The sequence below is a fragment of the Lepidochelys olivacea genome (genome assembly GCF_965140295.1).
Source record: "Lepidochelys olivacea isolate rLepOli2 genome assembly, chromosome: 1".
Classification (NCBI taxonomy): Eukaryota; Metazoa; Chordata; order Testudines; family Cheloniidae; genus Lepidochelys; species Lepidochelys olivacea.
In genome coordinates this window covers 269,077,953-269,338,296 of record NC_140411.1, presented here as the reverse complement: position 1 = coordinate 269,338,296, position 260,344 = coordinate 269,077,953, and the positions used below count along the sequence as shown (strand labels likewise).

General features: G+C 42.4%; 1 long non-coding RNA gene across 2 annotated transcripts; it reads left to right on the top strand.

The window, feature by feature from the left end:
- The first annotated feature begins 16,946 nt into the window (after positions 1-16,946).
- LOC311526865 lies at positions 16,947-246,762 on the top strand. Of its 2 annotated transcripts, XR_014713179.1 has the most exons (5): positions 16,947-17,067; positions 95,742-95,805; positions 178,230-178,329; positions 230,294-230,369; positions 244,660-246,762. It is a non-coding gene; the product is annotated as an uncharacterized lncRNA (long non-coding RNA). The 2 variants fall into 2 exon arrangements; XR_014713180.1 differs by lacking the exons at positions 178,230-178,329; positions 230,294-230,369; positions 244,660-246,762 and adding exons at positions 141,575-141,749; positions 142,372-142,549.
- Positions 246,763-260,344: the final 13,582 nt, after the last annotated feature.

Here is a 260,344-nt window from a genome sequence, read left to right as displayed (position 1 = left end):
ATGTTCTCTGAGATGTATTCTATATATAATGTCAAATATAATAATCTCTCAGTAAAGGTGATATGCCCCTTGTGCTGTGGGTAATCTCAAATGTAGGAAGTTATTTCAACAGTAGGGTAAAAATACACATTCAGCCTTATGAACCCACAATGGTAGTGGTGGATTTATGTAAAAATGCATGTTTCTTTTACTTATAAAAGTAGAATCACCATGATTTGGTGACCATCACAGCCACTAATGATGAAATAGATAATGGTTCCAAGACTTGGAATTAAGCTATTTGAGAAGGCAGGTTAGAAAACAAGAGAACAGTTTTACAGTATTTGACTGCATTTGGTCCCAGGTATTAACTATATGAAAGAGGACTACTCTGACCAGAACATAGAGCCACAAATTCTCTCTTACTAGAAAAAATACACATTGGATCAGTAGGACTAGCAAGCTGTACAGTTGCAGAGAAGATACCTTTAGCACAATGCAAGACTGCCCCTCTAATGACTGGACCATTCAAATGACACCTGTTTTTATAGCTAAAAAAAAGTTACACTGCTAGTAAGCCAAACATTGCGAACAGTCTGAAATCTAAGTTGAAATAATCACTGTTGCACTAGAGTTTAAAAAAAGAGTTGGGTCCTCAAACTGACCAGTTCTAGCTGCATTGACATCAATGGAGTAAGTGAAATCAGAACTGGGCCCTAGGACAGATGATTGGGATCTCAATAAGGATTATTAATCTAGGTCCCCAAATATGATTTATGTTCAGTGTGTTAAAACAGCAGTTCTCAAACTGTGGGTTGGGACCCCAAAGTGGGTTGCAGCTCTATTTTAAGGGGGTTGCCAGGGCCAGCGTTGGACTCCATGGGACCTGGGGCTGAAGCTGAATCCTGAGGCAGCAGGGCTCATGTTCCAGCCAGCTATCCGCTATTGCCACAGTACACTACCTAAACAAATAAGGGGGCAGGAGATCCCCAGCGTTGTGTATGGAGGCAGTTTGCCTCTGTGAATGATGCATCGCACATCATATCCTTTTCTCAGCAACCTATCTGCCTGGCACAGAATGTGATCATAGCTTCTCTGAGCAGGAACTTTGCAATTGATCACAAATGGGAGTTGCACAACATGATAATCACTGACATCTTGGGGACACCAATCAGATACCTCTTTGCATCACACACCAATGCTGAGTGCATCCAATATTCTCCAGGGGTGCCTTGGTGCCCACTCACAGGGCAATGCTTTGGTCATCAATTGGTCAGACTGGATGAACTATCCCTTCCCCCTCTCCCCCACACTCCTACCTTTCATCCTCCACAAACTCCAGCAGGAGAGAGTTATGGCTATTCTGATCACTCCACACTGGCCTCGCCGATTCTGCTTCCCTCTTCTCCACATATCAAAACCGCCTCCACTCCTGCTCCAGACATTTCTGGAACTGCTGACACAACACAATGGCATCCAGATCCATGGACAGCATGGTCTTCGGATAGACACCTCCATTAGCATGAGAATGCTCATTAGCAGGTCCTCTCCAGTAGCTGAAAGGACTCCATGAGGCGATTCTATTAGGCCAAATGGCAAGGTCTTGCCCCCCAAATTGTGGTAATCTCCATGCTCTTAGACAACTTCCTCCACCTGAAAGCCTCAGGACTCACTCTCAGCTCAGAGTGCATGCAGCCACCATTAGTACTTTCCATCCTCCAGTGGAAGGGCATTTGATTTTCATCCAACCTTTGCCCAATTCTGCAAGAGCCTTTTACATAAATATCCACCCATTCAGCGTATTGCTCCCCAGTGGAACCTCCACCTAGTCCTTAACTCTTTAATGAACTCTCCCTTTGAACTGCTTGCCTCCTACCCCCTCTCTCTCTTCTCCATGAAGGTCACTTGTTGCCATTACCTCAACAAGGAGGGTTGGTGAGCTGGGAGATATGGCAACCCCCCCCCCTTTCACCACATTCCATAAGGACAAAGTGTCATTGCAACTGCATCCCAAGTTTCTGCCAAAGGTGATTTATCAATCACCATTTCCACCTCAACCAACCCACATATCTGCCTACCTTCTTTGCAAAACTACACACCTCAAACGAGGAATGGTGGTTTCATTCCCTCAATGTGCATAGAGCCCTGGCATTTCACCTATAAAAACGACAACCCATTGCAGAAGTCTTCCAGGCTCTTTGTTGCCATAGCGCAGAGAATTAAAGGCCAGGCCATTTCCACCCAGAGAATCTTTAAGTGGGTCTCAGGGTACTTTACACATTGCTATCACTTACCAGGCTGCTCCCCACCAGATGGGATACAAGCCCATTCCACAAGAGTGCAAGCATCAGCCATAGTTGCTCTCTATAATATGCTCCTTGCAGACATATGTAAGGCAGCTAGGTAGAGTTTGGTACACACCTTTTCCTCTCACTATGCTCTGGTACATGATTCTGCAACTAATATCTCATTGGTGCAACAGTTCTCTGTTCTACAGTTCTGCCATCTTCCTTGCACCCTTCTCCTATCTAGGTAGGTACTGCCTGTCAATCACCTTCAGTAGAATACAATAGAGACCATCACTCGAAAAAGAAGAGAAGGTTACTTACCTGTAACTGGAGGTCCTTCAAGATATGTGGTCCCTATCTGTATTCCATTTCCCCCCCTCCTTCCCCTTTAGTGTGGCTCTGTAGGTCTGCAGTGGAGAAGGACCTGGCAACATAGTTGGTCCGTCTCACTCTTTACTGCCTTGTGGTTTCACCAGAAGCAATACAAGGGCACATGCACAGACTGATAAGCAATACTACTTTGAAAAGTTCCCATTCCAGACACATGGTGCATGTGCATAACCCTCAATGGCATACAGATAAGGACGACACATCTCAAAGAACCTCCAGTTACAGGTAAGTAACTTTCTCTTGTGAGTTATACAGGTGTACAAATTCACGGACAACATACAAATCAGTTCCCTGTCCACAGACCCATTCTTAATTGGCCAGCTTCTGGAAAAGATTTATACCCACCAGTTTTTCAAAATCAAGAACTTTTGAACCTAATGCATATAATTGCTTATCCAGACTCAAAATGGACAAGGTTCTGCCAGAATTTTACCACCATGGTACAGACTTGCAAAAATCCAAAACTTCACTGCATCAATCATTTCCCAGCAGTGGCCATGCATAGCCTCATCTCCAGGAGCTTGGATTACTGGTGCATTGGGTCAGCCCCAGAATGCAGTTGTGTTGCTTCACATTCATGCGTTCTTTATTAATTCATCACACAAATAGGGGGATAACTGCCAAGGTGGCCTGGGAGGGGTGGTTGAGGAGAGAAGGACAAGGCCACACAGCACTTTAAAAGTTTAAAACTTATTGAATGCCAGCCTTCTGTTGCTTGGGCAATCCTCTGGGGTGGAGTGGCTGGGTGGCCGGAAGCCCCCGCACCGTGTTCTTGGGCATCTGGGTGAAGAGGCTGTGGAATTTGGGGAGGAGGGCGGTTGGTTACACAGAGGCTGTAGCGGCGGTCTGTGCTCCTGCTGCCTTTCCTGCAGTTCAACCATACGCTGGAGCATATTAGTTTGATCCTCCAGCAGCCTCAGCATTGAATCCTGCCTCCTCTCATCACGTTGCCACCACCTTTCAGCTTCAGCCCTCTCTTCAGCCTGCCACTTACTCTCCTCAGCCCTCCACCTGAGTCTGGGTTGACTAAGTCCACCAGCACGGACCCCAGCTGCAGCAAGATGGCCTTCGCTACGACTTTGTAGTCTGTGCTGAGGAGTGAGACAGGACGCCAATTCCATAAGTCGCAGATGTCCCCCTTCTTCGGCAATAAGGTGAGCACAGCTCGCCTGCATGAGAGAGAGAGGACCCCACTCTCCAAAGACTCAGCCCAGATGGTGACTAGGTCCGGGCTGAGGACATCCCAGAACATGCGGTAGAACTCCATGGTCAGCCAGTCCATGCCCAGAGATTTATTGGTGGGCATGCGGCGGAGGGCTTCTGAAAACTCGGCCAGAGCAAGAGGCAGCTCTAGCCGGTCTCAGTCGCCTGCGCTGACCATTGGGAGTCCATCCCAGAGCACTCTGCAAGCATTAAGATCAGTCGGATCTGGGGAGAAAAGGCCTGCATAGAAGGTCCTGGCTCTCCCACACATCTCCACCAGATCCGTGAGGGGGGTGCTGTCCTCTTCCAGAAGGCAGGTGATTGGCCCCCCTCCTTTTCTCCAGGGCATAGAAGAAGCGGGAACCGCAATACATCTCCCGAAGGAGGCGGATGCGGGATCGAACAAAGGCACCCTGGGTCCGATGGTCTTTGAGGGACCAAGAGCTCCTCCCATGTCTCCCAGCCATGCTCTGCAGAGGGATGGATCCTCGGGGCTGGCGGCCAGACCCCTCTCCAGCTCTAAGACCTCCCATTCCAACTGCTCTATCGCTACATCCCTCCGTCAGCTGGGGCCTCGGGTGTAGTCATGGCAGAAGAGCCGGGTGTGCACCTTCCCCATGTCCCACCACCGCCACGCTGAGGGAAAGGCACCCCTCTGCCCTTGCCAGGACAGCCAGAACTCCCAGAGGGATGCCACGAAGCCCACATCCTCCAACAAGCTGTTGTTAAAATGCCAATAGGCCAGCCCCGGCCTCTCCGCACAGAGACTGGGAAAATGGGGTCAGACGGATGCTGAAGGAGTGGGCCCGTGAAAGGTGGAAGCGTGACAAGTAGATGTGGTCCAACCGGGAGTGATGCAACCGATAGGCCTCCACCCGGACAAAGGTGAACATCAAGACATCGTCTGGGTGGTGGTCGCGCCAGACGTCCACCAGGGAGTGATGGTCGACAATCTCCCAGAAAATGTCCATTGTGGCCGGGCACTGCTCGGTCCCCGAGCTGTCCCACTCCTTGAGGGTGGTGTTAAAATCCCCACCCAGGACCAGGCACTCGCAAGGATCCAAGGAAGGTGGATGCCTGCTGATAGAAGCGCAGCCGCTCCGGGCCCAATGTCGGCGCATAGATGTTGACCACGATCACCTCCCTGCGGACCTGGAGGTTCAGCAGGCGGCCCGGCCCAGCCCCAGCGACCCCCAGCACCTTGTGCCATAGGCTGAGGGAGAACAGGGTAGCCACTCCAGCTGTACAAACTGTGAGATGGCTAAAGTAGACCCTGTCCTCCCATTCCAGCCGCCAGCTATCTTCAGCGGCTGGATCCATATGGGTCTCCTGCAGGAAAACTATAGAGTACCCCCTCTCCTGAAGGAAGGGGAGCACTTGTCACCTGTGGAGACCCATCCTACAGCCCCGGGTGTTCAATGTTGCAAAGATGATTGGTGCCTTGAATAGGGTTGGCGGGGGGGTCCTCACCAGCAGGGATGCTCACAGCCCCCTTTGGGCCGCGCAGCAAACCATGACCTGCCATGTAGGTGAGCAAGGAGTCATGGAAGCTGCGGACTTGCTGGTAGGCTGCAGTGGCCTGCTTCCCGGTCCTTTTACCCTCCCCCATGAGGGTCCTTGCGGCCTGGAGGATTTGACGAAAATCCCCCCCATCACTGGAGAGCAAGCTGCACCTTGTTGCAGGAGCCATGGATGTCTTCTAGAAAGTCCTGCAACTCCTCTCGCAGCGTGTGTGTGTGGGGTGGTGACTGGCCTGGGGCCGTCCTCCGGCAGGGCTCCTGGCACAGCCCCGTGGCCCACCGAGACGGGCAGGCAAGGGGCGGACCGCCGACATGGTGCCCTTTGGACCACATGCCTTGCCTGAGACCCTGGCTTAATGGAGGGAAGATAGCAGCCCCTAGTGGGTCAGGACAGGGAAACACAAAGGCCGCTCCCTGGGGGTCATCCTCTGAGAAAGGGAAGGAGGCAGCTCCAGGGGTGGCAATAGCATTGTGGGAGGTGGAGGGGGTAGGGATAGGGTTGCCATCAGGGGCAGGGCAAGGGTCAGGGATAGGGGCAGGGCAGGCATAGAAACAGGGTTGGGGAGAGGAGCAGGGATGGGATCCTGGGCCCCAGTAGCCGGGCCGCTGGGAGGTAGCCCCTCTCGGTCAGGCTCAGGAGTCTGGGGGTTAGGAAGAGGGCCCACTGCAGGGCTCAGGCTCTTTGGTGAGTGTGACAGCCATGGCATCAGGAGGTGGATGATCTTTGGTGGGGTCCCCTGGGTGGGGCCCAGGAAGGAGGTCGGTTGCCCCGCACCACTGAGGGATGCCCCTGGTGACTTGGGCCCCGGCCGTGAGGCACTGACTGTCGCCTCAGTAGGCTCAGATGCCATCAGCGGGGTGCCACCTGTGGCTGGGCAGATGGAGGAATCCAGGGGACCCTCGCAGGCGGGAGCAGAAGCAGCGGTTTGGGGAGGGAGCATGGGGAATGCAGGGCCAGGGTGAGGTCACACAGATTGAGGCCCGATGGCAGAAGGTTGTCACCCCCCTGGGTGACCGGGGTCAGACCCAGGGCCTTGATCTCCTCTTAGACGGAAGGGAGATAGACTTCCACTACCCCGGCGTTCTCCCCACCAGTGCCCGAAGTGATGCTCGCCTCGGGGCTCCAGATTTTAAGGGGGCAGGAAAGCTCCCTCGGGGGCCTCCGTGGGAAGAGACTCCAGTGGAGGGGGCAGCGCTTCTCTCTGGTGCTGCCACGTTTTCCCCAGCTGGCACCAGTGGATGGAACACACCCATGGGCAAGGCAGAAGGCTTGGCATTGGTGCCCCATTTCCTGGTCTTCTGGGAGGCCTCTGCATCAGATAGAAGGAGCGGAGCCCGAGCCTTCCGCTTGCCCCGCTTCCCCTGTGCTAGGGCCCAGCCCTCTATGGCATCATCCAGGGGCTGGCTAGCAGGGGTCAGGTCAGGGGTGATGACTCGGGTAGGTAGCGGTGGGGCAGCACAAGGGAGGGAAGATTCCCCCTGGGGCGGGCCGTCTCCCATGCCCAGCAGTACCCCCCCTGCACCCCCCTCCACAGGCCCCCCTAGATTGCATGCTGCAGAGGCAGAGCTCTCCTGCTCATCTGGGCGTACTGGGGGAGGTGTCCCTTGGGCCCAAGCGGGAGCAGTGCTGGACTGAGGAGGAGGATGGGTGGCTCCAGGTGCTGGGCAGCGAGGGGTGCCGGCGATGACAGGGCCGGCGCCCTGCCGGGGTTTGTGGGTCCCGGACACTCCTCCGTGCCGGGCCAAGGGACAGTCCCTCTGGAGGTACCCCATCGTCCGGCAGAGGTAGCACCGGGCCTCCCACGTTGAATACTACACCCGGTAGCGGGCCCCCTGGTAGGGGACCATGAAGGACCCCTCATGCACCTCTCCGTCATGCACTGCCACCGGCAGTTGAAGCTGCACCTGCCGGCGGAACGAAAGGACGTGACGGAGAGCAAGGTCTTTGCAGTCCAGTGGGAGAGGGCTAACAACAGAGATTAGTTTCCCCAGGGTGGAGAGGGCAGGTAACAGGGCGGCTTTGGGAAGGAAGGGAGGGAGGGACAGAAGTCAGGACTATTCGGACGCCCACGTCCTCTAGCAGCTCCAGGGAGGAACACCCACCCCCCCACTGCCAGGCCCTTCTCCGCTGCCTCTTGGGCGGCAGCCTCTGATGCTAGGAAGAAGACGACGACCTTTCTGTATATTTTGGAAGCTGCCACGCTGGCCGTGGGCCCCACCACCCTCGCCAATGCCTGCACATAGGTTTCTACGTGGGGTGAGGTGGGCACCAAGAGACAACGGACGCTGTGCTTCCTGGTCAAGGTTGGGAAGGGGCCCCGGCCACTATAGATGGTAGCCGAGGCAGTGGTCGGAGGAGATGACTTAGCGGCAGGCAGGGGGGGTCTGCCGCCACCTGGGCATACACCCTGGGGGCCGGGGGAGGGGCACCCGCAGAGCGGGTGGAGGGGGCAGCGGTGAGGGACGCCGCAGCTGGTGGCAGGGCCGTGGTAGTCGGGGCAGCCCCTGCCGTGGAGGGCCTGGTCTTTTTGGTGGGGCCCTTACCCTTCTTCTTCCCCTGGCCCTTCCTGCCAGCTGGGGGGGGGGGGCTCACCCAGAATCGGAGAGGGCAAGGGATGTGGCAGCAGCGGAGGTCACCCCGTTGCCCGCCGGTGCCCCAGCGGGGACAATAGCAGGTGGTTCGGCAGCGGTGGCTGAGGTAGAGGCTAAGGTGGGTGACGAGGGGGCAGGTGGAGGAGGGGCGGTGGGGGCTGCCTGAGGGGTCCCACCTACCTCATCCCCTGCCATAATAAGAGATGGGAGAACAAACAGCGGGGGGAGGAGGGGGGGGGAAAGGAACAGGTCAACCACTCCTCTCCCTAGGCAGCAGGCAGGGGAGGAGGGCGCTGGAAGGGGAGGGCTGGATTGGGGGGGAAGTGGGGGCTATCAAGGACATTGGGGCGGGGGGGTCTGTCACCAACTCAGGATACGATTCTGGCTCCTTTAACTGCACTGGGGGAGTTACAATAGCATTGGGGGGTGCAGTGACATGAGGGGCACAAGTGCATGGGAGGGGGGGCATGGGCATATAGAGCGAGGGGTTATTCAAAGCAGGGGGACAGCAGGGGGAGGGAACAACCAGGAAGGAGACCCAGGGGCTAGCTTCAGAGGCTGGGGCTGGGCAAACAGAGCAGCAGAGGGAAACGGGTGGGGCAGACAAACAAATTGAAGCTAGTGAGGGGGGGCTGGAGCAAAGGGGAGGGGCAAAAGGCTGCAAGGGGCAAAGCTGTGGTTTGCTGGGGCGGGGGCAGTCCAAGGATTGGGGAACGTGCACTTGCAAAAGTCAGTTTGGGCTAGCTGCTGCTTCAGGCCCAAAAGGTGGTGAAAGGGCGTGGCAAGCCAGGTGAGCAGCTGAGTCTCAGAGGCAGGAGCTTGAGGCAGATGGCAAGTGTTCACTGGGGGTGGTAGAGGGGGCAGAGATAGTGGTGGGGGCAAAGGGGGACACACAGATGGACCAGGAGGCAGGCTCCATGCCACACTCCATGTCCCCACAAACACAGTCAAAATCCCCACCACAAGAGCAAAGGTCAAAAGTTACTCAGTCTTAGAGGCCCCCTCCACAGTGATCTGCAGAGTCTCTGTGCACTCCCCCAATGGCAGATTGTCCTCGTCTTCTCCTCCTCAGGGCTCCAGCAGCTCCTCAGCAGCAACTCCGGCAGCTCTAGGCAGCAGACCCATGGCCAGGCAGGAAGGGCTCCTCACAGGTAGTGGTGGTGGTGATGTCCATAGCAGCAACAGCTGCGGCTGGGGTCCCTCACTCCCCTCCTCTGGGGATCAGGCTAGCAGGCCCCCGCAAGAGGCTGTAGCAGCAGCAACTGAGGGTTGGGGGAGTCTAGCAGCCAGCCAGTAACCAGGTAGTAAAGAAGGAGGGGGTAGTGTCTGGCCCAGCCAAGGCAGCAGCAGCAAGAGCCCAGGGCCTAACAGCCTCTCACCTCCCTCCAGGCCAGAGGGCTATAGGAGAGTAGTCAGAGGTAGAGCTTCTAGCCACTGGAGAAGCAGATTGCTGTTCCTTGAGTGACCAGAGCAGGGACTGCCCTAGAGTAATCAAGAGCCTGCTAGAACCAGATAAGACAGGCAAGCTAATTAAGACACCTGTAGCCAATTAAGAACATACTAGAATCAATTATGGCAGGCTGACTAATCAGGACACCTGGTTTAAAAAGGACCTCCCATCAGTTACTGGGGGTGGCAGCATGCAAGGAGCAAGAGAGAAGGTGTGCTTTTGGGGGAATTGAGGATACAAGCGTGATCAGGCTTCAGGAGAAAGATCCTGTTATGAGGATAAAGAAGGTACAGTGGGGGGAGGCCTTGGGGAAGTAGCCCGGGGAGTTGTAGTTGTTACACAGCTGTAATAGGAGACATTGTAGGTAACTGCAATCCACAGAGCCCTGGGCTGGAACCCAGAGTAGAGGATGGGCCTGGGTTCCCCCAACTCCCTATTTGATTTAAGAGGAGTTGACCTGGACTGTGGGTCCCACCAGAGAGGCAGGTCTCTGGCCTATCCTGCAACCCACTAGGTGGGCCAGCAGAGACTGTGGGGATTGTTCTCCTTCTTTTCCCCATGCTGGCCAATGATGAGGTTAGCTGAGTGAATGGCAGGTTTGAGACACTGGCAAAAGTGGCTAAACTGAGGGCTGCTATGAATCTCTGAGGCAAGTAAATCCGCCAGTAAGCGCAGGATCCACCAAGGCAGAGAAGGAACTCTGTCACAGTAGAAACAGCATGCTAACAGCCAAGCCAGCTTTCACTCCTAAACCCTCACATACTCACTGTGGAAATGAGCATTGCTGGGTTGGGAGCATACCAAAAGCACTGAGTACACATCCTTTTAGATCACTTTGACAACCCTATCAGTAGTGTGTCTGAACAAAAACAAAGACATGGATCACAGATCTGAACCATTGTGGACATCAAATCTAGTATCATATCTATGATAATGGTAAGTACCAGTTATTTCAGAAGAAGGTGCAAGAACCCACCTAGTGGGCAGTTATGGTACTCACAGGGGAGGTCTCCTACTTCCCATTAGAGGTTGGCTTATGATTGAAGGATAAGTGTTTTTCAATATATATATGATTGAGGTATAAGTGTTTTATATACCCTTCCAAAACCAGGGAGTAACCAGAGATCAAAGCTTTTCCAGGGCTACTGAAATAATGTCCAGGGCAGAGAAGAATCTGTTGCTTTTCAGGAAGGTTCACATGAAGCATACAGAAAAGAGGAAAAGGAAGAGTGGAAGTTTTCTGGAAGGCTGGCTGAGGGAGCTATAGGACATTAGACAGAGAAGTGCTAGTAGAGGCTGAGGGGAACATGAAGGAATTCCAGGCTGACTGCTGGGACTCCACCAGGATGAGGCCCTTGAGTAAAGGTGAAGGATGTGCTGGAACTATAGGGAAGTGGCCTAGGGAATTAGAGCAGCAGTGTGCCTTAGATAAAGGGACATGGCATGGCTGCTATCTATAGGGTGCCTGGGCTAGGACCCAGAGTAGAGGGCTGGCTTAGGTCCCACTCACCAGCCATTGGGAAAGCAGCCTGGACTTTGATATATTGCCAGAAGGGGAACTGAATTCTTGTAGTGGCCCAGCTGAAGAGCTGGGGCTAGAAAGGCCCTAAGAGAGCAAAGACACTGTCTCCATCAAAGGAGCCCTGGGGTATTGCTCTATACCAGAGCTGGGACAACTTGAGAGAGACATTACAGAGGGCACTGAGAGAGGCCCATGTTGGACTTGTACCCTGGAAGGAGTTTGCTTTGCTTTTACCTCACAGACCGTGTATGACTAGCCCAGGGGGTTGAGTCAGTGAAGACCCACTACACACACACACACACACGAACTGAGAAAGGGGGTGCTTGTGTCAGGTGAGTGTATCCTATCACAATAGTGCATTTATGAGCTGAGTTTATTAATATCCACACCAATGACCTCCTTTCTCATAGTAACTAACGCAATTCAAAAGGGGAAAAGCAGACTTTTAAAAAAAAAGGCAAAACCTGAACAAAACAAGCTATGTGAACAAGAGGTGGTGCTGTAAATGCCTCAATGAGACACATTTGGGTTGACCACATTATCCGTAAGTGCTAGAATCCCAAGTGAAATGGGGAAATGTTCCAAAACAAGAGACATTATAATCTTTATAGCTGCATCCCATGCTGTCAGTTGTTTTTGCTGCTTACTCTAGTTCATTTTAGGTCCTTGTACTTCTTTTCTGAAGTAAATTTCTTACCATGGAAATAATTGATGTGGCTATCCCTAAACTCTTCCTGTGAGGTTGTTTAATTTCATGGTTGGAAAGCTATACCATGACTGTAGGCAGGGACCAGGGTTCCCTTTAATTTTTTACATCCATGTGCGGAATGAATTTTGTTATGTGCACCAAAGTGGAGGTGATGTGTGACACATCACCTTCATATTGGTTCACATAACAATTCATGTGGTGGGGGCTCTGGCTAGAGGTGAAGGCTCTGGGGTGGGGCGGGGGATGAAGGGTTTGGGGTGCGGCAGGGAGCTCAGGGCTGGGGCAGAGGGTTGGTTGTGGTCTCCCCTTCCCCCTCTCTTGCCATAGCAACTTGGGGCCGGGGAAGAGGTGCTCCAGCGGTCCGTGCTGGGGCCAGCGCAGATGATGGGGCACCTCTACACTTCTCTTTTCCCCCTCCGCCCCACCTCGGGGCTGGCGGTTGGAGGGGTGTTTTTCCCTGCTGCAGCTGTGAGCCTCTGCACTTAGAGGAAACTTATGTGGGGATGCAGGAGTCTGATTTCACAGAACAAATGTATGAATGTTAAAAAGTTGAGCACTGTTCTATCCGTGTCCTACTAGACTCTCTTTCCTACACTATAAAGCTGAGGTGTACATAAGAGTGGAATCAGTTGAAAAGTAATTTCCTTAACGATGGATTATTTGTCAGTGAATTTTTTTTAAAAACAAACAAGCAAACTCACCACTCTTAAAACCCATTTTAATTCTCACTACCTAAAGGCCAGTTCAGCTAAAGCTTGCCATTTGGGAGTTAATGTTGATTCTTACACTTTTAGCTACAAGTAGGCATGTGTTGTGTATATACTTACGGTAGCCTGAAGTATTTCACTTGATTAGGGCTCATGCCACTGTTTTAGAACAGTGTTAACATTGCATTGGCATACTTCAGAGGAAGACTTATCCTATACTGAGTCAGAGCATTGGTCCAAATGGTCAGTACCTTTCCTCCAGCAGTGATCAATATTGGTGCTTATGCTGTGAGGGGGAAAAAATCCCATCATATACATCTAGCCATTTGTGTAATGTTGTACATGACAAGGGAGGCATGTCTAAGGGTCTCTGCGCAAGACTGGGAGTCAAAAATCTCAGTTCTAACCCTAAATCTGCACCAATAAATTTGCCTTATCTATGAATTTCTAATTATTCCATCACTGTAGTCTATAGGCACTAAATATCAGAATTAGATGTGTAACTAATGTGTAACATTAATAGATGTGTAACATGACCTCTGCTTTACCTATTTGCCTATTTTTGCCTTTCTGAAGGGTTATGTTTGGATGTTGATGAGGAAGGTGGTATCAGTTTGTTGAGCAGCTTCCTTTACTGACAGAAGGCTTTTACAAAAAGGAGAGTCTGGTATCATACTCTGACCATGAGAAGACTTGCACTCTGCATGAGCTACAGTGCCAAGAAACTTGTGTGATGGGAGATTAGGGCATAACCATGCATCTAAGGGTGGGCTGTGTCAATCACTGGGTCCCTGTTGATCATAGCATTCTCAGAATGAATCAGGAGAATTTTATAGATAGCTAACTTATTAACATGCTAACCCACATTAAAGATGATGACTTTGAAGCTGGTCTGGAGATGGAGGGAGAGTCTGGAGTACCAATGTAATATGCTCTTGTCAATTTGTTATACTTAAATATTCTGATTATTTTTATAATGCCTATCACAATAATTTCTCCTTTCCTTTTAAGACTGTCTGCTTCATGTTGTTCAGAGCAAAAGTTACTTTGGGCCTTTGCTCCCACTGCTAAGAAGAATGCTTTGTGTTAGCTTTGCCTAGAGGTAACAAAGGCTTGGGTAGATGTGGAATGACACACCGCTAAGAGGAAGGGGCACGGTCTTCAGGCTAGCCAAATGTGAAAGCAGATATTTCTTTCCACTGTTGCTGTGTATGTGTCTGAGGAGAACTCTCTAGTAGGACACAGACTTTGCCCCACTTTGATAACCATAGGGCAAATTCTGTCAATGGAGGGTTCAGGAATAGATTCTTCCAATTCCTCCAAGCGCTTCTTCCAGTAAGCATCCCTTCTTTCCAGGTTTAAGCATATGCTTATTTCATTCAGACATGGGTTTTTTCAGACTATTGCCATTGCCTTTCTCTGCTAAGAAAGAGAAGAGAAGATGGCTGTTAGCTGCATCTTACAATATCCCGTACTGAAATGCTATTAAGGCATGGTTAATACTTTCCCATCCAAACTTTGACAGAAAATTGTGTGTGTGTGTTTCTTGTTAGAGAAAACAAAAGGTTTTGTGGGAAGTGTCCAGACATTTTTGATGAAAACAGTACTTGTTTCACTTTCTTCAGCATTTTCTTTGTGGAATCATTTCCCGACCAGTTCAACCTAACATTTGTGTCAAACAGAGGAGAGAGAAGGGAGGGGTTCTGCAAATGAGAACTCTGGCAAGAGGGGCAACTTCTTATTGCTATTTTTGGGATGTAGTAGACATGTTATGAGCAAAACTATCCTGTGTCTGCATCAAGCTCAACCAGAACTTGTAGGTAGCTTAGCAGCAGTTTATGCTTGACTCTGTTAAAGGCTGCTGCTGGATCTAGAAGTATTAAAAGTGATGTGTTGCTTAATTTTCTCCTTTGGGTGTTGTGCACAGAATTAAACTTTTTTTGGTAGAGAATATTTTAAAATTCTGCACATTTTAATTGTCAAATGTGGAGGCTCCAGCATTGGGGAGCAGAGGCCACTGGCTGCACAAAGCTGGGAGATCACAGAGCATCTCTTCTTCTCCCACCCCCATGACATGGACTCAGCAGTGAGGCTGCACCCAACCCTGACACAGTGCAAGGACCAGGCTTGCCCCAGAAACCCCCAGGGCATTGCCCCTCTGCACCTGGCATGGGAGGCAGGCTCAGCAAGGCAGGATCCAAATGTGGAGGGACTTAGTGTGGGGAAGGTCCAGGTATCGGTTGAGAGGGTTCTGTGTGGGGCAATCTGGGTGTGGGTGGCTCAGTGGGGGATCTGGGTGCAAAGGGGACCTGGGTGCACAGGGACTTGTTGGGGGGTGGGGTTCTGGGTGCAGTGGTAATTGGAATCTGCGGGGTGGTCCAGGTGAAGGTGTTTGGGGCTCAGCAGGGGGTCTGGGTGTGTGGGGGATAGAGCTCAGCGGGGGTCTGGGTGTGGGAGAGCTCAGTGGGGGGTCCAGATGCTGGGAGAGTGGGGCTCAGTGGGGTAGGGATCCAAGTGCAAATGGTTGGGGCTCAGTGGAGTGGGGATCTGGGTGTGGCTGGCTTATTGGGGTGGTTGAGGTGCAGGGGAAGCAGGCTCATTGTGGGGGTTCTGCATGCAGGGGGGTAAGGTTTGGCAGAAGGGTCTGGGCATGGGAGTGGGTCTGGATGCAGGGAGATTGGGCGGATAAGAACAGTCATACTGGGTCAGACCAAAGGTCCATCTAGCCCAGTATCCTGTCCTCTGACAGTGGCCAATGTTAGGTGCCCAAGAGGGAATGAACAGAACAGGTAATCAACAAGTGACCCGTTCATTGTGTGACCGACTTATTTTACCAATCTGCCTGGGGCTTCAGATCATGGTGAGGTTGCAGGATTTTTAGGGGAGGAGATGAAGGAGCACACAAAGTGACTAAGTTTAAAGCTTTATGAACCAAATAACAGCGGTAAGTGCTGGGCGCACCCCATGTCACTCAGAGGGAGGAAGAAAGCGTTAGTGCCTGAGCCCTTTAACCCACTTTCATATTTACACACACACAACCCAAGGCTGGCCAAGCCTGGGTGTAAAATAAGGAGAAGGGGGGGAAGGGTAGAGGAGAGTTCTGCCCTCTGCACAATTCATCTTGGGTCCACTGTAAATCTCCGACTTGCTTCAGCTCTCAGGAGGGTTTTAAGCCCCGGGTTCTTCCGGGGGCATTTTCATCCAGGGACCCTTGTCCCCTGTGCTCTCGGTACCAGTCTGAACCGGCCTTCTATGGCTCCCTTAGTTTCCCCAAAACACATCAGTTTCAGGGTCGCAAGACTGTTTTTTTAACTCACTGTCCTTCACAATTTTACTAGTTTTGCAACCCCTTCAGTTCTGTCTGGCTTAGTTCTCCTTTCTCATGGCTGGCTGGGGTTGAGATACAGGCTTCTGGCTGTTTGGCAGCAGAGAGCTTGTTTGTGTGTGCTAGCCTTGGGCTGCAGTTTTGTTCCTTATTTTTTGGGCCTAGCTGGATCATAGAGTTAACCCGTTCCTTTCTCCCTTCCTCCCCCTTCAGCCTCTTGTAACCTGCAAAGGAATCTTCCACTCCATACTCACACCTTCAACCCTTCCGAAGATATTTTCCAATGCATACAAAGGCGTTAGCAATATACATGCTGGTGCAGACCCAGGGGACCCCGTGGGGGGAGGCACATTTTATTGTGACAGTTGTTGTCCATTCCCAGCTTCTGGCAAACAGAGGCTATGGGCACCATCCTGGCTAACAGTCATTTATCTAGTTCTTTTTTGAACCCTGTTATAGTCTTGGCCTTCACAACATCCTCTGACAAAGAGTTCCCCAGGTTGACTGTGCATTGTGTGAAGAAATACTTGGAAGTAAAGGAAGCACATAATACAAGTAGGAAGGGCTGAGCCAGTACGGCCCTTCTTAGGTCTCCTCTAGGTTTAAATATCTGGAGGCGGGAGCTTCTACCCCTTCCCCTGGAAGATTATTAGGGCCTAATTAGACTCCATTAGCAGCCCTAGTTCCCTGATAACTAGTTTAAATGCGCTGGGCCCCCGTGTATCCCCTTCTTTGCCCTACCTGCCCCTCCTTTCCTACTCCCCGTTGGGCTGGATCGCCCCGGGTCCCTCGCCTCATGGCCCTGACTGGCCCCCAATGAAGAGACACTTCAGGGGTTGGGCGTTACACATTGAACCGTCCTGCCACCTGCGCAGCCCCTGGCCGCCCCCTCCTCTCTCGCGGGGGCGGCTCCGCTCCCCAGGCACAAGCCTGAGGCCAAAGGGGCTGCTGGGCGCCTTTGCTGGGCGGGAGGCGCCTCTGGCCCCCGGCAGAGCGGCGGCGGCGGCAGGCGGCGCGGGACAGGCCCGCCCGGCCCCAGGGTCAGAGCGGGGGCGGCGCAGGGTGAGTGCGGGGGAGACACGCCCCGGGCAGGGCAGGGCAGGGAGCTCCGTGCCCCTTGGCGGGGGGCGGCGGCGGCAGCCCGGGCCCTGGAGCGGGCGGGGCAGAGAGAGGCTCCGCTGGCGGGGATTGCCGTGCGGAAGGGAGGACGGCGGGAGGGCCCGCGGGCAGGTCGCGGGTAGGTGGGGCCGGGCGGGGGGAGCCTGTCTCGCCGTGGCAAGGCGCGTGAAAGCCTGGGATGTTTCCGTGTGGCCCCGCCAGTCATTGTGCAGGCCAGGTCTGTCGTGAATTCTGCTGGAGGAAACTTCGCAAACACTTGACAGGTGCGTGACAGGGGTTGTCGATCTAGGTGGCTGTCGTCAGCTGTTGTTTTCAGTCGCGCTTCCCCCACGGGGGAGCTGGTGTGCCCTCTAGTGCGGGGGTTTTCGAGCTGTGGTCCACGGACCCTTCGGGGTCTGCAGGCTGCCTAAGATTTCCACAGGGGCCTCTGCATCTCAAGTCAGAACTCTGTAGGGGCCCACAAAAGGGGAAAAGGTTGAAAACTGCTCTAGTGCAGTCAGTGGTGCAAGTAGAAATCATTTCTTGCTAGTGTGCTGGTGGGAGGGACACAAAGGGGGAGGGGTATGTGACCTCCCCATGTGACTCCCCCCCCCCCCGTCCTACCCTCAGGCTGGTGTCCCCGTGCTCTCCCCATCCCCTCCCCATGATCCACATCCATCCCATGTTACCAGGCAGGGGGCTCTGTCCTGCTGCGCCGGAGACCTCTGCGGTGCAGACCCGAGGCAGGAGGACTCAGGAGATGCAGCTGAAGGAAGGGCTGGAGGGGCTCTCTGGAACCGCAGCAGCGAAAGGAGAGAACATGGGGCCACCCCAGCCCTGCCCCGGGTCCTTCCACGCAGCTGCGTTTCCTGAGTCCTCCTGCCTGGGGTCTGTACAGCAGCCGCGCCGGAGGACAGGGTTGGAGGGGCAGGGCCGTGGGCAGTACAGCCAAGCCAGAGGTGCTACCAGCGTTCTGCTCCTTTCGCCACTCCATTTCCCGGGAGAGCCCTAAACCACAGGGCTATCCTGGGAATGGCAGTGGTGAAAGGAGCAGAACATGAACCCTCCTCCAGCAGGGCTGCTGTACCACCCCTAGCCCTTCCACGCAGCTGAGTCCTCCTGACTGGGGTCTGTACGGCAGCCCCATGGAGGACAGGGCTGAGGGTGGGTCTGGGGGCGGTATAGTGGTGGTGCCGGAGGAGCTGCCAGTGTGGGGCTGCCCGGCAGCCCCACCTTCTGCTCCTTTCCCTGCTGCAATTCCCGGGAGAGCCCTGCGGTTGAGAAATCGGTATCTAGTGCAGCGGGAGGGCAGAGCCCCCCCAAAGTAATGTGGATGTGGGGGTTGCGGGAGGCAGCGGGGACTAGGGGCAATGGGGGTGGGGGGAGGCAGTGGGGGGCTGGAGCCCGAAGCCCTGTGGCCAGAGACTGCTGCCCCATCACTCCAGGGCTGAAGCCTGAGCCCTACCGCCCCTGGGAAGGTGAGGAACTCACCAGCTGCTTGGTCCTTCAGCATTGTGCCCCAGGTGTCTCCACAGGTCCCTGCTGGCACCCCAGCAATCAACACCAAGGTTGTGCATCCAGGAGCAACAGGAATGGGAAGGGGCAGCTACTTTCTCCTCCCCGCCCCCCCAATAGCAGCCCAGGAGGTTGTGGCCGCAAGAAAAGGCATGTGGCCATGGTGGCCGCATTCGAGAAACACTGCGTCTAGACTTTCATATCAGTCTTAAGGGAGGCTATCTTAGGCCCCCAATCCTGTACTTCCCTCTGTCTTGGTTCAGAGGTCAGTCAAGTGGAGGCAGTTACAGGACTGGGGCCATAAAAGGTATATTTTCCATGCAAGCTCACCTTGAAGGTAGACACTATAAAGTATTTGATTTTTGAACTGCAGTTAACTTAAAAAAATTAATATCCATCAGTTATCCCTACATAGTAGTTACTCAGTAGAAGCTTTTAGTTGCTGCTGCCAAATATTATCAAATATTATGAATGCTTTTGAACATCTGTGCACTGAAACTTTGCATTAGTAATGGTTTAATAGTTTACATAAAGAATATATCATGAAGACTTTTCTAAACCTTTTTGTTTCTAAAGTGTTCGTATAATGCTTCCATAAGTACTGTATCGCTTTTTTATGTAGACGGTTTAATTAATACCTTTATACCCCCTGCAGAGGGCAGAACTATCCTATATCTTTTGTCTTCATTCAACATTGCACTGTACTAGCTTTCAACTAACTGTATACGCGTGGAACTCCTAGAATAACTTTCTTTTTAATAAATATGTTTTTAAAGTTCTTATTTTCTCATACCTTAATGTTGTTAAGCTGGCTGGTTCATAACTCCAAGTCTCTTGCAAGTCATTTTGAGAAAATATTAAAACCAATGTCAAAAGTTTTGACACGAGAACATTGTATTGTAATTGTTTAGACTAGGCAGAGTGAGTTTTGTGTGCACAAACATATATATATATATATATATATATATATAAAACACACAACCCCTCACTTTGCCTAGTCTAAACACCCAAAGATGATATTCTAGTCTGTTTAGTAGCATCTTATTTATATATATAATCTGTAATTTTGAGATGTAAACAAAAAGACTTGACTGTATTTCTGATTGTTTAGACTAGGCAGAGCAACTTTGTGTTTGTGTGTGTGTATTTAAAAAAATTTTTTTTGAGCTGTAACCAAAACAATATCTTTGGTTTTCATAAACAGGTGATTCACAGCTATGGCTTTCTAAAATTTTGTAAGTGGTATTGTACAAAAATGTTTCTCCAGCTTTAGTTTTCAAGTATAGAAAATTGATATTTGTAGAAATTGTTCTAAAAACACTTTCTTATGGACCTCCTTAAACGGGAGATGCCAAACACAGAATTCACACTGGTGTTGCATCATAGCATTATTATGGTGTTGAATACATTTCAGATAGCGTTATTAGTGAGTTTCCTCCTCTATTGGTAGTTGTGGTTGGATTTTTAGTGGGGAGAGTATTTACTGGGGGGAAAAATCATATGATCTTGTTACTTAAGTATTTGTCTCTGTTTTGATTTCCATTAAGAACAAAGGAGCAGGGGGAAATTGGAAGTAGTTTAAGCCACTTTAGCATGTGGGTCTCTTTAAAACTATATTTACTGATAAGTTTACAACTTAATTTTCTCCTAGCTAATATGAAATTATAATAAAATTTGGAATAATTTATTAGCTTACATACAAAAGCCAGTCAAAATGCTAGGAGGATAAATACAAAATATCAATAACACTTAATGGTCACATCAAACTAAATGAACTCAATCCTAAAATGAATTCAGTTAGCCATAAGCATCCTCTTCAGACCAAAGCTCATGGCCTGAATTTTCAGAAATGATAAATATATTTGGATGCTTTGTGTGGGATTTTTGCGGGGTGCCCAACTTGACAAGTCTTTTTAAGGAGCCTTATTTTCAGAAGGCCAATTCGCAAAACATTCTGAAAATCAGGGGCCCTTAAAATGTCTCAGATTGGGCACCGGAAATCACTAATCACTTTTGAAATGGCTCAGCGGGGGAAGTGATTTCCAGAGCTGCAGGCCCTCCACCAAGAACATCCTTCTAGTCACTAAAGTGTAGTCATATTCAAGTGTAAGGACAGTCAGCAATAGTAACCCACCATTCAGATATCTCAGACCTTTTCTAGTCAGGCTCCAGATATATAGGGACAATGCTCCTGATTACTTTGGTAGACAAACTTTTGAGTTCAGGGATTGTAGCTCTATAATACTAACTTTTGATGGTACATATTCCACCGAGATGACTTAATCCTTCCAACATTATTTAAAAAGGTACATTACTATACAGCATTTGTTGATGGGTTTTACTTGTGAAAAATGTGAGATCAGTTGCTATCAGAAAAAAATCTTCAGAATACAGTACCCAAAAATTGCTTTGGATAGTATTAAATCCTTATTATATTATGTTAGAAATTATTGCTATCTGACTAATCATAGTTGGTCATGAGTCATAAAAATCAGTACAGCTACATGCTTCAGAGCTACTTCTAATCACCTGATTGTAACTTCAAAACACTAACAAAATCAATATATCGATCTAACACCAGGAGAAACAAATAGCGGTGGAATGGCTATATTTAGTTTCTTTAGAATCCTTCTAAGATTTTCTATTTATATAGGTTCTTATAGTGCCTGTCAGTTGAATCTGAGCATCTCTCAAGAATTAAAAAGAAATTATCTCTCTCCCTTTCCAGCAGATAGTTCTATCTTGGTTAAGCTTTTTCAGAATTGTGTTTGTGTGTGAGATAATGGACTTATTGCAGGAAAGGTAAGATGGAGATGAGCTTTGCATCTGGTTCTGAATGGGGTGAGTTCTGTGGTTATTCATATTTCTTGCAGACATGAGTTTCTTGGTTTTGATATAGCTCCAGAAAAAGTTGTACCTTATGTTATGCCATTTCCTATTTCCAGTGGAATGTACCTGTCAAGCGAGAACATGGTCATGAAAAGAGGGGTGATCTTTCCAACAGCTAGGGTAAATCACATAAAGGATTTTAAATATCAAGACAGACTTTAACTCCTTACTCAGTCATGATCCAGAGCAGACAACTAGGATGACATATTCCTGGTGACCTGTTCTGCTAAGCAGATGGACTGCTCTCCCATAATAATGCTCTTGGCTCACAGTGAGAGGAAGGACGAGAGCTATGTCAGGATATTTCTGTTCAGGACACTTCTGTTTACAGCATCTTTTGGGTCAGGAGGATATTAGTTGATCAGTGGTATCAAATGCTGTAGAGGGGTCCAGAAGGATGTGCATGGATGTATTTCCTTTGCCTGTGAAAGGAGAATATAATTTATCAGAGAGACAAGCTGTTGCTCTGGACTTTCTGCTGTGACCTGGCTTGGAGCCTGACTGGGAGGGATCTAGGATACTGGAAATTGAGTGGCACTGGAGACTCTTTTTCTCTTCTCCCCTCCCCCGCTTATTGATTAGCTTGCTTAGAAAAAGCAAGAGTGGTAACTTGTTTGATCTTAAGCCTCAATGCTGGTTTCTTTAATACTGGTTAGACTACTTTGTCTTTCAGAGTAGGTCAAAATAAGCAGCTGCAGCCATAAAGGAGAAATATTCCGCTGATTTCAAAGAATAGTTCCTAACTCTGTGTGTGTTTAAAAGCATTTTCTCCCTTTCCCAAACTTTTTCCTCCTCTTGTTAGGCTGGCTTCAGCTTTCAATTGTTTATCAACTTGGCCCTACCACTTCTTAATTTTCACTTCTTATTAAAGTAAGGCAGAAGGTAATGATTCCAGTTGAGTATAGGAAAAGTAGTAGTTTAAAAGCAGCGCACATGCATGTTTTGCGAAGGTAGAAGTTTAATTTAAAACCATTTTTGTTTGTTCATTCTATCTGGTTTTCACTTGAATATGGCTTTCATTTGGTCTTCATCTAGCACAGTGCTGGCTTTTAACTATCACTTCTATTTCTATTAAAAAAAATCTAAGCAGAGTGCTGCTTTGCTATTCTGTTTATTGGAAGAAAAGCAGAATATTTCCATCAAGTAGGTTGAATAAAAGTAAAGTAATAATAACTGACACAAACAGATTCATAGAAGTGAGACTGACAAACTGGGGGAAAGAGTACTTTTTTTTTCTTTTTCCTACTAATAGTTCCAGGAATATTGGATTAGTTGCATGAGATCAGAGCTGTAGTCCATCTAGATCAGTATGCTGTCTCTGACAGTGTCTACAATCGGATGCCTCAGGAAGGTGCAAGGACTTTCAGAGTGTATAACTGTATGATAACCAGCCGAGAAAGTACTTCCTTGGTAACTCCTGTTAGCTGGAGGTTGGCTTATGCTATCAAAAACAAGAGGGTTTATATACCTTTTTATTTTTTAAAAAAGAAAACTTAACTAATGTGAATGTTTTAATTAACCCTATAAATTACTATTTATTTTTTGAATTTTGCTAAGCAGTAAGCCACAACAGAACAATGTCTTGTGACAAGTTAATTATGTAGTATGTAAACAAAAATCTTTTTGGCCTGTTTTTAAATTTACTGCCATTGTATTTTGGCAGAGAAAATAAAAACATCTGATTTACGTTCTCTGTACCATTTATTATTTTTATATCTCTAGCATGTCCCCTCTTACTCATCTCCTTTCACTTTGGTCTTTTTCATTGCCAGATGACTGGGATCAAGGACATAAATGTCCAACTTGATTTTAAAATAGTCTTGGAGAGACTATCTTTTAATCTAAAATTTAATATCTTTGAGATTGTCAGAAGTAACTGGCAGTTGAGACATGCATCATTTTGATGCTCATACTGTTGATCCTTGTAGCATCAATTTGCAGTGTTAGGGAAAACAGACACTGTATATTTGGTGCTATACAGCCCCAAGTTTGGAGAAGCACAAGGGCTGCCATAAGTAGGCAAAACCCAGGAGGAAGTGGCAAGTAAAATATGCTAGTAGGCATGGACAGTAAGAGAATTGAGTAATGTGAGGAGGGAGAGGAAAACGAAGTTATATGCTATAGTGAAGTAGATGTGAATGTTGACAATTATTAGTTTTGAAAGATTACAGACAGACAAATTTATGGGGGCAAAGGACACAAAAGACAAAAGCAACTTAAAAATAGGGCGGAGGCAGGGTCTCAGACCTACAATTTCCTTAAACGTAACTGTTTTAGGTATTGTTATAAGTGATGCCCCGAAACCATATTTAAAAATGAGTTAAAGGATAAAGAGCACCATCCTCCATTAAGGAACACCAGCTTTTAAAAATGAAAATGCTTTTATTCACTGTCTGTGGTGTTAACTGAAGCTGCATTGGATAGAAGAGCGTGGCTGGATGCTAGCTGTCTGAGATCTTCAAGGCTGTGTCATGTGAAGAACAGATTCCTTTGAAACAGGGGAAAAAAATTGATATCTCTCCACAAACTCAAAACTAATGGACTGGATTCTGGTCAGGTAGCATATCTAGGAGTAGAACCCAATGATGCTGATACCCGGTCTTCTGCTCGAACTGCTTGACAACGATTCCTGTTTATATTGTAGACTAGCATGATTTTTAAAACTTGGTAGGTTTATGGTGATCCACATAAAGTTTCACAGAATTATTTCAAAATACCTTTGCATGCATGCATTTCACCAAAATTATTTAGAAACCTTAAACAAATTAAAGGTCATGTTCTTTGCTGGCAGAGCTCCATGGAAGTAAACGGAGTTACAGCAAAAGAGATTTTTGGCCCTAAGATTTCTTTTGTATTCATTAGAAAGATTGGAATACCATTATTTCCATAGTATAATGCATAATTTGATGTTGGAGGATGCATTTTCAAATGATATACCAATTACTACTAAAATACTGCTGTGTATATTGCATCTCTTGTGACATGTTCTTGATCAGATTTATTAAGGGGTTCAGAAATAAAACCTCTGCATATTTGTAGTAATCTTTCTGTATTCGTAGGGTGATTTTTATATATGCATGTTCTGAGTAATTGAGTTCACAAGAAGGCCTTTATACAGCATATAAACTTGCTGGACAACCAGGGCCTACTCTTTGACTGGCTGGTGCAGTAAAGTTTGAGTACTTCTACTCTTCGGCGCCCTTCCATTAGGGTTTGCAGTAAGCTAAGACTGAACTGGTAAGTTATATTGCATTTCATGTATTCTGTTGCAAATTGGACCTAAATTCTGCTGCAAAGCCTTTGGAATCTATGGCATTCTGGTGCAGCAGACTAGAAATTCTTTGGCAGCTTGTTTAAAAATTTAAAAATGAGGTTTATAATCAATTGCATATGAAAATGAATAATATAATCAGTACACTCCCTACTGCCATTTAGTTTATATCAAATTCAGTGTATACTCTTCCCATGTTTTCAGTTTCTCATATGCCACATACTTTTATATTGACAATGCATAACTACATTGTTGACATTTTTGATGGGGGTGTGGGGAGAAGTTGGAGAGCCTCACGGCTGAAAAGAGAACAGTTTGCCTAGGGTTGTGGTGGATTCTCCAACACTAGCAATTTTTAAATCAAGATAGGCTCTGGGCATTATTTTGATGAAGTTCTCTGGCCTGAGTTGTACTGGAAGTCAGATTAGATTATCACAATTATCCCTTTTGGCCTTTGAATCTGTACATCTATGAATTGGCACCTTTTGGCAACTGGGGGTGTTGGAGGCAGTATTGGATTATAGGATAAACATTTTAGCTGGTTATTTTTGTGAAAAATCTGTGACATAATAAACAATGACAATAAGATTGTCATGATTTAGTTTGAGCTAACCTGTTAAAATGAACTGGGCAGTACATACCTTTCCCACTGTCTCCAGAATTGGGAAGAAAATGTGGCATTGCTTTGTACTTGGTTCATGCTTATTATCTTTAAAAGTATGAGGACAAGGAGCATGTATTGATTTTAAATGAAAACTTAGATTCTGGAGCAGTTCAGTAAGGAAGGAGTGAATTCCATGGGCAATTCCACGGCCACCAGATGAACTGTGCCCCAGTATGTGCACTCTAAACTTGCCACAAAACTATTTTACGCTTTCCATCACAGAAGTGTACTAGTGCTTTTCTACAGGACTTTAGCTACACCTTCAAATACTTCCACTTTTGCACTTTAGGCGTTTCTCATGCTAGAATCAATGCATGGACAGCTAATCAAGTAATCTAACTGGATTATACCAGTTGTTATAACTACAAATGATGAACAGGTGTGAGTGAATCATACAGTGTCAGGAGCTTGCAGGACGCCTGTACTTCTCGGACACTTGAATTATTTATAATGGTATGGAGAATGTGGGAGACTTCTGTGTTTATTAATATTATGTGCATCATTTCACTTACTGTTAATTTGCTTGATTGCATGGAGTTAAATCAAAGGAGGCTCGTGGGGTGGGGGGAAACAAACAGGAAATGAAATAATGGCAGAGAGAAGATGCCTTCAGAGAGAATACCAGGGTTCCTTAAGGGAACACTTGGGAGAGCCATTAATTGTGACATGCCCACCCACCTGGTTCCAGCTAGGGTAGCAGGTTTATTTTCCCTAGGCCCAAGATATTGGGATCAAAGGGACACAGAACCATTGAAGACTTAGGCCTGGTCTACACTACGGGGTTAAGTCGAATTTAGCCACTTTAGGTCGATTTTTAAAATGAACGCGTCCACACAACCACCCTGTTCCGTCAACTTAAAGGGCTCTTAAAATTGACTTCTATACTCCTCCCCGGCGAGAGAAGTGCTAAAATCGACCTTGCTGGGTCGAATTTGAGATAGTGCGGATGCAAATCGACAGTATTGGCCTCTGGGAGCTATCCCATAGTGCTCCATTGTGACCGCTCTGGACAGCACTTTGAACTCCGATTCACTAACCAGGCACACAGGAAAAGCCCCAGGAACTTTTGAATTTCATTTCCTGTTTGGACAGCATGGCGCACTTGGCAGCACAGGTGACCATGCAGTCCCCACAGAATCTCAAATGAGCTCCAGCATAGACCGAAAGGGAGACACTGGATCTGATTGCTGTATGGGGAGAAGCATCTGTGCAGGCAGAACTCTGATCAAAAAGAAGAAATGGAAATATATTTGCCAAAATCTCACAGGGCACTTTGGAGAGAGGTTACAATGGGGACACACAGCAGTGCTGCGTGAAAGTTAAGGAGCTGAGGCAAGCCTACCAAAAGACAAAGGAGGCAAAGGGTTGCTCCGGGTCAGAGCCCCATACATGCCACTTCCATGATCAGCTGCATGCCATTCTAGGAGGGGACCCTACCACTACCCCACCATTGTCTGTGGACACCTGCAAGAGGGGAGTCTCACGCAACAGGGAGGAGGATTTTGTGGATGAGGAGGAGGAGAATGCGCAGCAGGCAAGCGGTGAATCCGTTCTCACCGACAGCCAGGACCTTTTCATCATCCGGGAGCCAATACCTTCCAAAGGCGGGATCCCCGACCCTGAAGCTGGAGAAGGCACCTCTGGTGAGTGCACATTTGTAACTACAGTACAGGGTTTAAAAGCAATAGTGTTTAATGTTTGATTTGCCCTGAAGAATTGGGATACATTCACAGCCAGTACAGCTACTGGAAAAGTCTGTTCACATATCTGGGGATGGAGCAGGAATCCTCCAAAGACATCTCCATGAAGCTCTCTTGGAGGTATTCTGAGAGTATTCTGGAATCATTGCAACACAAAGCATGGCAGCGAATGGTCCTGGGTTTTGGTCGCATTCAAGCAACATTTGGTCTATATCTTTGTGTTGTTAGCCTCAGGAGAGTAATATCATTCATGGTCACCTGGTTGAAATAGGGGAATTTTTGTAAGGGAACAGTAAAAGAACCCTGTTCATGCTGGGCTGTTAGTGCTTGGCTAAAAGGGATCATCCCGGAGAATAGACATGTAGGGGGAGGTGTGTGCTGCACATCCACCCGAAAACCACAGCCTCTCCTTCTAAATGTGAAACCCAACCCATTGCTTGCTATGGGAAAGGATGGCGCTGCAGTTTGAAACCATTCCCACATGTTAGGCATAAGAAGCCAACCCCACGTACCCTTTACCTTACCATGGCTGCATGGAAACCGAATTCTGTTGCCCAGCCATGTGTGATGTGTCACCATACCGGCAGGTACTCCATATAAAAGGCAAAATGCAACTTTGTACCTAAAGCACATGTGTTGTCTGCTGTGAATTGTTTGATTCACTGTGAAAGAGTCTCCCTTTTGTTCTCAGAAATGTATCATCTTAAATTTTATTCTCCCTTTTAGTCTCCCCCCAAGTGCAAATGTTTCTAGGCTCTCCCTATCATCTCCATCACTGAGGTTATTGCAGATTAGAAGGTGAAAAAAACACACTCACGATGACATGTTTTCTGAGCTCCTGCAGTCCTCCTGCACTGATAGGGCACAGCTGAATGCATGGAGGCATTCAGTGTTAGAGGCTGGGAAAGCATTAAGTGAGCGCAAAGAGCAGAGGCAGGAGGTGATGCTCAGGCTAATGGGGGAGCAAACGGACATGATGAAGCATTTGGTACAGCTGCAGGAAAGCCAACAAGAGCAGACTGCTGCTGCATCCATTGTACAACTGCCTGACCTCCTCCCCAAGTTCCATATCCTCCTCACCCAGATGCCCAAGAACGCGGGGAGGGAGGCTCTGGGCACCCAGCACTCCACTCCAGAGGATGGCCCAAGCAACAGAAGGCTGTCATTCAAACAGTTTGATTTGTAGCTTGACTACAATAAGTAATGTGGCCTTGTACTTTCCTCCTCCCCCACCCCACCTGGGCTACCTTGTCAGTTATCTCCCCCCCTTTTTTTTAAATAAAGAAAGAATGCATGGTTTCAAAACAATAGTTACTTTATTTCGAAGGGGGGAGGGTGGTTGGCTTACAGAGAATTAAAATCAACAAAGGGGGGTGGGTTTGCATCAAGGAGAAATACACACAACTGTCACACCAAAGCCTGGCCAGTCATGAAACTGGTTTTCAAAGCCTCTCTGATGTGCAGCGTGCCTTGCTGTGCTCTTCTAATCACCGTGGTGTCTGGCTGCTCAAAATCGGACGCCAGGCGATTTGTCTCAAACTCCCACCCTTCCATAAATGTCTCCCCCTTACTCTCACAGATATTATGGAGCACACAGCAAGCAGCAATAACAATGGGAACGTTGGTTGCGCTTGTTAGGATATAGATATTCAGGCCTGTCTGTAAAGGCCTATACTCTAATTTAGGTGTATTCTTATCAATTAGCTAGTTCTAGAGGTATAAAAGAGAGAATCAAAATCACTGTCTGACTGTATAAGGCCTTTGGCTAAGCAGCAGAGGCAGCCATAAGCTGGGAAACGAACGGTCACATCCTCACATTCCAAACTAGTCACATTGAAATAAGGTGCTATTGGGCTGTTAGGCATTATCAGGACAGGATTGTATTCCTATCACCTCCAGAGAAAGGGAAGTGCCTAGAAAATGTAAAAGAAAATTTAGTGTGATAGCATCCTGTCTGGCAAGAACTCACTTACCAATAGCTGGGATGTGAAATCCTCACTTCTGTATTGTTTTGTCATTATAGTTCCCACTTTGCTATTATTTATTTGCATGGTCTCTGTCTGGTTTTGTGATTGTTTCTGTCTGCTGTATAATTAATTTTGCTGGGTGTAAACTAATTAAGGTGGTGGGATATAATTGGTTAAATAATCATGTTACAATATGTTAGGATTGGTTAGTTAAATTTCAGTAAAATGATTGGTTAAGGTATAGCTAAGCAGAACTCAAGTTTTACTGTATAGTCTGCAGTCAATCAGGAAGTGTGTGGGTGTGTGTGGGGGAAATGGGAACAGGGAATGGGAGTGGGGAAACTGGAATCATGTTTTGCTAAGGGGGGGAATGGGAACAGGGACACAGGTAAGGCTTTGTGGTGTCAGAGCTGGGAAGGGGGACGCTAAGGAAGGAAACTGGAATCATTCTTGCTGGAAGTTCACCCCAAAAAACATCGAATTGTTCGCACCTTTGGCCTTTAGGTATTGTTGCTCTCTCTTCATGTGAGAAGGACCAGGGAGGTAAGTGGGTGAAGGAATAAGCCCCTAACAGTGCTGAGGTCTGACCTAGTCAGCAAAGAGCGCCAACGAGCTTTTAAATGTCCCAAGGCACATTCTACCACCATTCTGCACTTGCTCAGCCTATAGTTGAACTGCTCCTTACTACTGTCCAGGCTGCCTGTGTACGGCTTCATGAGCCATGGGAGCAAGGGGTAGGCTGGGTTCCCAAGGATAACTATTGGCATTTCAACATCCCCAACGATAATTTTCTGGTCTGGGAAGTAAGTCCCTTCTTGTAGCTGCTTGAACAGCCCGGAGTTCCTAAACCTTTTAGTGTCATGCACCTTTCCCGGCCATCCCATGCTGATGTTGGTGAAATGTCCCTTGTGATCCACCAGTGCTTGCAGCACTATTGAGAAGTACCCCTTGTGGTTTACGTACTAGTTGACAAGGTGGTCTGGTGCCAAGATAGGGATATGCGTTCCGTCTATCGCCCCACCACAGTTAGGGAAACCCATTGCAGCAAAGCCATCCACTATGACCTGCACATTTCCCAGAGTCACTACCCTTGATAACAGAACGTCAATGATTGCATTGGCTACTTGGATCACAGCAGCCCCCACAGTAGATTTGACCACTCCAAATTGATTCCTGATTGACTGGTAGCAGTCAGGCGTAGCAAGCTTCCACAGGGCTATTGCCACTCGCTTCTCATCTGTCAGGGCAGCTCTCATCTTGGTATTCCTGCACTTCAGGGCAGGGGAAAGCAGCTCACAAAGTTCCAGGAAAGTGGCCTTATGCATGCGAAAGTTTTGCAGCCACTGTGAATCATCCCATACCTGCAATGCTATGCGATCCCACCAGTCTGTGCTTGTTTGCTGGGCCCAGAATCGGCATTCCATTGTACCAGCCAGCCCCACTGCCGTCATGATGTCCCAATTGCCACAGCCCATGCTTTCAGGAACCTCTGTGTCCATGTCCTCATCAAAATTGTCCTCGTGCTGGCATCTTAGTCCGGTTCTGCAGATACTCCAGGATAATGCACAAGGTGTTTACAATGCTCACAACAGCAGCGGTGAGCTGAGCGGGCTCCATGCTTGCCACGCCATGGCGTCTGCAGGAGAGCAGAGTTGTAGTGGAAGCGGTGGATGACGATGGATGCCACGAGAATAGATATTTATACAGAACGACGAGAGGACCTGCGAGGTGGATTTATGGCACCAGGAGAGCAGAGTTGCAGCGGAAGCAGTGGATGACGACAACATGGAGCAATTTGCTATTGAGACTGAGCTCATTTACAAGAGCAGGAGAGTAGAGTTGCAGCGGAAGTGGTGGATGATGATGATTAGCAGTTGTACTGCACCGTCTGCTGACAGCAGCACGCATGGCACAACAGCAGTGGTGACTGTGAGCTGAGCTGAGCGGGCTCCATGCTTGCCGTGGTATGGCGTCTGCACGGAAAAAAGGTGTGAAATGATTGTCTGCCGTTGCTTTCACGGAGGGAGGGGCGACTGACAACATGTACCCCAAACCACCCGCAACAATGTTTTTGCCCCATGAGGCATTGGGAGCTTAACGCAGAATTCCAATGGGCAGCAGAGACTACGGGAACTGTGGGATAGCTACTCACAGTTCACCGCTCCGTAAGCTGATGTTAGCCATGGTAGTGAGGATGCACTTCACTGACTTAATGTGCTTAGTGTGGACATATGCAATCGGTTTCTTAAAATCGATTTCTATAAAATTGTCCTAATTTCATAGTATAGACGTACCCTTAGAGAGGAAGGACGGGGGTGAGCAGGCACTCTGGGCAGCCATGGCTGGAGGTGACTCTCTGGCAGAGGGCAGCACACAGAATGCTGCAAGAGTCTGTCTTTCTCTGTGGCCAGGAGTAAAGGTGTACAGGCTGAGTGGAACTTACCCAAATCTTGCAAGGGGATGGAAAATAAAGTTTAGGTAAGTTTCAGGTGTGTTGGCCTTGTCACTGCAAATATTTTCTGGTTACAAAGTTGCCTGTAGAGAGAACTCCTGCATAGAGCAAAGACGAGGTGGCTCTGCTAGAAGAGTGACTGTGAGAAATGGGTGCTGAAGCCTAGGGAGACCCAGTTAAAGAGTGGTAGAGTCAGGGGACTCCTCCTTGAGTGAATTGGAGGCCCAGAACCTAACACTAGGAAGGTGTGCTTACAAGATGGGGTACAAGGCATGGCACACTCTGTGCTCCATGACAGATGATAGAATCCATCTAATCTAGGATAGTTGTATGCCTGCTACAAGAAATCTGCAGTTCACATGTTTGTGGCAAGTTTAAATAAAGATTAGCGTAATGATAATATGCAGTTGAGAATCATTCACTTGTAGAAATCTTTGAAATAGGTTGGAGGAGATTTTTCTCTAACAGCAATTTTTATGAAGGTCGCCCAGCATAAAGACTGTTTTAATGAAATTTTATTGAACTGGTTTTGTTTAATGATTTTCAGATTATGAAGTTGACTTACAGTGCTTCACCATTATTGATTCCTGTTTCTTGCCTCTTCTGTAGACCAGCATATTTAAAAAAAGATTGGATCACTTAATACACAGGTCTCCATTTAAATAATTACTATCTTCACCAATAACTGAAGTAACTTCTAAGCCTTAGATACCAGAAAATGGTGCAGAGAACAAGTTTTAGAGTACTGTAAACTAAAGCTTGTGACTTTTATGTGTTACAAGTAAGTGGTTTTTTTAAATAACAAAACTTGAATTATTAAACTAGAGCTAGGCTTTTTGATAAACTTCAATGCCAGTCTCATGAACATGCAGAATTATGGTTTTTGCTGTACTTTGTACAGGGCACTTGTTACGGTCCATTGGATTCCTGATGCAAAATATAAAAGGGATTTGCACAACTAGTAAAGTTGGCTAGGTAAAAGGAAAATCCACTTTTGAAAGCCTGCTTAAATTTTATTCAGATGTAGATGTCTGGATTTCATTACAGCATTTGATACCCATCTCATGTAATACTACTTGTGTAAATAATTCACATTGGTTTGAATATGAAGATTGTTACATGGATTGAAAACTATGAAGGAGTATAAACAGTTGGTAATACTGAGATTTTGTTGATGTAATTGCATCCACAGATTGGTTTGAATGTTCAAATTTATAACTATTAAAAATAACTAATTGTAATGTATCCAGGATATTATGTAGGGATGCTGTGTGTTAATGAACATATTTATTGTAATCAGGAAAAAAGGGTAAACAGCCTGTTAAATTTGAAGATGATACTAAATTAGGAGCTGTAGTAAATACTAGATACCAGTAAGAAGAGAAGAACAATACATAGAAACTAGGGTGGTTAGAAATAGGTTATTTCAAGCTCAGGGGATACAGCAAAAACATAAATAGTGCAAATAAAGGTAAAACGTAATACATGTTTTTTTAACACCACCCCCACTTTGGGTAAAATTCCTTCTTATTTTTTTTTTAAAGCCTTCTCTGCTAGCATCAAGCCATTCAGGGATTTTTGATTTGTTTTTATGTGGGGTGTTCGGAATCATTTTTTTTCCCACTACACATCTGAAACTGTCTCCATGTATCCTTGTTGGCTTGCTTCCTCACTGTACCCATTTTCCATCACAGGCTTTTGTTAACCTCAGAGCTGAGTTAAATCCTTTTATCCCCATAGTATCTACTCCCAAAAACGTTATCTTCACCAGCAGTTCACAGGGTGCAAATTTCCAAGGGATGATTGTGTCCGCTCCAGGCGAACAGCTAACTGTCAAAACTGTCAGTAAACAGCCAGAGTGTCCACGTTAGAGTCTGTAGCAGTGGGGTTGTTGGCTTTGCCAGCTCCTTTTCATTTCTGATCAGTATATGTGGGGTGAGGATTTGCCTACCAGTATTTGTGAAGAAGATAGCTATCCCAACCCCCCCCCCCTTTTTTTTTTTAAACTGGAGAGAGGTTTCCATGGCTTATTTGGCAGTACCACAGGCTGTCTTAGAGATTGGGTAGAGAATTGAAAAGTTAAGTGGAGAGTAGGAGCAGAGCTCACTTTGAGTACAGCTCAGTGCTATGTTGGCCTCTTCCAAAAAGGTGCTTTCAATTTAGGGTTGCTGGATCTTTGTCTTCCACTTTTCTTTGTACCAGGATGTCTCTTATGTGGTCACAAGACAAAGGGAAGCTGTCATAAATATAAAGAAAAGGGTAAACCCCTTTAAAATCCCTCCTGGCCAGAGGAAAACTCCTCTCACCTGTAAAGGGTTAAGAAGCTAGGATAACCTCGCTGGCACCTGACCAAAATGACCAATGAAGAGACCAGATACTTTCAAAAGCTGTGGGGAGGGAAAAACAAAAGGTCGGTCTGTGTGATGCTTTTGCCGGGGACAGAAAAGGAATGGAGTCTTAGAATTTAGTAAGTAATCTAGCTAGATATGCATTAGATTATGATTTCTTTAAATGGCTGAGAAATTAAACTGTGCTGAATAGAATGGATATTCCTGTCTGTGTGTCTTTTTGTAAGTTAAGGTTTTGCTTAGAGGGATTCTCTATGTTTTGAGTCTAATTACCCTGTAACGTATTTACTATCCTGATTTTACAGAGGTGATTCTTTTTATTGTTACTTCTTTTTTACTGGTTCTTCTATTAAAATTCTTCTTGTAAGAACTGAATGTTTTTTTCATTGTTCTTAAGATCCAAGGGTTTGGGTCTGTGGTCACCTATGCAAATTGGTGAGGATTTTTACCAAACCTTCCCTAGGAAGTGGGGTGCAAGGGTTGGGAGTATTTTGGGGGGAAAGACATTTCCGAACAACGTTTTCCTAATCAAATAAATCCAGGTAAACGTTTGGTGGTGGCAGTGGAAGTCCAAGGGCAAAGGGTAAAATAGTTTGTACCTTGGGGAAGTTTTAACCTAAGCTGGTAAAAGTAAGCTTAGGAGGTTTTCATGCAGGTCTCCACATCTGTACCCTAGAGTTCAGAGTGGGGAAGGAACCTTGATGGAAGCTCTTCACAGAACTGGACTAAAAAGTGATGGATTAGAGAGAACAGTATATACAAATCTCCTAGGATTTCAGGGAGAATGAGTGAGCCCCTTGGAACCAGGTAATAAGGAAGGTGGATCAAGGGTGAACTAACAGTAGTGCAGTAAACTGTCTACAGTGACAAGCAAAAGGGGGAAAATAAGAGTTGGAGGAAGGAGATGAATTGCCTAACTCTAGCTCTATCATCTGCCTTGGAAAATGAATCTCCTTAGCGGACAGATTAAGCCATCTGTCAATTCACCTGGCATAATGGGGCCCTCTAATCTGAAGCGTTTGGGCTTTTATGGAGAAATGGGATGGCTTGAAATTCCTTACTGATGTGAACAACTTTTGTTGTTCTGCAGTAGATGCTAGGCGAAGATGACTCTACCTGGATGACTTCTATGACTTTCACCCAGTGTTTTTTTTTTCTCATGGGCTTTTAATGTACAAATCTCCTCAGAATTGAAACTGAATAGAATACTGACAGCGTCACGATTATGGGCCTGATAGACCAAGTTTTTGCTGATGTTTGTCTTTTCCTGGTTCTGAATTCTTACAGTCACCAGGCTTCCTTCTCAGGCTAGGTTTTAGGTCTCCAACTTTCAGGTTTTTTGTTATGGGGGAAATCTCTATTAGAGAGTTATCCAGTAGGGTTACAGGAACCCTATTTCATTCCAGAAGGACAGGCCTCTCTGACTAACTTGATAGCATATGGACAAAATGTTTCCACAGTTCTTCATCAATGGTAATAGAGGACCAAATTCAGTCCTCCATGCAACTGCTTCAGTGGAGTTGCACAGATGTTTTAGCCTTGTGTTCGGTAGGACTTTTACACTATTTACTCTTGTGCTGGTCATGCTCTGCCTGTGCTAGCAATGGTAGAAGCACTAGTGTAGACTAGGTGCAGACCCTATCTACCATGGTGTTTTCTAAGCCTGTTCAGAGGCTAAAATTTGTCCATTAAATTGAATCTTAATTTGTAAACTCAAATATAGTCCAGCTCATTCTCCCTAGGCTGTATTGGCTCTGCAGTGCTAACAAGCCTATGGGGGGAAAAATGTGATCTTGTAATTAAAGACTGTATCATAATACAGACAAACAAGGTGGGTGAAATAAGGTTGCACAGGTAACATTAATTCTGGCATTTTCTAATTTTTCAGTGCTTGACTTTGCAACCTGAATAGTGTTCTTTTCACACAGTGCGTGTGTGTAATATATATATGTAAATTGTATGCTCTTTGTGGCAGGTACAGTCTTTTCATTATGGATAAACCGTGCTGAGCTGGATGGACCTTCAAACCTTGGTTATGGGTGCAATCACTGTACAAATAATACTTGGGTCAGCCTGCCACATTTTCCAGGAACAATTGTTTCTACACTTGTGGATGAGCTCTATGGTAACTCAATTGTCTGAATGTGCTGGATGCATCATGTGCTTCCTTGTCATTTCTCTGTGAAGGAATTGCTTTACAGATTCAGTAATGATAGTTGTAAAGTTGAAGAGATCTTGAAATTATTTTTTTTTTTTTTACATTTAAATGTTGTCCCTGCATCTCTCAGCAATTTGAGGGATCACTCATGCTGATTGTCTAATAAAAACGTATTCTCTTTGGATTAATAAAACTTCTATTGGGATAGAAATAACTGCTTTCCTCTTGCTTGTTCATTGGGGAGACTTTAAGGTAAATTTAGTTTGTTTCATAGTTCTAGGGACAAAGTCTTTGTTCCATTTCAAACCTGATTTATTACTTGTGACGAAGTAACTTCATTTGGAGCTAAAGGCTGTAGCAAGGGACATCCTGAGCTCAAGAATACCAGAATTCAGTGGTATTTCTTGGATTTTTCTGCCTGTTAAATCAAAAAGGTTTATGTGGTATCCATCCATTCCAAAAGCAGAACAACATTTACAGATGCAACTCCACTTTATACACTCATTGTGCCTTTTTGACCTTGGAATCTATGAATCTTGCACTGCGGCTGGCTGTTTGTTTGTAACTGAATGATATATGTAATTTTAACACATTTTGGGTATAGTTACACACATTCAGAATCTAAGCTATTTATACGCATGATGTGAGAGCTGGTATCACATTTGCAATTTCAGTTTTATAACATGGAGATGAGTATCTGTGAGGCAAACCCACAGCCAAACCAGAGCTGCTAGCTTAGCTGCCCTTCCAATAGGTGCTCTGCGAGCCAGGGTTGCGCCGTAGGGTTGCCAAATTTCTAATCTCACAAAACTGAACACCCCTGCCCTGCCCCTTCTCCAAGGCCCTGTCCCCCGCTTGCTCCATGTCCCCCATCTGTCGGGGTTGTGGTGTGGGAGGTGGTATGGGCTCTGGGCTGGGGATGCAGGCTCAGGGGTGGGACGGGGATGAGGGTTTTGAGGTGCAGGAGGGAGCTCTGGGCTGGGGCCAAGGGATTTAGAGTGCAGGGGGGTGGGCTCTGGATGTGGGACCAGAGATGAGGGGTTTGGGGTGCAGGAGGGAGCTCCAGGGAGGGGGTTGGGGTGCAGGGTCCTGGCGGCACTTACCCAGCTCCAAGGAATTGCCCAGCAGGTACCTGCAGCCTCTAGGCGCATGGACAGCGAGGCGGCTCTGCGTGGTGCAAGCTGCGTTTGTGCCCGCAGGAACCCCCCCACCCCGCAGCTCCCATTGGTTGTGGTTCCCGGTCATTGGGAGCTGTGGAAACAGCACTTGGGGCAGGGGGAGTACCCAGGGCCTAGGGGCTGCAGGGATCTGGTGGCTGCTTCCAGGAGCCGTGTAGAGCTAGGGCAGGCAGGGAGCCTGCTTTAGCCCCAGGCCCCTGCTGCACTGCTGACTGGACTTTTAACGGTCCGGTCGGTCGTGCTGACCAGAGCAGCCAAGGTCCCCTTTTGACTGGACATTCCAGTCAATAACTGGATACCTGGCAACCCGAGGTTGTGGGTGGTCCTGTCCGTGTATGCTGAGAACATGCTCCCTGTGGTCCAGGACCTGGGCGACCTGCCGGGGGTGGTGGCCTGCCAAGCCATCTACTCTGTGGTCTCCTTTGCCCAGGTCCAACAGGGTCAAGAGCTCTGGCCTGATGGTCGGGGTGGTTGGCAGGCAAGCTCCCTCCCACCTGTGCTCCAGGCCATCCGAGTGTCTACCTTTCCACCTATCCCTCCTTTCCAGAGAATTGGCATGATTTAGAGGACAGGGTGTCTAAGGAGCTGCTGAGGTGGATGGGACTGCCAGAGGGGAGGTCTCTGGTGCTTAACCAGTTGGTCTTGTTCATGGTCTGGCAGTGGCTCAACACCTTGAGCCCACCCCCGGGTACCCGAGTCTGCATCTAGAAGAAAATTCTGGAGTTCTTTTGGTCAGGGCTGTACTGGGTGTTTGTGGGGATCCTGAGTCTCCCCCTGGAATAGGGGGGGACAGGCCTGCTCTGCCTTTGCAATCAGGTTCATGTCTTCCACCTCCAAGCCCTGTAAAGATTCCTTTATGGTGCAGGTAGTCCAGTGTGGCACGCACTGGCACATATCTTCCTCCGAGGGCTCCAATACAACCGGCAGCTCTTTTATCTCCATCCAAGGGGTCTTCTATGAGACCTCTCTGAGCTGCCGGTCTTTTACCAGGACCTCCTAAGAACCTGGAAGCTGATCTCAGTGACCAGGCCCTTGCCGGCTGCCAAGGGGGAGGAACTCCTTAAGGAGCTCCTGCTACACCAATGGCTCTCATCCAAATGTACATGTACCCCTGGGGGTACAGAGAGGTCTTGCAGGGGTACATCAACTCATCTAGATATTTGCCTAGTTTTACAACAGGCTACATAAAAAGCACTAGGAAAGTCAGTACAAACTAATTTCATACAAACAAAATGAAAAAGCAAGCAATTTTTCAGTAATAGCATGCTGTGCCATTTAGGATTTTTATGTCTGATTTTTTTTTTTGTAAGCAAGCAGTTTTTAAGTGAGGTGAAACTAGGTGGTACGCAGGACAAATAAGATTCCTGAAGGGGGTACAGTAGTCTGGAAAGGTTGAGAGCCACTGTACTACACATTCCCTAGCTTGGTGCGCAGGTGGTGGAGTCCCCCTCGGTGTGCCGGAGGTTAGTCCTGGCAGATATCACCAGGATCGGAGACCTCCTGGACTACGACAGGAGGGACTGGGTGGATCCCCTGGCATTCAACCAGCACATGGGACTCTCTGCCCCTTGTTCCTCAGCATATACTCCAGGAGGAGAGGGCATCCTTACCACCTGCCTCTTGGGTCTTCCTTGAGTGGGTCCTGTGGGAGGGTGCTCCTTGCCCACCCCTGGCCCTCCAGACCTCACCATCGGGCCCCTGCCCTGCAAGCCTCCTGGCCGTCCCATCTGCAACACCCTGAGATGGCTGCATGACTTGCAGCCTAGGAAACATATGAGCTTGTGCTCTGTATTCTTTATTTGCTCACCCTTGCATCCCACCCTGATACAAAGTAGAGGGTGAGGAACCCTGGGGGGACCAGTCTATTCCACCCTGGTCCCCCAGTCTGCCAGGGATATTGGTTGGTGGCTCCTTCATGAAGTTGTGAGCATGCGTGTGTACCTGGCATTGTTGACCCCCCCCTTCCCTGACACATGCCCCTTCTGCGATCTGAGGGAGACCCTGGCATACATCTGCCTTGAGTGTGCCAGGTTCTAGCCCCTTTTCTGGCTCCTGCAGAACCCTCTCACATTTTGGCTGCACTTCTCCCCGCACCTCCTGATATTCGCCCACCCCCTCTGGAGTCATGAAACCTCCTTGTTGCCCTCCTCCTGGTGCTGGCCATGGTGGCCATCCACCATACCGGGAGGAGGATATTAGATGGGGAGCTGCTGTGCAACTGTGGGGGCTTATTTACATTCCTCCCTTTGGTCATGTATCCAGGCAGAGTTCCTCTGGGCTGTGTCCACGGCTTCCCTGGACACCTTCAAGGAGCAGTGGACGCTGTCTGGGGTTCTTTGCTTGATGTCCTCCTCTGGCTCCCTGCTTTTGACCCTGTGACCCTCACTCCCACCCTGTTTTTTCTTATTTGTTGTTCCCCAAATTTACTTGAGTTCTGGGTTTGGTAGCTCCTCGCCATAGGCTGGGGGAGGGGCCTTTAGATGTGAGCAGGCTGGCACCTTCCTGCCCCAAGGAACTCAACAGGTGCTCTTCCAACAGTGAGTCATCACTCAAGCATGTGGCAACAACTCAGCTGCACTATCTTACCTTTCCTACAGCAGCCTATCCTTGACAGACCCTAGGTCAGGTATTTCCCAACCCCACCAGAGCTGCAGATCAGTCTGCAACAGCAGTACCTGGCTGGAACCCTCCTGCTGCCTTGCAGTGTATCAGACTGCTCTTGACCTTGTTCCTGTTCCTGCCCCAGCCTTGCCCAAGCTTTGTTCCAGTCATGACCTTGTCCTTGCTCCAGCTCTGTTACTGACCTGCTCCAGTCTTGCCTCCATTTCCCGACTCTCCCTGGACCCTTGGACTCTGATGACCCAGCTTCGACCTCTGGCCTATATGTGGACCCAGGCTATGCTACTGACTGGCTTCTTTCTGGACTCTGACTGCCCTGCTTTGACCCCTGGCTTTCACCTGGACTCCAGCTATGGTACCGATTCTGTCCTGACTACAGATTCTGTTCTTGGTTCTGACCCCAGCCTGTCCTCAGATCTCTATTCCAGAGCCACCCTTGGCCCAGTCCCAACCTGATGTGTGGCGTCAACCTCCACTCCAACCACTAGGCATGATTACCAGGAGGCAGTGCCTGACAGTATCTGAGTTATGATAGAGAGACAGCTTATACGTTTTTTCTTTGGCCCCTAAAGCAGTGTTTCCCAAACTTGTTCCTCCGCTTGTTCAGGGAAAGCCCCTGGCGGGCTGGGCTGCTTTGTTTACCTGCCGCATCCGCGGGTTCGGCTGAGAGTGGCTCCCACGGGCCGTGGTTCGCTGCTCCAGGCCAATGGGGGCTGCGGGAAGCAGCGGCCAGTACATCCCTCGGCCTGCGCCCCTTCCCACAGTCCCCATTGGCCTGCAGCGGCGAACCGCGGCCAGTGGGAGCCGCAATCAGCCGAACCTGCGGACGCGGCAGGTAAATAAACCGGCCTGGTCCGCCGGGGCTTTCCCTGAACAAGCGGCGTCCCAAGTTTGGGAAACACTGCCTTTAAAGTATTGATTTGAATTTTTTTATATCAGACTACAATGTTTATTCTGTAATTTTTAATTAATGTGCAAAATCAACAATATCACTAAAGATACTCCTTAAAATGACTGACTGATTTATAGATCTAGCTTATCCTAATTATGTATAATACTGGCTAAGTCTATATTTACTCAGGCTAATGTAGTTTGTAGCTATTCATGAATTTTTTTTAAAGAGGGCTTAAATACAAAGAAGAAAATCCTACAAAACACTACGTAGTATTTAAATTGTGACAAAAGTTAGCAAAACAAGGACATGAAAATCTAAAAGTAACAGTCTTCTGTAACTCTTTCCTTTTCTGAATTTCTCCAAAAGGTGCTGGATGATATTTAATTGTATAAATTATATGGGCATGGTCTTCTGGGACTCACAGGCTGTGCATTTGTGCGCTAAGCCAACCTACCTAGAAGAAATTCCAGAATGGGTCCCAGTTCACTGAACATGAACAAGAGGTGTTGCCTTTCCTTACAATCTTACAGGTATCGATGCATGGTGGGGGTGGGACACAGTGGGTTTGTGCTTAAATAAAGGAGGGATATTCAGCATCAGCTGCAGGCTGGAAAAGTGCAAGCTCCTCCCACCCAGCTCATCCCCAGCCCATCATTACCAACTCTTGCAATTTCTATCGGTCTCAGGGGATTTGGTGCTTTTCTTAAATCCCCGGCTCCTGGATTCAAGTGATTACATGAGAATCTGTTTCCATTTAAACAAACAACTAAAAGTGAAGGTCTGCTTCTTGCAGTTGCAGAGACCTTCCCCTGATTCCATTAATGGGAGCTGTACAAATGTTGAGTCCACTGCTTTTCCTAGTAGTCTATCATTATTACCATTTTGTCTATTATTATGGAGACTAGAAACCTCAATAAGGATTGGTGTGCACTTTGATCGGACCTGAACATATGCCTAATAAGTGACAATCTAAATTTAGACAAGTCATAACAAATGTCTGAGACAGATAAAAAGGGAGGGAGCATGGACAGGGCAATAAAATAGCATGGTTACATAGGTAACACTTGCACAACTTCAAGGCTGCTAATGGTTGCAAGTGTAAATTTAAAATATGAACAAAAACCAGTTATCCTTGGACTGTCACATAAACTGGGCATCATTGATTAGATTTCTTGTAATCATTGCAGTAAAGGAGGGTTTTGAGGGAGATTAGGAGGAAAGGGTAATGGCCTTATGAATTCATTCATAGAAGGTATTCCATACATAAGGAACAAGGCATGGAGATGATTGTGGGGGGAGTTTTTGAGGGGATTATTTTAAAAATGTTCCTAATCTTGTGAAAAGTGTGTTAGAATATAATGATCGTACATGGTCAGGATCTTAGTTTCACAGCTCATATGAAAGAGACCACTTGCTATAACATCGTGCCCCCAACAAATTTAAGAAAGATTCAGCTTAACTATGATTTTTCTGTTTACTTGTATTTCTGAAGTTTGTGAGGACGGAACCCATCACAGAATCAGACTGATCAGGGTTGCAGCTAGAGCTGGTCAAAAAAACGAAAACAAAATTCGAAGTGTTTTTCCATTTTACAGACTTTGAATGGCCTATGGGTTGTTTTTTTTTTTTTTTTAAAGTCCCTGGTCAGTAATAAGTCCTTGGTTACTGAAAATGTTACATTTGTGAACATATCAGCATTTTTTTTGGTGAAGTTTTTCTTTTTCTTTTTTTCCCAAAACATTCTTTCTTTTCTGTGCATTGAATGAGGGGAGCAGCTTTTCATTTGAAAAATTTCAACTAGCTCTAGTTGCTGCATGCAAGGAACCTGTCTAAAGGATTTGAGTCCTGAATTAATCAAAACTTTATTGGTCCTGCTTTATGAAGTTAATACACGGTACCTTTTTGTTATCTTTGGGATCAAAGTAAAATTATAAAATGTGTCCTATTCATATTTAAGTATCTATCCCTAGCTCTTAGGCACTTTTTTACAAAGTTGAGATACAAAAATAAAACTCACAGCCTATCACATATAGTGGACTGCCCTTAGAGTAACATAACACTTGGCTGCTATAATACAAAGAACCCTAATAGCCCTGTGAGTTGTTGGTGTTAGATCTCCTTATAGTGGTCAACCAAGTCTCTTCCCAAATGTTGGAGAGAAATGATGGGCTTTATGCATTCCTAGAAAGTGAACAGATCAGGGTTCTGTCAGACCAAAATGGGGAGCAAGTTCCAGTCAAACGTGGAAAAAACTCTACCAAAAACCCTGTTTTTTTATTTGAAGCAGGGGAACTTCAGCTACTGTGCTTCATTTGATTGAAACTGCAGTGATATTGTGTCACAGAGTGTGGGGGAGTCAGGGCCCTGCACACCCCCCCCCCCACTTCTTGCTATTCACCGTGACTCTCAGCCAGCCAGTAAAACAGAAGGTTTATTAGACTACAGGAACACAGTCCAAAACAGAGCTTGTAGGTACAGGAAACAGGACTCCTCAGTCAGGTCCATCCTCGGGGGTAGGGAGCCCAGACCCCAGTGCTGGGCCTCCCTCCGTTTCACCAGCCAGCTCCAAACTGAAATCCCCTCCAGCAGTCTCACCCAGCCACACACCCCAGCTCCTCCTCCAGCCTTTGTCCAGTTTCCTGGGGAGAAGGTGTCACCTGGCCCCAACCCCCTCCTGGGCTCAGGTTACATGCTCACGTATCATCCCTCAAGTGAAGTCACACCCTGATATCCCACCACCATCTAGCACCAATGCAGACAGTACCAGTAAAACTCTCGCGCAACATTCCCAGGTCAATACTGCCCACTCCCTACTCCTTCACATCTTGCATGGGGAGAGAAGCTGTTTCTTCAGTAACAATCTAAAACATTCAGGGCTTAATTAAGTTAAAACTAAACTCTATAGAGAAAGTAGTTGGCAGCCAGGAAAATTAATAGCGCATTGGTGTTAATGTGCTCGCAGCACAAAACACTCTTAAGCAGCTTAGCATTCTGTACTAATGTAAGTTTTTAGGTGGTCTCAAGATCTAACCTGATGTAGAGAACCTTGCAGTAGTCCAGTCTTGATGACAATGGAATGTAGCCAATGTGGAGCAGTATGACTGAGGATGACCATATCATTTGATATTACCACTGTTATACAACAGCAACAAATCTTGTACAAAGTGTATTATGTAAAGGTGTAAATGGAAAAGTTGTGGTCTATGTATCAGTACTGTATCTGAAGTTATGAATATTTGCTATGTATTTGTATCTCAGACGTATGTTTTGTTCTTGTTTTGACACCCACAAGATATATTTACATCCAGTCTAGCCAGCCCAGTGTTGATGGACCATTCAGGTGTGGATGGGCCATTAAGAGGAATCAATTCTCCAGGGAGCCTCCTTGAGGATGCCTCAGACAGCGTGGAGCCAATGGCTACCCCATGATTCATCAAAACATGTAAGGACATGTGATGTGGACATGTGACCTAAGACTCTCTCTTTGCAAGTAACTTTCTTCTTTGAGGAGCGTCCCTGTGGGTGCTATACTTTAGATGTCTTGGCACCCTGCACTTCTAGTCGGAGTTTTGTGGTAGCAGTGTCCCAGTTGGCCGTGCACACACGGCAGCCATCTCACGCCACGCCGAGCAGCGACCTCGTCAACCACCACCCAGTTCCTTATCTACCTACAACAGCAGCGCACTTATCTACTCTCATATTCCTTTACTCTCTGCCCTTTTCTCAGTTAATTTTCCTCATTGTTTATCTCTACGTTTATTTTTTTCATTTTCACATTTAAAAAAACAAAAGCAAAGAAAACCTTTTCCCTTTTTCCACTCCCACGTCAGGTGGGCAGTCACTGAAGAGGCATTAGACGGGGACTGTTCCCATTCTTTATTCAGCTAGCCTCTCGGACATAGCTGGCTCTCCAGGTTTCAAGCACTGTCTGATCTGCAGACTCTCAATACCAGTGACAGACAGCCATTTGCAGTGTGTCCATTCTCTGGGGGAGACACACATTGCCCAAAAGTGTCCTCACTGCAAGAAACTCACAGCACAGCCAAGAAAGGCCAGGGACCTCCAGTTAAAACTTTTAATGATGGAGAGATGCCTCCGAACCCAAGTCCAGGACACCACCTTGCCTGTCCTCACCTGCAGAGATGAGGTCCTCTGCAAAAATGGCTGCTAAGGACCCTGGTCCTACCAAAGCCACAAAAAAGTGGTCTCACTCCTCGCCACACCAGGAGTCGCCTCCAAAAAAAGCAATCCCCAACTGCAAAACTGCCCCGGTACTGACAGCACCCAGAGTGCTGGACTGCGAGGCACCAGGACTGCCTGGTACTGAGATGTCCGGAGGTCTGGGCGGTCTTGCTCTCGTAGCAGCAAAACTAAGCCTCATAGCTTGGCACTGAGGGAACAGAAACCTTTGTCACAGAGCGGCGCTATGGCTCCACCTGCTGCACTAATACAATATGACAAGTCTGCGGCACCCACAACGCTCCCTCTGGTTCCCAGCCTGAGCTTACCTGCGCTGCCGGCACCGGGTCTCCCAGTACCGCAACAGTTTGTCAGCCATGCAGACCTCCTCATTGCTTCCACCCTGGTAACTCCGCTCTTTGGCACCGATGGCACCCTGGCCAGGTCAGGGCCAAGCTTTATCACTACACTCGTTGGGTTGGCCCCTCCTCTCTCCAGTGATGAGGAGGAGGAAGTGGAGACAGGAGTGGACACACCTCACCTAAACCTGGACCCTCTCGGCCACAGGGCATGGGTTGGCAACCCCCACAATGGGTGCCCCCTCCCATGGCCTTACCACCATCGTGGGCATACTGGGACCCTTAGGCATTATACAGAATCCCAAACACCCAGCCATCCAATCCACCTAGGTCCAGGACACAGCGATCGCCTCCTCCATCTGCTCCAGCTTCCCCAGAACTGCTGGAGGAGGAAGCTGAAAAATCTGCGGGCAGGCTGGAGGGTGACATCCTCCCACCTTCCCACATCCCGACTTTGTCTCTGGATGAAACAATAATGCCGCCTCCCTCCCATTGGGAGATGACTTCAAATCCTTTCAGGATTTGTTTAAAAGAGTAGCTGATTCATTAGACAACTCACTGGCTGAGTTACCAGAGACTCAACATAAGCTGACAGATATATTGCAAACTTCTCCGTCAGCCAAGATAGCACTACTCATTAATGCTGCCTTCGTGGACCCAGCAAAAATCATATGGCAGACTCCAGCCATGGCCCCACCTTCTTGTAAGTGATCTGACAAGAAGTACTATGTGCCAGCTAAAGGAGCTGAGTTTTTTGTTTACCCACCCTACTCCAAACTCATTGGTGATAGAGGCAGTTAATCAAAGGAGGGAAGCAACATCAAACCAAAACCACCCCCTGTGATAAAGATTGGAAACACCAAGACCCTCTTCGGCAGGAAAGCCTATTCATCGGCAACCCTTCAGTTTCACATAGCAAACTATTCTGCGTTACTGGCCAAGTACACACACACCATTTTTTCCTCAGATGTCCTCTTTTATTGAGTACATCCCAGCTGACAAAAAAAGAACAATATAAAGCTGATATAGTGGAAGGTTTCCTTATTGCCAGAACTGTTCTGCAGGCTTCTCTGGATTCCCCGACATGGCGGGCTGCTCCATCACCATGTCCGTTGTCACGCGCAGGGCTTCATGGCTCCATCTCTCTGGCTTCCCCAGGGAAGTTCAGGTGACAGTACAGGACTTACCTTTTGAGGGGCAACAATTGTTTGCAGAGAGCACGGACGTCTCCTTACCCACCTTGAAGGACTCCCAGGTGACAGTAAAGACACTTGGAATCTATATCCCTGTGAACAAAAAGAAACAGGGCAGATTCTACAACCAATGATTTCGTCCTTCCCCTTACACTCAGCCTCAATGACATTATGATCAACACCTCAAGCAGCGCCAGATGAGACGCCGTCAGACGCAGGAGCAGTAGTCTGTCTCAGCCATCCGCTTCAAAGCAACATTTTGAAGCGTTGGTCGAGGACACGAGAGCCCCACATTCTCCAATTCCAGAGTCACCTCTAATTTCCAGCCCATTTGGGGACGGCCTTACACCCTTTTACCCAGTCTTGAGAACCATCACCACAGACAAGGGGGTTCTGGAAATTATACAGAAGGGCTATTCCATACCCTTTCTTTTCCTTCCACCTACTCACCCCCATTCCCCATCTCTCTTCCAGGACCCATCTTATGAGTACCTGTTACAGCAGGAAATACAATTAGGTGCTGTGGAACCAGTACTAGTTTAGCACAGGGGTTGGGGGTTCTACTTGCATTACTTTCTCACTCCGAAGAAAACAGGTGGATGGAGGCCCATTCTGGACTTATGCAAACTGAACAAGTTCGTGAGAACACAGCGCTTCAAGTAACCATAATTCCTGCATTGGAGAAAGGAGACTGGCTCTCGGCCCTCGACCTACAGGATGCTTACTTTCACATCGCTATCCACTTGGCGCACAGGAGATTCCTACGATTACTCTGGGCAACCTACTCTACCAATACAAGGTACTTCCCTTTGGCCTCTCTGTGGCTCCAAGGGTTTTTTCCAAAGTACTGGCTGTTGCAGCAGCACATCTTCGCAAGCAGAGTGTGACCACATTCCCCTATCTAGACGACTGCCTGCTAAAAGCACCGACATACGTCGAGGCAGTTCATGCCACTCTAACCCTATTTACAAACCTAAGGTTACAAACCAACCTACAGAAATCCACCCGACCCCAACCAAACAACTGGACTTTATATGGGCACACCTCAACTGTGTCACAGCATCAGCACAGCTACCCCAAAAATGGTTTCTTGCCTTTACAAACCTAGTCACAACAGTAAGACACAGCCCACAAACGTCCGCCAGAACATGCCTACAACTTCTAGGGGACATGTCAGCTACCATGTTTGTTGTGAAACATGCCAGGCTGCATATGAGGTGTCTACAAACCTGGCTACGCATTGTATACATTCCTCACAGACACTCGATCAACAGACAGCTTATAATGCCCAGCAGAGTGAAAGACTTGCTCACATGGTGGACAAAACAAACAAATGTCTGCTCAGGCATTCACTTACAAAGAGAAACCCCATCAGTCACTATCACCACAGATGCCTGTCTGGTAGGATGGGGGGCATACTTGGCCCACAACACCATCCAGGGCCGATGGTCCCTAGAGGAGTCAAATCTCCACATAAATTTACTGGAGCTCGGAGCAGTTCAAAACACCTGCCAACACTTTCTCCCCTCAATCCGCAACAAAAAATATCCAGATTCTCATGGACAATTTGGCGACTGTGTTTTATATAAATGGCCAAGGAGAGGCCCGATCTTACCTGCTCTGCACAGGTAAGTGAAGCAGTCCGCCTCTGGCAATGGTGCATCTCCAACCACATACACATCACAGTATCCTACCTACATGGAAACCAGAATGCCACAGAAGACGACCTCAGCAGGAACTTCTCATGGATGCACGAGTGGGATCTAGACCCACAAATTCTGCAAACTATAGACCTTTTTGCCACGATCCACAATACCAAATGCCCACAATACTGCTCCCGAGTGGGACTGGCACACAACTCTCTGATTCCTTCCTCCTCAAATGGGAGGCCCCTCTCCTGTACACCTTCCCCCTGATGTCCCTGTTAAGTAGTGTCCTGCACAAGAGCAGACAGGACAAATTCAGAGTCATCTTGCTTGCACCAACATGGCCCAGACAAACATGGTTCCCATACCTGACCCAAGTGACTGTCAGATCATGAACCCTTCCCCTCCTGCCTCACCGGCTGACACAGGATGCCTCCAACATTCCAACACTTCGTCTCTTGGCATGGCTAATCCAGGGATGACAGAACTTGAAACATGCTGTTCCAAGGAGGTCCAAGACATTCTACTTAACGGCTGACATCTCTCCACATGAAAAACATATGCACGCAAGTGGAAAAGATTCTCCATCTGGTGCCGAGACAAGCAAATCATTCCACAGTCGGCCCCGTTACCCACTATCCTTGATTACATATTGACACTCAAAAAATCAGCCCTCTCGACTAGCTCACTCAGAGTGCACTTATCAGCCATCACCACATTTCACGACAAGGTGGATGGACTCATGGTCTTCACCCTTCTGCTGACTATGTGCTTTTTCAAGGGTATAGAGAACAGTTATCCCACATTAAGGGACCCAACCTCTATGTGAGACCCCAACCTTGTGCCCTCATGGGCAAACCCTGTAAACTGCTAGCGACCTGCTCATTCCTACACTTCTCCATGAAGGTCGCCTTTTTAGTAGCTATCACATCAGCACGAAGGGTGGGAGAGTTGGGTGCCCTAATGGCACAATATATCACATTGCTCAAGAACAAAGTAATCCTATGCCCACACCCTAAATTCATACTCAAGGTTGCCTCCCTCTTCCATTTCAACTAATCCATTTACTTACCTGTATTCTTTCCCAAGCCACACACTAACAACAGGGAGGTGTCCCTTCACACACTGGACATCCACAAAGTGCTGGCATTCTATATAGAGAGAACAAAAACATTCAGAAAATCGTCCAGGCTATTTGTATCCACAACAGAACGATCATGAGGCCAAACCATTTCCAAACAGACTTTCTAAATGGATCTCTAACTATCCAATTATGTTACTAAAAATACAATCTGCATGCTCCTTCTGGACTTCATACACACTCCACTAGAGCTATGTCCACACTGATAGCCTTTCTCAAACATGTATCCATCACGGATATTTGTAAAGCAGCTACCTGGGCGTCGTTTCATACTTTCACCAAACATTATGCCCTGGAACAGCAGTCAGCTGCAGATGCTCACTTCGGTTTATTGGTGTTCTCCACCGTACATACATAAACTCCAAAGCCCCTCCTCTCCACCAAGGGACATTGCTAGTCAGTCACCTACAATGGAGCACCCACAGAGACACTCCTTGAAGAAGAAGAAGAAACTCACCTGGTTCAGTAACTGAGGGTCTTCAAGATGGTTGTCCCTGTGGGTGCTCCACTCCTCCCCTCTGCTGTGGAGTTTCGGCTTGATCCTCTGGGGTAGAGAAGGAACTGGGTGGTGGTTGGCTGCACGCATGGGGTAGCTGCTCGAAGTGGTTTGAGATGGCTGCCGTGCGTGCATGGCCAACTGGGACACTGCTACCACAAGTCTCTAATTAGAAGCACAGGGCACCAAGACACCTAAAGTGGAACACCCTCAGGGACAATCATCTTGAAGAACCTCAGTTACTGCATCAGGTGAATAACCTTCTCTTCCATACTCAAGGGAGAGGGTATAAATTGCAACTGAAACATCTCAATTTTTCCTCATTCCTGCATCACTTCTCTGGACTGTGGATTTAAAACTAAAAGGAGTATTTTGAACAATGGACTGATGACCTTCCAATCTTTTGCAAGTCTCTGGTAACTTCCAAAAGTCTATTTATCACTGCTACAAACCTGATCTAAGGACTTTGCAGTCCTCTCTCTCTGTATAATCTTTTAACCATTTAACTCTCTTCTTTCCTTTTTATTAATAAATCCTTAGTTTACTAAGGATTGGCTGACAGCATGATATTTGGGTGATATCTGAAATATATATATATATAATTACCCCCAAGTCAAGTGTCTCTACCTTGGTGAGGTTCTACCAATCCCAATTGGTATGGTGAATTGGGTTTTCAGTAACTTCTCACTGTAGAAGACCAGTTGTCTGGATGGAAATCAAGGGCTGGAATGCCTAAAAGGGAGAGTCTTTTGGCTTCTTGTTAACTGTGTGGTACTGCAGAAGCTCTTTTTTTGTCACTGGTTTTGTGAATCTAATTGTAGTTTAAACCACTTGTTTTGGGGTGTGCCTGCCCTGTTTCTTGCAGTCTGCCCTGAGCGTGGCATTCTCAGTGTGGTCCATTCTAAGCACCTGGTCACAGCCAGAGTGGCAGCTGAAGGAAATGGTTCCTCTCTTCTTACCATGCTTGGATGAAATAAAATGCCATTAGTCACTGTTGCTACCTGAACATCAAAATGCAACCCCAGGATCAAATGAGTCTTCAGATTGCTAACCTAGGTATAGAATCATAGAATATCAGGGTTGGAAGGGACCTCAGGAGGTCATCTAGTCCAACCCCCTGCTCAAAGCAGGACCAATCCCCAATTAAATCATCCCAGCCAGGGCTTTGTCAAGCCGGGCCTTAAAAACCTCTCAGGAAGGAGATTTCACCACCCTCCTAGTGAAATAGTTTTTCCTAATATCCAACTTAGACCTCCTCCACTGTAACTTGAGACAACTGCTCCTTGTAATGTCATCAACCACCACTGAGAACAACCTAGCTCCATCCTCTTTGGAACCCCCCTTCAGGTAGTTGAAGGCTGCTATCAAATCCCCCTCACCCTTCTCTTCTGTAGGCTAAATAAGCCCAGTTCCCTCAGCCTCTCCTCATAAGTCATGTTCCCCAGCACTCTAATAATTTTGATTGCCCTCTGCTGGACTCGCTCCAATTTGTCCACATCCTTTCTGTAGTGGGAGGCCCAAAACTGGATGCAGTACTCCGGATGTGGTTTCACCAGTGCCGAACAGAGGGGAATAATCACTTCCCTGACACCCCCAGTCATTCACCTGAGGCATCCCCTTCCCCCACGTGAGGGTGTCACCTGTTGCTGGAACCCTGAGGAGGACCCCCTCAGGAGTCTGTCACCTGTTGCTGGAACCTTGCTTCTCTGGCTGCCAGCTCCAGTCCTGCAGCCCCTGGGGCTGAAGCAGAGAATGTCATGGAGGTCTCTGGAAGTCATGGATTCCGTGACCTCCATGACATAAACGTAGCCTTATTCATGAGCAGTTTCCCATAGCTTATACTTGGGCTCTTTCCAGAAGGAAGGCATGGCACCATTCTCCACTTCTGTTGGGACCCCCAGCTGTGTCAATATTTCAAGGTCTGGAGTATCAAAGGCTGCTAATGGATATTAAAATATCAGCATAGTTACCTTATGCTTTTCCATTGCTAAGAGAAGATAACTGATCAATGGCACTATGAAGAAGAGCTCTGTGTAGCTCGAAAGTGTATCTCTCTTTCACCAACAGAATTTCTCCAATAAAAGATATACCTCACGCACCCTGTCTCCAATGCCACCGGCACAGTTTACAGCCATTAAATAGGGCTAAAACATGATTTAACTCTTTGGAATCAAGAATTCTATAGGTATTGTATATAAACAGTTATGAGCTTGCTATTTACAAGGATGAGGGAAGGGTCACCAGCAGTGTTATGGTACTTCTGTATTAAAGAAGAATCAATAGCAAGATATGAAATTTAAAGAGTTATGCAATTTAGGAAGTTAGATTATGCTTACAAGATAGCAGATCAAACTACAATGAGTTGTGATTTGAACAAATCATTAAGATTATACTGCATAATGGTACTATAAACTATTATATTTTCACTGTAAGTATCTGACAATATTGCCTTGTTACAGAAATTACCTGAACGTATAACTTATGAAGAGAAGAGCTGCCAAGATGCATGTACATCAATGTGAATTTTATTTTTTACTTTTTTTTAGTTTTGTTTACTGGCAGCCAGCACAGAAAATACATGCAGTCATATAATATAATATTTGGTCTGTGATAGTTATCAATGTACATTATAAATATATGTTGTGTATCTCTTAATAGTCTACCCTTATTACTAAAAATACAGAGTTAAATTTGAATGTAAATGCATACTTCCACCTTAAATCATATATTATTAGCAGGTTTTTTATGTAGGTGATTAATAATGCCTTGTGATGGTTCTTGAGGTACTCAGGACTGAGGATCACCTTGTTGCCCCCTAGCATGAGGGCATCTTGCTTGTGCTTAACTGGGTGTCAGCTCCCTGACACCACCAATCTGTTAGCCATCCAAACAGTCTCTTCAGGACTATACCACCTTTACTTTGCCTTACAGGTTGACCACAGGTGAACCCGAGTCCCTTTTTGAACAGTTCCTCTGTAGTGTTCAATCCCTTATCCACTGAACACTCACAAAAATACCAGGTCTGCTGTGCCCAAGGGAACAGTGTACATACCAGCTTGTATGATTCACTTCAGGATCAGCACCTTTTTTAATATCACAGCACTGAGATATATTTGTAGAAAAAGACAGTTATAAGTTTGTCAAATATTCAAGTAATAGTGAGTAAGAATGCTGTAAACAAATAGTTACATAAAACCAAAATCATAACATGCTATCTAGAGACTAAACGTAAACAGGTAAACCTCATATGTAAAGTTTATTTCTTGCCCCACAGTCCCCTGCAATGTTTCAATTAAGATTGACTACGATCCTATTTTCATGAACGTAAATGCACTGCCCCTTTACTTCCTAGGTGCGGGATCAGGGGGTGTCTTCTTTGCCTTGAACTCTTACTCCCTGAAGTTCATTGTCTGTACTCAGACAGGAAAACTCTCATGGCTTATTTTTCCTGTTTGCTGCTTCCTTGTTGACTTCATATCTCTTAGATAACTTTGTAATTGGGCATCCATTGGTTTGCTGACAATACTTAATACAACAGAGATAAATAAATATGTCTTGTCTGACATAAAACCTGTTTATTCACCTATCCTGGTGACTTGTAGCTTGATAGAGCATCTAAGAAAATATATTCAGTGTATATATACATAACTCCTTACGCAGTGATATTTCACAATGATATTAATTACCAGTATCTAACCTCTGCTTTCATTTGAGACTTCATTTGGTGAACCAAAATGTTCATATTAGAATCAGGACATTCTTGAAACCCCATTACCAGCTGGCAGTAAGAGGTTTTTGTGTCACACACTTTAAACTATTGAGGCTAAAAATATTAATTTCAATTTAGTATTCATTTTTGTTTGCAACCAGTTTATACTTTAGGTTCTCAGGACTGTAATGTTTGTATTGCAGAAGATTGTAGGGGAATGTCTATTTGAAATACCTCTTTCCATTACAATTTGAAATACTTCTGTGCATATATCTTGTGAAAGCTTGCTTTTACAAACTTCAAATTGTGGCCCCAAATTTAAGTGTTATTTTTAAGTTTATTCTGAGCTCAGTTATGTGTCTGGGATGCAGGAGGAGGTGCACAGTCTGAGTGGTGGTGCCTGAAGGCATTATGCCTTTGTGAGACATGATTCATCGGTGATGAGTGTTAGGAATATGTATGCGCCATCTACCTGAGATGGAGATTTCTACCAAGTAGTGTCTGTTGGTCTGCACCTGCTCAGTTGCTTCTCCTCGTCCTCTGAACTAAGAATATAAGGGGCAGGGAGGACTGACACCTCTTCAGTTCCTCTTCTTACTGCCACAGGGCCTGAGTCAAAATCCTCTGTGTCCACAACTCCCTCAGTCTTTTTCATCCCAAACTGAAAATATTGAATATAGTTCCTAGTGTCTTAGTACTTTTAGTTTTTATGGTTCGTATAGCTTAGTTTTCTCCACCTTGGAGTTTTTTCCTCCCACTGACAAGGACTATAACCAGAGTCCTGGAGATTAAGAAGTGCATATTCTGCCCATCACTCCTTTGCAATAAGTGAATGATCACCAGCACTGCTTTTACTGCCTGGTCATGGCTTGCATCTCCCCCTTTGCTCCTTCCCTCCCTGAGCCTGTGAGGGTCGAGATCTCTGGCTAAAACGTCTTTTGGAGAAGGCCATAAGGCCCAGTCATATCCAGGCTGGGGAGATCCCCCCTGCACACTGGACTCAGTCAACTGTATTGCCCCTCCAAGCATAAGCCTGGAACCTGACTGTGAACTCCTTGGCTACTCTCAGCTTCAGGTTTGCCCCTGCTTTGATATTTGGCCCTGGCTCTCCTTGTAATCCTGACATAGTGGTGGTGGCCTGGATGAGAAAAAATGGCTTCACCTTCTTTCTGTGTCTCAGTGACTGGCTCTTGACTGGCAGATCCAGCAAGGAGTTTTAATCCGCAACCCTATTTCTACTTTGTCTGCTGTCATCCTTGGGAATTTGTGTCAACATAGAAAAGTCCACGATGACTCCCACAAAGACCATAGATTTTACACAAGCGACCCTAGAGTTGGCTACATAGAAACCACATAACTCTTTTGGCAGCTTACCTACCAGCTGTGTAGAACTCTCTGGCAGACATCCTCGTTAGACACTTCTGTACAACAGACCATGAATGGGAGATGTACAGTTCTGTCCTGAACAAGGCCATCTACTGGGAAACACCATCCCGGGACCTATTTGTCTCCCAGACTAACCAGAAATTTCCCTCTACTGCTCCAGACCAGCTCTAGGCTGGGTCTCCAAGGGCGATGCACTTCTGATATCTTGGACAGACCACTTCAGGTATGCATTTCTTTCCATTCCACTGATATCACAAGTTCTACAAAAGATTTACCACAACAGAACTTGAGTCATTCTCATCACCCAACTGGCCCAGGCAATTTTGGTTTTCAGACCTTCTGAGAATATCAACCCATCCTCCCATCACTATCCAACCATTTCTAGACCTACTGACTCAAGAGACATTCAGCCAAGGCCCTCTTCATCTTAAGGCCTTGTATTAGGCTGGGCATTAGACCTAGAGCAATCATGTATGGAGGTGTTTAACCTATTTTCAGTCAAAGCAATTTGATGCTTTGTTCAGGGCACAGGTGCTGGCTTCCTCCTGGCCCCGGGGGTTCTCAATCCCCACTCTGCCCCCAGGCCTCGCACCTACTCCACCCTTTCCTGCAAGTCCCCATGCCCATCGCAGGCCCACCACTTCCCATCCAGTTCCGCCCCCTCCCCTGAGTACACCCCATCCCGAGTCGTCGTCCTCCCTCCCAGCGCCTCCTGCACGCCATGGAACAGCTGATCTGTGGCGGGCAGGAGACATAGGAAGGGAGGAGGAGGAGTTGATCAGTGGGGCCGCAGGTGGGCAGGAGGTGCTGGGCGAGACGGGGAGGAGCTGGAGCACCCAAAGAGTTGTTGCCTCTGTTTCAGGGCACCCAAAACCACAAGCCACTGTGTTACTCCCTCTGCCTCAACAAGGGAGAGCTTTGGTGGGGCTTAAACTGGTGTGTCAGCTCCCAGACATTCCAGTCTGTCTGCCTTGTCAGCAACCCTGAGACTCTGCCAGCCTAAACCTTGCTTTGCAGGTAACAAGCAGTGAACTTGAGTTGCCCAGAGACATCCCTTTGCAGTGTCTAGTCCCTCTCATTGGACACTCAGAGAAATAATAAATCTGCTGCCTCCAGACACCAGCTTGTTAGTTTGAGGACTCACACTATATTTTAGTTTAACAGTACTGGGTTGGTTTATAGTAAAACCAAGAGTAAGTTTATGAATAAAGAACAGAGATTTAAGTGATACTAAGCAAAAGACAAAGAGACAGGTATGATTATAAACAAAACAAAAACATGCTTTCTTGTGACTAAAACTTAGTGTTAGCAAGTTACAATCTTTGCCTAAGCAATTTTCTCACTTACATCAAGTTACCAGGATCTCCAGCCCTTCAGGGGATCCAACTTTCACAGAATCAGAGAATTCTGTCCCCTTTCTTCTCTAAGTGATGGATAGCTACAATTACCTTTTGCTGCCCTTATATTTGCCAAAGTCCATTGTATCTGCCTCAAGAGTCAGGAAGACTTCTTGGGGTGCAGACTGACCTCCAGTGTGCCCACTAAACGGTTTCCTCCATTGCTTGTTAGCTTGTTGGCTTTGTTTACCTTATACATAAATGTACTTTCATTATCCTCTGTCTGCAATCAAGTCAGTCAGACAAGTAAATCTACATTCCTTTCTCGAGGGCAGACTTGATTTAAGCGCTGCCTCTAAAATAAGTTTTAAGAACACGTTTCCAGCATGCATGCACAACTGTTAATACATGAGCCATACATACATCACTTGATGATATTTGCCACCAGCTTGTATCAGTTTAGAGGATACCTTACAAGATACCTTTTGGATACATATTATGACAACAGTGTGTTGAGGGTAGTGAGTGTGAGGCCTGATATGAGTTGCTGTAAAGTGGGCCCTCTGCCAGTGGCATTGAGGGACTCTTAAAATTACACCTTCCCACTGCCAGTGATACAGTAGGGTCAGCCACTGGCTGATCCATAGGCACTGAATCATAACCGTCTTTTCTTTAGTTTCTGGTAGTGTCAAGGGAGAGGGCCTGGACACTGTAGGGAGATGTCTCTTGGGAACTGGGGTTCACAGATTTGTTACCTGAAAGGCAACGTTTAGACTGGCAGAGTCTCCAGGAGTTTGCTGGCAAGGCAGACAGACTGGCACGTCAAGAACCTGAAACATAGTTTAAGCCCCCAAAAAGCTCTCCTTTTTTGAGGCGGGGGGGGGGTAACACAGTGGTTTACAGTTCTGGGTGCCCAGAGCATCCCAGTGGCACAGATGGCAGGGTTTACACACAGCTTGCTGGTTGACTGTGGTTTGTGCTTCAAGCACTGGTGAGCTAGATTTTTTTTAAAAAATAATTCAGACTGAGGCGGCTGGGAACAGTCAGAAAAGATCAAGTTTTTTTTGTTATTTTAAGTTTCCTTTTGGAGAAGGAAACACAACAAAGGAAAGTATATAAAAATGAGTAGGCAAGGCTAGACTACCAAAGGGATTGGAGGGCAAAACACAGCCCACAGAGAGACAGTCATGCAAGTTAAACTGGCTGAGATAAAGTTACAGAAGTTGGAGATAGCAGAGTGGACCAAAAATTTGGAGTTGGCAAAAATGGAAAGAACCAAGAGCACCAAAGGAGTGAGGCTGACCTGAGAGTCAAAGACAGGGAGGTGGAAAAACAGCAGCAGGAGAAGCCCAACAACAAACCGTGGAACTGGAAAGAGAGAAGGAAAGGCAATGTGAGCTGGTGGGAAAAGCATGGTCAGACCCTATAGCTTGCAGGTATGCCACCTCCCCAAAGAATACGCAAATTTATGTCTGACATACAAAAAGATGGATTGTATTGAAGAATACTTCACTACTTTTGAGAGACTGTGTGAATTGCATAAAGCTCTAGACAACCAGAAGATTCCAGTGCTTCTCTCCAAACTCTCAGGTAAAGCATTGCCTGTATTTCATGAAAGGGAAATTGAACAGGCTTTGAAATATACTCAGTTTTAAAAGGTTGTATTGCAAAAGTTTCAAATTACCCCTGAAGTGAACAGGTTAATGTTTAGAGACCTCAAAAATAAGATGAACCACAGAGAACGTGTATATAAAATGTGTGATTTGATGAGAAAATGGGTAAACGAGGAAGGGACTGAGAATTATGACCAGTTATTTGACCTCTTTGCACCAGAACACTTTCTGGGCATATGCTCTGAGGAGATCAGAGAGATGATTTGGGATGTATCCCTGGGGTTTGTACAGGAGGTAGCTGATCTGGTTTATTTTTATGTACAAAACCAGAGTGTTCAGTAAGTGCACGCCACAAAAAGAAGAGCACAAGTCCAGTGTGAAGGGGGACTTCTTTTATGCCTGGGAAAAGGGAGCATGAGTGGCAGCGCAGACACTCATCTTCCCAGAACTGACTCCCTTCTGGTAATCCCAGTTGCAGTCCCTCTTAACCTGCGGGACGATTGCCTTAAACAAAGGGAATCTAAGCCCACACCCCATCCAACCAAGGTTAATGTGGCTGTCCTAAGCACAGGACCCACGTAGGTGCCTGAGGGGCTCCTGATTAATTTTGTAGGGTCTGACAAGAGGTTGCTCTTGAATTTGTTAAAGTTGCCAAAGTTAAATGGAAAAGAATGCTCAGGGTGGTGAGAAACTGGCACCCAGATCTCTTTGGTCAGGGAAACTGACTATTACTTGGTGAAAACTTGGGACTCCTGGCAATAGGAAAACTTAAAACCACTGTGCCTTTGCTAATGTGTACTTGGAGTGAGGAGGTCTAGAAGGCATTTTAAAAGTTGGTATGTTGGATTGCATTCGAGCAGAAGTTCTCAAGGTAATGATGTATTAGCTACGTCTAGGACAAACTGAGTCTAACCCAAAGTAAAGAGGAATATTGCTCTGTAATCCCAGAAGGGGAATTATGAAGACCGAGAAATAGCTAAGGGAGCGGGAGACATTCCCATCCCTAGCATAGAAAGCAGTGTGTGTCCAGGGAGGAGCCACTCCCAGTGGATGAGGCAGCCATCAGAGCTGACAGCAGGCAGAAATTTGCAGCAGAACAGAGCTCAGACCCTAATTTATAAAGCATAGGTTAGGGAGAATGGGGTAAGGTTTCTGGAAGAGGAGGGAAGGATGTATAGAGAAGCTTCTGTGGAGAAAAATAAGTGCTGGAAATCAGACAAGCAACTGGTTACGCCTGTTTAAGCTTCATAGGGAGCTAAAAGGACTTTTCTTTTGCAGGTTACTTGGAGAATCCAAGGACAATATGAAAGGTTAAAAAGGAATTTCTATTGGCTAGATATTCAGAATGAGCTGACAGACTATTGCAGGTCTTGTGACTTATGTCAGAAGTGGAAGAGGCCTATAGGGTCTCATAAATCTCCCCTACAACCTTTACCTGTAAGCAAGAAGGCATTTTTTAGGGTGGCAATGGATATTATAGGCCCTATCACCTGAACAACCCAAAGGGGGAAGAAATACATTTTTTGGTGGTAGTGACTATGCCACTACATGTCCAGAAGCAGCTGCCCTGTTTAGTATAGAAGTTGATACAGTGGCAAAAGCTCTTTTTTTATCTATTTTCAGCTGAGTAGGTTTTTCTAAAGAGCCTTTGTCAGATCTTGCATCAAATTTCATGTCTGAGCTATTGAGTGCATTCTGGAGAATGAGTGGTGTGAAACAGCTGAAGACTGCCCTATATCACCCAGAGACAAATGGTTTTATTGAAAGTTTTCAAGGGGACACTGAAATCTATGCTGGGGATGTATGCTAACAAGAGGACGAGTGATTGGGATGAACTGTTATCCTGGCTTAGTTGCTTACACCGAGGTTCTCCAAGAATCAATGTGGTGCAGGAGTGAGTGTCAGGCCTGATATGAGTTACAGTATGGCCTGAGGGAAATGAGGGGCTCTCAGGATTGTAGTATTTTCTGGGGGAGTTCCTTCTGTCTATCTGACCAAAAGGAGGTATTCCTTCACTTGGACACAACAGAACCAATTGTCCCTAAAGTCTCTGGGAATCCTGTTATTTTAAGACTACCTACTCACTCTTGAGACATGGGGCTTTTCTGTTAGCTCATTACAGGTCCACCTTGCAGCAGTCTGCACCTTCTATTCCCCATTTGATGGCTCTACTGTTTTTTATTCATCCAACAACAAAAACCCAGATTTCTGTAGAGCCTCAAGAGAACTTTCCTGCTAATGGTGAAACGAACACAACAATGGGATCTTAATCATAGAAATGTAGGGCTGGAAGGGACCTTCAGAAATTATCAAGTCCAGCCCCCTGGGCCCTGGCAGGAACAAGTAAACCTAGACCATTCCTAACAGGTGTTTATCTAGCCTGTACTTTAAAAACTTTCAATGATAGGAATTTCACAACCTCCCTTGGAAGCCTATTCAAGAGCTTAACTGTCCTTATAGTTAGAAAGTTTTTCCTAATATCTAACCTAAATCTCCCCTGCTGCATATTAAGCCCATTACTTCTTGTCCCACCTTCAGTGGACATGGAGAACAATTGACCACCATCCTCTTTAAAGTAGCCCTTGACATATTTGAAGACCGTTACTGAGATGATTCATGTGGAACTCAGAAATTTAACCTATTCACTTCTTTCCAAATCCTCATGCTTCTGGTGAGGAGAGAAGACTTCACTCTCTTGACATCCGATGGGCTTTGGCTTTTTGTCTGCAGAGAATTCAGTCAATTAGGAAAATGCCTAGACTATTTGTTGCTTTAATGAAGCAATCTAAGTGACAAGTATTATCTGCTCAGAGATTCTGTAACTGGATCTCCGGTTACATCAGTCTTATCAACTGGCATGTATTTCTCCTCTGGGTGGGTGAAAGTCCAGTCCACTTTGCTAGAGCACAAGCAACTTTCCTGGCTTCTCTTCAGACATACCTGTAGTGGACATCTGTAAGGCAGCTAACTGGAGTTCAAGTAATACTTTTACAAAAAATTATACATTAGTCCAGCTTCTTCTGCAGATGTAGCTGTGGGGACAACACTACTGCACATATCTATACCAACAATATCCTCAAACCCCTTCCTGCTTGACTGTTGCTTACCAATCACCCACGTGTGGAATGCATGTAGGGACGAGCACTTAAAGAAAGCAGAAATGGAGGTTATTTACCTGTAGCTGGAGGTCCTGCAAGATGTGTGGTCACCATCTGTATTCAACTACACACCCTCATCAACCCTTCACCCCCCGCTGCTGTAGATCATGGCTGGATTCATGGTAAGGAAAGGAATTGGAGAGGTTCCTTATTCCTTATGCCCTTGGTTTGGAGCACGAGGTGAACAACTGCACAGGTGCAGCCGACGGACACTACTTGCTAGAAATCTCCAATCTCGGGCACAAGGTATCCACATGTATGGTCCCTATCTGTATTCCACCTCTTGAAGAACCTCCATTTCTCTTTTTCCTTGCTCTTCAACCCAGTCCAACAGGCTGGAATGACCATAATTGGGTCCTATATAATATCATGTCTGTAAAAGCTTTTTAATAATGCTATAAAATAGTTTTTATTTGTGTGCCTTTATGAATATTTTAATATAAATTTCAAATACAGATAGCCAGAAGGGACCTGATAGTTTATTTTCATTGAGATTTCTTCTCACCACCTGTGATGCTATGCTATTTGTGTATTCTGTACCTTACTCATATAAATGAGACATGATGTATCTAGCAATATACAGTTTAAATAGAATTATCTTTAAGTTGTTCCATTTTTAAGACCATTTTTGAAGACCAGGTTCCAAAGATTTGCTGAGCATAGGCAATGCTAATAGTAGAAATAGAAATAATTACACACCCAGAGAAAATACTTGCTAATCAAAGAACTGATTGACAAGTGGAGAATTTGTTTGGCTCCCAGTTCTTACCATCAAAAAAACAATGTTAACATATGTCCTGTGATCATTGGAAAACTATACAGTGACATTCGGAAAACTCATTCATAGCTTGTCAAGTTTACTTTCAGCATAAACAATAAGCAGAGTGTAAATTAGTGGATTTTTGACATGTTTGCGATACGTTTTTATCTTCTGATCCCATGTCACTTTTCTTGTCATCACCTTTTGCATTTTTTTCCAACTTTGCTTACAAAGTCAAATTTTAGTTCCTTTTTTAAAAATATAGACGGAGTGAACTATTCTGTCCTTGCAGCTTTGTCCTTCAGCTCAGTGCTCTCCCTTTCCTGGTAATTTCTTTTATTATGAAAACAAACAAAGTGAACAGAAAATACAAATTTATTAGAAGGTATGTGTGAGAGAACATTTTATTCTGCTAGAGTAAAGGAATTTGAGATACTCTAAGCTAGTGTGGTAGTGAGTGTATATCAGTTGGGGAAGAGGGGGAACAAGGGGAGACGGGCTTTTTTAAGAGGAAGCATAAAGATATGGGTGATTTTGCCCCCAGAGGCAGCAACAGCAAGAGCAGTAGAGGATGTTGTTGGAGGAAGAGTGACAGAACATGAGGATTCAAATCCTGTTCCTTACATGAATAAGGCAAACAGGACTCCGTTCTAGATCTAATTTAAAAAAAAAAGAACAAAAGCAACTTTGTTCCCAAAATTCTTAAATGCTTGATACTATATGGTGGGCAGTATGGAGATGTTCCCCTTTGTATACAGTTATATATGAAGAGACGTGCTACAAAGGAAAAAATTCAATTTTTTAAGCCTCTTATCAAATTATTTCCACACTGCATTGTATAGTGCCAGCATGATTCCATGCAGCAATTTCATTGCTGATTGTCTTTGCAAAAGAAACTAACTACATTTGGGAGTAAGGGGAAGGTTCAATTCATTAACAGTGAAACTGAAACATCCCTATTATGCACACAGACACAAAAGACCAATATAATTATTCCTTAATCAAACATAAGATTCAATAGGTGAGTCAGAAAAGCTCACCACATAAAAGTACAAAAATAGCTAGAAAAGAGAGAGGGATGTATGAATAAAAACTATTAAGAGTTTTATGATAGGGCTGCCAACTTTCTAATAGCACAAACATGAACACCTGTGCCCTGCGTATTCTGAAGCCGCGCTCCCTCACTCCATTCCCACCTCCCTCTGTTGCTCGCTCTCCCACACCCTCACTCACTTTCACTGAGCTGGGATAGGGGGTTGAGGTTTGTGTGTGTGGGGGGGACTATGGGTTCTGGGCTCAGGGTGCAGGCTCAAGATGGAGCTGGGGATGAGGAGCTTGGGGTGTGGGAGGGAGACTCCAGGCTGGGCTTAGTGCGGCTCCCAGGAAGTGGCTGCCAAGTCCTTGCAGTAGTGAGGAGCATAGGCAGCCAGGGAGCCTCTGGGTGCTATCCTCTTGCCTGCAGGTGTTGCCCCCCACAGCTCCCATGGGTCATGGTTCCCAGCCAGTGGGAGCTGTAGAGCCAGCACTCGGGCCAGGGGTAGCGTGTGGAGCCTCTTTTGGGCCGCAAGGGCCTGGCGGCCACTTCCAGGAGCAACACAGAGCTAGGGCAGGCAGGGAGCCTACCTTAAGACCGGGCTCCCCCTGCGCCGCTGACTGGACTTTTAACAGACTGGTTGGCAGTGCCGATTGGAGCCGCCAGGGTTCCTTTTTGACCAGGCGTTCCAGTTGAAAACCGGACAGCTGGCAACCCTAGTTCTGTGATCTTGCCAGCACCACATTCTGTTTCTGCTGCACTGAATTTTGTCCTGCAGTCCCATTGATTTCAGAATTTGACTCTGTATATGTATTTCAGCATTTCTGCAGTAAATGCATGTGAGAAATTGTTTGTTTGTTTTTTCCAGAAACTGCCTGGAAATGATATAACAAGGTCATAAATTTAGGGATTATTCAGTAAAAGCTTATAATAGAAACCATACTTTCTCAGACTTATTGTTGAAGAGGGGAGACATTTAGACAATGAGACTGATTACGTTTTGCACCTCCTGGGTGCCCTCCAAATTCTGGGCTGCTGCAATGGGCTATTATGGCCCTCAGTGTAAATTAGAGCAATACCCCAAGTCTGCGTATGGGAAGTGCTGTGCTCTGCCATGTACTTGGGGTTGCAAGTGTGGGCTGTGTTAGGGTGTTTGTTAGCCCTAAGAAAGTCCTGAGCCAAGGAAATAATCTCGGGCCTTGAGCAACGTAGGGGGATAACAGACATATAGAGGCTGCAGTGGGGACTAGCAATGTCCCCAATATGTTTTGGTAAGAGAAATATAACTGAATAATGTATAACTACTGGTGCTTCTAGTGGAGGAATAAAGATTCTACATTTTAAAATAAGTAATCAAAGCTTCAGGGCAACTCTGACTCTATGCAATTAGTCCTTATATTGTGTGTCAAGGTTCCTTCCCCACTCTGAACTCTAGGGTACAGATGTGGGGACCTGCATGAAAACCTCCTAAGATTACTTTTACCAGCTTAGGTTAAAACTTCCCCATGGTACAAATTAATTTTACCCTTTGCCCTTGGAATTTCCACTGCCACCACCAAACTTTAACTGGGTTTACTGGGAAATGTAGTTTGGACACATCTTTCCCCCCAAAATCCTCCCAACCCTTGCACCCCACTTCCTGGGGAACATTTGGTAAAAATCCTCACCAGTTTGCATAGGTGACCACAGACCCAAACCCTTGGATCTTAGAACAATGAAAAAGCATTCAGTTTTCTTACAAGAAGACTTTTAATAGAAGTAAAGGAATCACCTCTGTAAAATCAGGATGGTAGATACCTTACAGGGTAATTAGATTCAAAACATAGAGAATCCCTCTAAGCAAAAGCTTAAGTTACAAAAAAGACACACAGACAGGAATAGTCATTCTATTCAGCACAGTTCTTTTCTCAGCCATTTAAAGAAATCATAATCTAACACATACCTAGCTAGATTACTTACTAAAAGTTCTAAGACTCCATTCCTGTTCTGTCCCTGGCAAAAACAGCGTACAGACAGACACAGACCCTTTGTTTCTCTCCCTCCGCCCAGCTTTTGAAAGTATCTTGTCTCCTCATTGGTCATTTTGGTCAGGTGCCAGCGAGGTTACCTTTAGCTTCTTAACCCTTTACAGGTGAGAGGATTTTTCCTCTGGCCAGGAGGGATTTTAAAGGGGTTTACCCTTCCCTTTATATTTATGACATTACGTAAAGGCATAAATAGTCGAGCCTTTCAGATATGGTTTGTGGACACTTGGGGCATAATCTTTCTAACAGTTACGTGCATGTAGTTACTTTGTGGAGTTTCATGGACTTCTATGAGCTTCTTATAGGAGTAACTATATATATAGTAAGTAGCTACTTGCATAATTTGGGCTTTGATTTTCAGCTTTAGCTTTAATATAAACCAGGTTGGGATGTTAAGAATGTTTGCAACTTGAAGCAGATGGAGCTTGTTTCTTTGGAGGAAACTGAACAGAGGGAATTGTAATTCAGTCCAATAAAGTGGTTGACAGAGTATCATGTTCGTCTTTTCACAAATGTCTGCAACAGAATTATGACCCTGATCCTACAAATTTGGTCATATAAGTAGTTGCCATTGAAGTCAATGGGACTTATTATGAGCGCAGTGTGGTGTTTAGATGCTGCTTGTAATTATTAGACCTTTGAGCACTGGCTGTTGGGAGTCTGAAAGGAGAGGAAACGGGAAGGAAGAGGGGGGAGTTGAGGCTGAGTGAGAGCTACCGAGGGTGCAGCAGCAGCAGCTTGGTAAAGAGGTTTCCACTTTAAGAATAAAGTCCTGTTGAAGTTTGTTAGTACCTTGCCTGGTTGTTACAACACACAGTTACACATGTTTGCAGGATGTGGGTCTTAAATTTAAGACCTGGAATAGAATTTTCAGAAACACCTTCGTCCCGTTTTCAAAAGTGACTCAGGCACTTAAGACTGTAAATTCCATTGACTTTCAATGAGACTTAAGCTCCTGAGGGCCAGATTTTTCAAAGGTATTTAGGTTCCCAACAGGATTTTCAAAAGCATTGAAACAGGTTCAATTCCCATTGAAGATTAGGCACCTAACTTGCTTATGCACCTACTGGGACTTTCAAAAGCACCTGCCTACATCTTTAGGTACCTAAATACCTTTGAAAATCTGGCTGTAAATCACTTTGAAAATGGGACTTGTGCTTAAATGATTTAGGAACCTTTTTGAAAATGTTATCATAGTCTAATTTTAAAACTGCTCTTTAAGGATTTAGTCTCAAGACTGTAATATCCCTTTACTGTTAAACAGTAGAAGATAGACCCTCCAAGGCAGGAGGCGGTTGTATTAAATGATGGATAGTGGGAAATACATAAGTATAAATGTCTTTGTGCTCACTAGCTTGCATTTAAAAAGCAAAAAAGCAAATTTCCTAAGTCCACGTGCCAGAATTTCTCAATTTTTATTATCCTCTCTTTGGAATTTAGAATATATTGCAATGACTCCTAAAACACAAACCAAAAAAGGCAAAATGTTTGTTTAGGAATTAAATGCTTGGAGGATAAAATACTTGTCTTTTTTTCTCACCACTGTGGGAGTGAGGGACAAAAATTTAACAACCCTTCCTATCAAATATTGAGTATATAACATTGAGTATATTAAGGCTAATAAGAAATGAGTTAAGCTGTTTGAAATTGTATGAATTTGTCAGTGTGTACCCCAGTAGGTCAAAAGGTTCGGAGCAGGCTTCCATTTAGTATATCATAGTACAGAATCCTATGACCATTAAAAAGGTGGTGAATCATGTTTACTTCTCCTCTTAGCTGTCAGGGAATATTCAACTAGCCTGTGTTCAGGCTGCGTAAAAATGCCCAATTAAAGTTAGCACTGAGATACAATTCTAATATACATTAAGCTTTGTGTTATGAACAGCAGCATTTCAAATTGTGACTAAGAACAGAAAACCATTTAATATGCAATCTTTATGTATTTGTGCATATTCTTACTAGCTAGCGTAATTACTTAACATTATTATTCATTTTATATAGCACTTTCACAGGTTTCAAAGTGCTTTCCAGAGCCTAACAAAACAAAGCTACACAAATTACAAAAGGAATTTGAAATCTGGCACTAGAATAAATAAGATAGAATTATCAGTGAGGGTGCATCCCTTCCAAGGAGCTTGTTTCTTGATGATCTGTGGATGATTAGAGTTGATGAAGTTCCCATATTTCTTTAACTATTTTAGTTTTTATAAAATCTGTTCCTTGCCAATTACTTTTTCTAAATGTGACATAGGAAATTGAACAGATGTTAGGATAACTGCTTATCTAACACATGTAACAAATGCACAAAACGGTATTTTTTATTGTTAAAACGATTACTGCATCTATTTGTAGGGTTTGAATTGGGTTCTTAATAGGGGCATGTTCAACAGGAAAAAAAATTAGATGTCCTAAAACAACATGAAGTTAAGATCATGAAAAATGTATCGCTTAGTAATGTTTGCATTATTCACAGTTATACACCTACAAGTGTCTGCCCTAATCCCTTGCCAATATGTTGTCTTGGTAACCAGTTACCTGCACACCTGCTCAGCAGCTATAAGGACAAGAGCATTGGCCACATTTAGTATTGCAATAGCAGATAAAATTCTTACAAAATATTAATATTTAATACAGCCACATATTTTCTAACTTTAGTGTTCTGTTTAGTGTGTAGCAGAATATTTTATATTTTAAAAAGAAGGGTTTGGGACTTTGTAACCCATGTTACTTCTCTCTGTGCAAAGCAAGAAAAGTCAGTTTCATATTCAAGAATCTGTTAACATTATGGGTAAAACATTTCAGTGGGTATTTTAACATTTGGTAGTATGTTGTTTGGATTTCTGCTGAATATTTTTGGAGAAATTAGCTGCTGTTGGGTTCACCACTTCTTTAAAGTGTTCCAATCTTAAAACTCTTCCCATTTGTTATCTCTGTACAGCTTTCTTAGTCAGTTCCACAATGGTTTGAGTTGCATAACGATATGGGCTTCTGAACTTAAATCTGGGGATGAGGAAGGACAAAATGCTGACCGGACTGGAACAAAAAAATCTTGATCTACTTTGATTTAGAAGTTTACTGACAATTCCTTTCTTTAACTTGAAATTACTTCTCTCAGTATGAATAATGGTTTAAACCAAAGCCCTCAAGCCTTAACATCAGCTGTAGGTGAACTGGCACTTTACAAATGAGTGGTCTTCAGCACTCACTGCCAGACAAAAATGATTTTTATTCTTGTATTCCATGGGTAGCCCTAGGAAGAATCTGGAAAAGCAAGAAGTCCAGGAGAATATATAATTCATCAACATGATTGGAGGTTGAGCATACAGTAGCTATTCCACATGGACCACCCATTTGAATTTGACTAGATTACTCATTCAGATTACGCACATAAGCGTGGACAGAGTAGTTTATAAACAGAACATAAGGGTTTTTCACTGCCCTGGCTGGCTTTTCAGCTCCTCTGCCTATTGCAAGGTGACCTTTTATTGTAGGTCCTCTCCCGCCCAGTGATATGCTGTGTGCACATGTGGTAGTGCAGGCTGCCAGGCAGCAATCTTGTAAGTACTGCATGCAGGTTGCCTGGTTGGGAACACTGCCGGTGCAACACCCAGGGCCTGCTCCTCCTGCTGGGGACTGGGAAGCAGGATGGACAGACCTGAGGCTCACCAGCAGGGAGGAGTAAGGAGTGGGGACCACAGTGTGGGAGGCAGGGGCTCCTGGGAGGGGACGGTAGGAGGGCTCCTTCAAGGGTTGAGGCTCCTGGAAAGGAGTAGAATAGGGGCTTACGGGCCAGGTGAGTCAGCCTGGTAACAGTGGTGGGGTGCCTGAGAGAGAAAAGGGAGAGTCAGGTGGGTTGACAGGTGGCACTTGAGAAGGGAAGAGGTGGGTCTGGGTGGGGTGGAGTTGCTTGAGAAGGAAAGAAGAAGGTCAGGCCTGAGGTGGAGGAAGGTCCATAGCTGTTTTTTATGCATCTTGGAAGTGGCAACCCTAATAGAATACTTGATGCCTTTTTTCTTCTTTTCAAAAAACAAGAGGCTGTTTTAAACATTCTCTGATAGAAGTGCTATAAGTAGCTTGTGAATTATAAAGTCGAAAATGAGATGTTGACTCCAGTGGACTAAGGTATCGCATCAGAAATAATCTTAATAGCAGTATAAAAATGTGATAGGCTGCAGCGAGAGACACTGTCACACAAAGGCAGGAATGTATATCTGTTTCCTGTTCTAGATCCAAATATTAGATGCTGGTGCAATGTAAAATGGCACTTACATTGTAGATCTCATTTTAAAAAGACAGACTTCACCTGTCTATGTGGACAGCTGCATATGCAGGTGATAAATATAATGCTCCTATTGAAAATGCGTTTAGCTGTGATAGGCTAATTGGTTTTGTAATGTAAAGTTTTTAAAAATAACCAGTGATACAAAGAGAAGCAGAGCACCTGATCCGTAGATGATGTGAAGAAACAAACTGGAGTTCACTTTTTTAGAAAAAGTAGAAAGTTTATTTAAAAAATTGTGAGTAAGCATATTGCATTCTGGAGCTGGCATTATTATTTATGTATGTTCCAGCAACATGAACAATGTGAGAGATACTGCCCAGGCATAACAAGACAGTCTTGTTGCATTGATTCCATTAATATAAGTAATTTTTGCTTTGTTTCTTGTGCAAGTGATGCATATAATTAGGGGGTCTCTTTTTATAGTTTAAATCATAAGAGACACGGCATGTGCAACCTTTTAATCTCTGTAAGACAACAGAGCAAGTTAAGATGAACTGACTTTTTCCCTAAAGATGAATTGTCAGAAAATTACATGTATACACCTTTAGCCTCCTTACCATCTCACACAGTTACAAATAGGGTGTGTATATGAAGTGAATAGGTGCTGGTGAAAGTTGTTGGCTTGGCACCTCCTGGAGGCAACGGTAGTGCTTCCTTGAATTGGGCCTTTACCTGGTTTTCAGTTATTTTTAATATGTAACTTGTTTGTTTACTGCAAACATATTTGTTAATTACACTATTCTGTGTGCTGATACATTTGGACAGGACATGAGAAGACACGTTGGGGTCTGCTTCTATATAGTTACACTGCAAGCATTTAGACTACCATATTGCTTTCGTAGAATCACAGAATCGCAGGACTGGAAGGGACTTAGAGGCTTTAAATATCTTTCAGATTTACATATAAATACTAAATAAATGCATCTGATGAAGTGAGCTGTAGCTCACGAAAGCTTATGCTCTAATAAATTGGTTAGTCTCTAAGGTGCCACAAGTACTCCTTTTCTTTTTGCGAATACAGACTAACACGGCTGTTACTCTGAAACATATAAATACTATGTGATTAGTTGCTCCTTTATTTTTGACAGTCTCAATTTTGAAAAAAAGTTATAAAATTTAATAGTATGTATAAATTGCAGCTCTCTAATTCAAAATGGATAAATTATTCACTGGAGAAAGTACAGCTTTTTATTTTAAATTTGCTCTGTGGCTGCAACAATATGGGACTATCTTTGGGACAGTTATGAATCTAGCTCATTTTGTATACTTGGGTATATGTCTATTGCAACTGTGTTGTGTACAGACAATATAGTTATCATGGCAAGTACCAAAATATATTAAAATCCATCAATCTTATGAATCCAAGTTTAATTCCTTCTCCTATGACTGCAAAAGGTCAGAATTGCTACCTCTAATATAAAATACATTTTAAAGTAGTTTAAAAATAGTGATTTCTGTTATTTAAAAAGAGATTTGAAAATGACCTAATCACATCAGAAAAGGTACCAATAAAGTTGATATCAATCCTGCATTGGCAGGGTGATGGATTAGGTACCTAACAGTGGTGTCCTACTGCTAATTCTCATGATATAGTATTAGCATTTCTATTTGGGCATTTGTACCCTGAGTCAGCAAAATACAAAAGTGTATACTTAAACTTAAGCATGTACTTGAGTCATTCCCGGTTCTTCAAGCCACAAACTTGAAGCATATAAAGTCAATGGGAATTAAGCACATGCTTAAGATTAAATACTTAGCTGAATGAGGATGCAGAAAAGCAGTTTTTAGTATGTTGGAAGCTACCTATTTGTTTTGGAATTATTACTATGAGATGTAATTTTTAAGAGCCCCAGGAAGCCATGTCTAACTCTTTCTTTTTCAGTATGAACTGGGTGCCTAAATCCATAGGTATCTTTGAAAATTCTTACCACCATCAATAGAAGAGGTTCTAGACTCACCTCAAGAGAGCACTGCAGTTAGTCTTTAGAGCAGTAGTTTCCAACCTTTTTAAGCATAAGATCATTTTTTGAATATAAGTGCAACCTAGAATCTACCCTGCCCCTTCCCTGAGGCTCCACTCTGCTTGCTCAATCCCCCCACTCTCCATCACTCACGCTCCCACCACCCTCACTCACTTTCACCGGGCTGGGGCAGGAGGTTGGGGTGTGGGCTCTGGGTTAGGGCTGCGGGGTTTGAAGTGTGGGAGGGGGCTCCAGGCTGAGCCTGGGGCAGGGGGTTGGGGTGTAGGAGGGGGTGAGGGGTGCAGGAAGGGGTGAGGGAGTTTGGGTGCAGGAGGGGGCTCAGGGATGGGGCAGGGGTTTGGGGTGCAGGAGGGGGTGAGGGGTGCAGGAAGGGGTGAGGGAGTTTGGGTGCAGGAGGGGGCTCAGGGATGGGGCAGGGGTTTGGGGTGCAGGAGGGGGTGAGGGGTGCAGGAAGGGGTGAGGGAGTTTGGGTGCAGGAGGGGGCTCAGGGATGGGGCAGGGGTTTGGGGTGCAGGAGGGGGTGAGGGGTGCAGGAAGGGGTGAGGGAGTTTGGGTGCAGGAGGGGGCTCAGGGATGGGGCAGGGGTTTGGGGTGCAGGAGGTGGTTTGGGGTGCTAACTCTGGGAGGGGGCCCAGGGCTAGGGTAGGGGGTTGGCGTGTAGGAGGGGTGCAGGCTCCTGCTGGGCAGCATTTACCTTGGGGCAGCGGGGCTAAGACAGACGCCCTGCCGGCCCTGGCTCCCGCTGCTCCCAGAAGCTGCCGACACGTCCCTGCGGCCCCTGGAGGGAGGGGCAGGTGGCTCCATGCACTGCCCCTCCCTGCGGGCACTCCCCCGCACTTTCCTTTGGTCGCAGTTCCTTGTTCCCGGCCAATGGGAGCTGTGGGGGCAGTGCCTGCAGACAGGAGCAGCACACGGAAACCATCTGTCCCCTGCTATGCAGGGATGTGCCGACTGCTTCCGGGACCAGCGCAGGGCCAGAGCAGGCAGGGAGCCTGCCTTAGCCTCACTGCACTGCTGGACTTTTAGCGGCTGGAGACCGCAAGCGGCTGGCAGAGGCTCCACGATCAACCAGTCGATGACTACTGGTTTAATGACTATCAGTCCTGAATTCAGTGGACTGCTTTGTAGCTTCAGCTACCGATAGTTGCTGTAGTTACCCAAAGCTTAAATGCATAACATTAACTGAAGCCTAAATGCATCGCAAAACATGCGTCACCACCACAAAATGAGGAAACAAGAATTAGTAGATCATGAAGCCCAAATGGATGTGATTCATTCCTTTAATAATGCTTTTTGCACTGTCAGCTTCCTGTTGTAACCAATTTTCAGTACTTATGGGAACTCCAGTTTGGGACAGCCCAGAGTTAAACTTGCACCGGTAAGGAGGGACAACTGAGAAAAGTATGTTAAGAGCTGTAAGGGCCTGATCCGAAGCTCCTGATTATCAAATCACAAACTCCATTAACTTTAATAGGCTTTGGATCGGGCCCAAAAGAGAGGAGGACAACCATGCAGCAGCATCAAGCTGCATTTCACAGCCACAGATTATTCTTTAGAGCTAGCAATTGCTGAGAACTTTGATTGCCTGTGCTCAGTAAGACTTCAAGGGTGCCGCCATCACCATAGCTGTGGAGATGGTTGCTTCTTTGAACAGGAAGTAGGGAAGGTCTTACGTTGAAGATCAGGACTCCTTGCACCTCCCACTCCAAATATTTTTAGACATAACTTGCATCCATATGTGAAGCCTCCCAAAAGTCTACTAACTCCCTTGTTAAGAACTGCTGATTAAAAGTTGGCCAAAGGGCATATAAAAATACAAAATAATAGATATTGAGAACATAGTTTTTGTTCTTGGTGATCTTTAGGGGTTGTATTTTCAAGAATACCCTCAAATTTACATGGGTGATATTGAATCCACAATCTTTAGCACCTGTGAAAGACAGAATGTGTATGTACAGTGGCATATGAGTGCACCAGTTGGTTTATAAATCCTACTATAAGCCAGTTTTGCACACCCATTCTACCTTTTGTCAGCACAAACGACTGTCTCATTATGTGGTTTTAGCTGTGTTATGCAATATATCATCACTGATAATTCACTAAGGAAAGGAGCAGTTTGCTTGGGTAATATTATTAGAAAATGTGCTGTCAGGTAAGAATAGTTCTGGACTGCATTCTTCATCTATAGTTTTGCTAGTGCTGAAGCATTCCCAAGTTTTTTTTTCTTTTTTCTTTTAGCACTAAAAACTGGTGATGTGAATATCTAAAATGTCACTTTTATATATAGCAAGTGAGAAACTATTAGTGCGGTTTAAATTAATCTTATAACCAAGTTGGATGACAAGAAGTTTATAAATGTTATGTCTCCTGAGGTGTTCAGCTAATAATTTTAAGCAGAATAAGCATTCTAATAATGGTATCCTTAGAAATGCAAATGTAAGTGTAGAGTAAGTGGTTAACCTCTCCAAAATAATAAGTTTGGAGAAGCGAGACTAATTTGTTTTATGCATCTTTTTGTTCTAAAGTTCAGAGCTAGTCCTCTTACCGTTAATTACACTGCACTGTGATTTCAATACAATTTGCAACTGTCTGATATCTAAGCTTGCTGTCTGACAAATGCACTTTGTATTACATGTGGACTTAAAAGTAGACTGTAGTCAGGGCTAGTAAATTAGCATGATAATGAATGGCTGCCACAGGATACCTTCTACTCTTACTTCTAAACTTGTTATATGTCACATAGCAGTTTCATGAAGCTTGATAGGAGCACTGGTAATGGGCAGTAGCTTTCTTATGTGCTGTTCACTGACTGTCTTCCCAGCAAACCACATCTTGGTTTTCTTCTAACATAGGTCCTAACTGAACTAGTGAAATAAGATTAAACTGGTGATTTTTTTACTATGTGTAGCAGTAGTTCTGTAAAGCAACACTTTGCACAGGTTGTTTAGGGTTTATCTATTTATTGTAAATTTTAGCTAGCAGTATGAAAATTGGACTGGGCTTTGTGTGCAGTAGATTGTAATGCATAACTTTTATACAATGTTGCAACATCTTTTTACACTCTTAAGGCCAGACTAAGAAAACTGGTGCAACAGATAGATTCACATAAGGGCAGGTAGTGCTACTTCTATTACCTTCCACGGGAGTTTGTACTATGGGGACGAGGCTGAGTGGCTGCTGATGTATGTGGTTTGTTTTGTTTGTTTGTTTTTTTTTAGGAGCTCAGTAGGACCTGAAGTCAGCAAATAATTTAAGCACATGCTTAAGTTTATCTCTGTTCAGCAAAACGCTTAAGGATGTACATGAAGTCAGTGGGACAAGTATATCTTTAAAGCTAAATATTTGCTTAAGTGGTTTGTGGAATAGCAGTGCATTGCTGCATTGGGGCTTGGGTGCTGAAGTGGCACACTTCTGGCTACCCTAGCCATGCCCCCTTTTAGCCTAGCTTTACCCTCATTTTGGGCCATACGAAAGAAAGCTTATGCATCACAAATTCAACCAACTCCCCAAATAACTGAGATTGAAGCACTTTGTGTGGCTGTAACTTCATATTCCAAAGGTTTATCTGTGAGAATTCATAGAGGACTGGTGAGGTCCTAGAGGTTTGGAGGAGGGCAACTATAATACTCATTTTTTTCAAAAGGGGAACAAGGAGGACTCAGGGAATTAGACCATTCATCTTAACTTAAATACCTAGAAAGATACTGGAACAAAATATTAAATAATCAGTTTGTGAGCACCTAGATGATAATAGGGTGATAAAGAATAGCCAACCTGGATTTATCAAGAACAAATCATGCCAAACTGACCTAACTTCCTTCTGTGAGAGGGTTTGAGTGGATGCAGGGGAAGCAGCAGACATGATATTTCTTGATTTTTAGTAAGGCTTTGATGTAGTTCAATGTGACATTCTCATAAGCATAGGGAAGTGTGATCTAGATGAAATTACTAGAAAGTGAGTGCACAATGGATTGAAAAACCACACTCAAAGAATGGTTAATGGTTCACTGTCCTATCTAGAGCGGTCCCACAGGGAGTCTGTCTTGGGTCCAATACTAATCAATATTTTTAATGACTTGGATTATGGAGTGGAAAGTATGTTTATAAAATTTGCAGATGACAAGCTGTGAGGGGATGAAATCACTTTGAAGGACAGGATTAGTATTCAAAATGGCCTTGACAAATTGGAGAACTGATCTGAAATCAACAAGATGAAATTCAGTAAAGACAAGGGCAAAGTTCTACACTTAAGAAGGAAAAATCAAATGCACTCCTATAAAATGGGGGGAAATGGTTAGGTAGTAGTACTGCTGGAAAGGATATGGGGGCTATAATGTATCATAAATTGAATATGAGCCAACAATGTGACTCAGTTGTGAAAAAGGCCAATATTCTTGGGGGTTTAAACAGGAGTGTCATATGTAAGACACGCGGGTTAATTGTTTCACTCTACTTGACACTGATGCGGCCTCAGCTGGAGTATGGTGTCCAGTTTTGGGCACCACACTTGAAGAAAGATATGGACAAATTGGACATAGTCCAGAGAAGAACAACAAAAATGACAAAAGGTTTAGAAAGCATGACCGTGAGGGAGTTTTGAGGAAAAAAATGAGGAGGAGCTGATAAGTCTTCAAATATGTTAAGGGCTGTTATAAAGAGGACAGTGAACAATTATTTTCCATGTCCACCATCGTAGGACAAGAAGTAATGAGCTCAATCCGCATCAAGGGAGATTTAGGTTAGGTATTAATGTTCTAACTATATGTTAGAAAAATGTTCTTACTATAAGGATGGTTAAATACTGGAGTAATTTACTGGTAGAGGTTGTGGAATCTCATTGTTGCGGGTTCTTAAGAAATGGCTAGACAAACATTTTTCAGGGACATTTTAGATATATTTAATACTTCAGCAGCTTGAGGGGATGGACTAGAGGACTTTTAAAGGTCCCTTCCAGACCTACATTTCTATGATTCTATTATCCACTTACCCATCTGAATACACAGTGGCACTAGAAGGCTTTTTTGTAGTGGGGGTGCTGAAAACCAGCAAAACTATCCCCATACTTTTTACCTCATGGCCCCCACCAGAGCTGAGGCCAGAAGTAGCGCCCCCCCCTCCCGAGCTGATATTATTTATTTTGCTCTGACTACACTGTGAAATATTTTCCTCCTACTGATTATAGTAGTAAGCTTTATTTTTTCCATTTGTTTATTACCATAGTGTTAGGTTGCTTATGAAGAAGAAATTAGCTATGTTCTAAGTGCAGTCTGTTTGTAGCTGCTTTCTTCAGTTTGTTGATAGAATTGTTTGTGGCTATTTCTGATTATAATTTGCAAAATTTGAGAGATGAAGGTGAAATGTTTTCATGAAATTGATTTTTGAAGATCTGTATTTTGATTTTAATAGATTGCCAGGCTTCCATTTTGCTGGTGCATCTTAAGAGCAGACAACCCTGGTAATTATATTCAGCGTCTTGGTTTACTTATTCTGTCTGTTATATTTTTGTCTGCATTCCTCCCCCTTCTAAAGGGGGAGATAAATTAGTGTAAATTTGAAGGGAGTGAAAAAAACAAATTTTCATATAAACTGTCATTGTTCAAATATTATATGCTTACATGTAATGCAGGGGCCACCCACATCTAATATTACAAGGACAGATTGTAGTATAAATCCTAGACAGAAGGAGTTTATGTATGTTTCTCATGTACCATTCAGTCTTTGACTTATTAGAACTTTAAGCATGAGGTAAGAGTGATTGAAACAATTTTGAATTTGAGATGCTGTTCATTGTGTAAATTTTGGAATTTGCAATTTTAAAGCAATTGGTTTGTAAATCAAGAAAACATATAATCCTAAAAAAGCCACCATAGCAATTCCTGACCTTTTAAAATCAGGAGGCATAATCAATCCGCTGGTTCTCTGCTTTAATGCACACTGGCAGCTAAAGTTTAAATGCCTAATAGTGTTTCTTCTCTCACATGTGTGGGTCTGAGGGACATTTATTGTAAAAGTTAAGCAGAGTGACAGCTTGCTTTGGCTGATGTGTAGAGTTCTTGCTGCTTTACTTCCTTCCATAATAAGTAGTTAATAGAAAATTCACTGACCTGAAGTATAGATTTAATTTATCACGTATATCAGGTTGATTTAACAGGAATGGAATGCAATGGAACAATAGGGTTTTTGTTTGGTTGAGGTATTTTTTTTTTGGCCTGTTGGTAATCTTCAGACATTTTGTCAGTGAAGAAAATCATTCAACACTCAGTAAAACCTTTGTGACTTTGAAAAATTGGGCTGTATTTGTAAAGGTCAATATAGACTATATATCTGAGCAAAGTAGAATTAGGAGATGTTTGTTATTTTCAAAGGATTACTTCTGTAGTACAGTCAACTTGTAGGACTACTGTTGAAAAATGCGTATGTTTAATGTCTGTGGCTATAATTAGTAAAACAAGGATAACTAAAAACTTTCAGCAGATTCATCTTATACCTCCCCTTTTGAAAATGTGAATACTTTTCCAAGAGCTTAACTATCAAGGATGATTTTTTTTTTTTTTTAGGGTTTTCAGCCCTTATTTAAAAAATTCCTAATCCATAGCCTTCAAAAAACAAGATAATCATATGGGAAATAAGATACCGAAAGAGAAAATCAGTCTGGGAGGAGTACCATTTCAATAAATAAAACTAAACAAAGCTAGGATTTCTGAAGTTTTTAGTCATTTAAAAAAAGTATACGTTTTCCAATCTGTAATACATTATTTTCAACCCTGCTGTCTTGGTTCATCAGCTATTCAAAATCATTCTTTTGTATCTTGTATCACTCTTAATTAAAGAAGGAAGTTAACACTAATTATACATTTTTGTTGCTTAATTAATGTAAGCTGTCGGTGTATTTATTTTTAGCATGTCAACATTGTAGTTGGTGTCCATATAACATTAAAATGTTAAAATGAAAAAAAAATGAGCATGTTAGAAATAAGAAAGTGGTTTTTTTCATTGTTTTTTTTTTTTAAGGACACAAGAAGGTTTGGAATGTGTCTCAAAAAGAGAATGGAACAGCTAAGCTTGAGAAGAAAGTTGATGCTGAGGTTTTATGGTTGAAGCTTGAGTTACCTGGAAAGTCAAAGTAAGGGAGAAGTTCGGACCATATACGTAATGTTTACATTGTGCTTGGAGCAGGGTGAAAACCCTAGCTTTCGGGGGAAAGCAGCATGAAGGATAAAATGAAGTAATTTTGGTGTGTTCTCCATAATTATTACCACAGTTAAGTTGAGGATAATATGTACCATGCACACTCCTGTTTCCCATGTCATCCTCAGCAAAAAGTTCAAAATTAATAATTGAACTGGGTTCCTTAGCTGAATATCTGTAAGATAGACGTAGAAAGGGAGACTTTTTCAAAAGTGCAGATGTTAGGGCATCCAACTGCAATTGACTTTCACTGGACATCCAACACCTCTGTGTCATTGAAAAATGCAGAGATCAAGGAAGAACGAGGCACGTCTTGGGGCCCTATTTTACCCCGGGGTGTTCGCTACTTCCCACCACCAACACAGATGTAATGAGGTTAAGTGGTGTCTGTATAAAATAAGTAAGAACTATTAATTATTCCTCAAGAAAGACTTTTAATGATTTTCGACTATAATAACAGCATAAACAGAACAAGAAAAGGAAAACCAAAGACCAACACTGAATAAGAATAAATACAAAAGACAGATTATACTGAAGACAAGCGCAAGTACAAGTAATATTGTGGACCATTTGCGAGTTCCTGAACAGTGACTCTACATATGTTGGTCCTGGCAGGTTATAATAAAAGCCCCAAAGACAAGCACAGGTAAAAATATTGTTCACCAGCCCTATATTCCTGGTGTTTTTAAAGGCAACATAAAGCTGATGAACGACCGTGCTACATGCATTTGCTAGGACTATGTAAAAGACAAGCAATAACACATGCAAAGCTATTATGTGTCAGCCATCTACTATTGATTTTACACTATGGTATCAATACGACTATGATCAATTCGGCTCGAGCGACCAGACTTCTTTACTCCATAGACTTACCCTGCATTCGTCCGAAAAATACGTTACCCTTCAGTCGGCCGTTTTCTGCACTGGCCAGATACAGACAGTCGAGAAGTGCATGTCCCTTCGGTTCAGAGGGCGTTTGTCAGGTACGACCGACCCCGCCCCCCCACGCACACACCCCAGCCCCGTGCCTTTGTCCTTTTTATCTGGTCTGATGGCAGTGTTTTAGAACAGACCAACCATTCAGGGTGGGCCACATTGCTTATGTGGCTGCCCTAATTGTATAATTGATGCATATTTAATTTTTAGGCCTATTTATTTTCTGTAGCCAAGTAGATTTTGAATATGGGTAGTTTTGGATTGATAAGTACATAGGAGTCAGCATAAATTGCGATCTCGTTGCCTCGTTTCCTGACCACAAGTCACAAGCGTAAGCTTTATTTTTGCAAGGCTTGCATTTTGCAAAATATGGAAGTTTGAGGCCTTACATTTGTAATACTTCTATTTCATTCAAGCTTGACAAGACAGTTGTTCAGTTTATTCACAGCTAGTATTTGTTTGAGTAAGTAGTAATCTGTCATCTATTGTGTATAACAATCTGTAAGATACGTTATTAGTGTTTGCTAAACAGATAAGAACTTTTGAATAAGTTGAGAAATTGAATTGTGCAAAATTTGCTCTACTTGGATTGTTACAACACTGATTGACACTCACCAGATTTCTATACTTGGATCCAACCACTGGATCCCATTTGCTGTTGGGCTGGGTGGGGTCTAGGCACTGTCTCTGAGCCTCTTCTACGTACAGTTTTAGGATGTAGAGCCTCTCTCTAGCACCCCTACTTGAGAGATGGGGACTCTGCAGTCCAACTGTCTAGACCCTGAAACTTGTGCCAGCTCATCCAAACCTCCCAAAGTTCCACCAAAGCCATAGACCCTCTGAATGACTGTTTTCCCCTTCAGGGGCCTTGTGACAATGAAAGAGAGGGACATACAGATTTTGCAACAGAATCTCTAAACCAATCACATTTGTCACATGGACAAAGTGCAAGATATATCAAGAACTATGGAAAAAACAAACCCTTCATGCAAAACCCTGCCTCAATTTCCTCACCACACCAAGAGACCTTTGGGTGTTGGTCAGTGTCCTTTGGTCAGGACCCTCTTCTCTTCCTCCTCCTTCTGCCCAGTCTTGCTTTCATCTACTTCTGGTTTCTTCTCCCTCCAAAATGGAGGGTGAGAGAGCCTTCCTTTTATAAGGTTCAAATCTTCTTTTCCTGACCCTCCCCTCCAAATCAGGTGGTTTCAAGTCTCTTATAAGGTGCTCTGCAGCTTTGTTATAAGCTCACCTGCTTGATCTGGTTCCTCTGGTATCAGCTAGTTTATTGTCCTAAGGTGCTTCCATTTGAATGGAAGACCCTCCAGGTTATTGACTCTTGATTGCTCTGCACTGTTAGTTCTTTGCTAACACCTCTTGGAATCCCAGTCCAAGATGAAGGTAAAAAGACAATAATGAAAATGCAGAGTAGCTTACGCTCAAAATGGTGTTCACAATGCTGTTTTTCCTCCAAAAACTAAACTGTTATAAACAAAAATATCTTGAAGATATTTTTAGCAATAAAATGACCATTACAGGGTTTGATAGTACATGAATTGTTTCTCTGACTTCCTTTTATTTGTTACTATAAGCTTCGGTGTTCTTGATTACAATTCTGTAAGACAGCACTAGGAGATGACCTGTCTTCCCAATGCTTGATATAAATCAACATTGATACAAACTGAGTTCGGTTGCAGTGAGCTTAAATGGTAAAATGCTGGATACATAAGGCAACCTGCTGTCTGATACCAGAAAGTTTTAACATTGACATTCTCCTATTTAAATCCAATCAGCACTACACCATTACTGGATGGCAAAAGGCTGCTGTTAGATTTACATAGCTCAATTTTGTACGTAAAAATATCGACTGCTAGTATTGCACCATATCAACATGCGGAAAATAATAGTGCAAACTTCTCAGTCAATGGAAAAGCATCCCAATCTCACTTAAGGGAAGGCAGTGAAGTTTCTTAAGGCCTTTTAGATGGGCAGACTAGAAGCACTATTCTTTATCCTTCATTATGTTAGGAAACTGACCAAAATTCCACCCCAGTCCAAAATTTGTCCAAGTTATAGCATGCTTAATTACCACATAGGTTTTTGAACTGGATAATATTACTGACTTCAGTTTCATCATTTTCTTGCTGTTCTCTGAAGTCTTAATATATTTAACATGTCTGGATACTTCCTGTGCTTCTGAGGTATGATGCTGGACTAGAGCAGAAGTACCTTTTTTAGAGGGTTAAAACAAAACCACAAATATTTGAAATTCTTGGTTGAGGACATGCACTCTTTACAGTACCAGTAGTGCTTTCAGGCATGGGAACATAATGATGAGCTTGAGGTAACCAAGTTTCTGAAAACAAATCCACACACACCAGACTTTACTCACACATAAAATCCCATGAGGAGGACCCATGCAGCAATAAGTGGTCCATATACATTGATGTGTTTTGCAGGATTTGGCTTATAGTTGTGAAAAGATTCTACTTGCATGTTCCTCGTGCCTGATCAGTCAACATTAGCTTTGTCTCCTTCATTCCAGCAAGTCCAGCAAAACGCTGTTCTGTTATTCACATATTTATTCACAAGAGTTCCACCTATAATACATACAAATTTAAATCCATTAATAAAACACCTGAGCATGTTTCCTTCCAATAATCTTTATGTAATGAAAAGAGGTAAATGATGATTATGATGCTGTACAGTGGCTAGCGCTTCCATTTTTAGCCAGTCATCTGAGGAAGATTTTGGTGGCTTTTACTTTTCAGCCTGCTTCCTGTAACCAGTCATGTTTCTTTACCTTTGCAGATGGTTGCATAGATGAGGAGACTCAGAAAGATGCTTATGTGGAGTAGGTACGCTATCAATCATAGCGGACCCTGTGGGCCCTCCCAGCCTCTCTTCATCACGCAACAGAGATGTCTGCCATGACCTCTCTCCAGGATAAGCCTTAGAGTAGAGCCCTGGCCTGGCAGTGGATACAACCAGGAGGCTGAGGCCCACTAATGTGGAAACAAAATAAGGGTCAGGGAAGGCTGGGAACTTCAACCCTATCCACCGTTTGAAATTTTGCAGCTCTTGGAGAGGGGGCCTCATTCTTCTCCCTCCACATCCACAAGACAGAGTTAAGGTAGGGCAGACAGGAAACATCTTATGAGGAGAGGCTGAGGGAACTGGGATTGTTTAGTCTGCGGAAGAGAAGAATGAGGGGGGATTTGATAGCTGCTTTCAACTACCTGAAAGGGGGTTCCAAAGAGGATGGCTCTAGACTGTTCTCAATGGTAGCAGATGACAGAACGAGGAGTAATGGTCTCAAGTTGCAGTGGGGGAGGTTTAGGTTGGATATTAGGAAAATTTTTTTCACTAGGAGGGTGGTGAAACACTGGAATGCGTTACCTAGGGAGGTGGTGGAATCTCCTTCCTTAGAAGTTTTTAAGGTCAGGCTTGACAAAGCCCTCGTTGGGATGATTTAGTTGGGGATTGGTCCTGCTTTGAGCAGGGGATTGGACTAGATGACCTCCTGAGGTCCCTTCCAACCCTTATATTCTATGATTCTATGATCTCAGACAGCGGTTGGGACTGACTGTGTGCTTCACAAGCTACGTCCCCTCTCCCCATTATGGTTGTCAATATGGGGTAAGAGGACTGATCTGAAGGTCTTGCTGGTAGGCTCAAAGTCTTTCTAGATTTTAAAAAAAAGCTCCCTGGACCTTAATCCTGTGGGGTCTGAAAAGATTTGGGTTTGTGCCCGGCAAACTCCTGTGGAGCACTTCGAGGCATCAAAGGAGTCAGTGTCATTTATTGTAATCCTCTCTGAGTTGGACAAGCAAGGTCTTCTCCATCAAGAAAGAGTATTTTAAGCTCACTCAGAATCTTGATGTAGGCCTCCCAAATCACTGAGTTAATCAGAGCCCTGGGATAAACTGATACCATCCTTGCCTTACTGAAGCCTGTGCCTTTCAGTGCAATTTAATTTATTTAATTGGACACTAATTCTTTATTTTAAAAAAAGTTATTTAGCTAAGAAAGGAGATGCTTTATAGAGGGCTTGGCAGAGAAATTCAAAATTCTGGAGGGTAGGATAAAAATTTGCTAGTTCCTTCTTTTTCTCCTACCATACACTGAGTAGTTTATAGACTGATGAAAAGAGGAATCTTCGATTTTTGGGACCACCTGCAATTGGCATTTCTACGAGGGACTCAACTGTATTGACTCCCATCCAGGAAATCCTACCTTGTGCACAGTTCTTGTTTTAAGTTAAGGTTTGGAATTTCAGTCCTGACATGGAGGTTAGTGGGTACCAGTTAACCATTCCAGTCAAAGCAGAGAAGTATTGCCTCTTATTTGTTCTAAATTTAATGGCCATTAACTTAGTGTATTACAGGAAAAGGTAAAAAGAAGGAACGGAGTTTCTCATTCAACTTCTGTATAAAGCATCTTCTTTCCTGGCTAAGTTTCAGAGTAACAGCCGTGTTAGTCTGTATTCGCAAAAAGAAAAGGAGTACTTGTGGCACCTTAGAAACTAACCAATTTATTAGAGCATAAGCTTTCGTGAGCTACAGCTCACTTCCTCACGAAAGCTTATGCTCTAATAAATTGGTTAGTCTCTAAGGTGCCACAAGTACTCCTTTACTTCCTGGCTAAGTAACATCATTTCATTTGTTAAAAATGAAGAGTGAAAGAGATATTTGCACATACTTTCACAATCAGTGAGTTGGTATAAATTCTACAATATATTTTTGTACAGAAGTGGATTTTATTGTTGAAGTTGTAAAAGTTATTTAATCAGTGAAAGGCTAAGGTTGTTCAAGTTTTTAAGAGTCCAATGGGACTGATAGCTACATATACAATATATACAAATGTATAAATGAACTTTGAATTATAGAAACTTTGTATAGAATTTCGATGAGAATGTGAAGATGAGGAATTTGAGCATGACAGCTTCTGAGATGATATGGGAAAGAACTTATTGACATTAAGTGGAGAGATATGGAACTAAAGGAACTGTTTTAAATGTCTGAGGGACAGTTTTAAAGAAACTTCATGAATAGAGAGATTTGCCAGTTCTTTGTAGGAAACTTTGGATTGGATTGTCTGTGCTTTTGTTTGACTATAGAAACTTTGATTTACAAAAGCTTTACTTATGGGTAAGGCAGCAGTTTGGGTGTGTGGGAGGGGGCTAGGGGCAAGGGGTTGGGAGATGAAGAGGGGTGCTTACCTCAGGGTGGAAGGCTCCTTGGCTCCCACTGGCATGGCTCTGCAGCTCCTAGGCAGAGGGGCCAGGGCACTATATGTGCTGCCTGCACCTGCAGGCCCTGCCCCCGCAGCTCCCATTGGCTGCAGTTCCCGGCCAGTGGGAGCTGTGCAGCCTGCGCTTGTGGCAGGAGCAGTGTACAGAGCCCCCTAGCCCCTCCGCTGCCTAGGAGCTGCAGGGACATGTGGCAGAGCTGGGTAGGGAGCCTGTGAGCCCCACCATTTCCCTCCTCCCCCAGCATCAGCGGGGGTCCCGGGTCGCTACCTCTTCGAGAGCACTCTCGCCCCCCCGCCCAAATTTTAGTTAGGGATATATAGTAAAAGTCATGGGCCGTGAATTTTTGTTTACTGCCCTTGACCTGTCCATGACTTTTACTAAAAATACCCATGAGTAAAACATAACCTTACTTATGGGGATACCTAGGTCTTTTGGTGAGACCTCTTAAAAATTAGGGATTTTGGATGTGGCTGTAGTACACTGGAGTTCATTCTGTATTAATAAAAGAGAATAGTCCTTTATATTCTGAGTCTCATTCCACTTCTATTTGAATGCTCTATTTCTCCTTCTCATTGGCCTTCATGCCAGCCAGTTAGGCAGCAAACATGAATGACATTTAAAGCAAACATGGAACTTATTACAGACTTTTAGAAATTCTCCACACTAACTACAGGGTTGAAAGTAGCAAGTGTCATTTGAAGCAAGAATATCATGTAGGATCAGGACTTAAAAAGGACTTTGGGCAGTGAGGAAGTTGAGGGAGCTGCTTAAGAACTGGATGTGGTTCATCATGAGGTACCGTAAATATAAGGAGTCCTCCTTCTGTTTTTCTTCAGGCTGTTTGAGCCAAGCAATAGGACTTGCATCCCACTTCTCTTGCACCTGATGTGCATTTGATAAGCATTTCAAGAGTTGAAGAATGCAGCAACGATTAGAAAAATAGAACTGCCTTCCTTGACCGAGAAATTCTTGTTTCAGATTTGTTATATGTGGGTTTCTCTTGCTTCTTTTTAGTTATGCTTTACTGGTTTCAGATTTGTACTCTTCTAGCTAAATGTCCTTTTTAGTGTGTTGTTAAAGCCTGTGTTGTGGAGAACTCACGACCCTGTATTCAATGGCATTTTTCATGAATCTTCTATTCCAATATGGCTTCTATTCCTAGATTCTGGTCTTCCTGAACAAAACACAGTATAAAGGGAGCTAATATTTGAAGTGCTTCCCAGGAATCCTTCGGGTGGAGAAAGGGAAAATTAATACCACTTTCTTGATACAAATATATAGGTTTCCCTAAACTGTCTTTATAGATTGACAGGTTTAAGGCTAGAAAGGAACTATCATGTTCATTTAGTTTCACCACCACCATCGATGTTCGTTTTGTGCTCGTCACTGAACAAATAACTTGTTTATTAGTAAAGCACATTTTTCTGTCCTCTTTCACTGGCAAAATGCTATGTAATATAAACATCATTAGTTAATTAAACAGTGGACTGTATTTTTAAAGAGTATTTTATTTGTCATTGCCAGTGTGAACTAGACACTAAATATATCCATGTTTAAATTGTGGTATTTCTCACCCTTCTGCCCACCCACCCGCAGCCTTTCTTTGTTCCCTGGATCCCATGATATGCTATTTCCCTATTTTTAAGATGTTAGTAAAGAACACCTCCAGAGGTGGTTAGCATTTATCAGCCCTCAGAATGACAGATTCTGTTTACTCTCGGAGGCAAGTCATTTTTCTGTTGAAGAAAAAGGAGGATAATCTCCACCCACAGTAATATGTGTTGAGAAACATAATACACTAGGAAAATGTACCAACTACTTGGCTGCAAATTGTCTCCTTTCTGCAAGATAGGCAATCATAACATTTTTAGACAGTCTTTTAAACAGCTTCATTACCTAACTCCTGCACATGCAAAGTTAAACTTGATGTTTGTTAAACTGGGTGAATGTTCCATCAACTATTTGAGTAACACTGCATTGGGTTAGATACAGCCTAATGCTTAAGATTTCAATCCAGTTGGTGGCTCCTGTCCAAGCCCAGTAGCAAGGACTAGGGAGAGGCTGAGCAGATAGTATAATCTTTGGTGCATAAATGTACCTGAGAAGGTCTGGCACACAGATGCTACCCTCAGCATGCGTGTTACTTTGACCTTGCTGAACAGCTGCGAGTGTGTGAAAGGGCTCAGTGGCTCTGCTTACACAACTTCCCACCTTGGGCAGCTGTAAGAGAGTTTTACTTTTCTCATTGTAAAATGAGCCCAGAACAAAATATTCTGGAGTTTCTAAAAAATTATTCTCTACTTTGTTTAATGACACATTTCCTCTTGGGTATCTTCATCTATCTCATTCAACTACTATACATTAGCTGGCTGTTTTAAAAAAAAATCCTAATATCCAGCTGTATAGATGGAGCAAACGGGGTGAGAGTATATGTGTATGTGTGCAAAGCTAATTATTCATGAAGATGAGAAACCAAATTCTAATTTTAAGAACATTCTAGAATGGCTTTGGTAATATACATACTACGATCAGAGTTTGAAATTCCCCCACCATTTACTATGTAATTATTTACATATGCTATATATGTTAAACTAAAACACTTTGAGGAAATCTGCAGTTATATTAATCAAGTTGCTTAATTATGTATAATGGATTTTTTAAATTACTGCAACCTACTCAAGCGATCATATTCCTAATAAATTCTGTTCACTTTTCAGTTTTGTTGTTTCCTGTTTAGTTCAGAAGAAACTTATTAAAATAAACCACTTAATTATTTAAAAACTAAATTATTTAAAATGTAGAATGAAAAATAAATTTCATTCCATTTTAAGGATTGAATCTGTTTAGAAAGCAGTTAGACAAATCTAATCTGTTTTTTTTTTTAAGACACTTTGTACCGCAGGCTACTGACATGAGAGAGTCATATCAAAGTGTTTTACTTTGAAAGATTTCCAGCATTTCTGGTGGAAGTAATTCAAATACATGGGTCTTTCTCTACCATATACAGTATATTGCCAGTATCGATAATATCATGAGCTCCTTCAAGGACAGAAAGACTCATGATAGTAGGTCTTTAAGAAGAAAAGAATGAACTGGATTGAGTCTGTTCTGTGATTCATAAGCTATTAACCTACATTGGTGGATATTGTAGTTTCTCCCCAGGGCAGTTATATGTTCTGTAGGACCCTATGTAAAATCAGATACTTAAGTTTATTCAGCCTCATCCTAACTATGATTATATTCTGCACCCATCCCACCCTTCTGTGTATTCATGATGTTCATGGTCACCTTCTGGTTGTGAGTGACATCCTCCCTCTGATTTATAATTCATATGCTCCTTTCTCTTGATTATCTTGCCAGGCTCCATGGTCTATGGTGATCACCCTACATGGATGCTAGTGACAATATCATCGCTACTAGGTGATGGAGAATAGCAGCAGCAAGTGAATAAACAATAGGAACTATTAACAAAGTAGAACAATCCAAAAGAACTTAATGAGGAGCTCAGAAGAAAGCTGAGTGAGAGAAATGAACAAGGGCTAAGAGTGGAGAGCAAAACAAAGATTTATCTTTTTATGTGCCTCAGGAATACACGGTAGAGGTATCAGGCTACCACTTTCCCTCCCATCCGATTGTTCAGAATGTTTCATGCCCTCAGGCTGCATTGCTTTTCCTCAGTCTATATTAATTAGTTTGATTCCTGGTTCAGTAGAGATCAGGCAGAAATGTGCAGCTATGGAAGAATATTTTCTTTTGTCTTTTGTGGTTTTTCTTTCTTTTCCAAAAGTTATAATTTTCTTTTAAATGAACAAGCCCAGAGTCACTGCTTATTTCTTTCACAACCTCTTCTATAGAAGAAGTTCCTCAAATGCATCATATACTGAGCATTCTACAGGACTCTATCACCAGCTCACTTTGCTTGGCTTGCAAACTGGTCTAGTGCCTTTGTGAAGAAGTGTTGGTTATCTATCTGTTGGTTTCTCTAAATAGTAACCTGTGTAGCTATTGCAATGAATCTGAGCAGTAGCAGTTTGGCAGTGGGGGTTGGTGATGCATCTGCTACTGCTATACTGGCTCTCAACTGGAGGGTGAAATGGCAGCCAGCCAGGAGGAGATGGATGGATGATGGAAGACCTGGAAGGACAGCAATGGAGACAGTTGCCTGGTGACTGAGCTGGAGATTCCAGAGCTGCCTGTGTAAAGTTTGGTCTGTCTCTATTTGAGTAACAGAACTTGCATATGTAGCGTTGATAAATAAACAGATTATATCAGTTTGACTCTGTAACATCCATTTCTCTCCAACTGTGGAAATTAATGTGCTGCAATGTTCTGAAATGAACCACTTCTCAATAGAAGGGCAGCATCATGCGGAGAAGGTAGCAATTCAGGGGGCTAAAAAGTCCTTGGTTCCAACTGATTGCACCTACTTGACAAGGTGCGGGCCTGTACTACCGTAACTGAGTCACAGGAAAAAAAAAAGGAGGTAAGAAGATCTCTTTTGTGTTATCCTATCTAGAGATAGACTCAAGCTAAGCAATTCAGATGAGAATTTGGTTCAGAATTCAAACTTAACAAAACTGCAGGGCTGTTTTGGATTTGGTGTTATTGTTAAGGCCCATCCACAAGGACAAGTTTGTAATAATACATCATTTTCCAAGCTTTCTAAAATGTTGACATAACTGGAACACTGAGTTGCGTCTGTTTTAATGATTTACAAAAACCCTAACGTTCAACTTCACTAATGGCATCCAAACTTTGTCATTTAATGTTCACTGAAGAATGACTTATGCTTTGATGTCTAATGGCTTTTTAAGAAGCTGAACTCCAGCTGGAATTTTGCAACTGTTGCATTTGAAGTCATAACACGCCTGAAGAATTCCAGCAGGAGTAAATCTATTTTTGAGTTGTTTTATGTATATTTTTTGGTTTGACGAATCCAAATTCTAATTCTCATTAGTGGTATATATCTATATTAATACACGATACCACCTTTATAATGCTATCCTTAAAATCAGACAATTTTCAATGTTACCCAAGTGTTTTATTTGAATCGCATAAAGGTAATTTATATTGGGAGAGATGGGTATCTGGGAGCAACGGAACTCTATATAACATACCACAGAGAGAATTAGTATTTTTATCTTAAACTTCACAGCCTAATTAACTAGAAATATTGGAATTTTTTTAGCTTATACATTCTTTTCTATTTATTTTCAGAATTGGTAGATTTTTTTCATCCTTCTTTTACTTTTAAGTTATCTATGTTTCTTTGCAAAAGTAATAAAACCTTCTTTTCTTCCAAACCTGGTTTGAATACTCAGAGCTGTCACATTAACCCGGTATTAGTATTAGATTTTAATAAAAGACAGCATAGGAGGAAGAAAGATGCTTTCTGAAAGTAGACGATAGGCGATATAATTTAGTTTTTTTGATTTTTAATATTTTTGTTTTTTCAATATACTGTAAATGATATTTGACTTTGCCACATAACTGTTACTGAAAACGCATAAATACAACAATTATGCTGAAATAATACTAAGCTTATATCACAAAATGACAAAAGTGAAGAAATTATGGCAAGAATGAGTTCACTCCAAACTTGAGAGTTCCAGGGAGCAGTAAGGAGGGGAAGGGTACTAAGAAATATGGAATTTAAAGTTAAAGTCTTACATTTTTTTTCCAATTTGTGTTCCAGTGTGATGTTTTGAAACATAATTGCAGATTTATTTTCTTTGCAGTTTTACTTTTTTTTAATTAACAATCACAGATGTTCTGTGAAAATTTTATAATTTGCTTAAGTTATATATAATGCTATGTGTAATCTACAACAACTCAGTGTGGTGATCTGTTCCCTTCTAATGGTGACTGGGACACTCAGAGAGGTTGATAAGCTGGCTAGAGCCTTGGCTAGCAGAGATGGGTCCTTTAACTCAGGCAGTAGAGGCTCATGCTTTAAAATCCAGAGGTACCAGGTTGGATCCCTCCTCCTAGAGGCAATGATAGGAAAAAACAGAGTTTGGATGATACTCTGGTACCTACATGGGCAAATTACATCTGCTTTGCTTCCTGTCTCAAGCAGATAGAGGCAACCCTTGCATTGGCTGTTAGGGCTTCCTTGAAGCAATTACTAATTACTAGGGCTGTCAAGCAATTAAAAAATTAATCATGCTGTTAATAATAGAATACCATTTATTTAAATATTTTTGGATGTTTGCTACATTTTCAAATATATTGATTTCAATTACAACACAGAATACAAAGTGTACAGAGCTCACTTTATATTTTTGATTACAAATATATGCACTGTAAAAAAATAAAAGAAATTGTATTTTTCAATTCACCTAATACAAGTACTGTAGTACAATCTCTTTATCATGAAAGTTGAACTTACAAATGTAGAATTATGTACAGAAAAAAACCTGCACTCAAAAACAAAACAATGCAAAACTTTAGAGCCTACAAGTCCACTCAGCCCTACTTCTTCTTCAGCCAATTCATAGAATCATAGAATATCAGGGTTGGAAGGGACCCCAGAAGGTCATCTAGTCCAACCCCCTGCTCAAAGCAGGACCAATTCCCAGTTAAATCATCCCAGCCAGGGCTTTGTCAAGCCTGACCTTAAAAACCTCTAAGGAAGGAGATTCTACCACCTCCCTAGGTAACGCATTCCAGTGTTTCACCACCCTCTTAGTGAAAAAGTTTTTCCTAATATCCAATCTAAACCTCCCCCACTGCAACTTGAGACCATTACTCCTCGTTCTGTCATCTGCTACCATTGAGAACAGTCTAGAGCCATCCTCTTTGGAACCCCCTTTCAGGTAGTTGAAAGCAGCTATCAAATCCCCCCTCATTCTTCTCTTCTGCAGGCTAAACAATCCCAGCTCCCTCAGCCTCTCCTCATAACTCATGTGTTCCAGACCCCTAATCATTTTTGTTGCCCTTCGCTGGACTCTCTCCAATTTATCCACATCCTTCTTGAAGTGTGGGGCCCAAAACTGGACACAGTACTCCAGATGAGGCCTCACCAATGTCGAATAGAGGGGAACGATCACGTCCCTCGATCTGCTCGCTATGCCCCTACTTATACATCCCAAAATGCCATTGGCCTTCTTGGCAACAAGGGCACACTACTGACTCATATCCAGCTTCTCGTCCACTGTCACCCCTAGGTCCTTTTCTGCAGAACTGCTGCCTAGCCATTCGGTCCCTAGTCTGTAGCTGTGCATTGGGTTCTTCCGTCCTAAGTGCAGGACCCTGCACTTATCCTTATTGAACCTCATCAGATTCCTTTTGGCCCAATCTTCCAATTGGTCTAGGTCCTTCTGTATCCTATCCCTCCCCTCCAGCGTATCTACCACTCCTCCCAGTTTAGTATCATCCGCAAATTTGCTGAGAGTGCAATCCACACCATCCTCCAGATCATTTATGAAGATATTGAATAAAACCGGCCCCAGGACCGACCCTTGGGGCACTCCACTTGATACCGGCTGCCAACTAGACATGGAGCCATTGATCACTACCTGTTGAGCCCGACAATTTAGCCAGCTTTCTACCCACCTAATAGTGCATTCATCCAGCCCATACTTCCTTAACTTGCTGACAAGAATACTATGGGAGACCGTGTCAAAAGCTTTGCTAAAGTCAAGAAACAATACATCCACTGCTTTCCCTTCATCCACAGAACCAGTAATCTCATCATAAAAGGCGATTAGATTAGTCAGGCATGACCTTCCCTTGGTGAATCCATGCTGGCTGTTCCTGATCACTTTCCTCTCATGCAAGTGCTTCAGGATTGATTCTTTGAGGACCTGCTCCATGATTTTTCCAGGGACTGAGGTGAGGCTGACTGGCCTGTAGTTCCCAGGATCTTCCTTCTTCCCTTTTTTAAAGATTGGCACTACATTAGCCTTTTTCCAGTCATCCGGGACTTCCCCGGTTCGCCACGAGTTTTCAAAGATAATGGCCAGTGGCTCTGCAATCACAGCCGCCAATTCCTTCAGCACTCTCGGATGCAACTCGTCCGGCCCCATGGACTTGTGCACGTCCAGCTTTTCTAAATAGTCCCTAACCGCCTCTATCTCCACAGAGGGCTGGCCATCTCTTCCGCATTTTGTGATGCCCAGCGCAGCAGTCTGGGAGCTGACCTTGTTAGTGAAAACAGAGGCAAAAAAAGCATTGAGTACATTAGCTTTTTCCACATCCTCTGTCACTAGGTTGCCTCCCTCATTCAGTAAGGGGCCCACACATTCCTTGGCTTTCTTCTTGTTGCCAACATACCTGAAGAAACCCTTCTTGTTACTCTTGACATCTCTGGCTAGCTGCAGCTCCAGGTGCGATTTGGCCCTCCTGATAACATTCCTACATGCCCGAGCAATATTTTTATACTCTTCCCTGGTCATATGTCCAACCTTCCACAACAAACAGGTTTGTTTCCATTTGCAGGAGATAATGCTGTCCACTTCTTGTTTACAGTGTCATCTGAAAGTGAGAACAGTTGTTTGCATGGCACTATTGTAGCTGGTGTCGCAAGATATTTACGTGCCAGATGTGCTAAAGATTCATATGTCCCTTCATGTTTCAACCACCGTTCCAGAGGAGATGCATCCATGCTGATGATGGGTTCTGCTTGATAACAATTAAAAGCAGTGTGGACCGATGCATGTTGATTTTCATCATCTGAGTCAGATGCCACTAGCAGAAGGTTGATCTTCTTTTTTTGGTGGTTCAGGATCTGCAGTATCCGCATCGCAGTGTTGCTCTTTTAAGACTACTGGAAGCATGCTCCACACCTGGTCCCTCTCAGATTTTACAAGGCACTTCAGATTCTTAAACCTTGGATTGAGTGCTGTAGCTATCTTTAGAAATCTTACATTAGTACCACTTTTGCATTTTATCAAATCTGCAGTGAAAGTGTTCTTAAAATGAACAATATGCCAGCTCATCATCCAAGACCGCTATAACATGAAATATATGGCAGAATGCAGGTAAAACTGAGCAGGAAACATACAGTTCTCCCCCCAAGGAGTTCAGTCACAAATTTAATTAATGCATTATTTTTTTTAACAAGCGTTACTAACATGGAAGCATGTCCCCTGGAATGGTGGCTAAAGCATGAAGGGGCATACAAATATTTAGTGTGTCTGGCACATAAATACCTTGCAATTCCAGCTACAAAAATGCCATGCAAATGCCAGTTCTTGCTTTTAGGTGCCATTGTAAATAAGAAGCGGGCAGCATTATCGCCTGTAAATGTAAACAAACTTGTTTGTCTTAGCAATTGGCTGAACAAGAAGTAGGACTTATAGGCTCTAAAGTTTTACATTGTTTTGTTTTTGTGTGCAGTTAAATAACAAAAAAAAAATCTACATTTGTAAGTTGTACTTTCATGATAAATGCATTACAGTACCTGTATGAGGTGAATTGAAAAATACTATTTTTTATCACGTTTACTGTGCAAATATTGGTAATAAAATTAATATAAAGTGAGCAGTGTACACTTTGTATTCTGCATTGTAATTGAAATCAATATATTTGAAAATATAGGAAAACATCCAAATATTTAAATTTCAATTGGTATTCTATTGTTTAACAGTGTGATTAAAACTGCAATTAATCCTAATTAATTTTTTGAGTTAATCATGAGTTAACTGTGATTAATCGACAGCTCTACTAATTACTTATATTGCAAGACCTAAATAAGCCAATCATGCCGTTTTAAAGAACTAGAGTGGGTAATTTTATGGAAATAAGGAGGAGCTAAAATAAAATAAATGTAAACCAAGTTAGCATGGGGTCCTTATTTACAGGCTGCATTCGATACCACTTTACTTCTGGGTTCAGGTTTCCAACCTAATTCACGTTCCAACCCTGTCCACCCAACAAGTCTTTTGAACTCCAGCACAGAATGTTCCAGACCTTCAAGGTACAGTAACCAAGTCAAAACAATTTTTAAAACTCTGTACACCATACCTTATCAGATGTGCTTAGCACCCACAACTCCCATTGACATCAATGATATCTGGAGGGCCTCAGCATCTCTGAAAATAAGTCTGAGAACTTGGTAGCTATTATCAGTATATTAACCCTTCCTTTTTCTGCCAGGGTTGTTTCCAGTGGTGTATTATCGCTTAGGCCAACAAGGCCTAGGCCTAAGGTGGCAAATTTGCAGGGGTGGCAAATTTATAATAGCCATAGGCGCTGACTTTACCCGGCGCTGGTGGGTGCTCGTGCCCTCCCCCCTGGTCCCAACTCCGCCCCCCAAAATCCGCGGCCTGCCTCCTCCTGCGGGCGCTCCGCGTTTCCCCTCCTTCCTCATCCCTCCCAGGCTTGCCGCACGAAAGTGCTGGGAGGGAGGAGAAGCAGAGCGGCAGCGCGCTCAGGGGAGGAGGTGGAGCAGAGGTGAGTTGGGGGCGCGGGGAGGGCCGCAGCAAGTAACCCGGGCTGGGGGGCAGAGGAACCGCTCCCCGCCCCAGCTCACCTCCACTCCACTGCTGCCTCCTCCCCCGAGTGCACTGCTGCTCCACTTCTACCCCCTCCCAGGCTTGCAGCAGGAAACAGCTACCGGTGGGTTCAAACGAATTTGTACAAAGACTAAAACAAGTTCATAAGGGGCCAGGAGTGGCAAAATCATTAATCCGCCACTGGTTGTTTCCTTTATGTTTTCCAAGGAGATGATGATCTGATCTTAACTTTCATAAGGGAGAGTTTATGTACCCCTAAGTGTCATGAAGGAACATTGTGAGAAAGCTGTGACTTGAACAGCCATGTTTATGGCTCACCTATTACTGCAGTATCTAGGTGCTAACAAAACAAGTTTGTCTGAAAATCCATGGTCTCTACCTCTCCTTCATTCAGCACCATAAATATTTTTTCTATAGAGAAATGATTCCTGGACCATGCAGGAGTCTTATGTAGTTGCAGGAAGGCCAGTGGGAAAGAATGGGGGTTTGATTTCACTCTAACAGTGACAAGAGCTAATTTCATCCTGATCTCTGGTAGGGGAGTATTCTATAAATTGATACTAGTTTAATGTCATTCAGTTAAGCATTTCTCCTAAAGTCTCTTTCTTGTTACAGGTTCCTTTTCATTTTCTTAACATGCATCATACCATTTTACCTTGTTTTTGCTCCCTAGGAGACCTAATTGTTGCTATTGCCAGTAAATTCTTCTGCAAATATAGATTGTGTGGTAGTACAGAGTAACAGCATTTATTCCAATGTTAAAGTTGCAGCTGAGTTTCCATTATAAACTGCTTTGCTCCCTCTCTTAAATCAGTCATATTGGTTAGGTGTGGAGTTAGGACACCATTTTTCTCCCAAACTTCAAGTAAATTGGATAAGGGGTTTTTGAATCATGACACCTTCAAAATAAAGGACTAGAGAGAAGCCTTTTTGATCTCTCTCTAGCAAAAGACGAGGAAGAAGAAAGATAAGTTAGCTTACTGGAAATGCCATGATGTTGTGCTCAGGACCAAAATTTATTTGATTATAATCTAATTTTGAGAGCTATGTGCTTTGGAATTTAATTTGGGATTTGGACGAGCTTACTTAGTATAGCCTGTCAAATGACCTGTGCTTGCTGCTTACTTGCTTTTTTTCTTTCTTAAAGTCTCTAACTCTTTCTATTTCAGAAAGAAATCTCAGAATATAATCCGATTGCTAAGGAACTTGTCTAAGGAAAGCAGAGGTTCCCAGGTGGGTACTCAGGGACACAGAAAAGAAGACAGTGGGAAAACACAAGTGCTTTTGTCTTTTCCAGCTGACAAAGTTCCTGTAGACAGTCCTGCTGCTCTGGGGCTCTCTCCCGATGATTGGGGTTTGTGTACACGTTACATACCTGAGTTTTGCCAGAACATTCTTTGTTACCAGAGGTGGTACGAGAAAAGAAAAGGGACACTACTTGATTTTTGGAGTCCAGATTGTTTTTAGTGCTGGCACTTCTGGGAAAACAAAACATTTTTTGTGACTTGTGGAAAATTTGATTTAGAAGTTACTGAGAGACCATAAATTGTGACTGTAAAAATGATATTGTGGAGTTTGATGTTTTAGAGTGAAACTGCCCTTTAAAATGATTTGGTGATTTTTAGTTTATTTACTTCTTTCAAAAATGAAATGCCGGGGTGGGCGGGAGTGGGGAATCCCTTAGTATCATTAATAGTTTGGACACACCTTGTTGCCTTTTGTATGGAGCTTTTGATTGGCACTTACACTTTTCTTTTTGTGGAGTGTCATCATTGTCTTGTTCTTTCTTTAAAAAAAAAGATTCTTGTGAAAAGCTAAGTCTTCTTGCAGGAAAACAAGTGTCAAATATTTCAATGCATCTTTCATTCATATTATAGATGTATTTGTTTTCAGTGGAATTTAATTGCTTAGTCCTTTGCTTGCTCTTTCCCCATCACATGTTATATGACTTTTTATTGCAGTCTTTCAGAAAAGCAGAATAAAAGAAAAAAGGTTTGTAGGTGTAATTTATCTTCCACCCCTGTGGTTAATGCCTTCTGTTAGGGTGTAAGTACTGCATGGTATCTCATGCTTGAAGCCATGAAGTGTGTTTCAAATATTTTATTATTCAGGAAAACAATATTTGAATTCATTTATATTGAAGGAAACATTAATATTTTTAACAGGTTGTACTAGTGTCAGGACAGCAAGACAGTCTCTGCTGGCTAGTTTTGTTCTGTTCTGTATCTGAACTTCTACCAAATCTATGCTCTTTCAACTGCACCCAGAACCATACTATTGGAATGTCTGTCTCTGAATGAGCTATAGTGCTCTGGGGGAGTGTTAATGAAAAAACATTCTTTAACTCTTTTGCCTTCCCAAAAGTCAGTGCACATGGGTTTTGTAAGTTTAAGTTTTAAGTGTAAGTTGTAATTTAAAAGACATTGTGGTTCAAACATGCCCTTTAAAAGAAAAGGAGTACATGTGGCACCTTAGAGACTAACAAATTTATTTGAGCATAAGCTTTTGTGAGCTACAGCTCACTTCATCGGATGCATTCAGTGGGAAATACAGTGGGGAGATTTATATACATAGAGAACATGGAAACAATGGGTGTTACCATACACACTGTAACGAGAGTGATCACTTCAGGTGAGCTATTACCAGCAGGAGAGCGGGGGAAAAAACCCTTTTGTAGTGATAATCAAGGTGGGCCATTTCCAGCAGTTCACAAGAACAGTGGGGGGTGTGTGTGTGGGGGGGGAAATAAACAAAGGACAATAGTTTTACTTTTTGTAATGACCCATCCACTCCCAGTCTATATTCAAGCCTAAGTTAATTGTATCCAGTTTGTAAATTACTTCCAATTCAGCAGTCTCTCGTTGGAGTCTGTTTTTGAAGTTTTTTTGTTGAAGAATTGCAACTTTTAGGTCTGAAATCGAGTGACCAGAGAGATTGAAGTGTTCTCCAACTGGTTTTTGAATGTTATAGTTCTTGACATCTGATTTGTGTCCATTTATTCTTTTACACAGAGACTGTCCAGTTTGACCAGTGTACATGGCAGAGGGGCATTGCTGGCACATGATGGCATATATCACATTGGTAGATGTGCAGGTGAACGAGCCTCTGATAGTGTGGCTGATGTGATTAGGCCCTATGATGGTGCCCCCTAAATAGATATGTGGACACAGTTGGCAACGGGCTTTGTTGCAAGGATAGGTTCCTGGGTTAGCGGTTCTGTTGTGTGGTGTGTGGTTGCTGGTGAGTATTTGCTTCAGATTGGGGGGCTGTCTGTAAGCAAGGACTGGCCTGTCTCCCAAGATTTGTGAGAGTGATGGGTCGTCCTTCAGGATAGGTTGTAGATCATTGATGATGCGTTGGAGAGGTTTCAGTTGGGGGCTGAAGGTGATGGCTAGTGGCGTTCTGTTATTTTCTTTGTTGGGCCTCTCCTGTAGTAGGTGACTTCTGGGTACTCTTCTGGCTCTGTCAGTCTGTCTCTTCACTTCAGCAGGTAGGTACTGTAGTTGTAAGAATTCTTGAAAGAGATCTTGTAGGCATTTGTCTCTGTCTGAGGGGTGGGAGCAAATGTGGTTGTATCGTAGAACTTGGCCATAGACAATGGATGGTGTGGTGTGATCTGGATGAAAACTGGAGGCATGTAGGTAGGAATAGCGGTCAGTAGGTTTCCGGTATAGGGTGGTGTTTATGTGACCATCGCTTATTAGCACCGTAGTGTCTAGGAGGTGGATCTCTTGTGTGGATTGGTCCAGGCTGAGGTTGATGGTGGGATGGAAATTGTTGAAATCATGGTGGAATTCCTCAAGGGCTTCTTTTCCATGGGTCCAGATGATGAAGATGTCCTCAGTGTAGTGCAAGTAGAGTAGGGGCATTAGGGGATGAGAGCTGAGGAAGCGTTGTTCTAAGTCAGCCATAAAAATGTTGGCATACTGTGGGGCCATGCAGGTACCCATAGCAGTGCCACTGATTTGAAGGTATACATTGTCCCCAAATGTGAAATAGTTATGGGTGAGGACAAAGTCACGAAGTTCAGCCACCAGGTTTGCCGTGACATTATCGGGGATTCTGTTCCTGACTGCTTGTAGTCCATCTTTGTGTGGAATGTTGGTGTAGAGGGCTTCTACATCCATAGTGGTCAGGATGGTGATTTCAGGAAGATCACCGATGGATTGTCGTTTTCTCAGGAAGTCAGTGGTGTCTCCAAGATAGCTGGGAGTGCTGGTAGCATAGGGCCTGAGTAGGGAGTCTACATAGCCAGACAATCGTGCTGTCAGGGTGCCAATGCCTGAGATGATGGGGAGTCCAGGATTTCCAGGTTTATGGATCTTGGGTAGCAGGTAGACTACCCCTGGTCAGGGTTCCAGGGGTGTATCTGTGCGGATTTGTTCTTGTGCTTTTTCAGGGAGTTTCTTGAGCAAATGGTGTAGTTTCTTTTGGTAACCCTCAGTGGGATCAGAGGGTAATGCCTTGTAGAAAGTGGTGTTGGAGAGCTGCCTAGCAGCCTCTTGTTCATATTCTGACCTATTCATGATGACGACAGCACCTCCTTTGTCAGTCTTTTTGATTATGATGTCAGAGTTGTTTCTGAGGGTGTGGATGGCACTGTGTTCTGCGCAGCTGAGGTTATGGGGCAAGTGATGCTGCTTTTCCACAATTTCAGCCCATGCACGTCGGTGGAAGCACTTTATGTAGAAGTCCAGTCTGTTGTTTCAACCTTCAGGAGGAGTCCACCCAGAATCCTTCTTTTTTTGTAGTATTGGTAGGAAGGTCTTAGTATGTTGTTCAGAGGTGTGTTGGAAATATTCCTTGAGTCGGAGATGTCGAAAATAAGATTCTAGGTCACCACAGAACTGTATCATGTTCATGGGGGTGGAGGGGCAGAAGGAGAGACCCCAAGATAGGACAGATTCTTTGCTGGGCTAAGAGTATAGTTGGATAGATTAACAATATTGCTGGGTGGGTTAAGGGAACCACTGTTGTGGCCCCTTGTGGCATGTAGTAGTTTAGAAAGTTTAGTGTCCTTTTTCTTTTGTAGAGAAGCAAAGTGTGTGTTGTAAATGGCTTGTCTAGTTTTTGTAAAGTCCAGCCACGAGGAAGTTTGTGTGGAAGGTTGTTTTTTTTTATGAGAGTATCCAGTTTTGAGCGCTCATTCTTAATCTTTCCCTGTTTGCTGTAGAGGATGTTGGTCAGGTGGTTCCGCAGTTCCTTTGAGAGCGTGTGGCACAAGCTGTCAGCATAGTCTGTGTGGTATGTAGATTGTAATGGATTTTTTACCTTCAGTCCTTTTGGTACGATGTCCATCTGTTTGCATTTGGAAAGGAAGATGATGTCTGTGTGTATCTGTACAAGTTTTTTCATGAAGTTGATAGATTTCCACTCCATACGGCTAAATTCAGTGCCTTGCATAATGACAGTTTTCAGAGTAGCAGCCGTGTTAGTCTGTATTCCTTTTCTTTTTGTGAATACCGACTAACATGGCTGCTACTCTGATTCCCTTTAAAGTAAGTTGTTTTGTTGGTTGTAAAACCACACGTTTTACAAGTCTTTCTTCTATCTCCTTTCCTTTGGTAGCTTTCCTTTGGAGCCTAGTGGCTCCACTTATACTCCATAGTTTACCTCCCTAGCAAATGTTTTTTCTCTTGAATATGTTTAAAACCCTCAATTCTGCAAACATCTTTTTAAAAAATTGGAACACATTTATTCGATGCTCATATTTAGGTAAAATCCTGGCTCAGTTAAGTGCCCCTCTGTAAGCAAGGCAAATGAAAATAATAGAATAATAGAAATTTAGGTCTGGAAGGGATCTAGAGTATTCATCAAGTCCAGCCCCCTGCACTGAGGTAAGACTAAGTAAATCTAGACCATTTCTGACGTGTTTTTCTAACCTCTTCTTAAAAACCTCCAATGATGGGGATTCCACAACCTCCCTTGGAAGGCTATTCCAGCTTTAACTACCCTTTATATTTACAAGGTTTTTCCTAATATCTAACCAAAATCTCCCTACAGATTAAGCCCATTATGTCTTATCCTACCTTCCATAGACATGGGGAACAATTGATCATCCTCTTTATAACAGCTCTTAGTGTATTTTGAAGGCTATCATCAGGTCTCGCCTCATTCTTCTCTCCAGGATAAACACACTTAGTTTTTTTTAACCTTTCCTTATCGGTCAGGTTTTCTAAATCTTCAGTCGTTTTCTTTGCTTACCTCTGGACTCTCTCCAGTTTATTCACATCTTTCCTAAAGTGTGGCATACAGAATTGGACAAGGTACTCCAGGTGAGGCCTCACCGTTGCTGAGTGCAACAGGAAAAATACCAATGTCTTACATATGAAACTACTCTTAATAAAAGCCCAGAATGTTATTAGCCTTTTTCACAACTGCCTCACACTGTTGACTTGTATTCAATTTGTGATCCCCTGTAGCTCCCACATTCTTTTCAGTAGTGCCACCAACTAGCCAGCTATTCCCCATTTTGTATCTGTGCATTTGATTTTTTCCTTCCCAAGTGTAGTACTTTGCACTTGTCTTTATTAAATGTCATCTTGTGGATTTTAGACTAATTCCCCAGTTCTTCAAGATCATGTTGAATTCTAATCCTGTCCTCCAAGAGATTGCAACACCTCCCCACTTGATGTAAAATACAGGAGCTCATGGAGGACCTCCCCGAGCATAAACGTCCTCAACTCAATGCCATTATCAACGAGGGTCAGTTAATAGCCCGCACAACGCTGCAAGCCTCAATGGATGTAGCGGACACAGCTGCCTGAACAGCTGTAGTTATAAGAAGAACATCATGGTTGCAGGCTTTGGGAATTCCAAACGAACTGCAACTAAAAGTGGAGGACCTCCCCTTTGATAGGGATAAACTATTCTCGTCTCAAACAGACGACGTCCTCCATACCATGAAGGCCTTCCGAATGGCGCTGCATACACTAGGCATACAACCACCCCCTGACAAATGCCCTCACTTTACACCATACCAGAGGTCACGAGACACCTTGTTTAACCGTCAACAACCAAGATACTTCACTCAGAACAGATGCAAACAACTTGATTTCTAAACAACTTGCAGCAAAAGCAAAACAGAGTCCTTCAACACTGAATATTGTAACCAATTTCAATGAATTTCTTCCCCATTAATGAGTTTCCTCTTGTAATGCTGAGCAGAGAATTTTCTTTTATTTCCATCCTTAGGGAAGGGAAATTCATGAACTTATTTGGGTCCATGTTTAATGAGACTTTGCCGCACTCTGTCATCACATCTGGGCCATGAAGCTGGGTCCCCATACTGTAACTTGTTTGTAACTTTCTCATCCTTTCTTCCTTCTACTTCGTTTACTTTAAATTTCTGCATGTATCTCTGAAGGTGAATAAATTTTCTCCACTTCCATATCAGTCTGATGCTGTGAGCTGCCTTCATCTAGAGGTAAGTTTCCATCATCTTGAGTTTCCAAACTGCTTTATTTGTGGTTGTGAGTTACCCTCATCTCGAAGTAATATACCTTCATCTTGATGTTCCAAACTGCTTCCTTGCGGATATGAGCTAACCTCCTCTCTAAGTAAAATTCCTTCATCTGGATGCTGTGAACTGCTTCCATCTTTATTTGGATTAAAGAGAAGATATTTCAGGAAGGATCCCTGCTGTTTTGCTTGGTCCTTCTCCTTCTCAGCCTTTTGTTTACGATACTCAGCTCCTGAGGGTTTTCTTTTTCCTCTTTCTGCCATGGGGTATTTGAATATTGTTATGTACTGTGCTCCTGACTGCAAGCATTATAGCGTTAAGGATGGCTTACACACCACATGGTTGGTGATTTAAACCACATTGCAGCCATCCCAACATGTCTTTTCACTGCTTAAAGGTTCAGTGATTAGTAACATACACTCCATTACCTATTAAAACAGTTAGTTACAGTGTTTACACAGAAACAAAATGATCTTTTTCGACATTATAACCTGACACCGGTTGTTTGGAAAGTAATCCCCTTCCTCACGGTTACCCGCTTGGAGTGTGATGTCATCACTTTCATAGTCTATTAAGCGTTAACGCTGTTACTTTTCTTTTATGGACCTTATTTATTACATGTGAACTAGTTATAACAAAGAAAAGTTCATAATTATACAGCCCAGTAATAATGCTAAGGTTTATTAATGCTTAAATATGCTCACATTTTGGATTTATAATGCTGAAAGACATTATTCTTTGGCACCAAGAAATACAATTTTCCGCAGTATTCACTTGATTCTTAACCATCTACCTGCAACGTTTGTTAAAATGACCATTTGACATGTATCAACATGCAATATCTCCGCTCTACATAAATTTTCGGCTATGTGACCTGGATGTATATTCGAGTTAGGTGTTACTAGCACTGCAGCTCTTGTCGCTGGCGGATGTGTTTCATTGTGGCTGAGTTATTGATTATCAAAATTGTGGAGTGGGACATCTTGACCCTATGTCACAAATTGAAATTTTTTTTTGCTAAAATATATATTTTTGCAGTAAGTAAGGTTTGACATATTAATAAATTCTCAGAAATGTAGAGAAATGAATTATAATTCATATTCTCTCTGTACACGCATGGGAATTGAAATAATGACATCTTTGTTATTTTATTTGTATTTTTTTCATTTTATTTTTTTTAAAATTTGATTTTTTTTCCTCAAATTTGGCACCCCATTTAACTTGGTGCCCTAGGTGACCGCCTAGTTCACCTATATGGATGGGCTGCCTCGGTCGTAGAGCAGTTTTTAAACTAAGGGCTGGGGAAAAGCCGATAGGTGCGGAGGAGCATGTGGCTTGGACAGAGACATCCCTTAGGGGAGGCTCTATTAATGGAGATTCTCTATGTCCTAGAGAATAAGGAGTAAGGAGAAGAGGATGGAAGACAATAAAATACAGGTTGGGTCTGATGAGTCATAGTCAAAAGAAAAAAAGTCCCATTCAATTACATCATGTAATGGTAGACAGCTAAAAAGTGACCAGTTTTTCAAGTGCTTATATACTAATACTAGAGGTCTAAATAATAAGATGGGTGAAATAGAGTGCCTCGTATTAAATGAGGGTATTGATATGATAGGCATCACTGAAACTTAGGGGAATGAGGATAAGCAATGGGACACAGTAATACCAGGGTACAAAATTTATCAGAAGGACAGAACAGGTCATGCCGGTGAGGGAGTGGCATTGTATATGAAAGAAAGCATAGAATCAAATGAAGTAAAAGTATTAAGTGAACCAAACTGTACCACAGAGTCTCTATGGATAGTAATTCCATATTCTAATCATAAGAATATAGCAGTAGGGATATATTACCGACCTCCTGACCTGGTTGGTGATAGTGACTGTGAAATGTTCAGGGAGATTAGAGAGGCTATTAAAATAAAAAACTCAGTAGTAGTGGGGATTTCAACTATCCCCATATTGACATGTCACTTCAGGACGGGATGCAGAGATAAAGTTTCTTGACACCTTAAATGACTGCTTCTTGGAGCAGCTAGTCCTGGAACTCAGAGGAGAGGTAATTCTTGATTTAGTCCAAAGTGGAGCACAGGGTCTGGTCCAAGAGGTGAATATAGGTGGACTGCTTGGTAATAGTGACCATAATATAATTAAATTTAACATCCCGGTGGTGGGGAAAACACCACAGCAGCCCAACATTGTAGCATTTAATTTCAGAAAGGGGAACTACACAAAAATGAGGAGCCAAAAGTGAAATACCTGCAAGCTGCATGGAAACTTTTTAAAGACACCCTAATAGAGGCTCAACTTAAATGTATACCCCAAATTAAAAAAAGGAGTAAGAGAACCAGAAAAGTGCCACTGTGACTAAGCAATAAAGTAAAAGAAGCAGTGAGAGGCAAAAAGGCATCCTTTAAAAAAATGGAAGTAAAAGCCTAGTGAGGAAACTAGAAAGGAGAATAAACTCTGGCAAATGAAATGTAAAAATATAATTAGGAAGGCCAAAAATGAATATGAGGAACAGCTAGCCAAAGACTCAAAAAATAATAGCAAAAACTTTAAGTACATCAGAAGCAGGAAGCTTGCTAAACAACCAGTGGGTCCATTGGCCGATGGAGATGTTAAAGGAGCACTCAAGGATGATAAGGTCATTGTGGAGAAACTAAATGAATTCTTTGCATCGGTCTTCATGGCTGAGGATGTGAGGGAGATTCCCAAACCTGAGTCATTCTTTTTAGGTGACAAATCTAAGGAACTGTCCCAGATTGAGGTGTCATTAAAGGATGTTTTGGAACAAATTGATAAACTAAACATTAATAAGTCACCAGGACCAGATGGTATTCACCCAAGAGTTCTGAAGGAACTCAGATGTGAAATGCAGAACTGCTAACTGTAGTCTGTAACCTATCATTTAAATCAGCTTCTGTAGCAAATGACTGGAGGATAGCTAATGTGATGCCAATTTTTAAAAAGGGCTCCAGAGGTGACCCCCATCAATTACAGGCTGGTAATCCTGATTTCAGTACCGGGTAAACTGGTTGAAATGATAGTAAAGAACAAAATTGTCAGACACACAGATGAACATAATTTGTTGGGGAAGAGTCAACATGGTTTTCGTGAAGGGAAATCATGCCTCACCAATTGACTAGAATTCTTTGAGGGGGTCAACAAGCATGTGGAGAAGGGGGATCCAGTGGATATAGTGTACTTAAATTTTCAGAAGGCCTTTGACAAGGTCCCTCACCAAAGGCTCTTACGTAAAGTAAGCTGTCATGGGATAAGAGGGAAGGTCCTCTCGTGGATTGATAACTGGTTTAAAAATAGGAAACAAAGGATAGGAATAAATAGTGAGTTTTCAGAATGCAGAGAGGTAAATAGTGGTGTCCCCCAGGGGTCTGTACTGGGCCCGGTCCTTTTCAACATATTCATAAATGATCTGGAAAAAGGGGTAAACAGTGAGGTGGCAAAATTTGCAGATGATACAAAATTGCTCTAGTTAATTCACAGGCAGACTGAGAAGATCTACAAAAGGATCTCACAAAACTGGGTGACTGGGCAACAAAATGGCAGATGAAATGTTGATAAATGCAAAGTAATGCACATTGGAAAACACAATCCCAACTATACATATAAAATGATGGGGTCTAAATTAGCTGTTACCACTCAAGAAAGAGATCTTGGAGTCATTGTGGATAATTCTCTGAAAACATCCACGCAATGTACAGAGGCAGTCAAAAAAGCAAACGGAATGTTGGGAATCATTAAGATAGGGATAGATAACAAGACAGAAAATGACATATTGCCTCTCTATAAATCCATGGTACGCCCACATCTTGAATACTGCGTGCAGATGTGGCTGCCCCATCTCAAAAAAAAAAAAAATACTGGCAGTGGAAGAGATTCAGAAAAGGGCAGCAAAAATGATTAAGGGTATGGAATAGCTGTCATATGAGGAGAGATTAATAAGACTGGGACTTTTCAGCTTGGAAAAGAGACGACTAAGGGGGGATATGATAGAGGTCTATAAAATAAAAAAATGAATAGGGAACTGTTATTTACTCCTTCTCCTTAGACAGGAACTAGGGGTTACCAAATGAAGTTAAGAGGCAGCAGGTTTCAAACAAACAAAAGGAAGTATTTTTTCACAGAACACACAGTCAACCTGTGGAACTCCTTACCAGAGGATGTTGTGAAGGCCAAGACTATAACAGGGTTCAAAAAAGAACTAGATATGTTAATGGAGGATAGGTCCATCAATGGCTATTAGCCATTGGCGGGGGAGAGGGGTTTGAGCATTGGCCTGCTAAACCCAGGGTTGTGAGTTCAATCCTTGAGGGGGCCATTTAGGGATCTGGGGCAAAAATTGGGGATTGGTCCTGCTTTGAGCAGGGGGTTGGACTAGATGATCTCCTGAGGTCCCTTTCAACCCTGATATTCTATGATTCGAAGATGGATAGGGATGGTGTCCGGATCACTTGATGATTGCCTGTTCTGTTCATTCCCTCTGGGGCACCTGGTATTGGCCACTCTTTGAAGACAGGGCTAGACGGACCTGGGCTAGACGGGATACTGGGCTAGACAGACCTTTGTTCTGACCCAGTATGGCTGTTCTTATGTTTTTGATAACTATCAGTTAATCCATTTAATGTGTGCCATATTAATTTCATAGCGTTCTAGTTTTTTAATCAAAATGTCATGCAGTACCAAGTCAAATGCCGTACAGAAATTTAAATGTATTATATCAATACTATTAAATTTATCAACCAGACTTGTGATCTTATCAAAAGACGATATAAAGTTAGACAGAATCTATTTTCCATAAACCTGTGTTGATTTTCATTATTTATGTTACACTCCTTTAATTCTTCATTAATCGAGTCCTGTATCATTAATCGAGTCCTGGACCCCCACCCCCTGTATCAGCTACTCTATCATCTTTCCCAGGCTTGATGTGAGACTGAAAGACCTATAATTATATTTGGGTTATCCCTTTTACTCCTTTTAAATATTGGCACAACATTAGCTTTCTTCAAGTCTTCTGGAATTTCCTTGGGGTTCCAAGACTTATTCAAAATCAACATTAACAATCTAGTGAGCTCCTCAGCCAGCTATTTTAGAACTCCTGATTGCAAGATTTCTGGACCTGCTGATTATAAATGTCTAACTTTAGTAGCTGCTATTTAATATCCTGCTGAGATACAAGTGGAATGGAAAAAGTGTTATCATATCATATGACATAATTTGCTATTTTCTTAAATAAAGAAATCTCTTTTTCTTAACTTTGCTGTAGATTTCTCCTGGTGTCCCTTTGCTTCCCTTATCAATTTTCTACATTTCTAACTTCTGATTTGTATTCAGTACTGTCAACTTCCTCTTTCTTCCATTTGTTATGTATGTTAATTTTTATAGCTGACTTCACTTTCCCTGTAAACCATTTTTTTTGTTTATGAATACAGCTTTCTTCCTAGCTTGTGGAATTGTGTTTTTTTGAACATCCAGTAAAGTGTTCTTAAACAATTCCCAGTTATCATTCACATTTTTCTGATTAAATTCTTTATTTTGTGTGAATATTATAAATGTGATCAAGTCATGATCACTTATACATAAGTTTTTAATTCTGTGATCAGTTCCTCTTTATCTTTCAAGACATGGTTTAATATAGAATTCCCCCATGTTGGATGCTACACTTTTTGAGTTAGGAAATTGTTATCTATAACTTTTGGAAATTCCAATGATGTTTTAGTGCCGCCAGTAGGAGACCTCTAACACAATGGTTCTCAAACTGTGGATCGGGACTCCAAAGTGGGGTTTCAACCCCATTTTATTGGGGTTACCAGAGATGGCTTAGATTTGCTAGGGCCTGGGGCGAAAGCCAAATCCCGAGGCAACTGGGCTTAGGTTACAGGCCCCCTGCCTGGGGCCGAAGCCCTTGGGCTTCAGCTTTGGACCCCCTGCCCTACAGCTTTGGACCCCCACCAGGGGCGAAGGGGCTCAGGCAGGCTCAGATTTCAGTCCCCTCCTCCTGGGGTCGTGTAATAATTTTTGTTGTCAGAAGGGGGTCGCAGTGCAATGAAGTTTGAGAACCCCTGCACATACGTCACTCAAATTGAAGTCTTCCATGATCACATTATAGATAGGTGCATAAGGAGCCGGTCAGTCTATTTCCTAGTGCGATTTGGTGGTCTGTAGCAGACACCAGCTAATATCCCCATCTTATGCTTTATCTGTTAGGACATAGATTCATAAGCATTCAAGATCATTTTCTTCCAAGTTATCAGTGTTTTGGAAACAGGTAATGCCCTTTTTTATAGAGTGCTACTCCCTCCTCTCCCCTTTTGCCTACTTGATCCTTTCTAAATAGGTTATAACTAAGAATGTGATTTGGTCATGGAGGTCATGGATTCTGTGACTTTAACAGATCTCTGTGACTTCTTCAGCTTGGGAATGGGGTTCTGGCTTGGGCTTCAGCCCCACCATGGTCATACCCTGATTTTGTACATTTTTACCGTGACTGCTCCGTGAATTTTGTCTAATTTTAATGTGACAAAATCATATCCATAGTTATAACCATTGATTTAAATTTCCAATCATGGGAATCTCAGCAGTAATACCAACTAGATCAAATTTGTCCTTATAAATGAGCAGTTCCAGTTCCAATTCCTCTTATTTGTTATCCAAGCTCCTAGTATTGGTGTATCGGCAATTAAAGAATTTCTTTTCTTCATGTCTGTTGGTTCTTTGATTAACTTGTTCACAACATCTCGATTTTTGTGCTGAGTGCTCATATTGTCCCTCTTTTTACCCTTCCCTTTTGTTATTTAACGCCCTCCTGACTACACTAGCCAGCTTGTCCCCAAGAAGATTAGTCCCTTTTCTTCTGAGATGAAGGCTATTCAATCTATATAGCTCCCTCTCCGCATAGAAGATGGATTAATGTTCCACAAACACTCCTCCACTTACCTAACCACTTTGGTTCACTTCTAGAGTCTTCTGCCTTCTGTCTTCCTGTGGTCGTGGGATAAGAAGTATCTCAGAAGATGTCTTGGACATTCTTCTTCAGCATACTTATGAGTTCCATGAAGTCATCTGTATTCTGTGACATGTGTCATTAGTGCCAATATGAACTTTCACCAATGGATCCTTTCCAATCAACTTCAAAAACCTATTCAATCTTAAAATGATATCTTGTGTCTTAGCGCCAAGAAGCAGAATACCATCCTGTTATCTGCCAGAATGTTCTGTCAATTGTCATTTTCAAATGTCCCTTGCAGAATGTTCTTTCAATTCTTTTGAATATTGAATCCCCATCTGAGATCGTCTGCCTTCCTTGGATAGTTGGAGAAGTCTTGGAAAAGATCACAATCAGGTTGGGACAAGCTGCCTTCCAATGGCATGTCTAAACGGCTCTCCATTCCCTTGGACTAGCTGGATTTTGAGAGGCATCTTCCACAGTTTGAATGTTGAGGACCTAGTATTGATTGTGCACTCACCTTATAGGGGTTTCATCCAGAGCACATTTCCCTAGTTTGCTTATGAGAATGTCATGTGGGACTGTATCAAAAGCATTACTAACATCAAGATATAAGATGCCTGCAGCTCCCTCCCAAGCAGTAGGCCAGTGTCCCTGTCAAAGAAGGGAAATTAAGTTGGGTTGGTGTGGTTTCTTCTTGCCAAATCCATCCTGGCTATTCCTTATAACCTTATTATCCTCTAGATGCTTACAAACTGATTGCTTAATTTGTTCCAGTATCTTTCCAGGTGTTGAAGGTAGGCTGACTGGTCTATAATTCCCCAGTTCCTCTTCGTTTCCCTTTTTTAAAGTTAGGTACTAGGTTTGCCTTTTTCCAGTCCTCTGGGACCTCACCCAGAGTTCCTCCATGAGTTCTTGAAGATAATTGCTAACTGTTCCAAGATTGCTTCAGCTAGTTCCTTAAGTACCCTAGGATGAATTGCAGCAGGCCCAGCCAGCTTGAATACATCTAACTTATCTAAATATTCTTTAACCTTTTCTTTCCCTAATTTGGCTTGTGTTCTTTCTCCCTTGGTAATACTGCAGTTGTATCTGGTCTCCATTAACCTTTTAATTGAAGATTGAAGCAAAATAGGCATTAAGCACTTCAGCTTTCTTGATGTATCAGTTTTTGGTTTCAGAGATGTCATGGAGAAAGGAAGCATCGTAATGGTTTGTTAAACATGGGCCCAATTCACTCAAGAAGGCATCTCTGATGAGTTATCCATTGCCAACTAGGAATGGTTGCAGCATTTGACCTTTCAGTATTAGATGGTATACAGATCTTGTGCCAATATTCTTGTTCCTCAGGACTATTTCTCTTTTATGTTGGTAGTGCATTTGTGTATAATAATATCACGCTTTTTGTGTGTGTACACACTATAGAAAAGCTTGATGTTGTACGCATGCACACGCACTATCACACACACACAATATCATTTAGATTTAACTAGATTTTTATTTAATTTTGAATTCTCACCATAATGTATGACTATATGGCAGGTGCCTATATTGTGCTTTCACTGGGATACAGTTCATGGAACTGGGTAGAATTACCGTGTCTCGATACTTATCAGTATAGCTCTTACCACTTGTTGAGTCTCCTCCCCCCACAGCGTGTTTGGAACAGTTTTACAGCTTCACGTTGACTTTCAAGCCATTTGATTGTAAAGATACTACAATGAAACCACAGTCCCCTGTTGATGCAATAATATAAGGATGACTGGGGAAGAATGCTTACCAGGAGGACAGAAAGGTGAGGAGTACAGCTGATGTGAACTTTGACACAATCCTTTTCCGTTGGAGAATGTGGTTCCACTGATTTTGAAACGCTCCACAAAATAGTGTCTATTTTGCTAAAATTTTGTTTGGGGGGAAAAAAGTTGATAAAAGTTCTGACAATGTTGAAATGTTCCATTTTTGATATATTTAGAATGGAATGTTTCAGTATTACATTTTGAAACTTCTTATTGTGACGTTTTATTTTGTATTATTATGTATTTCAGAGTAATTCAAAATCTACACTAAATATTAATCCAAAACCATTTTTTCCTGAATTTTTTTGCACAGTATTTTGAAATGTTTGGATTTGTTTTGATTTGGCACTAAGCCAAATCTTGAAATCTCAAAACCCTTTGCAAAATGGAATTTTTGCAGTCCACACAGCTCTAGTTATGAGTAAGATTTGTAAGGGTTGGAAGGAGTATGGCTGTTCTGAACTCTGCCATGCTTTGTGAACCTCCATGTATTTCAGTTTCCTCCTTTGCAAAACTGGTAGAACCATATGGATCTTGCAGAAGTACCGGGGAGACATTACTGTAAAGAACTGTGAAATCATCAGATGAAAGGCACTGTGGAATTAAAAAAAATATTAACTTATATTAGGTATGTTCAAATGGGGATCATAAGTCACTGCCTTCAGGATATACATTTTTCTTCACTTTTAGTTGAGACTTAGTGGAAGAGTGGAAAACACTGCATGAATTTCTCACCTCCCAGTATCCCCACTCCCTCCCACAAACAAATAGGAGTCATGTGTTAGGAAAGTTTTGTCATTATAAGACATTATTCAGGAAGATATACTGGTGTGACAGAAGAGTCGTTACCAGGCAGAATGTACACTGGGTGCTGAGTTTGCCATCTATATGGATCAGGTGCTACGTACTGTTCTTGTCTCTAATTTTAATTTTGTCAGTTGGTAGTTGGTGGGCTTTTAAGACTTGTACTAAAGATACAGTTTAAAACGTATGCTTTAATTTGTTAGAGTTCTTCCAATCACCGTTCCATTAAAAGGATTATCATCATTTCCTAAATGTTTGCTTGGAAGAGCAAACCATAAATCCACCTAGAAAACTGTCCATGTCATGGAATGATTTTGTAAATGAAATGACAAATGAGGAAATGCATCATTCTCAAAAGGCCTCTGGGCACATACACATGTTCCAGACAGTATTATAAGTGTCCTTCCAGCATAACTGAAATATCATCAAAATCTCATAAACATCACCTAGTTTTTATTTGAATTAACTTGCAGCCATTGTCTGGACATCTGTGACCGAATTTCAGTCTAACAGTGTGTCAGCACTGACAGTGCTTATAATATCAGATAGGAGTTATGAAAACAGTGACTTGAAATTGAGACATCCTTATTACAGCTCCGGCTGGTTTGGTTAGAAGGGAGGTTCTTTTCTGCTGACTGAGCGTTTGAGTCTCAGTTATGAGCAAGGTGTAGATACACACACTAAGTCTGGAGATTGGATGAGCAACTCCGATAATTGGAGGGGGGGATTTTGACAATAGGGCAGCCATCTAAAGTAGGATTTTCTAAAGTACCTAGTGTCAACCCAAAGAGACAAGAGAGAGAAACAAAACTGTTACCTTTTATGAAACTACACAGGAGAACTACATGAGGCCAAAGATAGGCCAGTGAGATGTGTCATAGCCAGCATCAGCCAAGGGATGATGCAAAAGAATCGATGGAAAACAAAAACCCTGAGGACTGTCAGCAAGGTTACCATTAGTCTTTAGCTTCTCTCTCTGGACTCATGCTAAATGCTATTGCTGTTGAAATATCTAACATAAACCTTGCAGTTAAAGCCACTAGTGACCCTATCAAATCATTCTTAAAACTATGACCTAACCTAAAGTCTCATATTAATCTGTTTCAAATTAATCAAGTGGGGTTCTGCCTAATGTCAGTTAAAGACAAGGAATAAATTGAAGGATTGAAGGGTACTTAGCAAAGTCAACAGCTAAATAAATCACTAAGGAGAACAGACCTAGTTTAATAAATAAACTGTGATCAGGGAATTTATTATCTGAGCAATAACTATTCCAAAGTAATATGCTCTCTCAGGAGCCATAAAAGCCAAGATGTCTTCTCTTTATTCTCAGCCATCTGAAAAACTATACCTTGGACACACAGAACTACCTCCCAAGTGAAAGGACAAATGTCTCTCGGAGAATTAGACCTATGATATTAATAAAACTGTGGAATAGCTGGAAACAGACATCCATCTTGACTGTGGAAAAATACAGGAGACTCAAATATAATACATAAGTTCATACAGCAAGTCAGTACCAGAACCATGACTAGAATCCAGCTCTTCTGTTTTCCAGGAGACTCCTATACAATGAACCATGCTGCCTGCCTTATACCTCCGCATGGTATAAATAACTTTTATGTTTTCCTTTAGGGTCACAAGAGTGCTCTTTCGTATTCCTCCTCTCTTCCACATTTCCTCTCTGTCTGACCCATAAGAGTATGTCTACACTGCAGCTGGGAGTGTGCCTCCCAGTTTGGGTAGACAGACTTGTGTTAGCTCTGCTCGAGCTAGGGCACTAAAAATGGCAGTGTAATATTGCAGCATAGGCAGCAACTTGGGCTAGCTTCCTGAGTCCAAGCCCGCACAACCCCTGAGTCCAAGCAGATGGGTAGCCCACTCCGTTGCCTATGCCACGACGTCACACTGCTGTTTTTAGTATGCTAGCTTGAGCAGAGCTAGTGTGAGGCAGTCTACCCAGGCTTGGAGGCATGCTCCCAGCTGCAGTGTAGACATACCCTAAGACTCAGCTTACATACCATTCAGCATTTTGAATATCTGAAAACATGATTCAGCTTTACATAAGATAAGTATTAGCCCAGATCAGAGATCATAAATTCAAGAAATTGTTACAATTAAAAAGATGTAATGGTGTGTAAATTTTCCTACGTGTAGCCAGGTGATTAGGGGACACTGCAGCCAGAATGGGGAAGCAGGCTCCTTGAAAACTTATAAATTACATTTTTTCTGGCTTTCTACAAGTGCTGAAAATGTAGGACTTTGTCTTGAATTTGTAAAAGGTGACTCATACTACTAGCTTTAAAAGCAGTAGCAACCAACAGAGAAACTATAGCTAATGGTTACTTACTTGAGTGCTACCTATATACTAGGCAAGCGGTGAGCAGAATACCGAGAAAGGAAGTGGGTGAAATCCTGCTTCCATTGAAGTCAGGTGGCAATTTTTCCATAGGCTTCAGTGGGGGCTGGGATTTTACCCATTGTCTCTAACCCAAATGAGGCTCCAGTTTATGATCCTGATCCTGCCTTCCTTTTCTACTGAAAAAACTTTTAATGATGCCAATGGAAATATTGGGTGTGCAAATATTGCAGAATCAGGCCTGTAGGTATTGTCAAAAGTGGTCTCTTTGCTATCTTGGACTTGCTTCTTGACTTTTGAATACATACTTAACTGTATGTAGTGTAACAAACAGGAGTCTTTCTCCATTTCTTCCTTCTTTTTTTTACTCCATGTAAGATTTCTGTTGCTGAATGTTATTGTTTAGTATTGCTTTTGAAACAATTTTGTGATATTAAACAACTTGCAGTTGCTGGGCTGGATGGTTCACATAGATTATACTAGCTTTCATCAATTAATTAGAATACTCCCTTTATCAAGGCAGCCATGGAATATTCTTAAGATGTTAAATGTAATATAAAAACCATTCTTATAACAAAAAAAAAACCATTTCAAATGGTTACAGCACCATAATAAAGAATATTCATTCTTCATAAATGACATTGAAACTGTTTGGTGTCAAAATCAATTATTGGCCTTTGCCTCTATTATTTAAATTTCACACCTGTCTCATTCAGGGCTTGATCCAAAGCCAATTAAAGTCTCAGTAGGAATCTTTCCATTGACTTCAATGGGTTTTGATCTGGCCTTCAGTTATTAAGCCAAGCCATAGAGTAGTGGTTCTTAAACTTCAAAGCCCTGACCCTTTTTTATGCCATCAGTGTTTTCATGACTTTTCAGAATCCTCAATTCTTAGTAATGACTTTCCCTACTCTGCAAATAAATTACTAGAGTAGAATTTATAATCTTCATTTTGTTAGCAGCATACACAAAAATGTATATTTGTACAGATTTGCTCCCAAAATGTACTACAGTTTAAACTAAATCCAATAACGTGCCTTTCTTTTATTAACATTAATGGTTAATGAGATTGAATCTGTCTGGAATTGCAAATCAGTTCAAGGAGCAGCGTGAAGTTTTTCAGGCATAAAAGTGGTTCATTCTTGACACTTAGCTGGTGACTGAACTTATTTTTAATGGCAACTGCTTGAAAATCCTGCTTCATGCAGACATGAAGAAGCAAACAAAAGAAGCCCTCTTGGATCCTATTGGGGGGAAAAAAGTGATAGATATTTGCATTTCACTGAGCACCAAAACTGACACCCGTCTTCACTTGCAATCTGCAACTTCAGTGATTTATCGCAAGACAATCAATAAATCTTGCACATCTGGTAGCAATGTGACTTTATTGATTCCCCTTCCTCAACAGTGGGCTCAAATCCTCAGGGAAGAATTCTTCAAATATGACCTTAAGTTGGAACAGGTGTCTGCAGGATCTTGCATAAAGCGAATGGGGCTGTTTACATCTTTTACAGCTATTGTTTCAGTTTCAGACCATCTGCAGATTAGACAGGCATTTTTGAGGTTATCTTTATGACCATAAGGACAAGAGGTACAGGGGTGTGTGTGTGTTAAGAAAACCATTTAAAAAAAAAAAGACAACCTCTGTTCCACTCCCACTTTGGGAACCCCTGCTATTGAGGAAAGACAGGGATTCTGTGAAGCTGGGCAAGTCACTTAGGCCCAGATCCTCACAGGTATTTTGGTACCTAATTTCTATTGATTTCTATGGCTGTTAGGAGTCTAAATTCCTTAGAGGATGTGGGTCTTAATCTGTCTGTGCTTTAGTTCCCAATTTGTAAAGTGGGGATAATTCTTACCTACTTCACATGGGTGATGTCAGGATAAAGCAATCACTAATTGTGAGATTCTCAGATAGGTATATTGGAGATAGGTACATTCCCAATATCTATGACAGTATGAATTCATAGAAAAATTGCGCCACAGAGATTTCTAATGTTCAGAAAAATCAACTGTAAAAAGTCTTAATGGTGTTTAGTGTTGGAATATTTGTTTAGCAATAGTATTGTTGGAATTTAGCCAGTTAGAAAAGCCATCTGTTAACATTAATCCCAAGGATGTATATGTCTGTTATATGTCTACCTTGAAAGTGAATATCATCTAACTTTAATGGAGATAAGTTTAAAGATGCTTGTGGATATTTGTTGGAATTATTGATAAACTGTAAAGAACAAGAAGCAATGGTCTCAAGTTGCAGTGGGAGGAGGGTGGTGACGCACTGGAATGGGTTACCTAGGGAGGAGGTGGAATCTCCATCCTTAGAGGTTTTTAAGGCCCAGCTTGACAAAGCCCTGGCTGGGATGATTTAGTTGGTGTTGGCCCTGCTTTGAGCATGGGATTGGACTAGAAGACCTCCTGAGATCTCTTCCAACCCTATGATTCTATAAGTGCTTTGACTGCATATTATTTCAAGGCTAATAAGACAATAACACAATTCTATGTGTGTGGTGATTATCTAGTACAATAGTGCAGCTGGGTATTTACTCAAAAAAACAAAAAATAAAGTGGCACTCAACTTGTATATTTCTGTCTTTACATATGTCCCATGCAAACAAACTTTAACTTTGGAATTAAAATTGTTGGACTGCATGTCTCCCCAACGTAGATTGTTAAAGAGCCAGGAAACAAGCTATTTAGTCATTTAGCACACTGTTTAAACTGAAAAAGGGAACAGACAAACACAGTATAAAGTGAAGGGACGTAGTTTACAGACTTTAGGGCCCTGTTCAGAAATCTAATGACTAATCCCAGTATCTGAGTATTGCCGTTGATCTTCAGCTATTCTCTGTCTGTGTGTCTTTGATAAAGGAGTTCGTTTGATAGAACTAAATTTATTTGACAGAACAGTACATTTATTAAATTCCTCTTTATACATTAATACATTTCATATTGTTACATTTTATAATGTAATATTGTTAAAAATACATTTTCAAAGTCTCTTTTTTTCATTGGCCCTTTAATACTTTGTCAACATATGTATACTTAGCACGTCAGCAGAAAAGCAATAGATAATCATTACAAGAAGGTATGAGTAATCTGCAGTGTTGACATTTTGGAGAGCCATACTGACATTTTGGAGAACCATATTATTACCTTATAAACTAAAAACTGTTAAATTGAGAACGTCATATTAATTTAATTAGCGCTGTTTTGTCACTCTCCATATTTATTGTGAAACAATTTTTTAGCTATGAATAAACAAAATAGAAATTGGCTGTGGACAAGTAGTTAGGGCAAATTCTGCCAACAGATCTGCACCAGATGTCTGTGGATTTTTGTTGTAAATTATGAGTGAGGCGTTTAACATTGTCTTCATTTTTCAAATAATCTGTGTGAATTCCTCTGTCTTCCACAGCACCTGCCTCTTATGCTCCAAATCTAAAGTTCGTGCTATTAGATCTTTACTCGGGACTATCTGAGGATTACATTTCTCTTGATGCATGCTATGCTGTGTTAGTATATTGAAAATGAGCACAGTCAAGTGAGAGCTAAGATAAATTCAGCACCTGCACTATCACGGAACTGACATAGTAACATCAACCAGTTCTTTGTTTATCTCAGAAATGACCAAGCTAGGAAAACTTAAACCTGATCTTTGTAAACGAAGATGTCTTCTTTTTCTGGCCTGGAATGAAAAGCATCTAAGAGTAGTAAAAATATATTGTCTCTCAGGACTGCAAACTGCTCAGTCCAGTACATCAAGCTGAAGGAAAGTTCCTAATGAGGTATTTCTTCATTTGAAGGTATCTGAGAGGCTGGTGGTTTGGTAAGGATAGGTAGATGCCACACTTCTTGGTATCCAGTGACCTCTGTGAAGAGCGGTACAGCATTAGGTATCTGGATCCAAAAGCCATATTCATGGATCTGTTCAACATCCTATTAGACCATGTTTTGTATTATGCTTCTTTTTCAATTCCTCTTCATCCTAAGTAATGTTTGATTTATGAAAAAACAAAGTATATAGTGCTCAAAATTGGGATGCATGTTAGTGGTTATGCAAGTCTCTTTCACCACTGCCAGTCTAAAAAGAATTGGGGAGGGGTATACTATCACTTCTGAGTTTATTGTAATTTTTCTATCATTTGAGAACTGGCTAAATATTGTTATTACCATCTGTAGACAGGTGCCATTCCCAGGACACCCCTTTGTGGCCTGAGATGGTCTTGCAGGCCTCAGTTTTCTTTGGCATCCCAAAAATAATTCTTTCACCCAGAGCCTTTAAAATAACCTTCCCCCCTCTCATAGAGTCTAACTTATTAAGCACTGCCCAGCTTCCAAAAGAGCCCCCCTTAGTTCAGGGTTTCATAGCCCTTTTAAGTCCTGCCTCCCTGTTCTACAAACGCTTCTTCCCTTAAATACAGGTGTTTTCACACCCTTACTACCTGGGGTCTGTGTTTCTTTATCCTGGCCTGTAGAGTCTCCCTCTCAGGTTCAAGGGTTGCACAGCTTTCCTTTCTGGGGATGTGCGCTTTGCTTTCTTTCTCCCAGCAGCTGTCTCAGTATGCTGCCACCTCCCCACACCTTTACGAGACTTGAAGCCATTTTTTGAGTCACCCACTCAGTTACTGATCAGACTCTTGATCTTTCCTAGATAGGACTAATAACCCCAAACACCTGTCTGTCCTGGCTGGAAGAGAAGGGAGTCTTGCTCACCTACTGTCCACGGTTCCTGGTCCCAGGACCTTTTACAGGAACAGTGGTCTGGGATGGCCCTATACCTTCACTTTCCCAGACTTAACTGCTCCCTGAAACCAAATGCCTCTCCCAGAGACTGCCTCAGTTACTTCCCTGGGCACACGGAATGGGGTAACTATCTTCTCTGGCTTTAAGGGGCCAGTATCTCATTATACCATCCTTGCAATTTTGCACTGATTTTTATAAAACATCTTATGCAAGTGTTAGCAAAAGCCATAATTCTTCTCTGAGGATGTTGAAGCCCCTGTGCCCTGACCCTGCTTCCCGGCAGAAGTGCCAGGTGGGGGGCCAGGCAAGCCCTGGCAGGAGTGTGAGGGGGAGGCAGAGGGGCACTGTAGGTGGAAGGGGTGGGGAGGACCCCCACTTGCTCTGGCCCATGGCCCCACAAAAGCTTAATCTGCCCCTGTGGTCATGTGATCTGGTATAGCACGAATAAAATTTAATATCCTGTCCATAGGCATACTCTGCAGGGGTCCTTGATGACCTGTGAAAACAATATCTTCTGTAGCAGTAATAAGTAATTTGGCTGACTTGGCCCAGTACAGCGCCCCAAAAACTCACACATGGGATAAGATGGTAAATCCCTCCTACAGCTTTAACAGACCACAGGAAATAACGAACTAAAGTCTTCCCTATCTAACTAAAAGATGGTGCTCTCGCAATTCCACAAATGGTCTCAGGTTCAGAGCTGAATCCAGACTCCTCAGCACCAGAGGGACTGACCATCTCAGTTGCAGGCATCCTCTTCATGCAGGAATCAGGCTGCTTCTGTTTCTGAGATTTCTTCTCCCCATAAAGGGACGTAGTAATCAAGTGCAGATTACAACAGGTATCCTAAAAATTGTAACTCTTACTCTCTTAATCTCCTATGCTAGAGTTTAGATATGATCACAGCAGAAGGGCAACCCTGAACTAGCAGTAGGAGCAGTACTTGCCATGTGGTAAGTGATTTACTAAGCCCTGGTCTACACTAGGACTTTAGGTCGAATTTAGCAGCGTTAAATCAATGTAAACCTGCACCTGTCCACACGATGAAGCCCTTTATTTCGACTTAAAGGGCTCTTAAAATCGATTTCCTTACTCAACCCCTGACAAGTGGATTAGCACTTAAATCGGCCTTGCCGGGTCGAATTTGGGGTACTGTGGACACAATTTGACGGTATTGGCCTCCGGGAGCTATCCCAGAGTGCTCCATTGTGACTGCTCTGAACAGCACTCTCAACTCAGATGCATGATTGTTTGCCGTTGCTCTGACGCAGGGAGGGACGACTGACGACACGGCTTACAGGATTGGCTTACAGGGAGCTAAAATCAACAAAGGGGGTGGCTTTACATCAAGGAGTATTTCAGGCAGGACTTCACGGAGGGTTCCAATAAGAAATGGTGCACCTAAGTTATTGTTCTTATTGGAACAAGGCCGTTAGTCTGGCCTCTGATTGATACATGGCTAGATTTACCTTGCTGCACCTTCTCTGTGAGTGACTGCAGTGTGACCTAGAGGAATGAGTCCCCTAGACGGGGGTGGGGGGGGATTTGCAAATGAGTACAAAACAAATCTGGTCTATTTCTTGTTTTGATCCACTCCATCTATCTTTTACATCTTTGGCTGGCAGCAGATGGTGCAGAAGGACTGCATGCCATCCACATCTCATGGCTGCTCGGCAGAAGATGGTACAGTACGACTGCTAGCCATCCTCATCTCTTGCCTGCCCGGCAGAAGATGATGCAATAGGACTGCTAGCAATCCGTATCACCTGCCTGTTCACCATAAGATGGTTCAATAGGACTGACTGCAGGACTAAAGAGAATGACTTGATCAAGTCACTCCAGATTTAGTCCCTGCACGCATGTCTGCCCAGGCGCTCCTGATCAACCTCACACAGTCGACCAGGAGCACCTCAGACATGACGATGATGGCTACCAGTCCTATTGCACCATCTGCTGCCACAAGGCTGCTGTGTAGCAATGCAGTACCACGTCTGCCAGCACCCAGGAGACATATAGTGACAGCGAACTGAGCAGGCTCCATGCTTGCTGTGGTATGGCGTCTGCACAGGTAACTCAGGAAAAAAGGCGCGAAACGATTGTCTGCCCTTGCTTTCACGGAGGGAGGGAGGGAATGGGGGCCTGACGATATGTACCCAGAACCACCCGCGACACTGTTTTAGCCCCATCAGGCATTGGGATCTCAACCCAGAATTCCAATGGGCAGCGGAGACTGCGGGAACTGTGGGATAGCTACCCACAGTGCAACCCTCCGTAAGTCGACGCTTGCCTCGGTACTGTGGAAGCACTCCGCCGAGTTAATGCACTTAGAGCATTTTCTGTGGGAACACACACACACTCGAATATATAAAACCGATTTCTAAAAAACCGACTTCTATAAATTCGACCTAATTTCGTAGTGTAGACATACCCTTAGGGAGCTGAGGGGCTAACTCAGCCTGACTGGGATGGTAGGGGGAGTTTTCCTAGTAAAACTCTATAAACTACTCCTGAGGGAATTCTGCACCAAAAAATTAAAATTTATGTACACAATATTTTAAAGTTCTACAAAGTTCTGCAAATTTTATTTGTCAATAAATAAATGTGGCTGCAGCATGACAGTGGGGAGCAGAGACCACTGGCTGCACTGAGGTGGGAGGTCACCCTGTAGTCCCCACCTCCCCTGCTACAGGGACTCGGCAGTGAGGCTGCACCTGACCCTGACACAGTGCAAGGGCTGGGCCTGCCCCAGAAACACCCCGGGGCCCTGCCTATCTGGGCCTGGTGCACCAGGTGTGGGTGGGTAGGCTCAGCCCAGCTGGATCCAAGTGTGAAGGAGCTTAGTGTGGGTGGATTCGGGTGTGGGGTGAGAAGTTTCTGTGTGGGGAAATCTGGGTGCGGGCGGCTCAGTGGGAGATCTGGATGCACAGAGGCTCATTGGGGGGTTCTGGGTGCAGGGGCAATGGGACTGTGCAGGGGATCCAGGTGAAGGTGGTTGGGGCTCAGCGGGGGAAATATGGGTGTCGGGAGATGGGGCTTGGCAGGGGGGTCTGGGTACCATGGGAGTGGGGCTTGATGGGATGGGGGTCCAGGTGCAGCTGGTTGGGGATCAGTGGGATGGGGGGATGGGTGTGTGGGGCTCGTCAGAGGGGTCCAGATGTAGCGGGGTAGGGCTTGTCTGGGTGGACGTTCGCTGGGCCTGCTTAATGGGGGAGCCCCAGCTGTTGCTGAGGGGATGCTGCATGCCGGGCTCTCGCTTCCCCACAATTCCCCTATCCCCTTTTCTTCTCCAACCCCTTCCCCTCACTTCCACATTCCTCTCCCCACCCCTTACACAGCCCCACCAGGGGCACTCACTGTTGCACAGAAAACAAGAAGGCTCCCAGCACATAGAAGGGGAGCACGACTGACACTAGAATCCAGGAGATGACATTCAGTTGGAGAGTCAGCGGAGTCCAGATGCAGCGTTCTTCAGCTGGGCAACTCTGCGCTTGCAGAAATGAGGGTGGCAGTGGCACATAACCCTATGTGCCCCCCAAGCTGCCCCTCTGTTTGGGGGGGTAATCCCCCCAAAAGACTCTGCCCATGGGAATGTGCCTTTCTGCAGGGAAGCACAGGAATTCTGCTGGGGGCGGGGAAGGGAATTTTCTGCAGGCACGCAGTCCCACAGAATCCCCCCACGTGTAATAAACTGGGAGTTACCTTGAACACGGAAAGGAACAAGCTTGAAGATTTTGTGTCCAGGCACCCAGAGGCCTGGTCTCAGTAGGAACCCTGCATTCAGGCCTGGGACTCACGAGCTCACTCACAGTAAGTCCTTCCTTTTCAGTGGCTTGCTCCAGACTCCTAAAAATGGCTTCTCCCCATCCCAGTGATCCGAGGGGCAGGCATCTCACCAAGGACTTTTCTTATTGGTCAGTCTAGCTCTACTTTCCTGGTCCTTTTCCTGTCAGTCATTTGACTCTAACCCACCCTTTCTCTTGGGCCATGCTGTCCCTGGGAGCAGGCATCTGGTGGCCATCCAGGTGCTCCTACTATCCTCCGCCGAGCTGATAGAGGCCCCTATCACTGGAAATAGTGTTTCTCTTCTCTCCCTCTCAGTTGCATAGCAACTGGGATTCTGAGTCTGCCCTTTGGCCCTCTTCTCCCAGGGACGGTGTACCTCCCCCTGAATTACCAGCATGGAGAGAACCAGGAACCAAGGTAAGCTCCATGAGGCTTATACACATTACCAACAATTTTGCTTCTCTACTCCCAGTGTGCAGATCCAGGCTGAGGATGAGCAAGTGACATTCTCTAGGTGTTAGTTGACACCTCCGGTTTCTGTCTGAATAGTACCAATGTAGTCCATCCCATAGAGCACATCTTCATTCTGAGATAGACATCTAGGCATTGAAGAAGCAGGTAACATACTGCAGAGATTCTCCTGTTTCGTCCTTGTTTTAGGGCACATGATATAGAAGTGTGCCTCTTAGTCATCTCTTGGTTTTTTGTTTTTTCCATAAGTTTTTACATGTTGGATACTTGTACTTATGTTGTCCAAGATTTTAGATACAGTTTTTTGCAAGCCTCCCTGGCTCTTTAGAATTCATTCCCTCTAATATTTTTTATGTGCCTGTATATTAGTTTCCTACTACTGAGAGTGTTTTGGCTCTGAGTTAGAAGACTGTGTGTATACCTGTAAACTGGATTGTAACACAGGTTGTAAGCTCTGGTTCAAGGACTTTCTTTTGTCTGTAAAGTGCTTTGCATGTTTGACACTGCATAAATAACAATAATTGGCATCCCAGTACCAGTTTGGAACATCTCACCCCACATTAGGGTAGCTTCAGTGGTTGTGTCTGACATTTAATGGGATTGGTTACCTCTAGTTGGCTCTAAGTAGTTATTAATTCTAGTTATGGTGTTAGCACATTTTGTAGTTTAACTACGGTGGAAGTATCTCCTGGAAATGGACTTAACCATGCACTGCTGTGGCAGTCCCAAAAGCTTGTGCCAAGAAAAATGCTACTTGCTGCCTTTTACTAAGTGAAGAAGGTGTACAGTAAGGAGATGCAAAAGCCCACTTTATAGGTAAGAATTTTCTCAATGAATCTTATTTTCTATTCTACTTGGCAAATATGCATGTGTTTTGGAAGAGGAGTAGAAATTAGCAAGGTTATTTCTAAAGCAGTTTCAATTTTAAGTAGCATTTTGTCATTCTGAGCTCTTTTATTAGGCACCCACATGATTGACTGATGTTAGACTAGCTAATTGATTAGTATAGGTTAATTAACTGGGAAAAGAGTGCAAACCATTATTTTCATGTGACTCACAAAACAGTAGTTGGTTGCAATTTTTCAAAGATGAAGCAGTTAGCAATAAAACAATATTTAAAAAAAAATTTATAGCCTCAAAAGCTATTCTTGTCAAGTTATAAATTTATGGTATGTCATATTTGAATCCCGAAATCATGAGTGTCCCCTTGAAAATTCTTGATGAAATATATAGAACAAGTATAGACAGCAGGTACTATACCAAACAGTAAACTATAATTTTCAGACTAGTTTGAAAAATTAACCTTGCAAATGAATACATTAGCTGAACATTGATTTGCTTCAATAGTATTTGATTAAGGGCCTTTTCAGATGAATGCCTAATCAAATAATTATGTAGCACTATTCTCAAAATTAAAATATTCATTGTATTTTTTAAAATTAATTATGGAAGTTTAGGACAACCTGATGTCACATTTTAAAAAAAAACAAATGGGGGATTTCACAAGTAACCCCAGGGCCTAGTCTATTGGAAAATTAGTATTTTGGAAATAATTTATTCAGTCTTATGGGAAGACAATTGATGCTCCTTGCCCAAAGAATACCTTTTACTATTCTGTTGATTGACATCTGGTCTACGGGAAGCAATTTTTCTGTCCTGCCAATAGCGTTGCCAGTTTTGGTTGCATGTATTCATGGAGGTTTCATCACATGACATAATCTTTAACCAAAGACAAATTTGTATTTACTGGAGACTCCAGGACAATGCTTGAAGGTTGGCAATCCTACCAGCCAAGGGGGGAAAAAAGTATGGTAACACACTGGCAGTGCTAACTAGAATGATGAGGCCAATAAAGAGATGGGGGGAGATAATGAATAGATTACATGTACTAAATGACATATAAAAACCCTTTTGGATAGAGAACAATATGAACTTAATTTTAGATATTTTTAAATGTTAAAGTACTTCAAATTGCAAGAATTTTGTGTATCTCTGTGTATAGGGCATTTGTTGCTTAATTGGTATTATCTGGTTCTGGATCAGAAAGTGGTAATTTCAAGCACAACTGAAGATCTGTCACTGGCATTTAAATGGCGCATACATTGACTACTAGTTTTCTCTACATATCACCACTCTGCTGAAATACCATACCATTGCCCTATCTGCAGTGAACGATTTAAATGTCAATTCAAAATGCCTGTGTCTTGAGCTCTAAGGAATTAAGCCAATAGGCTTGATAACTTTTTCTTCTAAGCAGCTTTTATCTTTTTGACTTGTGAATTCTGTGTGGTCGTAATGAGGTGAGAGTAATAAGGCCATCACCAGGCAGAAACCATCCCCACTGACTTAACAGTGCTAAGATTTGGTCCTAGCGCTGCCAAAATTGTTGTTTGACATTTTCTCCCTATCCCTCTAGCTTTTCCTCTTTATAGTCTGCTATGATTCAAGCGTTGTCAGTCATTGCTATACTTGCAATAAGTAAACAGGTTTTCTTAGTGGACAGAACACTTCTTGCAAGAATTATATATGTTTAGTGTCAGACCCTGGACTATCAATCAGTCCAGCCAGAGTCACTGCAAGTAGGACGGTGCTTGCATTATAGGGACTTGTTGTTGTTTCTAAGGAACCTGGTCCACTCATAAGAAAAGGAAGATAGAGGAAATTTTAAATAATAAACTGTATTTCTTTTAGTTTTACAATAAAATTTAAGGGGTATTGATTTTTTAAAGCAAATCTTCAGACAAAAATATTACACAGAAGCCACAAATAAAATACAGCATAAATTAATGTTGAAATTTTCCAGTGTACCACTATGGGGGGACTTTTCTTTGAAAAGATCTGATATTTTTATTTAGCAGTTCTGAATGTTGATTATTTACATCTGCCTCATTTTAAGGAGTATTTTAATAAAGTCCAAGGTACAGTAGTTTGAAATTGGGTATAATGTATAACTTGCTTTAGAAATTGTCAGTTTTCTCAAAACCATTAAGCTTTTATATAACACCATGCTGTGTCCAAAAATTGAATTTTCTTCCTGTTACACAAAAACCACAAATAAAAAGTATGTTGTTGATTTTGTGACATAAAATATAACAACATAGAGCCTTATGTGCTGTGTATTTTGTACAACAGCAACACAGAATGTTTGAGCTCTGCTATCCACTTGGTGAACTATCTCGCTGAGATATAAATAGATTTCTAATGACTGTCAGACTCTGTGCCTAGGAAATTTCCTTGTAGGTATATCATTACAGAGCTAACATCACTAATAAAATAGTAATATTTCACAAGTGCAGGAATATTTTTATATTCATAACTGTGAGGCAAATACCTAGCATATGCATAATTTTAGACTCATTTTAAAACTGTAATTTATCATAATTATCTACATATTATAATGGCAAAACATTTTTAATTGCTTTTGACTGGACTAGCAAAATAAGAAGGATGATGAGAAGGAAAGTTAACAGCAGATGGCCCTACTGTCAAAACCGCAGTCTCTTAACCCAAAATGAAGCAGCAGACTGAACAGAACATGTTTCTGGCTCCTAGTTCCAACTCTCAACGATAAGTGTGAATTAGCATTTGGTGGGGTTATAAATGTCTAGAGAGAAGTAAAAATAGTCTTATTATTTACAATGGGACAAAAATAGCAGAGAATGAGACTAGATAAGTTTTCCCCTCATATTTAATTTACCTTTTGGTATGATTTAGTAAGTCTGATTTAAATATTTAACTGTTGGAATGTTAATATTTTAGAAAACATTTGTTTCCACATTTACATAATGTAGGTCCCCCATTCTTAATCTCTCTCTCACATAAAGGATGCTTTTATATAGTAATGAAAAAAGTGTTTAATCTTCTATAACCTACCCTGACTGTGGAAAAAATAATTTAGCCATCAGTTGAAAAATATGTAATACACTTACATTTCACTGTGTTTCAAATAAGTTCAGCATTCATGCATCAATTGCAATATGGCCTGAAGGATTTGTCTTCTATTAAACACAACATGCATGCACAGATGTGATGCTGTAAAAATCCCAACATTTCTATGCACAAATTGCCTCAGAGAATTTAAGAATTCAAGATTACATTCATATGAATTTAAACTACAGAATATATAAAAAAAGTATCCTTTTTTTTTTTTAGACTTGTGTGTAGCCTGAGAGAAAGAAAATAAACAGGTGTTAGATTACACTCCTGGATGGTCAATGAAAGTAAATTAACTGCTTCAGCTGATAGAAAAGAAGTGCTAACCCTAGCAACTTAAATGAATGGTGACACATCTACAAAATAATGTGAATTCCAAAGTGCAATTTAACCCCAAAGTAGAGTGTGAGGTAGGGGTGTGTGTGTATGTATGGAACAATCTACCGGACTAAAATAATGAGAATGAAATTGTTAGGAGATGGAACTGGTAACAGAGACACAGATCCATTGTTTGCTTCTTGTCATGATAAATGTTGCTCAATATGCCATCAGTGCAACAATATATGTGGCCGTCACTGTGATAATCTGTAGAGGAGAATGGTGTTACAAAAGACATCTTACTATTAAAATATTTTTTATTTTTTAATACAAAGATAGTGAAAATTGTATTTTAAAGAACAAATTAACTGTTGATTAGTTAATTAACTGTTTCAATAATTTTTAGATTCTAGAAAAATAATATGATAAATGAATTAATAAAAGTAATCTGGTTTTTATAACTGAACCATCAGTATTTACAGTATAATTATTTCTGAAAACTGGTAATGGGGCGCCAGTTATAATCTATTCTGTGACTAGCTTTGGCAGCAACTTAAATATGAGTGTTTACCTTTGTCTTCTAGTTTGAAGATCAAAATTCTGTCAGTATTTTGACAGGTTATATAGAGCTGTAATGTGGATGTAGAGCTTAATAGCATCTCCTACAGTGTTAGATAGGTACACACATAGTCAATTTCTAACGCAGAAGCTGTTTCATAACCTAGAAACATTCATGGGATATATTATGAATAATTCTTAATACAAAATATAAATTATGTTATTAGTGCTATGAATCATTGTTTAGTGTCTAGTAACACAAAGGAGCCTATTATTTAATTGCTATTGGCAGACATTGTGACAAGGCTTATAATTTCTTTGATATTCTTTCATCAGCAAGTCAAAACTATAGCATAGGTACCCTGTTCTTTATTTTCCCTTGTAATGATCCCGGTGTTCAGAGGAGACTCTCGATCTCTGCTTCCTTTGAACTTTCTAGTTGTGTGAGGCTGTTTTGCTTGTATCTACTGCTGAAAATTTTCAGATTAACTTGCTAGACTTTAAGAAACTCTCTATAGTCCGAAGCTAAGTTTGACTTTGGTTAATTAAAATATCTAATTGCCTAAAGCTGATCCCTGACCTATAAATGTTGCTTGGGAGACTATAGTCAGTAAGAGCTGGAATCTTATAGAAATATTTAATTATTCTGTTCTACCCCTTTGATTCCCCTCCCCTTTTAAAAATATAAATTCAGCACATAATGGTATTGGAAACCTGTTGAAGAGAAATTTAACTGAAGAGTTTCCAAAAATTTTGTTTGCTTAAATATCTTCAGATGCTTATCAAACATGATCCTTCTAAACCAACCCCATAAAATTCTGCATATTGGTATTTAGAGATATTCAGTCCCATCCCATGTATTCCTCATTCATTCTTTGTGTTTGCTTTATATATCTCTAAACAAAGGGTGAAATCCTGCTTCCATTGTAGTCAGTGGCAAAATGCTCATTGACTTCAATAGCCTAGGATTTCACCTATACCCTCAATTTTTCTTCCACCCCTTAATTCTTGTATTGCTATTTCTCTTCCAATTTTCTTTTTAATACCGTTCATCGTAATCCTTTCCTGTGTCCTCCAAGAGGGTAGTATTGTATTTCTTGATTCTTATGCTTTCTAAGCCCTGATCTACACTAGGACTTTAGGTCGAATTTAACAGCGTTAAATCGATGTAAACCTGCACCCGTCCACACGATGAAGCCCTTTATTTCGACTTAAAGGGCTCTTAAAATCGATTTCCTTACTCCACCCCTGACAAGTGGATTAGCTCTTAAATCGGCCTTGCCGGGTTGAATTTGGGGTACTGTGGACACAATTCGACGGTATTGGCCTCCGGGAGCTATCCCAGAGTGCTCCATTGTGACCGCTCTGGACATCACTCTCAACTCAGATGCACTGGCCAGGTAGAGAGGAAAAGAACCGTGAACTTTTGAATATCATTTCCTGTTTGGCCAGCGTGGCAAGCTGCAGGTGACCATGCAGAGCTCATCAGCAGTGGTAACTATGATGGAGTCCCAGAATCGCAAAAGAGCTCCAGCCTGGACTGAACGGGAGGTATGGGATCTGATCGCTGTATGGGGAGAGGAATCCGTGCTATCAGAACTCCGTTCCAGTTTTTGAAATGCCAAAACCTTTGTGAAAATCTCCCAGGGCATGAAGGACAGAGGCCATAACAGGGACCCGAAGCAGTGCCACGTGAAACTGAAGGAGCAGAGGCAAGCCTACCAGAAAACCAGAGAGGTGAACGGCCGCTCCAGATCAGAGCCCTAAACATGCCGCTTCTATGATGAGCTGCATGCCATTTTAGGGGGTTCAGCCACCACTACCCCAGCCATGTTGTTTGACTCCTTCAATGGAGATGGAGGAAACATGGAAGCAGGTTTTGGGGACGAAGAAGAAGATGATGATGATGATGATGAGGTTGTAGATAGCTCATAGCAAGCAAGCGGAGAAACCGGTTTTCCCGACAGCCAGGAACTGTTTCTCACCCTGGACCTGGAGCCAGAACCCACCGAGCCCACCCAAGGCTGCTTCCTGGAACCGGCATGAGGAGAAGGGACCTCCGGTGAGTGTACCTTTTAAAATACTATGCATGGTTTAAAAGCAAGCATGTGAAAGGATTACTTTGCCCTGGCATTCGCGGCTATCCTGGATGTACTCCCAAAGCCTTTGCAAAAGGTTTCTGGGGAGGGCAGCCTTATTGCATCCTTCATGGTAGGACACTTTACCACTCCAGGCCAGTAACACGTACTCGGGAATCATTGTACAACAAAGCATTGCAGTGTATGTTTGCTGGCGTTCAAACAACATCCGTTCTTTATCTCTCTGTGTTATCCTCAGGAGAGTGAGATATCATTCATGGTCACCTCGTTGAAATAGGGTGCTTTCCTTCAGGGGACACTCAGAGGAGCCCGTTCCTGCTGGGCTGTTTGCCTGTGGCTGAACAGAAGTGTTCCCCGCTGTTAGCCACGGGGAGTGGGGAGGGTTGAGGGGGTAGCCACGCGGTGGGGGGAGGCAAAATGCGACCTTGTAACGAAAGCACATGTGCTATGTATGTAATATTAACAGCAAGGTTTACCCTGAAAGAGTGTAGCCACTGTTTTATAAAATGTGTCTTTTTAAATACCGCTATTCCTTTTTTTTCTCCACCAGCTGCATGTGTTTCAATGATCACAGGATCTTCTCCTTCCCAGAGGCTAGTGAAGATTAGAAAGAAGAAAAAAAAACGCACTCGTGATGAAATGTTCTCTGAGCTCATGCTGTCCTCCCAGAGCACAGACGAATGCGTGGAGGCAAATAATGTCAGAGTGCAGGAAAGCACAAAATGACCAGGAGGAGAGGTGGTGGGCTGAAGAGAGTAAGCGGCAGGCTGAAGACAGGGTTGAAGCTCAAATGTGGCGGCAGTGTGATGAGAGGAGGTAGGATTCAATGCTGAGGCTGCTGGAGGACCAAACCAGTATGCTCCAGTATATGGTTGAGCTGCAGCAAAGGCAGCTGGAGCACAGACTGCCACTACAGCCCCTGTGTAACCAACCGCCCTCCTCCCCAAGTTCCATAGCCTCCACACGCAGACGCCAAGAACGCGGTGGTGGGGGGGTCACTGGCCAACCAGCCACTCCGCCACAGAGGATTGCCCAAAAAAAAGAAGGCTGGCATTCAATGAATTTTAAAGTTGTAAACTTTTAAAGTGCTGTATGGCATTTTCCTTCCTTCCTCCACCACCCCTCCTGGGCTACCTTGGTAGTCATCTCCCTATTTGTGTGATGAATGAATAAAGAATGCATGAATGTGAAGCAACAATGACTTTATTGCCTCTGCAAGCAATGATTGAAGGGAGGAGAGGAGGGTGGTTAGCTTACAGGGAAGTAGAGTGAACCAAGAGGCGGGGGGTTTCATCAAGGAGAAACAAACAGAACTTTCACACCGTAGCCTGGCCAGTCATGAAACTGGTTTTCAAAGCTTCTCTGATGCATACCGTGCCTTCATGTGCTCTTCTAAACCGCCCTGGTGTCTGGCTGCACGTAACCAGCAGCCAGGCAATTTGCCTCAACCTCCCACCCCGCCATAAACGTCTCCCCCTTACTCTCACAGATATTGTGGCGCGAACAGCAAGCAGTAATAACAGTGGGAATATTGGTTTCACTGAGGTCTAACCGAGTCAGTAAACTGCGCCAGCGTGCCTTTAAACATCCAAATGCAGATTCTACCACCATTCTGCACTTCCTCAGCCTGTAGTTGAACAGCTCCTGACTACTGTCTAGGCTGCCTGTGTACGGCTTCATGAGCCATGGCATTAAGTGATAGGCTGGGTCCCCAAACATACTTATAGGCATTTCAGCGTCCCCAACAGTTATTTTCTGGTCTGGGAATGAAGTCCCTTCCTGCAACTTTTGAAACAGACCAGAGTTCCTGAAGATGCGAGCGCCATGTACCTTTCCCGGCCATCCCACGTTGATGTTGGTGAAACGTCCCTTGTGATCCACCAGAGCTTGCAGCACTATTGAAATGTACCCGTTGCAGTTTATGTACTCGCCGGCTTGGTGCCCTGGTGCCAAGTAGGGATATGGGTTCCGTCTATGGCCCCACCAGAGTTTGGGAATCCCATTGCAGCAAAGCCATCCACTATGACCTTCACATTTCCCAGGGTCACTACCCTAGATATCAGCAGATCTTTGATTGCGTGGGCTACTTGCATCACAGCAGCCTGCACAGTAGATTTGCCCACTCCAAATTGATTCCCAACTGACCGGTAGCTGTCTGGCGTTGCAAGCTTCCACAGGGCTATCGCCACTCGCTTCTCAACTGTGAGGGCTGCTCTCATCTTGGTATTCATGCGCTTCAGGGCAGGGGAAAGCAAGTCACAAAGTTCCATGAAAGTGCCCTAATGCATGCGAAAGTTTCACAGCCACTGGGAATCGTCCCAGACCTGCAACACTATGCGGTCCCACCACTCTGTGCTTGTTTCCCGAGCCCAGAATCGGCAATCCACAGCATGAACCTGCCCCATTAGCATCATGATGCATGCATTGGCAGGGCCCATGCTTTCAGAGAAATCTGTGTCCAGGTCCTGATCACTCACGTGACCGCGCTGACGTCGCCTCCTCGCCCAGTATCGCTCTGCCAGGTTCTGGTGCTGCATATACTGCTGGATAATGCGTGTGGTATTTAATGTGCTCCTAATTGCCAAAGTGAGCTGAGCGGCCTCCATGCTTGCCTTGGTATGGCGTCTGCCCAGAAAAAAGGCGTGGAACGATTGTCTGCTGTTGCTCTGATGGAGGGAGGGGCGACTGACGACACGGCTTACAAGTATTGGCCTCCGGGAGCTATCCCAGAGTGCTCCATTGTGACTGCTCTGAACAGCACTCTCAACTCAGATGCATGATTGTTTGCCGTTGCTCTGACGCAGGGAGGGGCGACTGACGACACGGCTTACAGGATTGGCTTACAGGGAGCTAAAATCAACAAAGGGGGTGGCTTTACATCAAGGAGTATTTCAGACAGGACTTCACGGAGGGTTCCAATAAGAAATGGTGCACCTAAGTTATTGTTCTTATTGGAACAAGGCCGTTAGTCTGGCCTCTGATTGATACATGGCTAGATTTACCTTGCTGCACCTTCTCTGTGAGTGACTGCAGTGTGACCTAGAGGAATGAGTCCCCTAGACAGGGGAGGGGGGGAAGCAAATGAGTACAAAACAAATCTGGTCTATTTCTTGTTTTGATCCACTCCATCCATCTTTTACATCTTTGGCTGGCAGCAGACGGTGCAGAAGGACTGCATGCCATCCACATCTCGTGGCTGCTTGGTAGAAGATGGTACAGTACGACTGCTAGCCATCCTCCATCTCTTCACTGCCAGGCAGAAGATGGTACGGTACGACTGCTCGCAATCTGTATCGCCAGCCTGCTCACCATAAGACAGTTCAATAGGACTGACTGCAGGACTAAAGAGAATGACCTGGTCAGGTCACTCCAAATTTAGTCCCTGCACCCATGTCTGCCCAGGCCCTCCTGATCGATCTCACACAGGCGACCAGGAGCACCTCGGACATGACGATGACAGCTACCAGTCGTATTGCACCAACTGCTGCCAGAAGGCAATGGGTTGCTGCTACTGTGTAGCAATGCAGTACCGCGTCTGCCAGCACCCAGGAGACATACGGTGACAGTTATCTCAGCGGGCTCCATGCTTGCCGTGGTATGGCGTCTGCACAGGTAACTCAGGAAAAAAGGCGCGAAATGATTGTCTGCCCTTGCTTTCACGGGGGGAGGGAGGGAACGGGGGCCTGACGATATGTACCCAGAACCACCCGCGACACTGTTTTAGCCCCATCAGGCATTGGGATCTCAACCCAGAATTCCAATGGGCAGCGGAGACTGCGGGAACTGTGGGATAGCTACCCACAGTGCAACGCTCCGGAAGTCGACTCTAGCCTCGGTACTGTGGAAGCAGTCTGCCGAGTTAATGCACTTAATGCACTTAGAGCATTTTCTGTGGGGAAACACACACTCGAATATATAAAACCGATTTCTAAAAAACCGACTTCTATAAATTCGACCTAATTCCGTAGTGTAGACATACCCTAAATCAGTAAAGAAGAAGTTGTAGAACATGTGGTAACCAGGGTTGGTTGATTTTAAATTAGTGTGATTTAAATCACTGATTTTAATTGTGATTTAAATTTGCAAGCAAGAAACCTTGATTTAAATAATTGATTCTAATTGTGTTTTGCATCTGTTGTCTTTATTTATTTTCCTAAAGAAAGGTTGAATTTCATCAGTTGGTAACTATTAAAACTTGTTGCTTTGTAACTAAATAGAGCTTTTACACTAAATGTGGTGCTTCTTTTTGCTGACCAGGAGGATATACTATATCTATGAACATTTAAGCAATTATATATCTTAACTTAATTTACATTTATTCAGATTTTTAATTTTCACATTTTGTTTATGGTAGAAACTAGTGAATGATGCATTACAAATTTTCTAGATGAAGATTAATTTTTTACTTGTGATTTGTGCCAAGCTATATTTGGATCATAATTCAAATTCAATTAAAATGCACAAAATCAGCATTTTAATTTTTTTATTAAATAAAACTATCTTAAATGTGCTGGACGCAATAGAAAAACAAGTTTTTGCATTTAAAACTAGCTTATTTTTTAAACAAGAAATATTAGCTGAAATCAGTATATTGATCTGATTGTTTCTGATCACCATATCCTTGAAGATTTTAGAACTAGTAGAGCCTATCCTCTCACACCTAGTTTTAATACATAGATTGGACGAGGAACACAACTACTTTTTCAACTCCCAATTGATTTCTGAACTTTGAAAGAACTAGTCATTGAACTGAACTAGATGAATAAACTCAAATGAGGAAAATATTCTTCCTGCACCTGCAAAAGAGGCTACTGCTATCACAAACCGGTTTAGCACATCAGTAACCTCAGGTTCCATTTGCTTAGCCAGTGACGTCCACCAGTTCAGTGGTGTGATTTTTTTTAAGCAGTACATGTTTGCTGTCAAGTTTTAATGTTTTTTATATATAATTTAAATGATTTTACTAGATTATAATAAGCTTAGCCCTTAACATAGGTTGTCAATTATAAATTGACTTTAAATGTTTATTTAAAAAAAATAAATTTGTATTTAATTTAAATTTTAAAAGTTCAGTTTCAATAAAAATCCAATCTCCATTTATTTGTTTAAAATCATTGATTTTTATCTTCCCAAGAGCAATATTACTTCACCTGTACAGCACATTGACAACTGAATGGTTGGGGGAGTAAAAACAAAGCAGAAGAGCGGGGAAGGGATAATAACCTACAGAGGAAAGTATCAACCATGAACATTCTGTATGTGAGACTAAAACAATGAATAGAGTGTGGCTAGCAAGCTTACAAATAAATTCCTTCAGCGATTAACAAAGAAATCATGACTTGAAAACAGTTTTGAATAGTAAAATTTGTCTGCTAATGGTTAGGTAAGTATATCAGTGGCTTATATTGTGTTTTGCAAGTATCAGGAAAATTTCCTGACACATTAAATCAGTTAGTCTTTTAGTGGTGGTTTAGGCTTTGAGTAAAGAACCATTATTATTGTTCTGCCTTTTATAGGATACCTTCTGTTCCTAATTTTACATCAGAATTAAATGTTGTGGGGTAAATGTTAACTTCAGAAGGTGAGTTTGGTCACATTCCTCTGAGACGGTACTAGTAGTGCTTTATTTGTTGTGTGGAAGCACTGCACTTGCATCAAACATTAAATCATGATTAATGATAAAAGAATACATTTACTTAAATATAATACATCTTCAGATGCTGAAAATCATTTTAGAATGGCCTGTCTTTTTCTATATCTTACATGTGAAAGCAATGTTTGGGGGAAAATGAAAATAATATTTCATCCAAATGATTTTAAAGCTCTTAAAGATTTACAGGCTGTTACCATGGTGTTGTACATGACAGCAAACGAGCAGAGTTTGGCAATGCGGACAAAACACAATGCCTCTAACTTTTTTTTTTCCTGCAGGACCAGTAAGACTCCAAAGGCTTGTGTTGACTGGTAATAAGATTTAATTCAGGGGTGGGAGGGGTGGAGGGTGGGGAGAATATCCATATTCATTGCTTAATTAAATAAAATTCTTCTAGAGGATTCTGGGAATTCTCAACAGTTCCTTCAAAAGCTTCTCTTTGATAGTGGTAAACAAATTACCTTACGAATAACTTCCTAATCAAGGAAAAGTAGAGCTGTTCTCTACTTGATCTCTCCCTTTGGGTGGTCCCAGTCAGAGAGCAGCAGTTTTCTTCCTGATGATTTAGTTTCTGAAAAGCTATATAGTATTATGCTGACAGCTGTAGACCTTTTTTTTTTTTTTTTTTTTTTTTTGTTAGGGATAACAAACATTCTGTGCTGAAGACAGCATCAAGCCCAGCTTGCAGTATGCCCAATTAGAGAAGCTAAAATCTCATTTGTTTCACCATGGGAGCCTCTGAAAGCACACCGTTTTGGCCTCATTACAGTATTTTTAACTTTATAAAAACAATTTCATTATGGAAATTAAAGAAGCTCATTTGGTCTTAGCAGTTGCACTGAAGTTAATAAATTCCACAAGAATTTCAACAACTTCAGCATGTAGGTTTTTTTCATCTTCACTTAATTACAGCAAAAAGTTTCTTTAAAAATATTTTTGGTGTACAGTTATCTGCAAAGAAAACTGTAATTTTGCTGAACTAGCTATTTATTGTTTAAAATGCAGGAAAAACAATTCTAAATTTCTCTTTCTGAGAATAAAGAAAACTTATGAAAATAGTTTTGTAGGTGCCCCTCTCCCTTCCCCTCCCTGCTAATCTGTAGACATCCAAGTGTTGACCACAGTTGCCAGCTTTCACGTGGTAAATAAGCACCTCAACTTTCAGAATAAACCAAAAATCAAGCTAATGCCATTTCAAAACAAGGCCAAAACAAGCCAATCCCTAAGAACTCCAACACTCTGTGACTAGATCCCCCCCCAACATGCAGTCTGGGACTGTGGTTGGCCTGCTGTGTACCCGTGACTCTCTCCCCGTCCCACTCCTGCTTGCCAGGAGCCAATCAAAAAAAAAAAGAAGAAGCAACAAGCTACAAACTAGCCAACAAGCAACTCACAAGCCAATTAAGCCAAAAACAAGCCCAATTTCTATGGGTTTTTTTGTGGGTTTGGCGTGTCTGGTGTTGACTAGCATTTGCTATACCTAGCTCCAACCTAAAGGCCTTTTAAATCCTCAGCTTTTGCCTTTGTGTGTCAGGCTTTTCTGTTTTCATTATGTTCCTTATTACTGTTCTTTACTTAGGAACTTTGATGGTTCAAAGCTAATTAAACAAAATGTATAAAACCTTTATGGTAAGATTACATGTATAGATAAACCATGGTTCAAACTTATTCTGGAAAAGTTCATTAAGAAGAATTTAAGAATGGACACTGGCAAGTCTTAAAAGATGTTTACTGCACGATGATTATACTTGCTTGAAATAGGGACAAGTGAGAGGACAAAATTAGAAACTCTTTTTGAACATTCCCTCAAATTTGGCAGTACTAGGACAGAATAAAGATTATTTCTATGATATGGGAGTGAGTATAGGTTGTCCCATTGGCCTCATTTACTTTCACATAATGAATTCCTTGTAGCAAGAAAAATGAAATACTATATTAAATGGTTATCAGTATGGCTAGCCAGAATTGTTTATTGCTGAGAAAATAGAGAGGGCAAACAGGTTGACTGTCTTGTCAACCTACATCAGAAGTAGCTGCAAATAAACTACACAGTGAATTATCAAAATTTAAAGGAATGCAGGACTACTTCTACTAAATATACTATAGAAATAAGCCAGCTTGTCATAGTGTAGGAGGCATGGGAGGCGCCTTGTTAAGACAACTTTATTTTTCATGTACGTTTTGTTTTTATGTACTACACTGTCATATTGAGTCTTATCAATGAAAATGGGAAAGTTAAATCCATGGCTCTGGTTCTCTTTCTACTTTACAGTTATAGAATCATAGAAAATATAGGGCTGGAATGAACCTCAAGAAGTTATCAAGTCAACAAGTCCCTTGTTCTGAGGCAGGACCAAGTAAATCTAGACCATCCCTGAGGGATATTTTGTACAATCTATTCTTAATAGTCTCCAGTGATGGGGATTCAACAACTTCCCTTGGAAGCTATCAGAGTCTGGGGTGCAATCCAGACTAGAGAGGGCTTGTGTCACTACCTGCCATGCAACCTTGATTGCATCACAATGCTTTGCTGCTAGAGCTCCCAACCTGGGCCCCTCATAAACAGCCAAATAGCATGCAGGTCACACCCTGAGCGTCTGTGTATAGCTTCAGCCTGCTAACAACATTTCAGTCAACGTTCAGGCTTCCTCGAGCCTTAGGGCTTGTTTACACTGAAAAAATACCCCCCTGGGGCGCAGCAAGTTACAGCACTGTAAAACACTCCTCATTGAGGTTGTTTTATTTGAGCGCTGGGAGAGCTCTCTACCAGCGCTGTGCCGTGACCGCACAAGGCACGTTAAAGGCACACACAAGGCATGCACAAGGCTGCCAGTGTAGACTAGCCCTATGTTATCACTTGCAGAATGACCCCAAACACTCCCTCAGTCCTGGATTTTCCCCGGTCAAGTTGGTTCTGCACTGTGCAGCCCTCTCCTGGGCAGTTCTGATATTAGAGGTCTGTTGCCCCTATGAGGGGTCAATGTGGAAAAGTTTGTTACTTTAATTGGAGTTACCAAACACTTCAATTTAAACACAATGCTGGATTAGTTTTGATTAAAGAATCAAAAAAGTTTAATTACAAAGAGATTTTAAGTGAGTACAAGTCTAAGGCATTAAAATTAGAAATGGTTATGAGAATAAAGAGACAGCACTTTCTAGTAACTAGATCTTAACAAACTTGATTTGATTCAAGGTGAAATCCTTACTACATGGTCCCAGCAACACAGCTGACCAAATTCTCAAATCAGGATCTGCCCCCAAGTCCAAAGGGTTGGTTCCTTTGAGTTCTTACATGAAAAAAAAAGAGAGATAGAGAGAGGTGGACCGGGTGAGATGTTCTTGCCCTTTATTTTTATGGTCCAGTCCCCCATTGCCTTTGAAGTGGATTCTTCTGAGTATTACCCTTCGCAGCAAAGTTTATTCAAATAGTGAAGGCAGTGGAGTCTGGGGGTGAAGGTGCCGCCATGCTCTTTCTCCCCTGTGTATGCTGAAATGAAGATTTGCCTTGTCTCCCTCTTGCTATCTCAAGGACCTTGTTTAGTACTTATATGTAAATTGAGGTGAACATCCATTCCTTTGTTTAAGATAGACCTGCTTAACCACCCCTGCCCATTCGGGGCTATATGGGTTTGAACATGTGCTGCCATCATATAGAGGGAATTCATAACTTTACATATAATGTTGCTACATACATTTCACCGTGTTTATATTGACCAATGAGCTTTTTGAATGGTACCTCACAAGGCATATTTTGTACAGATTTTTACAGTGGTGTGTAGAGTGAGAATATAGCGGTACATTTGGTCACAGAAGACCTATTCCAAGATTTTTTTTTTAAATGTAGCATAGTAAGATTGTCTAATTATTTATCTGTGATGTAAAATATATATGACCTGTTTATACACAGAGCTGGTCCAAATAGTGTGGGTCAAAACATGCAGCTGCTAGGGGGCTAGTGTGAAAGCTCACTGCATGTGCTTCAGTGTTGCATGATGTGGCATACAAGCTGCATCTTGTGGATTGAGAGCTCTGTGATCCAAGTAATTTGAGTAAAGGTGACTTGTCTCCATCATAACTGTTTGCCTGGGAAGTTTTTCTTCCTCGCCCCAACCTCTAATGGTAAACCTCCATTTGTTATTTCCTTAGCTCCCTCTAAAATCTCTCTTTGGACATATTATCTGTATTCCTCCCCACCCAAAAAACAGTGGTAATAAAATGTACCAGTTGGTATAGATGGGAGTCTGGAATAGGACATAGTGGGTTTTAGACAATGCAACCTTGTGTTTACTTGTAGTCATGTGGAAATGTGTCCATTAGGACTAAAACCACCAACCACTTTCACATAGGCCTGGAAAGAGCCATCAGATTGTAATGGCTTTGGGTCTTTACTGACCTAGGGTGCATTAAAATCACCCTACAGATACTGGTGAAAAAGGTTCTTTATCCCATCATGCATTTCTGGAGCATTTCAGTCTCCCTGAAACACCCTTAAAGAAGCAATAAATAAAAAGAGGTTAATGTCATGGAGTTTAAGGCCAGAAGGGACCACCAGATCATCTAGTCTGACCTCCTGTATGTCACAGGCCACTAACACTAGCTAGTACCTGCACACTAAACCCAATAATCAAAACTAGACCAAAGTATCCATGCATCTGATGAAGTGGGTTCTAGCCCATGAAAGCTTATGCCCAAATAAATTTGTTAGTCTCTAAGGTGCCACAAGGACTCCTTGTTTTTGTTGATATGGACCAACACGGCTACGACTCTGAAACCAAAGTATTACAGTCCACAGGAAATTACATGCGAGTCCCAGGCAGAGAATAGGGAGGGACCAAAGTAATTATGTAATTAAAACATAGTGCTAGAAACCTACCCATTCTGAATTTTACCATCTGTCTTCACATATTTCTTCAGTGTTCTTTTCCCTTGGAATATGTCCCAGTTGCTTTTTCTGTGATAGAATGATCCTGTTTACCTAATAGCCTTTAAACTCAAGTATACAAAGCTATTTTATTTATAATACCATGTTGAAATCAAATCTTTTTCTTAAATGACTTCGTGGGGTGGCAGTAGGAGAGAGGTAATCAGCAGTAATGGGGCTCAGGCAATTCTGATCCCCCGATGCCAGGACCTCTTCCTTGCTGCCAGAGCTGGCACTGCTGGTGCTCCTTCACTTCCTCTCCTACCATCTTAAATAAGAGCTGGAAGGAGAAATAAGTACCAGTAAGACCAAGGCACATTTTGATTCCATCACCGCACCAGCCTTCTTTTTTCCATAGCTGGAGTTGCCACATCCAAGGTCCCCCAAGGTCCTTGCTCACTTAGGCTTTGTTTACACTGGTACAGTGGATTGTGTTAGAAAAGGTGTAAACAAAGACCAGCTAATTTTGTTTTTAAACACAACTAAGTTTGTCTGTGCCGGTGCTAAGTACAGATTTACATATTAATTAAATATGATAATTAATGTTTCTATCAACTCAGTTTTCCAGGCCTATGCACAGAGAAGTTGCACTAAATTAAGGTAAATTCACTTTTTTTTAACTGATTTACTTAAGAGTGCTAAAGGCTGTGTGGACACATTTATTTCAGTTTATATCAGATCTATTTCACTTTAGCTGAATACAGTTATCGCACCGTAAATGAAATGGGTGCAGCTTTTGCATATAGTCAAGCCCAAAGCCCAAGGTAGCAGGAAGCCTTGGATGACAGTTGTGCCTCCAGTGTCCTCTCCTTTTGTTTCTGGTTCTTCAGAAATCTGACATGATAGTTGCTCCCTCCCACTTTTCAGATAAATGGGAAGAAAGAAATAATGCTTCAAAGGAGGGCTCACTGGCAGGGGGAGAGATATAGAAGAAAAAGTCTGGTATGCACAGGGAATTCTGTAAAGAATTTCTGCTCCATTACAGATATGTAGTCTGACTGTCAGCTCACAATAGTCTTCAGTGAGAGCCCAGCACATCAGGGCAAGTGAATGGATGCTGGCCATCCAGGCCATTCAAGGTTTAGTATTATTAATGGTATTATTTCTTTCAACAATCTTTTTTTTAATAATTTAGACAAGCAGTTGGAAAAAGCTGAGACCAATGAAGCGATGATCTGGAATTAAGTAACAGATGATGGCAGCGTTACTGAAATGTTGAAGGTTTAGATAGACAGCAGCCTCCTTGAACCTGGAGAAAGAGGGCACACAGAGTTCTTGGACCCAGACCCAACCAAGACCATAAGAAATAGGTAATAGTAGTTTCATTTTTAACAGTTTGTAGAAGAAGGGGGAAAAGGCTAGCAAGAGAGAGGCAGAAAACTTTACCACATGGATCATGATGCCAGACAGATCACCATTTATGGAGAAATCTGAGCAAAGACATGGCCAAAGAAGAGAATGAATTCCTGTTGAGCCTCACCAATGAAACAGACTCCTATCAAGTATTTGGGGACCTGCCAGACTCATTCTTGTTCATGATGCCAACAGAGTCGTCGTGTGTGTAGCAAAATGCCAGGGTTTCATTCTGTGTAAATTACCCCTAGATAATGTATCTTCTCCACCTTTCTGAAGAAGCACTTCAGAAGCCACTTAAAGTATAAAACTGAAATAGTAAAACTCTGGATAATTTATGGATTAGACAAATGTGATGATCTATCCTTCAACTGTACTCAAACCAATTTATCATATACACTACCAAAACACAGTTTATTTGCTTTTTTATAAATCAAGTAAATCCTGTTTTATTACAGAGAAGGGAGGTGGAGACAGGAGTTTAATTTGAAATGGAGTTTGCTGCAGCATGCAGATATGATGCTCCAAGGTGCTAAGATGTTTTTACGTTTTTGTTGAAATTTTTTTTTGTCACGATAGATTAGCAGCATCCTACAAGAGGAGTGTCTGGTCTGAAGAAGAACAGGCAAGCAGAGGCTAAGAAGAGTAAGGTGTACCAGCCAGGAGCCTTCACATAAGCTGAAAATCTTCTCTCTTAATATTGGGGAAATCAACAGTTCTGTCAAAAGGTTGTTCTATGATCCTCTCATTCTTAAGAAGACAGGGCTGTGTAGAAGAGCCACATTTCACATAACCTAGATCTTTTTAAAATTTTTGATATTTGCTAAGAGAAGCTATGAGTCTGAAAGTAGTTTCAATGGTTCTCTCTTTTTGGGGAGGCAGGGTGGGTTTGTTTGTTTTAGCATTGTTTGAGCTATGATAAAGATGATCTTCCATAAGTTTGTTATTTGAAAGGTAGCCACAGGAGATGTAAGGTAGTAACTCGCTAGTCTTAGAGAAATAGTTTGTGTAACTATAAACAACCATGTTGGATGCTACCACGTTCTCAGATAAAATGCTTAGAATTTTCCCAGACGAATCATTGTAAGAAGCCTGTTGCAGGGGTGGGATACTTCCATTTCTCTTTATTTGTTCTTAGATCTCTTTTATGAGCTGAACTTTGTGTGTGCTGAAGGATGCCGTCAAGAAGCAAATCGCCAGGACCACCTCCAACCAAGATGTTGCCACCTACCTGAGCAGCTCACTGGAAGGTGAATTTGGAAGAGACGGGGGAGACTTTGCTTCATTGTGGACTTGTGCCCACAATGCTACATGACGACTGGCAAACTGTATCGGCTGCCACTGGACATGGTGCAAAGAACGACAGGAGCTGGGAGTCCTGGTGCCACAGGTGAAGAATACAGATCACATTATCATCACTCCGAGAGCTAGAACTATGCTGGCGAGGACCCTGAAGGATGCCATCTGCTGCCAATACGTGGAAAACCTGAAATGGAAGCCGGACCAGGGCAAGGTGTTCAAGGTGACGTGCAAGCGGGACGCCAACAACCGCTTCCTCTCCGGGGGCAGCTTCGCCTGATTTGCTGACTGGAGGTTCATCCACAGGGTGGCTCAACTGCATTCCTCTGAACGGAGTCATCCGCCACAGGAATCAGGACAAGCGATGCAGGAAGTGCGGCTACACCAATGAGATGCTACCCCACGTCCTGTGTAGCTGCAAGCCCCATTCGAGAGATTGGCAGCTGCGACACAACGCCATCCAAGATTGCCTGGCCAGAGCCATCCTTCCACCCCTGGGGAAGGTTGCCATAAACTCCGCCATCCCTGGAACTGACAGCCAACTGCGACCAGACATCGTCATCACCAATGAGGACTGGAAGATCATCATCATGGTGGACGGTCACAGTGCCGTTCGAGAACAGGACCCCGGATTTCCACCATGCCCAAGCTCGAAAGGTAGAGAAATATGCCCCTCTAGCCGAAACCTGGAGAGCTAAGGGTTACAGGTCCAGACACACGCACTGATCGTCGGAGCCTCAGGCTCATGGGACCCCAGTAATGAGCAAGTGCTGAGAGAATGCGGAATCGGTCAATGCTATGCTTGGCTGATGAGGCAACTCATGGTGTCAGATGCCATCAGGTGGTCAAGGGACACCTACATAGAACACATCACTGGACATCGGGACTCATCATCATCACTTCCCATTTTTTTTACTTGATCCTCAAAATCATCAAGCTGATACCGTAAGCTTGTGACCAGCTCTTCCAAGGAACTCAGCAAATTAACAACAATGACAAGATCCAGACCTGCCTTTTAAAGCTTTACACTAGTTTTGTCAAACCTCTCTGGTATGACATTCCATAAGATACTCATAAATGCAGTTTCCCGTTGGCACATTTTGTACAATGTTTGTGCTTCCATTTGACTGTCACCATTTTACTCGGCATTGTCCATTGTTTCTTTCAAATAATGTCACAACTCCTCAATTATCAAAAACAATTTAGCCAGATTTTGTTCAATGTTAACAGCAATATCATCCTCTTTATTACTATTATTCTCTCTGCCTTCTGTACAGACAAATGGTAGGAAATATGCGTCATCTCTTTATCATTACTTTTGTCTTATATTTCAGGAACAGTTGCCTTTTCTTCTTCCCTCTCCTGAGGGAACAAGTTCATATCCATATCTTTACTTTGATTATCACTTTCTGAGAAAGACAGTCCAGGATCTTTGGAAGTTGATTCTGAAACAGTACTAGCAGAGAAATAGTAAGTTTTGGTAACTTGCTTATAGTATTCTGTCTTCCTAATTTTGTTTTCATTTATATTGTTGTTGGGATTCCCTCTGAAACCTTTTCCACTCAGCTTATCCAGAACAACTCATACATTTCTGATTGGTCTGTTAATTTTTGTAAGCAATCCATGTACAGATCATGAACAATCCACAAGCTGCAAAGTAGGTGAGTAAGCAGAGCTGCAGCTGCAAGCTTATCACACTTTACTCTTCTTACTATTTCTTTATCTACTAACTACATGTCATTTACAAGACTGATTTTTGAGTTTATTATTTGTCCATTGTTAACCTCTGTTTTCTTACTTCTGTTTTCTTTCATTGTTCATGCAAGGTCTGCAGCTGCTCCACTTGAAAATTGTCTACCAGACGTCTTGTTTAAATGGAGTTAAAACAATACTAAAGAAGTGCTGTGCAGTGCTTTCATTAATAGCCAGCAACTGGTGATTACTGCTGCCAATTCGCACCCCCCATTTCCAGCAACCGAAAGTCTGAAAAAAATTAATTAAACTTTAACTGTGAAAGCTTAAGAAACTGAAAAATCAGTGTCAGCAGGGGACATAAATTATTCTTTTGTTCTTCTCAGCATTAGTATGAAAACAATCAAAATGTCCCTTGTGTATAGTGTATATTTTAAGGATTGGAGACTTCCCTCCCCACTGAGGAAAACAGGGACCTGACACCCACATGCATGAACACACACGTGCATACACCCCACACACAAAAAATGTCATTACTTTTTACCCAGGTTGGGCAATATTCAGTCCAGGACCAGTGACAGATAAGGTTCATGATCCGTCAAGGTTTGAAATGGAAGGTTTATACTGTTGGAAAGGGAGCATCCCCATCTTCCTGATGGCATACCCAGTACTTGCTTCTAGTTCTTGAAAGTCCTGAGATATCTGATATTTTTAAGTGCTAGAAAATCTTTTTATATACATTTTTTGAGGTTTTAAAAATATATTAGTATTAATTCTCCTAAGCAATAGACAGCTGTAGTGATGGTACCAAGGCACTTGGCATTTATAAGTGGGCAGGTACACAAATATTATTAATATAATTACTTTAACAATCAAAATACTTCTACAATCCTTTTTCTTTGAAATATATGGCATGTGAAGATACTTGATAGTATGGAGCAGTATTCTGACAAAGATTTACTGGAAACTTATTTGGGATGATCTGCATAACTCACTTGTGGCTTCTCCACTTGTGAGTAGCTAGCAGTGTCAAAATCATGCTAATAAAACCGTTATATGACAACATTATTTATACATTAATTGTTTTGTCTCGCTCTTACAGGGGTGTGTGTGTATATGAATCCCATCCATAAACTACTGTATTTAGCTAAAATATTTTATTGATAAAATATTTTAGCTAAGTACAGTAGTTTATGGATGGGATTTTCAAAAGTGCTTAAGTGAGTTAGGTACCCAACTCACTTATACACTTGTGAAAATCCCATTTTAGATCAAATGTGGTGGGTTATTTCTAGGGCTGTCAATTAACCGCAGTTAACTCACACGATTAACTAAAAAAAAATTAATCACGATTAAAAAATGAATAATTATAGAATAGCAACTGAAGTTTATTAAATATTTTTGAATGGTTTTTCTACATTTTCAGTATTGATTTCAATTACAACACAGAATACAAAGTGTACAGTGCCACTTTATATTATTATTTTAAATACAAATATATGCACTGTAAAATGATAAAAAAAGAAAGTGTTTTTCAGTTCACCTCATACAAGTACTGAAGTGCAATCTCTTTATCGTGAAAGTGTAACTTACAAATGCAGACTTTTTTGTTACATAACTGTACTCAAAAACGAAACAGTGTAAATCTTCAGAGCCAACAAGTCCACTCAGTCCTACTTCTTGTTCAGCCAATCGCTAAGACAAACAAGTTGGTTTACATTGACAGGAGATAATGCTGTCTGCTGCTTATTTATAATTTCACCTGAAAGTGAGAACAAGCGTTCGCATGGCACTGTTGTAGCCAGTGTTGCAAAGTATTTACATGCCAGATATACTAAATGTTTGTATGCCCCTTCATGCTTCAGCCACCATTTCAGAGGACATGCTTCCATGCTGATGATGCGCATTAAAAAATAATGTGTCAATTAAATTTGTGACTGTACTCCTTTGGGGGAGAGAATTGTGTGTTTCCTGCTCTGTTTTACCTGCATTCAGGATATATTTCATGTTATAGCAGTCTCCGGTGATGACCCAATGCATGTTCATTTTAAGAACACTTTCACAGCAGATTTGACAAAACGCAGAGAAGGTACTGATGTGAGATTTCTAAAAATAGGTACAGCACTCAACTGAACGTTTAAGAATCTGAAATGCCGTCCAAAATCTGAGAGGGACCAGGTGAGGAGCATGCTTTCAGATGTCTTAAAAGAGCAATACTCTGATGCGGAAACTACAGAACCCAAACCACCAAAAAAGAAAACCAACCTTCTGCTGGTGGCATCTGACTCAGATGATGAAAATGAACATGCATCAGTCCACACTGCTTTGGATCATTATCAAGCAGAACCCATCATCAGCATAGAAGCATGTCCTCTGGAATGGTGATTGAAGCATGAAGGGGTATATGAATCTTTAGCGCATCTGGCATGTAAATATCTTGCAATGCCAGCTACAACAGTGCCATACGAACGCCTGTTCTCACTTTCAGGTGACATTGTAAACAAGAAGCAGGGAGCATTATCTCCTGCAAATTGTAACCAGCCTTGTTTGTCTGAGTGATTGGTTGACCAAGAAGTAGGACTTGTAGGCTCTAAAGTTTTACATTGTCTTGTTTTTGAATGGTATTTTTTGGACCTAATTCTACATTTGCAAGTTCACCTTTCATGATAAAGAGTTGCACTACAGTACTCGTATGAAGTGAATTGAAAAATATATTTTTTTACAGTGCAAATATTTGTAATAAAAATAAATATGAAGTGAGCACTGTACACTTTGTATTCTGTGTTGTAATTGAAATTAATATATTTGGAAATATAGTAAACATCCAAAATATTTAAAATAAATAGTATTCTCTTGTTTTTTTAATCGTGCGACAGCCCTAGCTGTTTCCCTTTTTTTATGTATATATGTGGTATAGGCCTGATCTCATCTACACTGGCACAAATCATCTACTGGTATACATGTAACATAACTCCTTTGAAAAGTCAGTGGAATTATAATGGATGACACTGGTGTAACTGAAATCAGAGTTTGGCCTAACATCTTGATAGCAATACAAAATAATGGGTACACTTATCAAAAGTGTGTCCCCTGGGCAGAAACCAAACTTAGAGATAGCCCACCATATCCCAGAATACACATCAGAAAGTCCACCAAATGATACAAGAGATCAAGGCGATAATTCCAGGTAACATGTGTGGGTGTAGTCTATAAATGATTATATATAATTCCATTTGCAAATGTGTGATCTATGGCTGCAGCCCTGTAGTTTTGAGCAGTTTATCCTGGCGCTTTCTCTAAACTGCTCTCCTCCCTTCTGGCATCTTACTGTTTGCTTAAAAATGGATTTCTCTATCGTGAGTATCTGGAACTACAAGCCTCACAATATAGACTCCCTCTTGATAATTCCTCTGGACATTCAGTCTCTTCAGTGTTGGCAATCATCCCATTATGTCTCCAAGGTCACTCCAGTACCGCTGTTCACATCATGACCAACACCGCTTCAGGCACCTGCATGCTTGGTACCAACGGTACCGCCTCCATCTGCAGTGCTGCTTCCTGCCTCATTCTGGGCGATAGATAATTCAGACCGCATACTTGCTCCTTCTGGTCTCGCTCCATCCTTATCACTGGGATGGAGGTCCTTGGCCTGGCACCTACTGGCCACCGATGCCCGATCAGTGGCCTCGGTGGACTCAGTGGGAAGCTCCTCGATCACAGAAGTTCCACTCCTAGTCTCGTTCAAAGGCAAAATCGCTGGCCAAGTCTGCGGTGCTGACCGTAGGTCCATGGGAGGTCCAGGTACCAGTGATCCCTCTCTATGCAGAACCTCCAGAGTACTCCCTCCCAGGTATATCATCCTTGTAACAAGATCCAGCTTTGCCTCAGTTAAAGGCCTTATCCTCATCTCCAGATAACGTAGTGCTGCCTGGCTCATTCTTCCCTTCAGTACCAGAGGATTTTAAGGTGTACCAAGACCTTTTGCACCACACAGCCGCTTCCCTGGGCATCCAAGCAGAGTATTTGCAAAAGAACACCCATAGATTGGTGACCCTCTACAGCCATCTTTCCCTGGGAGAGTCACTCTCCCGATGAATGATGCACTCCTCGAACTGGCTAAGGCACTCTGGAGCACCCCAGCCTCAGTACCGTTGGTGGCTAAGTGCATGGAGAAGTGCTGTTTCGGTCCCCTGCAGAAGTTTTAGGGGTTTTATTCCTGTCTGCCCCCAAATTCCATAGTCATGACTCTGGTGAATCATAGAGTCCAATAGGGCAGATCCAAGTCCACCCCCAGGACAGAGATTCCAAACAATTGGACCTTATGGACAAAAAGACATACATGTCCTCATCCTTATAAATGCAAATTGCTAACCAGCTGGCCCTGCTGTCCAGATATGCGTTTCTTAACTGGACAGCTATGTCCATGTTCACAGACTGGCTGCCCACGACCTCACAGGAGGAGTTTCAGGCATTTGTTATGGAAGGCTTGCTTGGTGGCTAAGATGTTCTTGCATTCTGCACTCAATATCTTGGACATCTTGGGCCAGGGTGATGGCATCTTCAGTCACCATGAGGAGGGCTTCCTGGCTGCAGAATTTGGGTATTGTGTCCAGTGTCCAGCAAGCCATCGAGAACTTGCCTTTTGATGACCAACCTCTGTTTTCAGAGAAAACCGATGATATGCTTATGACAGAATGTACCCTTGTGTCTACACCCTACACACTGTTGTAATGATCTTTGTAGAAAGTATGCCTTGTAACGTATTCTGAAAACTCAACTTGCTTGTCAGTATTGTCCTGACAATGCTGCCACACATATTTTTTATGTGAAGTTATAAGATTCCACTGTATGTTGAACTTAACACATGTTCCAAACTGAAGTTGGCAAACAGTTCTGTGTCAAATAAAGGAATGTGTGCTTAGTAAGACTGCTGAGAGCACATAGCAAAAAACTTCACTTTGAATTTAACATAGTTTAAATTAGGCACCAGTTGCATTTAATCTTTATTTTTCGTAGAACTATTTCTGAATTCTATCTATGTCTTAGATTTTAAGTGAGTACAAATAATATCTCTTTGTAGTTAATAAACTTGTTTTGTTTTATCTAATCCAGTGTGTTTAAGTCAAGGGTTTGGGAAAGTCCACGCAGGGTAACAAGATATGTGCATATCATTTCTATTAATAAAATTATGGACTTTATATAAGCTTGTGTTGTCCAGGAGAGGGCTAGGCAGTATAGGGCATACATTTCTGGGGTGAAATCTAGGAGTAGGGATGTGTTGAGGTCACCCTGAAATATAACCAAGGCTGGTAAGAGCCAAGGTGTGGCTGGCTAGCTGCAGCACACACAGAGGCATAGCTGGGAGTGACTTGCCATGCTGGAGGCTGTTTGTGGGCAGTCCAGACTAGAGGCTATGGCAGCAAAACAGGGTAAAGTGCACTCCAGGTTATAGGACAAGAGTGACATAGCTACGTATGAGTCTGGGTTGTACCCTGGGTATGTCACAATGCTAGCTTGTGGTCCCTGGGGATGGACACACTGGCAGCACAGAAGTGCCACTATGGCACGCAGCAGCAGTAATATCTCCTGCAATACACATTTGCTCAGCCTTTCCCTCTTCCAAAGCAATGGGACTATCTCAGAAAGAGGAATAGATTCCACAGGAGAAAGGAGTCAGGTTTGGGGGTCAGCCAGTCCATGCGCCCCTGCACTCTCTAATGCCCATTTTGACTCCTTGGTCCAGAGCACTGTTCCAGTTGTTGCTTCTCCATCCTCATCACCCCACCCTCTGGGGACAGGCTGGCCTGCTTTCACAATGCTTGGGGCTCAATCAAGTCCAACAACTGGATCCTAGACACTGCCAGATGGGGTTATGCCATCCAGTTCTTCTCCACACCTCCTCCCCATCCTTCCTCCCTGTCCCTCTTCAGGTACCCCTCTCATAAGATACTGCTCCTTGAGCAGGTCAGCTCTCCGTTGGCTTTGGGAGCAGTGGAGGAGGTTCTGCTGAAACACCAGGATGACGGCTGCTCCTCCCGGTAATTCCTGATACCCAAATCCAAGGGAAGGGTGAGACCCATCCTCAACAGGCCTCAACAAATATCAGGTATACGAGGTTCCAAATGGTCACTCTATCGACTATTCTCCCTGCATTGTCTCAGAATGACTGGTTTGCCACTCTGGACTTTCAGGATGCCTATTTTCATGTGGCAATTTTATCTAGCTGTAGAAAGTTCCTTCACTTAGTCATGGGAGAATGGCACTTTCAGTACACGGTCCTCCCATTCAACCTGTTTTCCACTCCTGAGCTTTCACCAAATGGATGGTTGTGGTTATGACATATCTCAGAAAAAAGGGAATCCAAATCTTCCCGTACATCACCAACCGGTACTGATGGGCACATCCAGAGAGGAAGTTCTCACTCACATCAGCACTACATTGTGCTTCCTCAGTGGTCTTGGTTTCATCCTAAACGGTGGAAAGTCAACCTTGACTCCCACTCAAAAAATCGAGTTCATTGAGGCCTGTTAGATTCCATGACATTGAGAGCATTCCTACTGACCAACTGTTTTCAGACAATTTGATGTCTTTGCCTCAATCTGCAACCTCAGTCTTTCGTGACAGTTTGAATGTCTCTGAGACTGTTGGACCACATGTCCACTGGCACCCAGGTGGTCCAGTTTGAACATTTGTGCCCCGACCAGACCTACACTGTCCCGGGCTGTACCATCTTTGATAATCTGTATTTGGTCCAGGATCTCTTGGAGCTCGGGTGTAGGGATGGTCTGTCATTCGCCCTTCTGTCCCTGGATCAGGAGAAGGGGTTCAACAGGGTGGACCACAGATAACTCCTAGGCACTCTGCGAGCGTTCGGCTTCGGACCTCACATTGTGGGTTTTCTCCAGGTGCTATATGTGGAGTGTCTGGTCAGACTCAACTGGACCCTGACTGAGCCGGTCAGCTTTGGGCGGGGAGTATGGCAGGGGTGCCCCTTCTCGGGCCAGCTGTGCACTCTGGTAATTGAGCCCTTTGTCTGTCTCCTCCACCGGAGGCTGATGGGGTTGGTGCTGTGGGAACCAGAGCTGCGGCTGGTCCTGTTGGCATACACCGCCAACGTGCTCCTCGTGGTCCAGGACTCAAGCTACTTGGTGCGGGTGGAGGCTTGCCAGGCCGTCTACTTGGCGGCCTCCTCTGCCCGGGTCAGCTGGGTCAAGAGCTCTGGCCTGTGGTCGGGGACAGGTGGCAGGCGAGCTCCCTCCAACCCATGCTTCAGGCCATCCAGTGGAGTGCAGGTCCGCTGCTCTATCTTGGCGTTACTCTATCTAGTCTCTGCCGGAGAACTGGCAAGGTTTAGAGGACAGGGTGGTAGAGTGGCTCTAGAGATGGGCAGGACTTTTCCAGTGCTTCTCCCTCCAAGGGAGGGCACTGGTGCTCAATCAGCAAGTCTGGTCCATGCTCTGGCACCGGCTCAGCACCCTGGTCCCGATTTCCTGACCAACATCCGGAAGTCGGTTATGGAGTTCTTCTGGCTAGGACTGCACTGGATCTCTGCAGGGGTCCTCCACCTGCCCCTGGAGGAGGGAGGACAGGGCCTGAAGTGCCTGTGCTCTCAGGTCCACATCTTCCGCCTTCAGGACCTCCAGAGGCTCCTTTATGGTGCAGGTAGTCTGGCGTGGAGCGTACTGGTGCATGCCTTCCTGCACTGCTTCTGAGGGCTCCGATGTGACTAGCAGCTCCTTTATCTCCATCCGAGGGCTCTTCTGCGAGACCTCTCTGGGCTGCCGGTCTTCTACCAGGACCTTCTCCAGACCTGGAAACTGGTTTTGGCCACCAGGTCCGTGGTGGCCACCGAGGGGGTGGATCTCCTTGTGGAGTCCCTACTACACAACCCTCAGCTCTGTGTGCAGGTGGCGGAGTCCCCCTCGGTGTGCCAGAGGTTGGTCCTGGCAGAAGTTACCAGTGTCGGAGACGACCTGGACTATGACGGGGGAGATTGGCTGGATCCCTTGACGCTCGCTCAGTGCATGGGGCTTTCCAGACCTTGTACTCCTCGGTGCATACAGGAGGTGAAGGCTGCTTTACCGCCCACTGTGGGTCTTCCTTGACTGGGTCCTGTGAGAGGGCATGCCCCACCCACCCTCCACCCCAGGCCTTCTGGACCTTTTCATCGGGCCCTGCCCCGTGGACCTGTCACGCCATCCTACCCCTTTACCGCAAGCCGACTGCACGATTTGCAGCTGGTTTGGTTCTGGACCGTGCCAAGAAAACACCAGTACACGCTCATGCTCCACACTCTTCACGTCCTTACCCGTCACGAAGTGGCGGGACATCTTGACACCTCTGGAGGGTGAGGAGCCCCGGTGGGCCAGCCTATATTCCACCTTGGTCCCGAGGCCCACCGGGGATGTCAACTGGCGGATCCTTCACAGAGCCGTGAGCACAGGCATGTACTTGACGCAGTTCGCTCCCCTCCCAGACACCTGCCCCTTTTGCGGTGTGAGGGAGACCTGGCGCATGTGTACCTGGAATGCGCCAGGTTGCAGCCCCTATTCTGGCTCCTCTTGGATATACTGTTCTGTTTTTGGTTGCACTTTTCCCCTCACCTGTTCATCTACGCACTCCCCATCTGTGGCCCCACAAAGTCGCGGGGCCTCCTTGTCAGCCTCCTCCTGGCCCTGGCCAAAATGGCCATCTACAAATCCAGGGAGAGGAGGTTGGCTGATGGGGTTTCCTGCGACTGTGGGGCCTATTTCCACTCCTCAGTCTGATGACACAGCCAAGCAGAGTTCCTCTGGGTGGCATCTGCTGGCTCCCTTGATGCCTTCGAGGAACAGTGGGCGCTGTTTGGGGTTCTCTGCTCAGTGTCCCCATCAGATTTCCTTCGTTTAGCCCTGTGACCTCACTCCCATTCCTGTTATCTCATTAGTTGTCCCCAGCACTTATTTGGAATCCCGGACCTGTCGATCCTCCCCTTCGGCTGGGGGAGGTCCTTCAGTAGTGGGTGTGCTCTGCGCACCCACTTTCTGGATCCCAACAGGACCAGACTCCTATACCCCACTGGTCTGGGTCTGTCACACATGGCATTTTCCCATGTTTGATTTCTGTTGAAAAGCCTCAAAAAGCAGAGCAAATATTCTAGTAAAGTTGTCTAGCTAGTGTAATGAGTAGCCCTAGAGAGGCTTGTGCTCTGCAAATTTGTCCATATGTCCACAGGCACATTAATATTTAGTGATGTTTGCAGAATTATTACTTAATGATGAACTTATATATATCAGGGAAAACATTATGAACAGAGAGGAGCTGGGAAAATGACTCCAGTAGTTTTATGAACAGCCCCAAACAAACTTCCTTCACAGTGGGAATGGGCATCCAAAGCCTTTAGTTCATCTAGGGAAGTGTGAACTCTGTTTTTCTTTTGGAAAAACAATTTTCTGGACAGGCTGTGCTTTTTGGGGCTCTGAGTTCTTGAAGATACATGGTACTTGGATGAAGTTGGGTGGCTCTTGTAAAACCATAGTATTTCTTGTTCAAACAAGCTTCAGGTTAGCTGCTTTCTACATGCTTTTTGCACACACGACTGATGTGATTGTCACGGGCATTACCCCAACAGGTTGTGGCTTTGTACACTTTGGAAGCCTCTATTACTGGATTAGAGCCACAAACAGTGTCTCCTACTATACTGTTCCTCTTTCTGCTCATTTTTTTCTTCAGTGTCAAAATGGAGACAGTCATAGCAGAGCTAGCATAAATGTCTGCCTTTGACTACAACTTAAATACCGCGCCCTGGTACAAAAATGACAGGCGGTCAAGCAAGCTTATATAAGTGAGAGAAATTAAATGTTATCAAAAAATACAAATGAACATCTTCCTCTAAGCCTCCCCATGTGACTATTCATATATAGATCTTTTAGACTGTCACTTCTTTGGGGCACGGTCTATTTTCATATTTCTCTTTTGTATAATCCCAAGCAAGTTTGAAGCATATAACATTAAATAATAGAGATCGGATCTGAAAATTGTACTCTTTTTAAAGTTTTGGCACTGGTTTTCATTTGTTGAATTTTCAATTCACCTTAGATTTTTTCAGTTCTAAGAACGACCTATTTAAATTTAAGAAGGTGTTAGTGATTATGCAAGTTACATAACCTTCACTTGCATTTCTTTTGCTTTCTTTTGTATGACATTAGCAATTTTCATATGCAATTATCAAATGTGTAATTTTAAATTCTAGCGAATTACAGAACAATGTCATTTGGAAACAGCATAGAACTCTCACAACATAGCGTTCTTTTTAGTTTTTGCTTGAATAGAAAATGTACTGTAATCTAAACCTGAAAATATTTGGACATGTTGTTTTTTGGGCTGAGCGAAGTGAGGTTTTATACTCAAATCAGCAGCATTTCTCCATCTGTAACATGATAACTTTTCAATGTTGCATTCAATCAAGTCCAAAATTTCAGGTATGTTCTGGGCATCAATGGGCAGAACTCTATGGATTTTGGTGAAAATTAGAAAAACAAACCAGGGAAATGTGGGAGGGGGGACACAGAGCCCTTTGCGTCAGGTTAGCAAAGCTAGCAGTTTAAACCACTCCTGAAACTGTCTACAGTTCAAAGAGCCAGTTGATGGCAGCCATTTATACCTTCCAGCATAAAAGTACCTCCCCATTTCAGCTGTGCCTATCCTCTCAATACAGTTTAACATGTTGACCCCCTAAACGACTCATCTCTCAAAGTGGGTGTGGGGAATGGGGACACAAAGATTCCCTGGTGTAGGGGGAAGAGGGGAATAGGGGGTACACAGAACTACTGGTGATGGTGAGAATGGAGGACCCTGGTATGGGGGGAAAGGGGAGAATGGAAAGCACACAGCTCCTGGCATGGGAGGGGAGCATGGGGGACGATGACTTTGGGGAGAGGGACATGCAGGACACAGATCCCTGGCATGAGGGAGGGTATAGGGAGTCCCTGAAATAGAGAGGGATGGGAGGGGGTGGCACACAGAATACTTGTCAGGGGGAATGGAGGAGCAACTAAGTGTGCAACCCTCTAGTTTATTTTCGGTTTAAACTGAGTGAAATTTATAGTGTATAAATATAAAAGCTGATTTGGGGAAGGTAAGTGGCATACTGGAATACTTCTAAAGACTGGGGTTCAAACCTGACTTAGCCAGTAACAAAAGCTAAGTAATTTCTTGATTCTCAGGATTTTCATGTAGGAACTTCTAAGGTTATTGAAGTCATTGATTACAGTAATAGGTCACTCTTCAATAATGAAAATCTGAAAATCAGTCAGATTGCTCTTTGGGATGAAAGTATACATTCCTTCTGAGACAGAGCTCATACATTGGCAGGCCCTAGGGCCATATGGATCACCTATTGAGCTATTAACCTGTTGAGCTATTAACATTTATTTTTTGTAAATGTCTGGGAAAATAGACCCTATTGACTGGAAGATTGGTATCCAATCAGAGCCTTGATTAGCTTGGTGTTTCTCTACTCATTCTCTTAGGAGCTACTGCCACTGGTCATGCCCAGAATACTTTGGAGCTCCGACTCTGTTTGACACATTACAGATAGATCACCAAAATGGGATAGATCTTTTTCATTTTCTCTCTCTGTAGCCTCCTGTCTTCCACAGGTACCACTACTCTGCAGAGCTCCTGAGCTCAGCAGGTTGCCCTGCTCCTTCTGCCTCTTGATACATCAGAACTTTGGATTCCCACAAATTCCCCAGCTCCCTGTGCCTTGCCTGTGGAGTTCAGGAGCGATCTCAAGGGCTTTGGTTTTTCCTTGCTCTTCAGAGACTTCATAAAGGACCTGTCAGGCCATGCAGATTTTATAAAATATATATTGCTATGCCAGATAAGTCTTAGAAAATATTTCAGTTTTATGCTGTCCTAGATACATTAACTGGATGGAAAGTTTCAAGTGTTAGTCAACGAATTTTTCACTGAGAGGGACCCAAAACTGCGTGACACTTCAGTAAAATGTTTTAAAGTATCATTTTTAAGCATCAGTAACTTTCAAAATGCTTTGAACAAATGAGGCTATTCCAAAACATTTGTAGAGTAACTTGAAATAATCAAAAATATTTTTCTTGTGTGAAATTAAGGGGAGTGATTCTAGAGCTTTCTTTGGAACCCTGGTTAGAAACATAACTTATGTAGCAGCTGCTGGATGGCTGTGTTCAGGGTCATTTTAAACTATCTATAACTCATAAGCAGTCTGAACAGTTTTCTTTTTACTTTACAGAAAAAAACAGTTGGGTGCCATTCTAAAATGAATCCATTACTAGAATCACATAATTACTAGGTAAATCACAAACACCTGCACAGTAAAGAAGGAAGGCCTGATGTTTTAACTCAAAAACATTGACCATCTATGACTGAGCTCAGGGAAATTCTTTCAGAGTTAAGTGTAGAAAGTTCTATCTGAAGTGCAGCCAACAGTGAGCAAACTGTTATATTATAACCACTGCTCTCTACTTCAAATCTCTCTTTGTGCCCCATCTCAAGAAATCAGCCTACTAATGATGGCTAGGTAAAATTTAAGTACGGTGATATGAGTGGTGCAGCTCCCCTTCTTCTAAATGTAGTAGGAGAGCTCCCACTCTTCTCCCTCTTCCGATCTTGTGGGAGCTCCTCTCCTTGTTAGCTGGAGAGGGTGAGGACTTTGAATCTATCTGAAGAGTTTTGTGGCCTCCAACCCTTTCTATGAGTAGGTGAATCAGTAACATAACCAATCAGATGAAAAGATGTCTTAGCCCAGGAATTCCATGTCCCCCTCTTCTAAAGAACAATGATCCTCTGCTAGCTGCCCAACCCCTTCAAAGGAAAAGATGCAGAAATACATGCCCTAAAATCTTGTAAAATTCAGGAAAATGCATAGAATATTTCAAAATGTTACAGGGCAAAAATTCCCTATTTTTGCCTATTTTTACATCAATACAGATTCTCCATCTTGGGCAGGTCTAAATGGTGCACTTATGGAAACGAGGGTGAGTATAACACAAACATACATCTGTGTGCGTGCGCACACACACGCGCTTATTTTATTGTGGCTTATGCTTAAGGACATTAATTCCATTCAGATATATTTTTTGAATACATAGGTACTCAGATTTTATGGTTACGGGCATTAAAAAAAGGTAAACTTTTTTTGAAAAAAAGTAACAGAAATTAACAATTTCATTTTCTTTTAATATTTTTAGGGACTTTTCTGGATTTTGAATGAATAAACAAAAATAGTTTTTGGTGGATTTCAAAAAACAAACATTTTCAAAGTTTTATTTTCTAAGAATTTTTCACAAAACTTTTCATTTTCAAAAAAAAGTCCACACTTCATTGAAAAAATATTTCCACAAAAAGTATTGACTAGCTTTAATACTGATACTTTGTCACCACATAAAGTGAACACCTGTTATGGCAGCCAACAAAACTGGTGAGCTTCCCTATCCTAATTTGATCTTCTTTGAACACTAGTTTAGGGACAAAATAAGGGATGGTTGTCATTAACTTAACCTATTTTATAATATTTAAAAAGGCAAACATATATCAAAAACTGTCTGTTTCATTATATCTCTTTCTCCACGCTCTTCTTATTTCACTTAGACTATAAGGTTTGGGGCAGGGACTGCATCTTTCTATGTGTTTTAAGAACACATAGCAAGTGGGGCCCTAATTCTGTGTGAGGTCTCTGTGCTACTATATTATAAGCCGTAGATAATGTAATTAGATAAATAGTTAATGACTTCAATTTAAATACAACACATTTTCTTCAAATGTAGCTAATGCACAAGTTTAAAGAGAGCTAACTATTGGAGCAGTTTTAAAGGGTAACTTACGTTTATTAAGCATGAAGGACACAGAGAAACATAAGATGCTAATTTCAATTTGTAATTTTTAATATACTGTAGCCCAAAAATGTAAGTTTTTTTTCTGATTTAGCTAATAATAATGGATTCTTCTTCGACTTCAGAGTAAACTTAGCAAATCTTAGGTCATACTAACTTTACTAGCCAAAGTTTTTGGGGATGTGGATGTGAGCTAAAATAAACTGTATAATATACCTCAGTTTTAACCTTAAATAGACAACCTTAAATGCCACTTGTCCATAATACAACTTGCTGAAGCTGCTAATGGCCGGAAATAATTACAAATAAAGACTGATAACCTGTTAACTTCAATATCCAGTTTCAAACAACTTTAAAAAATGTCAATGCAAGAGGCTGAAGATGAGAGCGAATTAGTGACTTGAAGGATTATAATAAGAAGCTAGAGAGCAAGACTCTGGACTACTTAAGAATACAAAATATCAAGGAGATAAATTCAAGAGCCTTGAACAAGTCAATAAGAAATAATGTAGGGATTATAGGCCTCTACATGAATCCATGAAAGGCAAAGAGGAGTTGGAATTTGTAAAGGACCTAGATATTTTTCAATCTTTCTGTATCCTACCTAGGGTATTAGAGAAAAGCAAAGTACAGTACACAACAATTAACAGTTAAATTCTCACTAAATTACATAATATTTTTTCAGTGAAAATGCAAAAATGAAAAGTCATTGGATGGACACAGAAATAAATGAAAATAAAAATGACTTGAAATTTATATTGAATTCTCTGTTGAATTTACTGTATAAAGTTTGAATATTTCATACAGTGAGAAAAGATATTCTGGCAATAAGTTATTGAAAAGTTTGAAATTAAGTAAATGAGCACTTTATAGTTCTGTCATATACACACACAACACTTTTTACCTCACCTAAAAACACAATCATTACATACTAAATGAAACTTAACACTCCCTCCCCAGCAATATGCTGCTTTTCATGTTTTCATTACAACAATTCCCTCTGTCCCTCTCTTAATCGTTATTGAGCAAATTCTTGATAATTTTCTTTATTCTTAATAGTCTTTATTCACGTGCTTAGATTTTGAAATTCACATTGCTAGTATGATCACACTGCACCTTTAAGTGGGGGGATGGAATTTTTCCCTTACCACCAGTTTGACCTAGGTGGAGTTGGGGTTTTTTTTTTTTGCCTTTCCCACAGTGGGATCAGGGAGGGCTTTGTTCATGTGTGGCATGAAGGGAGGTAGGCTATGTGTTGCAACTCATTATATAAGTGAGGTGGATGTCCAGTGCGGGTACTCCATAGGGAAGGTATATAGTGATTGGATAAAAATGGCCTGGTAAAGGACTTGAAAGGAAAAGTTGGTTAAAGGAACAGAATGGGGGGGGAAGCTTCGGGGACTCCTGTGATTGGTACTGCAGAGATCCAACCCCCCTTTCTTATCACCATCACGTTAAAGTGGGCTAAGTCCCAGGAATGGGTTGGCGGGGAGACCTGGATAGAAAAAGATGGGGGTAAGGGCTTGTGGAAGCCCCCCAAGAAGTTATTAAATGAACATGGGGTTACTTGCACTGTACACTTTTATCTGCTGGGTAGTCCAAGACATCTAATAATAAAGTTGTGGCCTGATTAAAACCATATGTAATGTCTCCTGTCCTTGTGGTATAGCCGGACAACTTACTTGATGGAACACTCATACAAAATGTGCATGCATATCTGATGCATGAATTATGCTTTCTATTTTTTTAAAGTTTGTTTGGAAAATGTTTCTTTTTAATGTTATTTCTGTTACTATTATATGTTTGTGCAGTAGAGTTGTTAATACAAATGCAAGTTACTTTACAAATGAGCAAATAATACTCTTCTTATTGATAAAATTCTGTTGGCACAGGATGCAGTTGACACAGGCCACTTTCTTTGTGTTTATCTACTTCTGCTTAATAGTTTGCCCACAAGCACTGGTAAGGAGGAGAGCAGGAATTCCTTGCATATCCTATATCAGAGGATCAAGTTTCCATTATCTTACCTCAGTAAAGAACTCCTGTCAAACAAGTTTGTGTTTTTTGAACTTCTAGAGCATCTACTGCTTTCAAAAATGTGTAGTCTGCTCTTGGGTGAGCTTGAGTTAATATGCAAACTAGATGCCATTAACTTGGGTTTGAATAGAGACTGGGAGTGGCTGGGTCATAACACGTATTGAATCTATTTCCCTAAATTAAGTATCCTCACACCTTCTTGTGAACTGTCTAAATGGGCCATCTTGATTATCACTACAAAAGTTTTTTTCTCCGGCTGATAATAGCTCATCTTAACTAATTAGCCTCTCACAGTTTGATGTATGGCAACTTCCAACTTATCTATATGTATATATATATATATATATATCTTCTTACTATATGTTCCATTTTATGCATCCGATGAAGTGGGCTGTAGCCCATGAAAGCTTATGCTCTAAAAAATTTCTTCGTCTCTAAGGTGCCACAAGTACTCCTGTTCTTTTTGCGGATACAGACTAACACGGCTGCTACTCTGAAACCTTAGGTTGAATGTTTTCCTTTCCTCTGGATACCCTATGTTATCTCTCATTCACTAACTTCTTCCTCTCTCTTTCTCTTCTTGCTGTCTGTCTTTTCTTACAACACTTTGTAGAAATGTTAAATATATAATGTTATGGCAGGAGGCACCAGATGGTGCTGTTACACATTGTCTTAAGTTATTTTTCTTAGTATGTGAGCAAATCTCTAGTATTTGAAGAATGCTGAATTGTTGTTTGTTTGGTTCAGTATTCATTGGAGTGCAGCTGTGACTGATAGCAAAGTTTGCTCTCTGCTTTATTCACTATATTTGGAGACAATTAGTGGAACAGAGAAACTCTCTGCAAACAGTCTACTGGTTTGTGAGTTGAAATTTCTGGAAGAAAGGGATTACCTGCATGCTCTTTATGATTGTCTCTGTTCCAGGACTCTGTTCCAGAGACTAGTGGTGTCTGTATCTAAATAAAGCAAATTACACTTAGCCCTGGTCTACACTAGGAGTTGAGGTCGAATTTAGCAGCGTTAAATCGATTTAACCCTGCACTCGTCCACACAACGAAGCCCTTTTTTTCGATTTAAAGGGCTCTTAAAATTGATTTCCTTACTCCACCCCCGACAAGGGGATTAGTGCTGAAATCGGCCTTGCCAGATCGAATTTGGGGTTCTGTAGACACAATTAGACAGTATTGGCCTCCAGGAGCTATCCCAGAGTGCTCTGTTGTGACCGCTCTGGACAGCACTCTCAACTCAGATGCACTGGCCAGGTAGACAGGAAAAGGCCCGCGAACTTTTGAATTTCAATTTCCTGTTTAGCCAGCGTGGCAAGCTGCAGGTGAGTGCAGAGCTCATCAGCAGTGGTGACCATGACTGAGTCCCAGAATAGCAAAAGTGCTCCAGCATGGACCGAACTGGAGGTACGGGATCTGATCGCTGTATGGGGAGAGGAATCCGTGCTATCAGAACTCCGTTCCAGTTTTCAAAATGCCAAAACATTTGTCAAAATTTCCCAGGGCATGAAGGATAGAGGCTATAACAGGGACCCGAAGCAGTGCCGTGTGAAACTTAAGGAGCTGAGGCAAGCCAACCAGAGAGGCAAACAGCCACTCTGGGTCAGAGCCCCAAACATGCTGCTTCTATGATGAGCTGCATGCCATTTTAGGGGGTTCAGCCACCACTACCCCAGCCGTGTTGTTTGACTCCTTCAATGGAGATGGAGGCAACATGGAAGCAGGTTTTGGGGATGAGGAAGATAGTTCACAGCAAACTAGTGGAGAAACCAGTTTTCCCGACAGCCAGGAACTGTTTCTCACCCTGGACCTGGAGCCAGAACCCCCCGCCGCCCCGAACCCACCCAAGGCTGCCTCCCAGACCTACCAGGTGGAGAAGGGACCTCTGGTAAGTGTACCTTTTAAAATAGTATATATGGTTTAAAGCAAACATGTTTAATGATTAATTTGCCCTGGCATTCACGGCTCTCCTGGATGTACTCTCAAAGCCTTTGCAAAAGGTTTCTGGGGAGGGCAGCCTTATTGCGTCCTTCATGGTAGGACACTTTACCACTCCAGGCCAGTAGCACGTACTCGGGAATCATTGTAGAACAAAGCATTGCAGTGTATGTTTGTTGTTCAAACAACATGTTCTTTATCTCTCTGTGTTATCTTCATGAGAGTGACATCATTCATGGTCACGTGGTTGAAATAGGGTGCTTTTCTTAAGGGGACATTCAGAGGTGCCCATTCCTGTTGGGCTGTTTGCTTGTAGCTGAGCAGAAATGTTCCCCTCTGTTAGCCACGGGGAGGGTGGAGGGTTGAGGGGGTAGCCATGCGGTGGGGGGAGGCAAAATATGACCTTGTAACGAAAGCACATGTGCTATGTATGTAACGTTAACAGCAAGGTTTACCCTGAAAGAGTGTAGCCACTGTTTTATAAAATGTGTCTTTTTAAATACCGCTGTCCCTTTTTTTTCCTCCACCAGCTGCATGTGTTTCAATGATCACAGGATCTTCTCCTTCCCAGAGACTAGTGAAGATTAGAAAGAAAAAAAAACGCACTCGTGATGAAATGTTCTCTGAGCTCATGCTGTCCTCCCACACTGACAGAGCACAGACGAATGCGTGGAGGCAAATAATGCCAGAGTGCAGGAAAACACAAAATGACCGGGAGGAGAGGTGGCGGGCTGAAGAGAGTAAGTGGCAGACTGAAGAGAGGGCTGAAGCTGAAAGGTGGCAGCAGCGTGATGAGAGGAGGCAGGATTCAATGCTGAGGCTGCTGGAGGATCAAACTAATATGCTCCAGCATATGGTTGAGGTGCAGGAAAGGCAGCAGGAGCACAGACCGCCGCTACAGCCCCTGTGTAACCAACCGCCCTCTTCCCCAAGTTCCATAACCTCCTCACCCAGACGCCCAAGAATGCGGTGGGGGGGGCCTCCGGCCTCCCAGCCAGTCCATCCCAGAGGATTGCCCAAGCAACAGAAGGTTGGCATTCAATAAGTTTTAAAGCTTTAAACTTTTAAAGTGTTGTGTGGCCTTGTCCTTCCCTCCTCCACCACCCCTCCCGGTGCTTCTCTCCTCCACCACCCCTCCCGGGCTACTTTGGCAGTTATCCCCCTATTTGTGTGATGAATTAATAAAGAATGCATGAATGTGAAGCAACAATGACTTTATTGGCTCTGCAAGCAGTGATCGAAGGGAGGAGGGGAGGGTGGTTAGCTTACAGGGAAGTAGAGTGAACCAAGGGGCGGTGAGTTTCATCATGGAGAAACAAACAAAACTTTCACACCGTAACCTGTCCAGTCATGAAACTGGTTTCCAAAGCTTCTCTGATGCGCACCGCGCCCTCCTGTGCTCTTCTAACCACCCTGGTGTCTGGCTGCGCGTAACCAGCGGCCAGGCGATTTGCCTCAACCTCCCACCCCATCATAAATGTCTCCCCCTTACTCTCACAGATATTGTGGAGCAAACAGCAAGCAGTAATAACAGTGGGAATATTGGTTTCACTGAGGTCTAACCAAGTCAGTAAACTGTGCCAGCGTGCTTTTAAACATCCAAATTACATTCTACCATCATTCTGCTCTTGCTCAGCCTGTAGTTGAACAGCTCCTGACTACTGTCCAGGCTGCCTGTGTATGGCTTCATGAGCCATGGCATGAAGTGGTAGGCTGGGTCCCCAAACATACATATAGGCATTTCAACGTCCCCAACAGTTATTTTCTGGTCTGGGAATGAAGTCCCTTCCTGTAGCTTTTGAAACAGACCAGAGTTCCTGAAGATGCGAGTGTCATGTACCTTTCCCGGCCATCCCACGTTGATGTTGGTGAGACGTCCCTTGTGATCAACCAGTGCTTGCAGCACTATTGAAAAGTACCCCTTGCGGTTTATGTACTCGCCGGCTTGGTGCTCCGGTGCCAAGATAGGGATATAGGTTCCGTCTATGGCCCCACCAGAGTTTGGGAATCCCATTGCAGCAAAGCCATCCACTATGACCTTCACATTTCCCAGGGTCACTACCCTAGATATCAGCAGATCTTTGATTGCGTGGGCTACTTGCATCACAGCAGCCTGCACAGTAGATTTGCCCACTCCAAATTGATTCCCGACTGACCGGTAACTGTCTGGCTTTGCAAGCTTCCACAGGGCTATCGCCAGTCGCTTTTCAACTGTGAGGGCTGCTCTCATCTTGGTATTCTTGCGCCTCACGGCAGGGGAAAGCAAGTCACAAAGTTCCATGAAAGTGCCCTTATGCATGCGAAAGTTTCCAGCCACTTGGAATTGTCCCAGACCTGCAACGCTATGCGGTCCCACCAGTCTGTGCTTCTTTCCCAAGCTCAGAATTGGTGTTCCACGGCATGAACCTGCCCCATTAGCACCATGATGCCCACATTGCCAGGGCCCATGCTTTGAGAGAAGCCTGTGTCCATGTCCTCATCACTCTTGTCACCGCGCTGACATCGCCTACTTGCCCGGTTTTGCTTTGCCAGGTTCTGGTGCTGCATATACTGCTGGATAATGTGCATGGTGTTTAATGTGCTCCTAATTGCCAAAGTGATCTGAGCGGGCTCCATGCTTGCCGTGGTATGACGTCTGCACAGAAAAAAGGCGCAGAACGATTGTCTGCCGTTGCTCTGACGGAGGGAGGGGCGACTGACGACATGGCTTACAGGGAATTAAAATCAACAAAGGGGGTGGCTTTACATCAAGGAGAAACAAAAACAACTGTCACACAGAATGGTCCCCTCAAGGATTGAACTCAAAACCCAGGGTTTAGCAGGCCAATGCTCAACCCAGTAAGCTATCCCTCCCTCTGGTATTTCAGGCAGGACTGAATCTCCATTAAAGTTTTCACGGTGCCCCTGACAGACCTCACCAAAACGATTGTCAGCCATTGATTTCACGGAGGGAGGCAGGGAGGGAGGGGGGAAGCAAATGAATACAAAACAAATCTGGTCTATTTCTTATTTTGATCCACTCCATCTATCTTTTACATCTTTGGCTGGCAGCAGTCGGTGCAGAAGGACTGCAAGCCATCCCCATCTCCTGGCTGCTCGGCAGAAGATGGTGCAATAGGACTGCTAGCCATCCTCATCTCCTGCCTGCTCACCATAAGATGGTACAATAGGACTGCCTGCAGGAGTAAAGCGAATGACCGGTTGAGTCACTCCTAATTTAGTCCCTGCGCCCATGTCTGCCCAGGCGCTCCTGACCGAACTTACAGAGGCGGCCAAGAACACCTCGGACACAATGACGATGGTGTTCAGGCTTATTGCACTGTCTGCTGCCACAAGGCAATGGGTTGCTGCTGCTGTGTAGCAATGCAGTACCCCGTCTGCCAGCACCCAGGAGACATATGGTGACAATGAGCTGAGCGGGCTCCATGCTTGCCGTGATATGGTGTCTGCACAGGTAACTCAGGAAAAAATGCGCGAAACGATTGTCTGCCATTGCCTTCACAGAGGAAGGGAGCGAGGGAGGGCCTGACGACGTACCCAGAACCACCCGCGACAATGTTTTTTTGCCCCATCAGGCATTGGGATCTGAACCTAGAATTCTAATGGGCGGCTGAGACTGCAGGAACTGTGGGATAGCTACCCACAGTGCAACACTCCGGAAGTCAATGCTAGCCTCGGTACTGTGGAAGCAGTCCGCTGAGTTAATGCACTTAGAGCATTTTTTGTGGGGACACACACAATCGACTATATTAAAAACAATTTCTAAAAAAAAGACTTCTATACATTTGACCTAATTTCGTAGTGTAGACATACCCTTAGAATCCACCTAGACTGTGTGTACTGACTTCTCCTCCGCTAGGAAGATGATTTGCAAAGCCCCAGAATTTTACTACTGCTTGGCAAAGACTGTTGTCCGAAACAGGACACTAGTGTCAGAAGAAGGGGCAATAATAATATGAGTGGGAGAAACTACTTCCTCTCTCTTTTGCATTGTATACTTACATAATACTCAAAAATCACTCCAAAAATGTTGTCTGTCTGGTTCTGAAGATGGACTTTTAGGCTCTCAGGCTGAATCTTACAATGCCCTTAATGCAGGAGCATAGTCTCAGCAGTATCCGGCATGGTCCATGAAAAAGTAATTAATCATTCTCTTCTGGCCCTGGAACTCAGCATCCCCTTTGCTCTGTGTAGGTCCTTAGGATGTTAATTCTATTCTAACAATTAAAAGTGTTAGCAGTAATAACTCATTATTTGCCTTCAGGTGCTGGCTTTGGAGCTATGGACCCTTTCAGTGATTATTTTATTGTTCTCTAGCATCCCATGAGGTGTCTGCAAAAGCTATTTTAATTCAAATGATGGGGGGTTGAGCTTTTAGGACATGCCCCCCGCCCTCCCAAAAGCCCACAAACAGCTAAATTTTATCATAGAATCATAGAATATCAGGGTTGGAAGGGACATCAGGAGGTCATCTAGTCCAACCGCCTGCTCAAAGCAGGACCAATCCCCAATTAAATCATCCCAGCCAGGGCTTTGTCAAGCCTGACCTTAAAAACTTCTAAGGAAGGAAATTCTACCACCTCCCTAGGTAACGCATTCCAGTGTTTCACCACCCTCCTAGTGAAAAAGTTTTTCCTAATATCCAACCTAAACCTCCCCCACTGCAACTTGAGACCATTACTCCTTGTCCTGTCCTCTTCTACCACTGAGAATAGTCTAGAACCATGTTTGTTTATGTTTGTTTAAATGTTGTTTAAAACCATGTTTGTTATGTTTGTTTCTATTATCTAAATTACCCAGTTTTTACTGTAAGCTAGACCCTTGTGCTGCTAGCATTGTGGTTTCAGGTTTTGAAGCCTGTAGGTTGTCATATACTCTGGTTATGTATGTATCATTTTGGGCGGATCTTTTCAGGTGAATATCCAGTTTTACTGAGAGTCTGTGCAAAATAGCATTTGTGGTTTCAGAAGATTCATATATTATTCTTTTACCTTACTATAAAATCACAGTGGGCCAATCTGTGAAGCCCTTTCTCAACCTGGGGAGAAATCTGTGTGAATAAACTTATGGAACTTAATGTAACTACTTGAGTGAGTAGATGCTCGCCATTGTGAATAAGGGCTTGGATATGAAGTTTTGCTACGCTTGGTGCTACTGAAGGTACATTCGGATGGGTCAGATGAAAGGGATGTCATTTACATTTCACAAGAGAATATTCTCTAACTAGGATCCTGACCTCTTCATTGTGAGAAGCCTCAGGTGGTGGTTTTCAGCAATTGTTCATCTGCTCCAAGGACACTTTCATGTAGGGTTCTATTGTGTCACGTCTTCTGTTCAAGATGTATATGATGATGTGGGGAGAAGGCTTGTAAATCGGAGGGCTCAGTGTACTCTACATTTTAGTTTCTACTCTCATGCTAGTGCAGTAGATTGAATGACCTGGTGTCTGCATGAGATTATGTATTGGATAAGGCTAGCTGAAGATCATTGCAGACAAGGCTAAAGTAATATTGGTATGTTTGGGTTAAAGTATGTTATCTCTCAGCCAAAGGAGGATTACGGTTTTGCGGGGCCCTGGGCCAGTGCAAGTGGGGGCCCGTCCTCACTCCTTCCACCTGCAGTCCCCCCTCTTCTGCCCTCCCCCTGGTATTCCTGCCAGGGAAATGGGGTCAGGGTGCGGGGGCTTCCCTGCCCCGCCCCCCATCATGCGCTCCTGTCGGGGTACAGGGGCTTCCCCCAATCCCTGGCAGGAGCACCGAGCAGGGTGCAGGGGTGCCCATTTTTCCAGGGCCCTCCAATTGTCCAAGGCCCCTGGGCATGGGCCCTGTTGACCCAGTGGCTAATCTGTCACTGCTCTCAACCCAAATATATTTCTTACACTATATGCTGGAGGGGTTAGATAAGGTATTATTATGACATCATCGCTTGGCTGGGCCAATAAATATAAGTAGTGGTAAAAGCAGTTTACTGTAATTTCATTGTGTGCCTACAGCACACAGGTACTTCAATTGTGAAGTTAACACAATAAAAATAATAGAAATGACAGATCAGAATATTTCATTGAAGAGGCAAGGTTATATATAAAAAATACGGATTTAAAAGGGGCAAAAGAAAAAAGCCATCTATGTCTCTCTTCCCTCCCTCTACCCCTGTGCTTGCACACTTGGGGAGTTATTTGCTAATTTACAGCACAAACAAGCGTTAAACCTTCCTGGCCTAGTGCCTGCTGCTAGAATCAGCCTTCTGTCTGCTCCCTAGTTACTTCTAACCATGTCTGAGCTGTACTAGAAGAGGGATCTTTTGGCTGTTGCACTACAGGAAGAGGTTACACCTAATTCCATACCCAAAACATTAAAAACCAAAAATAAACCCAATAATGAAAAGAAAAATAACCCACAGTTAATCTCCACAAGTTAATAACCCACAGTTAATCTGCAAACTGATCAGCTAACTCACCATCACTGCTTTTTAATATAACACATTTTTTTAATTTAATTTGTCATGAACCATAATGCCTACAAGAAAATGGCCAGTGAGTTTCTAAATTACAGTCCCAAAAGGCTACAGACCTAAAGTGCAAAGTTATAGTCTCTCATTCTCCTCAGTTATAAGATGCATCAGTTTGTGTCTGTACCTCGATTTAAAAGAGCCCTGGGCTGCCAGGAGGGGGACTCAGTGTACATAGATTTTCATCTCATTGACTCTACTGTCAGACCTGCATAATGTCACACATCTGGTAGTCCTGTCATACCTGCCCACAAAAGTACGTCAGTCATGAGAAAGGGAGACATCATGTACAGAATACCCTTTGGCCTATGGGAAGCTTCACTGGTTTAGGAGCCTGGAGATCATGGTTTCTGGTTGCACATCTTTCTTTCTGTGCAGTTCATATTATTGCTGACCAAGGCCTATCATAGAATAACAGAGTTGGAAGGGACCTCTGGAGGCCATCTAGTCCAATCCCCTGCCCAGAGCAGGACCAATCCCAACTAAATCATCCCAGCCAGGGCTTTGTCAAGCCTGACCTTAAAAACTTCTAAGGAAGGGGATTCCACCACCTCCCTAGGTAATGCATTCCAGTGTTTCACCACCCTCCTAGTGAAAAATTTTTTCCTAATATCCAACCTTAACCTCCTTCACTGCAACTTGAGACCATTACTCCTTGTCCTGTCATCTGCTATCACTGAGAATAGTCTAGATCCATCCTCTTCGGATCCACCTTTCAGGTAGTTAAAAGCAGCTATCAAATCCCCCCTCATTCTTCTCTTCCGTAGACTAAACAATCCCAGTTCCCTCAACCTCTCCTCATAACTCATGTGTTCCAGACCCCTAATCATTTTTGTTGCCCTTCGCTGGACTCTCTCCAATTTATCCACATCCTTCTTGTAGTGTGGAGCCCAAAACTGGATACAGTACTCCAGATGAGGCCTCACCAATGTCGAATAGAGGGGAACGATCACGTCCCTCGATCTGCTGGCAATGTCCCTACTTATACATCCCAAAATGCCATTGGCCTTCTTGGCAACAAGGGCACATTGTTGACTCATATCCAGCTTCTCGTCCACTGTCACCCCTAGGTCCTTCTCTGCAGAACTGCTGCCTAGCCATTCGGTCCCTAGTCTGTAGCGGTGCATTGGATTCTTCCGTCCTAAGTGCAGGACTCTGCACTTGTCCTTGTTGAACCTCATCAGATTTCTTTTGGCCCAATCCTCCAATTTGTCTAGGTCCCTCTATATCCTATCCCTACCCTCCAGCGTATCTACCACTCCTCCCAGTTTAGTGTCATCCGCAAACTTGCTGAGGGTGCAATCCACACCATCCTCCAGATCATTAATGAAGATATTGAACAAAACCAGCCCCAGGACCGACCCTTTGGGCACTTCGCTAGATACCGGCTGCCAACTAGACATGGAGCCATTGATCACTACCCGCTGAGCCCGACAATCTAGCCAACTTTCTACTCACCTTGTAGTGCATCCATCCAGCCCATACTTCTTTAACTTGCTGACAAGAATACTGTGGGAGACCATGTCAAAAGCTTTGCTAAAGTCAAGGAATAACACGTCCACTGCTTTTCCTTCATTCACAGAACCAGTTATCTCATCATAGAAGGCAATTAGATTAGTCAGGCATGACTTTCCTTTGGTGAATCCATGCTGACTGTTCCTGATCACTTTCCTCTCATCTAAGTGCTTCAGAATTGATTCCTTGAGGACATGCTTCATGATTTTTCCGGGGACTGAGGTGAGGCTGACCGGCCTGTAGTTCCCAGGATCATCCTTCTTCCCTTTTTTAAAGATGGGCACTACATTAGCCTTTTTCCAATCTTCTGGGACTTCCCCTGATCGCCATGAGTTTTCAAAGATAATGGCCAATGACTCTGCAATCATATCCGCCAATTCCTTTAGCACTCTCGGATGCAACGCATCCGGCCCCATGGATTTGTGCACGTCCAGTTTTTCTAAATAGTCCCGAACCACTTCTTTTCCTTCAGAGAGGGCTGGCCACCTCCTCCCCATGCTGTGCTGCCCAGTGCAGTAGTCTGGGAGCTGACCTTGTTCGTGAAGACAGAGGCAAAAAAAGCATTGAGTATGTTAGCTTTTTCCACATCCTCTGTCACGAGGTTGCCTCCCTCATTTAGTAAGGGGCCCACACTTTCCTTGGTTTTCTTCTTATTGCCAACATACCTGAAGAAACCCTTCTTGTTACTCTTAACATCCCTCGCTAGCTGCAGCTCCAGGTGTGATTTAGCCTTTCTGATTCCATTCCCACATGACCGAGCAATATTTATATACTCATCCCTGGTCATTTGTCCAATCTTCCACTTCTTGTAAGCCTCTTTTTTGTGTTTAAGATCAGCAAGGATTTCACTGTTAAGCCAAGCTGGTCGCCTGCCATATTTACTATTCTTTCGACACATCGGGATGGTTTGTCCCTGTAACCTCAATAAGGATTCTTTAAAATACAGCCAGCTCTCCTGGACTCCTTTCCCCCTCATGATATTCTCCCAGGGGATCTTGCCCATCAGTTCCCTGAGGGAGTCAAAGTCTGCTTTTGTGAAGTCCAGGGTCCGTATTCTGCTGCTTTCCTTTCTTCTTTGTGTTAGGATCCTGAACTCGACCATCTCATGGTCACTGCCTCCCAGGTTCCCATCCAGTTTTGCTTCCCCTACTAATTCTTCCTGGTTTGTGAACAGCAGGTCAAGAAGAGCTCCACCCCTAGTTGGTTCCTCCAGCACTTGCACCAGGAAATTGTCCCCTACAGTTTCCAAAAACTTCCTGGATTGTCTGTGCACCGCTGTATTGCTCTCCCAGCAGATATCAGGATGATTGAAGTCACCCATTAGAACCAGGGCGTGCAATCTAGTAGCTTCTGCGACTTGCCAGAAGAAAGCCTCGTCCACCTCATCCCCCTGGTCCGGTGGTCTATAGCAGACTCCCACCACGACATCACCCTTGTTGCTCAGGCTTCTAAACTTAATCCAGAAACTCTCAGGTTTTTCTGCAGTTTCATACTTGAGCTCTGAGCAGTCATACTGCTTCCTTACATACAGTGCAACTCCCCCACCTTTTCTGGCCTCCCTATCCTTCCTGAACAGATTATACCCATCCATGACAGTACTCCAGTCATGCGAGTTATCCCACCAAGTCTCCGTTATTCCAATCACATCATAATTCTCTGACTTTGCCAGGACCTCCAGTTCTCCCTGCTTGTTTCCCAGGCTTTGTGCATTTGTATATAGGCACTTGAGATAACCCACTGATAACCCCTTGTTCTCAGTATGAGGCAGGAGCCCTCCCCTCTCACACACTCCTGCTCGTGCTTCCTCCGGGTATCCCGCTTCCCCACTTACCTCAGGGCTTTGGTCTCCTTCCCCCAGTGAACCTAGTTTAAAGCCCTCCTCACTAGGTTAGCTAGCCTGCTCGCGAAGATGCTCTTCCCTCTCTTCGTTAAGTGGAGCCCGTCTCTGCCTAGCACTCCTCCTTCTTGGAACACCATCCCATGGTCGAAGAATCCAAAGCCTTCCCTCCGACACCACCTGCGTAGCCATTCATTGGCTTCCACGATTCGACGATCCGTACCCCGGTCTTTTCCTTCCACAGGGAGGATGGACGAGAACACCACTTGCGCCTCATACTCGTTTATCCTCCTTCCTAGAGCCACGTAGTCTGCAGTGATCCGCTCAAGGTCATTCTTGGCAGTATCATTGGTGCCCACATGGAAAAGCAGGAAGGGGTAGTGGTCCGAGGGCTTGATGAGTCTTGGCAGACTCTCCATCACATCGCGAATCTTAGCCCCTGGCAAGCAGCAGACTTCTCTGTTTTCCCGGTCAGGGCGGCAGATAGATGACTCAGTCCCCCTGAGGAGAGAGTCCCTGACCACCACAACCTGCCTCCTTCTCTTGGGAGTTGTGGTCGTGGAACCCCCAACCTTAGCACAGGGCATCTCATGCCTTTCAACTGGTGGAGTCTCCTTCTGCTCCCTTCCCCCAGACGTATCATCTGGGCCACTCCCTGCAATGGTACCTGTGGAGAGAACATGAAAACGGTTACTTACCTGTGTTCACGTTGCTGGTACATGGACGTTCCCCCTTCTTCTTCTGGAGGTCACATGTTGCCAGATTTCTTCACTGTCCTCCTGTCCGTGCTGCGCAGCCTGCTCTGAATCTTCAGAACCTTGTGCCTGTAGAAGCATATCCTGACGTCTGTCCAGGAAATCTTCAGTTTCTCCTATGCAACGCAGGGTCGATACCTGTTGCTCCAGACCTTGAACCTTCTCTTCCAATATTGAGACCAGCTTGCACTTTGTACAGACAAAGTCGCTTCTGTCCTCTGGAAGAAAGACAAACATGGCACATCCAGTGCAGGTCACAACAGTTGAACACTCCCCATCCATATTACCTTCCTACTATGAGCTTCCTCAGGAGATGCAGTAATTACTCAGAGAAGTCGTTAGGGTGTAAGCCTCAGTGGGCTCACTGCAGGCGAACTCCCAGGCAAACTCCTGCTGTTTGCTGCTCTGCTTTCCCCCGCTGCTCAGCTGGTTCCCCGCCGCTCAGCTGGTTCGCGGAGCGCCGGCTTTTTTTAACTCACCCGTAACTCAGGAGGCTGGGAGCTATCATGCCCTTACTTCATAAAGAAGGCAAGAGAGAGGTTGCATAAGGTCACTTCAACGTCAGAGTTGGAAACGTGATGGTTTTGTATACCTTCAGTTTTGTTTGTTGACTATTGCCTCTGTGCTCCCACACATTTGCACGTAGTCTGCCAAAGACCACACTTGCTTTGGAAATTCTGACGTTGTTTTCATCATTCATATGAACTGCACATGAGTACGTACTGCCGAGGTAGGTGAACTTGTCCCTGCCTGGAGGGTTTGGCCATTCACTGGATAGTAGGCTGTACATAAGAGTTTCTTGGTGCAGACTAGTACATCACTTCTGTCTTCTCGATGATAATTATGAGACCAAAGTTGTCACAAGCTGAAGAGAAATAGTCCATACTCCGCTGCATGTCAGACTCAGATTTGGCATTCAGGGAACAGTCATCAACGAAGAGAAGATCAAAAACAATCACTTCTTGTATCTTTGTCTTTTCCTGTAGTCTCCTCAAATTGAAAAGCTGGCTATCAGTCCAGTATCTGATGTGAATCCCTGTGTAACAGTCATGAAAGGCATCTGTAAGCATGGTAGAGAACATCATACTGAAGAGAGTTGTGGCCAACACACAGCCCTGCTTGACTCCATAGGTGCCTGGGAATGGTTCAGATGACTTGTTGTCCACAATGCGCGGGAGCATACCATCATGGAATTGCTGAACCATTGCGATGAATTTCTCCGGGCAACCGAATTTTGCTATGATCTTCTCCATGTGATGCTGGTAAATCAAGTGCCAGCTCAAGCCAAGGTCACAGGCATAGCTAAGAACTGGCAAACTCATAGCTGGAAACCAAACCAGCTTGCGACTAGGTTAGTTTAGTTCAAAATAGGTATTAATTTTATAAGACTGTATTTAGCGCTTAGACTCTATGAAATGCTTGTAAGTTGCTGCAGGCACTAATTTCACTTGTAATGTCTGTCTCCCATGCTATGTAGTTATATGTAAGTTTCGCTTTATAACTTTGAAAATGTTTGCTCTGTACTTGTGAACAAGGCATGAGAATGATCCCCTCTGCGCATCAGAAGGACTATCAAAAATTCAGTGGACCAACATAGGACAAAAGCCTTGTTAATTGTCCCACCCACCCATGGAGGAGTACATGCAGAAGGCCTCGTACCATTGGTTTGAATACAAGAAGAGGGAAATAAAAACAGTTGACATGAAGATTTTTCATCTCTTTGCTGTTTGAACTCTTTCAGGGCCAGAGACTCTAAACTGAAGTGAGAGTTCCCCCAGGGTTATCCCTGGGTTTGCCCTGAAAGACACTTTGAATTGTTAGATCACTGCAACTCTGTCACTCATATGATTTAGGTTGCAATTCATTTGTGTGTATATGTCTGCTTCTTTTAACCTGTAAATAACTCTCTAAACTTTTATTAACTGGGACTAAGAAATAAGATAGTTTATTACAGGATTGGCTACAGGCGTTGTCTGTGGTATAAGATTTAGGGTACTAATTGATCTGGGGTAAGTGACTGGTTTCTTGGGGCTGAAAGCAACTAGAGTTGGGTGAAAATTGTCAGCCAAAGTAGATTTAGTGACCCTGAAAAGTTTCATGAATTTGTGTCAGTTTTGCCATATTGATCATATCAAAGAACCCTCTCATCCCACCCAAACAAAAAACAAAACAAAAATCTGAAAAAATAAAAATGTTTGGTTTTTCAGTTTGAAATGACTTTTAATTTTGAAATTTCCTTCACATTTATTTTTAATACATTAAAAACATTAAGCTCTTGAAATTGACTGAAAACATTTTGTTTGATGCCAAATGATTTTTTTCCCCCCGATTATTTTGGAATTGCCAGTAAACCAAAAAATCCATTATTCACACAATTCTGCTACAATTCCCTGCCAACTGACCGTGGTTAGCCAGGTGGCAAGCTGTAACTATTGCTCCAGAGTAGGGAACTTTCTTATTAAATTGTTACCTCATTCGTCCCTTCCCACCCTTCTGTTAAAAGATTGTAATGTTTTTGGAGAAGGGGACTGTGTTTGTACTTCACACCTGTGCATTGTCTGGCAGAAGGGACCCTCAGCCTGATGGGGGGCCTCTGGTTGCTTTCATAATACAAATAATGAATAAACCATGGGAGGCTCTTTGGGGTTACAAGCCATGTCAGCTAGCTCTTAGGCCTGTTGCCAAGCCTAATAGGTTTTCTAGGTGTGTGCATTGGGTTGTTGGCCCCCAAGGAGCCAACTAAGGCTTGCCAAACAAACATCTTAACTCTTGCAGGGAGAAAAACTCCTTGACAATTCTCTTATGGCTCATGTGTGGGAAGAGGTGAACTTTAGCTGCAAAAGAGGTTGAACATTCCCTGCTCTGCTGTCTGCCATGCCCTCTGCAGGATGTGGGAGTAATGGTCTAGCAGAAGATTGGGGGTTGGACTGCAGGAAGGCACCCCCCAAAAACTAATTATTACTTATATAGTCAGCATGAATACAGGAAAATTCATGTATTAAAATGAAGTGTTAAAGCCACTGCTTATCATGGGTTTTGAAAATATATAATAATCTATGTTAAAATTCATGTAGAATCTTTAAAAATGATTTTTAGTTCGGTTAATTGATTGTAACAATAGATGTAGTCTTTACCTAAACTTGGCTTTAAACTTTGCACATATGCATGTGGGAAGGGAAATACTGTATACTACCTTTTGACAACCTAACATCTCTCCTCCACTTTAACATAGTTCTCATTTTAGTTAAAACAGTCAAAAGTACTAAATGCCAGTTTTGCTTTATAAAACTATTATGTATAACACTCGATTTTCCAAAGCTTGTCAACCTCCTATCTTGAAAGGCTTTTTAAATGTTGCATGCCTGTTTTCTTTTTTCCATATTTTTATTGCCGTGGATTAAAGTCAGGTTATTTTTATGCTCCCAGAACTCTGATTAGTTAGATTAGCAGAAGTGCTTTTGGTATTGATGATACCATTATATACTACACTAAACCCATTAATAAATTAACAGTGCAACTAGCCTGTTTATAAATGAGCTTTACTGGGGGTTGTTTAAAATGAAAAACAACACTGATTGCTTGTAATCTAATCCAGTGAGTTACACAGGTTTTTATGCATGTGAGGAAAAGACAATTAGTGCTACCTGAGAGGTTTTTATTTCCCAACTCGATTTTGAATGTAACAGAAATAATTTAGTTAAAAATAGCAACCTGGAATAACTGGTAGTGAGCTTTGTGTAGAATAACAACTCATATGACCAGAAATCTTCATTTAAAAAAGTCACTTTTAATCCTTACTGTCTTCAGAGGTTTACTATATGTGCCTTTAGGCATAGTTATTCCTTTCTCCAGTGTCTCTAAAAAGAGTAATAGGTAAGGTTATTTAAGCTGTGAATATCTATCATATTTCAAAATTTACTTGCATATTGATGGCTTGTCCTGTAAACAAAAACTAGAATTTTCCTGCAACAATACGAGTTGAAATTTAGTTAGACAGCACAATTTCATAACAAAAGCCTGTAAACTGCAAAGTCGTGCAAGTCTTTATTTTTGTCTTTCCTTGTCAGCTTTTTGCATTGTTGATCGATTTGCTGTAGTGCTGCTGTCAGTAGTTTACCAATAGTCTGATAGGATCTCATGACTGGCATTTTGCCTTTTTAAAAACCATCTCCATTGCTACAGTAAAGAATTTGAACCTCTAAATCAGCTGTGATAGCTGCTAGCCTCTTTTATTGTTATTAATGTGCTAGTAGGAGAGGAATATTGAACAGTAATTAGGAGCCAGTAAATTGCTACTGGAATAAACTTGAAAAGGTCAGTTTCCAGGCAAGAAGCCTTTCATATATGTTATCTTTATTTTTCTTCTTATATCACATTCATTATTAATATAGCAACATCCATTTCATTTATATTGACAAATGAGGGTAAAAATGTTACTTTAGTTCATAGTCTAAAAGCAGTAGTAATTATGTGAAAGTCACACTGCAGCAAAGTACTTTGCTACTAAATTTAATTTTAACCTTTGAATTTGTTGTTCCTGTTAACTTGTATTTTTTTTATTAAGTGTGGGAAGAAATTTCTGAGTATTTTTAAACATGTTTGTAAAGATTGTATTCTGTAAATCATGTATTCAAACTTTAGTCCATTTTTAAAGATTTAAAGATTTAAATTGGTGCCAAATAAACTTTAAATAAAGCTGAGAAATTCACATGATGGGATGTGATGGCGGCTTTGAAAAAACTGACATCTTGGTTGATGGAAGACAATCTTAATGAATTCAGGAAATATTCCCAGAGAGAGAACATTCTCATAAAGGGGATGATGGTGTTGTGGAAAACATGAGAATGTATATATTTGGGAATCTTAAAATAAGCTTTAGACATTTAATCTGATATTTAATATTCATTCTTTCTTTCAGTCCTTAGGTATTTATAAACAATAAATGGAACTTTGAAGTAAATGGAGTACTGAATAGCTTATTGCTTTGTTTTTCTAATAGGAATCCCTGTCAGGGTCTTGTTGTGGACAATGCAAATTCTGGAGGAGTAGGCCAAGAATCAAATATATTTTCACATCTTCCTCTTCTGAATCTTCCTAAGGTAAATTTTCTTTTCAATAATATTAGTCTGTGTATGTGAGAATAGCATAGTTAGCTATCTGATGTATATTTCTACTGATTATTTTTTTATATTTTTAGCACTCTTTGCATATTTCACACAGATATATCCTTTGATGTCATCACAAATCTATACATTCTATATTAAATTAGCACAATTAAAAAAATTTTGTTTTCCTTAGGCCTCTTAATCCTGGTTTTCTTTTCAAGAGAAGAGGAAAAAAATAAATCAAACCCTGAAGTTAACAAGATGCCAGCTAAACATCGCTGCTTAATCACCTGCTTCTAATCTCTTCCCTAACTTTTGTTTACATATTGTAAACTCCTTAAGGAAGAGACATTGTCTATATATGGGTATGTGTCTGTGACATATCCACTACATTTTTGGTGCTATATAAATAACATTATGCTAAAAGGCAAAGCACGGTAGTAGGTATGTTTTGTTGCATAGCTTGTTCATTATGAAAATATCTTCCTTTACTTTCCAGTATTCATAAATCACATGCACATATGTGTACTGTGCTGGTAACAGTTGCTAGCGACTTTTGGCTACAAAATGGCAAAAATGCTGAGCTGTCCATAGCACCTGGTATGACAGATCGAATGCTCATTTGACTTTGCCTATGACAATTGTTTAATACCTCACTTTACTTTCCAAAACTTCCCTCATGAGGAGACTTCCACCAGAAAACAGATACACATGTATATACATATATGGTTCCAATACTATGCAATAATTATTTAAAAAGAAATATAAAACCCAAATTAAATATCTCATATGTAATTAGATATAAAACATACATTTCTAAACCCAAGAAGCTTTTTCAAACCATGTGGTAATTCCATGACTTTCTATAAAAAAGACCTTGTATTTTATGAAACCCATCACCCTTTATTGTGTAGTTTCAGCTAACATCTCTGCTAGTACAGTAATGTCTTTTAACGGCCAAAACCTTTAATCCAGCATGGGTTTTCTTTCCAGAACCTAGCAGGATCATGTCTGGATCCATGCATTCATTGTGTAATTTAAAACTTCACTGGTTGTAGGCAACTCAGGTTTCCCTAGCAACCCAACTGAACAAAAATTCTTTTGAATGAGTATCTTCTTTTAGCCATTTTAATAGCGACTGCAGGAATTCTGTCTCACAGAAAAATGGACATAAAGTATATATCCTTATTTTCCCACATCTTCTCCAAGACACCTCATGGTAGCTATGTGAAATCTTTCAATGAAGTGTAGAGTTCCTAAGCATTCTGTAAAGCAATCATAGTGGAGGCATCCTCCAGTTGTAGCTGAAATATTTCAGGCTTGGTTTCCATTGTTATAATGGATACACTCTGATTGCAAGCACTAAGGTATTCTACAGTATGTATGTATAAATGCCCAGTGACAAGAATGTGTTCAGATAAGTGAATGAAAAAAGATATGCAGTATTAGTAAAAGAAAGCTTGCTTCTGAGTTAATCTATTCAGATTCTTCCCATTATTAATTCTTTTGTTTAGTGTCTGTATTACAGGTAATATCTTTGGGGTTTTGGATTGTTCAGCCTCCCCTGCCTTTTATTTACATTTTATTTTTTTACTTTGTGATGACTGTTTTCAGTAGGCTTGTGCCACCGTAGAACCTTGTAATCTGCAGTTATTCGCTGTTTCTTTGAAAACTAAGGGTTATATTTAATCCCCTTTTGCTGTAAATGGAATCAGATGCTGAATGAATGAATGAGTGAATGCTTTCTAGAGTGAGTGTAAGTGTGCGCGTGCGCATCTGTCAAATCCATATAAATATGGAATGCATGAGAGCATGGTATAGTATAAAGATTTTACTGACATGAGTTTTGGATGGCTGCATGGTTCACCAGCGGTGAATCCATGGTGGAGTTATGCAAGTTAAGGCTGCCATCGTTTTCTCCAGAATCTCACCTTTCTTTCTTTTTTTTTCTAAAGAGTAGTCTCTAACTGTTATAAATGCAGATGAAAGCTTGAAAATGTGAACCAAGTATAACTACTGGGTGATGTCTTCCTATGTCTGCCCACAGCTTGAAACAATACCACTGAGAAATGAATAGTGTGTGGGGCCTGTTGGCAATAATGTAACTTTAATCTATTTAAAAGTTGATCAAATCATTTATAAAAAGAACGGGAGGCTACTGTAAAGATCTGTACAATCTATGGAGAGTGGCATCTCATGATGGTGCCAGAAGTAGATGCAACTTGGGAGAAACTTGGGAGAACCATCATTTCTAAATTGACCTGTCAAGCCAAAACACCCAGATGAGAGGAATGGAGCCCAGAGGGGCATCTGAGCCCTAACAAGGGGGAGCCAATACTTCAGAGCTGGAGAGGGCATCCAAGCTGTCCCATTTCAAAATGGCTAGAGTCATGGATCTGCTGTGATGGGGGATGTAAGGCCTGGCAACTACCTTCCTGTCTCTAGTGGCTGCTGCTTCTTCCTTTGTGCTAGACTGAAGACTCAGACAGATATCTCTGCTGCAGCTATACCAGCACTCAGTTTCAAGGTTTCTTAGCAACCATGAGAGCAAAGCGTACATTCTGATATCACATGACTCTGAGTGATAGGACCCTAGGCATAGGCTGGTTGTGTCTCTTTTTTAACCCAACCCTGAATACTACTGAGAAGGGCTGAAGCTTGAGAAGCCAGCAGAGAATACATGGTCACATTTTAAACATCCGCACAAGCTTTTGTGAATAACATCTCATTTTGGCATCCTGAGTAGGTGAAACTTGGCTTGTGGGCAAAGCTAGGCAGACTACCTTTGTTTTATTTCCCAATTTGAGCCTTCCTGTGTGATATACTTTAGACGGGGACCCTTCCATATGCAAGGGGAGAAGGAAGAAAGTTTATCAAAACAAAACAGAGGGGCAGGGTTTGAAGTAGATCTGGTCAGAAAATGGGCATTTTTCTATAGAAAATTAAAATTCAGAAAAATTTCAGCTAAAAACCGTAACTATTTTGATTCAGATATATTGCCATGGTGCCTTCTGGGAGTTGCTGTTTGTGTGCCTCATGCTCCCATTCTCCTCTGTAAACCTGTCTCCCTGGTTGGACTACATCTACCATGAGGCCACCATGTCTTCCATTGCCCACCTTCTCCCCTTGCCAAGAGAGGAGCCTCTGGCCATGATGCACCTTTGAAGATGTAGTCTCACCAGGATATAGGCCTATAGAGGAGTGGTTGGGGGTCACTGAATTGGAAGATGATGAGCTCTGTGTCACGGTCTCATGATTTGTCTTGACTCACAAAAGCCCTTCTTAGGTACATACGTTTTGGGCTCTTTGGGTATGGAGAACTTTGGGTACAGAGAAGTTGGATGGAGATGATGCACTTTGCAAGAAAGCTTTCCCTGAGAAAAACCACTCTGTGGGAAGAGCCTGAAGGCGGCCATTGGTGGGGCCAACAGCCCCTGAAGATCAGCTGTGCAGAAGCATTATCCTCCACATGTGAGGGTCCCAGGATTGATTGTAATGTGGGAACATCCATAGGTTTAAGTAGACAAGCCCTCCTGCCCCTTCTGTGTAGTGGGGGTAAAACTGTTTATCCCTTTTCTTTATCTACTTGTAATGGGCAGATTAGGAGGAAAGTTTGTAAGTTGCAGCTTGTGAGTTTTCTGCCCCGCAAGGTGGTTTTTCCAGTGTCAGGGTGAGTCTGGCTCTAAGTGATTGAATTTTCTTTCTTTTATCTTCCTTTGTAGTTTTTCTGTAAAGTGGGTGGGTGGGAATTGTGTTTCCAAGTTATATTGTGCTTTTGGCATCATCTCCTTCTCTTCCTTTATTTACTGGAATTTATCAAGAAACCATATGAAATATATACTCTAGAGATGATGATAGATCTACACATTTCATATGTGAGAAGCTATTAGACATCTCCCCTGTAGCATATTGACAGACAACACAATCATTCTTAATCCTTTTATTTTCATAAAGTAACAGAATGGAGAAGAACTATTGGTGACTGTGTTAGCGTATACAATATTTTTAATAAAGAAGTGTCTGTAGTCACAGGCTTATCACAAAATTAAATATGAAGTCCTTTAAGCAACCATTTATGTTTAGAGCTCATGAAGATTCCTAAGGGCCAGAATAGCTGAGCCATACTGGATTTAGACAATAGAATTCAATCCTTTAACAAACATCTCCCAATCAGGAAAGGATACGTGTGCTACATTTTGGCTCTAGGGTCAGTTCTGTGGGGGTTGAGATGGCTTGCTCTTCTCATAGAGATTTCTTTACCAGCTAGTATACCTTTGATAGCGGCGGAGGGGACAAACCTATAGTGACTAATGAAGCTGGAATGGGGCGGATGAGTCTGCATAAGTAATTGTGGTAGTAATGGTGATGGTGGTTGTTGCTATTGTAGGTTACAGTGTTTGGAGACCTTGTGTCCCTGAAGAGATATAATTCCACCTTATGATCCCCTCCAGATTTGATGTCTCCTATATGCCCCTCTGTATAACAGTCAAAACTATATTCTTTCCTCAGACTGTGGAAAATGTCAAAATTACTACTATATTTGATAAGTTAAGACCTCTGAGCCTCTTTTGGGATATTTAACTAGAAATGGTGTTTCAACTGATTTGAAATAACCTCTGAATAGAGCTGGTTAAAAAATTAAAATCTATTTCTTTGAAAAGTTTCAAAATTTGGAAGTTGTTTTCATTTCAAAGTATTTCAAATAGATTGGTTTTTTTTTTTGTAAATTAAAAAAAAGCCTGTTTTGGGAGGAAAAAATTATCAAAAGCATTACCAAAATGATTACCCAGTAATTGGTAAATGAAACATTTTGATAACCATTTTCAGTAATACTTCTGATCAATTTTAAATAAAATAAGAAAAAGCACACTTTGTTTATATATAATATATATATTATTTTGAAAAAAATATTTTGACCCAAAAAAATTGTATTTATTATTAGAAAAATTTCTACCTCTACCTTTCATTAAAGAGACTGGGTGAGAATTCAGTATCTAGAAATAGAATAAAAACATTTATTATTTGAATTCTTAGCATCCTCCCAGTCTGTTCCTGTTGAGATCTCAGTATTATGGGTTTCATCTTCTCCTCTACTCCAAAGCTTGTGACTGCCTGTGTAGCTAGGTATTTTCCTTTATATTAGCCAATTGCTGCCCTTGTATGCGTATATGGGATTATCAGATGGAGCACTACACCAAGGTTTTAAAACTTTAATGTTGTCACACAAATTCAGGGCAAAGTAGTTTAGAGATAATGACCTACCTAAAACCATTCTCACCCACCATTGCTTTTTTGGTGCAATCATGAATGGTACAGATTCCCTGTAATCTAGTTTGGCATCTCACAGCCATTTAGCTGCTCCCAGTGGCTGTGAGCAGAGGAGAACCGGGCCATACAGTTCAAACTTGGGTGCCTAAAGTGAGACATTTAAATAAGAGTCAGTGGGAGCTATGGGTGCTCAGCATCTCTGAAAATCTTTCATTTAGGTACTTTAATCTGGATCTAAGTTCCTGACTTTAGGCATTCAAGTCTGAAATTCTGAGCCTTGGTACTTATATGGCTATTTACATATGGAAGAGATAAGAGGAATTTGTTTAGATCAGGGGTGGCCAACCTGAGCCTGAGAAGGAGCCAGAATTAACTAATGTACATTGCCAAAGAGCCGCAGTAATACGTCAGTAGCCCCAAATCAGCCTCCCAGCTCCCAGCGCCTCCCACCCACCGGCAGCCCTCCCCGCACCTCCCAATCAGCTGTTTTGTGACGTGCAGGAGGCTCTGGGGGGGATGGGGAAGGAGTGAGGGCATGGCAGGCTCAAGGGAGGGAGTGGGAAGGGGTGGAGTGGGGACAGGGCCTGTGGCAGAGCCAGGGGTTGAGCAGTGAGTGCCCCCTGGCACACTGGAAAGTTGGCACCTGTAGCTTCAGCCCTGGAGTTGGTGCCTATACTTCTGAGGAGCCGCATGTGGCTCTGGAGCCACAGGTTGGCCACCTCTGGTTTAGATCTGAGTCATGTTACCCTTGTTTGGATATTAATTCTAGAAGTTGCTGTTATATTGCAGATACTTTCTAGGAGTCTGTGTAACTGGGGATCTTACACTGGACATGTAGTATCTCTCAAGGTACCTTGTCCTGTGTGTTTCTTGCCAGCTGTCTGATTGACAGTGCACAAAATAAGCCCGACCAATATGTTGTTAATGCCATCCCTTTCATTGTTGGTGCTTGATTTTAAGAACTTATCAAGACAGTAAAGGTGGAGAAGATGATGTTCTTTATGAAATTTTTGTGAATGTGTGGAAACCTATCTGATTTTTTTTCCCCTCCCAAATTCCAGCAAGGCAAATTCAGCATATTTTCCTACTGAGATAATTACACTAAACACTATGCAGTTTATTCTGGAGGATCTTGTGGATGAGATTTAAAAACAAATGTGTTTTTTCTACTATTAATGGGCATGAAAGGTCCCAGGGAACTTTAGTTAGGATATGAGTTTGCTCATGTGCTTTGTCAAGGTTCCTCCCCCACTCTGAACTCTAGGGTACAGATGTGGGGACCTGCATGAAAAACCTCCTAAGCTTATCTTTACCAGCTTAGGTCAAAACTTCCCCAAGGTACAAAATATTCCACCCGTTGTCCTTGGACTGGCCGCTACCACCACCAAACTAATACTGGTTACTGGGGAAGAGCTGTTTGGACGCGTCTTTCCCCCCAAAATACTTCCCAAAACCTTGCAGCCCACTTCCTGGACAAGGTTTGGTAAAAAGCCTCACCAATTTGCCTAGGTGACTACAGACCCAGACCCTTGGATCTTAAGAACAATGAACAATCCTCCCAACACTTGCACCCCCCCTTTCCTGGGAAATGTTGGATAAAAAGCCTCACCAATTTGCATAGGTGACCACAGACCCAAACCCTTGGATCTGAGAACAATGAAAAAGCATTCAGTTTCTTACAAGAAGACTTTTAATAAAAACAGAAGTAAATAGAAATGAAGAAATCCCCCCTGTAAAATCAGGATGGTAGATATCTTACAGGGTAATTAGATTCAAAAACATAGAGAACCCCTCTAGGCAAAACCTTAAGTTACAAAAAGGATACACAGACAGAAATAGTTATTCTATTCAGCACAATTCTTTTCTCAGCCATTTAAAGAAATCATAATCTAACACATACCTAGCTAGATTACTTACTAAAAGTTCTAAGACTCCATTCCTGGTCTATCCCCGGTAAAGACAGCATATAGACACACAGACCCTTTGTTTCTCTCCCTCCTCCCAGCTTTTGAAAGTATCTTGTCTCCTCATTGGTCATTTTGGTCAGGTGCCAGCAAGGTCACCTTTAGCTTCTTAACCCTTTACAGGTGAGAGGAGCTTTCCCCTGGCCAGGAGGGATTTCAAAGGGGTTTACCCTTCCCTTTATATTTATGACATGCTTTTAACCAGATTTTCTTTCCCTTCACTACTGATTGTGTTTTCTGCTCATTGACTGTACCCTACCCTCTACCCCCAAATAGGAAGTGTCTGCTTTCTATTTTTGTTGTAGTGTGTTTTGTAACTTTAGAATCCTTCAGGATCAAAAGCATTATTTACATATAGAATCTATTATTATTTTGCCTCTCCTGTAGTTTTGCCACAGATAAATCTACCATGCTCCTATCCTCCATGCATTATTCAGAACTTATTATATTGTAAGTCCTGTAATGTCTTTCTAAATTGTATTATCCTTATTTCGTCTGTCATCTACCATGAATTTTTACTGTATTTGTGGATATGTGTAATGCCTTGTATCTCTCTCAAAAGATTTCAGTAAACATAATGGGGAAAAAATGTTGACTTCTGATTCCTGGCCTGCTGACCTTCTGAACCAGTGTACCAGTTAGAGTTCTTCATTTCTTACACAAACTATTGATTTGTCTTTAAGTTTTGGTATAGTTCCAATTCCATTAAATTAGACTAGATGTGTGCTCAATTAAAAACTGCATTGGATTTTGGAGTATGTGCCTTCCAATAGCTAATGTACTATTTCTGGCTAAAGTGCTTAAAAGTCTTGTATCCAAACAATTGTCTGTATTCTATTCTATATAGATTTCTATACTGTGCTTAGCACCCTAATATCTGAGCATCTCATCACCACTTGACTGAGTGATATGCCTCTAAGTGTGTTAAGTCTGGCTCTTGATCATGTTGTAGCATAAAAACAGTTCTGGTTAATTTTGTATATAGAAATTATCTGTTTCTTAATGTTGATGATACCAACTCTGATTTGTCCAGCAAGGCATTTTTTCTGCATTTAATACAGCCACTCGGAAACATTTGAATTGTTCTATTTCCTAGGACTACACTTCCTGAGTCTAGAACATATTTATGGGTATGTCTACGCTGCAACTAGGCACCCTCAGCTGGTCTGTGCCAGCTGACTTGGGCTCACAGGGTTCAGGCTGCTGGGCTGTTTCATTGCAGTGTAGACATATCCTAAGTGGCCTGGTGAGGGAAAAGAAGAGGCACGGCAGACTGGTTCAGTCAGGAAAAGAGGAAAATGAGAGCTGCCCAAGCGAGCTAGATAGAAGGTGGTTCCTGGAAAAGGGCTTAAGGCAGGAGAGCAAAAAGAAGGATTTGCTGGCTGGTATACCCAAGCCAGAGAGGGCCAAGGCTAGAGGGGGCTGGAAGCAGGAGGAACAGCAGAGGGAGATGCTTGCTGGCTCTAAGCCAGAGAGCTGGAGCCAAGGATCAGAGTGGGCTTAAGGAAAGGGGAACAGCAAGAGGAGCTTACCCACTGAGGTCTCCTTGTTGCAGAGCTGGGCCCCAGAGAAACCATGAGAGGATCAGCAGTAGTGAAGGATGCTCCTCTGTCAAGGATGCTCCCAGTAGAGTGGCTGTGAGAGTTTGCAATGGGAAGAGCAGGTATGCAGCACCCTGGACGAAAAGGCTGGGGTGGCTATCCTGGCAGAGTCCAGCTATGGTAAGAATGAAGCTGGGTTTTAAAAACTACTTGTACTGGGGCTGTCTCATATGAAATATGTCCTGAGACTTTTGGTTATGGCTTTTTGCTAATAAACTATGATTATAGACTAGACAATAAGCTCTTTTGCAGTTACTGGGGACTCAGAAGGAAAACTGAGATGAGGGGCCACTTGCAGGGCTGCCCTGAGACCACGAGGGGGAGCCTGGAAGAAGACCATGTGTTTACATTTTGTTTTTTGTTTTTATTAAGTTTTGTTTAGCTTCAGTGCCTAATGAAAATTTATGAGAGAGGGTGGCTTTATTAAAGGCTCAACACGCTTGCCCGTTCAGTTAAGGTATGAGAATTCATAATACACATCTCTGATACCCTCAAAAATTCTCTGTTAAAACTAGGGAAGACCAGTTTCAACACCGACGTATTTAAGGTAAAAAGACAAGCAGAGAAAAACTTTTATGGCTTCTTTATACACCATCAAGAAACAATAACAGGCATAAATCCAATTACAAAAAAAAATCTGTCAGAGTCACCTTTAAGAAATTTAACTGATTGCTAAGACATTCCATTACACAAAGTAACTGTTAGAACTTACACAGCAGCTGGTTCCACTGGAAGCATGTTGACTTTGCCAACTGCTTTGTGTATGTTACAAAAGTTACTTGTGGAAATTTCTCGAAGCACAGCCACTCCCCCTGTATATATTGTTCTATAATGATTTATGAAACTATTGTGACTTTCCTTCAAGTTGTTGACTGGGTTAGTTAACTAGAAATTAATACTGGTGTAGAAGTAAAAGAAAGGATTTGCATTGACTTTCTTTCTTATGCTGCTGCAACTTTAGAGTGAAAGATTGTTTGAATTATTTGGTTCCAAATTGGTAAGTGGAATCCTGATCTCCTCTTTATTTCTTTTTTTAATTATATTTAGATTAAATTGAAGACAACCAGTTGATCTTAGCAGCAGGTGAATATTTACTGTTCATTTGGTAAATTCCTCAGAACACAAAGTTTTCTGATTTTCTGTATCTTCATACCCAGTAAACAGGAATTTAGTCATATTTAATCTGACTTCACTTACAAAAATAAAAACATTAATACTTATCTACTCACGTCTTAGCTAAGAAATGCAAAAATGTCACGTACCTTTGAGGAGCTGGCTTATATGTGTTTGTTTAGTTGTCTGTTAATCTTGAATATTTCTGTAGTCATTGTCACTTAGTTATCTTAAGGCAGGAGAGCAAAAAGAAGGATTTGCTGGCTGGTATACCCAAGCCAGAGAGGGCCAAGGCTAGAGGGGGCTGGAAGCAGGAGGAACAGTAGAGGGAGAGAGCCTAAGCCAGAGAGCTGGAGCCAAGGATCAGAGTGGGCTTAAGGAAAGGGGAACGGCAAGAGGAGCTTACCCACTGAGATCTCCTTGTTGCAGAGCTGGGCCCCAGAGAAACCATGAGAGGATCAGCAGTAGTGAAGGATGCTCCTCTGTCAAGGATGCTCCCAGTAGAGTAGCTGTGAGAGTTTGCAATGGGAAGAGCAGGTATGCAGCACCCTGGATGAAAAGGCTGGGGTGGCTATCCTGGCAGAGTCCAGCTATGGTAAGAATGAAGCTGGGTTTTAAAGACTACTTGTACTGGGGCTGTCTCATATGAAATATGTTCTGGGACTTTGGTTATGGCGTGTCTGTGTGTCTTCATGGAGCCTTCCCCTGCACACCCTTCTCACTGGGAGAGGTTAGTGCTCAGAATCTCTGAAAAATCAGACTGCTTAGTTAGGTCTTTTGTATGGCCTGGGAGGAGAGAAGCTGCTGATTCTACTGTAGGTTGGGAAGCTTATCCCCAGGACACTGCCTAGCTTGGGAGTTCTAGAAGACACTGCTTTGGGTGTGCATCTTATAAGAGAGACCCTTGTAAATCTTGTTAGAACAAGACACCACATCTTATAAAATGTAGTTCTTGTAAATGTTGTGCTTGCTCACTGCAGATCTCATAAGATATGCACTCAAGGTGGTCTCTGCTTTAGCTTCTGGACTTTGAAAGCTTGTGTACTGGCCTATAAGAAAACACTATTTTTGCTAGCTTTGGGTCAGAAAATAACGGAATTGCTATCACCTGTATAGAAGGGTACATTATGGGGCACTGGGTTCCCCTCCCCTCACCCCCACTGAATTAGTTTTGGGATACAGTGCTTTTCGGGTGTGAGTCAATTGTTCAAATATTTTATACTGTGTAATTTTCTGGGCATCTATTATTTTTTATATTACAGTAGTGACTAGAGGTCCCAACCAAGATCAGAGCCTCATTGTGCTTGGCACAGTCCAATCACATAGTGGAAGACAATCCTTGCCCACAAAGAGCTTGCTGTCTAAATAGACAAGACAGACAAGAGGTAGAAAAAGAGGCACAGAGAAATAAAGTGACTTGCCCAAGGAGTCACAGCAGGGCGATGGCAGAGCGAGGAATAGCACCCAGGTCTCCATGCTTCCAGTCCAGTGCCTCATCCACTAAACCTCACTCCCCTTCCAGCTTTTTGCGTGGGCATTAATTTGCCTGGGCATTGATTTACTATTGTTTAAATCTGATTAAAGAAAATAAGTCTGACCCTGGTCAGCAGTCAAGATTCAGAGAAATATGGTGGTCTTAGGGTTGCCAGGCGTCCAGTTTTTGACCAGAACACCAATTTGAGAAGGAACCCTGGTGGCTCCAGGCCGTTAAAAGTCCGGTTGGCAGCACAGCGGAACTAAGGCAGGCTCCCTGCCTGCCCTGGCTCCGGGAAGCTCCTGGAAACAGTCGGCATATCCCTGCAGCCCCTAGGCACAGGGGCGGCCAGGGAAGCTACATGTGCTGCTCCTGCCTTGAGTGCCAGCCGCGCACTCCCATTGGCTGGGAACCGTAGTCATGGGAGCTGTGGGGGCAGTGCCTGCAGGTGCAGGCAGTGCGCACCGTGCAGAGCCCCCTGACCATGCATCTGCCTAGGGGCTGGACATGCCAGCCGCTTCCAGGAGCAGCAGGGAGCCCGCCTGAGTCCCACTGCGCCGCCGACCGGGAGACGCCTGAGGTAAGTGCTGCCCGGCTGGAGCCTGCACCCTGAACCCCCTGCTCAAGGTTGAAATCCCCTCCCCAACCCTCACTCCCTCCCAGACCCCGCACCTTGCACTCCCATTCACACCCCAACCCCCTGCCCCAGGTCGGAACCACACCCTAACTCCCTCCCAGACCCCGCACCCCAACCCCCTGCCACAGGGCAGAACCCCTCCCGTACCCAAATGCCCTCCCAGAGCCAGCACTCCATGGCCTTCCAGGGCAGGGGGAGAGAGCAATGGAGGGTTAGACACTGGTTGCTTTGTCTCTGGCTCAGAAAGTGACACATATAGTGCCACAGGAACAACACTGAGTGCATCTGCAGGGGAAGACCACCCAGACTGCTGAAAACAGTCTCTGAGAGGGCTAGGAAAGACTCTAGAGGCTGTCTTGGAGTCTTCAGGCTGGACTTGCTGGTGACAATTCAGAATGGCAGGATGCAGATAAAAAAATGGCTGAAATGTAGGATGTCCTGTAGAATGAAAGACAACTAGGAGTGGTAGATGTCAGTCTCTTCAAAGAGGCTAAGGATTTAAGGTGGAATGGGGAAACCAGAGCAGCTATTTGAGTTAGGGCTTTATGGCTAAGTAGTGGCTTCATGGCTAAGTAGTGGCTTCATTATACAATTAGGCCAATCTGGCACTTTTCCAAAGCATTACATTTCCTTTAAAATGGGGGAGAGAGACATTTAAAATCAACAGCTCCTTTCAAAATGTGGTATCAATGTTGCCAGCTCTCACTATTTCTTCACAAGTCACATGAGTTTGGCCAGGGCTGAGGCCAAGGCTGAGGCCAGCCTCATGATGACATGAGAAGCTCCAGTCCCCTTGTGAATTTCAGCTCTACCTGGGGGAAGTCTCTCTCTCTTATAGGCTGTCTTTCCAACTTCCCCACCTTCGGGGGGAGAGCAGCCAATCAGAGTTGCTGCAGGAAGCGGGCAGAGCTCTCTTCCCCTTCCCTCAGGAATAGACACCATCTTCACAGGAGGGGAGACGGGAACAGGAAAAGACCAGCAGTTGAGGGTGGCTCTGCTCCCTCATCACCCCTCCCCTCCTGGGAATAATGGGACAGTTCCTCTCTGCTTCTTCTCCTTCCCCTCCCACTCCCTGCAACACTTGGCCTGGGAAGAAATAAGGGGTGACGAGGAAGGGTGGTGAACAGCCCCTGGAGCTGCTGTCCCTCTCCTGGAAGGGGGATAGGGGAACCTCATTGCAGCCCCCACAGGCCTGGGAGTGGGGGGTGAAGAGCTTCTGGAGGAGAGACAGTGAGGGAGAATTGATGTGGGAGCAGAACTGGAAGAGAATTGGAGTCACAGAATTGATGAGTGGCAGGGGGATGAGCAGATATGTGGATGAAGCTACAGAAGCAGGTGCCAAAGTCATTTGGATATATCTGGGAGCATTGCAACATACTCACACTGGCGGGGGTGGGGGGGCAGGGTGATGGGGCACAGGGGGACTTAAAAATCACAGACCAAATCACAGTATAATGTTTGGCCCGAAATTAATGAGGTTTTTTTGTGTTTAATCTCATGATTTGGGTGATCTGCTTTATGATTTTTGAACGTTGGAGTTGGCAATACGGGGATAGGTGGATATTTTCTTTCATGATGAATAAAAATGGAATGTTATTGATAAAATAAAACACATTAGCTGCCTAGAGGGTGGCAGGAAATATGCTTTGAGAGATTTGGCAATAAACCCCCAAACAAGTAAGCAACCAAAAAATACCAAGAATAACACAGTATTAGGTTCGTTCAGTCTGGAAAGGGAAAGATTAGTGGGATATTAAATTGATTGATTATTACAGCAAACTATAGCATGGACAGTCTGTTCTTTTGCACATTGTGCTGTAATAAGGAAACAGTATTGCCAACCCCAAAAGTTCAAAAATCAGTACTCCCAAAATCGTGGAGCTGGCTTCCGAATCACGTGATCTTTTTTTAAGATATTTTTGGTCTGTCTTCTCACGTTTGAACTCACCCTCCCAATCCCTAGTGTGTGTGAGACAATTACAGTGCCACCAACACTCACAAACATTTAGTGAGTGATCCATTTTGGCCCTGACTGCAGAAGGCCTTGATATTCTATCCAACTGAGATTGGCATGGCATTGCCCCTGGAGGTGAGGCTGCATTTTTAGAGATGGGGTGATCACATCTGCACTCAGTATTCAAGATGTGGGTGTACCATGGATTTATATAGAGACAATACAATATTTTCAGTCTTATTATCTATCCCTTTCTTAATGATTCACAACATTTCGTTTTCTTTTTTGACTGCCGCTGCACATTGAGTGGATGTTTTCAGAGAACTATCTGCAATGACTCCAAGATCTTTCTTGAGCGGTATCAGCTAATTTAGACTCCATCATTTGATAGTATAGTTGGGATTAAGTTTTCCAATGTGCATTTATCAACATTGAATTTCGTCTGACTTTTTGTACCCTGGTATTACTCTGTCCCATTGATTATCCCCATTCCATCAAGTTTCTGTGATGCCTGTTATATCAATATCCTCATTTAATATGAGGCCCTCTGGTTCACCCATCTTATTATTAGGCTTCTAGCACTGGTATATAAGCACTTTAAAAACTTGTCACATTTTAGCTGTCTGCCATTACATGATGTAATTGAATGGGACTCTTTTTCATTTGACTGTTTCTCATCAGATCCTACCTGTATTTTATCATCTTCCATCCTTTCTTCCTTACTAAGATAGAGAGAATCTCCATTAATAGATCCTCCCTGTGGCGGGCCTAGCACCTTACTGCCCCTTTGGGGCATGGGTGGGGTGTCGGAGCCTTGCCACTCCCAAGTCCGTGCACTCGTCTCTCTGTGGGCGGCCCGATGTGGCCTAATGGTCTCTCTCCACACAATCACCTCCTTTGTCCGGGTAGTGAGTTCTAACAGCCAAAGTCCATGTAATTTGTCCCAAACGTCAGGGCTGTGTGGCCCAATGGCCAGAGTCCATATTAACCCCCGTCAAAGGTGGGGTAGTGCGGCCCTGTGGCCAGAGTCCCTGTAACCTTCCCCAAATGCCTGGGCTGTGTGGCCCAATGGCCAGAGTCCATATAACCCGCCCTTGCAGGTGTGGTAGTGCAGCCTAGTGGTCGGAGTCCATGTGAATCCCATGCTGGGCCACCCCCCTCTCCAAAGAGGGCAGGCGGCTGGGAGGGGTAGAGGGACCCGGCCCCAGCCTCTCCTTTGGGTCCCCACCCAGGGCCCTGTTAGCGGCAAGTTCCCCTTGCCACCTCTCGGTGGGGATCTGCCCGAAACACGCTGAGCCTCTGTGCAGCACTAATGCTGTTTTCTTCTAAAGTTCCCCTCGGTCACTTCCTACCATAACTTCTGGGTCCTCTATTTCAGGGAGTCCTCTGGTCTGTTCCCCTTCTGTGACGTACTCAGTCTGGATGTGGGGGCACATCCCGGCTTGGCTGGCTCCCAGATCCTGGAGTCCAGGCTGTCCCTCCTTGGGAGCTGGTGGCCAGCCTTCAGGGATGAAAGTAACTTAACAGATAGCTGGGGTCCTGGGCAAGGTGAGTGTGGGGGCAGCTCTGGGCCCCCAGAAGCGGCAGAGCCTCGGGCGGAAGGGTCAGCTCTGGGGCCAGACTACCCGGCAAGCCCTTCAGCGCTGCCTGGCCCATGCCACCTGGGGTTCCAGTGACAATTTAAAGGGCCTGGAGCTCTGGCCGCTGACATAGTAGCAGCATCAGCAGCAGCGTCCGGGAGCCCTGGGCCCTTTAAATTGCCACTGGAGCCCCAAGGGGCTGGCCACCATCTCTGAGGCAGCAGCTGGAGCCCTGGGCCCTTTTAAATCACCGGGCCCCGGGGCAGCTGCCCCTTTTGCCCTCCCCTCCCCCATCAGCGGCCCTGCTGATATGGTCGTCTGTGTACCGGTGGCCACTTTTTTACCAGTACGCTGGACCGGACCAGACCGGCTTGCTTTCACTCTGCTCCCAGGTCATGAGCACCCCAGGTGAACACCTTTTCATGGCTTCTCCTTCTTAGTGCTCTGCTCCAGCCAGTGAGTGGCCAGTTGAGGCATTTCAGGTTGTTGCTCTCCTCTCTCCTTTCCTTGTCAAAATACAACCTGCATTAGGGATAAAGCTTGAGGTCCGAGGCAGGAGTCCAGGGGATGACCTATTCCTTCCCTCTGGGGTTTAAGGCTGGTGGTCACAACGGCAATCAGTTGTGAGTGGGATGCCTGGTATTGCTGTCTTCTACTTTGTTTCCTGGCTAGCTTGTTGTCAGCTGTGGTATCAACTTTACAGGGATGGCTAAGATTCTTAAAATCCCGTAATATCTTATTAATTGGTCCTTGCTTCAGGTAAGGGGCAGTACTGGAGGCAGAATACCACACTTGATGACCTGCTTGAACTGATGTTGCTGGTAAACCTTACTTGCTCATAAAATTGCAAGCAAAATGTTTACCATGAAAAATTATGTATGAGGTGTTAACTTGTCTGAAGTAAGGTAGTTATTGGTTAAGTATTCAGTCTTCCTAGTAAGTTAATGCAACCACTAGATGAATGATTTTTATGTAATAACACAGCAGACACCCATGAGATTTCATTTCTATAATTTCACTTTATCATTTTTCTTGACTATATTATTATTATTTATTTATTAAATTTGTACTGCCATAGTGCTTAGAAAACCTAGTCAAACATCTGGACCCTGTTGTGCTTATCTTCAGAATTACCCTTACATTTACTAATTTTACTTTTAGAGCAATTTCCACAAAACAAAAAATGTTACATGGGGCTAAATAAGTAATTTAAATTGCCTCAAGTTTTTGCATAACTAGTGTATCTTCTCTGCCTCAGACAAGGACGGGGGAATTGGAGGTCAACCTAAAGCACCTCATTTATATGATAATTACAAATAAGCAGTGGCTAGTGATTCATGATACAAATCATTTGTTCCTATGAGACTTGTATGTTTACTAGACAGGAAGTATGTGATTATGTTGTGCTAATTAGTTTCCAGGTGACAGAAATAATGTAGTGCAAAGGAGACTAAATTCAGTAATTGTATACTATATAGTCTTACTGTTTCCTTATTATGTTATTGTTTTAATTGAATTACTAGTCTTCATTAAGTCAAACATTTAATAGACTGACTTACCGTATATATTTTATGTAGATGCATTGTGGATTTAAATTGATTGATATATAAATATATGTTTATTTTTAACTAATTATTTCTAGTTAGCTGAATGTTGCTGAGATAGTACCATAGATGAACAATATGAGATTAATAACAGAAATTGAAGAGCACTATCTAAAGAAAAAAGAGGAAATAGGTTTGAGAATTACACAGTTAGCTGATATTCAAAGTCAAGGAGACAGAGGGATCAAAGGGCAAAAACCCACATTCTGAAATAATGGAGTGATACTTACTGGCAAATAGAAAGTGGACTAAAATAGAAAGTGAATAAAGATTGAGGCTGAAAAAGAAGGTACAGTGTTATAGACTAGACAGGGAAGAACAGAAGAAAAGTGAAAAATAATGAGAGAGTTTATTGTAAGAGAAGTCTATTATTAATCCAGGACAGTGATGGGAACCCAGACTAATAAATTTGTGTCCCATCTTTTTTTTAAATCTTCAAGGTATCCAGAAATCCTAATTTAAAGGTGCAGACAGAAAGTCATTATTATTTGAAACAGAACGAGAAACAGAATTGGAGCAATCACCACTTTTAACTGCTATATAGTCATAGATGCATTTATCTTCTAGGCAGATGTTTCCTGAATATGAGAGACAGGGTATTTCTGACAAATAATGATATAGTTAGTTATATTTCTAGAAATGTGAGAAATTCTTGGTAACATGGAACCTGAAGCCTCTAGATATTAGTAATGTAGAGAGAAAATTGTCTCTGAGACAGCAGAATTTGTTATACTAAAGCCTGGGGGGAAATATGGATATTATGACAACTGTGCACTAAGAATTCAAAGGTTAGATAGTTTGTGACCTGAAAGAACCAAACTGTAATAGAAAATTAAGATCTGCAAAGGGAAGAATATGTGTGTGCTTTTTAAATTATAATACCTACCTTTTATATAGTGCTTTTCTTCAGTAAGTCTCAACGCTAACTGCGTAATTTAGAGTATATTTTGGCAGTGTGGCAGGCTGGTTTATTACTTGGTCTTAAACAGCATGCAGAAATGTAATGAAAAGCCTGAGGTTTTCATGTTTTTTAATACTATTTTCCTTATAGCACTCTGCATCCAGGGCAAGGCCAACTTAGAGGGTTTTTTAGCATGATAATGATAAATGAGCACCATAAACTGGGAAGTGTAAAATAGTCCACATTTTTCTCAGATGCAAATCAAAAACCAAACCCATGTGAGAATCTGGTTATATTACTAGAAAGGCAAAAAATGAAGGCTCCAAAGCTGCAGCTTCTTGCACATTGGCATGATTGCTGCATTTAAGTGGAACCCTATGCAAATAGTAGAGTCCCATGCAGGTGTAGTGATTCACCTGCATGCTAAAAGTTACAGGATGAGGGCCTAAGCTTAATTTCATTTGACAAAACCAAAATCAAAGCTCAGCTGATCGAACCTATTTCCATATTAAATGCAAAAAATCCAAAAAACAAACAAAATAATCCAACATTAATGCTGAACAATTAAAATCAGAAAAAAATAAGGGAAACCCTTAGATCTTACAGCTCAGAAAATATTTCCAATTTGTTAATAAGTTTTTGCTTTTAAATATATTCTACTTCCACACAAAGAAAATGTAGTAGGCCACCATGGGGAAATAGTTAATTGAGCTATTTTTTCTGTAGCCCTGTTTAAGAAAACCCTGAAAGAATCAGGTTAGAATTTTGTTTACAGTGTGGGAAAATGAAGGTAGTTTCAGAGTTTTTTTGTAACTATTTCTGCTCAGAAAAAGAATCAAGGAGAATTTACAGCCCACAAGTGTTAAATCTCCTAGAAACCTAAAAATGGGGGTATAGTGGAACTTATTTTGCAAACTAAACTATAACAGTTGTTACCACAGCATCTATAATTCACAGAATGTAGAAAATATTTATTATGCTTACCATTACTATTATTAAGAAGTAGTGATAGGTTCACATAGACAGTATGAGCAAAGAGTTAGCGTTTACATGATCAGTAGAGCTGGTTAAAATTATAAATTTAAAGCTTTTTAAAATGAAAAAATAGCCTTTTTCAAAATAAAATATTTTCAGGAAAATATTTGACTTTGAAATTTTCTAAACAAAAAAAACCCCATAGAAAACTAAATTTATGTTTTTGTTTGTCACCCTTTCTCTTTAGACATAAGAATGATACTAGGTCATATCAATGGTTCATCTAGCTCAGTATCCTGTCTTCCACTGAACATGGGCCAGTGCCAGAACAGGGCAATTATTGAGTGATTCATCCCCTGGTGTCCAGTCCCAGTTTCTGGCAGTCTGAAGTTTAGGGACAGACAGAGCATGGGGTTGCTTCCCTGACCACCTTGGCTAATAGCCGTTGACGGGCCTATCCTCCGTAAACTTTGCTAATTCTTTTTTGAATCCAGTTATACTTTTGGCTTTCACAACATCCCCTGGCAACATGTTCCACAGGTTGACTGTTTGTTGTATGAAGAAATACTTCCTTATAGTTTTAAACCTGCTGCCTATTAATTTATTTGGTTTTTGTGTTATGTGAAGGGGTAAATAACGCTTTCCTGTTAATTTTCTCCACACCATTCATGATTTTATAGACTTCTATCATAACCCCCCTTAGTCATCTCCTTTTCCAAGTTGAACAGCCCTAGTCTTTTTAATCTCTTCTCATATGGAAGCTGTTCCATGCTCCTAATAATTTTTGTTACCCTTCTCTGAACCTTTACCAATTCTAAAATACCTTTTTTTGAGATGGGGCAACCAGCATTGCATGCAGAATTCAAGATGTGGGTATATCATGGATTTTATATAGTGACCTTATAATATTTTCTGTCTTATTATCTATCCCTTTCCTAATGGTTCCTAACATTCTGTTAGATTTTTTTGACTGCCACTGCATATTGAGCAGATGTTTTCAGACAACTATCCGAGATGACTCCAACCTGCATTTTTCTTGTGTGATAACAGGTAATTTAAATCCCATCATTTTGTATGTATAGTTGGGATTATGGTTTCCAATGTGCATTACTTTTTCATTTATCAACACTGAATTTCATCTGCCATTTAGTTACCCAGTCACCCAGGTTTAGTGAGATTCCTTTGTAACTCTTTGCCGTCAAATTTGGACTTTTTCCCACCTGGATTCCCTTTTCCATTTTGCCTCTTAAAAGTGACAGAGTAAGGGAATGACTGAACTGAAAACTGAATTTTTATTTCTTAGTGATTGGGATTTTTTTGCTGAAAATTTTAGAAATTTTTAGTGATACATATCTACGATTTTTCTACCAGCTATGCCATGAAAGGTGTGACTTATGTGTTATGATAAGACCTAGTGACTGTAAAGATGAGCTAAATTATTCTTTATAGTCTCGACAATGAGTGCAAATTGAAAATAGAAATGGGAATCACAGAAATTTAATCCTTCTACACCAGAAACTTTCTCTTACCACATGTCTTTTAGTGTAAATTTTGAAATGGAAATGTATCTTCTCTTTAAGGGATTTTGGACCTTTTATTTTTTCAGTTTTAATGTTAATTAGAGGCGGATTAGGGTTTTGTTGGACCCTGGGCCAGAGCAAGTGGTGGGCCCTCCTTACCCCTTCTGCCTGCAGTCTTGCTGCATACCTCTAGCTGACACAGGACTACTTTTATTCTGGTAGCATACCCACCACTTTTTCAAATGTCTGAGAGCGTATACCTTGCAGCTTGCCTCATAGGTCAACAAACCTGGACACTTCCAGAGGGAAGCAAGTACCTGACTCTGCAGCTCCTTGCTGAAAATGCCCGGTTACTATTCCCATCCTACTTAAACTAGGGTGCTATTGTTTTTCTTTGAGTGATGGTCCCTATTGTATTCCATTGAGGGATGTCCCATGTGCCATGTGTCTGGAGCCAGAGAATTTGAAAGTAGTAGTGTCTGTTGCTTCACGCATGTGCCCTTGCGCCACTTCTTGGTTTCATCCAAAGTGATAAAGGGCAGGGCGGACTGACCTCGCCCTCAGTTCCTTCTCACCACCACATAGTCCAAGTCAGAGTTGCTGGGGTCTACGTACATAGTCCTTTTTGTTGTTTTTACTGTAGTTTTAGTGTTTAGTAGTAGTTTTAGAAATTAAGAGACTTTGGGGACTCCTTTTTCTCAGTCTCCCTCTTCCCCCCCTCCACCCCCAGCCCCACGCCTGGTACTGGATTATGCCAAAGATGCCGGGGTTCAAGATCTGTTTTTGTTCTCAGTCAGTCACAAGCACCAACATTGCCTTTACTGATTGGGAGAAGCCACATTTCATCCAGGTGCAGTATCCGTCTCTCCTGCCCAAGTCGTACCAGGAATTTCTTCTTCCAGGCCCAAGAAGGACAATAGAGCCATGCAGTGCATTCCAAGGCTCACAAACATGACAAGAAGTTGCCCAGGCTGGCGGATCTGCTGATACTGTCCACTGAGCTTCATACACCTTCCAAGTTATTGCCCCTTAAGTGAAGGGAACCATTGATTCTGAAGTAGTGCTCTGGTTCCAGCTCTGGAGCAAGTACCACTCACACCGGGGAGGTTGCAGGCAGCGCTTGGGCCCCATGAATTTTTGCTCTGTGGGAAGCGAGGTCTCTATGCCTTCCTCTACAGTTGGCACCTAGGGAGACATGCTCTCCTACCCTGGACTTACCTCACTTGAGTCAGGCTTCCAACTACTCTCCTATGGTTCATATGGTTCCACCAGTTCCGATGGTACCGCCACTGGAACTGGGCTCCGACTTACCGTCATTGGAGGACTCGGATGAAGCACAGGGTCCGCCTCTCCCTACCATCATTACAAGTTCCCTAAGGCTCTGCCAGCTCAGTGGCAGTACCCTCTCTTTCCTCAACAGAGAGATCACTGGTATCCAACTTCCTGGAGCCCACCACAACATCTGATGGATCCATCCTCTTGGCAGTACTGGGGGTTATGGCCTCAATATCCACAGTCAGAGCCTTCCCATTCAGCAAGAGAGGATTCACCTCTCTCCCCACTTCGGGCATCTTCAAGTAGGCATTCAGAAACAGTTTTTGAGGTTGAGTTGCTTAGTCCAGCTCTGATGGTATGCCAAAACAAGAACGGTTCCTATCAACATCACCAGACGCGGCTGTGTCCTCATCTCCCCCCTCACTGCCAGTTGACTTTAATCAGTTCCAGGGCCTCTTACGCAGGATGGCTGAGAACCTCTATGTTCCATTGGAGAAAGTACAGGACAAACAGCATCAGCTTTTTGATGTCCTTCATGCTTAGGTACCAACCAGGGTTGTTCTACCAATCAACAATGCTATTCTTCAACCGGCTCAAACTGTTTGGCACACCCCGGCCACTTGCACACCCACCCATATGGCACTTGATATGCAGGATGCCTATTTTCACATAGACATCCATCTGACCCACAGAAAGTTCTTGAGATTCATGGTAGGCCCTCAGCACTTCCAATACAGGGTCCTACCATTTCAACTCACCATTGCTCCATGGGTCTTCACCAAATTTTTCTCTGTAGTAGTAGCCTATCTACAGTGTCAGGGGCCCTTATATTCCCGTGTCTTGATGACTGACTGCTGGCCGCATTATCCAAGGGAGAGGCTCGAGCCTCAATCTCCATGTTGCTTAAATTCCTTTCCTCCCTGTGGGTGAGCATAAACAGCAAAAAAATCGACTTTGGATATCACACAGTCCCTAGATTTCATTGGGGCCTCCATCAATGTGGTCTTGGCATGGGCCTATCTATTGAGGAACAGATTCTAGAGCCTTCTGGAATTGATTGCCAAGGTTATCACCAGTCCTTCTGTTTTAGTCAGGTCTTGCCTTTTCTTCCTTGGCCACATGGCAGCCCGCATGTATGTCACCACCTTTGCTTGTCTCCGTCTTTGCTGCCTTCAGCTGTGGCTCCAGAGGGTCTATTGTCCCATACACCATACCACTGACTTCCTGCTGACAGTCTCACCCAAAGTCCTCTTCCCCCTCCAGTGGAAGATGGACCCAGGACAGGTCTGCATCAGGATACCCTTCCTCCCGTCCTCCCCGGAAACGACGATCATCATGGACACATCACTCATCGGATGGGGTGCCTATATCACATGTCACAGGGAACTTGGACCACTTGGGAATCCAGGATGCACATCGATGTTCTGGAGCTTTGGGCAGTATGGAGGGCGTTGCGCTTTCCTCCCATCCATTTGCTCCTCATCACGCCCAACAACACCACCGTTTACTAGATCAACAAACAAGGGGGCACGTGGTCGCAAGTGTTTTGTGCAGAAGTGATTCATTTATGAGATTGATGCATTGCTCACAAGATCCTGTTGTTGGCAGCCTATCTTCTGGGGACTCAGAATGTAATTGCAGAGTCTCTCAGCAGGAAATTTGTGGCTGACCACTACTCCTGAGTGTATTCTGCACCAAAAAATTAAAAATTCTGTACCCAATATTTTAAAATTCTGCATATTTGATTTGTCAATAAATAAATGTGGAGGCTCAGCGTGGCAGTGGGGATCACCCTGCAGCTCCCTCCCACCCCTTTGGGACACAGACTTAGTGGTGAGGCTGCACCCTACACTGCCATAGCACAAGAGCCAGGCCTGCCCCAGAAACACCTCGGAGCCCTGCCCCTCCACAGCAGGCACGCCAAGATAGCAAGTGAAAGGGACAATGTTTTGCACACACGCCCAGCCCTGGCCCCCCGATCCAGGTGTGGGGCAAGCAGGCTCATCCTGGTGGGATCCAAGTGTGGAGGGGCTTAGTGTGGGTGGATCCAGGTGTGGGGGAGAGGGTTCTGTGTGGGGCAATCTGGGTGCAGGTGGCTCGGTGTGGGGTTCAGGTTCAGGGGTGATCTGGATCTACAGGGGCTTGTTGGCGGGTTCCAGGTACAGGGGGAATGGGACTCTGTAGGTGGGTCCAGGTGAAGGTGATTGGAGCTGATCGGGGGGGGGGTGTCTGGGTATGAGGTGATGGGGCTCATCGTGGGGGGGGGTCTGGGTGTGGAGGGTCTAGCAGGAGGGTCCAGGTGCTGGAATAGTGGGGCTTGATGGCATGGGGGTCCAGGTGTGGGGTGCTTGTCAGGGTGGTCCAGGTGCAGGAGGGGTGGGGCTTCGTGGTATGAGGGTTCGAATTGGGGGGGGGCTAAGCGGGGGATGGTCTGGGTGCAGTGGTGGGGATTCTGATGCAGGGGGAGGGGCTCAGGAGGGGTCCAGATGCAGGGGAAGTGTGACTCAGTGTGGGGGATCCAGGTGTGGGGTGCAGAGGGGCTCCGAATGCAGGGGGTGAGGATTGGCAGGGTAGGAGTTTGGGTGCGGGGAGCTTGGAGAGGGGGGTTCTAGGTGCTGGGGGTGAGGGTCAGCGGGAGGAGGGTCCAGCTGCATGGGGGTTGGGTGGACGGGGGAGCAGCTCCCCGTACAGTGACTCCTCCCCCTGTGGCTGAGGAGCGATGGGGTAGGAAATAGGTCGGGGGATGGGATGCAGAGCTTTCTGAAGCTGGGGAAAGTTTCTGGGGCTGGTCTGACCTGGACCTGGCTGCTCCTTGCAGAGGAGAGGAAGTCCCGCCCTCCCCAGCCAGCTGGGACTATCAGCTGAGCCTGGGGCATGGTAGGAGCCACCAGCCAGGGTGTTCCAAGCCCCCTCCCACCCATGGTGATTTATCTCTCTGCTGGCTGCTCCGGGTGCTCGAAATGACGTGCCCATGCTGCTGGGGAGGGGCATGTGACCGCTCTTGTAGCTTCCCTTTGCTTCCCAATCAGAAAGTCATTTTTCTGCAGGGAAGCAAACAAATCTGTGGAGGACATGAGTTCAGCACACGTGCAGTGGTGCAGAATTCCCCCAGGAGTAGACAACGAATGGGAGCTCCATGACACCATAATCAGTGACATTTTCAGCTATTGGGGGACTCTGAACAGGGATCTCTTTGCCTCCTGTGCCAACAGTAAGTGCATCATGTACTGCTTGACGGGGGGGGTCTCAGTGCCCATTCCCAATGCGATGTCCTTGTCCTCGGCTGGTCAGACCAGATTAGTTATGCTTTTCCCCTGCAATCGCTGCTGCTGTGTTCTCTCCACAAGATCAGGTGGGAGAGAGCTACCATAAGTCTGCCCTCACCAGTTCAGGTTTCCTCACCTTTTCCATTTGTCAGCGCCTCCCCTATTTCCTCTGCCATCTTTCCCAGAACTGCTCATGCAATACAGCAGCAGAATCAGGCATCCCGATCCGCAGATGCTTCACCTCAAGGCTTGGTTTTGGGATGGACATCTTCACTAGCACAAGAATGTTGATCAGCAATACAAGACATCCTCTCAAGCAGCAGGAAAGAGTCCATGAGACTTTCCTATCAGGCCAAGTGGAAACTCTTCACCCCCTGGACCCAGCAGAGGGGTCTTCTTCCGAGGACATGGACATTCCCCTTCTTTTGGACTGTCTTCTGTCTTTGACGATGTCAGGACTCGCTCTCAATTCCATCGTGGATTCAATTCCAAGTGGCTATTTTTAGCACCACCGTGTGAGCCTGAGTCTGTCTACCTGGGCTCTGAGGCTTGCTGCCCTGGGATCCTACTTGCTGTGTAGGCATATTCAGAGTAATGCTGGGAGGTCATTTGCAGCTAATTATCCACCAGGCCCCCAAGTCTTTTTCAGTCACTGCTTCCCAAGATAGTCTCCCATCCTGTAAGTTTGACCTACGTTCTTTGTTCCTAGGTGTATAACTTTGCAATTGGCTATATTAAAATATATTTTACTTGCATGTGTCCAGCTCATGAAACGATCCAGATCACTCTGTGTTAGTGTTTGTCCTCTTCATTATTTACCATTTCCCCAATTTTTGTGTCATCTGCAAACTTTCTCAGTGAGGATTTTGTTTTCTTCCATTTTTAATAAAAATGTTAAATAGCATAGTGCCAAGAACCAATCCCTGCTGGACCACACTAGAAATACACCTGCTCTATGATGATTCCCTGTTTAGAATTATATTTTGAAACCTGTCAGCCAGTTTTTATCCATTTAATGTGTGCCAAGTTAATTTTCTATCATTCTAGTTTTTTAATCAAAATGTCTTGCAGTACCAAATCAAAAGTCTAAATATATTACATCAACATCAAACTTGAAATCTCATCAAAAAAGGTATTAAGTTAGTTTGATAGGATCTGTTTTCCATAATTCAGGTTTATTTCAATTAGTTACATTACCCTCCTTTAATTCTTGATTAATCGAGTCCTGTGTCAGCTACTCCATTATTTTGCATGGGATTGATGTCACAGTGACAGGCCTATAATTACGTAGGTCACTGCGTGTACCCTTTTAAAAAATTTCCTCATAGAAGTCTATTACATCAACACTATTACCTTTATCAATCAAACATATAAACTCATAAAAAAGTTAGTTGGACAAATCTATTTTCCATAAACACATGTTGATTGGAATTAATTATATTACTTTCCTTTTAATTCTTTATTAATCAAGTCCCATATCAGCCATTCAGTTATTTTGTCTGGGATTGATGTCAGGCTGACAGTCCTATAATTACCCAGGTTGTCCCATTTAACCTTTTTAAAAATTGGCACAACATTAGCTTTCTTCCAGTCTTTCCTAGTCTTCTAGGACTTGTTGAATTTCAATCGAACTCCATGGATAGCTATTTTAAAACTTTTGATTGCAAGTTTTCCAGACCTGCCGATTTTAAAAAGTCTATTTTAGTAGCTTCTGTTTCACATCCTCCTGGATTACTGCTGGAATGAAGAGAGTTTCATCACCATCATTAGATGATGATATGCCTACATTATCTCTTTTTCCCTAAATATAGAATGGAAATATTTATGGAACACTTCTGCCTTTTTTTGCGTTGTTATTGATGATTGTACCATTTCTGTCCAGTAATGGACAATGCCACTGTTAGGATTCTTTTTCTTCCTAATCTACTTTAAACACTCCTTGTCCTTAACTCTGCTGGCCATAGATTTTTCCTTGTGTCCTGTTGCTTCCTTTATCAATCTTCTGCAGTTCCCAGTTTCTAATTTATATTCTTTATTATCAATGTCCCCTTGCTCACAGTTGTGATATATATATTTAGCTGCCTTCACTTCCCCTATAAACCAGCTTAATGTTTTAACCAGTATGATCTTCTTTCCTGATTGTATGATTGTGGCTTTTTGGCATATAGTAAAATCTTTTAATTTTCTCTTTATTTGTCAGGATGAGGTCTAATATAGAATTCCCCTATGCTGGATGCAACACTTTTTGAGTTAGGACAATATCATCTATAATCTTTAGAAATTCTTAGGACTTTTAGTACTGACATCATGAGACCTCCAGAATGTGTCATTCAGATAGAATTCAGAGTAACAGCCGTGTTAGTTTGTATTTGCAAAAAGAAAAGGAGTACTTGTGGCACCTTAGAGACTAACCAATTTATTTGAGGATAAGCTTTCGTGAACTACAGCTCTGATGAAGTGAGATGTAGCTCATGAAAGCTTATGCTCAAATAAATTGGTTAGTCTCTAAGGTGCCACAAGTACTCAGATAGAAGTAACCCATGATCATGCAGCTTTTTACCCCTACACTTTAGAGACAGATGCTGAAGGAGCAAGTCATTCTATTTCCTAGTGTGATTTGGCAGTTTCTAGCAGACACCAATTAGTACCCCATCTTGTGCTTTATCTGTTAGGACATTGATCCATATGTATTCAGGATCATATTCTTCTGAGCTGTCGGTGACTTGGGAACAGGTAATGTAATTTTTGCTACAGAATACCACTCCCTCTCCTGTTTTGCCCACTCAATCATTCCTAAATAGGTTATAACCATTGATTTTAACATTCCAATCATGTGACTCTTTCCACCAGGTTTCAGTAATACTAACTAGATTGAATTTGTGCTAATAAATGCTCAATTTCAATTCTTTTTATTTGTTACCTAGGCAATTCAAGAATTTCTTCTGTTCATGTTCTTTGGTGTCTTGATTAATTTTGTTCTCTACCTCATGGTTTTGTGCTAAATGAGTGCTCTTTTGTTCCTTCTCTTTAACCCTTGTATTTTGCTAATAGTTTAATGCCCTCCTGACCACACTAACCAGCTTGTCCCAGAGAAGACTGGTTCCCCTTCTATTGAGATGGATGCATCGAAACTGTACATTTCTCCCTTTCTCCCCATAGAAAGTGGATCAGTGTTCCATAACACCAAAACCTCTAACTTATACCACTTGCAGAGCCAGTGGTTTACTTCCAGAATCTTCTGCCTTCCTTTGCTGTGGCACAGAAAAGATCTCTGTCAAGGTTCCTTCCCCACTCTGAACTCTGGGGTACAGATGTGGGGACCCTCATGAAAGACCCCCTAAGCTCATTTCTACCAGCTTAGGTTAAAAACTTCCCCAAGGCACAAAATTTTTGCCCTTGGACTAGGGTATGCTGCCACCACCAAGCGCTTTAACAAAGAACCAGGGAAAAGGACCACTTGGAGTTCCTCTTCCCCCAGCTATTCCCCCCAAGCCCTTACACCCCCTTTCCTGGGGAGGCTTGAGAATAAACAAGTTGAGCACAGATCAGCTTGTGTTTCTTAGGACCCTAAGAACCCAATCAGATTCTTAAAAAAACAGAACTTTATTAGAAGAATAAAACAAAGATAAAAGAAACACTATAAGATTAGAATGGAAGATAATCTCACAGGCAGTCAGATTCAAAACATAGAGAATCCCTCTAGGCAAAACCTTAAGTTACAAAAAGACACAAAAACAGGAATACACATTCCCTCCAGCACAGTGAATTTACAAGCCAAAACAAAGAAAACCTAATGCATTTTCTAGCTAGATTACTTACTAACTTTACAGGAGTTGGAGGCCTTGCAACCTTGATCTGTTCCTGGCAAAGGTATCACACAGACAGACAAAAGCCTTTTTCCCCCCTCCAGATTTGAAAGTCTCTTGTCCCCTCATTGGTCATTTTGGGTCAGGTGCCAGTGCGGTTACCTTAGCTTCTTAACCCTTTACAAGTGAAAGGATTTTGCCTCTGGCCAGGAGGGATTTTATAGCACTGTATACAGAAAGGTAGTTACCCTTCCCTTTATGACAATCTCTGAGAAGATCACTTAGATATTCTTCTCCTTCGGTGCCTTTTGAGTTTCCTGAAGTCACCTACATTCTATGAGATATCCTGTGATGCAGTGTGCATCAGCACCTTGTCTGTTAACTTCAGAAATCTGTCCAGTCTTAGAGTGGTGTCTCATCTCGGCTCCAGGAAGACAGTACGCCATCCAGACTGTCCCTTTCAAAATGTTCTTTCCATTCTTAATATAGAATCCCCTACAAGGATTGTCTGTTTTCCTTGGATGGTTGGAGATCTCTTTTTGAGGTATGCTTGATTTTCTTACAGGTTGAGCTGAGAAGCCATCTACAGGTGTATTTCTACTCCTCTCCAGTCCATTCAAACTACTAAATCTTCAGAGATATATTCTGCAATTTCCACCGTAGGACCTAGTATTGATTGGCTATTTCTATCTGTGTGGAATGCCTTCTGGTCCTCTTTTTTTCTGGTAGTCTCAGTCTGCCTATCCTCATCTGTCTTCAGTCATGTAGAACGCTGACTTGTCCTGTTGCTTCTTGTGGTTACGGAATGCAAAATAATGCACACTGGAAAACATAATCCCAACTATATATATAGAAAGTTGGGGTCTAAATTAGCTCTTACTACTCAAGAAAGAGATCTTGGAGTCATTGTGGAGAGTTCTCTGAAAACATCCAGTCAATGTGCAGTGGCAGTCAAAAAAGCAAACAAAATGTTGGGAATCATTAGGAAAGGGATAGATAATAAGACAGAAAATATCACATTGCCTCTATATAAATCCATGGTACTTCCACATCTTGAATACTGTGTGCAGATCTGGTTGTCCCATCTCAAAAAAGATATATTGGAATTGGAAAAGGTACAGAAAAGGGCAACAAAAATGATTATGGGTATGGAACAGCTTCCATGTGTGGAGAGATTAATAACAGTGGGACTTTTCAGCTTGGAAAAGAGATGACTAAGGGGGGATATGATAGAGGTCTATAAAATAATGACTGGTGTGGAGAAAGTAAATAAGGAAGTGTTTACTCCTCATAGCACAAGAACTAGGGGTCACCAAATGAAATTAATAGGCAGCAGGTTTAAAACAAATAAAAGGAAGCATTTCTTCACAGAACGCACAGTCAACCTGTGGAGCTCTTTGCTAGAAGATGTTGTGAAGGCCAAGACTATAGCAGGGTTCAAAAAAGAACTAGATAATTTTCATGGAGGCAGGGCTGGCTCTTCCCCAAATCCCCAGCCCCGCCTCCTACCCCGGCTGTGCCACATTCCCCCCTGCCCCCCACATTGCTTCCTGCGGCTCCCCCCCAGCTCACCTCTGCTCTGCCTGCTCTCCTGAACATGCTGCCGCTCCATTTCTCCCCCATCCCTCTCAGGCGAGGGAGAGACAGCATGTTCAGGGGAGCAGGTGGAGTGGAGGTGAGCGAAGGGGGGGGGAAGCAGGAAGTAACAGGGGGGTAGAGGAACCTCTCCCCACCCCAGCTCACTGTGCAAGTTAGTGGCTCTGCTGGCAGAGAAGAGTCTTACACTAGAGTGGCAAGCACAGACTACGGAGCTTTAGAGATGCTGAGGAATTCCTGTTTCGCGCCGCAAGCCTGCGAGGGAGGGAGGGAGGAGAAGCCAAGCGGCGGCGCACTCCACCACCACTGCCTCCCCCAAGCGCGCTGCCACTTGGCTTCTCCTCCCTCCCTCGCAGGCTTGCCATGCGAAACAGAAATTCCTCAGCATCTCTAATGCTCTGTGGTCTGTGCTTGCCTCTCTAGTGTAAGACTCTTCTCTGCCAGCAGAGCCACTAACTTGCACTTCATACACAGGAAATCTCTACTGGCTTCAGGCAGCAAAGAAAACATGATGCATCCATTGCCGTTTATAACTACTGTTGGCCATCACGTTATTGAGGGTAGAAGTCTCTTATCCTCACTCTCTAAGCTCCCTCTAAATTCTCCTGTTATCCATCCCTGTTCACAGCTCAGAAGTTGGCCAAACAGGCCTGGTCTAGTTAGGAATACATAGTTACTGTGGTGGACACAAAGAAACCTTTGTTTCCTTCGTAGCGAACAAATATAATTTCAAATAGTCCCTGTGCTGCAGCTAGTTAAATTGAGCACTGGACCTCACCACCTTGCATTGGAAAGCTTGGAATCTCTCCTTTCCAATATTATGTAGCATGCATTTCTATCACAATTGGTATGAGGCATTTAACCTGTCCTGCATTACAGTCAAGAAGGATTTTGTGAACATGGGGGGAAAGAACAAAACATTTTCTGGAAGGGTTTCCCAGGTTTTATAGTTATTTGTTGTTTTTACAATGGTGGCTGTGTGAAATTTCCGAAAAGTGTTTAAGAAGTCCTAAGTAAAATGAATTAGTGGACAAAGTGCAGGAAAGGTACTCAATAAAGTGCATTTATTAAGCATCTTCATTATTTATTTATTTATTATTTGTATTATTTGAATTAGAATAGTGCCTATGATCCCCAGTCATGGACCAAGATCCCTTTGTGCTAGGTGCTGTACAAAGAATAAAAATATAGCTGTGTGTGTGTAAATGAAAATAATTATTTAGAATAAAACCATATATTGTAAAACAGACTTACTTTCATTGGAAATTTTTCATATTGGCTTGTTCTTCGGGGAAACGTTTTTTTCAAATTGATATTTCCTTTGAGTGGGAATATAATTTTGTAAACATTTATGTGGAGAGATGACATTTTGCGTTCTGAGAGAGATATATTACATGCTGAATGAAACTGAAGGAAAAGTTAGATTAATCCATTTTTTCAGTGGTGCTATTCTTTCCTCAATGAAAGGAGATTTCAGTAAGGCACTGGGTATTGTGATGTAGTGCAGCTTTATATTATAATGCTGGAGAAGTCTGATTAATACTACAGTGACCATATTTACATTTGTTTTGTGTTATATAATAGTCACCTGTGATCTACGTTACCTCTTTACCATTTTATGAATGGCACATCAGGATCAAAACTAACAATGAAATTTACAGGCTGAATGCTTTGCTTTAAGCTTTCAAATAAGCAGCATTTTACATGTCAGTGGTTTATTTAAGCACCCTACCTGAATGAGTAAATAGCTAAATAAAATGCAATGCAGAACCCTTGTCACAGTGATAATTTTGAAATGTTATCAAGCTGCTACACTCTTGTTACTTTTTGGCAAGTTGTTATTATTCAGCATGAACAAACCATAGGGACAGTATGGGAGCTCGAAATACTGTTAAGTTGCATTTTAATACAGGCAAATCGTTTGGTTAACTTTAAAACTGCAATTCAAGTTTTTATATTTTTAAATTTCCATGCCTGCCTTGCTGCTAATTTCTGAGACTGATCACTATGGAGTGGAGAGGCTTCATTCAGGGACATGTTAGAAAACATAATCCTCTTGAAGCACTTTCATGCCCATTTATGTTTCGTAATATTTTTAAAGCTCAATATTTATGAGCTGTTAAGAACTACACCATGTTTATACTGTATTTAGTGAAAGTCAACCATTTGGGGATCAGTTCAGTAATAACTCAAAGCAGCAGGGGTTAGTTTTTACAAATTCCATGAACCTCTGTTGCTGTTTAACAAGAGGGGATGATACTGATTCACTGGGGAAGGCTGTAAAATGTTCCAAGTTTGGTTGGGCACTTTGAGAAACTTCTAATCTTCAGTGACATTATTAAGTTGCGGGGGGGTGGGGAGAGCTGGAAGGTAGGGCTGACTGGCCTGGAAACCTCTCTCCTGTTTTTTTTTTCCTTCTCCCCTCAGACCTCCCTCTTTGGAGTTGGCTGTGAGAAGATCACTGGCACATTATAAGGGGGAATACTTAATCAAAACACTTGAATTCCAGTTTATGTTTAGCTTTTATAAAAATCCCAGGTAGTGTCTGTGTATAAAATCAATACCAACAAAACAGTTTACCAACAAAAAATGTTTAAATACACATACGAACTGACCTAAAAGTCCAATAAGGTGTGCTTTTCCTATTGAAATTTTAATTAAAAATTAATTATATTTTTAAAATCCATTGGATTATCAACAAAATCTGCTGTTTCTCATACAAGACTGTAGGAATCTGGAATTCTGAAAAATCATTGGAGTCTTCTTCTAAAACAGGAGGGCATTTATATCAAGTTTTTAAAATATACTAGACAGTTACTGATAAATACTAAATTAAGAGCAAATCTGTGTTCTAAGCAGAAGGAAAAGAAGAGCTCATTTGATGGATCTCTCCAGCTTCTGATTGACTTTTTGCTGCTTGCCCATATGAGCTGTCTTTTAAAATGCATTTGTTCGATACAGTTGGACCTAAATAAAAAGGCCTGCTAAAGAGCAAGGATTCATGATCTTCCTTGGTTCTGCTTGATGCATGTCACTAAAAGTATGTTCTACTGGGCAGTGCTTTTAAAAGGAAAACTCATTTTCTTTATCTGCTTACTGATGTTTTATCGGCTTTTAAGAACTAGCATTTTTATTTAATTGTAGAGTTTTATATGTAAGAAACTTTATACTGTAAACATCTAGTAAAGTAATATCAATTTAGTTTTTTTATCTTGCCCGAGAAAGACAGGACCATTAACCACTTGCAATTAGCTTTGCTTACAGCAAAGCATTTACAAATATAACGCTTTAAGTAATTCTTTAATATGTTACAGTCTTCTTCCCTGTTGTCAGATTGCTCCCTTGCCTTGTCCTTTTCCCTTCATTTAGCACACCCAGCCAGCCAGTGGCACATCGTGACTAGTTTTCAAAGATATCAATCACTTTGTCTTACAGTGTATGATTTTAATAAAAAAAGGAGTTGAGCTCTCCTTTTTGTATTTTGAATGTAGGAATTACCATAGTAGATCAGACTAGTAAACTGTCTAGTCTAGTATTCTGCACAAAATTTAGTCTTCAGAGGAAGTAGTAAAACCTCGGTAATGGACAATTAAGCGATAGCATGCTCGTGGGAAGAATTTCTTCCCAGCTGAAGGCTTTTAGTGATTAGCTTCTTGCTTGAAGCATGAGGGCTGTATCCTTGATAAGTGTTCATACTATCTAATGAGACTGCAGGTATTTTTATCAATATAAATTTCTAAATTTTTTAAAATTCTGCCTCAATAACATCTTGTTGCAGTGAGTGCACAGGCTAACTGTTTTGTGTTTTAAAAACAACCAAAACCGTTTTTTCTTTAATCCTTTTTTTATATTTATCGCCTTTTTAATTTCTTTGAGTGACCCCTTGTTGTTGTAGAGGGACAGGGTGGGAGTTATGTAATATATTTTACTCGACCAACTTCTGTTGGTGAGGGAGACAAGCAAGTTGGTCCAATAAAGGATATTATTACCTTACCCATCTTGTGTCTCTAATATCCTGGGACCGACACGGCTACAACTCCTCTTGTTCTTGTATTATCTGAGTTTAAGTAGGGTCACCTTATTGACCACCTTTGTATCATACTCTGTTTTGTATATGGTGGTTGTTACCCCTTGTTCATCTACTTTCTTAAATAAATAGTCCTCATGTTTTTAAGATGTCTTCAAAGGAAGTCTTTCCATGTCTCTAGATCGTTTACTTGCTCATCTTTGGACTTTTCCCATTACTGCTATTGTGTATTATTTTTGGGAAGTGCTGACCAGGGCCCCATATTGAAAGTGAGGGTGAATGTTGATTTATAGAACTTCATTATAATATTTTCAGTTTTTTCTTTATTGTTTTCTTAATACAATTGTACATCTTGTTTGTTCTTGACTGTTGGAGCTCATTGAACAGATATTTTGATTAAACTGTTCACAGCGATGCCTAAATATTTTTCTTGAGCTTTATAATTTATTAGAATCCAGTTGTCCCTCCTAGCATGCACAACTTTGCAGATATGTGCAATCATTTCTTCTGCCATTCTGTTGCCAAGTCCACTAGCGTTTTTTAGGTCCTTCTGGAGTTTCTCAGTGTCTCTTCTAGTTTGAATTATTTTGTTGTTTTACAAATTTCTTGAATCGTTCAAAGAATTCTGAAAGATAGGAATGATACAGTTTTTGTTTACACAGGTCCTACTGGTTTGTCCCTATTACATACGCTTTGCAGAAGTCAATTTTTACTCCTTTATTCTTTCAACAGACAACACCAAATTTTATTTTAAGCATTTTTCAGTTTTGATTGATTTAAATTTTTCTGGGAAATTAGGAGAGGGGCTGGCAATGTCGGGGTCAGTCTAATTATTTAACTTCAATAGACACTGAGTTTCAAAAGGTCCAATTTTTATAACTCTTAAAAGAAATTGTTAACATCACATATCAAAATATACAAAGTAAATATCCTTAAATTAAACTCTAAGAAGTTTTCAAGAAGCTTTTTTCTTACATTGCCCCTTTAAAAATTTCTATTATTATCTATGGAAATATTTTTGTTGGTTTGTGCATGTACGGTGAAATTAACATTTATTGCTAAAAATCGAATAATTGCAAGCCTACTATTATATAATGTTCATGGAGGGTTTCATTCTGTCTTTTTAGTTATTGTTTCACCTAATTTATCCAGTATTACCAGGATCTCTGGTCTATAATTCTTATGATATTCTCTATCAGATTTTGTTTAAAGATAGGCAAAGGATGGGCTACCCTCCAGATCTCTGGAATAGTATCAAATTATTTTCCAAATACTTTTTATTGATTATTAATAAAAAACCCAAAACCGCGGAACAGCTGGGATAGTGGTAATAATTCAGAAGTTGAACATTGATCAGATCCCTCTGGCACATGTATAATTAATTACCACAGATGGCTTAAAAATAATTTCATTCAAAATACAGAAAAACTCCGGTTGTCTTCAGTATAAATGTCAGACTCTGAATTAACCATAAAAACTTACTCTCTTACACTGAACAACAAGGGAACTTCTAAAGATATTCTCTCTGTGCATTGCATTCCAACTATAATGATAGACTAGTTTGAACAGAAAGAAAAGAGGTCACAACACTGTAGGACAGGCTGCAAGATGAGGAATCTGAGAGTTAGGGGAATTGAAATCCAGTACAGATCCTGATCAGGCTAACAGTTAAGATATATGCATTTCAGTTGTCATCATCTCTCTAGAATGCAAGAGAACTGAATTGGTTGGCTTTAAGGATCTTGGGTAATATTTTTTAAAAGTGCCTAAGAGACTTATGAGCCTGAATCCCATTGACTTTTACCTCTTGTCTATCAGAGACATAGCGGAATTAATGTCCCAGAAGGTAGACATTTTCCTAATAGATGACATGGAGTTTTGCTGGAATAATATGGCCATCGCTACTACTACCTCATCAAATACCCATTTAATTGGCATGAATTAATTCTGCCAGGCTTTTGTAATTGTGCTCGGGACATAAGAACGGCCACACTGGGTCAGACCAAAGGTACATCCAGCCAGTATCCTGTCTTCCGACAGTGGCCAATGCCAGGTGCCCCAGAGGGAATGAACAGAACAGGTAATCAACAAGTGATCCATTCATTGTCGCCCATTCCCAGCTTTTGGGAAACAGCAGCTAGGGACATCATCCCTGCCCATCCTGGCTAATAGCCATTGATGGACCTATCCTCCATGAACTTATCTAGTTCTTTTTTGAACCCTGTTATAGTCTTGGCCTTCACAACATCCCCTGGAAAGTAGTTCCACCGGTTGACTGTGCATTGTGTGAAGAAATACTTCCTTTTGTTTGTTTTAAACCTGCTGCCTATTAATTTCATTTGGTGACCCCCCCTAGTTCCTGTGTTATGAGAAGGAGCAAATAAGACTTCCTTATTTACTTTCTCCACACCAGTCATGATTTTATAGACCTCTATCATACCCCCCCCAGTCATCTTTTTTCCAAGCTGAAAAAAGGCTCTGGGGAAAACAATATTGTATGCCTTCAGTAGCTAATTTCTCCTATGTCTTTAGCTGCTTTCAAGATTCTCTTTTTGTCACTAACTTAGGATAATGCTAACAGAATTGCTCCTCTTCACCTAATCTCGTTGTGACAGTTGGTTGACAGAAATCACTTAAAATTGACAATGGTTTCCTAGCATGGGCAAAATATAGTGTAGATGGGGTGGATGATATAGGACTGGCCCTTCTTGGGATGAGGATATAGTTTACAAGGTAATGAAATAAGACAGAAAAATATAGTGGTGTATTATAGAGTACCTTTGACCCATTAATAACGTAATTGTGAATTTTTGTCAGGTATAGCGCTTGTTATCCTCCTAGATTAATATTTGGGTTGTGAAAGACATTGTGCAATTGAAAAATGAAGCGGAGAAAGTCATTGGTTTCATTTTCTTGCACCGTGGTTAAACATTATATGTAATAAAGCCTTCATCAATAATACTACAGAGCCCTGAAAATCTTACAGTTGGAATAGACAAGACAGAGAGTCTGGGTAAAGAATATAAATAACAATAAAATAAACGCAGAATGATGATTTGCCAACATGTCAGTCCTACATTTTTTTTTCTATTGGTTGATTGGATATTTATTTGTTTGAAATAATTTTCGGAGGCTTTTCACTTTAGCTAAACAAAAATACAGTAAAACAAAGTACAGGACAAATGTGAGTGAGGGTCTGTAAGCATGGGGAGAAAGAGGGTGAATGGAAGGCAATTGAATGAGACTGAAGTTAAGAGACTTGAGGAAGGTGACAAAAGGGAGGTGAAGCCAGCAGCCAATCAGAAGAAGAAGCTATTGATAAAAGTACTTGTCTTATGTGAGGAGTATATTCATGTCAAATTTCGACTTTCTATCATTTGCTGTTTGGCCTGCAGAGCTGTGTTTAAAAAACCCCACCAAAACTGCAGATTTTTTTTTTTTGCTATGGGCAAAATGTACTTTCTCTCACTCAGCTCCTACTCAGAAATGGCTGAAACATTTGAATTTTGCTCAAGTTTTACAAAAGTGTTTATTTTTGGCAAGGAAAATTTCGGCATGAAAGGTAAGTTAAAGTCATTTAAGAGGCGTTAGACAGGCAACACATGCAACTTTAACTATAATGGTTGCTCCCAATTGTGCTATATTATTAGTATTTTATAAGGTACACTGATGCTAAGAAACACAACAATACCTTGATGATTTCCCATGACAGATGTAAAATAATGACAAGTTTTTGGCCAGTCTGGCATAAAAATAATATCAGTCTATTGACTGAATTTCATTTTGTATTGAATTTGTGTTTTGTAATTGACATATAGTGGAAAATCGAATATATTGCAGCATGGCGTATGGACACAAGCAGCATCCTACAAGGAAGAGAAGTTCTATAAAAACTTAAGTAAGGGACTGTGTTTCTCTTTTCTGTTGATATTGGGAGACCTCATGATCTCCACATTGGTGGATTAGCACAGCAGCCAGAGTCATTGGAATTATGACATCGGCGCAGGGATTTGTGAAGGGAAGTTCAAATGAGTCCAGTGGAATTTAGCCTAGGTCCATAAAAGTCCGCCTCCCCCCCTTTTTTTTTTAACTTCTTGCTATTTTCTTCCGTCCCGGGGCCTTCTCCTTGTCTGTTTACTTCCCCAAATGGAATGGTCAGGCGGCCCTTTTCAGACCCCAAATAGTGAGTTTGGAACACAAATGAATGCTTTGTAGATTTCCTTGATACCCTCCCCTGTGTCGGTGCGGCTATTATGGAGTTTATTTTAGAGAAGCTGAAAAAATATGGTTTTAGATATTGATTGCAGAGGACAAAGCTGAGACAACAGAGCTAACATGGCTGCAGCAATACAAAGGTGTTCAAAATCAAATGCAGCAGATAAATCAGTATGCATCTTTCATCCCATGCACTGCCCACTCACTGAATCTTGTTGGAGAAGCTGCTGTAATGGTTGTTTCACAATTTGGTCCATTGTTTGGAATTGTTCAAAAAAATTTCTACCCCATTTTCCACTTCTTCGTGTGGTTGGAATGTGTTTAAGAAAGCACATTAGCATTACATTAAAATGCCAAAGCATGACAAGATGGTCAGCAAGGGGTAGAGTCAATCTGTCCGCTATAAAATCAGGTTCAGGGTATTCTTGTTCCTTTATATGAGATCAAGTCTTCATGGAGTCTTATGCCAGAACTTAAGCTGGAAGCTGGTAACTTGCAAACAAAACATTTCAAAGATTTTTTTCTTGTCTTGGCTGAGATGTGGTATGTTATCAAAAATTAACATCGCGAGCAAACAAATTGCAGAGTCCTGATCTTGACATTCAGATGGATCACAGTTTGTTTGGTGGCCTTTGAGATGGTTTATCAGAATTATGGTCTTGTTTTGTTGCATGTAAGGAAGCTGCTGCTTCACAGACTGAAATGTTAGGAATATCCATGCAGTTCAGAGAGAAACTGTCTTGAAGGAGGAAAGTAATGCAAACTTGCAAATGATGAAAGGCCACCAGATCCCAAAAAAGTTTTTGAAGATGAGGTTTTCAACCCTGTCTGACATCATATTAACACAATTGGACAATAAGATGCATAAATACAAAGGAGTTGGAGAATGGTTTGCTCTTTTGATGGGTGAGAAACTGAAAAGTCTCAGCAATGAAGACCCAGAGAGGTGCACCTGGAACTGAGCAAGCCTCTACACTGAGGATTTAAACTCTGAGAGGTTTGCAAATGAGACTGAGCTCTTTGCAAGTTTTTGTAAGCAAATCTTTAAGGATGACTTGGAAATGAAATCCCATTGTTTTCATTAGCTATGTTCACAAAAGGTCTTTATATGTGAGTTTCCCTAAGACAGAAACAGCCCTATGGATTTTTTGCTGTCTTGCTGTAATTGCCTAAATCCTTTTGAACATCAGAAAAGGGCCTGATTCAGTTTCAGATTTAGAATGAAGTTGAGGCTATTTCTTCATTTAATGACACTGGTTTCTGAATCACTCTCCTCATTTATATATAGTACTATAAATATACATGGTGACATCCAAATGTAGACTATAACAATGTCCCTACTCTGAAGAGGTTATCATCACTAAAATACATACATCACAGAGTTGTAGATTACCTACCCAAAATGTGATGACCAAATTCTGCTCTCACATATGTTCAACCTCACTGAAATCAATGTGTTTAACATAGATCAGAATTTGGCCCAACGATTTGTATGCATTTTTTTCTGTCATTGGATTAAAAAAGATTCCTCAGTTAAACATATCTATTTGTATGAAAATCTTACATAATATGGAAAAGAAAATAAGTATATATATTTTATTACAAATTTCGTTGAACTCTAAATCACATTTTAGCCTCCACCCCCCACAAACACTTTGAGAATCTGATTCTCTCTCAAAAAGATGCAACAATGCATTTATAGTACAGTACAATCCCAGCTACATGGATGCCAGTTATGTCCCCTGGGTTGCCTTGTCAATCCTTTGACTACTCTAATTCTGACTACACCTTCAGTGTCAGGACTGGAGGGGAGCCATCAAGCTTCATTATGTAGGAGGAGAGGAGATACGGAGCAGCTCAGAAGGGCTAAGCTCTACAAAAGCCGATTTTGTATTATACTTTGTCCTCTCCTTCAGGGAATGGGCTAGCAAGCACTGAAGTCTGAGTTTAGGGTTGTAGGACCCTGAATGCACTGTATATTATGTGGCCTGTTTGCATTCTCTGTTTTATTTGATAGTAAAATAACTATTAGGGCTTGTGTACCTGGGAACACTCAGGAAAGTTAATCAAAATTAACTAAAGATGAGATTTTAAAGTAGATTACTTAAATTACATTAAACTCCTGTGTGAGAACTCTCATTCAGGATTAAAGTGGTCTGAACTGGTTTAGTTAAATTCACACTGTTAGTTAATTCGGATGAACTTTCCCTTGTCTCAGAGAGTCCTAGACAAGCCGTTAAATAACAGTGTGTCAGTTCTAAGGTATTTTCAATACATTTGGTGTAAACCAGCTAGAAATATGCCCAACATGTTTAAGTGAAAGTCATCTTAACAAAACCAATCCAACTTCTCAAAAAGTTATTTCTGATATTTTTGTGTGAATTTTTGAAAAGGTTACTGACAAGAAACCTGTTTTCTAAGTTTTTCATTCTAATTCCTGTTTTTCTTAATAATAGCAATCTTAGTTTTATTTAATTACAGTAAAATGTTTCACTTTCACATTTCATTTTTGTATTTTCTGAGGCAGAAAGAGAAGGGTCAGAAATATTCAAACACAAAGAACATATAATTTACATTTAAAATAATTACCTACAATATTCAGTTCTCTTTACAATAATATGTTTTTTAAACCCATAAAACTTGCAACATTTCTTGCAGATAATGGAAAGGAAATCCAGCATAATTCATCTTTTTATCCCTATGACTTCACAAAATCTTCCACACCATTAAACAAATCCTGCTGATTGTTATGATTTGATCAATACCTCATGTTGAAAAGGTATTTGTCTACAGATTTTTTTATATAGTGTATCTGGTGCTCTGTGAAGGGTTTCAGACCCCCAAACTTAATTTTGCTGCCAGATAAATCCTCTAAATAGTCTAGGGTGCTACCCTGAGACTCCAGAGACCCAGCTTCAATTCATTATCCTGCCAGAGACTTAATATGTGACCTTGGGCAAGTTACTTATTCTATCTGTACCCCAGTTCCCAATCTGTAAAATGGGAGTAATAGTCCTGACCTTCCTCAAAGTGTGTTGATTAAAAGATTGGGAGGTGTTCAGGTACTATAGTAATGGGAGCCACTTTGGATGGAACTGACAACTAGCAAAGACAGGATGAGTTAAAAATGGGACAAGTGATTCAACAAATACAATCAATTTGTATTAATTTGTCTATACAGCTTGCAAGGGTTTTTTGGTGTTTTTTGTTTTAGTAAAGATAGGGAAAGAGAAGAAGTAATCAGTAATGGAGTGGACATCAGCTGTTGAACACTGAACAGGGTAGTTTGATACAGTGGAAGAGGGAGATCATTTCAGGTGCAGGGTGCAGTGTGGGGGATATTTCATTAGCAAATAATGAAGCTGAATGCAGGTTAAGTTGAAAAAGTGGAACTTTATTAAAGCCTGTGCATGCTCTGTCCTTGTGACTGAGTTGCTTCCAGCCTAATTCCCCACGCTCCCTGTTTTTCTGGTTATCCCCTCAATAACAGTCCCTCCAAGGAACATGGGCCCGTGACTCCAGTTCTACTGATCATAATGCAGGGGAGAAAGAGATAAAGTAAAAACAAGGCAAGAAGATTGGGCAAGGTGTAGAACAAGAGGTAAAGCAGAAGGGAATTGAGAGCAATGATGCAGACAGGCAAAGTAATGCGAGTTTGCAATTTAAATATGAGTAAAGAAAGATGTGTGGTTTTAGGAGACAATTTATATCTTGACTATCTACCAGTCTTCGGGGTCAGATTATCCAACATAGGGTAGTGTCTTGACAGAGTATTCTATGGTATTATACCTGTCAGGCATTTAATTGTATAGGATAGCATTTAACAGTATAGGATTTCAGAATATACCTTGACTATGAAATATCTATATTTTTGTCAGCTTTGCTTTTCTAATGTACAATAAGCATACGCATGGGAATAAAAGCGAATATAATGTGAATAGGAAATGAAATCTAGAGTAGTGTATGAAAATGATGCTAATGTAAAGTAAAATCCTTCGTGCAGTATGCTCACTATGGAACTGGGCCTTGCCCTACTGTCCATAGGCAGCCAAAATTCACTCCAAAGAGTATTCGTCTGCCTATGGACTACAGGAGTGGGTTCTGAAATGGTACAGCTTTAGTGTACTGAGGATCCTTGGCTGAGCCTGCTGGAAAGAGCATGGGAAATGCATCACTTGGTGGGATGGAGCCTCCAGAAATAGAAGTAACTATACGTTTTTAACCATGACTCTGAGATTTTTGCCAGTTGCCCTGGAAGGGGTCAGAATATGGGGTGAATAGAAATATAATGTCACAACAGCCAGCCCACAAAGTTGGATATTTGGGCTAATTGTGTTTTTTTTTTGCTCCCCCTCTTTTTTTTTTCTGTGCAAAATACAGTTCATCAGTAAGGGTTTTATTTTTTTAAACCAATATGGAACAAAAGGGGATTCGTATCCAGGTCCCATGTTACAACAATAAACTTCTCCTTTCTCCATCCCTCACTCCCTCTAAATTGAAGGTCATTGGATAAATACTTCAGATTTTGGCCCAGAATTTTTAAAGGAAAATCTTGTTAAATCACAGGTGGCTAACTGAGACTCCAAATCCAGCAGTCTGATCCATGCAGAGAGATCTTGACAGTCTGTCTCCCACCCCCCCCAAAAAGTGAAGCATGTATTCCTGAATGTACAATACGCACATGGTTTGAAATTTTAAAAATGAAAATATTTTGGAATTATCTGAGTGCAGAAATATCTTAACAATGTATTTAAAACCAAAACATTTTCTTGTTCTGATAACTCAAATAGTTGAAAGGATATACTACCACACAAAAAATATCACCTACGGGCTGAACAAGCACAACAAATTTCATCCCAAAAAGTAATTTTTTTAAAGAAAATTGAAAGCCTTTGAAAATAGGAGTTTAGAGTAGACTGGCCATCTCGACCTTAACTATAGTATATAGTATCAATGAGGCAACACTGTAATAAAAAGGGAAGCACAGAGGATATTTGTTAGATTACTTTTACCACGGTTGACAGTAATACCATGATTGCTTTTCACAGGACTCTATGAGCAGAAAAGTAATGTTTATAACTTGACTTTTTATAACAGGGCTTCAAACTGAATTTTATCACAGATGTTGGGTAGGAAAATCATGTCATTGGCATTCCAGAAGTAAGAAAATTTTGCTTTTAGCTTGCATCTGTATTTAATTTCTTTGATAAGCCATACAATGGAAGGTGAGGCCATTTCTCCTTTATGGGGCACTGTTTCTGTACATCCCCCACTATAGGAATCTCAAGCTGTGCCTTGGGAGTCCCAGAACTATTGCATACAAATAACTCTTAGGGGGAATTAACATATCAGTTGAAGGATCTGAATGTTCTGACAGGTAATAAAAGATCCCTTCCCCTCACAGGTTATCAAAGAGCCATACTCCCTGTTTCCTCTCTTTCCTTCTATCAGCTGTAATTTGCAGAAACATGAATCTTCATTTTATATGATATTTCTAAATAATCTTTTGAAATACGTTCTTACAGAATTTAGTGCTGAGGGTAGATTAGTAATTTCGTGTTGGGTCAGTGGGTCATTCAAGATGGCTAACCTGGAGAAGAGATCTTGATACAAGGATATGCCATATGGTACGTCCTTATATGCCAGCCAACACACCTACTTGTTCCACCTGATTCAGCAAAGGCCATTCTACTCAGACCTGTTCAATTTGTGCCACGTTCATCTGCGGAGTTCTCTCAGAGAGGAAGAGGAGATTGCAGGTGAATTCTCTCGGAGCAGTCAGACTGCAGCATTGATGATGATTCTGCTCCACAGGTCTCAGTGCCAAGAATGATGATACCTAGGAATCTTTGATGCCTTTAAGTTTAGTCTTGAAGAATAAAAAGCATTCCTTATTAGAGAGGTCTGAGGAAGAACTGCACCAAACACACTCATTTAAGGGCCAGGTGCATTAAACTTCTTGTGCCAACATACAAAAGAGGTAATTGATCCTGATGAACCACTCAGACTGGGGGAGGTCCTCAATTTTGGGGGGCTCAGATCCTCAGACATAAAGTTAGTGATTTCTTTCCCCTGACATTGGTAAAATATCTAATGCAGGGGTCTCAAACTCAAATGACCATGAGGGCCAAATGAGGACTAGTACATTGGCCCAAGGGCCGCACTACTGACCACCCTCCCGTCCCTGCTCCACCCCTTCCATGAGGCCCCGCCCCCGCCCCTCCTCTACCCACCCCTTCCCTGAAATCTCCACCCTAACTCCGCCCCCTCCCTGCCCCCAGGGGGTGCAGGAACAGTGCAGGGTGCAGCAGGGGGCTCAGGGCACGGGGTTGGGGTGCAGGAGGGGTGCAGGGTGCGTCAGAGGGATCAGGGTAAGGGGGCAGGGGGCAGGGTGTGGCAGGCAGCTCAGGGCGGGGGTTGGGGTGCAGGAGAGGTATGGGGTGCAGCAGGGGGCTCAGGACAGGGGGCTGGGGTGCAGGAGGTGTGCGGGGTGTGGCAGGGGGCTCAGGGCGGGAGGCAGGGTGCAGGGTGCGGCAGGCAGCTCAGGGCAGGGGGTTGGGGTCCTGGAGAGGTGTGGGGTGCAGCAGGGGGCTCAGGGCAGGGGGCTGGGGTGCAGGAGGTGTGCGGGGTATGGCAGGGGACTCAGGGCAGGGGTGCGGGGTCCAGCAGGGGGCTCAGGGCAGGGGGTTGGGTGCAGGAGGGGTGTGGGGTGCAGCAGGGGGTTCGGCTGCAGGAGGGGCTCAGGGGGTGGGTCCAGCCCAGCACGCACCGGGGGCAGGGCAGACTCCTTGGCCAATGGGAGGTTCGGGGGAGGTACCTGGAGGCAGCACACAGACCCCTGTGCCGCCCCCCTCCCCCCGGTCTCGGCCACTTCCCGGAGTGGTGCGGGGGCAGGGCAGGTAGGCAGGGAGGGAGCCTGCCCTACCCCCCAGTGCATGCTGGGCTGGAGCCGCTCTAAGTAAATGCTGGGGGGACTTGGGGGCCGTGGGGAGCTGGCGGGCCACAGACAATAACCCCGTGGGCCATGGGTTTGAGACCCCTGATCTAATGGTTTATTGTGACATATCTTGAGTGGTAAGGAAGTCTGCAAGAGAATTCTGATATTTTATTCCCTTTTGTGACACCTAGGAGGCTCCGAGGACAACTAGAAGCAGCACTGAGGCAAGGTTCAGGACAAATATGAACAAAATAACTTTTTCCTTTAGATAGAATACCCAAGCTACTGTGCAGATTTCTCTCAACAGGAGCTTGTCATTAAGAATGCATTTAGTAGGCTGAGACATATGGAAGCCATAATACATACAGTCCCCAATGCCAAATTGTGTGTGAAGCACTATTGGTCTTTTTTCATTCCCAAATGTTTCCTTCTGTGATTGAGAATTAAAGGGTCTGTAATGCCTCACAATATGTGACAATGGTGTATATCAATGTAGACTCTGTCTGCATTGTATCCTTTTATCTAAATGGTATTTCTAACAACTGATGACTTTGTGGAGGGCTGGGAACACAATATCTGGATCAGTAAAAATTTCAGAGAAATGTTCACCTTACTTACAATATTTCAGTAGTTTAGAATGCATTACGGTAATCTCACATACTTCGGTATTCCCAGAGACAAAAACTATGGTAAAATGGAGTTAAGATTGGGAATATGTATTAGTGATTTAAGGGTAAAAGACATTATAGGGGTGTTGTAGTGATCCTGGACCCAAGTGTTTTAAACCCAGGAAATTCAGTAAAGGCTACAGTTAAAAGGAATCCACAAAGCTTAAAATATGGAGATGCAGTTAAATCCAAACAACATTAACCTTGCCCTGTTGTGGTGCTGTAAAATAACCATATGATTAAGATGAAGGCACTTTTGTATTTGTGGTCCTGGAACAGATAAAAACTGATTTTTAAATATGTCAGATTTTTTCCCTCATGGCATTACGGGGCACGGTGTTTCTTGACTGCAAGCTACTATATTAATTAAAGAGGATCACGTTAAGGCTTCCAAAATCACATCATATTGACAGATCCTGACCTTGGTAAATATTTTTGTAGTTGGTCTAAGCAGACTGCTCAAAAGGAGATATTACAAATATGGAACTTCAGCCTGTCATGAGCTAAGAACCTTACTGTTGACATAGGGTATGGCCTCTGCTGCCTTGAACAACAATCTTTGCTCCTTCATTTTTAAAGAAGAGTCATGTGGTCAAGTAGCAGGTGACTGGAAGGAGTTTTATTTACAGCTCTCTCACTGGCTTATTGTGTGGCTCTGAACAAGTTACTCAACCTCTGCCTGCCTGTTTACACTCTTTAAAGTGATATAATATGTGACTATTTCACAGTGATTTTGTGAGATTTAAATATTTGTGAAGGATTTTAGGACCCTCTGATATATATTTAAATAAAGGTATTTTAGGTATTATTCCTCAGATGTGGAAAATGAACTATGCAGACAGCAATAGTGTATAAAGCTGGCCACAACTTCAAATTTCCAGTTCAGGGAAATTTTTAAATTTGTTTTCAGTCCAGTTTGGACCAAAACCAAATATTTTCAAAATTTCCCATAAATAGAAATTTCCTAAAAAGGTTTATTGAGAAAATTTTTATTTTTGAAATTCAAAAATTTTGCTTCAGAATATTTTTTCCATGGGAATCGTCATAAATATAAAGGGAAGAGTAACCACCTTTCTGTATACAGAACTATAAAATCCCTCCTGGCCAGAGGCAAAACTCTTTCATCGGTAAAGGGTTAAGAAGCTAAGATAACCTCACTGGCACCTGACCAAAATGACCAATGAGGAGACAAGATACTTTCAAAGCTGGAGGGTGGGGGGAAACAAAGGGTCTGTCTGTCTGGGTGATGCTTTTGCCGGGAACAGATCAGGAATGCAGCCTTACCACTCCTGTAAAGTTAGTACATAATCTAGCTAGAAATGCGTTAGATTTCCTTTCGTTTAAATGGCTGGTAAATAAGTTGTGCTGAATAGAATGTATATTCCTGTTTTTGTGTCTTTTTGTAACTTAAGGTTTTGCCTAGAGGGATTCTCTGTTTTGAATCTGATTACCCTGTAAGGTATTTACCATCCTGATTTAACAGAGGTGATTCTTTTACTTTTTCTTTAATTAGTATTCTTCTTTTAAGATCCTGATAGTTTTTTCATTGTTCTTAAGATCCAAGGGTTTGGGTTTGTGTTCACCTATGAAAATTGGTGAGGATTTTTATCAAGCTTTCCCCAAGAAAGGGGGTGTAGGGGTTGGGGGGATATTTTGGGGGGAAGACGTCTCCAACTGGGCTCTTTCCCTGTTCTTTGTTTAACACGCTTGGTGGTGGCAGCAAAGGGTTCAAGGTCAAGGCAAAGTTTGTACCTTGAGGAAGTTTTTAACCTAAGCTGTTAAGAATAAGTTTAGGGGGTCTTTCATGCAGGTCTCCACATCTGTACCCTAGAGTTCAGAGTGGGGAAGGAACCTTGACAGGAATATTTGTCAGAATTGGCATATTATCTGAAATGTTTCCAATTAAACAAAAATAGCATTTTTTTTGCTGAAAAATGTTTCAGCTAAAAATTTCAAACCAGCTGTAGCGTGTATTTGACATCAGCACAGATGTGCAATGTAAACTACTGCCTTCCGCAAACTGATCAATCAGTTTGGTCAGTTATCAAAGGAACTGGAACCCAGGTGAGAGGAAAGATTCAGCATTGTTTCTGAAATTAAATAGTGGGACTTCATAGACCTTACTGAGTGAGAATTAACACTTCCTCTTTTGAAGAACTGATGCCAGCTCACGATAGGAGTCAGTGTGGAGTCAGCCAGGAAGGGAGGATTGGGATGCTAGAGAAAGTAGAGGTAATAATTTATTTTTGGTGCTGTAAATAAAAATCCCCCCCTCCAACTAATCAAATACAGAATGGCCACAGAGGCAATAGCAGTTATAAAATGTTTTTGGAGAGTAAAAATAGCACAATGCACCATTGGAGGAAATGAAACTAATCTTGAGTAATAATATGCTGCAGTTGCCCTTACACTTAGTTCATATTTGTATGACATAGTTTATTCTCATTTTATAGTTTTTGATATATGTATTCAGAAGGCCATTGCAGTATTAGCTGTGAATTCATCTTGACCAAGGGTATTCCTTCTCTTTCTGCCAGTGTTTTGTGGCCTCAATGTCTATACAATCTGGTCTCCTAGAATCATAGACTTTAAGGCCAGAAGGGACCAGTGTGATCATCTCCTCTGACGTCCTGCACATTGCAGGCTGCAGAACTTCCCCCAGTCACTCCTGCCATAGACTCATAACCTCTGGCTGTGTTAATGCCCTCTTCAAATCATGATTTAAAGACTTCAAGTTACAGCAAATCCACCGTTTATTCTAGTTTAAACCATTAAGAGAGCTGTGCCTCATACAGCAGCCTCTGAGGATATTTGCCACTAGCACTTGCGGATGGGCCACATGCCATTGTAGGCAATCTCATCATACCATCTCCTCCATAAATGTATCAAGCTCTGACTGCTTTGCCCTGACTGCTCCCCTTGGAAGGCTGTTCCAGAACGTCACTCCTCTGATGGTTTGAAACTTTCATATAATTTCAAGCCTAAACTTGCTGATGGCCAGTTTATATAATTTGTTCTTGTGCCAAAAGTGGCCCTTAACTTAAATAACTCCTCCTCCTCCTCCCTGCTATTTATCCTTCTGGTGTATCGGCCTTCATTTTGTTATTTTGCTAAATAAGCCAAGTTCCTTGAATCTCCTCTTGTTCAAACTGTCCCCCCCCCAAAAGTGGCTCTTTTGATTACTTGAATGGTAATACAACACCTAGAACTTCTACACAATACTCTTTCACAATGGGATATGTCAGGCTCCCACTGTCTTAGGGTATGTCTACACTGCAATCATAGGGTATGATTGCAGCTTGGGGAAACCTACTTGAGCTCGCTTTAATTAGCGAGCTCAAGTGCCAGAGCAATGAAGCTGTGGTAGCTCAGGTTTCAACATGGGCTAGCCCTGTGAGTGATTACCCAGAGTTCAGAGTGGTCTTGTACAGCCTGTGCTGAACCCCCACTACTGCAGCTTCACTGCTCCAGGACCCAAGCTAGCTAGATCAAAGCTTGCTTGGGTATGTCTGCCTGAGTTGCAATCACAACAAGTGATTACCATGTAGACATGCACTTGGAATGACTGTAAAATTCTGAGCAGGTATGTGCTGTACTCAAGCAGCAGAAAGCTCTTCACTCTTATGTTTTCTCTTCTTTGAATGGCTATACCAGGGATTCTCAAACTTCATTGCAGCGCAACCCTCTTCTGACAACAAATATTACTACACGACCACTGGTGTGGGGGCTGAAGCCCGAGGTTGTGGGGCTCAGGCTTTGGCCCTGGGCCCAGCAAGTCTAATGCCTGCCCTGGCTACCCCATTAAAATGGGGTCTCGACCCACGTTGTGGTCCGACCCACAGTTTGAGAACAGCTGGACTATTCTAATGGTTGATATCTATTGCTATTTTCATGTTTTTAGTGTAAGGAAGTTGGAGCCTGTCTCCTTGTTTGTTATGTATAAGTTCAGTTTACTTAGAATAAACATTTTCACAGAATCAGATCAGAGGTATAAAAATGTAATACTTCACAGTTCTGTTATTTCCTCTTACTGTCTTCACTAAGAGCCTGTTTACGCTTACCGTGCTGCAGCACTTAGTGAAGGCGCTAGTTGCTACTCGAGGGGCGGTAGCCATTTCAACAGGAGAAGCCCACCTGTTGCCATAGCACTGTCTACACCAGGGGTGAGGTCATTATAGCTCGGGGGTGGCAGTGTAGACCAAGCCTCAGAGTTGCTGGTTTCGCTTTTATTCCATAGTTCTCTCCTTTTTGGATGAATGCTATAAAGGTCACTCTTTTATCAAAAGACTTTCAAAGAATCCACTATTTTAACTTACAAAATCACAGTGCTTGAAGTTCCTCATAATCAGAGCTCCATTTTTCTTGTGTAGCATATTATTGGACCTACCATTTGTCATAGTCTCAAAACAATATACACTTTTAATAGACCAATTTTTTTTCCCTAAGAAATCATTCACAGATTTTCACATTAGTCATATAATGAATTTCCTTTTTGGAGATAAATGTGAATAGGATCAGCTGAACATGTGAGAGGTGCTTAGTTGTCTAAATCTAATGTAGTTTATGTGTATATTAAACTAATCTATGTAATGGTTTCCTAAAGAAGAAAAACATTTTGTATGTGGACCACTGTGTATTATGTCCACATGGTCTAACTAATTTTGTCTTCCCCTCTCTAAGTTATTGCTTCTTGTGAGGGTGTCTTAATAGTCTCAGTGTAACCTGTTTAACTTTGCCCCATTAAGTGACTAATATATGGCAAATCCTTTCTAATACAGCAATTCTATATTCTGTATTGTCCAAAGGTGGGATTAGTGCTATTGTGTATCATAGAGTCAAAATCTGTACAACTGTTTTCAATATACCTGATTTTGATAGTCTCCTACTTCCATCACTTTCAGGACTTGGGAAGCTCCCTTCTGCAAAGATTTTTTCGTTTGAGGATACTGGGACAATGTGTTTCAGTAATGAGAATTTAAAATTGTGATGTTTTATCACTTTTGAAAAATTGTTCTGGGTTTTTTTTATCCACTCATAACTCAAAAACAACTTCATATAAAAACGGCAAACTTGGTTTATAATCTAATCCTTGTTAGTGTTTGTTTGCATTGTCCTAGGTCTGTTGGGCCAAATTTATCTTGGTGTAACTCCACTGAAGGTGATGGAATGATATCAGAAATGAATTTGGATCACTCCAGTATTATTTGAGACTTTTGTTTTCTTTCTGTCTGTTTTCAATTATTATTAACGTTTATGTATTTATTTTGTTTTAGATTTTTGACTTGAAAGGGAAACAGAGCTAGCAGATTATTTCAGCCACTACAAAAGATGTCTCTGCATCCCTGCTCCGACTGTGCTTTCTTATTTGCAGTCTTTGGCATCAGTGCATTACCAAAGCACAACAGTCAGCTTGGTTCAAATTTCCTTTGAGTGGAAGCATGAGTGACAGGTCATCATCTATTCATTTACAGAAAATGTTCATAATCTAGTTAGGTTTAAAGTGCAATTCAGCTCTAAAATGTGATGGGGACAAAAGCACTATCTTGCCTAGAAAATGTATTCCTTTTGTCCCTTCAGATCATCACTACCAGCAGCCCTTTCTCGCATATGGCTTGAATCCCATGGTTACAAGGATCTGCCTGATATCCTCCCAGTAAGTAGCAAATATAACTCCTTAACTAATATAGATTGGAAGACATGGGTTATATCATCGTAAGTGATTCAGATATCAACAGAGGAGAATTAAGTTCCAGGTGACAATGGGTAATGGTCTCTATTCCACAGAGCAGAGACGTAGGGGCAGAATTAAGGATTGTATTAGAATCTTATCCATACATTTCCTTTGTGGTTTAAAGGAGTTTTAAAAGTAAACTTTATGATGTTGATTAAAGTACACTCAGTTCTTAAGTGTAACTCTGTCTTAGCTATGATTTTTTGCCAGTGAATAGAGTGAATGGCTTTGAGGTAAAGTCTGTGACAGTTTGGAGAATCTGTCAGTGTCAACTTTTGAATTCATTCGTGTTTTTTGAAATCTCGATTGGCCATTTATTAGCAGGGTCCTGGCACGTAGTGAACAGCCCATGTCTGGAAAGGTGTGACAGAGCCATTAGGGAGTCATTAGCAGTGACTGGCTCTCACCAGCTTGAAAAATGGGGTTTCTGCCTTTGAATGGGCTATTTCTTCACAAAAACTTGTTTAGGGAGGAAGAGAATGGGTATGTGTGTGCTGGAATCCCTTCCCCTTGGCCCAAGCATGTGGCTGGAAGAGCTGTACTGTTTCTCTGGTTTCAGAGTAGCAGCCGTGTTAGTCTGTATTTGCAAAAAGAAAAGGAGTACTTGTGGCACCTTAGAGACTAACCAATTTATTTGAGCATAAGCTGTCGTGAGCTACAGCTCACTTTATCGGATGCATTCCAAATAGTTGGTCTTCAGTGCTCTGCCTCATAATGCACCAAGACTTGCACATTTTTCATATGACTAAACATGCACGTGCTCTAATAGATTCCAAATGCATCCAATGAAGTGAGCTGTAGCTCACGAAAGCTTATGCTCAAATAAATTGGTTAGTCTCTAAGGTGCCACAAGTACTCCTTTTCTTTTTACTGTTTCTCTGGCTGACTTCCATACAAGGTGCTTTTAAAAAGAGACAAGCCTTCTGAGTAAGGGGCCTTTCCACTGCCAGAAGTAGAAGATTGAACAGGAGAAGTGGGGGCAAGATGGACCTGGCCCCTGAAGGACATTGAACAAAACCCAGAAGGCTCTCAGGAGTGGCAAGGACACTGGAGGGAGGGATTTGCATTGAGATGTTTGTTGATTTTCCATAGATCTGTACTTCTCTTGTGCTCTCTAAAGTGTGTGGGTGTTTAAGAAGTTCCTTTGCAAAGCCTGTGTGTTGTTTGCTTCAACTGCCATGTGGTGCTTGAAGAGTTAAACAGTAAACCAGAGTGCCCATGAGGAGTGGAGCTCTGGAAAGGGTGTGCATACGCAACTGCGGCCTTGAGAGGTCTGAAGAACTGGTTCCAGGGTGTAAGTGGTTAGACCAGGGGTCCCACTGCAAACAGGGGTTTCAGAAGCAGGGTTTGCACCTGGGGAGTGTACCTGAGTGACCAGGAGCAAGGATCAGTCACTTCCTAGATCAAGAGAACGTAGCAGCTCGTGAAATCCAATGGTTTGGTTCCAGTGGAGCAGTCTGGTGACCCTGCACAACAGGCGACTCAGCCAGGCTGTAACAGAGTCATTGTGAGGGTGGTGCAGCAGAAAGCACCACTCTTGCAAAATAGCATACAAAGATGTTGTGGGGGTAGGCATACGGTGAAACTAAGGGGAGATAAATACACAACAAACTTATTTTGTACAAAATTTCTTTCATTATTAGTGACAGACTGCATGCTATGAAGTGATGTGCTAGAAAAAGAACAGTTACTTCAATTGTAAAGATGTCATTGTTTGTAGCATTTATGCTCATAAGAGGAAACACATTCAGGTTCTCATCAGGAAACACATCTGTGACTTAGTCACAGCAAACACGCTTGGTCTCTGCACATCTTGTAATTCCATCAGCTGCACTCCTTTCTCTTCCTCATTCCCCTTTCCTGTCTGCATGCTTCTGCACTTCTTAGGTGTTTGAAATAGTTGGTCTTCAGTGCTCTGCCTCATAATGCACCAAGACTTGCACATTTTTCATATGACTAAACATGCACGTGCTCTAATAGATAGCTTAAGTGACTGAAATTTTAAAAGCTCTTCAGACATGTTCAGTCTTTCCCCAGAATTGTATCTGAAATGCAAATAATTATAAACTTCTTGTCTAGGAGTCTTAAGTGTGATTTTTAGAAAGGAAATGTCCTTCTTGTATATGCTGGGGGCCCTTCACCAGCTCTCAGCTTCCATCAGCTGGAAAGTGTGAAATGACAGCAATTTTCTGTAGTGTTGGTGATTGAGCTGCCTGTATCATAAGGGGGTGATACTGAAGGTCATGTCATTGGTAATTCTAAAACAGATTTCTCAGGCCATATGATTGGCCCTGATGGAAAGGATACAGAGCCCCTCATCTGTCCACCACAGAACATCTGTGCACATGCTTGCACACAGCCCATTATCTTTTGCAGCTACAGAAATTTCAAATAATGGAGAAGTGTCTGTTTCATGACTTGGTTGGGATTAATATCTGTTCTCTAAAAACAGTAGATCAGAGTTGCAAGAAGCTGGTACTCTTAGAAACTAGCAATTCCAGGTGACCGTTAATGTTTAAGAGAAAATTAAACAGAAATATTTTCCGTAGCGTGTGTGTCACAGTAAATGATAAATAGAAAATCTTTGGAAAAAATTCTGTCTCATTCATGGGGGGCACAAGATCTCAATTATTATAGGCAAGGAGGAAGGGGTATTGTAGGACAATGTGTTTTTTTTGTTGTTGTTGTTATGTGCTTCTGACCAGGACCTGAACCTGACGGGGAAGGTCTTTAGCTGGTGTAAATTGTCATAGCTCTCTTGAAGTCAGTGGAGCTCCTGAAGCAAAGACAATTTACACCAGCTGAGAATTTACATATACCTTCATTTGTTGTCCTTTCTGTCCCTATTGTTATATCTGAGGAGAGAGAGGCAGCAAGAAAGCAATGTAATTAAAAGCAAAACAAAGTCGACACCATTGCTGGGTTTCTCAGAGCCTGATCCAAAGCCCTTTGAAGTCAACAGAAAGACTCCAATTGACTACTTTGGGTCAGGCATTCTGTCTTTGCTTTGTCAGTCTGTGTTTTCAGGCCTGCTCTACACTTAAAAGTTTTGCTACTATAAATATCTCAGCTAAGGGTATGATTTTTTTTAACCATAATAATAATAATAGAACTGGTAAAAGCACTGTACAGATGCAGTTATGTCAGTATAAAGGTGCCTTACACTGGCATAGTTTATTTCTTCTTCCATATAGGAATAGGTGTACTATTATAAAATATCTGGTTTCAGAGTAACAGCCGTGTTAGTCTGTATTCGCAAAAAGAAAAGGAGTACTTGTGGCATCTCGGATGAAGTGAGCTGTAGCTCACGAAAGCTCATGCTCAAATAAATTGGTTAGTCTCTAAGGTGCCACAGGTACTCCTTTTCTTATTATAAAATATCTGTATACTGACATAACTGTGTCCACATGGGAAGTTGTACCACTTTAACTATACTGGTGTAATTTTCTTGCCTTAGACTACTAAAAGCAGGGACTGTCTCCTTCTTTATATGTACTATAGCACCAAGCACATTTTTTTGGCATTTATCGGATAATAAAGATTATACAGAAGAGAATCAGGCTTCATTTAATCTTATATGAAGGAAACTGATTTTTCTGTGATCAGGATGATGTGTCATGGAACTGATAGATTTTGAAACTGTGGCCTTCTATTAACCAGCTGGGTTCTTAACAGGGATTTTCACTCTATATATGAAAATTATTTTTGAATAGTAAATTGTAATAAAACTGCAGCCATTGTGCTATAAAAAGTAACACTTGTTATCTTTTGGATCTGGAAATTCTTGAGACATTTACTAGAAGCTTATTTCAGCAAATGTTCTCCCATCATGGATTTTAAGTCAAATTCATTAAAGTTTGTGTTTTATTTATGAATAAATATGGACTAGTGAGATTGAAAATGGAAAGGTAGCAACATGTTGAGGAAATACATAAAACTCAGGCATCGGACTTGTTAAAGTCAGAATGATCTGTGCAAAAACTACCACATTCAAAAAAAAAAATCTTTTGGGTGCAAAGAATCTTTCTTCATTATCTGTAGAAGCATGTGATGTTCACATACGGCACTCATGGTGTATAATCATGTTTTGATTATCTCTTTCACATTTCCATTTCTTCATTACTTGGTGAGATTTGTTTATTTACTCATTTATCATTGTGTAGTTCTCTCTGTTCTTTCTTCACGTTAGTCATTATTTCATTAATCTTCTGATCCTGAATGAAAAATTTGGTGGTTTGAGAGAGAAGGTAGAAAAAAACAGGTTCAATTTGGGGAGATACCCTGATGATCAAGGAGAGATGGGATCTGTGAACCGTGGAAGATAAGAACTTGGAAAACTATGGAATTCATGACCTTGCTCTATATAGAATGAACAAAGTATCATTAGACATGTCTGCTTTCCAATCATAAACTAAAAGTACATTTTAGAAAAATCATTATTTGATAAGTAAAAGAAAAATGAGTTTAAAAGATAAAAAATTCTATTCACTATGAAAGAGTAAAAATAGTCAAAGTCATAGAAGTCCTATATTAACATTATGTGCAATATCAAAAAATAGTTGATATATCGCACGTTTGTGATATTACAGCAGTCAACATGAACACCTAATCACTTTTCGTTTAAATGTAGATATTAGATAAAATAATGTTTTCTGGTACTTTAAAATACAAGAGTATGTGTGCTGTAATTCAGAAGACTTTGTCAACAAAATAAAAAGAGTTCTTTTGCAAAAGGTCTCATATTTCAACACACATTATTTGTTTACACTGTCGATCAAATATTCAGCATTAAAATGCATCATAATCCTAATACTGCTGCTCATTATATGACAGAAGTATGCCAGTGAAAATTTAAAAAAAAAAAAAAAAGACAAGATTTCCTTACTTCTAAGTTGGATGGGAGCAGCTGTTTGGATAATTCCACAGAGGGACAACAATGACCAACTGACTTGCACATTTTAAAGAAAAAATGATATCTAATCCTTTGAGGATGCCATATGTTCTGTGCTTTGAGGCAAGCTGCCTACAGTACATAGCAATTAGACAGACTGGAGACTGTGCTAAAATTTTATCCAAAATGCCAGTAGAGAAGAATTTCTCCTAATAGAATTTAATCACTAATAGAGAGACATACCTACATTTCAGATATTTATTGCAAAATAAATTGGTTAAAATGCAAATTCTTTCAATCCGCTTTCCCTCAGAGTGTCGGGTATGAACTAAACAGGTTTGTTTGTTTGCTTGCTTGCTTGCTTGGTTATTTGTTTTTCTGTTTATTTGTTTAAGTTATGGTTAGAATTACTGCTGCCCTTTTGTTTTAGAAAATTTGTGAATTATTAACCTTGTCTGGAATGTATTGTGACTCTTAGCTTTAGACATCATTTTTCATTTGCGTGTGAATTAGGTATGAAGTGTATTAGTTGTTCCAAAGTAGCCAGTATAAATATTCATCAGGGATGGGGGTGGAATTTACAATTGACAGCTAGAGCTAGACAGCAGATCTGTAGTTTTGTATTAAACTTCTACACATTCATGTAATATTTGTTGCCTCAGTTTAATGCTTAAATGCTTTGCTGAATTGGGACATATATGAAAAATTTATACTGATATTTTGGGGATACACTGTCCATAAAAGTTTGGCTAATTAACCTGAGAGATGTATCACTAAAGAAATATTGGGAGTCATTAGAGAGGACAAAGGCCTATTAGTCCAACCTGGCACACGGAGATGTCCTGGGCCTTGAAATAGAGTCTCCAAAGACCTGTCAGGACACAGAACCCTGAGCTAATGAGCTGAGACAACTGAGAGTTGCCCTTTAAATTCTGAGTCAAGAATGGGCTTATTCTGCTTTGCAGTATGTAATACTGCCATGTTTAATAGGCCTTAGTCCAGCAAAGCACTTAATAAGCACAAGCTCATGTCCAAAGTCAGTGGAAACTACTCATGTTCTTAGTTGCATAAACACGGGGATGCCCACATCATCAAAGAGGTGATAGGCTTGTTTACAATGATATGAACATGTCAATGTATATTTGTTCTTTTCTATACATCATATAACCAGTTTCAGGTCTGGTACCGCAGCCTGATCTTGAAAGATTTATATCTAAAATTAACTACAATTCATACGCCAGGGTGCTTAAAGAAGGCCATTAGTACTATAGTACAAGTAGCCAATATAAAACATGTATTAATATTTGAATAGGCCTTGCAGTAATTCTGAGGCCTGTAGGACGTGGTAGTTAGCATAAGGCATAAGTAGTTAGCAGGATTGCTTGACCAAGTGTTATAAGATTTAGCCATATGTAATTTGTGATACACAAGTAAACTGCAAAAGAACAGTTTATATGTGAAATAATGGAGGTTTAGGCTTTTTCATATTTTAACCATGAAGCAAAACTTTATTCATGTATCGAAAACATTTGGAAATGTGGTGACACAAATAGCTTATGATAACAGCAGGAACCCTAATTTTGGCCTTACAGAATAACAAACATGAGCAAAGGGCTGAGACCACATATCAAATATCATCCCAGATATGAAGGGAAAGATAAACAATAAGGTTATAAAAGATGGTCAGACCATCCCCTAGTTGGAGACATCGGGATGACAGAATGGTGAAAATTGGATCATCAAGCTCTCTTATAGTGCTTCCTCCACTTTTTCTATCTTTACTTTAATGTCTCCATAGAATAGTGAGTGTACACAATTCAGTGAGGGTTACTTTGCTGTTGGTTGCTTTGCTATATTTATTTCTGTATCTATATTTCTATTTATTTTTCTGTGATTGCAATTATACTTGTTTATATGGAACTAAATAAAGTCCCCATATCTCTGTGTATGTGACTCACCAATCTCATTATACACATAGTGAATTTACATAATGAGTAAAGAACCTCTGGTGAATGGTTTGTGCAGTTTCCACCCAAATTAATCAAAAGGCTACAGAAGAAAGAAAATATTTTCTAGTAGGATTTGTTGTCTGTTTTTCTTTTAGTTTTCTGTCTGTTTTTCTTTAAGGCATATGTTTAAAGCTGCTCATTAGTTTGGTATGTTAGAAGAAGTCCAAGTGAAGATGGCTTACGAAGCATAGTGCAGGTGGACAAAGGTTCATAATAAATGCAATTTAGTACATGGATCTGCAGTTAAACACTTCATACTGCATGTGGTGTACATGTATTTCATATATATATAGTAATATAAATTGCACACTCAGAGATATAATACTAGATATATATGCATAGCATCTGTAATAAATATATATGTATATATAAAATAGCGTGTGTGCGTGCACAGGTTATATAGTATATAGTTTTCTAGATGATCCCATTCTAGCCAGTCAAATGTTTACTTAATGTAAAAGGCAGGACCTTAACTTATATATTAGAGTCTTGTACATTGTCTTCTTCCTGTTTCTCATATGCAGCTGTACTTGCAGTTTCTTGCTAAGCCACAACATGCTAGTACCTTTGCGATATGATTCACTCCAGGAGCTATATCACTGGCTTCTGTTGGTCATGAAAGGAATCACACTTTAGGGCTACTGATAGCCAATTAAGGTCAATCCGGGAATCCATCCTTCCCTTGAAATGCTTTCGGTATTTATAGAGAAGACTCAAGGATGCATCCAGTCCTCAAAGTGCTGGTATTCATGTTGCCTACTTTGAAGAGCCATGGCAATTAAAGGAAGAGGATCTTGGGGACATCAGGTCTGAGGGCACCTTCTGTCATGGCTCAGTAGGAAAACGCTGAGGATCTCTCTGCTTTTAAATAGAAATACAATTTTGGAAGGAGATGAAAAAGAAATACTGACAGAAAGGAGAGAAGAAATTGCTTATGGGAATTGCTTATTCCTTGTCTTTTCCTAGATTTAAAAAAAAATAAAAATTAAGTGAACATTTGCCATTTGGATTGAAAAAGTGACAGCTCATGGTTAATGCCCTTCGCTTTCCACTTGAGGTGTTATTTACCTCTACCAGTCACTTTCAACCACTTTGAAAATTGTGTCTCTGCATGTTTTCCTCCAGATCACATGCACACACAACCAACTGTTTGTTTGGTAGTAAAATGGGCTGGTTTCAGGTGTCATAATATCTTTTTGATCACACTTGAGGGGTCTTTCTCACCAAAATGAAATTTGTCTCAAATAACTGCCTAGATACCTTACAAGCACTGTGCTTTTAGAAAATAAACCAGTATAGCCTGACTTACCAAATAGGTGCTTCCCAGTTTATCAAGTGATAGTCATAGCCAGACTTGGCTCATACAGAAATGAGAGGATGGCCCCTTTCATAGTAAATTTTAGACACACAAGGAGAAAGAGGTAATTAAGAAATTACTAATAATAGTAACAAGGAACAACAATCAAATGGGCACATGCCAAACCACACTGTGTTTCAGTTACAGTAGTAGGAGCTACAGGTTCTGTAGACTCTGAGGTTTTGTCTCTAGGTCAGTAAGATACAGTGGGCTGTTATGGTAACAAAATTGCTATAAGCATTCAACAAAGAGAAGAAAATTACAGTATTCTAGATGCACATATCTTATTTGTAGAAGAAACGTGTCATATTATATTATTTAAAAAGTAAATTGATTAAAAGTATGCATATGCAAGAGGGAACAGAGTTAAGATAGTATTTGTAACTTTCACTTTGGCATTTCTGGATCTCACATGCTGAATTGTGCAACGTTAACATTCGCAACACATGATTTTGAGTAACATGGCACACATTAGTTTTAAGTAATTATTTATTATTTTTGTTCCCACTTCATAGATCCCCCAGCTAATAGTTTGTAAATACTAATTGACATAATTTATTCCCTAATGGTTTTATACATACTTTTGGGACTAAAGCATGCTTAGACTTGATAAAATGTCAATAGGAAACTCAGTTCAAAAAGCTCATTAATAAATACCTAGCAGTTTAGTGTTAATGCTCCCACTGTGCCCTTACCTCACTCTATGTTGCTTAGGTATGTCAGGGAGTTGAGAACAGATATCTTATATGCTGCAGAATGTCTAGAAAGTGAACTTGATTGAAGATGCAATTGCAGCCTTAACTCTGATTGTCCCTGCTTTTTCAAGTTTAAGTTGTAGGCTTAAAGATTTAGTTTTTTGTATTTACAATCAGTTTATGATATAGTTTTGTATAGAAAAATTATATCTTCCCTCCGTAGTAGTAACTTTCCATTTTAGTTCATTTCTTTCTGAAAAACACCAAATTTTGTCTTTACTGATATAAACAAGCAAAACATAACAATAGTGCAATGACCACCTGCTTCTTTTTGAAATTTTAAGTAGTCAAAATTAAGTTTTTCGCTTTGAGATCATGCCAAGCAGTGGCTCTGATCAAATAGAATCTGGTAATAAATTATGCAGTATTATGATTGTGTTCACAAGATAATTAGCCATGACTGAAATTAGATTTATACAAAAACAACAACAAATATGTAGAAAGCTTATTCAGGAGTTGAATTTGAAGGTTTTTTGCGTTTTGTTTTGTTTTTTACCAGTAATTGGATTTTTTTTATTGTCAGGGTTGGTTCCATGTGCTCATGTGTTGGATCTCTCGCTCTTTAAAATACGAAGTTTGAATTGCCATGCATTGCTCTTCTCCCATCCTATGACTGGCAGTCAGGACAGAGTTATAGCACCATCTGCTTAGAAACAAGGAAACAAAGGAATTGTGAAATATTGCCCCATCTATATAACCCCACTCAGTTTCCTCTTTTCCTCCAGTTCTTTTGCTGTCTCCTGCTTACAAGCATGGGGCTATCTACACAGTCCTGCTCTGTGTCCCTTCTTTCTTTTTTTTTCTTGCTCTCCCTCTCTTCCTCAGGAAATGACAGAAGATAGGAATGGAGAAAGAACAGACAAACAACTAGAGAAAGAAAAGAAGATGACTAAGAAGTCTGAAACTAGAGTAAGGGACTACATGGAAGAAAAGCGTGGAAGGCAGAACAACTAGCTCTGTTTGCAACTGAATGCTGGTAGAACATTCAGTCAGGGATCTTTAGCACCCAGCAGTTACCAAGAATCCAGGCCTCTTGGGAGGTCCAATACCAAAGGGCTGTACGTCAGCCCTCCTTGCTCCAGTGAGTGGGCTCTCCTACCTGGCTGGAGACCTACTACCTGGTCAGTATGTCCGCCTGCCTTGCTGCTCAACCCTCCTACAGCTTCCTATTACAGCAGTTAAATGTTGGTGGCTTATGTGAACCACTAGTATAGCTTCTAGTGCTCATTTTCCTCTGACAAGTGATGCTTCTGGGCCCTTTGATGGAAGCCCACCTCATACTCCCCCACCTCTCTGTCTCTCTCTCTCTCCCTCCTCTATATTTAGAAAGGAGGGGCAATATGCTTTACATACTGGGTATGCCAGAAAAAATTGTTCCTGGGGGATGGAGCCTCAAGATAATTTTACTTGCACCACAGATTGTGTCATTGCTGCATTAGAAAAGCTCACTTTATTTTGTTTCCTAACGCACGAGACTAAAGCTCTCCTTTACCTGTAACAAGGACCTGAGGTGCTGCCTTCCACCACAAGTTATTGAAGAAGGTCAGGCTGGACAGAGCAGTGGTTACTTTGGTGGCTCCTTGGTAGCCCTGTTTCCTTGTTTTTTATGAATTGATGACTCTGCAAGTTACCCCTGTCTCGGCACTTCCAGTGAGAGAGGACCTTCAGTCCCAAAGACCTGTGTTACACAATCAGCTCTGACTTTTGAAGTTGATTACCTGAAAGCTAAATAGAGCTGCTTCCTATAACAGAATGTTTTTCAGCTGAGGGGGCCTATTGTCTGGTTATCAGCAGGAAACCATTGCTTTTTGCACACGCGTTCTTTCATTTAGAACATGTGTCACCAGAAACATTGGCTGTTCTAGAATGATCCCTCCAGAATGTTTTGAGCTTTCTCTTTCCAGGATTTCATAAGGATTTTAAAGTCTGCATGCTCAATGTACTCTCCTCTTGCAGTTCTGCAGGTGAAAGACACATTGAGGATTGGCTCCCATCTTTATGTCAATAGGCGCTTTCACTAATTTCTGTTGCAGAGGCCTGCTTTTCATATAGTGATCCCACAATGGAGTCTGTCCTTGTTTTTTTTTTTTTAGGTTCATTTTGGACCTCTCTTTGAGCCCCTTAGAGAGAGCACTTTATAGCTGCTCTTCTTTAAATAATTGCCTTCCTCAGTGCAATTATCTCTGGTAGGACTGAGAAGCTGAGTTCTTGGTTTATTTCCCTTCTATCTTCAGTTTTTCTCTGAGAAGTTGACTTTTTGCTTGCCATCATAATTCAAGTTTAATTTTTTTTAGCCCTTATTCTGCCTAGTATTAGCCTTAATCCAGTATCCTTTTGGGATAAAAAGTTTCACCTTTTGAACATAAAATGTACTTTGAAACTTTATTTATGTCATGCTCAAGAGTTTAGGCAAGCAAAGCCGTTATTTGTCTGTTTCATGACCCTCGCCACTGACTAAAATCAAGAAAACCCTTCTGGTCTCATGCCATAGCCCTTCTTGTGGAAGATAAGGATGTTCACAGAAGATGGTCTGAAGCCTGAGTGGCTGCTGATGTACCAAACAAAAATCTAATTGATGACCCAACTGTGCAATTGCTGGCTTCGCTCCCCATGGAGCATATGGACAGCTCTAAATGGGGGTCTCTGTACCCGACATGGAAGAATCACATATTTACTCCATAGATGGAAAGTGAGGGAATCACAGAACTACGAATGTGACATGGTGCAAACTGTCAGACACATTTATGCTCATTCTGGATGTGTCTCAGACATTCACGTGGCTACCCTCTCTGCTCTTGTCTGGATAAGAGACCTTAAGATCCAACTGTAGTCACACCTGTGCTTTCACTAGTTTTCTATTGCCATACAATAGAAGTGGATGTAATACAGGTGAAACAGCAGTGAAGGCTCCCATTGCTAAATGGATATGCACTTGTATCCACACAGCTTGTGACCAGGCTGGAGGAGCCTACCTTGAGCTGGTGAAAGGCTGCTCTATTGATGGAGTTTGACTTCGTGGTCAATGATTACTAGGTTTTTCCATAAGGTAAGCCTATTTCCTCAAGTCATCCACTGACTGACCTGAATAATCTGCCATTGTTTGGGAAACGAATGATATAAAACAGGGAAACATTACTCACCGGTAATTCTGTTAGTGGTAGTCTCCTCTCTGTCCATCCTGCATTCTGCCCACCTCAACTCCGATGTAAGGAGCTGCTTCTAGTGTGAGCTTTCTTTGCTCTCAGGCTTTCTCTCTGTATTCATCTTTGGAAGCTCACTGTCAGGAGGGAAATGGGGACTGACTGGGCACTTATACAGATTGGGGATGTGATTACACAATTCTTTTGCCTCCTTGTTTCCCGATGGATGGCGTCATAATGCTAACTGTCCTGACTCTGACCATGCAACACCACCTTTGGGATATCTCTCACTGCTATTGGTGTTAATCACCATTGCTAATTGTGTACCAGTAATATTTGTGTAACAACAATGTAAGGAATGAGATTGTGATTGGCCTTGTGTAGGGATGTTTGTGCCCTCTCCGTCTTTGAGCAGTTACACAAGGCAAGCCACAATCTACCTCCATATTTTTTTTTATATAATGGAGAGGAACTGAACACAGAGGCTCTTTAAGGTCTGATTGATTATTATACAAATGACAGATCTCACAGTTTCTAATGTTTCGAGCTCAACAAGGAGAGAGCCTCATTTAACTTCTGTGGGCTACTTTGACTAGGGACCTAAATAGTAGCTTAGAGATGTGATGCTACTTCCATTACCAACATATCAGGGATCTGTCTTTCTTCCCTTCATTATTGCCTCTTGCATTATCATTTAAGTAGTCTCTCCAGATGGGGGAAAATCAGTTAATCCTTCCCCAGGTTCCCTTGTCTTTTATAGAGGAAGCAGGCCTGTGGATTTCATTTTGCACCCATACTCTACAATCTGTCTCTGTATAACTTGATTTCCCAAAGATGGTTAAGATGGATAATTTAGCTCCGCTCTCCTGCAAAGTGTAGGGACACTTCCTCTCCTACAATAGAGGAAAATGGATTTATTCTTTTTGTAGGGCAGAGAGGGGAGACATAAACATTAGAAAGTCTAAGACACAGATGGTGATTTAACTGGTAACGTTATTATAGCGAGGATAGCAGTCATTCAGATTGAAGATGTGCAGATCATAATAGTTTCTCAGGTGCATATGCATGATATGAACTGTGTTACAGAGCAGGTCAAGCAATCAATTTTACATTCATATCCTGAGCCTCAGTCATTTTTGTTAGAATGCTCTCCTGTGAGCAGCTTATTCAGCTGAGGCTTAGAAATTTATTCCTGTATGAAGAAGGTCTTACTGTATTTGGCAAAGGAGGCAGGAAATTCAAAAATGTCTTTGACCTAATTTTAGATGACCAAGATAATGTTCCTTCAGTTTAGTTGTGTTACCATGGTGGCTTATTCTTTCAAGTACAAATGGAGGTTTCTATTTCAAATAACAAAAATATTAGAGGTATGTTTCGAAGCTAAAGAACATCACACATTTACTTATATCTTTTCTAGCTGTTCTCTTATGTCTGTATGACATCTTTCATTTGAAACATCCGAAAGCACCTTATAAACACATAGGCAGGGATCTATGTCATCTGTGATTCATGGCTACAGAATTCACTCAGGGGCACATAATTGTGTAATGGCATCTTTATTTTTTTTTTAATCCTTACATTTGCAAAGGAAATTTTTCAAACATGAACTAAGTGTTAATTGATGCAGTGATGTCTTCCTGAGATTGTAGACTGCCTAAAACAAGAACTCTGAAGGGGTTTGACCACCCCATCAGCTCAGTGGAGTGCTAAGTCTTAAACTTAATGTTGACAATTTAAGTGGCAATGTTATCCATTTTACCGATGATCATTTTAACAGAAACATGTAGATACAATGCTTATGCCACAATCCTAAATCCTAATTTCCAGGAACCAAATCCCTTAACTTTCCCCTATCCAGCTGCCAGAATTTCCAACTGCTTCCATGACATTGTTGATTATATTTTTAAAACAAAATTCACATTTAATAGAAAATATATGTAAAGTGCAATTATACATTTTAAATACAAAAAGTGCTATGTGTGGGGAAGGAAAATACATTGAATGTAATATCAAGGAATGCTCTACGATTGTATTATTAATTTTTATATTTTTGTAAGCAGGGTCTGAATGAGCTCACCGCTGACATCTAGTGATGAGCAGTGGAAGAGGACTTCAGGAGCTGATCTCATTTGCATGGGTACATCCACCTTGCCTAAGTGCTGAGCATGATGGGATTGCTTGACCAAATGATCACTTTTAGCTCGTGTTGGATCCCCAGTCCCTTTGTTGTTGGGGCAGGAGTAATAGAGGGTTGTTATCTTTGTTGTGTGAATCAAGGGCAGCAGAACTGTGCTTGGCATACCCTGATTGAGGGACTCACCACTCAGCTAACCGGCACTCGGTAGGCAGGGGACAAACGTTCCAAAGCCCAGTGAGTTGAGAGAGGGTGGGGACAGTACTTGTACCTGGTGGGGTGGGCCCTAGAACCATTTGACCCTTCCTCTCTCCCCTGATTAAACAGAGCTGATTGAGACTCAGTTGAGAATCTTGTTACACAACACAGAGCTGAAATCACTGATACCTAGGTCTAAGCATTAGACCTGCTTTGGGACAGTGTCTCTGATACAAGACACTGCCCAGTGTGCACCAGCAGTGAGACTCCCCCACTAACAGCTGAAATCACTGAGAGCTGTGTTAAGTGGTGAGACCTGAAGACATCCCAGCAGATTAGTGATCGGCAGCAAGGTGGCTGGCGGAGAGGACCGGAATGGAGCCTGGCAGAGAGGCGTGGCGATCGGCCAGCAGGGCAGCCAGTGAAGAGGAGCGGCAAGTGAGTACCTGGGCAGCAAAGCGAGAAAGGTGTCTCCTTACCTCCACCCAGGATGGGAGGTGAACTCTGCCGATGCACCTGTGAACTCTGGATCTGCCCTGACCAAGGACAACAACTGTGAGTGGAGTGCAGAGAAGGGCCAGGCATGTTACAGGGACTTTTGCTTGCTGGACTTAAGAACCTGAGGGAAACAGACATTGCCCAACTTACTTGGGGGTGGGACTTTTGCTCATGGTTTCTGTTTATGAACCCTTTTTGCAGTGTTTTTCCGAATTAATGCTGGGTTACTTCCCTCCTTTTATTAAAAGTTTCTTTACTACACTCAGACTCTGTGCTTGTGAGAGGGTAAGTATTGCCGCTTAGCGGCACCCAGGGGTGGTGTGTAATTGTCCCAGGTCACTGGGTGGGGGCTCAAGATGGTTTTGTCTTGTATTGTTGAAAAGGAACCCCTAGATACTGAACCTGGCCATTGCTGCTGCCAGTTCTGACTTACATTTTATTCAATAAACTTTAGCTGAAACTGCAGCAGAATTTCCAATCTGCTCCACCGAAGTGCCACAAAACCATGGGGCCTGGCTGCAGAATTTAGGTCAGGCTTGCTACAGAGTCCTTGGGACACTGCATATGGAATCACTTCCTTTATGACTGAAATGAAGCCAAATCTGGGGTGGAATGTAGCAACTGTTTAGCAGTACACAGCCACACTACACAAGAGTTTAAGGCAGGAAGTGGCAAATTGGAATATTGTAGCAATTCTGAATGGTGAGATCTCTGATCTGTTTAGGTAGATGGTAATCTGAAAAACAGAACAGAAAACTCAGGATGTAGGGATTACTATATGTGTCCATAACCTGCATTATGTGCCTTCTAAAGGCCATCGTTGGTGGCATTTCCCCATTGTTCCTGGTGTAGATGTATTGCCTCTGCTGTATGTGTGAACTGCAAGCTGACTCAAGTACGGAGCAATGCTGCAACCAAAGACAGTCTTAGGGATGAAACCTCCTTTGCCTGTCAAATGATGCACATAACATTTCAAATATAGTGATACTGGAAGAGAAGGAGAGCAGAAGGTCCATCATTCTGGCCTTAGTAAAGCACCACTGTCATAAATATAAAGGGAAGGGTAAACCCCTTTGAAATCCCTCCTGGCCAGGGGAAAGCTCCTCTCACCTGTAAAGGGTTAAGAAGCTAAAGGTAACCTCGCTGGCACCTGACCAAAATGACCAATGAGGAGACAAGATACTTTCAAAAGCTGGGAGGAGGGAGAGAAACAAAGGGTCTGTGTCTGTCTGTAGTCGTCTTGGGCAGGGACAGAACAGGAATGGAGTCTTAGAACTTTTAGTAAGTAATCTAGCTAGGTATGTGTTAGATTATGATTTCTTTAAATGGCTGAGAAAAGAATTGTGCTGAATAGAATAACTATTTCTGTCTGTGTATCTTTTTTGTAACTTAAGGTTTTGCCTAGAGGGGTTCTCTATGTTTTTTAATCTAATTACCCTGTAAGATATCTACCATCCTGATTTTACAGGGGGGATTTCTTTATTTCTATTTACTTCTATTTTTTATTAAAAGTCTTCTTGTAAAACACTGAATGCTTTTTCATTGTTCTCAGATCCAAGGGTCTGGGTCTGTAGTCACCTAGGCAAATTGGTGAGGCTTTTTACCAAACCTTGTCCAGGAAGTGGGGTGCAAGGTTTTGGGAAGTATTTTGGGGGGAAGGACGCGTCCAAACAGCTCTTCCCCAGTAACCAGTATTAGTTTGGTGGTGGTAGCGGCCAGTCCAAGGATAACGGGTGTAATATTTTGTACCTTGGGGAAGTTTTGACCTAAGCTGGTAAAGATAAGCTTAGGAGGTTTTTCATGCAGGTCCCCACATCTGTACCCTAGAGTTCAGAGTGGGGGAGGAACCTTGACAACCACCCAGGGAGAGGAGGAGATGCTAGGCTCAGCCACCAGAATCATCAGCCTATTTGAGAAGGAGGGAAATAAGAGATCCAGGAGAGTGGGCAGAACTGTTGGCCTCTGCAACTCTCTTTCCTCCTACTGTGGATTGCCAGAGATGTTTGGAGCCTTCAGGGACCCTCCAATCTGTCCTTTGCTAGGGGCAACAACAGTGGCTGACTCAGGTGATTGAGGTTTACCTGGCAGCAGCAGTTTGGCAACTGGAGGCCCAGGGGGTGCAGAGGTGATGGCCACCATGTTGGGTGACGTTTGGGATTGAGTTGGGGACATCCAGAGCAGAAAGCATGAGTCTCTACAGCGTGAGCTCAAGAGTTAGCTTGCCAGGTGAGATCTGTAACAGACCCTTCTTTGCTGTGGATAAGGACCAGATGGGGCATACAAGACGCTGACCAGTATGGTTTACTCAGATATACTCAGAGAGGAGTGGCAGCATGGAGAGATGGAAATAAAGGAAAGTACAGTGTACTGGGGAGCCTTTCTCTGTGTATATTGCAGGGAGTGAGGAATATTATGAAAATTGTGGAGGCTGTCACTGGCTGTGGCATAAGTCTGAGATAACAGTGAAACTGACCCACATGATGTTTCTGACGAGCAAAATATTTTATTTTGGCCCAGAAGCCAGAATGGAGTGGGGGAAGAGACAAAGGAAAAGGGATTGAGGGAAGGAGAATGACACAAATGAGAGAGGAAAGAGACATAAAGCTGTGGAAGGTAGAAGGGAAAATGAGGGTTCAAGGTAAGCAGTACTAAGGGCCATAGGACGGGGACTGAAGAGGATGGGAAGAAAAGGACATGAGGGAAAACAGAGGCAGACAAGGAGGATGGTAGTAGTTGCCTGTTGGGGCTTCAGATAAATGGTGCATGTGCACAGCATGAGTAGAGAAGGAGACATGGTGGATGCACATATCACAGGAGAGAGGGAGACAGTAGGTACACACCATGGGAGCGGGGAAGGAAGAGAGAGAAATGGCAACCAAGCATGTGGGAGTGAGAGGGGAAATAGGGAATGTACACAGCAGGAGGGGAGAGCAAGTGAGAGAGAGACACAGCAGTAGGGAGAGATGCATAGGAAAAAGTATCAAAAAGCCACTACAAAATTAATAAAAGGTGGAGCAACACTATAAAAGTGTCATCTAAAATTCATATTTTGAACTTTTATCAATGTATAACACTTATAAGCATGCTTTGAAAATAAAAGAAACAGTTTAATATTCATAAATACTTTACATTTTGTCAGTGCCATTCTGTTTGGAATAAGACTGCTTGACATAATGAATTCCACTTTGAATTTACAGTGGAAATATGAAGCAGCTTCTGCCTTCTCTTTCTGACAGTGGGCATTTTGAAGGCAATAGGAGTGTTGTGTAGGGCCCTGTGCAAATCACATTTTGAGGAAAGTCGTGGAAATGCCCCCACCTGGGATCTTTTAAGTATTATCTTAGTTTCAGTGCTGGGCCCATGAAGAGGAGTAGATTGCGGTGTGCATGTGTGGAAGAATGGAATGCTTTGCGCACGAGCATGTGGAAGAATAGAGAGCTCTGTGAAGATTAAGTCAATTTCAGGTATTCTGTATGTGGAGTCATTTTTCACTAACCTCCTTGAATGTTCTGGATCTTTGTAGAATCTCGTGGAACCTTCCAGAATTTTTGAGAACTACATTTTCCTTGAACTTCCTAGAATGTTGTCAACCATGCCCTCACGGGTACATAAAGGGCGGGGTGTCGCCAGTCAGTCAGTGAGATATAAGAATGAACTGAAGTGAAAGCCCATCTGCAATATTACCTTGTTGTAATACCTTGTTTTATTGTGTAATTATGAAACTGTACTTGTGTTTTAAGACTTGAACAGTGCAAGTAGTGATTAATAAAGGGCATATTTAATGAGAAGCCAGAGATATCTATCCAACCCCTATCTACACCACAATATACAAGAAATACTGTTATTTCTTTTGCCATGCTTAACACATAATGTTTGACGACTTTCTAAGACAGCAGAACATCAACTTTTTTTTTCTGCAATAGAAAATAAAAGATGCCCCTGAAGAAGCCTTCAGGGGCTCAGTATAGGAAGCAAAAAGCTGAATTGCAATCTAGTTTGCAGCAAGGGGCAAATTTGATGGGAAAATATTTGAAACCGAACAACAGAGACTGGGATTTAGGGAGTAGCGATTGTCCCAGGGCAGAAGAAATTGAGGAGCAAAGTGTAAATGATGGAAATCTTATTACTAAGGAATTATCAGATTTACCTGAAGATAAGGAATAGAAATCTGCGGAAAGTGATGGAGAATCATCCAGTTTTCCTAGTGGCACAAACAAGAGTGATGATAAAGAAAAATGTAGCTTGCATGAAAAGGAGAGTAATGACAAAGAAAAATCTGGTTTACATGAAAAGGAGAGAAATGATGAAGAATCAGCCTTTCCTGGTGACAGAAACAGCAGTGATAAAAATTGCGCACCACAAATCGGTACATTAGATCCTGCTTTATGGCTGGCAATCCTAAAGTCTGCCAGTATTGATCATACAGTTTTGAAGGGCTGGCTAAAATTGAAGATATGACATTTCTAGTAAATGAGCAGAAAGCAACACTTCTCAAAGTCACACTGCAAAAGAGTGCTCAAGAATGGTGAGAAACTGAATCGACGTTGTCTAGTTTACTCAAAATCAACTGACAAAGTGTTCTGTTTTTGTTGAAAAATATTTGACAAGAATGCCAAATCATTGCTTGCACTTTCCGGGTACAATTACTGGCATAACTTAGCCGATGCGCTGAAGCAACATGAAAAGTCACTCGGCCATTTTCCAGCCCACTCCAAATGGATGGAGGTTGAGTCCAGGCTCAAGCTGAATAAATGCACAGATGCAGGAAACCAGCGCATTATTAATGTAGAAACCCAGCATTGGCGGCACATACTCAAGCGTCTGATCTGCTACCCTCTTGATTGCAAAGAATAATTGGCTTTCCAGGGCTCATTGTATAAGTTGTTCACTGAACATAATGGTAATTTCCTCGTTTTGGTAGAGCTCCTTGGGAAATACGACAAGGTCATGTGTGAGCACCTACGTCGAGTAGTTCATAAAGAAGCTATTGACCATTACTGCAGCAAAACAGTTCAAAACAAATTGATTGACTTTATGGCAAGGAAGGCGCTTGATGTGGCTCGGCAAAGCAAAGTACTATGCCATAATAAGGGGCTGCACTCCCAATATTAGTACAGTGAAAATATGTCATTTACACAAGATTTGTTGACTATGAGGATGGCTGTATCCAAGTAAAGGAACACTTTATGTGTTTCTGGTCTGTGAACGACTCTACTGGAAAAGGCTTAAAAGAACCATTTATGAACGTTTGAAATGAGAATAAAAATAAAGCTTCAGAATGGCTATGGCCAAGGCTATGACAACAGCGTGAACATGAAGGGAAGAAACAGTGGTGTCCAGGCAAGGATCCTTGCACTGAATCTAAGAGCTTTCTTCGTGCCTTGTAGCTGCCATTCCCTCAACTCCCGTCGTCTTTAGATTCACAAAAAGAACAGGAGTACTTGTGGCACCTTAGAGAGTAACAAATTTATTTGAGCATAAGCTTTCGTGAGCTACAGCTCACTTCATCGGAAGCTTATGCTCAAATAAATTGGTTAGTCTTTAAGGTGCCACAAGTACTCCTTTTCTTTTTGCGAATACAGACTAACACAGCTGCTACTCTGAAACCGTTCTTTAGATTCAGTATTCTTTTTTGGAGTTATTCAAAGGATAACGGACAATGTTTAAAAATCTGACTGTGAAGCCACTAAGTGACACTAGCTTGGAGAGCTACACTGACAGTTTCAGGCCAGTGAGGTACGAAGTGACTGAAGTTTACGAAGCCCTGATGGAACTGGCGCAGTTGAGTAAAGCCAAGGCCAGAATCTGACACGAGGGGCAAAGCCTGGCAAACCAGATCACTGACTTAACATTTCTGGTTTCAGTTGTGGTTTGGCATGATATCCTGTTTCAAGTAAACATAACCAAAGCAATACAAACTCTTGATGGACATCATGATCACTACTATTTTGAGATGCTGCCTTGATTTCATTGTGGCCTACACAGACAACGGATTTGAAGATGCCATCACTGCTGCCAAAGAAATGGCGGAAAACTTAGGAGTTGAGCCTGTCTTCAAGGAAACTTGTATTCATCAGAAGAAGAGACAGTTTGGTTACAAGGGTAGAGATGAGGTGATGGGAGGCTCAGAAGAAAAATTCAAAAGAGAGGTTTTTTTCTCACTTGTTGACACTGCTTCAGTGTCCATTGAAGAAAGGTTTGGAAAAATGAAGCACCATGAAAAGACGTGGGTGGGGGAGGGTGGTGAGACCTTGGTAAGCTGCTTGCAGACAGGAAAATACTCTCTTGAACAATTGTATGGAGCTTCACTGGATTCTGTCACCTTGCGACTGTTTGGACATCAATGATAAAGACCTCTACATCGAGTTGGACAACGTTTGTCACATTTTTCACGTGGGAAGCACTCTTCACTCCAAAGCCAGCAATTCATTCATGATGCAGAGCTGAGGGACACTTTTCCTAATGTGTGGATAGCTTTGAGGATTCTGCTTACCCTGCCTGTCACAGTTGCGAGTGGTGAGCGCAGCTTTTCAAAGCTCAGGCTCATTAAAACGTATCTTCGATTGACGATGGTTGACAAGAGACGGACTAAAGGACTAGGGTTAACGTTCTAAGGCTGTTGCCTATTGTAACACCATTTAATATTGGTCCACCGAGTGTTCATGCACAGTTCAATTTCTTGATGTTAATACATTTCAGTTATTCTTAAAATTAAAAAATTTCTATAAGCTTAGAAGAAACTAATTTTTTTATTTTTTTATACATGGCATGAATAAATACAGAATTACAGCTGCTAGCATGCAAATTTATCATTTTATATGACAGGGATAAATCGTGCATGCAAATTGTGCATCAGAGTCATGAAACGGGCAACAAATGCAATAAAAATAAAGTACTCAAATGTTTTTAACAAATGGAGTGTGTGTGTGTGGGGGGGGGGGATGCCATTTGATCTAGGGCCAGCCCTGATCACGTGCTCTCTCTCTCCACCCCCATTCCCTTTTGATGAGAGAAATGTTCCCAATGAAAGTTTTGCTGAAACTGACCCTTCCCTGTGAAAAGATTAAATTTCAACAAATTGGCATTTTGACAAAAAACTGTTTTGTCTAACAATTCCCTACCACATCTAAAGATAAGTTCTACCTCTTTAAGTATTTAAAAAATGTGAGAACATAAAGTGATTCAGCAAAAGGTGATGATTCAGAAATTTAATAGAAACCATATCAGTGATTCTGCCACAAAGAGCAAATGTTCTGATTGAAAGCCTCAGATAGGTAATGATAACAATTCTAATGATGTGAATATTAGTACTAAAGAGATCTCATGTCTTCATGTATTTGCAGAGTACTGGGATAGCACTGTTTGCTTTTCTAGTATCAAAATTTTGCAGTAGTTCTTCATTGGAATCATTCCTTTTTATTAAATAAGCAATTGCTGTTGGTCAAAAGATAATGGTTAGGTATGTATAGCACAATAGGCACTATGGAAAATGTATTCTAGTGAATGCTATGTAAGTAACGTTCCATTAAAAATCCTGTTTACACAGTGGATGTCATACATATTTAGTGCTGGAATGACAAAATTTAGATTTGTCAATCTAAAATACTAACTAAATAAATAAAACCACTGTTTCTTAACACAGTCTATTTAAATTAATTCTACAGAATAATGATGCAAATAAAACTTTGTTTGAATAAGTACTTGAACTGTGCTGGTATAGGTCAGATAAGAAGTGTTTTGAATATAAAACTGAATATAAATTAAGTCATTTTAAACGGAGAACGCATAGTGTGAGAATAGCTTTGCCATATTCAACTCTGATTAGAGATCACGTGTAGTTTAAAGGGATAGACCTGAATACTAACTTCACTGGTCTTTACCAGATTACATATCCTCTACTCAATATCAGAATTAGTGGTGTAGTTTTAAATCACAAGTTCAGTCACTTCATAATGTAGGTCATGTTTTTTTTATTTGAATGTTTGCAGTAATATAACTTAAAACATGTTTTATGTTTGAAATGAGAGTAAAGGCCGTATACTATTAAGGGCTGTATCTTGAAATCAGTTGCAGTTCTGCTAAATGGCTGAGAAATAGTCTATAGTCCACAAATACTGTAGCTCCTTTTTCTGTTGACAGGCACTGAAAACCACAGAACTCCCACTGATGGTGAAACCACAGAACAAAGGAACAGACAGGGATGAAAAAACAAGAAAGCAAAATGGCAGGTGGGGAAGCTCAGCACTGAAAGACAGCAGAATTTCTGTGCGTTTATGCAGCACAAACAGGGATTTATGCAGCAACGTGACAAAAATATAAATTATGGCCGTGACATTGCAGTATAAGCATAATCACAGGGCACATGGGGCCTGGCCCTGCCCATGTTTCTCTCTACAAATTGTATGTACAGTCTATCAGCAGTTTTATTACTCTCCATGTTAGATTTGGGCAACAAGCTAATTGCAGATGTATTAAATGAACTGATGAAGAAGGGAATATGAAGGCTATTATAATAGGGGAAAAAAGCTGTACGCACAGGTTCATTTGAGCATCCCCACATGTCCCAATTGGCAATTGAAAGCACTTGAAAAGACCTGTGGCTGTATAAAATTTTTGTTTGTTTATATCAGATTAATGATATGATGAACAGATAAAACTAAATATCTTATTTTGGAATGTTGACCTGGTTCTGTACTTTTTTTATGGTTACATTAATACTGACTGTGGATTTTGAGATTGGGGAAATATTGCTGGCTTGATTCATTATTTTCTTCTAGTGGTTGTATTCAGTTAAGAGAACCTCTTTCCTTCATGATATTTTTGTGTTCAACTGATTGATATTACTAGAGCTTGCAGTTCTGGAATTCAGAGCCTTCTCCTCCCTAACTTTGTTTATTTTTATTTTTGGTGGAAATAGGGGGTATAGGAAGATGCATAGGATAGATCACCCTTTGGAGCAAAGCATTTTAAGAGGAAATAGGGAGTAACTAATATATTTAAAAAATATGAATGTTTTAATTATTCCTGTGGGATTTTTTTGTAGTGGAATTTCCTTAATGAGAGGAAAAAGCTTAACTTTCTAAAAGGCCCCTGAAAAGAAAAATCTGCATAGAATCTCTGCCATCAGAGACCCATGTATTTATATTTGTAATCTGGATTGGAGTAGAGTAGAGATAGAAACAGTAAACTCCAGCTGGTCTTAGTTGCTCATGTTGTGTTAGTGTGTCTGGAAATCCAATTTTGGTTGATGTAAACTCAAATGACTTTACTTATTTCCTTATATCAACTTAATTTTTTTAAAATGGACACGAGAATTCCAATAATAGCTAAGGTGGAGGAAGTTATTGTGTGTGTTCAGAAAGACATACAATCTTGAATAATGCATCATGGGGTATTGCAAACTGAGGCCCTAATTCTGCAAACTTCTCATACTTTACTTAGCTTTTTGCATCTGAGTCTATGAGTCTGTTCACATACGTAAAGCTGAGCACGTTCATAAAGGTTTACCTTACTCTGAAATTTGAAAAAATGTATGTGATTATTTTAGAGAAAAATAGGTTGGAAACTTAAAGGAATTTAAGTTTGTGATAGTTCTGAAGGATTTAATCTTTCTACAAATTTACCAGATATATTAAACATTTCACAGTTTAGATTTTCTCTACTGCTACAAAATGTATCCTCTTATCAAAATGTGTGATATCAATATATTGTTAAATTATTAGTAATTTTTTGTTTCCTGAGAGGAGAAGAAATCTGTTGTTTATCATGGGAAGCTCATTCATATGTTTCAAGATTTTAAAAAGGTCAGCACAACTGAGAAGATCTAGATATGAGATTTTTAATTTGTTTATTTCAGTTTCAAAAACCAAACAAACTAAACAAAAAAATGCCTATTTCAGGCTCTCGGCCCCTGTGTTCAATTAAAAATACAATCCCTAGGAATAAAAACAAAAACAGTGATAAATCCCATGCAACATAAAACAGCAGCCACCAAAGAAAATATTACCAGCCCAGATTGTCACATCCTTCCATCCCTGAAAGAAACTCCACAACACAGACACCTTCGATCTCTCCAAACATCCGTTCAAGAGAAATGGGTTTTGCCACTGACCTTGTGAATTTACTCATTTTAAGGTTTTCAGACAGAAAGTCTTCCAAAATCAAGAGCCCTTACAATGCAGATAGGAATTACCATACTCCATCACACCACTCGTCCATCTTGGTCAGTATCCTGTCTTTGATGTGTGCCAGTACTAGATTATGCATGGGAAAGTACAAGTAACCCTTTATTGAACCATTACAAAATATCTGCCCATCTGGGAAGGTTCTTCCTAACCCAAAGCAATTAGTGGTTGGCTTATATCTTGAAGCATGAGACGTGATATTCCTTCTAATTTTTTTAAATCCAATCTAAAGTAATGATGGATGTTCCGATAAGCCATAAAAATATATATATTTTTAATCTTGTTAAGCTTCTGGCTTCAGTGATATCCTGTGGCACTGTATAACAAAAATATTTATTTTTAATAATTTTAAATGAGTTGCCTTTCTATTTCATTGTATGATCCCTCATTTTCATATGATGAAAGGTAAATCAGGCACCTTTCTCTGTATGTTGCATTATTTTTTATACCTGTTCTGTCACCTCTTATTCATCTCCTCTATAAACTAAACAGTCCCAGTCTTGGTCTCTTCAATCAGTCTTCAGTTGGGAGTATTTGCATGCCTGTCCTACAGTATCCAGAGATCCCTTGTGTATAAACAAGCAGCGATAGGTCAAGTACCTCCACTGTCGGCACCTGTGCAGTATCTTATGGAGAGCGAGAGAGAGAGGTCAGCTTTCATGTATCCCAGTGTCTCTTCCTCAGGAAGATGACATTGGTGTCGTTGTGGACATTTCAATGAAGAGGTCACCTGAATATGCAGCTGCAGTGTAAAAAGCAAACAAGATGTGAGCATGCATAAGGAATGGGATGGGGAATAAAACAGATTATATTATAATGCCATAGTAAATCAATGGTATGCCGTCATCTGCAGTACTGTGGGCAATATAGGTCACTTTATCTCAAAGAGGCTGTGACAGAATTTGAGGGGGTTCAAAGAAGGATTGGCATGGAAAAGTCATTTGAAGAGAGATTTAAAGGACTAGGAGCGTTTATCTTAGAAAAGAGACAAAAACAGGAAATGGTAAATGCATATAAAATAACAAATGGTAGAAAAAGTGGACCAGGAGCTTCTGTTCTCCCTGCCTCATAACCCAAGAACAAGGAGACATTCATTAAAATTGGAAGGTGGCAAATTCAAAATGGATAAAAGGAAATACTTTTTCTCAAAATGTGTAATTAGACTCTGAAACTCGGCGCCACCAGATATCATTGAGGCCAAGAATTTAGCAAGGCTCACTGAAGGATTGGACCTGTATATGGATATCAAGAGAGATAATAGTCCATGCTAAAAAAAAGTTTTGGAGGAGTGAAAAGCTTCATGCTTTGGAGCCTCGAGCAATCTTTAATTATTAGGGATGAGGATAAGACTTTCATGGAGGCATATTATCCCTTATTTGCTTACTGATGGTTTCTTGCAGTTTCCTATGATGGGGGCTTCTGTCGGAAACAGGAGACTAGTCTAGATGGACTATGGTTTTGATCCAGTCTTTCTACAGAACTCAACAGATAATCACAGATTTTCAATCACAGAGTGCTGGTCTCCAGTGCTCTCTTCAAGATACTCCACTTAATAAGTGGGCTGCAATATATTGCATTAGCTGCTGCTTCTGAATGGATTTAAGATGTCGCCACCTGTAGAGTGCATTGCACTATTCCAATCTAGAGGAGAGAGAGGCATGACCATGATAGCAAGGTCTGCATCTTAAATTAGGTGTAGAAGTAGTTACTATGCTTCTCTGGCAAATTAAAAGTTGTTATCAGTGGAAATAAATAGTCTTAGATTATATTGATGTGAAATGTTTTTGAATGTCAGGTCTTTGTACCTCAGAGCCAAGATGATTATATTGTTACCCTGCTTAATTTCATTTTTTATGAAAAAATCCTATTTGCCTGAGTTCTAGTTAATCATGGTCAATTTATTTACCTTGATTTAGACCATATTTAGCCACTTTAATATCTGTTTTTAATATATATGGATTAGTAATCAGAGGAGAGGTGACAAAGTCAAAGGTGCACGATACATTTATTTATTATGCCTGATTGATTCAGTAAGATACTTAGATGTGCATGCAACTTTAAGCAAGTGGTTAGTCTTACTGAAGTAAATGGAACTACTCCCATGCTTAAAATTACATACATACTTTGTTGAATTGGGGTCCCCATATGTCATATACAGACATGCATGCACACACTGTTTACCTCAAGTTCAATGCTTATTTGAAATGCACTGAGTTAAGATCTAACTCCAGCCTACCTGGTTGAAACCCAGACGCCAGCTGACCTTCCTCTCGCTCTCAACCTCCCTCCAAACAAAGTTCTCAAAGAGTTTTCCTCAGGATTAAGATAGGATAAACCTGATGTCATTTTTAAAATTTTAGGCTTCCTTCGGAACGCTAATGTTAACTAGCTATAAAAAGATACCTGCTCTTCCATAACACTCCTGTCAAGTAAATGTCTGTGCTATGTTCCCAGAATTAACACCCCCCCCACCCACACCCCAGAACCAAAGCAGGACTAATTAATAAAATGTACAACAAATCTTGATAATATGTACTCAAATTTCTTCCTTGCTTGAGATGATATCTATTATCTGGTATATTTGGTATTCCACCGAAGAAGACATAATACCTAATAACTCATCTGTATCATGATTATTAGGATAAATCTTCAGATAAAGAATGTTTGTATAATGGAAACTTCAAAAGCTGCAAATCTAATATGATAAATGATCCAAAATACAATGTATTCGTTTATTTAGCTTAGATTTTAATGTTTGTAAAATGAGCAAAACAATATATCTATATGCCAGAGCCATATTATCATAAACGTATTTGCTAAAACATAGGACATAAATTGCAGTTAAATTTAGTAATGTACGATAGTATGCTTGAACGTTTCTTTGTGATTAAATGTGAACAATTGCTCCTTTAAGGTAAAGGTCTGTGTATGTGTGATTAATCAGATTGAAATGACAGTGCGGACAGCTCATGCCATGCCTAGTTATCAGAAGGATTGATTTTAGTCTATGCTGCTGGATGAAAAAATATCTGTTAATAACTACAGCAGCAAAACTCCTGATGTCATTGATAGCACAAATCACTTTTCACATTCTGTATTATCTGGCTCATTTACAGATATAGGGCATACAAACTGATCTGTTGAAATACAAAATTATAACATAAAAAATGACACAGATTTATGCAAGAATGATGACTGCAAAACACATTGCATCGGTACTATAAGAAGTTGAAAATTGCTACTGTTGTAGATGTCATAGGCATGCTATTTTCTTTGGTATGCGTGGAGGATGTGCTGTCAGGCTTTTATCATGCAAACTGTTTTTTATGTGCTTTTCCTCTCTTCCTGCTAGAAATAGAAGATCACTGAACCTGGCTTTTATTAAGTGTGTTCAAAATATTCCTTAACAAACTTGGTTGATTTACACTTTGATATAAAACATTGGTTGTTTCCCTGCCTCACAGGAATGGATAATGGATTAAAGATAAATGCATTAAAGATTATGAAGCATTTGAAATCTACTGGTGAAAAATGCTATATAAAAGCTAGGTGGTATTATTATTTATTAAAGGCTCTGAATAAATAAATTGTTCTGAAGTAAACAAATATGACTACAAATTGCATTGCATAAACAAAATTGTTTCTGTGGCAAGTAATATACTAATTGTAACGTTATGAGCTGGGTGAAACCTTGTTATGGGGTAAGTTTAAAACCTCTTTCAAACTGGTATGCGAATGCACTCTTCACTTAAGATACTGGTAAGAAACACTTATGGGGCCACATCTAAAACAAGGCCTATCCAGTGCAGTCTACCCAGAAACTAGCACCAGGTAGGCAGAGGGTTCCACTGAGTATTGTGACCATGGGAAGGGTGAAGGAAGGCAGAACACTCAGTAGTAGACAACAGATGAACAGAGTAAGAAAGAGAGGCAAAAAGGAAGAAGGCCAAGCAGTAGCCTGGGATTATAGCATGACCCTGGAAAAAGCTAGAGAGAGAAACAGAGAGCGAGCGAGCACGCTTTTGAGTCTGTTGGCTAAAGAGGCTTGGTGCTGTAAGATAAGAAACTGCTCCTTTTGTTATTGATTCCTCCTCCATTCAAAGACACAGGACTTTGTACGTTTTTTGTAAATAAACAAAACTGCATCTAAGCAATACCTATCACTGATTCCTGCTCTCAACAGGAACATCACCAGGGCCCCAAACTTTGACTAGCCACTCAGAGTGAAAAAGGGCAGCTATAATATTTATCATCTATTTAGTGTGTTTCATTTTGCCAGAGCTGAAAGATTTATCCACCTCAGACCATGTCTTACCTGCATTTTACAGATAGTGAAGTTGAGACATAGAGGGTAAGTTGTAAGAAAAAATCATGTCTAAAGCAGACCCAGTTTGTACATAATTCACACATGGTGGAAACTGGGAAGTTGAACCCTTGACCTGCAGCTCTAGAAACATAGGCCACTAAAACAGGAGTTCTCAACTGGTGGGGTTGCTCCACAGAGGATTGGCAAGAGGGCCATTCCTCACTAGTAAAGGGGCAATAAGTAAAGTCCTGAGGTCCGTAAGACTCACTCAGTGGGAGTGTGAGAAGCAGAGGAAAGAAGCAATTTGCTACTCCTCCCTCCCGCTGCACCATCTGCTCCATCCTTAATCATTCCCACCGCATCCCTCTTCCCCAGCGGTTTACAGCCTCTTGAAGTATCACTCCCCCAGAAAAGTACTCAGGGTT